Genomic DNA, 212,718 nt, shown 5'->3' with positions numbered 1-212,718 from the left:
GGTTACAGCCTCTTTGCTGGAGATGGTAATTGCCTGGCACTTGTGTGGTGCCAAAGTTAATTGCCACTTGTTAGCCCAAGACAGGATATTGTCCAAGTCTTGCTACATTTGAGCATGGAGCCGTGAATGGTACTGAGCATTGTGCAGTCATCAGCGAACATCTCCACTTCTGACTTTAGGATGGAAGAGAGATTATTGATGAAACAGCTGACGATGGCTGGCCCTAGGACACTATTCTGAGAAACTGATGTCCTAGAGCCGAAATGATCGACATACAACCATCACAACAATTTCTCTTTGTGCTAGGTATGACTCCAACCAGCGGAAGGTTTCCCTCCAGTTTCCATTTATTCCAGTTTTGCTCAGGCTCCTTGATGTCACACTCTGTCAAATTCTGCCTTGATGTCAGTGGCACTCTTACCTCTCCCCTGGAGTTCAGCCCTTTTGTCCATGTCCTTGCTAAGTGCCACTTGATAGCACCATTCATGACCTCCTCCCATCACTTTACTGATGATTAAGAGTGGATTGAAGTACTATTGCTGCAATATGTCAGGCCCAATAGCCTGTGCAGTATCCGGTGCCTTCATCCATTTCTTGATATTGTGTGGAGTGAACCAAAGACCGGCACCTGTGATGCTGGGGCTTCTGGAGGAGGCCAAGATAGACAATTTACTCAGCAACTCTGGCTGAAGATTGTTACAAACACTACAGCCTGATCTTTGGCACTGATGTACTGGACTCCCCAGACATTGAGGGTGGGATATTTGTGGAGCCTCCTCCTTCAGTGAGTTGTTTAATTCTCCACCACCATTCACGCCTGGACATGGCAGGACTGCAGACTTGGATCCAATCAGCTGGTTCTGGGAATCACTTAGTTCTGTCTATCCCTTGCTGCTTTTGCTGTTTAGCACACAAGTAGCTCTGTGTTGTAGCTTCATCAGGTTAACATCTCATTTACAGGTATGCCTAGTGCTGCTCCTGGCATGCCCTCCTTCACTCCTCATTGAACAAGGGATAATCCTCTGCTTAGTGGAAATTGTGGAATAGGGGATATGCCAGACCAGATTGTGGTTGAGTACAATTCTGGTGCTGCTGTTGGTCCACAGAACCTCATGGATGCCCAGTCTGGAGTTGCTAGATCTTTACTGCTCATCTGGCAGTGCAGCACTCCTTCAATACCATCCCTCTGGCAATGCGGCACTCCCTCATAATGTTCTTCTGGCAGTGCTACACTCCCTCAGTACACCCCTCTGGCAGTGCCGCACTCCCTGAGTACAGCCCTTCTGGCAGTAACACACTCCCTCAGTACTGCCACTTTGACTGTGCAGCTCTCCCACAGTACTGACCAAAAGATGTCTGAGACACAGGCTCCCTGATCTCCAGCAATTTATTCCTCCTGATCTCAGCCAAAAACCCCTTCCCTCACACTATGTTAATCCCCTCTCCCCCAGCACTTGAAGTCAAAACTAAGACACAGCTTTTACCAGAGAGAGTTGAGTTACAAACACTACTATACCCAACCAGTGTCCCAGCTATGCCCATTTATAAGTGTAGAAACACTCATCACCTATTTGATAATGTAATTGCAATTAAACCTTTAAAATGTGATTGCCATTACATCTTAACAGTGTGATTGTTATTAAACTTTAATATGATTGTGATTGTCATTCGATAGTAACAAGTAATTGCGATTAAACCTTAACAGTGTGATTATCATGAAATATTAACTATGTCATTGTGATTAAAGCTTAACCCTGTGATTGTCATCTGTTGTGGAGATGCCAGAGTTGAACTGAGGTAAGCACAGTAAGAAGTCTGACAACACCAGGTTAAAGTCCAACAGGTTTATTTGGTAGCACAAGCCACTCGCTTTCGGAGTGCTGTCCCTTCATTAGGTAAGTGGGAATTCTATTCACAAACAGGGCATATAAAAACACAAACTCAATTTACAAAATAATGGTTGGAATGTGAGTCATTGCAAGTTATTGTCCTAGCTGGAGACAATAGGAAGAAGTCTCACAACACCAGGTTAAAGTCCAACAAGTTTATTTGGTAGCACAAGGCACTCACTTTCGGAGCGCTGCCCCTCCATCAGGTGAGTGGGATTTCAGTTCACAAACAGGGCGTATAAAGACACAAACTCATATGATGGTTGGAATGCACATCTTTACAGGGAATCAAATCTTAAAGGTACAGACAATGTGAGTGGACAGAGCGTTAAGCACAGGTTAAAGAGATGTGTATTGTCTCCAGACAGGACAGTTAGTGAGATTTTGCAAGTCCAGGCAAGTCGTGGGAGTTACAGATAGTGTGACATGAATCCACATGAGGACAGCCTCAATAAGGATTTTGGGTTCATAACACACTAACCCCCACAACTTGCCTGGGCTTGCAAAATCTCACTAACTGTCCTGGCTGGAGACAATGCACGTCTCTTTAACCTGTACTTAACCCTCTCTTCACTCACATTGTCAGTTCCTTTAAGACTTGATTACCTGCAAAGCCTCACATTCCAACTATTATTCTGTAAATTAAGTTTGTGTCTTTATATGCCCTGTTTGTGAACTGAAATCCCACTCACCTGATGAAGGAGGGGTGCTCCAAAAGCAAATGGCTTGTGCTACCAAATAAACCTGTTGGACTTTAACCTGGTGGTGTGAGACTTCTTGTTGTCATCTGAAACCCGGGGCTTGTCCTGGGGAACACAGCACTCACTGCACACACCTACTCCATCTCTCAGTGAAAACAGTGAGTAAACTGGGCAGCACAGTGGCTGCCTCAGAGTGCCAGGGACCTGGGGTCAATTCTGGCATCAGGTCACTGTCTGCATGGCTTTCCTCCGGGTGCTCCGGTTACCTCCCATACTCCAAAGATATGCAGGTTAGTTTGGCTGGCCATGCTAAATTTCTCCTTTGTGTTAGGGGGACTGTCAGGGGGTATACGTGGGATTATGGGGATAGAGCCTGGGTGGGATTGTTGTCAATGCAGACATGATGAGCTGAATGGCATCCTGTAGTGTAGGGATTTTATTGTTTGGACATAATGAGTAAAGTGGTGGTCAGTGATTATGATTCCTATGGTCTATGCAGGTTTAAAAATTCACCCCCAATAGAAAAATCATAGCTGTTTACAGTTTAATTTACACAGTTACAGATATAGGTCCGCCATCAGTCACTGACTGTCAGCTCGAGACAGTTAAAGCTTCAGTGATTGTCTCATCTGATCTCTCACTGATCTCTCTGGATTACTTAACAGGATGCGGGAGGTCACTGGGAAAGAGAAAAAAAATCCATTGTTACAGAAAGAGGAAAACCCAGCAGACACAGAACACCCCCAACAAAACCCATCAGACCCAGCAGAGCCCTGAAACCTAAAACTGCAGAAAGCTGGAGGAGTTCAGGAAGCATAGGGGTGAAAATTGGGAAAACAAAGAGTGTGCTTGGGAAAAAAATACTTCATTTAGAACGGCACAGATTAATCAAGGAAAGTTAGCGTGGATTTGTTAAGGAAACCTCAGTTCAGACGAACCTGATGTGTTTGTGGAGGTGATAAGAAGGGTTGTGTGGTGAGCTTTGGGATTCAGGGTCCAGAACTTGGTCCCTTGCTTTCTATAAATTATGCCAAATGTTTAGCTTCTAATGTAGGGAAAATGAAGAAGAAGCTTACAGATGTACAAGTATTGTCTGTGTGAGTGTCAGTGAGGAGAAAAGTTTCAGGCCACAGGAACATGGAGATGGTCTGGGCAGTTGGGAAGAACAGTAGTAAATGGAATTCAATCCGGAGCAGTGAGAGGTGATGGATTTTCAGAGGATTAACAAGGCAAAGGGAATCCCCAAAATATGGGAGGATAATGAGTAATGTGGAGGGACAGAGGGACCCAGGAGTGTGTGTCCACAGACTGGGAAAGGTATCAGGTCAGGTTAATAACATGATTAAGAAGGTATACAACATGTTTTCCTTTATTAGCCAAGGTGCACAACTTGGGTTTGCTAAAACTGCAAACAACACCAGACAGACTACAGCTGAAGAATTGCAAACAGTTTGGTCAGCACATTACAGAAAAGCTTTGAATATATTGGACAGAACGCAGAGGAGATTGTTTAATGTGGAGAGCTCTTCATTATCAGGCAGGGACTCAATGGGCAGAATGGCCCTCTCCAAAGCATAGGTGTTTTAACATTCAATGTTCCATCTATGGAACACCAGCTAAACCCATCAGACCCCCAAACACCAGCTAAACCCATCAGAGCCCCAAACACCAGCTAAACCCATCAGAGCCCCAAACACCAGCTTAACCCATCAGACCCCCAAACACCAGCTAAACCCATCAGACCCCCAAACACCAGCAAAACTCATCAGAGCCCCAAACACCAGCTAAACCCATCAGAGCCCAAACACCAGCTAAACCCATCAGAGCCCCAAACACCAGCTAAACCCATCAGACTCAGAAACACCAGCTAAACCCATCAGACTCACAAACACCAGCTAAACCCATCAGAGCCCCAAACACCAGCTAAACCCATCAGAGCCCCAAACACCAGCTAAACCCATCAGAGCCCCAAACACCAGCTAAACCCATCAGAGCCCCAAACATCAGCTAAACCCATCAGAGCCCCAAACACCAGCTAAACCCATCAGAGCCCCAAACACCAGCTAAACCCATCAGAGCCCTAAACACCAGCTAAACCCATCAGAGCCCCAAACACCAGCTAAACCCATCAGACCCCCAAACACCAGCTAAACCCATCAGAGCCCCAAACACCAGCCAAACCCATCAGAGCCCCAAACACCAGCTAAACACATCAGACCCCCGTCTTCGTAGAAGCTGTCCAGGGTGAGATGTTTCCGGATGTCTCAACACCCACAATCTCTCCACCCTCAGACTGTACAGGACCAGCCGTCTCCAGAAGGCCAGTCTCAAAGCTCAGTGTTGGATTGGATGAGCTGTTCTTTAGTGACTATACAGTGAGAGACAGACACTGAGCTCACATCCCACCCACCAGATTGTACAGTTAAATCCAGCGGGAATATTCCAGTTAGAAGGATCAGCTCCCAATATTTAACAATACAGTTCATACCTAAGGAATGTGTGAAGGAGCTGGATGAGGAATCCCCTTTAACAGAAGCTGTTAAAGGAAGAGGAGGCATTAAAAACTGTTTATTATCAGAGACAGAGACTGTGGATGTGATAAAGAGAGAGTGAGAGAGACAGAGAAAGAAAGAGGTTCTCACACACATACTGACGGTGACACACACAAATAAACTCTCTCTCACACACACGCTGTTTGATGATCACCTTACCATCTGCAGGATTGTTGTCGCTCTCCCCTTTCCCTGTAAAACAAGGAATGTTCAGTGAGTGATGAGACGGAGAGAAAATCAGAGACAGAGGCTGGAACTCGCACTGAGTCCCTACAACAGAATTCTGAACCTTCACTCCCACCACAACCCGAGACCCTCACTCATACCTGACCCCGGACCATGACTCTGACCTGAAACCGTCACTGATACCCTGAACTCCAATCCGCAATCTGAGACCCTTCCCACAATTCACAGACACTCCCCCTTTATCTTGCGCCCCTTACCCTCCCTTTCCCAACCCTGGGGGTGTTCCACCCACTCTGTGCTCCCCCTCCCTCAACAGCAACAACAACCTGAGACCCACAGCCTGAGCCACCCCCACCCTGGAATACTCTCCCAGAATCCCTCCCCCCAGTGAGGAGCTGCTATTTTCCCTCCAATTCCTACCTTTCTTCTTGTAGATGACGACAGCCACAATGAGAGCGATGAGCACGAGGACCCCGACCACAATCCCGACAGTAACAGCAACCTGGGAGCGAGACTTTGGTTCTGTTAGAGAGAGAATCAGAGAGACTGAGTGAATCAGGGAGAGGGAAAAGTGAGCATTGGAGAGAGAGAATGTGAGAGAGTGGGACAAAATGAGGGAGAGAGAGAGAGGGAGATAGAGAGAAAGAGAGAGGGCGAGCATCTCAGAGTGAGTGAGGGAGTGAATGAGAGATACAGAAAGATCAGACAGAGAGAATGAGAGGGTGAATCAGAGAGAGAGGGAGAATCAGGAAACACAGGAAAAAGGACACAGGAACTGTCCATCCGGCCCATCCAGTTGATCCTGGTATTTATGTTCCACTTGAGCCTCTTCCCATCATTCCTCATCTAATTCAACCATTTTAACTCTATTCCCCCCTCCCTCATTTGCTTGTCTATCTTCCCCTTAAACTATACTGTTCAGTTCAGTCACTCCCTGTGGCAGTGAGCTCCACATTCTCATCACTCTTTGGGTGAAGAGGTTTCTCATGAATTCCCCATTGGGTTTCTTGTATTGGTGACCACTGGATAGGCTCTTCTCACAAGAGGGACACTCTCGATGTGTCTGTCTATAAAAAACCTTTCATAATTTTAAACTCCTCGATTAGATCAACCCTCAGCCTTCTGTTTTCCTGAGAGCAGAGACCCAGCCGGTTAATCCTTTCCCGAGATATCCACCCACTCATTTCTGGAATCATCTCTGTAAATCTTCTCTACACTCTCTCCCCTGACTCTATATCCTTTGTATCAAATGGTGACTGGAACTGCACATGGTCTGTAAATGTGGTCTCACCAAGGTTTGGCAATAACATCCCTGCTTTACAATTCTATTCCTCCAGAAGTAAAACCTGGTTTTCGGTTGTATTTTGTTTATTTCCTAACCTGTAACTGTATGTTTACTGATTGGTGTATTTATACACCAAGATCCTTTGTTTCTCAACCCTCCCTATTCATCGTTAACTGAAAATTACCTCACGTTTATCCGTGCTGAACTTTATTCACCAACTATTTGCTGAAGTTGATTCATGTCCTATTAATTTATTCCAGTTCTCCTCAATATCAAATAATTCCCCCAATTTGGTGTTATCCGTAAATTAAGAAATGGTGTTTTTGATTCCAATATCCAAGTTATGGAGTGTAAGTTGTGAATAACAGTGATCCCAACACTGATCCTTGTGGAATGATGGAGGAGCCCAGCACATCAGTGCAGAAGATAAAGTCGAATTATTCACAGCAATCTTCAGCCTGAAGTGCCGAGTGGATGATCCATCTCAGCCTCCTCCAGTGGTCCCCAGCATCTCAGATACCAGTCTCCAGGTAATTCGATTCACTTCACGTGATATCAAGAAACGGTTGGAGGTACTGGATACTGCAAAGGTAATGGGCCCTGATAACATTCCACCAATAGTACTGAAGACTTGTGCTCCAGAACTTGCTGCTCCCCAAGCCAAGCTCTTCCAGTACAGTTACAACACTGGAATCTACCCAACAAAGTGGAAAATTGCCCAGGAATGGCCTGGACACAAAAAGCAGGACAAACCCAACCCAGCCAATTACCACCCAATCAGTCTACTATCGATCACCAGTAAAGTGATGGAAGGGGTCATCGACAGTGTTATCATGCAGCACCTGCTCAGCAACACCCAGTTTGGATTTCACCAGGGTCACTCAGCTCCTGACCTCATTACAGCCTTGGTTCAAACATGGACAAAAGAGCTGAATTCCAGAGGTGAGGTGAGAGTGACAGCCCCTGAAATCAAGGCCACAGTTGACCGAGTGTGGATCAAGGAACCCGAGCAAAACTGGAATCAGAAGGGGCAAACTCTCCGCTGGTTGGAGTCAGACCTGGTACATAGGAAGATGGTTGTGGTTGTGGAGGGTCAGTCATCTCAGCTCCATGACATCTCTGCAGGCGTTCCTCAGGATAGTGTCCGAGGCCCAACCATCTTCAGCTGCTTCACCAATGATCTTCCCTCCACCATAAAGTCGGAAGTGGGGATGTTCGCCGCTGATCACACAACATTCAGCACCATTCGTGACTCCTCGAATACTGAAGCAGTGCTTGTTCAAATGCAACAAGATCTGGACAATATCCAGGCTTGGGCTGACAAGTGGCAAATAACATTCACCCCACACAAATGCCAGGCAATGACTAATCACCAATAAGAGACACTCTAACCATCTCCCCTTAACATTCAATGGTGTAACCATCACTGAATCCCCCACTGTCAACATCCTTGGGGTCACCATTGACCAGAAACTCAACTGGTCTCACCACATAAACACAGTGGCTGCAAGACAGGTCAGAGGCGAGGAATACTGTGGCAAATAACTCATTTCCTGACTCCCCAGAGCCAAAACACCATCTGCAAAGCACAAGTCAGGAGTGTGATGGAATACTCCCCACTTGCCTGGATGGGTGCAGCTCAGACAACACTCAAGAAGCTTGACACCATCCAGGATAAAGCAGCCCACTTGATTGGCACCACATCTACAAACATTCAATCCACCTACCACCAATGCTCAGTAGCAGCAGTGTGTACTATCGACAAGATGCACTGCAGCAATTCACTGAAGATCCTTAGACATCACCTTCCAAACACACGATCACTTCCATCGAGAAGGACAAGGACAGCAGATAAATGGGAAAACCACCACCTGCTATTTCCCCTCCAAGCCAGTCACCATCCTGACTTGGAAATATATCACTGTTCCTGCGTGGTCACTGGGTTAAAATCCTAGAACTCCCTCCCTTACAGCACTGTCACCACCACCTTCTCAAGGGCAACGAGGGATGGGCAGTAAATGCCGGTCAGTCAGCGACACCCATGACCCATGAATGAATTAAAAAAAAACATTTTCCATTTTGTCTCTCCGAATAACTCCCTTTACTCACACTCTCTGTTTTCTGTCTCAAAGTCAGTGAGTGATCCATTCTGTCACTCATCCCTGAACTCCACTTGCTTTGACCTTGTCAATCAGTCCATCACAAACCCCCTTTTCTATTACATTTGAAAAATTATATATTATATCTATTACATTAGCATTATCTATTCCCTTTGTTACATCATCAAAAAATCCGCTGAGTAAAACAACATTTTCCAGTTCAAAATCCATGCTGAATATTCATTGTTATCGTATTTGATTCTAGATTTTCATGAATTGTCTCCAATCGAAGGAATTCCATTATTTTTCTGAATACTAATCTTAATCTGACTGAAGTAAACTTCCAGGATGCATTGGGTCCTGTCCTACTGTAATATTTGATTCATTATTGTCACATGTATTGGTACACAGTGAAAAGTATTGTTTCTTGGATATCCTGGGCCTTGTCTATCCTGTAATACCTCAGGACACACCAGGCCCTGTCTACCCTCGAATATCCCAGCAACACCATGCCCTACCTCCTGTAATATCCCAGGACACACCAGGCCCTGTCTACCCTCTAATACCCCAGGCACACTGGGCCCTACCTCCTGTAATATCCTATGGTACTCTGGGTCATCACGTACAGTAATATTCCAGGATACACCAGGCCCTGTAAGGCTGCAATATCCCAGAATACACGAGGATTTCACCTATTATAATAGCCCAGGATACACTGCATTCTGAATTACTGCAATATCCCAGGTTACAGTGGGTTCTGTCAGGCTGCAATATCCCAGATACACTAGGCCCCACCATACTGTAATATCCCAGAGCACCCCAGGTCTGGACTTACTCTAATGTTCAATGATACACCAGGCCCTATGTGACTGCAATATCCCATGTAACACTATATCATGTCATACTGTAATATCCCAGGATACCCAGGCTCTGTTGCACTGTAATATCCCTGGATATACCAACACCATTCATACTGTAATATCCCAGGATACACCAGGCTGTGAGATACTGTAATATTGCAGGATACAACAACACCAGTCATCCATTAATATCCCATGATATTCTGGGCTTTGTTGTATTGTAATCCCAAGATCCACTCCTACCCATGCCGCAATAACATTCCAAAATGGACTGGGTCTTGTTGTACAATAATATCCCTGGGCACACTGGGCTCTGTAATACTCTAATATCCCGAGTAAACCAGGCCCTTGTGTACAGTAACATCCGAGGATACACTTGGCCTTGTCCCTACTGTAATATCCCAGGATACACTGGGCCCTGACCAAACAAAGGACCTCTTGATACACAGCGCCCTGTCCCACTGTAATGTCCAATAACACAGTGGGTCCTGTATCCCAGTTATTTCCCAAAAAGCACCGGACCCTATCGTGCTGTAATATCCCAAGGTACAGCAGGCCTTATCCATCCTGTAATGTGCCATAACACACTGGATCCTGTTGCACTGAAATACAGCAGGATACAGTGGGGTATGTTTGATATCAAATCCACGGACACACAATTATTTCCCCGTAATGGTGGTGCCATGATATATAACACACTGAAGATTAATATTTATTTCCCTCTCTCTGTATCCCGGGCCTCAGACTGTCCGGGGCTGACAGCTCAGCACTGACCCTCCCTCCTGTGATCCTGCTCTGAGGCTGGGTCCTCTCTAACAGTGAGAAACAGTCTTACCGTAAATCACCACCAGTGTCTCCTTCATCCCGCTGTGTTCCACCCGACAGGAATACTCGGCCTGGTCCTCTGGATCAAACTCGATCCATTTCCGGATCTGGTAGGTGCTGTCGTGATTGGGTAAGATCCCAGTGGACAGAGTCTCACCAATCACCACTCCGTCTCTCCACAGATTCACCTCGATGGCCTGAGGGTAAAACCCGGTGACGGCACAGGACAGCCGGTTAGAATCACCCAGACGGGTAAAGGACACGACGGGGGCAACTGAGAGAGAAAGAAAGAGGAGTCAGTACAGGAACCTCGAGATAGAGAGTCCCGGCATCACCCCCTTCACCGACTCTCCCTCCCCCCTCACTCACCGACTCTCACTCCCCCCTCGCTCACCGACTCTCACTCCCCCCTCACTCACCGACTCTCACTGCCCCCCCTCACTCACCGACTCTCACTCCCCCCTCACTCACCGACTCTCACTCCCCCCCTCACTCTCCGACTCTCACTCCCCCCTCACTCACCGACTGTCACTCCCCCCCTCACTCACCGACTCTCACTCCCCCCCCTCACTCTCCGACTCTCACTCCCCCCTCACTCACCGACTGTCACTCCCCCCCTCACTCACCGACTCTCACTGCCCCCCCTCACTCACCGACTCTCACTCCCCCCCCTCACTCTCCGACTCTCACTCCCCCCTCACTCACCGACTGTCACTCCCCCCCTCACTCACCGACTCTCACTGCCCCCCCTCACTCACCGACTCTCACTCCCCCCCCTCACTCTCCGACTCTCACTCCCCCCTCACTCACCGACTGTCACTCCCCCCCTCGCTCACCGACTCTCACTCCCCCCTCACTCACCGACTCTCACTGCCCCCCCTCACTCACCGACTCTCACTCCCCCCTCACTCACCGACTCTCACTCCCCCCCCTCACTCTCCGACTCTCACTCCCCCCTCACTCACCGACTGTCACTCCCCCCCTCACTCACCGACTCTCACTGCCCCCCCTCACTCACCGACTCTCACTCCCCCCCCTCACTCTCCGACTCTCACTCCCCCCTCACTCACCGACTGTCACTCCCTCCTCACTCATAGACTCTCACTCCTCCCCTCACTCACCGACTCTCACTCCTCCCCTCACTCACCGACTCTCACTCCCCCCCTCACTCACCGACTCTCACTCCCCCCTCACTCACCGACTCTCACTCCCTCCTCACTCATAGACTCTCACTCCTCCCCTCACTCACCGACTCTCACTCCCCCCTCACTCACCGACTCTCACTCCCCCCTCACTCACCGACTCTCACTCCCCCCCACTCACCGACTCTCACTCCCCCCCACTCACCGACTCTCACTCCCCCCTCACTCACCGACTCTCACTCCCCCCTCACTCACCGACTCTCACTCCCCCCTCACTCACCGACTCTCACTCCCCCCTCACTCACCGACTCTCAATTCTCTCTGTCCGTACTCCAGGTATTTTCTCAGCCACTCGAGACACTCCACCTCCAGGTAATGTTTCCATTCCTGAATGTCATCAGACAGCCGATTCCAACTATTTTTGATGATCTCCCCCCAGGACACCGGGGTCACCCACACCATGTGATCCTTGTCGAAGCTGAGAAAATCATGTCCGTCCCACCCATACTGGATGAATCCACTCGTGGTCCCATCATCCCTCAGGTCACAGCCAGTCATCAGCTGGTGGACATGGATCCCTGTGGATCAGAAACACAAACAGCCAATCAGAGACAGTCCCATGAGACTCACTCGCACACAGCCAATCAGAACCAGTCTCACTGGGTGATCTCATCCGACCAGCCAATCAACATCAACTACTCTGCCCCATTCCCCCACTCACACAGCCAATCAGAGCCAGCCTCAATCCCTCCACACATTCACAGCCAATCACATTTCCTGTCACATCTCCAATCGCAGCCAATCAGCCTCTGGCTCCCGGTTCCTGATCCACTCTGGGTTTCTCCTCATTCCCACCTGGATCCCCGAGTGCTGGGAGAGTGAGCACTCACCTCCTGTCTGGTTGCTGCGGGACATGACAGCATCCCACTTTGTTATATTGTACAAGGGAGAAATAAAAAGAGTGCAGAGTGAGAGACAGAGTCAGAGTGAATAGTGGCTCTGAGACACAGATGATCAAAACCAAGTACTGGTTCCAGGAAACCTTGTCAAGTCTGTTTTTTACCTAGAAAACTTCCATCAAAGAGACAATCTTAATGATATTAAAACGGAGACAGGCACAGTATTAATCTCACACTCAGACTCAGTTACCTGTTGTAATCTCTGCAGATTTCAGACAAAAATGCTTTGTGTAATAAATGATTGTGTGCAAGAATATTTCTAAGACCAGGCCACATTTATTTATGTGCTAATTCAGGTGTAATGAAGTCAGACAGTTTTGTCAGTGGGCTCAGTGAATGCACATTGCACAATGAGTGTGTCTTGGAAGTGAAATGTGGCTTCCTGTTTCACATGGTGGGAAAGCATTAGAACTGCTCATATATGGCAGAGAGCAGAGCTGTGGGGCTGTTCAGCTTTGCTGGCAAGGACAGAAAAGTAGAAAACTTTTTCTTCAATGAGAGACTTAGGTGCACTCCACAAGAAGCACAAAAAATCCATGAGATAGAAATCACAGAATCCCAACGGTGCAGAAGAAGGCCATTCGGCCCATCAAATCTGCACTCAATGCTCCACCAGAGCATCTTACACAGGCCCTATTCCTGTTACCCAGCTAATCCCCCGAATTTACTCATCTTTGAACACTAAGCACCAATTTAACATGGCCAATCAACATGTCAGAAGAAACCGGCGATCTTGGAGTAAGTCCACACCAGCACAGGCAAAACATGCAAACTCCATACGGACATCCAGATTCCAAAGCTGGAATTGAACCCGAGTCCCTGGTTTGTGAGGCAGCAATACTAACCACTGTGCCATGTGACTTCCCTTCAGAAATCAATCAGAAAAGCAAATGATACCTTCATCTTTATAGCAATGGGATTCGAGAAAAGAACAAAAAATTCTTGCTACAAATTTAAAGACCATTCCTGAAACTGCAATTCTGTGTCGAGTTATCCTGGAATTTGTACAGAGAAGGTTTAACTGGCTGATTCTTGGAATGATTGGGATTTGTTTTATGAGGAAAGGTTGTGCAGGTTGTGGGATTATTCATTGGAATTTAGAAAAGAATTGAGTGATCTCACTGAAACAGGTTAGATTCTGATCAGGCTTCATTGGTAAGACACTGAAAGATTCTTTCTGTTGGTGAGCAATAAAACATGAGGGCAAAGCCTCAGGGTAAGAGGTGAACCAGTTAAAGTGACGAGAAATTTCTTCACTCACCTTTGTGATTTACAACCCCAGAAAATTAAAGATGAATCCTGACTGAAGATATTGAAGATAACTAGATCTGTGGTATCTCAGGGAATGGAGGTTACAGAGAGCAGGACTGAAAGACAAGATGAGGCAGAATATCAGCTATGATTGTGTTGGAACTCGAGACAGGTTCAAGGGGCTGAATGGACTACTTTGCTGTTATCTCTCACGTTCTCTGCTGATTTATGGTTCAGATCTAACCCCAGCAATCCCACCTCACACTCCATCACCCACAGAAACACTGCACACAAAGGGACAAGCACTATCAGTACCTCTGTGATACTGTCCCTCTCAGTCTGTGAGCTGTGTCCTGTACTGATACTGTCCCTCTCAGTGTGTGAGCTGTGTCCTGTACTGATACTGTCTCTCTCAGTGTGTGAGCTGTGTCCTGTACTGATACTGTCCCTCTCAGTGTGTGAGCTGTGTCCTGTACTGATACTGTCCCTCTCAGTGTGTGAGCTGTGTCCTGTACTGATACTGTCCCTCTCAGTGTGTGAGCTGTGTCCTGTACTGATACTGTCCCTCTCAGTGTGTGAGCTGTGTCCTGTACTGATACTGTCCCTCTCAGTGTGTGAGCTGTGTCCTGTACCGATACTGTCTCTCTCAGTGTGTGAGCTGTGTCGCTGCTTACATTAAACCTTGTACCATTGAAACAATCGCGATAACAATAGGTCTCAGCTTGCTGAGCCGTGTTTGAGAAGTTACTGTGTTTGTGCAGGAAGGAATTGATTTGAAAAGCTGACTATTTAAAAAGACAGAGTTGAATTGAAAGTTGGCGCACAAGGAAACAGTATTTGATGATTTGATGCTTGATAAGATTTGAGAAATTGGAATGTTTGGGAGAAAGTCGACAGGAAGAAACAAATGGTGAGAGATCACGGAGATGTGAGACCAAAGATTAGATTATTGAATCAGGATGAAGAAATGGATCTCGCTGCTTTTCAGAAATGGGCTGTTGATGTCTGGTTGGTGGAATATCAGAAGCAGGTTCGAAAAAAGAAATTAAACACTGTCGCTGCAAGAGTGGGTCAGAGGCTGGGAATTTGGTGGAGAGTAACTCAGCTCCTGGGCAAAAGTGCTATTTCGGAAGTCGGTACAGACTCGAGGGGCCGAATGGCCTCCTTCTACACAACAAGGATTCTATGGTTGATCGATGGTTGAATTTATTCAGACAACAACTGAAGACAGGGAGAGGGGAGGGGAGGGGGAGGTTGTTGATGTTCTGTGAATTCTGTGTTGAAGTTGGAAAATTGTGGGTGAACTGAGGCAGTTTGATGCTGTTGTCCGGATTGTAACCGCGGGGAGACAGACCTGGGGCAATGCCATTGAGATGATGGAAAACGAGCTGCCAGATTGACTGTTGTCGGAAAGAGAGAAAGTTCAAATAAGTTTCAAATCAAAACCGGGACTGAAGCGGATCCTCGGCTTCCGGGTGGGAGAAATTAAACAGGAAAATTACAGTGAAATAGAAATGAGAGTGAGTGAAAGGAATTTCAGATTGTGTCCCCGGAATTGAGAAAATGAAACAAGTTTTACTTTTTAAGTGGAAGAAGTTTTGGAATTGAAACACACTCTGTTGGAAACTCCGCCCTTTGTTGTTTCAATGTAACAATCTTCAATGTTGCCTTTTCTGTTATTTTTGAAACGCGGTTTTCCCCTCATTTCAATAACAGACATTCGTGAAGAAAGAAGATGTGATGGAATTTATTTTATGCCCTTTTAAAAGGCACGTGCTACATTTGTAAGGTTGAAAAGATCCAGAGTGAAACTTGAAGTGATGTGAGAAAGAATTGTGTGTACAGATGTGTGTGTGTAAATGTCCTGTTAGTGAATGAGCAAAGGCTGTGTGAATGCTCTGCATTGCTGTTCCTTCAGACCGGCTCCAACTCTGATGTGTTCGCCTGAAAATGGTGAGGTCTAAAGGGGGAGAACAGTTTCAAAGTTTTGAAACTGAAAACTTGTTACCGCTACAATGAAACTCTGTTGAAACGGGTGAAACATGTGGATTTCTAATCCAGATACAAATCCACATCTGTCAGAGTGGAGTCGTTTCTTCAATTTTGACGGTGTTATTTCGAATTGAGGAGCGGAATTTAAGGTGATTGTTGGTGGATTATTCTTGTATTTAAAATCTTCATAAAAATCACCCTGGGGAACAATTGGGACTTTATCTTCTAATCCATTTTGCTCCAAGGTTTTTATTCGGAAATATCCAATTTGAATTGGTGAATCCACAAGACTTGAAGAAATATTTTTGTTCTGCTGAAACCGCCATTACTCTGAGAACATTGTAACCCAGTCTCTTTTTGAAATCACAGTGACAGTGAATTCCTTCACCAAACATGTTTTAATTTAGAATTAATCCATTCAACTCTGAGCAGGATGAGCCTTTTCTGTTTCATAAACTCACACACATCCGCACAGGTAACAATTGTGTCCAATACTGCAAAGTGTAACAATATTTCCAACGTTACAAGAATTGGAAACTGAGCCGCAGATACCAGTTTGTACAAAGGCTTTGATATTTCGAAGATATTTGTGATTTGTCAAGACAGAGTGCTTGGGAATGGGAGATCTTGACTTGAGCACACGACACAATGGAGTTTTTGTTTAAGTATTTTATCAGTGTCACAAGTCGGCTTACATTAACACTGCAATTAACTTACTGTGAAAATCTCTAGTCGCCACACTCAGGCACCTGCTGCTAAGGGAGGATTTAGCATGGTCAATGCACCTAACCAGCACATCTTTTGGACTGTGGGTGGAAACCCACACAGACACGGGCAGAACGTGCAGATTCCACACAGGCAGTGACCCAAGCTGGGAATCGAACTTGGATCCTTGGTGCTGCCCCATCGCACTCACTTAAAGAAACATGAAAAATGGGCAGAAGAAATTGGAATTCACAAGTTCATTACATGTGAATTAATAATTTATAATGCTTAAAGAGAAATTTGCTGGATTTTAAAATACACTTTATCTCCTTTCTATGAATGTTAAGAAGTAAACTATACATGGGACTGTCTCAATTAGAGATGATTTGAAACATGTAAGTATCATTTAATCTTCTGCTTAAATAATGATATGTCACCTAAGGAGCAAACATGTTAGTGTCAGAAGTCAAATTCAATGTCAAAAAAATTATGTTTGATTGTCAATATTATCCACGGCTCCCAGTTGAGATAGAATGGAAAATAATGGGATGTTTGTCCAGGGAGAGTCTTTGATAGAGTGATGTAGTGTTAGGAAGCATACACAATACACACATCTGAGCATCATCATGGGTGTAATCTGGTATTGAGATATATTTTACAGAAAGGAAAATAGTTTATTCTGGTAATTTGCTGACTTACTCTTGGTGATGTTTGTGGCCTTGTATAGAGGACAGTGTATAGGCACAGTGGTTGGCACACCTGCCTCACAGTGCCAGGGACCTGGATTCCCGACGTGGGCAACTGCCTGTGCCGAGACTGCACATTCTCCCCATGTTGGTGTGGGTTTTGTCTGGGTGATCATGTTTCCTCCCACGTGCTGAAGGTTGTGCTGCTGAGGTGCACTGGAAATGCTGAATTCTCACTTAATGAAACTGAACAGGCATCAGAGGATTTTCACAGTAAGCTTCATTGCAAGGTTAACATAAGTCTACTTGTGACACTAATAAATAAACTAGGAACTTTAATTTTTGTTTCGTACCCTTTATCCTGCTCCCCTACTCTCCCACCGCCTCTCACCCCAATGATGTGCAAAGCCCAAGGCAGTTCTGTCGAAGTGGATGCAGCAGTGGAACAAGGTTACAGTGATGCAGATGAAATGTGTGCATGAATATTGCACAGTCTTCACCTTGATCCTGCTGATTCATTTCCGTAGACATTTAAGAGACAACCGCATTGCTGTGGGTCTGGAGTTACATGTAGGGCAGACCAGGTAAGGACGACAGATTTCCTTCCTTCAAGGACATTAGTGAACAAGATGGGTTTTTACAACAGTCAGCAATGGCTTCATGGTCATCAGTAGACTTCATTTTTTATTGAGTTCAATTTCCATCCCCTACCATAATTGGATTCAATCCAGGTTCCCAGAGCTTTATCCTGTGTTTCTGGATTCCTATCCAGTGACAATACCTCTACACTGCCAGCAGTCCAAACTCCATGTGGAAGTACCGGGCATGTATCACACACCTTGATGTGTGATGGGTTATCAAAATCAGGAATGACTGCTTGGGGAGGTGGAACTGGATAGGAACACAAAGGTCACCTTCCTGCATCTTCCAGATCTGAATCTGGAATGAGAGGCTGGAATGGTAAAAGATCATTGTGATCCAGCTAAAGAGATGTGCAAAGGACTGATTTTATCTTCACTTACAATCCCATTTGGTGATCTTTTTCGAATATCCAGATACAAATATCCACCAAATATTCCCATCACTGTCTGTTACCACCTCTTGATGTGCATTTCTGACCTTGCAACGGTCCCTCTGCTGTGGGAGCAGAGAGGACTGTCACTCAGCCTCTGCTGTTCTCAGCCAGCCTCTCTGGCCTAAACACAGCATCCCGCACCCAGCTACTGTGGGGACCAGTGGCCTACCGCGACACTCTTGCCTGCTTGCGCCGATCTATGCTCGCAAATTGCCCCATCCCCCTTCCTGCTCAGACAAATCGTCTTCACAACACCCCCTCCCAACACAATAGCCAGCCCAACACCACCTCCCACCCCACCCCTCCGGCCCCTGCCATGGCCAGCCCAGAGCATGACCCTCCCTCCCACACTGATCACTGTCACACAGTGCACAGTGGTTCCCTCCTGCCCACCAGCACCAGGTGGCCGCCCCAGTCTGGCCCCTCCCCAATAGGCCTGCACCCTCAGGCCCCACCTTCGTGGTGTAGCCTGATACTCAGTTGACAGTGCCAGGGTGCTAGACTGGCATTGCACAAGGGGCACCCTCCCTGCCAGTTACCCCTCGCAGGGAGCCACAAGGCCTCTATTTCTACCAGCGAGGCCATTACATCTAGTTCCCCATTGGTGGGGGCCAGCTGTGATTCTCACTGGAGAGAATCTCTCCTGGTGAGGCCACAGAGGCAAGCGAACCCAGACAATAACGACCCAGACTCGTGAATTCAATACAAAAGATATGTAAATTTTACTTGAATGATTTATTCACCCTTGCACTGGAAATGGACGTGAGGCTGACCTTGCCGGATGTCTGGTGTGGGTAAGATCGTGAGAGGGGAGAAATCGGGTGTGAACCTGATTTCTCGACTTGCTCACCATATTACCGGCTCACCCTGACCATCAGCCAGTGGGGCACAAAGGTAAGATCACCTCCCTAGACAGGATAAACAGAGTGAAAGTGTTAATAATCATACATAAGCTGCTATTAGAGAAACCACAGTCTCTGTTAAAGCTTACCCAGGTAAGCGTCAAGGCCTCGGCACAAGGAAGGTAAGCCTAGAATAGAGGTTCATTTATTAACAAAGACTGCTAAACTGAAAGAGTTCATTAAATTAAACATCTGGAGATGGGAGAGGTATTTGATATCTAAAAACCCAGACACAAGCCAGGATGTGAGAGATGACTTGTAACAACATGAATTCATAGAATCATAGAATCCTTACAGGTAGGATGCCATTCAGTCCATCTGCACTGACCACAATCCCATTCAGACCCTATTCTTGTAACCCACATGTTTATGCTGCTAATGCCCCTGTGACTAGGGTCAATTTATCATGGCCAATCTAACTCACACATCTTTGGACTGTGGGTGGAAACCGGAGCATCCGGAGGAAGGCCACACGGCCACTAGGAGAATGTGCAAACTCCACACAGACAAGTGTCTGGCTGGAATTGAACCCTGGTCCTTGGTGCTGTGAGGCAGCAATGCTAAGCACTGTGCCACCATGTTGCCCAACAGTGCCACCGTGCTGCCCCACTATGCCACCTCGATTAGATCATCTAATATTATTAAATCTTCATGCTAATTGGATATTATAATTGTTATAACCCAGGTCAGAAACTCCAAGGTATTTTATGAAGTCAGCTTGAACCACATTTTACACTTTGAATTTGGCTAGAAAAAGCATGAAATGTTTCACTTCAGCTGTGATTTAAATGACCCACGAGGGAGCTTTTCTCAATAAAAATTTATTTAAGAATACAGTTAATAAATAGAACGAAAATTAACAATAACCTTTCCTATTAGAGACAAGAAAAACATAACCATGATAGTGTATAAACATTAACAACTAAATACACCTTCCAATATAATAAGCATCTTTGAAAACATACACCTTCCTCACATTTAGCCCAGAAAATAAGAAGACCTGCGTGGTTTGCAGCTCAGTAATGCCAGTTGTGAATTAGTCCTTTGGATAGCATTGAATCTCTGGTGTCTCATCCTTGTAACTTCCAGCAGACATTGAGGTAGAGATAAAGCCACTGCTGGCATCTAGCTATTAACCAGCAAACCACTGACAGCAAAGTTTTCATTTCAGGAAGGCAAGTAAAACTGCTTCCAACATAGCAGAATTTCTAATAACAGGGAGAGAGACACGAAAATACTGCCTTTCAGTTTGAAGTCCAAATATTTTCTAACGAAAAAAGCAGCCAGCAGCCCAAACCAAAAGTGAAATAACTCTTGTCATCTGACCTATCAATCATTCTTCCCTCGAACAACTGAAAAAGGTTGTAAACTTGTAAAGCTCCAGGACATAACAGTAGGCCCAGATTAAAAATAAACAAAACCCCATTTAAACCGTTTAAACAGCAACAAAATGACACCCAAGTACAAAAATTGGCAACAATGAGAAAAAGAAAACAGCTGCTAACAAACTGCAGAGAGATGATTTAAATAATCCATTTCTTAAAGGCACAATAGTGTCACATAATTAAACAGGCATGCAATGATGGTGATTGGTGTTTAACATTTGTATCATATGCATGTTGTAACCCTAATCAACAGTCGTGAGTGGATAGCGATAACTCCCATACCTTGATTGGTATGTTAGTTAATTGTAACTGTGTCCAAAAGTATAACTGCTTGTGCAATTCTGAATTCTGTACTCTGGCTAGCTTTCTGGGATCCTTGCTATACAGCTGGCATATCAAATAGATGTGAGATTTGGTTTGGCTACATCAAGGGAAAAATGTTGTAACAACTTGAAAAGCCTGATTACCAAAAAGCCCCACAACACAGAGCAGATCAGAATAGCTTAAACAGTGTAGCTCCTGATAGAGCAATGCCTGACAACCTGTAACCTTTAGAATCAGTGCAGGGTAAACAATGAATCGCCTGATGAAGGAGCAGCGCTACAAAAGCTTGTAATTCCAGAAAAAGCCTCTTGGACTTCAGCTTAGTGTTGTGAGACTTCTTACTCCAGAATCTGCACAAAATAACCAGGTCAGATCAGAACAGATTCAAAAGTGCAGCTCCAGATGGAGCAATTCCTGATAAACTATTGCCACAGTTCCATTCACACAGAGTCACATATGTAGTGTTTAAATCAGTCCGTCGCTGTCATTTCAATGAAATCTTCCCAGATTCTCGCATCTACTCTGCCGCTGATCTCAGGACTGGTATCCCTGGATTACAAACGGGACACTGAGGATGAGAAAGAAATACATCACTATAGAGTGAGGCAAACCCAGCAGAGCTGGAACACCCCCAAAAAAACCCATCAGATCCACCCAACTCCTACATATACCAGTAGCAAAATCTATCAGACCCTGAACACCTAATACTGCAGAAACCTGGAATAGTACAGAGAGTGTAGGGGTGAAATTAAAAGGGAAACCAGGAAAGTAAAGTGAGGGCATGAAAATATCAAAAAACCTCCAAGGACGTTCTCGAAGTATATGAAGAGAAAAGGATAAGGAAAGGATAGGGTCTGTTGCAGACCGATAAGATAGTCCATGTGAGAGGGTGGAGAATGTGGTGAGATTGTGAATAAATACATTGCCACTGTTTTTGGGTAACAGGGAACAATGCTGATATTGCAGTTAAGGAAGAAGTGTGTGGATTACCGAATCAAATGAAGATTGTAACAGAGGCTGTATTAACAGATTTTAGAGTTTTGAAAGTAGATAAATCTCCTGGTTAAAAGAAGCAAGGGAGGACATTCAAGATTCTCTAATCATCAGAATCATCCATCCTGGGCTACAGGAGTGGCAGGAAGCAAAGGGTTAAGGGGTTTTAGTGACTGCAAGGCTGTTACCAGTGGGGGTTTCAAAGGACCCAGCTCTCATGCCTTTGTTTTTTTGTAGTTTATATTAATGAATTAGATTCAAATGTAGGGGGAATGATAAAGAACTTTAGAGATGTACAAATATTTTCTGTGTGGGTGACAGTGAGGAGGAAAGCTTCAGACCGCAGGAAGATAGAGATGGTCTGGGCAGTTGGGAAGAACAGTGGACAATGGAATTCAATCCAGAGCAGTGAGAGGTGAGGGATTTTGGGAGGATTAACAAGGCAAAGGAAATACCCCAAAAATGGGAGGATAATGAGTAATGTGGGGGAACAGAGGGACCCAGGAGTGTGTGTCCACAGACTGGGTAAGGTATCAGGTCAGGACAGGTTAATAATATATTTAGGAAGGTAGATTACATATTCTCCTTTATTAGCCAAAACACAGAGCAGAGTGGTTTTGCGAGAACTGTGAACAACACCAGACAGACGACAGCTGAAGCGCTGCACACAGTCTGGTCAGCACATTACATAAAAGGTGTGATTGTATTGGAGAGAATGCAGAGGAGATTGTTTAGTGTGGACAGGACTGGAGAATGTTCACTGTGAGGGAAGAGCGGATAGACTGGAATAGGATTCTGTAGAAAAGAGGAGGCTGAGGGGAGATTTAATTGAGGTGGATATAATTATGAGAAGCCATGATGAATAGAGAAGACACATTTACCTTAGCAGAGGGTCAAAAACCAGGGGCACAGATTTAATGTAGAAAGATCAGAGGGGGAAATGAGGAAGGAGTTTTTCACCCAGAGGGTGGTAGGGACCCAGGACTCACTGTCTGAAAGGATGGTAGAGGCAGAAACACTCACCACGTTGAATCAATTCATGGATGTCGAAATGAAGAGCTGTGACCTACAGAGCTACAGACTGAGTACAGGAAGGTGAGATTCGGCTGGAGAGTTCTTCATTAACAGGCAGGATTATGATGGGCTGAATGGCCTCGCTCTCAATCATAAATTTTCTACCATTCAACATTCCATCCACACAACACCAGCAAAACCCATCAGAGCCCCAAACACCAGCTAAACCCATCAGACCCCAAACACCAGCTAAACCCATCAGAGCCCCAAACACCAGCTGAACCCATCAGAGCCCCAAACCCAGCTAAACCCATCAGAGCCCCAAACACCAGCTAAACCCATCAGGCCCCCAAACACCAGCTAAACTCCTAAATTCTGCTTCACAACCCAAACATTCAGCAAATGATCAGACTCATCTCAAAACACGACTAATAATAAATCCTGTGAGAGTGGCACAGCTCAGTGACCAACTTCAATGAAAGGTCTAGAGTTTCAAATTCCTTAAGGAAACTGAGTAGCTTAGCAGAGACTGGTGAGACTGTGATGTTTCCAGATGTTTCGACACCTCAATCCCCACAATCTCTCCACCCTCAGACTGTACAGGAGCAGCTGTCTACAGAAGGCCAGTCTCAAAGCTCAGTGTTGGATTGGATGAGCTGCTCTTTAGTGACTATACAGCGAGAGACAGACACTGAGCTCACATCCCACCCACCAGATTGTACAGTTAAATCCAGCAGGAATATCCCAGTTAGAAGGATCAGTTCATACCTCAGGTACTTGTGGAGGATCTGGATGAGGAATCCCCACCATCAGAAGCTGTTAAAGGAAGAAGAGGTGTTAAAAATTTGTTCATTATCAGAGAGACAGAGACTGTGGATGTGATCAAGAGAATATGAGAGAGACAAAGAAAGACAAAGAGACGGAGGGACATAGAGAACGAAAGAGATTTTCACACATCCATACTGATGGTGACTCATGGAAGCCCACACACCCACACACAAACGCACGATGGATGAACGCACACACACACACGCTCACACCACACACACACACACACACACACACAGACACACACTATGTTTGAAACAGAATGAACAATAATGTACACAGTTACACAGAGACAATATTTGGTGATCAGCTTACTCTTTGCAGGATTGTAGTCACTCTTCCCTCTCCCTGTAAAACATGGAATGTTCAGTGAGTAATGAGACTGAGAGAAAATCAGAGATAGAGACAAACTCTCACTCGCACTGAGTCCCTATAACCAAACTCTGAATCTTCACTCCCACCACAACCCGAGACCTTCACTCCTACCTAACCCTGGATCCTCCCTCCCATCCTGTCCTTAGACCCTCACTCTTACCTGAGCCCTCACTGATACCCTGAACTCCTCATCCAATTTGAGACCCTTCCCATAATTCTCAAACCCCCTTTATCATGAGCACCTTACTGACCCGAGCCCAAACCTGCAGCTCTTCCACCCACCCACCAATCCCCTCCCTGCCCCAACACCAACCTGAGACCCACAGCCTGAGCCACTGTTACTCTGGAATACTCTCCCACAATCCCTGCCCCCAGTGAACTATCATCCACTGTCTCTGACATCCATCATTATGAATTGATTCAAAAGGCTAGTCATGGCACAAATCAATTCCAGCCTCCCGGACTGCCTGGATCCACGACAGTTCACCTACCGCTCTTTTCCCTCCAATTCCTACCTTTCTTCTTGTAGATGGCGACAGCCACAATGATGGGAGCGATGAGCACGAGGACCCCGACCACAATCCCAACAGGAACAGCAACCTGGGAGCGAGACTTTGGTTCTGTTAGAGAGAGAATCAGAGAGACTGAGTGAATCAGGAGAGGGAAAAGTGAGAATCAGAGTGAAAGAGAATGGCAGAGATTGGCAGAGAATGGGAGAGAATGGGCAACTAAGAGTGAGGGAGAGGGAGAATGAGAGATAGAAAAAGATCTGCGAGACAGAATGAGAGAGTGAATCACAGAGAAAGAAAGAGAAATGTGAGAGTGAATCAGAGAGAGTGAATCAGGACCATCCGTTGATGCTGGTATTTATGTTCCACTGGAGCCTCCTCCCATCATTCCTCATCTTATTAAACCATTTTAACTCTATTCCCCTCTCCCTCATTTGCTTGTCTATCTTCCCCTTAAACTGTTCAGTTCAGTTCAACCACTCCCTGTGGCAGCGAGCTCCACATTCTCATCACTCTTTGGGTGAAGAGGTTTCTCATGATTCCCCATTGGGTTTAAGAACATAAGAAATAGGAGCAGGAGTAGGCCATCTAGCCCTTCGAGCCTGCCCCGCCATTCAATAAGATCATGGCTGATCTGTCGTGGCTCAGTTCCACATTCCCGGCCTCTCCCCATAACCCTTAATCCCCTCTCTTATCAAAAACCCATCAACCCGCGTCTTAAAAATATTTAGCGAGGCAGCCTCCACCACTTCAACGGGCAGAGAATTCCAGAGATTCACCACCTTTTGAGTGAAGAAGTTCTGGCCACTGGATAGGCTCTTCCTACAAGAGGAACACTCTCAATGTGTCTGTCTGTAAAAAACCTTTCATAATTTTAAAGTTCTCGATTCGATCAACCCCCAGCCTTCTGTTTTCCTGAGAGCAGAGACCCAGCAGGTCAGTCCTTTCCTGAGATGTCCACCCACTCATTTCTGGAACCATCTCTGTAAATCTTCTCTACACTCTCTCCCTGACTCTATATCCTTTGTATGAAATGGTGACCCGAACTGCACACGGTCTGTAAATGTGGTCTCACCAAGGATTGGCAATAACATCCCAGTTTTACAATTCTATTCCTCCAGAAGTAAAACCTGGTTTTCAATTGTACTTTGTTTATTTCCTAACCTGTAACTGTATGTTTACTGATTGGTGTATTTCTACACCAAGATTCTTTGTTTCTCAACCCTCCCTATTCATCGTTAACTGAAAAATACCTCACGTTTATCTGTGCTGAATTTTATTCACCAACTATTTCCTGAAGTTTATTCATCTCCTACTAATTTGTTCCAGTCCTCCACAAAATCAAATAATTTCCCCAATTTGATGCTATCTGCAAACTAAGAAATGGTGTTTTTGATTCCAATATCCAAGTTCTGGAGTGTAAGTTGTGAACAGCGATGATCCCAGCACTGAACCTTGTGGAACATCATTTACCACTTTCTGGAACTCTGAAACTCCCTTTACTCACACTCTCTGCTTTCCGTCGCAAAGTCAGCGAGTAATCCATTCTGTCACTCATCCCCTAACTCCACTTGCTTTGACCTTGTCAATCAGTCCATCACAAACCCCCTTTCCTATTACATTTGAAAAATTATATGATATGATATCTATTACATCTCCATTGTCTATTCCCTCTGTTACATCCTCAAAAATTCCACTAAGTGGAGTAAAACAACATTTTCCAGTTCAAAATCCACGCTGAATATTCATTGTTATAATATCTGATTCTAGATTTTCATGAATTGTCTCCAATAGAAGGAATTCCATTCTTTTTCTGAATACTGATCTTAATCTGACTGAAGGAAATGTCCAGAATGCACTGGGTCCTGTCCTACTGTAATATTTGATATGATGTCTTGGTCTACAGTGAAAAGCATTGTTTCTTGGATACACCAGGCTCTCCCCATCCTCTGATATTCCACGGTGCCCTATCTCCTGTAATATCCTGGGATACATTGGCTCCTGACAGGCTGCAATATCCCAGATACACTGGGATTTGTCCTACGGGAATATCTCAGGATACACCACGGTCTGTCCTACTGCAATATCCCAGATACAGTGGGCCCACCTACTGTAATATCCCAGAATGGTCCAGGTCAAGACCTACTCTCGTGTCCAATGATACACCAAGCCTAGTGCAATCACAATATCGAAAGGTACACTGTATCATGTTGCACTGTGAAACCATAATATATAACACATTGAATAATATTTATTTCCCTCTCTCTATATCCTGGGCTGAAAGCTCAGCACTGACCCTCACTCCTGTGATCCTGCTCTGAGGCTGGGTCCTCTCTAACAGTGAGAAACAGTCTTACCGTAAATCACCACCAGTGTCTCCTTCATCCCGCTGTGTTCCACCCGACAGGAATACTCGGCCTGGTCCTCTGGATCAAACTCGATCCATTTCCGGATCTGGTAGGTGCTGTCGTGATTGGGTAAGATCCCAGTGGACACAGTCTCACCAATCACCACTCCGTCTCTCCACAGATTCACCTCAATGGCCTGAGGGTAAAACCCGGTGACGGCACAGGACAGCCGGTTAGAATCACCCAGACGGGTAAAGGACACAACGGGGGCAACTGAGAGAGAAAGAAAGAGGAGTCAGTACAGGAACCTCGAGATAGAGAGTCCCGGCATCACCCCCTTCACCGACTCTCACTCCCCCCTCACTCACCGACTCTCACTCCCCCCTCACTCACCGACTCTCACTCCCCCCTCACTCGCCGACTCTCACTCCCCCCTCACTCGCCGACTCTCACTCCCCCCTCACTCACCGACTCTCACTCCCCCCTCACTCACCGACTCTCACTCCCCCCTCACTCACCGACTCTCACTCCCCCCTCACTCACCGACTCTCACTCCCCCCTCACTCACCGACTCTCACTCCCCCCTCACTCACCGACTCTCACTCCCCCCTCACTCACCGACTCTCACTCCCCCCTCACTCACCGACTCTCACTCCCCCCTCACTCACCGACTCTCACTCCCCCCTCACTCACCGACTCTCACTCCCCCCTCACTCACCGACTCTCACTCCCCCCTCACTCACCGACTCTCACTCCCCCCCTCACTCACCGACTCTCACTCCCCCCTCACTCACCGACTCTCACTCCCCCCTCACTCACCGACTCTCACTCCCCCCCTCACTCACCGACTCTCACTCCCCCCTCACTCACCGACTCTCACTCCCCCCTCACTCACCGACTCTCACTCCCCCCTCGCTCACCGATTCTCAATTCTCTCTGTCCGTACTCCAGGTATTTTCTCAACCACTCGATACACTCCACCTCCAGGTAATGTTTCCATTGCTGAATGTTGTCAGTCAGCCGGTTGCATACGTTTTTGATGATCTCCCCCCAGGGCACCGGGGTCACCCACTCCATGTGATCCCGGTCAAAGCTGAGAACATCGCGTCCGTCCCACGCGTACTGGGTGAATGCACTCGTTGTCCCATCATCCCTCAGGTCACAGCCAGTCATTATCTGGCAGACATGGATCCCTGTGGATCAGAAACACAAACAGCCAATCAGAGACAGTCACAATGGGCGAGCCCACCTGCACAGCCAATCAGAACCAGTCTCACTGGGTGATCTCATCCCACCAGCCAATCAACATCAACTACTCTTCTGAACCCCCCCGCCCCCCCACTCACAGCCAATCAGAGCCAGCCTCAATCCCTCCACACATTCACAGCCAATCACATTTCCTGTCACATCTCCAATCGCAGCCAATCAGCCTCTGGCTCCCGGTTCCTGATCCACTCTGGGTTTCTCCTCATTCCCACCTGGATCCCCGGGTGCTGGGAGAGTGAGCACTCACCTCCTGTCTGGTTGCTGCGGGTCCTGAGGAGCGGAATTTTAATTTTAAAACTTTTCTCCAGCAGCTCTATAAAGATCTTCTTCCTCTCCCAGGATGCCGGACCCTCGCTCTCCACCATCCACTGCTCCCGGGGGATCAGCTCCCTCCGATCACTGTCGTACATAACAAACTGGACACCGTCCACATAACCGACACCCACAAGCTCCGGGAAACCCGGGATCGGAGTCATTCCCGTGAGGAAATACCGGAGAGAGTGAGAGCCTGAAATAGAGAGAGAGAGAATTCAGGATATACACCCTAAAAACACCAACACCCTCACACACACACACACAGATCAGGGCATGAACCCCCAACTGAGAGCAAAACCTCCACCCAGCCTGGCATTGCCCCTCTCACACCCCATCACTCACTGACCCAGGGTTAATACCCCAGTACCCAGCCTGGCATTGCCCCTCTCACACCCCATCACTCACTGACCCAGGGTTAATACCCCAGTACCCAGCCTGGCATTGCCCCTCTCACACCCCTGGAGCTGAGGAGTGAAGGAGCAGGGAGAGAGAGATAAGAATTTACCTGTTAAAAACCTGTTTAAATTTAAGTTTAAAGCACTTTGTTCCTTGTAGAACTGTTTAAATCATTTAAAAGCATTTTTGTGGGCTTTTTGTATTTACCTCTTTAAGAGTTCTGAGGGAGTGGTTAAAAGGGAGTTGTGGGGGAGCAAGCTTTAAATCAGCGCCAGGTTTAAAAAGAGGCCTGGTGTAGACAGCGGGCAGCGTCGGAGCGGGCAGCGGAGTGAGGGGGAAGCAGAGTGAGCTATTAGGGCTTAGGAGCAAAAGGGCTGGAGGGAAAAAGGGCCAAATAAGTTAGTGTTGAAATTTTCAATACTACGACAGTGAATAATGGAGGGGCATGTGATGTGTTGTTTCTGTATGATGTGGGAACTGGTGGACCCCAGGGTCCTTCCCAGTGACCATGTCTGCAGTAAGTGCAGGTTAATGGAGGAGCTCCAGCTCAAGGTGGATGAGCTGGCCTCTGAGCTACAGACACTGAGGCTCATCAGGGGGAGAGAGGGTGCCATTGTCAATGGGGTGCAAGTGACATCCACCCCCCCTAGACTGGCTAACTCTAAGGGTCAGGAACAAGAGGAGGGTGGGGAGAGGAGGGAGGAGGGTGGGGAGAGGAGGGTGAGGAGAGGAGGAAGGAGGGTGGGGGGAGGAGGAAGGAGGGTGGGGGGAGGAGGAAGGAGGGTGGGGGGAGGAGGAAGGAGGGTGGGGAGAGGAGGAAGGAGGGTGGGGGGAGGAGGAAGGAGGGTGGGGGGAGGAGGCCTCAGCCTCTCAATCTGCATAACAGGTTTGAGGTTCTTGCTTCCAGGCTGGACGAGGACGAGGGAGGTGAGGTTGGTGAGCAAACTGCACACGGTACAGTGATGCAGCAGGACATAGGCAAGGAGAAGACGAAAAGGAACATCGTAGTGGTTGGAGAGAGTGGGGTGAAGGGTATTGACACTGTCCTTTGTCACAATGACAAAGTGCACAGAAGGGTGTGTTGTGTGCCTGGTGCTCAGGTCCGGGATGTCGCATCTGGGCTGCAGAGGAACCTGGAGTGGGAGGGTGAGAATCCGGTCGTTGTGCTACATGTGGGTGCCAACGACGTAGGCAAAATGCAAACTGAGGATCTGGGGAGGGAGTATGAAAAGCTGGGAATGGAATTAAAGAGTAGAACCGACAAGGTGGTTATCTCTGGGCTACTGCCTGAACCGAGTGCAGACGGGCATGGGGTAGATAGGATTAAGGAAGTGAATGGGTGGCTCAGGGATTGGTGTGGGAGGAATGGGTTTGAATTTATGGGACATTGGCACCAGTATTGGGGTAGGTGGGACCTGTTTGGGCAGGATGGGGTTGGTCTGAACCGTGTTGGGACCAGAGTGATGGTGAATAGAGTAAAGAGGACTGTAGACAGGGCTTTAAACTAATTAGGGGGGGGTTCGAGGGTAGGTGACGTTACAGGGTCTAAAGTTGAGGAGAGGGTACAGGTAAGGGTAGAGGCCGAGGATGTCCCAATAATAGAGGGAGTAGGGGGCGTGAGTGTGGTTGGTGGCGTTACGGCAAATCGGGTACAGGTGAAGGCTGGGATGAAGGCACTTTATCTGAATGCACGAAGCATTTGGAATAAAGTGGATGAGCTGGTGGCGCAGATCAGAACAAATGGATATGATCTGGTGGCCATTACGGAGACGTGGCTGCAAGGTGACAGGGACTGGGAGCTGAATGTCCAGGGATATCAAGTGTTTAGGAAGGATAGGCAGGAGGAAAAAGGGGGGGACGTAGCTCTGCTGATTAAGGATAGCATCAGGGTGGTAGCAAGGGATGATATTGGAGCCAAGGAGCAGAAAGTGGAATCGTTGTTGGTAGAGATTAGGAACAGCAAAGGGAGGAAGACGCTGGCGGGTGTCGTCTATAGGCCCCCGAATAATGATCTGGAGGTGGGGCGGGCTGTTAACGCACAAATAGGTGTGGCGTGCAGGAATGGGACGGCTGTAGTTATGGGGGATTTCAATCTACATATAGATTGGTCGACCCATGTTGGACGCGGTGGGCTCGAGGAGGAGTTCTTGGAATGCTGCCGGGACAGTTTCCTTGAACAGTGTGTGTTGGAGCCGACGAGGGAGCGAGCTACCTTGGATCTGGTGCTATGTAATGAGGCAGGTAGAATTAGGGACCTTGCAGTGAAGGATCCTCTTGGGGAGAGTGATCATTGTATGGTGGAGTTTCTGGTGCAGATGGAGGAGGAGAAAGTGGGTTCCCGGACGTGCGTCCTTTGTTTGAACAGAGGGGAGTACGGTAGGATGAGAGAAGAATTGGCGAATGTGGACTGGGGGAGCGCGTTGGAAGGTAGGTCTGCTGAGGAGCAGTGGAGGATCTTTAAGGAGATCTTTCTTCGTGCTCAGCGGAAATTTATTCCAATGGTCAAAAAGGACAGTAGGAGGAGAGGTAATAAGCTGTGGATAACGAAGGAGGTGAAGGAAAGTGTTAAATTAAAAGCGGAGGTGTTTAGAGTAGCAAAGAGTAGTGGGCGAGAAGAGGATTGGGAGAGGTTTAAATGTCAACGAAGATTGACAAAGAAGATGATAAAGAAGGGTCGGAGAAACTATGAAGCTGGGCTTGCGCTTAATATAAAAAAGGATAGCAAGAGTTTTTATAAATATATAAAAAGGAAGAGGCTGGCTAGGGTGAACGTTGGTTCCTTAGAGGATGAGAAGGGGGACTTAGTGGTAGGGGATGGGGATATGGCTGAGGTCCTGAATAACTTTTTTGTTTCTGACTTCACGGAGGAGGACGTGAATAATTTGCCGGGTGTTACAGATGGAAAGGTGGTAGGGCTGGAGGGTCTTAATGACATTACTGTTACTAGAGAGGCGGTGCTCGACAGACTGGAGGGACTCACTGTGGACAAGTCCCCAGGACCAGATGGAATGCATGCGAGGGTTCTGAAAGAAATGGCGGAGGTGACAGTGGATGCCTTGGTGGTTATTTTCCAGACGTCGCTGGATTCCGGGGAAGTGCCGGAAGATTGGAAAGCGGCTAATGTTACGCCGTTGTTTAAGAAGGGTGCCAGGCAAAAGGCAGGGAGTTATAGGCCGGTTAGTTTAACGTCTGTTGAAGGAGGAAATAGCGAGGCATATTGAGAGGAATTGCTTGATAGAGCAGACGCAGCACCGTTTCGTTAAAGGGAAGTCGTGTCTGACAAATTTACTGGAGTTCTATGAGGATGTGTCTAGGGCGGTGGATAGAGGAGAGCCGGTGGATGTGGTCTTTCTGGATTTTCAGAAGGCGTTTGACAAGGTACCTCACAGGAGGTTATTGCAGAAGGTCAGGGGACAGGGAGTTGGGGATAGGGTGTTAGCGTGGATAGAGGACTGGTTGTCAAATAGGAGGCAGAGAGTGGGGGTCAATGGGTGCTATTCGGATTGGCGGATGGTGACTAGTGGAGTGCCTCAGGGGTCGGTGCTGGGGCCTCAGCTATTTACCATTTATATAGATGATCTGGAGGAGGGAACCGCGTGTAGGGTGTCGAAATTTGCTGATGACACCAAGATTGGAGGAAAGGCAAATTGTGCGGAGGGTGTGGAGAGTCTACAGAAGGATCTAGATAAGCTGGGCGAATGGCCCAGGAAATGGCAAATGGAATTTAATGTTGGCAAGTGCGAGGTGGTCCACTTTGGTAGGAATAATGGTAGGAAGGATTATCACTTACGTGGCGAAAAACTGAAGCAGGCGACGGTGCAGAGGGACCTTGGGGTCCTTGTGCATGAGTCGCAAAAACCCAGCTTGCAGGTGCAGCAGGTGGTCAGGAAGGCAAATGGGATGCTGGCCTTCATAGCGAGGTGGATTGAATATAAAAGTAGGGAGGTCTTGCTGCGGCTGTATAGGGCATTGGTGAGGCCGCAGCTGGAGTACTGTGTGCAGTTTTGGGCGCCGTACTTACGCAAGGATATTTTGGCCTTGGAGGGAGTGCAGAGGAGGTTTACTAGGCTGATGCCGGAGTTGAGGGGGTTGAGCTATGAGGAGAGGCTGAATAAACTAGGCTTGTACTCGTTAGAGTTTAGAAGAATGAGGGGAGATCTCATTGAGACGTATAAGATGATGAATGGGATGGATAGGATAGAGGTGGAGAGACTCTTCCCGCTCAGAAAGGATAATAGGACTGGGGGCACAGCCTCAAGATAAAGGGGGAGCGGTTTAGAACGGAGCTGAGGAGCAACTTCTTCACTCAAAGGGTGGTGAATCTCTGGAATTCTCTGCCCATTGAAGTGGTGGAGGCTGCCTCGCTAAATATTTTTAAGACACGGGTTGATGGGTTTTTGATAAGAGAGGGGATTAAGGGTTATGGGGAGAGGGCAGGAAAGTGGAACTGAGCCACGACAGATCAGCCATGATCTTATTGAATGGCGGGGCAGGCTCGAAGGGCTAGATGGCCTACTCCTGCTCCTATTTCTTATGTTCTTATGTTCTTATCACTCACTGACCCAGGGTTAATACCCCAGTATCCAGCCTGGCATTGCCCCTCTCACACCCCATCACTCACTGACCCAGGGTTAATACCCCAGTACCCAGCCTGGCATTGCCCCTCTCACACCCCATCACTCACTGACCCAGGGTTAATGCCCCAGTACCCAGCCTGGCATTGCCCCTCTCACACCCCATCACTCACTGACCCAGGGTTAATGCCCCAGTACCCAGCCTGGCATTGCCCCTCTCACACCCCATCACTCACCTGCAGACACCTCTCCACACAGAAGGACCAGCTCTATCAGTCCAATCATTGCTGCTTCCCTCATGTTGGAGAAACATTTGGAGGAAACTCTTTCTCAAAGAAAGACCATTTTCTCAACTCACTCCTTCTGTCTTTCCCTGTTCACACTGAGCCTCAATCTGACTGGACACAAAATAGGACTGAACCAATCAGAATAAAGAGATTCAGGGAGTCATCAGTCTCCGGCAGAATAGACACAAACAGGGCGAGAATCTGCCTCAATGTTGACAACTGTCCAATCAGATAAACTCCGGGAGATTAAAACCCCTTTCATTTAACCTCCTTTTATTATTGTGGTGATCAGAACCCTCTCCAAGACCAATCTCCCCTTCCTGAGGTGCGGTGTCCAGAACTGAACACAGTGACTCCAGACAGGGTCTGAACAAAGACTCTGTGAAACTGAAACTTCACTCCCATCACTTTGTCCACCATCCAGATACAATCAATGTTCCATTAGACAGACTGGTGAAATGGGCAGACACAGGGCAGGTGAAATACAATCCAGTGAAGTATTTTAAGTGATGCAGTTTGAACAGAAGAATGTACAGAGGTAATGTAAACTGAATGGTACAGTTATAAAGGGATTGGAGGAACAGAGAGACTTGAGTGCGTATGAGGCTGTATGGCCCAATTTATAGAAATCAGTTGGAAATCGAATTACAGGGACAGAATTTAAGTTTTGAACCTGTTGGTTTTGAACTCAGTCTCTTTGGGGAATGTGTTTAGAAACTGATGTGACTCAATCTGATTATCTCTCCATTTTGCCTCAAATTGTGCCTGGTTTACAACCTGCTGCCAGAGAATCCTCATCTGAGTGTCACCTGTCTGCATTTTGGACCTGCAAAGCTGGAACAGGAAGAAATCATCCAGATCCATATTCTCCTCCACGCCAAAGCTCTGTTGGTGTGAGACTCCAGACATCCACTGATCTTGACATGAGAGGACACCAGCTCAACAGCATTAAACTCTTCAAACTTTATCCTTTATTTTACAAAGCTTATTCTCGAAAGCGCATCTCTGCTCAGGAGTTGGGTAATATTTTTTACATGAACAGAGGACCGGTTAACAGACAGGAGACAGAGGTTCGACATAAGTGCACTATTTTTGAGTTGACCAGCTGTCACGAGTGGAGTGTCACGAGGATCAGTGCTGGGTCTTCAGTTTCCAATCCACATTCATGACTCACACCGAGAGGCTGAGTGTCATGTATCTAAACTTACAACAGCTACAAAGTCAGATGGAAGTGCAAACTGTGGAGGACAAAGAGAAGCTGCAAAGACATGTGGACAACTTAAGCAAAGGTGCAAGGTGGCAGATAGCATGTAATGTGAGCAAGTATGGGGTTACACTGCATCTCCATACAATATGGCCTTCTGCGCATTCACATTTGTCCGTACAGATGTCACTCTGCTGAACCCAGACTATCAGAAAGCCTTTAAGTTGGAACATGTCCATCCTTCAGTAACAGCATCCCACTTTGTTATATTGTACAAGGGAGAAATAAAAAGGGGCAGAGTATGAGACAGAGTCAGAGTGAATTGTGGCTCTGAGACACAGATAATCAAAACCAAGTACTGGTTCCAGGAAACCTTGTAAAGTCTTTTTTTTTCACCTAGAAAACTTCCATCAAAGAGACAGAAACTTAATGATATATCGAGGGAGGCACAGTATTAATCTCACACTCAGACTCTGTTACCTGTTGTAATCTCTGCAGGTTTCAGACAAAAATGCTTTGTGAAATAAATGATTGTGTGTAAGAATATTTCTGAGACCAGGCCACATTTATTTACTTATTAATTCAGGTAATGAAGTCAGACAGTTTTGTCAGTGGGCTCAGTGAATGCACATTGCACAATGAGTGTGTCTTGGAGGCAAAATGTGGCTTCCTGTTACACATGGTGGGAAAGCATTGGAGCAGAGCAGAGCTGTGGGGCTATTCAACTTTGCTGGCAAGGACAGAAAATTAGAACACTTTCTTTTCAATGAGAGACTTAGGTGCACTCTATAAGGAACACAAAAAAAATCCATAAAGTAACAATCAGAGAATCCCAACAGAGCATAAGGAGGCCATTTAGCCCATCAAATCTGCACCCAACTCTCTGCCAAAGCATCTGACACAGGCCCTATTCCTGTAACCCAGCTAATCCCCCTAACCTACTCATGTTTGAACACTAACTGGCAATTTAGTAAGACCAAACAACCTCTCGAAGAAAACCAGAGATTTTGGTGGAAGACCACACGGGCACAGGGAAAACATGCAAACTCCATACGGACAGTACATAGAACATAGAACACTACAACACAAACAGGCCCTTCGGCCCACTAGTTGCGCCAATCACATCAACACCTACCAATCTATAGACCTATCTATAACCCCCGATCCCATAAAACCCCATATACTCATCCAGAAGTCTTTTAAAAGACCCCAGCGAGTTCGCCTCCACCACCACTGACGGCAGCCGATTCCATTCACTCACCACCCTCTGAGTGAAAAACTTACCCCTAACATCACTTCTGTACTTTCCTCCCCGCACCTTAAATCTGTGTCCTCTCATAGCGACCATTTCAACCCGGGGAAATAGCCTCTGAGAATCCACCCTATCTATTCCTCTCAACATTTTATAAACTTCTATCAGGTCGCCTCTCAACCTTCGTCTCTCCAGGGAAAAGAGACCCAGCTCCCTCAACCTAACTTCATAAGGCATGCCTCCCAGTCCAGGCAACAACCTTGTAAATCTCCTCTGTACCCTTTCAATAGCTTCTACGTCTTTCCTATAGTAAGGCGACCAGAACTGCGCACAGTACTCCAAATGAGGCCTGACAAGGCTCATATATTCCAAAGCCGGAATTGAACAAAGTCCCTGGTTTGTGAGGCAGCAATACTAACCACTGTGCTACGTGACTTCCCTTCAGAAATCGATCAGAAAAGCAAATGGTGCCGACATCTTTATAGCAATGGGATTCGAGAACAGAACAAAAAATTTTTAGATCATTTCTGAAATTGCAATTCTGTGCAGAGTTATCCTGGAATTTGTACAGAGAAGGTTTAATTGGCTGATTCTTGGAATGATTGTGATTTATTTTATGAGGAAAGGTTGTGCAGGTTGGGGGATTATTCATTGGAGTTTAGAAAAGTGATCTCACTGAAACAGGTTAGATTCTGATCGGGCTTCATTAGTAAGACACTGAAAGATTCTTTCTGTTGGTGAACAATAAAACATGAGGGCAAAGCCTCAGGGTAACAGGTGAACCAGTTAAAATGACAAGAAATTTCTTCACTCACCTTTGTGATTTACAACCCCAGAAAATTAAGGATGAATCCTTACTGAAGATGTTGAAGATAAATAGATCTGTGGTGTCTCAGGGAATGCAGGTTACAGAGAGCAGGACTGAAAGTCGAGGTGAGGCAGATCAGCTATGATTGTGTTGTAACTCAGGACAGGTTCAAGGGGTTGAATGGACTATTTCGCTGTTATCTCTCACGTTCTCTGCTGACTTCTGGTTCAGATCTAAACCCAGCAATCCCACCTCACACTCCATCACCCACAGAAATCACTGCACACAAAGGGATCAGCATTATCAGTAATTCTATGAAACTGTCCCTCTCAGTGTGTGAGCTGTGTCCTCTACTGATAGTGTCCCTCTCAGTCTGTAAGCTGTGCCCTCTACTTATATTAAACCTTGTACCATTGAACCAATCACGAAAACAATAGGTCTCGGGTTGCTGAGCCTTGTTTGAGAAGTTACTGTGTTTGTTCAGGAGGGAATTGATTTGAAGAAGTGAATAGTTGAAAAGACAGAGTTAAATTGAAAGGTAAAATGGTGCACAAAGAAACAGTATTTGGTGATTTGATGCTCGGATAAGATTAGGGAAATTGGAATGTTTGGGAGAAAGTCGACAGGAAGAAACAAATAGTGAGAGATCACGGAGATGTGAGACCAAAGATTAGATGATTGAATCAGGAAGAAGAAATGGATCTCGCTGCTTTTCAGAAATGGGCTGTTGATGTCTGGTTGGTGGAATATCAGAAGATGATTAGAAAAAAAGTTAAAGAAACTCACAGTAAAGTTTAAACTACTGTGTGAACAACCGAGTTGTTTATGTTCAGAGATATCCTGATTTGTAAGCAAACAATTTCTCATTTTAGTTTATCAATATCTCTCAGTCCTGTGTACAAACCTAAAGGATGGGAAGCAATCTGTGTGGATGTGGATGACATGGTGGCACAATGGTTAGCACTGCTGCCTCACAGAGCCAGGGACCTGGGTTCAATTCCAACCTCAGCTGACTGTCTGTGTGGAGTTGCATAAGATGGTCTTTCGGAGAGTTAGCATGGATGTGATGGCTGAATGGCCTCCTTCTGAACTGTAGGGAGTCTGTAGTTAACCTCTGGTTGAGTTGTGTTAAGAGAATCAATAAAGAGAGACGGGCGGAGGGAGAGAGGGCAGTTGTTGATGTTCTGTGAATTCTGTGTTGCAGTTGGAAAATTCTGGCTGAACGGAGGCAGTTTGGTCCTGTTGTCTGGATTGTAACCGTGGGGAGACAGACCAGACAGACCTGCAGGAGCAGGGGAGAAAGGGGAGAGTCTGAATGTGCGGGGTGGTCATTGGATGGGGTGGGGAGACCTGGTGGGGGGCCACGGTGGGGGGATAGGGCAGGGCAGGAAGGATCGACAGAAAACAAACTGAGGTGATGTAGCAAAACCAATCAGACCGCTAAACACCAACACAGTGAAACCGAGGCAGCACAGTGGCAACAGTTTCCTCACAGCGCCAGGGACGTGGGTTCAATTCCAGCCTTGGGTCACCGTCTGTGTGGAGTTTGCACGTTATCCCCTGTGTCTGCATGGCTCTCCTTCAGGTGCTCTGCTTTCCTCCCAAAACCCAAAGATGAGAAGATTCGGTGGATTAGCTGTGCCAAATTAATCCTTGGTGTCGGGGGGCTAGTAGGGTAAAGGTGTGGGGTTCTGAGTATAGATCTGAGGTGGGATTGTTGTAGGTGCAGGCTCAATGGGCCAATTGCTTCATTAACATCCTTTAGGGAAGGAGATCTGCCGGCCTTACCTGGCCTGGCCTACATGTGACTCCAGAGCCACAGCAATATGGCTGCCTCTCAACTGCCTTCGGGCTACTGGGATGGACAATAAATACTGTAAGAAGTCTCACAATACTAGGTTAAAGTGCAACAGGTTTAAATAAAGCTTTAACCTTGTGTTGTGAGACTTCATACTGTGCTTACTGCAGCCCAATGCCAGCATCTCCACATCAATAAATACTGGCCAACCAGTGATACCCGTGTCCCACGAACGAATTAAAAATAAACATTTTAGTTTTCACAATGAAAGCTAATGGGAAAACCATTGAATGGCCGCCTTCTGCCCTGTATCAATTCTGTGATTCAGTGGTAAACTTTCCGATCTGCCCACCACAAGAATCGGCATGAACAGGATGGGAAATTTGACCGACCATTTAAAGGTCTGTTGACCTCGTGTGGAAAGATCCAGTCTCAGGGCAGAGGCAACCGGAAAATCTCACCCTCAGTCTGGGTGATTTCTTGGGATCAAAAAATAGTTTTTATTTGGGAAGAAATATATGGAACATCAACATAACTTCTCAGCACAACAAGATTGCTGTTTGAATGTGGGACAATCTTAAATTTAAAATAGGTCATGGGGGCACAATGTAGTGGGTTAGCTCTGAGAAAATAAAATGTTGCTTAAGAGAAGGAACAAATTCGCAAAATATGTTGATCCCTGGAATTGAGAAAGAATCAGAAACACTCACCTTGGATGTAGTTCAGTGGAATATATCAATTGGTGTTAATCTATGTTTCAGTGTAGCTGAGGCTCACACATTGGCTGCTTTCTCTGAGAGATATTTGTGTCCATGTTGATTAACTTAAGAGAAATATATTTGGTGGTCTGGCCATGACCCGTTGGACATTCAAAGGAGATCTCGAGACAAAAGATCCCCTTTGGTCTTTAGGGAAGTAAACAAAAGTCGGGAAGGTTTATCAGATGGAGCATTTGTGGTGTGATTTGCATGGCTTCACCAGGAAGAAAATACATTTATTGGGGACACCATAATTTCTGTCTCCTTTGACTAGTTTCAAATGACGTCTCTTTTGGAAGACTGTGCAAGTTCGAATGATGAAGTTGATTGGCAGGATAGATTGCACAATCTCCACAGGGCTGAGAGATTTTGACAAATACAAAACAAGAATTTGTGGGAGGGTTTACCACACGGCATGATGGGAGAAATCATCAAAGTTTTCCCAACAGGAAAAACCAGTTCTGACCAGGATTCTTATCTCCTCATTTTACTGGTGTTCCAATCTAAAGCATACACAACCCGATCAGACGAGTATTTCTATTTCCCCGCTTTGTCAGTACTTGATTCAGAGTATCGAAGGGCAGGTCAGAATCAGTGTTCTTGTTTCCTGATTCAACGTATACAAGATCAGTTCAGACCAATATTCATATTTCCCTCTTATACTGGTTCAGTTAAAAAATTCAAGACAATTTGAGACTCGTAACCTTATTTCCCCATTTTACTGCTGTTCCATTTAAAGTATACAAGACCAGTTCAGACCAGTATCCCCGTTTCCCGATTTACGGGTGTCCCATTTAAAGTACACAAGGCCAGTTCGGACCAGTAATCTTGCTTCCCCGTTTTACTGGTGTTCAAAGTATACAAGACCAGCAGACCAGTATTTCTATTGCCCCATTTTCCTGGGGTTCAATTTATAGTATACAAGACCAGTTCAGACCATTATTCTTACTTCTCATTTCACTTGTGTTCCATTTAAAGTATACAAGACCAGCTCAGACCATTAATCTTGTTACCCCATTTTAATGATGTTTGATTTAAAGTGTACAAGTCCAGTTCAGACCAGTATTCTTGGTTCTGCGTTTTACTAGTTCTTCCTCCTGGGTCAATGAAGAGCATGTCAAGATGACTTTGAACAGAAGATTAAAGTAGGAATTGAAACACCAGTGTAAATATACAGAAGTGTAGAGGCCTTGTGGTGCAGTGGAGACATCATTTGTTCAATGGCCTCACATCCTCTGATAAGGATCAGTGTCATATTTCCTTTTACAAGGAAGTTTCTTGGATTGTTTTATTAAATGACAGGTGTTTAAATTGGTCTTTCACCAAATGAAGATCCAAACCAAATATCAGCAATGGAGGGAAGCCAAGGGGCACGATTGGGGAAATTTACATTGTTAGTACTGGCAGAGAAAACATAGTGAATAAACTAATTTACAGAGAATGGACATGGGGCGGGACGGGAGGGGGGATGGGTTTGGAAGGTGCTGCTTAAGGAACCTGGATGAGATTTTGCAAGCCCAGGCAAGTCGTGGCAGTTACAGATAGTGTGACATGAACCCACATGAGGACAGCCTCAATAAGGATTTTGGGTTCATGACACACTAACCCCCACAATTTGCCTGGGCTTGCAAAATCTCACTAACTGTCCTGGCTGGAGACAGTACACATCTCTTTAACCTGTACTTAACCCTCTCTCTACCCATATTGTCAGTACCTTTAAGACTTGATTACCTGTAAAGCCTCGCATTCCAACTATTATTCTGTAAATTAAGTTTGTGTCTTTATATGCCCTGTTTGTGAACTGAAATCCCACTCACCTGATGAAGGAGGGGCGCTCCGAAAGCAAATGGCTTGTGCTACCAAATAAACCTGTTGGACTTTAACCTGGTGGTGTGAGACTTCTTGTTGTCATCTGAAACATTAACAACACACTGAAACCTGGGGCTTGTCCTGGGGAACACAGCACTCACTGCACACACCTACTCTATCTCTCAGTGAAAACAGTGAGTAAACTGGGCGGCACAGTGGCTGCCTCAGAGTGCCAGGGGCCTTGGGGTCAATTCTGGCATCAATTCACTGTCTGCATGGCTTTCCTCTGGGTGCTCCGGTTACCTCCCATACTCCAAAGATATGCAGGTTAGTTTGGCTGGCCATGCTAAATTGCTCCTTTGTGTTAGGGGGACTGTCAGGGTGTATACGTGGGATTATGGGGATAGGGCCTGGGCGGGATTGTTGTCGATGCAGACATGATGAGCTGAATGGCCTCCTGTAGTGTAGGGATTCTTTAGTTTGGACATAATGAGTAAACTGGGAGTCAGTGATTATGATTCTTACAGTCTGTGCAGATTTAAAAATTCATCCCCAATAGAAAAATCACAGGTATTTACAGTATATTTACACAGTTACATATGGAGGCCTGCCATCAGTCACACTCATCTTCAATGATTGTCTCATCCGTTCCTCTCACTGATCTCTCTGGATTACTTAATGGGATGCGGGAGGTCACTGGGAGGAGGAAAAAGGTCCATTATTACAGAAAGAGGAATACCCAGCAGACTCAGAACACCCCCAACAAAACCATCAGACCCAGCAGAGCCCTGACACCTAAAACTGCAGAAAGCTGGAGGAGTTCAGGAAGCATAGGGGTGAAATTAGAAGAAAAATTGGGAAAACAAAGTGAGTGCTTGGGGAAAAAATACTTTCAATTAAAATCAAGGAACATCCAAAGATGTTTTATAAATACATAAAATCGAGGGACAAAAAAGAAAGAGTTGGGTCTATCGGAGACCAAAACACTAAACTGGGTGAGGAAGCAGATGTGGGAAGATTCTGGATGTATAATTCAGAAATCAGGGAGCCGATGATAATACAATGATGTAGTTCGGGAAAAGGAGACTGAATGATGGCATGGATAAACATTGCAGAGAGCAACTATTAATGGGTTTAACATTTTTGAAAGTGGACAAATCCCCAGGCTGTTGAAAGAAGCAAGGGAGGATGTTACAGAGATTTGGGAAACAGAAACATTTCTCCCTGGTGTCACAAGTGGTGAAAGAGGGTTGAAGGACTGAGTGATTCTCCACCAGTTAGCTTTATTTTGGCGGTGGGAAAATTATTGGAATTGATTTTGAGGAACAGTGCAAAGCTTCATTTCGAAAGGCAGAGATTAATCAAGGAAAGTTAGCATGGATTTGTTAAGGAAAGCGCAGCTCAGACGAACCTGATTTGTTTGTGGAGGTGATAAGTAGGGTTGCTGAGGGCAGTGTGGTGAGTTCTGGGATCTACAGGGCACAGAACTTGGCCCCTTACTTTCTATAAATTATACAAATTATTTAGCTTCTACTGAACAGAAAATGGTGAAGAAGCTTACAGATGTACAAATATTTTCTGTGTGGGTGAGAGTGAGGAGGAAAGCTTCAGACCGCAGGAAGATAAAGATGGTCTGGGCAGTTGGGAAGAACAGTGGAAAATGGAATTCAATCCAGAGCAGTGAGAGGTGAGGGATTTTGGGAGGATTAACAAGGCAAAGGAAATACCCCAAAAATGGGAGGATAATGAGTAATGTGGAGGAACAGAGGGACCCAGGAGTGTGTGTCCACAGACTGGGAAAGGTATCAGATCAGGTTAATTACATGATTAAGAAGGAATACAACATGTTTTCCTTTATTAGCCAAGGTGCAGGACTTGGTTTTGTTAGAACTGCAAACAACACCAGACAGACGACAGCTGAAGCATTGTACACAGTCTGGTTACACAAAAGATGTGATTGTATTGGAGAGAACGCAGAGGAGATTGTTTAATGTAGAGAGCTCTTCATTATCAGGCAGGGATTCAATGGGCTGAATGGCCCACTCCAAAGCATAGGTGTTTTAACATTCAATGTTCCACCTATGAAACACCAACTAAACCCATCAGAGCCCCAAACGCCAGCTAAACCCATCAGAGCCCCAAACACCAGCTAAACCCATCAGACCCCCAAACACTTGCTAAACCCATCAGACCCCCAAACACCAGCTAAACCCATCAGACCCCCAAACACCAACTAAACCCATCAGACCCCCAAACACCAACTAAACCCATCAGACCCCCAAACACCAGCTAAACCCATCAGAGCCCCAAACACTAGCTAAACCCATCACAGCCCCAAACACCAGCCAAACCCATCAGACCCCCAAACACCAGCTAAACCCATCAGACCCCCAAACACCAGCTAAACCCATCAGACCCCCAACACACCAGCTAAACCCATCAGACCCCCAACACACCAGCTAAACCCATCAGACCCCAAACACCAGCTAAACCCATCAGACCCCCAACACACCAGCTAAACCCATCAGAGCCCCAACACACCAGCCAAATCCATCAGAGCCCCAAACACCAGCCAAACCCATCAGAGCCCCAAACACCAGCTAAACTCCTGAGTTCTACTCCACAGCTCAAACATTCAGCAAATGATCAGACTCATCACAAAACATGACTAATATTAAATCCTGTGGGAGCGATAGACTCCAGTGGCCAACTTCAGGGAAACCTCTGGGACATCTGACTTCCTTAAGGAAATTGAGCAGCTTTGCAGAGGCTATCCAGGGTGAATGTCTCTGGATGTCTCGACACCTCAATCCCCACAATTTCTCCATCCTCAGACTGTACAGGGCAGCCGTCTCCAGAAGGCCAGTCTCAAAGCTCAGTGTTGGATTGGATGAGCTGCTCTTTAGTGACTATACAGCGAGAGACAGACACTGAGCTCACATCCCACCCACCAGGTTGTACAGTTAAATCCAGCAGGAATATCCCAGTTAGAAGGATCAGCTCCCAATATTTATCAACACAGTTCATACCTCAGGAATGCATGGAGGAGCTGGATGAGGAAACATCACCATCAGATCCTGTTAAAGAAAGGAGAGGCATTAAAAACTTTTCATTTTCACAGAGAGAGACTGTGGATGTGATAAAGAGAGAATGAGGGAGACAAAGAGGGACACAGAGAAATAGGTTCTCACACACATACTGACAGTGACACACAGAAATACACACACACACACACACACACACACACACACACACACACACACACACACACACACACACACACACACGGTGTTTGATGATCAGCTTACTATTTGCAGGATTGTAGTCGCTCTTCCCTCTCCCTGTAAAACATGGAATGTTCAGTGAGTGATGAGACTGAGAGAAAATCAGAGACAGAGGCTGGAACTCTCACTCGTACTGAGCCCCTACAACATAATTTTGAACCTTCACTCCCACCACGACCCGAGACTTGCACTCCCACCCTCACCTTGGACCCTTAATCTGACTTGAGACCCCCACAGATACCCTGAACTCCATCCAGAAACTGAGACCATTCCCACAATTCACAGATACTCCCCCTTTATCATGAGCCCCTTACCCTCCCTATCCCAACCCTGCAGCTCTTCCACCCACTCTGTGCACCCCACCCCAACACCAACCTGAGACCCACAGCCTGAGCCACCCCCACCTGGAATACTCTCCCAGAATCCCTCCAACCCCCAGTGAGGAGCTGCTATTTTCCCTCCAATTCCTACCTTTCTTCTTGTAGATGACGACAGCCACAATGATGAGAGCGATGAGCACGAGGACCCCGACCACAATCCCGACAGTAACAGCAACCTGGGAGCGAGACTTTGGTTCTGTTAGAGAGAGAATCAGAGAGACTGAGTGAATCAGGGAGAGGGAAAATAGGATAGGATAGAGGTGGAGAGACTCTTCCCGCTCAAAAAAGACAATAGGACTAGGGGGCACAGCCTCAAGATAAAAGGGGGGCGGTTTAGAACGGAGTTGAGGAGGAACTTCTTCACTCAAAGGGTGGTGAATCTCTGGAATTCTCTGCCCGTTGAAGTGGTGGAGGCTGCCTCGCTGAATATTTTTAAGACGCGGGTTGATGGGTTTTTGATAGGAGAGGGGATTAAGGGTTATGGGGAGAGGGCGGGAAAGTGGAACTGAGCAGCGACAGATCAGCCATGATCTTATTGAATGGCGGGGCAGGCTCGAAGGGCTGGATGGCCTACTCCTGCTCCTATTTCTTATGTTCTTAAAAGTGATCATCAGAGAGAGAGAATGTGAGAGAGTGGAAGGGAATGTGAGAGAGAGAGAGAGGGGGCTAGCATCTAAGAATGAATGAGGGAGTGAATGAGAGATAGAGAAAGCACACAGAGAGAGAATGTGAGAGTAAGAATGAGAGGAGAAGAAGAAAGAAAAATGAGAGTGTGAATCAGAGTGAGAGTGAATCAGCCCAACCAGTTGATGCTTGTATTTATGTTCCACCGAAGGCTCCTCGCATCTTTCCTCATCTAATTTGACAATTTTAACTCTATTCCCCTCTCCCTCATTTGCTTGTCTATTTTCCACTTCAACTGTTCAGTTCAGTTCAGCCACTCCCTGTGGCAGCGAGCTCCACATTCTCATCACTCTTTGGGTGAAAAGGTTCCTCATGAATTCCCCATTGGGTTTCTTGTATTGATGGCCACTGGATAGGCTCTTCACACAACAGGAACACTCTCAATGTGTCTGTTCTATAAAAAACCTTTCATAATTTTCAACTCCTCGATTAGATCAACCCTCAACCTTCTGTTTTCCCGAGTGCAGAGACCCAGCCGGTTAATCCTTTCCTGAGATGTCCACCCACTCATTTCTGGAATCATCTCTGTAAATCTTCTCTACACTATCTCTCCTGACTCTATATCCTTTGTATGAAATGGTGACCCGAACTGCACACTGTCTGTAAATGTGGTCTAACCAAGGTTTGGCAATAACATCCCTGCTTTACAATTCTATTCCTCCAGAAGTAAAACCTGGTTTTCGATTGTATTTTGTTTATTTCCTCACCTGTAACTGTATGTTTACTGATTGGTGAATTTCTACACAAAGATTCTTTGTTTCTCAACCCTCCCTATTCATCGTTAACTGAAAAATACCTCACGTTTATCTGTGCTGAACTTTACTCACCAACTATTTGCTGAAGTTTATTCATGTCCTATTAATTTATTCCAGTTCTCCTCAAAATCAAATAGTTCCCCCAATTTGGTGTTATCCGTCATTTAAAAATGGTGTATTTGATTCCAATATCCAAGTTTTTGGGGTCAGTTTTGGTCCAATGTGAGCAGGAAGGTTTCCTGATACAGTATGTAGATAGGCCAACAAGAGGTGAAGCTACATTGTATTTGGTACTGGGTAATGAACCAGACCAGGTGTTAGACTTGGAGGTAGGTGAGCACTTTGGTGATAGTGACCACAATTCAGATACGTTGACCTTAGTGATGGAAAGGGATAGGTATATACCGAAGGGCAGAAGTTACAGCTGGGGGAAAGGTAATTATGAGGCTATTAGGTGAGATTTAGGATATGTAGGTTGGAGTAGGAAACTGCAGGGGCTGGGAACAACTGAAATGTGGAGCTTATTCAAGGAACAGCTACTGCAAGTCCTTGATGAAACATCCCTGTCAGGCAGGGAGGAAGTGGTCGAGCGGGAGTACTGTGTGCAGTTTTGGGCGCCGTACTTACGCAAGGATATTTTGGCCTTGGAGGGAGTGCAGAGGAGGTTTACTAGGCTGATGCCGGAGTTGAGGGGGTTGAGCTATGAGGAGAGGCTGAATAAATTAGGCTTGTACTCGTTAGAGTTTAGAAGAATGAGGGGAGATCTCATTGAGACGTATAAGATGATGAATGGGATGGATAGGACAGAGGTGGAGAGACTCTTCCCGCTCAGAAAGGATAGTAGGACTAGGGGGCACAGCCTCAAGATAAAGGGGGGGAGCGGTTTAGAACGGAGTTGAGGAGGAACTTCTTCACTCAAAGGGTGGTGAATCTCTGGAATTCTCTGCCCGTTGAAGTGGTGGAGGCTACCTCGCTAAATATTTTTAAGACGCGGGTTGATGGGTTTTTGATAAGAGAGGGGGTTAAGGGTTATGGGGAGAGGGCGGGAATATGGAACTGAGCCACGACAGATCAGCCATGATCTTATTGAATGGCGGGGCAGGCTCGAAGGGCTAGTAGGCCTACTCCTGCTCCTATTCCTTATGTTCTTATGTTCTTATGAGAGAAGTTGAATCTCTAGTGAAGAAGAAGAAAGAGGCTTATGTAAAAATGAGACATGAAGGCTCAGTTAGGGCACTGGAGAGTTACAAATTAGCCAGGAAGGAACTAAAGAAAGTGTTAAGAAGAGCTAGAAGAGGACATGAGAAGACTTTGATGGATAGGGTCAAGGAGAATCCTAAAGCTTTCTACGGTATGTCAAGAATAAAAGATTGGTTAGGGCAAGGTTAGGGTCAGTCAGAGACAGCAGTGGGAAGTTGTGCGTGGAGCCTGAAGAGATAGGAGAGGCACTAAATTAATATTTTTTGTCAGTATTCACGCAGGAAAAAGTCAATGTAGTCAAGGAGAATACTAAGATACAGTCTTTTAGACTAGACGGGATTGAGGTACTTAAGGAGGAGGTGTTAGCAATTCTTGAGAGTATGAAAATAAATAAGTCCCCTGGGCTGGATGGGATTTACCCTAGGATTCTCTGGGAGGCGAGGGAGGAGATTGCAGAGCCTTTGGCTTTGATTTTCATGCCTTCATTGGCTACAGGTATAGTGCCGGAAGACTGAAGGATAGCAAATGTTTTCCCATTGTTCAAGAAGGGGAGTAGAGACCATCCTGGGAATTATAGACCAGTGAGCCTTATTTGTGTTGTCGGCAAAGTTTTGGAAAGAATTATAAGGGATAGGATTTATAATCATCTAGAGAGAAAGAAATTGATTAGGGATAGTCAACATGGTTTTGTGAAAGGTAGGTCGTGCCTCACAAGCCTTATCGAGTTTTTTGAAAAGGTGACCATAGAGGTGGATAAGGGTAAAGCAGTTGATGTGGTGTATATGGATTTTAGCAAAGCATTTGATAAGGTTCTCCATGGTAGGCTCCTGCAGAAAATGCAGATGCATGGGATTGAGGGTGATTTAGCAGTTTGGATCAGGCATTGGCTAGATGATAGAAGACAAAGGGTGGTGGTTGATGGGAAATAGTCAACCTGGAGTTCAGGTACAATGGTGTACTACAGAGACCTGTTTTTGGGCCACTGCTGTTTGTCATTTTTATAAATCACCTAGATGAGGGTGTAAAAGGATGGGTTAGTAAATTTGCTGACAACACCAAAGTCGGAGGAGTTGTAGACAGTGAGGATGGATGTTACAGTTTGCAGAGGGACATAGATAAGCTGCAGAGCTGGGCTGAGAGGTGGCAAATGGAGTTTAATGCGGAAAAGTGTGATGTGATTCACTTTGGTAAGAGTAACAGGAGCACAGAATATAGGGTAATGGAAGGACTCTTGGTGGTGTCGGCGAGCAGAGAGATTTCGGTGTAAATGTGCATAGATCTCTGAAAGTTGGCACCCAGGTTGATAAGGTTGTTAAGAAGGCATACGGTGTGTTAGCTTTTATTGGTAGAGCGATTGAATTTTGGAGCCGTGATGTCATGTTGCAACTGTACAAAACTCTGGTGCGGCCGCACTTGGAGTATTGCGTACAGTTCTGGTCACCACATTATAAGAAAGATGTGGAGGCATTGGAAAGTGTGCAGAGGAGGTTTACAAGGATGTTGCCTGGTATAGTGGGAAGGTCTTATGAGGAAAGGCTGAGGGGATTTGAGGTTGTTTTCATTAGAAAGAAGAAGGTGGATAAGTGACCTAATTGAGGCATAGAAGATGCTCAGAGGATTAGATAGGGTGGATAGCGAGAACCTTTTTCCTCAGATGGTGATAGCTAACATGAGGGGACATAGCTTTAAATTAAGGGGTGGTAATTATAGGACGGATGTCAGAGGTAGGTTCTTTACTCAGAAGGTAGTAAGGGCGTGGAATGCCCTGCCTGCAGCAGTTGTGGACTCGCCAACTTTAAGGGCGTTCAGATGGTCAGTGGATAGGCATATGGATAACACTGGAATAGTTTAGGTTAGAGGGTCATTTGATTGGTTCTACTGGTTGGTGCAACATTGAGGGCTGAAGGGCCAGTACTGCACTGTAATGTTCTATGTTCTAAGTTATGGAGTCTAAGTTGTGAATAACAGTGATCCCAACACTGATCCTTGTGGAATGATGGAGGAGCCCAACACATCAGTGCAGAAGATAAAGTTGAATTACTCACAGCAATCTTCAGCCTGAAGTGCCGAGTGGATGATCCATCTCAGCCTCCTCCAGTGGTCCCCAGCATCTCAGATACCAGTCTCCTGATAATTTGATTCACTTTATGTGATATCAAGAAATGGTTGGAGGCACTGGATACTGCAAAGGCAATGGGCCCTGATAACATTCCACCAATAGTACTGAAGACTTGTGCTCCAGAACTTGCTGCTCCCCAAGCCAAGCTCTTCCAGTACAGTTACAACACTGGCATCTACCCAACAATGTGGAAAATTGCCCAGGTATGGCCTGAACACAAAAAGCAGGACAAATCCAACCCAGCCAATTACCGTCCAATCAGTCTACTATCGATCACCAGTAAAGTGGTGGAAGGGGTCATCGACAGTGTTATCATGCAGCATCTGCTCAGCAACGCCCAGTTTGGGTTTCACCAGGGTCACTCAGCTCCTGACCTCATTACAGCCTCGGTTCAAACATGGACAAAAGAGCTGAATTCCAGAGGTGAGGTGAGAGTGACAGCCCCTGAAATCAAGGCCACATTTGACTGAGTGTGGATCAAGGAACCCGAGCAAAACTGGAATCAACGGGAATCAGGGAGCAAACTCTCCGCTGATTGGAGTCAGACCTGGTACAAAGGAAGATGGATGTTGTTGTGGAGGATCAGTCATCTCAACTCCACGACATCTCTGTAGGAGTTCCTCAGGGTAGTGTCTGAGGTCCAACCATCTTCAGCTGCTTCACCAATGACCTTCCCTCCATCATAAGGTCGGAAGTGGGCATGTTCGCTGATTATCACATAATGTTCAGCAAAATTCATGACTCCTCCGATACTGAAGCAGTCCATGTTCCAATGCAACAAGATCTGGACAATATCCAGGCTTGGGCTGACAAGTGGCAAATAACATTTGTGCCACATAAATGCCAGGCAATGACTAATCACCAACATCAGACACTCTAACCACCGCTCCTTAACATTCAATGATGTAACTGTCACTGAATCCCCCACTGTCAACACCCTTGTGGTCACCATTGACCAGAAACTCAACTGGACTCACCACATAAACACAGTGGCTGCAGGACAGGTCAGAGGCTAGGAATACTGTGGCAAGTAACTCACCTCCTGACTCCCCAGAGTCTATACACCATCTACAAGGCACAAGTCAGGAGTGTGATGGAATACTCCCCACTTGCCTGGATGGGTGCACCTCAAACAACACTTAAGAAGCTTGACAGCATCCAGGATAAAGCAGCCCACTTGATTGGCATCACATCTACAAACATTCAATCTGTCTGCCACCGACGCTCAGTAGCAGCAGTGTGTACTATCTACAAGATGCACTGCAGCAATTCATTGAAGATCCTTAGACAGCACCTTCCAAACACATGACCACTTCCATCTAGAAGGACAAGGACAGCAGATAAATGGGAAAATCACCCCAGCAAGTCCCCTCCAAGCCACCTCACCATTCTGACTTGGAAATATATCACTGTTCCTTCGAGGTCACTGGGTCAAAATCTGAGAATTCCCTCCATAACAGCATTGTCACCACTACCTTCTCAAGGGCAACTAGGGATGTGCAATAAATGCTGGTCAGTCAGCGAAACCCATGACCCACGAATGAATAAAAAAAACATTTTCCACTTTGTCTCTCCGGACTACTTCCTTTGCTCACTCTCTCTGGTTTCTGTCTCAAAGTCAGCGAGTGATCCATTCTGTCACTCATCCCCAAACTCCACTTGCTTTGGACTTGTCAACCAGTCCATCACGAACATGCTTTTAAGAACATAAGAACATAAGAAATAGAACAGGAGTAGGCCATCTAGCCCTTCGAGCCTGCCCCGCCATTCAATAAGATCATGGCTGATCTGAAGTGGCTCAGTTCCACTTTCCACGTTCCCCCCATAACCCCCAATCCCCTTGCCTACCAAAAACCTATCTCCCCGCGTCCCAAACATATTCAGCGAGGTAGCCTTCACCACCTCAACTGGCAGAGAACTTCAGAGATTCACCACCCCCGAGCGAAGAAGTTCCTCCCCAACTCCGCTCCAAACTGCAGCCCCCCCATCTCGAGGCTGTGCCCTCCAGTACATAAGTACATAAGAAATAGGAGCAGGAGTAGGCCAACCAGCCCCCCGGGCCTGCTCTGCCATTCAAGATTATGGCTGATCTCAGTTCCACATTACCGCCCTCTCCCCATAACCCTTAATCCCCTCTCTCATCAAAAAATCATCAACCCAAGTCTTAAAAATATTTAGCGAGGCAGCCTCCACAACTTCAACGGGCAGAGAATTCCAGAGATTCGCCACCCTTTGAGTGAAGAAGTTCCTCCTCAACTCTGTCCTGAACCGCCCCCCCTTTATCTTGAGGCTATGCCCCCCAGTCCTACTATCCTTTCTGAGTGGTAAGAGTCTTTCCACCTCTATCCTATCCATCCCATTTATCATCTTATACGTCTCAATGAGATCTCCCCTCATTCTTCTAAACTCCAACGAATACAAGCCCAATCTAGTTAGCCTCTCCTCACAGCTCAACCCCTTCAACTCTGGAATCAGCCTAGTAAACCTCCTCTGCACTCCCTCCAATGCTAAAATATCCTTGCGCAAGTACGGCGCCCAAAACTGTACACAGTACTCCAGCTGCGGCCTCACCAACGCCCTATACAGCCGCAGCAAGACTTCCCTACTTTTATATTCAATCCCCTTTGCGATGAAAGCCAGCATCCCATTTGCCTTCCTGATCACTTGCTGCACCTGCAAGCTGGGTTTTTGCGACTCATGCACAAGGACCCCGAGGTCCCTCTGCACCGACGCTTGCTGCAGTTTTTCTCCACGTAAGTAATAATCCTTCCTACCATTATTCCTACCAAAGTGAACCACCTCGCACTTACCAACATTAAATTCCATTTGCCATTTCCTGGCCCATTCGCCCAGCCTATCCAGATCCTTCTGTAGACTCTCCCTACCTTCCGCACAATTTGCCTTTCCACCAATTTTGGTGTCATCAGCAAATTTCGACACCCTACACTCGGTTCCCTCCTCCAGATCATTTATATAAATGGTAAATAGCTGAGGCCCCAGCACCAACCCCTGGGGCACTCCACTAGTCACCATCCGCCAATCCGAATAACACCCATTGACCCCCACTCTCTGCCTCCTATTTGACAACCAGTCCTCTATCCACGCTAACACCCTACCCCCAACTCCATGTCTCCTGATCTTCTGTAATAACCTCTGGTGAGGTACCTTGTCAAACGCCTTCTGAAAATCCAGGAAGACCACATCCACCGGCTCTCCTCCATCCACCGCCCTAGACACATCCTCATAGAACTCCAGTAAATTTGTCAGACACGACTTCCTTTTAAAGAAACCGTGCTGTGTCTGCTCTATCAAGCAGTTCTCCTCAAGATGCTTCGCTATTTCCTCCTTGATGACGGATTCTAACATTTTACCTACAACAGACGTTAAACTAACCGGCCTATAATTTCCCGCCTTTTGCCTGGTACCTTTCTTAAACAACGGCGTAACATTAGCCGTTTTCCAATCTTCCGGCACTTCCCCGGAATCCAGCGATGTCTGGAAAATAACCACCAAGGCATCAACTATCACTTCCGCCATTTCTTTCAGGACCCTCGGATGCATTCCATCCGGTCCTGGGGACTTGTCTACAATCAGTTCCTTCAGTCTGTCGAGCACCACCTCTCTAGTAACAGTAATGTCATCAAGACCCTCTAGTCCTACCACCTTTCCATTTCTAACATCCGGCAAAGTATTCACATCCTCCTCCGTAAAGACCGAAACAAAAAAGTTATTCAAGACCTCTGCCATATCTCCATCCCCTACCACTAAGTCACCTTTTTCATCCCCTCAGGGTCCAACGTTCACCTTAGCCAGCCTCTTCCTTTTTATATATTTATAAAAACTCTTGCTATCTTTTTTTATATTAAGCGCTAGCGCAGCTTCATAGTTTATCCTACCCTTCTTTATCAACTTCTTTGTCAATCTTTGTTGACATTTAAACCTCTTCCAATCCTCTTCTCGCCCACTAATCTTAGCTACTCTATACGCCTCTGCTTTTAATTTAATACTTTCTTTTATCTCCTTCGTTATCCACGGCTTATTGCCTCTCCTCCGACAGTCCTTTTTGACCATCGGAATAAATTTCCGCTGAGCACCAAGAACGATCTCTTTAAAGATCCTCCACTGTTCCTCAGCAGACCTACCTTCCAACGCTCTTTCCCAGTCCACATTCGCCAATTCTTCTCTCATCCTACCATAATCCCCTCTGTTCAAAAAAAGGACGCACGTCCGAGAACCCAATTTGTCGTCCTCCATCTGCACCAGAAACTCCACCATACAATGATCACTCTCCCCAAGAGGGTCCTTCACCGCAAGTTCCCTAATTCTACCCGCCTCGTTACATAGCACCAGATCCAAGACAGCTCGCTCTCTCGTCGGCTCCAACACACACTGTTCGAGGAAACTATCCCGGCAGCATTCTAAGAACTTCTCTTCGAGCCCACCGCGTCCAATATGGGTCGACCAATCAATATGCAGATTGAAATCCCCCATAACTACGGCCGTCCCATTCCTGCACGCCACACTTATTTGTGTGTTAACAGCTCTCCCCACCTCCAGATCATTATTGGGGGGTCTATAAACGACACCTACCAGTGTCTTCCTCCCTTTGCTGTTCCTAATCTCTACCCACAACGATTCCACCTTCTGCTCCTTGGCTCCAATATCATTCCTCGCTACCACCCTGATGCTATCCTTAATCAACAGAGCTACGCCCCCCCCTTTTCCTTCCCGCCTATCCTTCCTAAACACTTGATAGCCCTGAACATTCAGCTCCCAGTCCCTGTCATCTTGCAACCATGTCTCTGTAATGGCCACCAGATCATATCCATTTGTGTCGATCTGCGCCACCAGCTCATCCACTTTATTCCTAATGCTTCGCGCATTCAGATAAAGCACCTTCATCCCAGCCTTCACCTGGACCTTTTTGCCAGAACATCACCAACCATATTCACTCTCCTTACTCCATCTATTTTTGGGACATTCTCAGCCTCTTCCCTTACTTGTACAGTCTCCTTAACTTTAGACCCTGTAATGTCACCTACCCTCGCACCCTCCCCCCCACTAATTAGTTTAAAGCCCTGTTTACAGTCCTCTTTACACGATTAGCCAGCACTCTGATCCCAGCACGGTTCAGACCCACCCCATCCCACCCGAACAGGTCCCACCTACCGCAATACTGGTGCCAATGTCCCATAAATTCAAACCCATTCTTCCCACACCAATCCCTGAGCCACCCATTCACTTTTTTAATCCTATCAACCCTACGCCCGTCTGCACTCGGTTCAGGCAGTAGCCCAGAGATAACCACTTTGTCGGTTCTGCTTTTTAATTCTATTCCCAGCTTTTCGTATTCCCTCCCCAGATCCTCAGTTCGCATTTTGCCTACGTCGTCAGCACCTACATGAACAACTACGACTGGATTTTTACCCTCCCACTCCAGGTTCCTCTGCAGCCCAGCTGCGACATCCTGTACCCGAGCACCAGGCAGACAACACACCCTTCTGTGCACCTTGTCATTGTGACAAAGGACAGTGTCAATACCCTTCACCCCACTATCCCCAATCACTACTACGTTCCTTTTCCTTTTCTTGTCATGCTGCATCACTGTACCTTGTGCAGTTTGCTCACCAACCTCACCTGCCTCGTCCTCTTCCAGAGTGGACGTAAGAACCTCAAACCTGTTACGCAGATTAAGAGGCTGAGGCCTCCGCTCCTCACCCCGCTTCCTCCTCCCAGTAGCCCCTTCTTGTCCCTGTCCCTTAGAGCTAGCCAGTCTAGGGAGGGTGGATTTTACTTGTACCCCATTGACATTGACATCCTCTCTCCCCTTGATGAGCCTCAGTGTCTGTAGCTCAGATGCCAGCTCATCTACCTTGAGCTGGAGCTCCTCCAGCAACCTGCACTTACTACAGACATGGTCACTGGGATGGACCCTGGGGTCCACCATTTCCCACATCATACAGAAACCACACATCACATGCCCCTCCATTATTCACTGTAAACTCACTTGGCCTTTTTTCACTCAAGCCCTTTTGATATTAAGCCCTAATAACTCACTCTGCTTCTCTCTCACTCCGCTGCCCGCTCAGACGCTGCCCGCTGTCTACACCAGGCCTCCTTTTAAACCTGGCGCTGATTTAAGGCTTGATGTCACACAACTGTTTCTAACCACTCCCTCAGAATTCTTAAACCAGTAAATTCAATAAATGCTTTAAACAGTTCTACAAGGAATAAAGTGCTTTAAACTTATTTGAAACTAGTTTTTATCAGGTAAAATCTTAGCTCTCTCTCTCTGCTCCTTCACTCGTCTGCTCCAGCAAACAATTTTTTCCATTACATTTGAAAAATTATATATTATATCTATTATGTTACATAAGAACATAAGAACAAAAGAAATAGGAGCAGGAGTAGGCCATCTAGCCCCTCGAGCCTGCCCCGCCATTCAATAAGTTCATGGCTGGTCTGAAGAGGATCAGTTCCACTTACCCACCTGCTCCCCATAACCCTTAATTCCCTTATCGATCAGAAATCTTCTCTGTACTGCCTTCAAGGCCAATATATCCTTTCGCAAATGAGGGGACCAAAATTGCACATAGTACTCCAGCTGCGGCCTCACCACTGTCTTGTACAGTTGCAGCAAGACCTCCCTGCTTTTATATTCCGTCCCCCTCCTATAAAGGCCAACATTCCATTCGCCTTCTTGTTCACCTGCTGTACCTGCAGTCGGAGGTTTTGTGATTCATGCACAAGGACCCCCAGGTCCTTCTGTACAGTAGCATGTCACTATTTAAATAATATTCCATTTTACTATTATTTCTTCCAAATGGATAACCTCACATGTGACAGGGACTGGGAGATGAATGTACAGGGCTATCAAGTGTTTAGGAAGGATAGGCAGGAGGAAAGAGGGGGTGGCGTAGCTCTGCTGATTAAGGATAGTATCAAGGTGGTAGCAAGGGATGATATCGGAGCCAAAGAGCAGAACGTGGAATCGTTGTGGGTAGAGATTAGGAACAGCAAAGGGAGGAAGACGCTGGTGGGTGTCGTCTATAGGCCCCCGAATAATGATCTGGAGGTGGGGCGGGCTGTTAACACGCAAATAAGTGCGGCATGCAGGAATGGGACGGCAGTAGTTATGGGAGATTTCAATCTGCATATTGATTGGTCGACCCATGTTGGACGAGGTGGGCTCGAGGAGGAGTTCTTGGAATGCTGCCAGGATAGTTTCCTGGAACAGTGTGTGTTGGAGCCGACGAGGGAGCGAGCTATCTTGGATCTGGTGCTATGTAATGAGGCGGGTAGAATTAGGGACCTTGCGGTGAAGGATCCTCTTGGAGAGAGTGATCATTGTATGGTGGAGTTTCTGGTGCAGATGGAGGAGGAGAAAGTGGGTTCCCGAACACGCGTCCTTTGTTTGAATAGAGGGGAGTATGGTAGGATGAGAGAAGAATTGGCGAATGTGGACTGGGGGAGTGCGTTGGAAGGTAGGTCTGCTGAGGAGCAGTGGAGGATCTTTAAGGAGATCTTTCTTGGTGCTCAGCAGAAATTTATTCCGATGGTTAAAAAGGACAGTAGGAAGAGAGGTAATAAGCCGTGGATAACGAAGAAGGTGAAGGAAAGTGTTAAATTAAAAGCGGAGGAATTTAGAGTAGCTAAGAGCAGTGGGCGAGAAGAGGATTGGGAAAGGTTTAAATGTCAACAAAGATTGACGAAGAAGTTGATAAAGAAGGGTAGGAGAAGCTATGAGGCTGGGCTAGCACTTAATATAAAAAAGGATAGCAAGAGTTTTTATAAATATATAAAAAGGAAGAGGCTGGCTAGGGTGAACGTTGGTCCTTTAGAGGATGAGAAAGGGGAGCTAGTGGTAGGGGATGGGGATATGGCTAAGGTCTTGAATAACTTTTTTGTTTCTGTCTTCACGGAGGAGGACGTGAATAATTTGCCGGGTGTTAGCGATGGAAAGGTGGTAGGAATGGAGGGTCTTAATGACATTACTGTTACTAGAGAGGTGGTGCTCGACAGACTGGAGGGGCTGATTGTGGACAAGTCCCCAGGACCGGATGGAATGCATCCGAGGGTTCTGAAAGAAATGGCGGAGGTGATAGTGGATGCCTTGGTGATTATTTTCCAGACGTCGCTGGATTCCGGGGAAGTGCCGGAAGATTGGAAAACGGCTAACGTTACGCCGTTGTTTAAGAAGGGTGCCAGGCAAAAGGCGGGGAATTATAGGCCGGTTAGTTTAACGTCTGTGGTAGGTAAAATGTTAGAATCCGTCATTAAGGAGGAAATTGCGAGGCATCTTGAAGGGAATTGCTTGATAGGGCGGACGCAACACGGTTTCATTAAAGGGAAGTCGTGTCTGACAAATTTACTGGAGTTCTATGAGGATGTGTCTAGGGCAGTGGATAGAGGAGAGCCGGTGGATGTGGTCTTTCTGGATTTTCAGAAGGCGTTTGACAAGGTACCTCACAAGAGGTTATTGCAGAAGGTCAGGAGACATGGAGTTGGGGGTAGGGTGTTAGCGTGGATAGAGGATTGGTTGTCAAATAGGAGGCAGAGAGTGGGGGTCAATGGGTGCTATTCGGATTGGCGGTTGGTGACTAGTGGGGTGCCCCAGGGGTCGGTGCTGGGGCCTCAGCTATTTACCATTTATATAGATGATCCGGAGGAGGGAACCGAGTGCAGGGTGTCGAAATTTGCTGATGACACCAAGATTGGGGGAAAGGCAAATTGTGCGGAGGGTGTGGAGAGTCTGCAGAAGGATCTAGAAAGGCTGGGCGAATGGGCCAGGAAATGGCAAATGGAATTTAATGTTGGCAAGTGTGAGGTGGTCCACTTTGGTAGGAAGAATGGTAGGAAGGACTATTACTTACGTGGCGAAAAACTGCAGCAGGCGACGGTGCAGAGGGACCTCGGGGTCCTTGTGCATGAGTCGCAAAAACCCAGCTTGCAGGTGCAGCAGGTGGTCAGGAAGGTGAATGGGATGCTGGCCTTCATAGCGAGGGGGATTGAATATAAAAGTAGGGAGGTCTTGCTGCAGCTGTATAGGGCATTGGTGAGGCCGCAGCTGGAGTACTGTGTGCAGTTTTGGGCGCCGCACCTGCGCAAGGATATTTTGGCCCTGGAGGGAGTGCAGAGGAGGTTTACTAGGCTGATACCGGAGTTGAGGGGATTGAGCTATGAGGAGAGGCTGAATAAACTAGGCTTGTACTCATTAGAGTTTAGAAGAATGAGGGGAGATCTCATTGAGACGTATAAGATGATGAATGGGATGGATAGGATAGAGGTGGAGAGACTCTTCCCGCTCAAAAAAGACAGTAGGACTAGGGGGCACAGCCTCAAGATAAAGGGGAGGCGGTTTAGAACGGAGTTGAGGAGGAACTTCTTCACTCAAAGGGTGGTGAATCTCTGGAATTCTCTGCCCGTTGAAGTGGTGGAGGCTGCCTCGCTAAATATTTTTAAGAAGCGGGTTGATGGGTTTTTGATAAGAGAGGGGATTAAGGGTTATGGGGAGAGGGCGGGAAAGTGGAACTGAGCCACAACAGATCAGCCATGATCTTATTGAATGGCGGGGCAGGCTCGAAGGGCTAGATGGCCTACTCCTGCTCCTATTTCTTATGTTCTTATGTTCTTATACTCCATCTGCCAGATCCTCGCCCACTCACTCAGCCTATCCAGATCTCTCTGCAGACTTTCCGCGTCCTCCACGCAATTCGCTTTCCCACTCATCTTCGTGTCATCAGCAAACTTTGTTACCCTACACTCGGTCCCCTCCTCAAGATCGTCTATGTATATGGTAAACAGTTGAGGCCCCAGCACCGATCCCTGCGGCACGCCACTAGTCACCAACTGCCAACCAGAAAAGCACCCAATTATTCCAACAAATGCACCCATTTATTCAAACCATTGTCTATTTTCTTTGTTAAATCCTCAAAAATTCCACTGAGTAAAACAAGATTTTCCATTTCAAAATCCATGCTGACTATTCATTGTTATAGTATTTGATTCTAGATTTTCATGAATTGTCTCCAATAGAAGGAATTCCATTATTTTTCTGAATACTGATTTTAATCTGACTGAAGTAAACTTCCAGGATGCACTGGACCTGCCCTACTGTAATATTTGATTTAATATTGTCACACGTATTGGGACAGTGAAAAATATTGTTCCAAGAATATACTGGGCCCTGTCTACCCTCTAATATCCCAGGCAAACTGGGCCCTACCTCCTGTAATATCCTATGATACACTGGGTCATTGCATACAGTGATATCCCAGGATACACCAGGCCCTGTAAGGCTGCAATATCTCAGATACACTGGGCCCCACCATACCGTAATATCCCAGAACACCCCAGGTGCAGACTTACTCTAATGTACAATGGTACACCAGGCCCTGTGCTATTGTAATATCCCATGATACACTATATCATGTCGTACTGTAATATCCCAAGATACACCATATCATGTCGTACTGTAATATCCCAAGATACACCAGACCGTGTAAACTGTAATATCGCAGGATACACCAACACCAGTCATACATTAATATGCCAGGATACTCTGGGCTCTGACTTACTGTAATCCCAGGATCCACTACTACCCGTGCCACAATAATACCCGAAATGGACTGGGTCTTGTTGTACAATAATATCCCTGGGCACACTGGGCTCTGTAATACTCTAATATCCCCAGCAAACCAGGCCCTTGTGGACAGTAACATCCAAGGATACACATGGCCTCGTCCCTACTGTAATATCCCAGGATTCACTGGGCCCTGACCAAATAAAGGATCTCATGATACACAGCGCCCTGTCCCACTGTAATGTCCAAAAATGCAATGGATCCTGTAACCCAGTTATTTCCCAGGATGCACCGGGCACTGTCGTGCTGGAATATCCCAAGGTACACAAGGCCTTTTCCATCCTGTAATATCCCACAACACACTGTGTCCTGTTGCACTGTAATACAACAGGATACAGTGGAGTATGTTTCATATCAAATCCTTGGACACATAATTATTTCCCTCCAATGGCAGCATCATGATAGAAAACAAACTGAAGGTTAATATTAGTTTCCCTCTCTCTGTATCCCGGGCCTCAGGCTGTCCTGGGCTGACAGCTCAGCACTGACCCTCCCTCCTGTGATCCTGCTCTGAGGCTGGGTCCTCTCTAACAGTGAGAAACAGTCTTACCGTAAATCACCACCAGTGTCTCCTTCATCCCGCTGTGTTCCACCCGACAGGAATACTCGGCCTGGTCCTCTGGATCAAACTCGATCCATTTCCGGATCTGGTAGGTGCTGTCGTGATTGGGTAAGATCCCAGTGGACAGAGTCTCACCAATCACCACGCCGTCTCTCCACAGATTCACCTCGATGGCCTGAGGGTAAAACCCGGTGACGGCACAGGACAGCCGGTTAGAATCACCCAGGCGGGTAAAGGACACGACGGGGGCAACTGAGAGAGAAAGAAAAAGGAGTCAGTACAGGAACCTCGAGATAGAGAGTCCCGGCATCACCCCCTTCACCGACTCTCACTCCCTTCCTCACTCGCCGACTCTCACTCCCCCTCACTCACCGACTCTCACTCCCCCTCACTCGCCGACTCTCACTCCCCCTCACTCGCCGACTCTCACTCCCCCCTCACTCACCGACTCTCACTCCCCCCCTCACTCACCGACTCTCAATTCTCTCTGTCCGTACTCCAGGTATTTTCTCAGCCACTCGATACACTCCACCTCCAGGTAATGTTTCCATCGCTGATTGCCGTCAGTGTCCCGGTCGCCCCTGTTTTTGGTGATCTCCCCCCAGGACACCGGGGTCACCCACACCATGTGATCCTTGTTGAAGCTGAGAAAATCATGTCCGTCCCACCCATACTGGTTGAATCCGCTCGTGGTCCCATCATCCCTCAGGTCACAACCGGTCATCAGCTGATGGACATGGATCCCTGTGGATCACAAACACAAACAGCCAATCAGAGACAGTCCCAATGGGCGATCCAATTTGCACAGCCAATCAGAACCAGTCTTACTGGGTGATCTCATCCCACCAGCCAATCAACATCAACTACTCTGCCCCACCTCCCCCCCTCACAGCCAATCAGAGCCAGCCTCAATCCCTCCACACATTCACAGCCAATCACATTTCCTGTCACATCTCCAATCGCAGCCAATCAGCCTCCGGCTCCCGGTTCCTGATCCACTCTGGGTTTCTCCTCATTCCCACCTGGATCCCCGGGTGCTGGGAGAGTGAGCACTCACCTCCTGTCTGGTTCAGGCGGGACATGAGAAACGGAATCTTATGTTTAAAACGCGTCTCCTGCTCCTGTGCGAGGATCTTCTTCCTCTCCCAGGCTGTCGGACCCTCGCTCTCCACCATCCACTGCTCCCGGGGGATCAGCTCCCTCCGATCACTGTCGTACATAACAAACTGGACACCGTCCACATAACCGACAACCACAAACTCCGGGAGACCCGGGATCGGAGTCATTCCCGTGAGGAAATACCGGAGAGAGTGAGAGCCTGAAATAGAGAGAGAGAGAGAATTCAGGATATACACCCTAAAAACACCAACACCCTCACACACACACACACACACACACACACACAGATCGGGGCATGAACCCCAAAACACTGATTCCAAACAGAGAGCAAAACCTCCACCCAGCCTGGCATTGCCCCTCTCACACCCCATCACTCACTGACCCAGGGTTAATACCCCAGTACCCAGCCTGGCATTGCCCCTCTCACACCCCATCACTCACTAACCCAGGGTTAATACCCCAGTACCCAGCCTGGCATTGCCTCTCTCACACCCCATCACTCACCTGCAGACACCTCTCCACACAGAAGGACCAGCACTATCAGTCCAATCATTGCTGCTTCCCTCATCTTGGGGAAACATTTGGAGGAAACTCTTTTTCGAAGAAAGACCATTTTCTCAACTCACTCCTTCTGTCTTTCCCGGTTCACACTGAGCCTCAATCTGATTGGCTCAGTTCTATCTTGTGTCCAATCAGAATAAAGAGATTCATTGAGTCATCAGTCTCCGGCAGAATAGAAAAAAAACACGTTGAGAACTGTCTCATCAAGTAAATAAACTTGCTGACATCATCAGTTGCCGGGTAGAATCAACTGGAGGGAGTTTGATACAGTGACAGAGGGAAGGAGATTAAGAACAGGAGCAGGGCTGAATGAGCCATCCAGTTCGATCACTGCTGATCTGGACCCCAGTTTCTGACTATAAACCAGATCCTCAGATATCATTACCCAATAAAAATCTCCAATTGCCCAGATATTCATTTTTTTGTTCAAAGACTGGATGTGGATTGCACACTACTGATTCATTTTAACATTATAAACAGATCAAACAGATCTCCCCTCAACATTCTAAATCTCCGAAATAAAAACCAAGTTCATACAAATTCATTTTTACTGTGGTCTCCTTCTGGTGATCAACACTGCACCCCCTCCAAGACCAATCTCCCCTTCCTCAGGTGTGTCCAGAACTGAAGACAGTGACTCTAGACAGGGTCTGAAGAAAATCTCTCTGTAAAACTGAAACTTCACTTCCATCACTTTGGGTCTGGATGGTGTACAATCAGTGTTCCATTAGACAGACTGGTGAAGTGGGCAGACACAGAGCAGTTGAAATACAATCCAGTGAAGTATTTTAAGTGTTGCAGTTTGAACAGAAGAATGTACAGAGGTAATGTAAACTGAATGGTACAGTTATAAAGGGATTGTATGAACAGAGAGACCTGAGTGAGTGTGAGGCATTCGACCTCTGATTTTTGGGTAAGTGTTCTCCAAGGCGGCCTTCACGACACAAGACAGTGCAAAGTCGCTGAGCAGAGACTGATAGCCAAGTTCCACACACGAGGATGACCTCAAGCGGGATCTCGGTTCATGTCACACCATTTGTAACCCCCACGGCTTGCCTGGACTTACAAAATCTCACTCACTGTCCTGTCTGGTGACAACACACATCTCTTTAACCTGTGCTTAATGCTCTCTCCATCTCCACATCAGGAGTATGAGGCTGGCAGGAAGGCGTGATGAAATTGTGAAAGAAGCATATTTACCCCATTGTTTTATAAATAGAGGCACAGAGTACAAGAGCAAGGAGGTCTCGCTGAACATTGATAAAATATTGATTAGATCTCAGCTGGAGAATTGACCCCACCTCTGGTCATAGTGTTTTAGGAAGAATATCAAGATATTTGAGAGGGTGCAGAGGAGATTTGCTGGAATATTATTGGAGATAAGGGACTTCTGAATGACACTGGGACAATTCAATGTGTTGGGCTATGCCTATCTTTCATAAAACACGGAAAGACATTGCATTACCCTGATAGTGGATGCTGACCTGGAGTTTATTTCTATAAATAGGACCATTAACTTCACCTTGGTCAGGGAGCCAGCCTACCTTCACCTGACCTGTATGGTACTTGGGGAAGAAATGTTTGCTCGTTTTGAATTGGAATCACTTTAATCGATGGGGAATAAAACTGAAAGGCAAAGGCTAGTGATGTTTTGGAAATCGAATTACAGGGACAAACTTTAAGTTTTGAACCTATTAGTTTTGAACTCAGTCTCTTTGGGGAATGAGTTTAGAAACTGATATGACCCAATCTGATTCTCTCTCCATCTTGCCTCAAATTGTGTCTGGTTCACAACCTGCTGCCAGAGATTCCTCATCTGAGTGTCGCCTGTCTGCATTTTGGACCTGCAAAGCTGAAACAGGAAGAATTGGTCCAGATCTGTATTCTCCTCCACACCAAAGCTCTGTTGGTGCAAGACTCCAGACGTCCACGTGTCTTCACATGAGAGGACACCAGCTCAACAGCACTGAACCCCTTCAAACTTTACCCTTTGTTTTGAAAAAGCCTATTCTCTAAAGTGCATCTCTGCATTGATACCCTGCTCAGGAGTTGGTGGTATTTTTACATGAACAGAAGACTGGTTAACAGACAGGAGACAGAGATCGGACATAAATTTTCGAGTTGGCCAATTGTGACTAATGGAGTGTCACTAGGATCAGTGCTGGGACTTCAGTTTCCAATCTACATTCATGACTCACACCAACAGGCTGAGTGTAATGTATCTAAATTTACAATGCCAGGTGGAGGTGCAAACTGTGGAGGACATAGAGAAGTTGCAAAGAGATGTGGACAACTTAAGCAAAGGTAAAAGGTGGCAGATAGCATATAACATGAGCCAGTGTGGGGTTACACTGCATCTCAACACAATATGGCCTGCTACGCATTCACACTGGTTCGTACAGATGTCACTCTGCTGAACCCGGCCAACCAGAAAGCCTTTAAATTGGAACATGTCCATCCTTCAGTAACAGCAACCTACTTTGTTATATTATACAAGGGAGAAATAAAAAGAGTGCAGAGTAAGAGACAGAGTCAGAGTGAATTGTGGCTCTGAGACACAGATGGTTAAAACCAAGTACTGGTTCCAGGAATCCTTGCAAAGTCTGTTTTTTCACCTAGAAAACTTCCATCAAAGAGACAAAATCTTAATGATATTATATCAGAGACAGGCACAGTATGAATCTCACACTCTTTTACCTGTTGCAATCTCTGCAGATTTCAGACAAAAATGCTTTGTGAAATGAATGATTGTGTATAAGAATATTTCCACGAGGCCACATTTATTTACTTATTAATTCAGGTGTAATGAAGTCAGACAGTTTTGTCTGTGGGCTCAGTGAATGCACATTGCACAATGATTGTGTCTTGGAGGTGAAATGTGGCTTCCTGTTTTACATGGTGGGAAAGCAACAGATCCACTCATATGTGGCAGAGAGTAGAGCTGTGGGGCTGTTCAACTTTGCTGGTAAGGACAGAAAAGTAGGACACTTTTTGTTTTAAATGAGAGACATGTGTGCACTCAACAAGGAACACAAAAAATCCATTAGGTAGAAATCATAGACTACCAACCGTTCATCAAATCTGAACATAATTCTCTGCCAGAGCATTTTACACAGGCCTAATTTCTGTAACCCAGCAAATCCCACTAACCAACTCAACTTTGAACATTTACACCTCATTACTCACTGACCCAGGGTTAATGCCCCAGTACCCAGCCTGGCATTGCCCCTCTCACACCCCATCACTCACCTGCAGACACCACTCCACACAGAAGGACCAGCACTAGCAGTCCAATCATTGCTGCTTCCCTCATCTTGGGGAAACATTTGGAGGAAACTCTTTTTCAAAGAAAGGCCATTTTCTCAACTCACCCCTTCTGTCTTTCCCGGTTCACACTCAGCCTCAATCTGATTGGACATAACATAGGACTGAGCCAATCAGAATAAAGAGCTTCAGTGAGTCATCAGTCTCCGGCAGAATAGACACAAACAGGGTGAGAAACCAACGCAATGTTGAGAACTGTCCAATCAGATAAATACGGCTGATGACATCATCAGTTGCCGGGTAAATCAGGTAAAAGCAGTCTGATACAGTGACAGAGGGAAGGACATTAAGAACAGGATGACGGCTGGGATATACAGCACAGAAACAGGCCCTTCGGCCCAACCCATGCATGTTGACCAGGTTTCCTGAACTGAACTAATCCCATTTGCCTGTGTTTGGCCCATGTCCTTTTGAAGTTTTCCCATCCTTTTCCTTGTCCAAATGTCTTTTAAATGTAATTTTGCCCACCTCTACCACCTCGTCTGGCAGCTCAGTCTATATACACAACACCCTGTGTGAAAAATTTGCCCCTCAGGTTCCTTTTAAATCTTTCCCTTCTCATCATAAAGCTATGCCTCCCAGTGTTGGATTCCCCTATCCTGGGGGAAAGAGCTTGGTTATTCACCTTATCTGTGCTTCTCATGATTTTATTAAACCTCTATAAGGTCACCCCTCATCCTCCTGCACTCCAAGGAAAAACATCCCAGCCTCTCCTTACAATTCAAACCTTCCAGTCCTAGTAACATCTTCGTAAATCTTTTTTGCACCCTTTTCAGTTTAATAACATCCTTCCTATATCAGTGCAACCAGAATTGTACACTGTACTCCAAATGTGGCCTTACCAATGTCTTGTACATTTGTAACATAATGTCCTAACTCCTGTACTCAATGCTCTGACTGATGCCAAGCGCCTTCTTCACCACCCTGTCTACCTGTGATGCCCCTTGCAAGGAAATATGTACTGGCACCACTAAATCCCTGTTTCAAAACAACCCCAGGCCCCAACCATTAACTGTGTAAGCTCTGTCCTGGTTTGTCTTACTGAAATGCCACACCTCACACTTATTTGAGTGTGAGGTGTTGCATTACCTCATCCCACTAGCCTAGTTGATCAAGATCCTGGAGAAGTCCTCTACCGTCACCTTTCTAAAACCGGCAAGCCAATGTTTTTCTCCAATTTGCTAGTTCTCCTGGGTGCTATGTGATCTAACTTACTAATCTTGGGTTCATGTCACACCATCTGTAACCCCCATGACTTGCCTGGGCTTGCAAATTCTCACTAACTGTCCTGACTGGAGACAATACACATCTCTTTAACTTGTGCTTAACCCTCTCTCCAATCACATTATCTGTACCTTTAAGACTTGATTACCTGTAAGGACTCGCATTCCAGCCATTATTTTGTAAATTGAGTTTGTGTCTTTATATGCCCTGTTTGTGAACAGAATCCCCACTTACCTGATGAAGGAGCAGCACTCCAAAAGCTAGTGGCTTGTACTACCAAATAATTCTGTTCGACTTTAACCTGGTGTTGTGAGACTTCTTATTGTGTTTACCCCAGTCCAACGCTGCCATCTCCACATCTAACTTACTGATCAGTCTAACATGCGGTACCTTGTCGAAGGCCTTGCTAAAGTCTATATAGACAATGTCCACCACCCCGCCCTCATCTATTTTCTTGCTCACTCCTTCAAAAAACTCTATCTAATTTGTAAAACATGATTTTCCATGCAAAAAGCCATATTGACTATCCCTAATCAGTCCTTGCCTTTCCAAATGCATGTAGATTCTGCCTCTCAAAATCCCCTCCAACAACTTACCTACCACTGATGTTGGGCTCACTGATCTGTAGTTTCCTAGCTTTTCCATGCCGCCTTTGTTACAGCACAACATTTGTCTCCGTCCACTCTTCTGGCACCTCACCCATGGCTGTCAATGATACAAATATTTCCACTTTCTTCCCTAGTTTCCCACAATGTCCTAGGCTAACTTGATCAAGTGCCAAGGAATTATCGACCGTTATGTGTTTTAAGACCATCAGCACCTCCTCTTCTGTAATGTGGATGCTTTTCAAGACAACACTATGTAGTTCCTCAAGTTCCTTAGCTTTCATGTCTTTCTCCACTGCTAATACAGATGAGAAATATTCACTTAGCATCTCAGCCATCTCTTGTGGCTCTACACATTGGTGACTTCCTTGAGGATTTCCTTCAGCTGTAAGGTGCCCAATTCTCTCCCCAGTTTTGCCCTTAACATACTTGTAGTATCTCTTCAGATTCTCCTTTACCTTCTCTGCCAAAGCTACCTCATGTCCCCTTTTTGCCCTCCTGGTTTCCATTTTGAGTGTACTCCTACACCACCTATACCCCTCAAGGGATTCACTTGACCCCATAAAAACATAAGACATAGGAGCAGAATTAGGCCACTCTGCCCATCGAGTCTGCTCCGCCATTCAATCATGGCTGATATTTCTCTCATCCCCATTCTCCTGCCTTTTCCCCATAACCCCTGATCCCCTTATTAATCAAGAGTGTATCTATCTCTGTCTTAAAGACACTCAATGACCTGACCTCCACAGCCTTCTGTGGCAAACAGTTCCACAGATTCACTCCTCTCTGGCTGAAGAAATCCCTCCTCATCTCTGTTTTAAATGATCGTCCCTTTAGGAGGTTGTGCCCTCTGGTTCTAGTTTTTCCTACTAGTGAGAACTTCCTCTCCATGTCCACTCTGTCCAGGCTTCACAGTATCCTGTAAATTTCAATAAGATCCCCCCTCATCCTCCAATGAGTACCGACCCAGAGTCCTCAACCGTTCTGCATACTACAAGCTCTTCACTCCAGGGATCATTCTTATGAACCTCTCTGGACCCTTTCCAAGGTCAGTACATCCTTCTTTAGATATGGGGCCCAAAACTGCTCACAATACTCCTAATGGGGTCTGACTATGTCTATATCTGACATATGCTTCCTTCTTTTTATTGTCCAGAGCCTCAATATCTCTAGACATTCAGTGTTTCCTCATCCTGCCAGCCTTGCCCATCACACCAATTAGATCACTGCTGATCTGAACTCCAGTTTCTGACTATAACCCATACACTTCGACACCATTGCCCAATAAAAGTCTATCAGTCTTAAAAGCTCCAGTTGTCCAGATATTCACAATTTTTTGAGCAGACAGTGGATGGGGTTCTGCACTCTAAATCACAAGAAGCAGTCTCATAACACCAGATTAACTGTGATGTTACTGTGCCCACTCCAATCCAATATCAACATCTCCACATCATGGCTACCACAAGTCACAAGAATAGAAGAAGCAGGAATAGGCCACCCTGCAAGCCTGCCCCATCACTCAATATGATCTCTGCCAGCCTCAGCTCCTTTTCTGTCCCATTTCCCCATGGCCAGTGGTCTATTCTTTGATCTAGCAAAGATTTATCCACCTCCATTTTAAATAATCTAATCTTCACCACCCTTTGGGGCAGAGAATTGCAGAAATTCACCACCCTCTGCAAGAAGAAATTCCTCCACACCTCAATTTTAAATGACAATAAAATTTTAAATGACAAAATTACCAGAACTAGAGGGCACAGCCTCAAAATAAGAGGGGGGGAGGGGGGGCGGGGCTGCAGTTTAGAACAGAGTTGAGGAGGAACTTCTTCACTCAAAGGATGGTGAATCTCTGGAATTCTCTGCCCATTGAAGTGGTGGAGGCTACCTCGTTGAATATGTTTAAGTCACAGGTAGATAGATTTCTGATAGACAAGGGAATTAAAGGTTATGGGGAGCAGGCAGGAAAGTGGAACTGATCCACTTCAGATCAGCCATGATCTTATTGAATGGCAGGGCAGGCTCGAAGGGCTACATGGCCTATTCCTGCTCCTATTTCTTATGTCCTTATGACAAGCCCTTTACCTTGTAGCTATGTCCCCTCCTTTGAGACTCTCCTGCTAGTGAAAACATCTCACCATCCACCCTGTCCAACCCCTCAGGATCTTCAATGCTTAATAAGGTTACCCATTGCTCTTCTAAACTCCAATGAATACAGACTCAGACCATTTAGTCTCTCTTGGTAGGGCAGCTCTCTCATTCCAGGAATTAGCCTGGCGATGAATGGACTGCCTCCAATGTAACTATATAACATAGAATCCCTGCAGTGCAGAAGGAGGGCATCCAGCCCATTGAGTCTGCACCAACAACAATCCCACCTAGGCTCTATCCCCGTAACCCCACATATTTACCCCACTAATCCCTCTAATCTTCGCGTCCCGGGACACTAAAGCGCAATTTAGCATGGCCAATGTACCTAACCTGCACATCTTTGGACTGTGGGAGGAATCCAGAGCACCCAGAGGAAACCCACGCAGACATGGGGAGAACACGCAAACTCCACACAGATCCAAGCCAGAAATCGAACCAGGTCCGTGGAGCTGTAAGGCAACAGCGCTAACCACTATGCCTCCCAAACATTCGATAGGTTGTTTGTTGCTCTGGATAATGTAAATGTCTCCACAGTCCCAGTGGACCGTAGACTGCTCTCCTCTTTAAGAGGGGGCTGACTGGTGGTAATTTAACCTGAGGATCACCACGCCTTAGGTGAGGGGCAAGACTGAGAAGACAGGGCCTTCATGAATAACCTCAGCCAGTACTGAAATTGAACTTGCCCTGTTTGTGTTGCTCCAAATCACAAACTAGCTACCTAGCCAACTGAGCTGACCAACTCACCCTATCCTTTTTCAGCTAAGGGAAACAAAACAGTACGCAGTATTTCAGATGAGGCCTCACCTATGCAATTGCAACAAAACCTCCCTATTTTAAACTCCAACTTCTTTGCAATGAAGACCAAAGTGCTGTTGCATCTTAATTACTTGTTGGATCTGCCTGCTAGCATCTTGTGATTCATCCACTTGAACATTTAGATTCCTCTGTACCTCACTCACCTGCAGTCTCTCTCCATTTCGATAATAATCTGCCTTTGCCTTCCTCTTATCAGAGTGCATGACCTCACACTTCCCCACATTAAACTCCTATTGCCAGATTTTTGCCCAGTCACTGAATCTACCTACATCCCATTGCAAAATCACAGCCTCATCACAACCTGCTCTTCTACCTGTCCTCACATCATTAGCAAATTTGAAAACATGACATTCTGTTCCTTCCTCCAGATCATGAATGTAAATTGTGAATAATTGCAGGTCAAGGACTGATCTCTGTGGTACTCCACTAGTCATGATGTGGAGATGACGGCATTGGACTGGGGTAAACACAGTAAGAAGTCTCACAACACCAGTTAAAGCCCAACAGATTTATTTGGTAGCAAACACCACTAGCTTTTGGGGCTCTGCCTCTTCATCAGATGAGTGGGGAGTTCTGATCACAAACAGGGCTTATAAAGGCAAGCACTCAGTTTACAGAATACAGAGGCATGGCACACTGGGGAGACCATGCAGACGCTACGACAATGGATGAATGAACACCACTCGACAATAACCAGGCAAGACTGTTCTCTTCCTGTTGGCGAACACTTCAGTGGTCTCGGGCATTCGGCCACTGATAAGATCGGGTAAGCGTTCTCCAAGGCAGCCTTCACGACACACAACAGCACAGAGTCACTGAGCAGAAACTGATAACCAAGTTTCGCATTCATGAGGATGGCCTCATCCGGGAACTTGGGTTCATGTCACACTATTTGTAACCCGCATGACTTGCCTGGGCTTGCAACATCTCACTTACTGTCCTGTCTGGAGACAATACACATCTCTTTAACCTGTGCTTAATGCTATCTCCACTCACCTTGTCTGCATCTTTAAGACTTGCTTAGCTGTAAAGACTCACATTCTAATCAGTATTCTGTAAACTGTGTGTGCCTTTATAAGCCCTGTTTGTGATCAGAATTCCCCACTCATCTGACGAAGGGGCAGAGCCCCGATAGCTGGTGGCTTTTGCTACCAAATAAACCTGTTGGATTTTAACCTGGTGTTGTGAGACTTTTTAACTGTCTGTACTCCACTAGTTACATCTTTCCACTCTGAAAAGCACCCATTTATTGAAACTCTTTGGGTGGGATGTTCCAGTTGTGCTCATGCCAAAACCAGAAAATGCTGCCTGAAGTCAACTGACCTTTGTATGGTCTGCGCCAACCCCCTCTCCCATCCCAATACTATTTCCCCCTTTGCCTTCTACCTGACAGTCAGTTTTCAATCCACGGTAACACACTCATTTCAACATTTTAAACAGATCGATCAGATCACCCATCCACATTTGAAACTCTGGGGAATAAAAGACCAAACTCAAAAATTTGGTGCAGACTTGATGGGCAAATGGCTTCCATCTGCATTGTAGGGAGTCGCTGCAACTCGATGGATCGAATGGTTTTCTTCTACACTGTAGGTCACAGACGGAACGGGACAGTATCAGTACAGGACACAGCTCACAGGCTGAGGGATAGTATCGGTACAGGACACAGCTCACACACTGAGAGGGACAGTATCAGTACAGGACACAGCTCACACACTGGGAGGGACAGGATCAGTACAGGACACAGCTCACACACTGAGAGGGACAGTATCAGTACAGAACACAGCCCGCACACTGAGAAAGACAGTATCAGTACAGGACACAGCTCACACACTGAGAGAGACAGTATCAGTACAGGACACAGCTCACACACTGAGAGAGACAGTATCAGTACAGGACACAGCTCACACACTGAGAGGGATAGTATCAGTACAGGACACAGCTCACACACTGAGAGAGACAGTATCAGTACAGGACACAGCTCACACACTGAGAGGGACAGTATCAGTACAGGACACAGCCCGCACACTGAGAAAGACAGTATCAGTACAGGACACAGCTCACACACTGAGAGAGACAGTATCAGTACAGGACACAGCTCACACACTGAGAGAGACAGTATCAGTACAGGACACAGCTCACACACTGAGAGGGACAGTATCAGTACAGGGCACAGCTCACACACTGAGAGAGACAGTATCAGTACAGGACACAGCTCACACACTGAGAGAGACAGTATCAGTACAGGACACAGCTCACACACTGAGAGGGACAGTATCAGTACAGGACACAGCTCACACACTGAGAGGGACAGTATCAGTACAGGACACAGCTCACACACTGAGAGGGACAGTATCAGTACAGGACACAGCTCACACACTGAGAGAGACAGGATCAGTATGGGACACAGCTCACACACTGAGAGGGACAGGATCAGTACGGGACACAGCTCACAGGCTGACAGTGACTGAGGGTGTCATAGTCATAGAGTCATAGAGGTTTACAGCATGGAAACAGGCCCTTCGGCACAACTTGTCAGTGTTGCCCCTTTTTTTAACCCCTAAACTAGCCTCAGTTGCCCATGTTTCACCCACCTTACCCATGTAACTGTCTCAAAACTTTTTAAAAGACAAAATTGTACCTGCCTCTACTAGTACCTCTAGCAGCTTGTTCTCGACACTCACCACCCTCTGTGTGAAAAAAATGCCCTTCTGGGCACTTTTGAATCTCTCCCCTCTCACCTTAAACTTATGCCCTCTAGTTTTAGACTCCTACCTTTGGGAAAAGATATTGACCATCTAGCTGATCTATGCCCCTCATTATTTTATAGGCCTCAATATATCACCCCTAAGCCTCCTACGCTCCAGACAAAAAGGTCCCAGACTATCCAGCCTCTCCTTATAACTCAAACTATCAAGTCCTGGTAGCATCCTAGTAAATCTCTTCTGCACTCTTTCTAGTCTAATTCATCCTTTCTGTAATAGGGTGACTGGAACTGTACACAGTATTCCATGTGTGGTCTTACCCCAATGTCTTGTACAATTTCAACAAAACATCCCAACTCCTGTATTCAATGTTCTGGCCAATGAAACCAAGCATGCCACATGCCTCTTCACCACTCTGTTCACCTGTGATTCCCCTTTCAAGGCCCTATGAACCTGTAACCCTAGATCTCTTTGTTCTGTGACTCTCCCTAATGCCCTTCCATTCATTGACTAAGTCCTGCCCTGGTTCAATCGACTAAAATGCATCAACTCGCATTTATTTAAATTAAACTCCATCTGCCATTCGTCAGCCCACTGGTCCAATTGATCAAGATCCTGTTGCAATCGTAGATAACTTTCTTCACTGTCCACTATGCCACCAATCTTGGTGTCATCTGCAAACTTACTAACCATGCCTCCTATATTCTCATCCAAATCATTGATATAAATGACAAATAAAGTGGACCCAGCACCGATCCCTGAGGCACAGCACTGGTCACAGGCCTCCAGTTTGAAAAACAACCATCTATAACTACCCTCTGTCTTCAGTCATCAAGCCAATTTTGTATCCATTTGACTACCTCATCCTGGATGCCGTGAGATTTAACATTATGCAATAACCTACCATGTGATACCTTGTCAATGGCCTGAAGGAGGGCATTGGTGAGGCCGCAGCTGGAGTACTGTGTGCAGTTTTGGGCGCCGTACTTACGCAAGGATATTTTGGCCTTGGAGGGAGTGCAGAGGAGGTTTACTAGGCTGATGCCAGAGTTGAGGGTGTTGAGCTATGAGGAGAGGTTGAATAAATTAGGCTTGTACTCGTTAGAGTTTAGAAGAATGAGGGGAGATCTCATTGAGACGTATAAGATGATGAATGGGATGGATAGGATAGAGGTGGAGAGACTCTTCCCGCTCAGAAAGGATAGTAGGACTAGGGGGCACAGCCTCAAGATAAAGGGGGGACGGTTTAGAACGGAGTTGAGGAGGAACTTCTTCACTCAAAGGGTGGTGAATCTCTGGAATTCTCTGCCCGTTGAAGTGGTGGAGGCTACCTCGCTAAATATTTTTAAGACGCGGTTGATGGGTTTTTGATAAGAGAGGGGATTAAGGGTTATGGGGAGAGGGCGGGAATGTGGAACTGAGCCACGACAGATCAGCCATGATCTTATTGAATGGCGGGGCAGGCTCGAAGGGCTAGTTGGCCTACTCCTGCTCCTATTTCTTATGTTCTTATATATCAATTTAAAGGCCTTCTGGCAGGTTGGGTTCAGTACAGTGATTTCTGTATGGGCCAGTGTGAACGCACAGAAGGCCATATTGTGATGGCGTTACACCCCATCTGCTACCTTGCAGCCCATTTGCTTAAGTTGTCCCAAACTCTTTGCAGCTGTCTGTGTTCTCCATACAGTTTGCATTGTTCCTCATATGTGAATCCCTCCATTCCTGGGATCAACCGAATGAACATGTTCTGGACTGCCTTCAATGCCAGTCTATCTTTCCTTATATAAGGGGACCAAAAATATTCACAAAATTCCAGATGTGAGGTAATTAGTCTTTAGCAAGTTTTATACTCCATTCCCTTTGAAATAGAGGCCAACATTCCATTTATCTTCCCTCATATCTGCTGAATTGACATGCTAGCTTTCTGTGATTTATGCATGAAGATTCCTACATTCTTCTGTGCTGCACCTTTCTCCCTTCAAATAAAATTCAGCTCCTTTATTCTTCGTACCAAATGAATAACTTCACATTTTCTGACACTATATTTCATCCACCAAGTTTTTGCCAACTCACTTAACCCGAAGCAGACTTGAAACATTGGCTCTCACTGAAGCAGGATTCGGAGAATTCATCAAGATACCTATTAGTCATCACCCAGATATAATCAGCAGCATGGGTGGGATTCTCCAAAAAAAAATTCTAAGTGTCGAATTCACAATTTTTCCAGTGTGATTTTCAAAATGAATCTCCCAAACTCTAGTACATTAGTGCGAATCTCGCTAATAATCAGTGGGCGGGGACTATTCTCGCTGGAGAGGCCGGCAGCATAGTGCTGAGTGGGCCATTGCGCATGCACGATCTGTCAGAACCGAGATTGGCGCATGTGCAGCAGTCCCGCACTGCAAATCTCCCGATCACTGGCTAACTCATTCGCTGGCCAGCCCCAGAACCCCTACATCGCTGCCCCCTCCAACTCCCCCTTGGACTGATCGCTTGCACCCCGGGATGTGTCCAAGCTAACAGGGCCCCATTCCATCCCCCCCCCATCCCCCACCCCCTAGGCCCCAACCCACATCTGTCTGTCCCCCAGCAGTCCCAATCTCCCCCCCAAACATGAACCCTTTTCGCAGCCCTGACCTCCCCCCCACAGCACACTAATCCCCCCACCCCAACATTGTTGGCAATCCCCAATCACTGGCCTCCCTCTCTCTGTCACTCAGCGCCAGGTGTAGAGTGGCAGAATGGCAGCGGGCCCCCTCCCCCATTGATTCCCCTTCCCAGACACCCTGCCCCCTCATCGGTCCCTGTCCTATTCGGTCCCGCCCCTTGACATTGCCCAATGCCCCCTCCCGTTGGGCAGTGCCAAGTTGCCCCCTCTGGTCATTGGCAACTTGCCCCCTTGAGCAGTGCTGGGGAGGGGGCAGGCTGGCACTGACAAGCTGGCAATGCCCAGGAGGGGGTACCCTTTCTACCCCCACACCCTTCACTCCAGTGGGGTCTGGTCGCCAGCAAGTGGGGATCTGTTGTGAACCCGACTGGCGGGACGCGGGGGTGGAGACGCTGGCGGGCCCGGAGAATTCCGTCCCAGGCCCGCTAATTAGATTGAAATCATGATGTAAATAAATGATACGGCTCCGCGCCGAAATCCGGCGTGCAGCGGGAAGCTCGCTATAGTCTCCCTGCACGCTGCGCTGCTAAAGTCGCACAGCGCGCTGGCAGAATCGCAACACATTTCTTTAACACAGACAAAGTTTGTTTCTCAATCTGTTTTGTGCCTATTCTGCCGGAGACTAATGACTCACACAATGTTTTTATTCTGATTGGTGCAGTTGTATTTTAAGTCCAATCAGTTTGCAGTAAGTTTCCGGAACAGGATACAGTTAATGGGCTGAGGATTTCCACATGTTTCCCCCAACGTGAGGGAAGCAGCAATGATTGGACTGATAGTGCTGGTCCTTCTGTGTGGAGAGGTGTCTGCAGGTGAGTGATGGGGTGTGAGGGGGCAATGCCAGGCTGGGTACTGGGGTATTAACCCTGGGTCAGTGAGTGATGGGGTGTGAGAGGGGCAATGCCAGGCTGGGTACTGGGGCATTAACCCTGGGTCAGTGAGTGATGGGGTGTGAGAGGGGCAATGCCAGGCTGGGTACTGGGGCATTAACCCTGGTGTGGAAATGCCAGCGTTGGACTGGGATAAACACAGTAAGAAGTCTCACAACACAAGGTTAAAGTCCAACAGGTTTATTTGTAGCAAACACCACTAGCTTTCAGAGCATTGCTCCTTTGTCATTTGAGTGGAAGTTTTGTTCGCAAACCGGGCATTTAAAGTCACAAACTCAATTTACAAAATAATGGTCGGAATGTGAGTCTTTTCAGCTAATCAAATCTTAAAGGTACAGATAATGTGAGTGGAGAGAGGGTTAAGCACAGGTTAAAGAGATGTGTATTGTCACCAGGCAGGACAGTTAGTGAGATTTTGCAAATCCAGGCAAGTGGTGGGGATTACAGATTGTGTGACATGAACCCAAGATCCCGGTTGAGGCCATCCTCACGTGTGTGGAACTTGGCTATCACTCTCTGCTCAGCGACTCTGAGTTGTCGGGTGTCATGAAGGCCGCTTGGAGAACGCTTACCTGATGATCAGAGGCCGAATGCCCGTGTCCGCTGAAGTGTTCACCAACAGGAAGGGAACACTCTTGACTGGTGATTGTCGAGCAGTGTTCATACATCCATTGTCATAGCGTTTGCATGGTCTCCCCAGTGTACCATGACTCAGAATATTCTTTCCTGCAGTGTATCAGGTAGACAATATTGGCCGGGTATGTACCGTGTACCTGGTAGATGGTGTTCTCGTGTGATATGATGGCATCCGTGTGAACACCGCTCAGCAATCACCAGGCAAGAGTGTTCTCTTCCTGTTGGGGAACACTTCAGGGTCACGGGCATTCAGCCTCTGATCTTCGGGTAGGTGTTCTTCAAGGCAGCCTTCACGACACATGACAGCGCAGAGTTGCTGAGCAGAGACTGATAGCCAAGTTCTGCACACATGAGGATGGCCTCAACCGGGATATTGCGTTCAAGTCACACTATCTGTAACCCTCAAGACTTGTCTGGATTTGCAAAATCTCACGAACTGTCCTGTCTGGAGACAATACACATCTCTTTAACCTGTGCTTAGTGCTCTCTCCACTCACATTGTCTGTACCTTTAAGACTTGATTAGCTGTAAAGACTCGCATTCCAATCATTATTTTGTATATTGTGTTTGTGTCTTTATATGCCCTGTTTGTGAACAGAACTCCCACTTAACCGACGAAGGAGCAGTGCTCCAAAAGCTAGTGACTTTTGCTACCAAATAAACCTGTTGGACTTTAATCTGGTGTTGTGAGACTTCTTACTGCATTAATCCTGGGTCAGTGGGTGATAGGGTGTGAGAGGGGTAATACCAAACTGGAGACTGGGCTTCTTAAAGGTGGGAGACTGGGCTTCTTAAAGGTGGGAAACTGGGATGTGAGGGAACTGAGAACAGGGACATGGGATTGGAGATTGAGGAGATAGACAGAGAGAGGGAGGGAATGAAGGATTACAGGAACAGGAGGGGAATGACCTAAACTCCATTTTCTGCATCCCCACAAAAATCCATCTCAATTTTGAAAGCCACAATTGACCCACAACAGCTACAGCTTCTTGTGGGAAAGAGGATTTCAGATTTCCACAACCATTTTGGTGAGGAGGTTCCTGGCTAAAGACAGCAGGCAGCCACTAAGAAAGAGAGAGTGAGTGTAGATGAATAGCAGAGACTGGTTAAAGGCTTCAGCGACAGCGCATGATTAGAGAGAGAGAGAAAGCAGCAGAAATATAGGGTGATAGAATCTCTGCAGTGCAAAAGAAGGCTATTTAACTCAACGAATCTGTACCAAGAACAGTCCTACCTGGACACTATTCCCATAACCCCATGTATTTATCCTACTAATCATCATGACACTAAGGAACAATTTAGCATGGCCAATCAACCGAACCCGCACATCTTTTGAATGTGGGAGGAAACTAGAGAACCTGGAGGAAACCCATGCGGACACGGGAGAATGTACAAACTCCACACAGACAGCCACCCGAGGTTGAAATTGAACCTGGGTCTCTGGTGCTAGGAGACGGCAGTGCTAACCACTCTGCCACCGTGCTACCCATATAATCAGACCCAATAAAAGACTCCGGCAGCAATGCATGAATAGAGAGAGATAGGGAGGGAAGAGAAATCAGATCTGGCTGGAGATTCCAGCATTTCTACAATTCCTTAGCTGATGTCCTGAGGAAGATTCTGAATGACTGGAGTATTTTCAGCCGAAGTGACTTCCAACAATCTGTTAGGACAGATAGTGATCGTGGCCATTGTGCCTCAGTCATCATGGTTTGGGCAAGATCATTGATAATTATATTTGACCGAATGCATGGGACCTCTATGCTGAGGACTCTCAGGGGAGCTGTATTGTGGATGCACATCACTGCACCAAAACTTCTGTTGTGCGAGTCAGTGAGTTACGTCCAGCTTCTAAGCACCTTCTGAAGCTTTGCCATCTGAATGAACTCTACATCACCAACACTTACTCCCAGTGCAAACATTGCCTCAAAGTATCGTGGCATCGCTCAAGGTGTAACCTTGGCACCAACTAGACTTAAGAACATAAAAACATAAGAAATAGGAGCAGGAGTAGGCCATCCAGCCCCTCGAGCCTGCCCCGCCATTCAATAAGATCAAGGCTGATCTGTCATGGCTCAGTTCCACATTCCCACCCTCTCCCCATAACCCTTAATCCCCTCGCTTATCAAAAACCCATGAACTCGCGTCTTAAAAATATTTAGCGAGGCAGCCTCCACCACTTCAACGGGCAGAGAATTCCAGAGATTCACCACCCTTTGAGTGAAGAAGTTCCTCCTCAACTCCATTCTAAACCGCCCCCCCCTTTATCTTGAGGCTGTGCCCCCTAGTCCTACTGTCCTTTCTGAGCGGGAAGAGTCTCTCCACCTCTACCCTATCCATCCCATTCATCATCTTATATGTCTCAATGAGATTTCCCCTCATTCTTCTAAACTCTAACGAGTACAAGCCTAGTTTATTCAACCTCTCCTCATAGCTCAACCCCCTCTACTCCGGTATCAACCTAGTAAACCTCCTCTGCACTCCCTCCAAGGTCAAATTACCCTTGCATAAGTGCGGCGACCAAAACTGCACACAGTACTCCAGCTGCGGCCTCACCAATGCCCTATACAGCCGCAGCAAGACCTCCCTACTTTTATATTCAATCCCCCTCGCTATGAAGGCCAGCATCCCATTAGCCTTCCTGACCACCTGCTGCACCTGCAGGCTGGGATTTTGCGACTCATGCACAAGGACCCCCAGGTCCCTCTGCCCCGTCGCCTGCTGCAGTTTTTCGCCACGTAAGTAATAGTCCTTCCTACCATTATTCCTACCAAAGTGGACCACCTCGCACTTGCCAACATTAAATTCCATTTGCCAGTTCCTGGCCCATTCGCCCAGCCTATCTAGATCCTTCTGCAGACTCTCCACACCCTCCGCACAATTTGCCGTTCCACCAATCTTGGTGTCATCAGCAAATTTCGACACCCTACACTCGGTTCCCTCCTCCAGATCATCTATATAAATGGTAAATAGCTGAGGCCCCAGCACCGACCCCTGGGGCACTTCACTAGTCACGCGTCATCAAGAGGAGACACAATCTGCCCAGCTTTCTCCACACCCACACCAAGCACAGAGCAGATTGTGATAGTGCCCACTGTCCTGTCTGTCACAGTGCGAAACTGCATCTCTGCATAATTCACAGTCCCAAACACCATGGCCTGTTGTGTGTTAATGGGTTTGTACCTTGATGTCCCTCTCTGTGTGGGTACTGATGGTTAAGGGTTCAAACCCTGATATCTGTGTGTTAGCGTTTTTACGTTGTATATCCTGAATTCTCTCTCTCTCTATTTCAGGCTCTCACTCTCTCCGGTATTTCCTCACGGGAATGACCCCGGTCCCCGGTTTCCCGGAGTTTGTGGCTGTCGGTTATGTGGATGGTGTCCAGTTTGTTGTGTACGACAGTGATCAGAGGGAGCTGATCCCCCGGGAGCAGTGGATGGTGGAGAGCGAGGGGCTTGAGTCCTGGGAGCGGAAGAAGATGCTCGTACAGGAGCAGGAACGGTATTCCAAAGCCGATATTCCGCTCTTCATGTCTCGGGCCAACCAGTCAGGAGGTGAGTGCTCACTCTTCCACAACTCTGGGATCAAGTTGGGAATGGGGAGAAACCCAGCGTGGATCAGGAACTGGGGGCCAGTGGCTGGTTGGCTGCGATTGGAGATGTGACAATAAATATGATTGGCTGTGATGGATGATTTCCAAGTGAGGCTGGCTCTGATTGGATGTGTGTGTTGCATATGGGCTTGCTCAGTATAACTGGCTGTGATTGGCAGTCAATGTGGCTCCTCCCAGTGTAGTTGGCATTGATTGGCTGTGTGTGTGTGTGTGGTGCTCCCGAGTGACACTGTCTCTGGTTGTTTGTGTTTCTGATCCACAGGGATCCATGTCTACCAGACGATGACTGGCTGTGACCTGAGGGATGATGGGACCACGAGTGGATTCAACCAGCTCGGGTGGGACGGACAAGATTTTATCAGCTTCGACAAGGATCACATGGTGTGGGTGACCCCGGTGCCCTGGGGGGAGATCATCAAAAACAATTTGGACAGGGACATAGCCAACAGCGAGGGATGGAAAAATTACCTCGAGGGAGAGTGTATCGAGTGGCTGAAGAAGTATCTGGAGTACGGACAGAGAGAACTGAGAGTTGGTAAGTGAGGGATGAGATGCCAAGGACTCTCTATCTCGAGGTTCCTGTACTGACTCCTCTTTCTTTCTCTCTCAGTTGCCCCCGTCGTATCCTTTACCCGTCTGGGTGATTCTAACCGGCTGTCCTGTGCCGTCACCGGGTTTTACCCTCAAGCCATCGAGGTGAACCTGTGGAGAGATGGAGTGGTGATTGGTGAGACTGTGTCCACTGGGATCTTACCCAATCACGACAGCACCTACCAGATCCGGAAATGGATCGAGTTTGATCCAGAGGACCAGGCCGAGTATTCCTGTCGGGTGGAACACAGCGGGATGAAGGAGACACTGGTGGTGATTTACGGTAAGACTGTTTCTCACTGTTAGAGAGGACCCAGCCTCAGAGCAGGATCACAGGAGGGAGGGTCAGTGCTGAGCTGTCAGCCCAGGATACAGAGAGAGGGAAATAAATATTAATCTTCAATACTTTATTTATCATGCAGCAACCATTAGAGGACAGTAATTGTGTGTCCAGGGATTTAATATGAAATGTGCCCCTATTATTTGGCTACTAATTCAACTCTTTGCAAACATTTCAGTTTAGTAGAACAAAGAACAGGAATCTATTTACCACTTTAGGGACCAAGCTCAAACAGTTGCAACATTTTAACTCTTTTTTTATGGACATTAATTCTTTAACACAACATTAATTCTAATTCCTTTACTGCAAACAGATATTCTTTAACTGAAAACAGATATGACCTGGTTTAGAGCAAGATGTCTGTTCCCAATGTAGAACTGTCCTCATTGTCTCTGAAGATGTTCTGCAGGGTACACTTCTTGCGATGGTTGATCTCGAGAGTTATGACTGGAAACAAAGGGCTGACGTGTGCCTTTACCCCCAAAGCTGTTCTAACTTTCCAGAAAGTTCTGTCACACCCAGCCAGTGAGGAACTGATCACGTCAACCAAGCCAGTGAATAACTTGCAACTGATTCCACACTGCTCGCTCAAGCCTGCATGCGGGACACATAGCTTATCCTCTGTCGGTGCCACATCAGGTCTCATTCAAAGTAAACAACTTTCCATATTTGGTCAACACAGGAGCAGGCCCTTTGGCCCTCCAAGCCTACACTGACCATGCTGCCCAACTTAACTAAAACCCCCTACCCTTCCAGGGACCATATCCCTCTATTGCCAAAGAACGGTGTCAGAACATAAGAACATAAGAAATAGGAGCAGGAGTAGGCCATCTAGCCCTTCGAGCCTGCCCTGCCATTCAGTAAGATCATGGCTGATCTGTCGCTGCTCAGTTCCACTTTCCCGCTTTCTCCCCATAACCCCTAATCCCCTCTCTTATCAAAAACCCATCAACCCGCGTCTTAAAAATATTTAGCGAGGCATCCTCCACCACTTCAACGGGCAGAGAATTCCAGAGATTCACCACCCTTTGAGTGAAGAAGTTCCTCCTCAACTCCGTTCTAAACCGCCCCCCTTTTATCTTGAGGCGGTGCCCCCTAGTCCTACTGTCTTTTTTGAGCGGGAAGAGTCTCTCCACCTCTATCCTATCCATCCCATTCATCATCGTATACGTCTCAATGAGATCTCCCCTCATTCTTCTAAACTCTAACGAGTACAAGCCCAGTTTATTCAGCCTCTCCTCAACCCCCTCAACTCCGGTATCAGCCTAGTAAACCTCCTCTGCACTCCCTCCAAGGCCAAAATATCTTTGCGCAGGTGCGGCGCCCAAAACTGCACACAGTACTCCAGCTGCGGCCTCACCAATGCCCTATACAGCTGCAGCAAGACCTCCCTACTTTTATATTCAATCCCCCTCGCTATGAAGGCCAGCATCCCATTCGCCTTCCTGACCACCTGCTGCACCTGCAAGCTGGGTTTTTGCGACTCATGCACAAGGACCCCGAGGTCCCTCTGCACCGTCGCCTGCTGCAGTTTTTCGCCCCGTAAGTAATAGTCCTTCCTACCATTCTTCCTACCAAAGTGGACCACCTCACACTTGCCAACATTAAATTCCATTTGCCATTTCCTGGCCCATTCGCCCAGCCTATCTAGATCCTTCTGCAGACTCTCCACACCCTCCGCACAATTTGCCGTTCCCCCAATCTTGGTGTCATCAGCAAATTTCGACACCCTACACTCGGTTCCCTCCTCCAGATCATCTATATAAATGGTAAAAAGCTGAGGCCCCAGCACCGACCCCTGGGGCACTCCACTAGTCACCATCCGCCAATCCGAATAGCACCCGTTGACCCCCACTCTCTGCCTCCTATTTGACAACCAATCCTCTCTCCACGCTAACACCCTACCCCCAACTCCATGTCCCTCGACCTTCTGCAATAACCTCTTGTGAGGTACTTTGTCAAACGCCTTCTGAAAATCTAGAAAGACCACATCCACCGGCTCTCCTCTATCCACCGCCCTAGACACATCCTCATAGAACTCCAGTAAATTTGTCAGTAAATTTGTATCCTGGGAAATTGTCGTATGTCAGGCTGCAGTTTATCCTGGGAAATTACACGAGGGCTCGGTCCCAGAGTACCCTGGGACATTACAGTGCAACACAGTCCAATAGATCCTGGTGTATTACAGTGCGCCAGGATCCAGTGTGTCATAAGATATTTCAGGAGGGATGGGGCTTGACTTATCCTGGAATATTACAGCATAGTAAAAAGTCAGACAACACCAGGTTTTAGTCCAACCGATTTATTTGATAATAGACTCACAAGCTTTCGAGGCTTCCCTCTTCGTCAGGTGAATGGAGAGTTCTGGCCTCAGACAGAGCATATAAAGCACAGACAGTTTAGAGATTACTGGTTAGGTGTCAGGATTCGCATTCTAATCAGTAACAGTAACAGGTTAGACAAGGCCATAAACAAAACAAACAGAAAACTAGGTTTCATTTCTTGATGGATAGGATTGTCAAATATGGACGTTATTCGTAAACCTGTATCAAACCTACATTATAGCACATTTACAGTACTATGTGCAGTTCCAGTCACCATTTCATACAAAGGATATAGAGTCAGGGGAGAGAGTATAGAGAAGATTTACAGAGCTGATTCCAGAAATGAGCGGGTGGACATCTCAGGAAAGGATTGACCGGCTGGGTCTCTGCTCTCGGGAAAACAGAAGGTTGAGGGTTGATCTAATCGAAGAGTTTAAAATTATGAAAGATGTTTTATAGATTAGACACATGGCGAAGGTTTCCTGTTGTGACAAGATCATAACTAAAGGTCATCGAGACAGGATAGTCACCAGGAAATCCACTGGGCAATTCAGGAGAAGCTTCTTTACTCAGAGTGGGGAGGATGTGGAGCTCGCAACCACAGGGAGTGGCTGAACTGAACAGGAGGGGAAGCAAATGAGTGAAAAGGGAATAGAGTTAACATGATTGTTTTAGATGAGGAAAGATGGAGGAGGCTTAAGTGGAACATAAACACCAGTATCAACTGGATGGGCTGAATGGCTGGTTTCTGTGTTGTATATCCTGCGTTTCCTGACTTTCTCTCTCTGTCCAATTCATTCTGTCTCATTCTTTCTTTCCCTTTTTATGGGCGACACGGGGGTTATCTCTGCTGCCTCACAGCACCAGGGACACAGGTTCGATTCCCAGCTTGGTCACTGTCTGTATAGAGTTTGTATGTTCTCCCCGTGTCTGAGTGGGTTTCCTCCCACAGTTCAGAGATCTGCTGGTTAGGTGGCTTGGCCGTGCTAAATTGCCCCTTAGTGTCAGGGGAGGGGTTTGCAGGTTAAATACATGTTACAGGGATAGGGCATAGATGGGATTGTTGTTGGTGCAGACTTGAAGGGGCGAATGGCCTCCGCCTGCACTGTAGGGATGCTGTGATCCACTCTCAGATTCTCTGCCTCTCTCCTTCTCTTTCTCATCTCTCTCTGACTCTCACTTTTCCCTCTCCCTGATTCACTCAGTCTCTCTGATTCTCTCTCTAACAGAACCAAAGTCTCGCTCCCAGGTTGCTGTTACTGTCGGGATTGTGGTCGGGGTCCTCGTGCTCATCGCTCTCATTGTGGCTGTCGTCATCTACAAGAAGAAAGGTAGGAATTGGAGGGAAAATAGCAGCTCCTTACTGGGGATTGGAGGGATTCCGGTAAAGTATTGCAGGGCGAGATGACTGTGGGTCTCAGATTGGTGTGGGGGAGGTTCACAGAGTGGGTGGAAGAGCTGCAGGGTTGGGATAGGGAGGGTAAGGGGCTCATGGTAAAGGGGGAGTGTCTGGGAATTGTGGGAAGGGTCTCAGTTTGGATGAAGAGCTCAGGGTATTAGTGAGGGGCTTAGGTCAGTGTGGGAGTGAGGGTCTCAGGTGAGGGTCTAAGGTCTGAGTGAGGGTCACCAGTAAGGGCAAAGTGAGGATCTTAGGTCTTGGTGGGAGTGAAGGTTTAGAATTCTGTCGTAGCGGCTCAGTGCAAGTAAGAGTTCCAGCCTCTGCCTCTGATTTTCTCTCAGTCTCGTCACTCACTGAACATTCCTTGTTTTACAGGGAGAGGGAAGAGTGACTACAATCCTGCAAAGAGTAAGCTGATCATCAAACATCATCTGTATCTCTGTGTAATATGTGAATCATTGTTCATTCTGTGTCAAATACATTCAACCAAATGGTGTGTGTATGTATGCGTGCATGTCTCTTTCTCTCTATATCTATATCTTGTGCACAGTCTCTGTCTTTCTGATAATGAACAGCTTTTAACACCTCTTCTTCCTTTAACAGCTTCTGATGGTGGGGATTCCTCACCCAGATCCTCCACGCATTCCTGAGGTATGAACTGTGTTGATAAATCTTGGGAGCTGATCCTTCTAACTGGGATATTCCCGCTGGATTTAACTGTACGGTCTGGTGGGTGGGATGTGAGCTCAGTGTCTGTCTCTCGCTGTATAGTCACTAAGGAGCAGCTCATCCAATCCAACACTGAGCTTTGAGACGGGCCTTTTGGAGACGGCTGTTCCTGTACAGTCTGAGGGTGGAGAGATTGTGGGTATTGAGGTGTAGAGACATCCAGAAACGTCTCACCTTGGGCAGCCTCCTCTCAGCTGCTCAGTTTCTTTAAGGAAGTCGTAATTCAACGAGATTTCCCTGAAGTTGGTCACTAGGCTGTGCCTCTCCCACAGGATTGAACATTAGTCTTATTTTGTCTGTGCGGTGTTTGCACATTCTTCCCGCGTCTGCGTGGGTTTCCTCTGGGTGCTCCGGTTTCCTCCCACACTGTACAGGTTATGTTGATTGGTTATGCTAAGTTACCCCTTACTGTGAGGGGGATTAGCAGGATCAATACATGGGGTTACAGGAATAGGCCCTGGCTGGGATTGTTGTCGGTTCAGACTCGATGGGCTGAACAGCCTCCTTCAGTGCTGTTGTGATTCTGTGACACATGAAGGGCCTGTTCTTTCACTGGATGTTTGGGATCTTAGGGGGTCAGCTGGCATTTGGGGCTCTGATGGGTTTAGTTGGTGTTTGGGGGTCTGATGGGTTTAGCTGGTGTTTGGGGGTCTGATGGGTTTAGCTGGTGTTTGGGGGTCTGATGGGTTTAGCTGGTGTTTGGGGTTCTGATGGGTTTAGCTGGTGTTTGGGGGTCTGATGGGTTTAGCTGGTGTTTGGGGCTCTGATGGGTTTAGCTGGTGTTTGGGGGTCTGATGGGTTTAGCTGGTGTTTTGGGGTCTGATGGGTTTAGCTGGTGTTTGGTGGTTTGATGGGTTTAGCTGGTGTTGTGTGGGTGGAATGTTAAAGAATAGAATATTTATGATTGAGAGTGAGGCCATTCAGCCCGTCATACCCCTTCCTGTTAATGAAGAGCTCTCTAGCCTAATCTCATCTTCCTGTACTCGGTCTGTAGCTCTGTGGATCACATCTCTTCAACTCGACATCCAAGAATTAATTCAATGTGGTGAGAGTTTCTGTCTCTAACATCCTTTCAGACAGTGAGTCCTGGGTCCCTAACACCCTCTAGGTGAAAAACTCTTTCCTCATTTCCCCCCTGATGTTTCTACCAATTATTTTAAATCTGTGTCCCCTGGTTTTTGACCCTCTGCTAAGGTAAATGTGTCATCTCTATTTACCATGGTTCTTCATAATTATATCCACCTCACTTAAATCCCCCCCCAGCCTCCTCTATTCTACAGAATCCTATTCCAGCCTATCCTCTCTTTCCTCACAGTGAACATTCTCCAGTCCTGTCCACATTACACAATCTCCTCTGCATTCTCTCCAGTATGTAGAAACCAGAAGCAAGAGTAGGCCATTCAGCCCTTCAAACTTGCTCCATTATTTCTTCTGTTTTTAAAGTTTATTATTGTCACAAGTAGGCTTACATTAACACTGCAGTGAAGTTACTGTGGAAATCCCCGAGTTGTCACACTCCGGTGCCTGTTCGGATACGCCAAGGGAGAATTTAGCATGGCCAATGCATCTAACAAGCTCGTTTTTCAGACTGTGGTAGGAAACCCAAGCTCCCAGAGGAAACCCCCGGAGACACGGGAAGAACATGCAGATTCTGCACAGACAGTGACCCAAGTTGGGAATCAAACCCTGATCCCTGCGCTGTAAGGCAGCAGTTCCAATCATCAAATTCAATATCCTGATCTGCCCTTCCTCCCATATCCCTTGATCTCTTTAGCTCCAAGAGCTATACCTAATTTCTTCTTGAAATAAGATATTTTTTGCTTCAACTACATTGTGTGGTAGTGAATTGCACACTTCCCCTCACCTTAGTTCTAAAACTTTTACCCCTTATACACAAACTCTGTCCCCTGGTTCTAGACTCCCCCTCCATTGAGAACATTTTTTCTGAATCTACCTGCTCTAATCCTGTTTGAATTATATAAGTTGCTATGAGATCCCTTCTGACTCTTTTAAACTCCAGTGAATATAATCCTAACTGAATTTGACCTGCGATCCCAGGAATCAGCCTGGTGTCACTTCATCGTACTCCCTCCATAGCAAGTACATCCTTCTTTAGATAAGGATGTCAAAATTGCACACAATACCCCAGGAGTGGCTTCACTAACGCCCTATGCAATTGCAGTAAAACATCCCTAATGTGTTCAAATCCTCTCGCTCTGAAGGCCAGCATATCATTTGCCTTCTTTATTGCATGCTGTACTTTACTTTCAGTGACTGATGCATGAGGACATCAAGGTCTTGCTGAATATCCACCTCTGTCCATTTACACCCATTCAAATAATAATCCGTCTTCCTATTATTGCTACCAAAGTGGATAACCTCATATTCGTCGACATTACACAAAAAGTACTATATATTGTGCTGACCAAACTGTTTTCAATGCTTCAGCTGTATTCTATCTGGTGTTTGCAGTTCTAGCAAAACCACTCTGCTCTGTGCCTTGGCTAATAAAGGAAAGCATTTTATATACCATCTTTATTAACCTGTCCTGACACCTTTCCCAAACTGTGGACATACACCCCTGGGTGCCTCTGTTGCTCCACATTACTCATTATCCTGCCATTTATTGGGGATTCCCTTTGCCTTTTTAATCCATTCGCCACCCTCTCACAAAGATTATTTTATTGCTCCCCAAAAGGCTGCACTTTCCTTATCCTTTTCCCTTCAGGTACTGATAGAACAACCTTGGAGATGTCTTGACTTTTCTTGCCAGTATTTTGTCATGCCCCCTCTTTTCTTTCCCAATATTCCTCTCTGTATTTTTCCAGATTTCTGTGTTATTAGGTGCGAGGGGTCAGATGGATTTTGCTGCTAGTATATGTGGGAGTTGGATGGATCTGATGGGTTTTGTTGGGGGAGGGGGGGGGAGGGGGTGGTTCCAGCTCTGCTCTATAGTGATGTATTTCTTTCTCATCCCCCATGCATTCCAGAGTTTGTAATCCAGGAACGCCAGTTCCCAGCATAATAGCAGAAATGGATGAGAGAATCAGGGAAGATGTGATTTCATCAAGGTGACAGTGACTGACTGATTCAAGCTCCACATATGTGATTCTGTTTAAATGGAACTGGGGTGATGGTTTGGAAGTAATTGGTCTATCTGGAGCTGCACTTTCTAAGCTATTCTGATCTTATCTGCTCTGCCCTCTGAGGATAAACAATCTTATGAAAAAAGTTCTAAGGCTGGAAAGAGTATGAAAACGGGAGAGTTTCTGATCTGCAATCTTATGCACTCAGAGCAGAGAAGAACCCCCAATCTGTTTCTCACCTGTAGGGGGAGGGGGCAGGTCTTAAGTCACCAGAATGCTGCCCAACAACAGCAGAAGACACCATTGCGCATGGGCGGGTCCCTCTGCTCTGAGCAACGGAGAGACCTGTCACTCAGCCTCTGCTGCTTTCACCAGATCTCCATGGCCTCAACATGGACCTTCCCAGCTGCCACGGTGGTCCGTGGCCTCATGCGACCCCTGATGGCCAGATCAATTGACCCTGCAACACCCCGCCTGGATTGAGCCACTCCTCCCACTCCGGACAGATTAAACCCTGTGATCCCACCACTCAGGCCAATCCCCCCATCCCAACCCTGATCACAATGTAGTAGGCCCTATTGCTTCCCCTCACTGATCGGCAAATACTGAGTGGCAGTAGTACCCCCCCCCCCCCCACCCCCCACCCTCCCAAATTGCAAATGCAGAGTGTGCAGCACATCCCCTCCCATCACCACTGATAAGCCCACCCCAGTAGACCACCCCCAACAAATCAGGCTCCACATCCTTCGCACTGCCTGGTGGGCACTTCCAAGATACCAGGCTGGCACTGCCCACAGGGCACTCCCTCAACTTCTCAGGATGGCTACAGTGGCAAGGCATCAGGTCTGGCCCCTCTTGTGATTCTCGCTGGAGAGGACCTCACCCCTGAGGCCACAAAGATGAGAGCCCAGATGATTGCGCTGTAGGCTCGTTCATTTGTTCAAAACAGGTTTTGAACGTAGTCAAGTATTTTGTTCAGCCTCGTGCCAGAACGAGAGAGAAATTGGATGCGAATCTCATATGTATTGAACTCAAATTCCAATATCTTTTGCCCTTTCCCAATTTTTCCTTTTAGTGTCTACTATTGATTGGTAAATGTGTTATCTCACATCCCCCATTCCCAAGCACTCTGTCTGAGGAAATAACAAACATCATGGAAATATCAGAGCCTTTGTATCAAACTGTAACCGTGATCTGACATTTGGAGCCACAGATAAGTTTCCAATTCTTGTCACTGTTGGAAATATGGTTACACTTTGCAGTATTGGACACAATTGTTACCTGTGTGTTTTATTAAAAACAGAAAAGAGTTATTCTGCTTGGAGCAAAATATTTTACTTTAGAATTAAACCAGTTTGGTGAAGGTATTCACTGTCACTGTGATTTCAGAAAGAGACAGGGTTACAATGTTCTCAGAGTAATGGTGGTTTCAGAACAAAGATATTTCTTCAAGTTATTGGATTCACCAATTCAAATTGGATATTTCTGAATAAAAACCTTGGAGCAAAATGGATTAGAAGATAAAGTCCCAATTGTTCCTTAGGGTTACTTTTAATGGTGATTTAAACACAAGAATAATCCATGAATAATCATCTTAAATTCAACTCCTCAATTCAAAATTATACCTACAAAGCTTAAAAAAACCTCACTCTGACAGACGTGGATTTGTATCTGGATTAGAAATCCCACATGTTTCACCCGTTTAAATAGAGTTTCATTGTAGCCGGTAACAAGCTCCCTGTTTCAAAACTTTTAAACTGTTCTCCCCCTTTAGACCTAACCATTTTCAGGAAAACACATCAGAGTTGGAGCTGGTCTGAAGGAACAGCAATGCAGAGCATTCACACAGCCTTTCCTCATTCACTGACAGGACATTTACACACACACATCTGTATACACAATTCTTTCTCACATCACTTCAAGTTTCACATTTGGAGGAAAATGTAACTGGACTGATTAGTGAGTTTGTGGACGACAAAGGTTGGTGGATTTGTGGACAGTGATGAAGACCATCAGAGGATACAGCAGGATATAGGTCAGTTGGACACTTGGGCAGAGAGACGGCAGATGGAGTTTCATCTGGACAAAGTGAGGTAATGCATTTTGGAAGGTCTAATACAGATAGGAAATATAAGTAAATGGCAGAACCCTTCAGAGTATTGATAGGCAAAGGGATCTGGGTGTACAGGTACACAGGCCACTGAAAGTGGCAATGCAGGTGGAGAAGGTAGTCAAGAAGGCATATGGCATGCTTACCTTCATTGGCACTTGTAATATAGTGTTCAGTTCTGGTCACCACACTACCAGAAGGGTGTGGAAGTTTTGGAGAGAGTACAGAAAAGATTTTCCAGGATGTTGCGTGGTATGGAGGGCATTAGCTACGAGGAGAGGTTGGAGAAACTTGGTTTGTTCTCACTGGAACAATGGAGGTTAAGGGGCGACCTGATAGAAGTCTACAAGATTACAAGAGGCATGGACAGAGTGGATAGTCAGAAGCTTTTTGCTAGGGTGGAAGAGTCAATTACTAGAATGTGATGGGCTAAATGGCCTTGTGCACGGTAGGAATTCTATGCATTCTATGTGATGCAAGAGGTGAATGGGGCCACAGGTTTAACATGTGAGGGGCAAGGTTTAAACGAGGCAGTTTTTTTTTAAACAGAGTAGTGGATGCCTGGCACTCGTTGCTGGGGGAGTTAGTGGAAGTGGATACAGTAGTGGCTTTTAAGGGGCATCTTGACCAGTACATGAATAGGATGGGAATAGAGGGATTATAGTCCCCGGAAGGATAGAGGGTTTCAGTTAAGTTGGGCAGCGTAGTCGGTGCAGGCTGGGAGGGCCAAAGGGCCTATTCCTGTGCTGTAACCTTTTTTTGTTCTGAGGGAAAATCGCGTTTCACAAATAACAGAAAAGGAAACATTGAAGATTGTCACATTGAAACAGAGGGCAGAGTCTCCAATTCCAAAACTTTTACAAACTTCTTCAACCTAAAAAGTATAAGACAATGTGCCAAATAGCCTCTGTCAGCACCAGAACAATTCTGTAACTCCAGTTGTCAAGGGGAGATAGTTAACTTCACTATTGTTAGAGGTAGCCGTTGCCTGGTACTTGTGACTGTGAATGTAATCTTCCACAGATCAGCCGAAGTCCGAATTCCATTCACCTCTTGCATCACATCCAATGCATAGCATTCCTACCATGCACAAGGCCATTTAGCCCATCACATCCATTCCTATTCTAATGAAAGAGCATCTTATCCAAACTCTAAACTGACAGTTGGCCGTGGCTGGAATTGAACCTGCGTCGCTGGCACTGTGAGGCAGCAGTGCTAACCATTGCCACCCCCACATGGACGCAGATAGCTTCACATTCTATAGATCTCTGCACAGAAAGGAGAGATATTCATAAAGTAAAAGGAACAGTTGTTTGTTTACAAATCAGGATATCTCTGAACATAAACAACCCGGGGGTTCACACGGTATTTTAAACTTTACTGTGAGTTTCTTTAATTTCTTTTTTCGAACCTGCTTCTGATATTCCACCAACCAGACATCAACAGCCTATTTCTGAAAAGCAGCAACATCCATTTCTTCATCCTGATTCAATAATCTAATCTTTGGTCTCACGTCTCCGTGATCTCTCATTATTTATTTCTTTCTGTCGACTTTCTCCCAAACATTCCAATTTCCCTACTCTGATCCAAGCATCAAATTTCCAAATACTGTTTCTTTGTGCACCATTTTACCTTTCAATTTAACTCTGTCTGATCAACGCTCCACTTTTTAAAAAAAAATCAATTAATTCCTGAACAAACATAGCAACTTTTTCAAACAGGGCCTGACAAGCTGAGTCCTGTTTGTATCTTGGGGAGGGGGTGCGGAATGATTCTCCCATCCCACTGCACTGACTTTTTTTTTGGTGGTGGGCTGAGAGAATCACATGTCAGCCAACTTGTGGGATTCGCGCATGCATCCCTGCCGCGCGCACATCTCCCAGTGCCAGATACCTGGCACCATCTGAGCCTCGCTGGAAACTGGTGACCACTTTGTGTCTGTTTTTAATGTGTATAGCGGACCCCAGGACTGAATTCTCTGGGCTCGCTAGCATCTTCCAACCCGTCAGGAGTATTTCACTCCAATGAGGTTCAGACTAGCTCTCCACTTTCAGGGAACTAGCGGGACAACTTTGTTGGAATGAAGGGAAAGCAATCAGGGCCCCACGGGGAAGGGGATCAATGGTGGGGGGGGTGTTGCCCCTGGGCATGGGCACCCTGACAGCACCAGCCCAAGGAGCAAAGTGCCCATGCCCAAGGTGCACCAGCAATCCCTCCCAAGAGACTGGGGCCCAGGAAGCAGGGACAGCTGGAGTCTAGGTATGGGAGTGGGGAGGGGGGTCCTGCTGCCAACTCTGCATTGGGATCGGTTGGGGTTGGAGGGAGGCCAGAGACCAGAGTGGCCGGGGCGATCACCCTGGGGGTTGTGCTGGGGAGGGGGTATCACCACCACTTGGGGGGGGGGGCAGCACTACAGGGGTCCTGGGATGGCCAATGATTGAGCTCTCCAGCGCCTGGGAGGATGACTGATAAAGGCCATTGTGCATGTGCAGAGTTCTGGTATCATCAGCCTCCAGGGTGAATAGCACCCCCCCCCCCCACCCCCCCACCCCCACCGCCCTGCCGAGCTTTTAATGATATTGTGTAATGTAGAGGTCCCAGTCGACAGAGTATGGGAGAGTTGAGTGTGAAGTTGCACTGAAAAAAACTGGCGTATTTTCCCATAAAGTCGACACTTGGAACTTTTTCCAGAGAATTGTGGCCCCGATTTCTTCAGTGGTATTTGGTGTCCCGTTACTATTTACACAATTTAACTGGAACAAGGTTTAATATCAGGACAGGACACGGCTCGCAGACTGAGGGGGACAGTATCAATACAGGATCCAGCTCACACACAGGGAGACAGTATCAGTACAGGATGCAGCTGGGAGACAATCTTGGAAAGATAATTCCTCACAGACGCCCCCTTTTTGGACAGAACTTTTGGACAGAACATGCTGGTCCCTTTGTGTACAGTGATTTCTCTGGGTGATGGGTGTGAGGGGGGAGTGCTTGAGGTTAGATATTAATCCTCAGTCAGTGGAGAATATGAGATATAACAGCAGGAATAGACCATTCATTCTTGTGAGACTATCCCATCATTCAACACCATCATAGATGATCTTCTGCCTCATCTCAATTTCAGTCCTACTCTTTCTTCAGTCCATCCCCTGAGACACCACAAATCTGTCCACCTTTAATATCTTCAGTAATGAAGCATCCACAATTCTCTGGGGTAGAGAATGAAAGGTTCATAACCCTTTGAGTGAAGAAATTTCTCTTATCTTAAATGATTCGCCTCTTATCCTGAGGCTTTGCCCTCATGTTTTATTCCTGAGCAGCAGAAAAAAAATATTTCAGTCGCTACCCGATCAATCCCGATCAGAATCAAACCCTTTCCAGCGACATTACCTCTCATTGTTCCAACACTAATGAATAAACCCCCAACCTGCTCAAGTTTTCCTCACAAAATAAATCCCAATCATTTAACGTAAACATTCTCTGAACATCTGCCAGAACAACTCTACACAAATTATAGGTGTGGTGTTAATAATGGTCTGTCACGAGACTGATTTATTCTGTTCTCTAATCCCTTTGCAGTAAAGACCAAAGTATAATTTGCTTTCCCGGTTGTGCTTTAAAGGCTGGGCACAGTGCCACATTGCTGCCTCACAGCACAAGGGACCCGGGTCCAATCTGAGTTTGTATGAATATGTAGAGTTTGCACATTCTCCCACTATGGTTCCAACTGGAGGAGTTTCTGTGTTCCTTGTAGAGTGCACACAAGTGTCTCATTTTTTTAAAAAAGTGTTTGGTTTCTCCATCCTTGCAGGCAAAGTTGAGTAGCCCCCCAGCTGTATCCTCTGCCACATACAAGTAGTTTGAATGCTTTCTAACTATGTGAAACAGGAAGCCACATTTCAACTCAAAGACACTGTCATTGTGCATTCACTGAGCCCACCAACTAAATTGTCCAACTTCATTACACCTGAAATAATAAGTACATAAATGTGTCCTCGTCTCAGAAAAACCCTTACACAAGTTCAGTTATGGGCAGCACGATGGCACAGTGGTTTGCACTGCTGCCTCACAGTGCCTGCATTCGATTCCCGGCTTGGGTCACTGTGTGGAGACTGCACGTTCTCCCCGTATCTGTGTGGGCTTCCTCTGGGTGCTTCGGTTTCCTCCTACCTTCTAAAAGACGTGCTAGTTAGGTGCATTGACCCAACAGGCACCGGGCTGAGGTGACTAGGGAAATTTCATTGCATTGTTAATGTACTCCTTACTTGTGACTAGTAAATAAACTTTCAATGTCCTTAATTGGGGGAACGGCAAATTGTGCGGAGGGTGTGGAGAGTCTGCAGAAGGATCTAGATAGGCTGGGCGAATGGGCCAGGAAATGGCAAATGGAATTTAATGTTGGCAAGTGTGAGGTGGTCCACTTTGGTAGGAATAATGGTAGGAAGGATTATTACTTATGTGGCGAAAAACTGCAGCAGGCGACGGTGCAGAGGGACCTCGGGGTCCTTGTGCATGAGTCGCAAAAACCCAGCTTGCAGGTGCAGCAGGTGGTCAGGAAGGCGAATGGGATGCTGGCCTTCATAGCGAGGGGGATTGAATATAAAAGTAAGGAGGTCTTGCTGCAGCTGTATAGGGCATTGGTGAGGCCACAGCTGGAGTACTGTGTGCAGTTTTGGGCGCCGCACCTGCGCAAAGATATTTTGGCCTTGGAGGGAGTGCAGAGGAGGTTTACTAGGCTGATACCAGAGTTGAGGGGGTTGAGCTATGAGGAGAAGCTGAATAAACTAGGCTTGTACTCGTTAGAGTTTAGAAGAATGAGGGGAGATCTCATTGAGACGTATAAGATGATGAATGGGATGGATAGGATAGAGGTGGAGAGACTCTTCCCGCTCAAAAAAGACAGTAGGACTAGGGGGCACAGCCTCAAGATAAAGGGGGGGCGGTTTAGAACGGAGTTGAGGAGGAACTTCTTCACTCAAAGGGTGGTGAGTCTCTGGAATTCTCTGCCCATTGAAGTGGTGGAGGCTGCCTCGCTAAATATTTTTAAGACGCGGGTTGATGGGTTTTTGATAAGAGAGGGGATTAAGGGTTATGGGGAGAGGGCGGGAAAGTGGAACTGAGCCACGACAGATCAGCCATGATCTTATTGAATGGCGGGGCAGGCTCGAAGGGCTAGATGGCCTACTCCTGCTCCTATTTCTTGTGTTCTTATGTTCTTATGTTTCATTTTTGCTGTGTTTGCCTCGCTCTATAGCGATGTATTTCTTTCTCATCTTCAGCGTCCAGTTTGTAATCCAGGGACACCAGTCCCGAGATCAGTGGCAGAGTGGATCCAAGAATCTGGCAAGATTTCATTGAAATGACAGCAACTGACTGATTTAAACACTGCATATGTGACTCTCTGTGAACGGAACTGTGACAATCTTTTATCAGGACTTGCTCCTTCTGAAGCTGCACTTTTGAAGCTGTTCTGATCTGACCAGTTTATCCTTCACAGATTGTGGAGTCAGAAGTCTCACAACATCAAGTTAAAGTCCAAGAGTTTTATTTGGAATCATGGGCTTTTGTAGTGCTGCTCCTTCACAGGCAATTCATTGTTTACCCTGCACTGATTCTAGAGGTGATGGGCTCTCAGGCATTGCTCTATCAGGAGCTACACTGTTTAAGCTATTCTGATCTGTCATGTGTCATGGGGCTTTTTGGTGATTAGCCTTTTCAAGTTGTTACAACTTTTTTCCCTTGATGTAGCCAAACCAAATCACACATCCATTTGGTATGCGAGCTATATAGCAGGGATCCTAGAAAGTCAACCAGAGTACAGAATTCAGAATTGCAGAAGCAGTTATAGTTTCAGGCACAATTACAAGTAACTAACATACCGATCAAGGTACGGAAACTATCTCTATCCACTCACAACTATTGATTAAGGTTACAACATGCATATGATACGTGTGATAATCACCACTGTTACATGCCTGTTTAATTATGTGACAGTACTGTGTCTTTAAGAAATCTATTATTTAAATCATGTTCTCTGCAGTTTGTAGGGAGCTTTTTTTTCATTGTTGCCCACTTGTGTGCTTAGGTATCCTTTTATTGCTGCTTAAATGATTTCAATGGGATTTTGTTTATTTTTAATCTGGGCCGACTGTGATGTCCTGGAGTTTTACAAGTTTACAACCCTTTTCAAATGTTAGAGGGAAGAATGACTGATAGGTCAGATGACAAGAGTTATTCACTTTTGGTTTGGGCTGTTGGCTGCTTTTAGCTTGTAGACATTTGGACTTTAAACTGAAAGACAGTATTTCCGTGCCTCACTCCTTGTTATTAGAAATTCTGCTATGTTGGAAGCAGTTTTTCTTGCCTTCCTAGAGTGAAAACTTTGCTGTCAGTGGTTTTCTGGTTAATAGCTAGATGCCAGCTGTGGCTTTATCTCGACCTCAATGTCTGCTGGAAGTTACGAGCCTGAGACACGAGAGTTTCAATTCTATCCAAAGGACAAATTCACAGCAGGCATTGCTGAGCTGCAAAACCATGCAAGTATTCTTATTTTCTGTGCTAAACCTGAGGTAGGTGTATGTTTAAAAGATGCTTTTTGTACTGGAATGTGTATTTAGTTGTTAAGGTTTATACAATATCATGGTTGTGTTTTTCTTGTTTGTAATAGTAAAGATTATTGCTAATTTTCATTCTATTTCTTAACAGTACTCTTAAATCAACTTTCTTTGATAAAAGCTCCCTAGTGGGTCATTTAAATCATAGCTGAAGTGAAACATTTTATGCTTACCCAGCCAAATTCAAAGTGTAAAACTTGTGTTTCAGGCTGACTTCATAAAATACCTTGGAGTTTCTGACCTGGGTTATAAAAATTATAGTATCCAATTAGCATGAAGATTTAATCATGTTAGCTGACCTCATAGAGGTGGCACAGTGGGGCAGCATGGTGGCACATTGGTTAGCAATGCTGCCTCACAGCACCAGGGGCCAGGGTTCGATTCAGGCCTCGGGTCACTCTTTGTGTGGAGTTTGCACATTCTCCCTGTGCCTGTGTGGGTTTCCTCCATGTGCTCTGGTTTCTGCCTACAGTCCAAACATGTTCAGGTTAGGTTAATTGGCCATGATAACTTGACCCTTGTGTCAGCGGCATTTCCGTGATAAATATGTGAAGTTACAGGAATAGAGCCTGTTGGATTGTGGTCGGTGCAGACTTTATGGGCCAAATAGCCTCCTTCTGCACTGTAGGGATTCTATGATTCTGTGAATTAATGTTGTTACAAGTTATCTGTAACATTCTAGTTTGAGTCGGCGTTTGTAGATATCAAATACCTCTCCCATCTCCAGATGTTTAATTTAATGAACACTTTCAGTTTAGCAGTCTTTGTTAATAAATGAACCTCTATTCTAGACATACCTTCCTTGTGCCGAGGCCTTGATGCTTACCTGGGTAAGCTTTAACAGAGACTGTTATTTCTGTAGTAGCAGCTTATGTATGATTATTAACACTTTCACTCTGTTTATCCTGTCTAGGGAGGTGACCTTACCTTTGTGCCCCACTGGCTGATGGTCAGGGTGAGCCGGTAATATGGTGAGCAAGTCGAGAAATTAGGTTCACACCCAATTCCTCCCCTCTCACGATCTTACCCACACCAGACATCCGGCAAGGTCAGCCTCACGTCCATTTCCAGTGCAAGGCTGAATAAATAATTTAAATAAAATTTACATATCTTTTGTATTGAATTCACGTGTCTGGGACATTATCGTCTGGGTTCACTTGCCTCTGTGGCCTCACCAGGAGAGATTCTCTCCAGTGAGATTCACAGCTGGCCCCCACCAATGGGGAACTAGATGTAATGGCCTCGCTGGTAGAAATAGAGGCCTTGTGGCTCCCCGCCAGGGGTAACTGGCAGGGATGGTGCGCTTGGGCAGTGCTAGTCTAGCACCCTGGCACTGCTAACTGGGTATCAGGCCATGCCAAGAAGGTGGGGCCTGAGGCGGCAGGCCTATTGGAGAGGGGCCAGACCGGGGCAGCCGATTTGTGCTTGGGGCGTGGGGGGAACCACTGTGTGACAGTGATCAGTGTGGGAGGGAGGGGCATGCTCCGGGCTGGACATGGTAGGGGAGGGGTAGGTTGGGCTGGCTATTGTGTGGGAGGGGGTGTCGCGAAGTCGATCTGTCTGAGCAGGTGGTTGGGTGGTGGGGCGAGTTGCGAGGGTGGATCGGCGCAAGCAGGCAAGAGGGTGACGGTAGGCCACTGGTCCCCACAGCAGCTGGGGGCGGGGTGCTGTGTTTAGGCCCGAGAGGCTGACTGAGAACAGCAGAGGCTGAGTGACAGTCCTCTCTGCTCCCACAGCAGAGGGACCTTTGCAAGGTCAGAAATGCACATCAAGAGGTGGTAACAGACGGTGATGGGAATATTTGGTGGATATTTGTATATGGCCTTTCGAAAAGGATTACCACATGGGATTATTAGTGAAGATTAAATCAGTCCTTTGCACATCTGTTGAGCTGGATCACAATGATCTTTTACCATTCCAGCCCCTCATTCCAGATTAAGATCTGGACGATGCAGGAAGGTGACCTTTGTGTTCCTATCCAGTTCCACCTCCCCAAGCAGTTATTCCTGATTTTGATAACCCATCACACATCAAGGTGTGTGATACATGCCCAGTACTTCCACATGGCGGTTGGACTGCTGGCAGTGTAGAAGTATTGTCACTGGATAGGAATCCAGAGACACAGGATAAAGCCCCGGGAACCTGGATTGAATTCCATTATGATAGAGGATGGAAATTGAATTCAATAAAAAATGAAGTCTACTGATGACCATGAAGCCATTGCCAACTGTTGTAAAAGCCCATCTCGTTCACTAATGTCCTTGAAGGAAGGAAATCTGCTGTCTTTACCTAGTCTGCCTTACATGTGACTCCAGACCCACAGCAATGCAGTTGTCTCTTAAGTTTCTTTGGAAATGACCCAGCAGGATCGAGGTGAAGACTGTGCAATGTTCATGTACACATTTCATCTGCATCACTGTAGCCTTGTCCCACTGCTGCATCCTCTTTGACAGAGCTGCCTTGGGCATTGTTCATAGTTGGGGTGGGGAGGGGAGGAAGTTTGGAGGGGTGAGGAAGGGTGAGGAGGGGAGCGGGTGCTGGACAAAAGTTAAAATTCTCAGTTTATTTATTAGTGTCACAAGTAAACTAATGTTAACATTGCAATGAAGCTTACTGTGAAAATCCTCCAGTGACAGTTTGGGTACACTGAGGGAGAATTTAGCATTTCCAGTGCACCTCAACGGTACAACTTTCAGAATGGGGGAGGAAACATGAGCACCCAGAGAAAACCCACGCCGACACGGGGAGAACATACAGATGCAGCACAGTCAGTTGTCCAAGCTGGGAATCGAACTCACGTCCCTGGTGCTGTAGGGAGTCGTGCTAACCACTGTATCACTGTGCTGCTCACACACGGGAGATGGGGTGCCTGCAGGGTAGATCTCTCTAGATTTGGCCAAATTAGATGCCATGTCCAGTGTGGCCTGTGAATGTGGCTCTGTGCTGCCTGTTCAGAGTAGCAGTGTAGCCTGTAAGGCAAAAGCTGTGAGTTGAGTCTGAGTGAGTGGTGCAGCCATTGTGATTCAAGCTCTCAGTGGAGTTGGCTTCAGCAAGAGTCAGTTTTTTGAATCCAATCGTCTGTTGCTTTAATTGTCATTTTATTTTAAACTATCACGGACAAGGTGTGTGGGGTATGACCGGTGCAATCTTAAACAATAGACAATACAAAATTCAAGAGGCAGATATCTCTGTACAAGGGCATAACATTTATTTTAAAGAAAAATAAGCAGCTCCTAGGGACCACCAGAGGATTAAGTAACTCTGTTGCAGAGTGACAAAACCTCTTCAATAGATCTGGCATATACAATCAAAAACAGATCAATTATAGTCTTTTCTTAAAAATCATTCCCAGCTGACATTAAATTCAATTACATTTAGTATATACACATCAATATAAATCCCTTGTCAAGTACCTCAGACAGCTGCATTGTGCCTTCCAGCATAATGGTATCTCATTCGTCCATTAAATCCAGATGCTAACTCTCTTCTTGGCTAAAGCTACTTGTCTGTTGGCAGGTTACGATAGTCATTCCTGTAGAGGTCAAAGTGGGTGTTCCCACCAACTCACTGCCAAGATGGCTAGACATGTGATCTCATGTCTAGGAACATATCTATTCTGTGTGGACAGTGACTGAACCTTATTTATAATATTATTTATGAGTTATGAAACTTTCTGATATGAATGTTTCTAATTATTAGGTTTCCAGGCCTTTGGTTTTAAAATATTCGCCTTTACCATCATACCTTGTGGGAGCTCACTTTGGCTGATGGGAATAATAAATATAAGAAACATTTAAAATATTAATAAATATGTTTTTAAATCGTAACTATTTGTTTGATTCTATTCCTGCATTCACATTTGTGTAAATAATTCTTGTTAGCTTGTTGTAAGAATCATTTAACTCTTTATTAATACTCTGTCTTTGGAGAGAACACATTCTATCTAGAAGTCTTATTAGCTGGTTAGAAATCGTTCTCCATACAAGGGCACAAACATAACCAAGAGTAAGTCAGCAAATTACCAGTCTAAACTATTTTCCTTTCTGTAAAATATACCTCAATACCAGATTACACCCATGATGATGCTAATATGTGTGTAGTGTGTATGTTTCCTAACACTACATCTATCTTTCAATCACTCTCCATGGACAAACATCCCATTATTTTCCATCCTATCTCAACTGGGAGCCCTGGATAATATTGACAATCAAATATAATTTTTTGACATTGAATTTGATTTCTGGGACTAACATGTTTGCTCCTTATCTTAGGTGACATGTCATTATTTAAGCAGAAGATTAAATGATACTTATATTTTTCAAATCATCTTTAATTGAGACAGCTCCATGCATAGTTTACTTCAGAACATTCATAGAAAAGAGCTAAAGTGTATTTTAAATCCCAGCAAATTTCTCTTTAAATGTTTTAAAATATTAATTCACATGTAACGAATTTGTAAATTCCAATTTCTTCTGCCCTTTTTTCATGTTTCTGTAAGTGAGTGCTATGGGGCAGCTCCAAGAACTCAGGTTCGATTCCCGGCTTGGGTCACTGCCTGTGTGGAATCTGCACATTCTGCCCGTGTCTGTGTGGGCACAGTCCAAAAGATGTGCTGGTTCGGTACATTGACCATGCTAAATTCTCCCTCGGCAACAGTGCCTGAGTGTGGCCACTAGGGGATTTTCACAGTAAGTTAGTTGCAGTGTTAATGTAAGCCGACTTGTGACACTGATAAAATGCTTAAACAAAAACTCCATTGGATAGTGTGCTCAAGTCAAGATCTCCCATTCCCAAACACTCTGTCTTGACAAATCACAAATATCTATGAAATATCAAAGCCTATGCACAAACTGGTATCTGTAGCTAAGTTTCCAATTCTTGTAGCTGTTGGAAATATTGTTACACTTTGGAGTATTGGACACAATTGTTACCTGTGCGGATGTGTGAGAGTTTATAAAACAGAAAAGGCTCATCCTGCTCAGAGCTGAATGGGTTAATTCTAAATTAAAACATGTTTGGTGAAGGAATTCACTGTCGCTGTGATTTCGAAAAGAGACTGGGTTACAATGTTCTCAGAGTAATGGCGGTTTCAGCAGAACAAAAATATTTCTTCAAGTCTTGTGGATTCACCAATTCAAACTGGATATTCCCGAATAAAAACATTGGAGCAAAATGGATTAGAAGATGAAGTCCCGATTGTTCACCACGGTGATTTTTATGAAGATTTTAAACACAAGAATAATCCACCAACAATCACCTTAAATTCCGCTCCTCAATTCGAAAATACATTGTCAAAATTTAAGAAAAGACTCCACTCTGACAGATGTGGATTTGTATCTGGATTAGAAATCCACATGTTTCACCCGTTTCAACAGAGTTTCATTGTAGCGATAACAAGTTTTCAGTTTCAAAACTTTGAAACTGTTCTCCCCCTTTAGACCTAACCATTTTCAGGAGAACACATCAGAGTTGGAGCCGGTCTGAAGGAACAGCAATGCAGAGCATTCACACAGCCTTTCCTCATTCACTAACAGGACATTTACACACACACATCTGTACACACAATTCTTTCTCACATCACTTTAAGTTTCACTCTGGATCTTTTCAACCTTACAAATGTAGCACGTGCCTTTTAAAAGGGGATAAAATAAATTCCATCACATCTTCTTTCTTCACTAATGTCTGTTATTGAAATGAAGGGAAAACCGCGTTTCACAAATAACAGAAAAGGAAACATTGAAGATTGTTACATTGAAACAACAGAGGGCGGAGTTTCCAACAGAGTGTGTTTCAATTCCAAAACTTCTACAAACTTCTTCCACTTAAAAAGTAAAACTTGCTTTATTTTCTCAATTCTGGGGACACAATCTGAAATTCCTTTCACTCACTCTCATTTCTATTTCACTGTAATTTTCCTTTTTAATTTCTCCCACCCGGAAGCCGAGGATCCGCTTCAGTCCCAGTTTTGATTTGAAACTTATTTGAACTTTCTCTTTTTCCGACAACAGTCAATCCCGCAGCTCATTTTCCATCATCTCAATGGCATTGCCCCAGGTCTGTCTCCCCGCGGTTATAATCCGGACAACAGCATCAAACTGCCTCAGTTCACCCACAATTTTCCAACTTCAACACGGAATTCACAGAACATCAACAATCTCCCCCTCCCCTCCCCTCTCCCTGTCTTCAGTTGTGGTCTGAATAAACTCAACTATCGATCAACCATAGAATCCTTGTAGTGCAGAAGGAGGCCATTCGGCCCCTCGAGCCTGTACCGACTTCCGAAATAGCACTTTTGCCCAGGAGCTGTGTTACTCTCCACCAAATTCCCAGCCTCTGACCCACTCTTGCAGCGACAGTGTTTAATTTCTTTTCGCTAACCTGCTTCTGATATTCCACCAACCAGACATCAACAGCCCATTTCTGAAAAGCAGCGAGATCCATTTCTTCATCCTGATTCAATAATCTAATCTTTGGTCTCACATCTCCGTGATCTCTCATAAGAACATAAGAACATAAGAAATAGGAGCAGGAGTAGGCCATCTAGCCCTTCGAGCCTGCCCCGCCATTCAATAAGATCATGGCTGATCTGTTGTGGCTCAGTTCCACTTTCCCGCCCTCTCCCCATAACCCTTAATCCCCTCTCTTATCAAGAACCCATCAACCCGCTTCTTAAAAATATTTAGCGAGGCAGCCTCCACCACTTCAACGGGCAGAGAATTCCAGAGATTCACCACCCTTTGAGTGAAGAAGTTCCTCCTCAACTCCGTTCTAAACCGCCTCCCCTTTATCTTGAGGCTGTGCCCCCTAGTCCTACTGTCTTTTTTGAGCGGGAAGAGTCTCTCCACCTCTATCCTATCCATCCCATTCATCATCTTATACGTCTCAATGAGATCTCCCCTCATTCTTCTAAACTCTAACGAGTACAAGCCTAGTTTATTCAGCCTCTCCTCATAGCTCAACCCCCTCAACTCCGGTATCAGCCTAGTAAACCTCCTCTGCACTCCCTCCAGGGCCAAAATATCCTTGCGCAGGTGCGGCGCCCAAAACTGCACACAGTACTCCAGCTGCGGCCTCACCAATGCCCTATACAGCTGCAGCAAGACCTCCCTACTTTTATATTCAATCCCCCTCGCTATGAAGGCCAGCATCCCATTCGCCTTCCTGACCACCTGCTGCACCTGCAAGCTGGGTTTTTGCGACTCATGCACAAGGACCCTGAGGTCCCTCTGCACCGTCGCCTGCTGCAGTTTTTCGCCCCGTAAGTAATAGTCCTTCCTACCATTCTTCCTACCAAAGTGGACCACCTCACACTTGCCAACATTAAATTCCATTTGCCATTTCCTGGCCCATTCGCCCAGCCTATCTAGATCCTTCTGCAGACTCTCCACACCCTCCGCACAATTTGCCTTTCCCCCAGTCTTGGTGTCATCAGCAAGTTTCGACACCCTGCACTCGGTTCCCTCCTCCAGATCATCTATATAAATGGTAAATAGCTGAGGCCCCAGCACCGACCCCTGGGGCACTCCACTAGTCACCAACCGCCAATCCGAATAGCACCCATTGACCCCCACTCTCTGCCTCCTATTTGACAACCAATCCTCTATCCACGCTAACACCCTACCCCCAACTCCATGTCCCCTGACCTTCTGCAATAACCTCTTGTGAGGTACCTTGTCAAACGCCTTCTGAAAATCCAGAAAGACCACATCCACCGGCTCTCCTCTATCCACTGCCCTAGACACATCCTCATAGAACTCCAGTAAATTTGTCAGACATGACTTCCCTTTAATGAAACCGTGTTGCGTCCGCCCTATCAAGCAATTCCCTTCAAGATGCCTCGCAATTTCCTCCTTAATGACGGATTCTAACATTTTACCTACCACAGACGTTAAACTAACCGGCCTATAATTCCCCGCCTTTTGCCTGGCACCCTTCTTAAACAACGGCGTAACATTAGCCGTTTTCCAATCTTCCGGCACTTCCTCACTATTTGTTTCTTCCTGTCGACTTTCTCCCAAACATCCAATTTCTCTACTCTGATCCAAGCATCCAATCACCAAATACTGTTTCATTGTGCACCATTTTACCTTTCAATTTAACTCTGCCTGACCAGCTATTCACTTTTTCAAATCAAGTACAGCACAGAGCACACACACACAGAGGTACTGGATCAGTACAGGACACAGCTCACACACTGAGAGACAGTATCAGTACAGGACACAGCTCACACACTGAGAGGGACAGTATCAGTACAGGACACAGCTCACACACTGAGAGGGACAGTATCAGTACAGGACACAGTTCACACACTGAGAGAGACAGTATCAGTACAGGACACAGCTCACACACTGAGAGGGACAGTATCAGTACAGGACACAGCTCACACACTGAGAGGGACATGATCAGTATAGGACACAGCTCACACACTGAGAGGGACATGATCAGTACAGGACACAGCTCACACACTGAGAGGGACATGATCAGTACAGGACACAGCTCACACACTGAGAGGGATAGTATCAGTACAGGACACAGCTCACACACTGAGAGGGACATGATCAGTATAGGACACAGCTCACACACTGAGAGGGACATGATCAGTACAGGACACAGCTCACACACTGAGAGGGACATGATCAGTACAGGGCACAGCTCACACACTGAGAGGGACAGTATCAGTACAGGACACAGCTCACACACTGAGAGGGACAGTATCAGTACAGGACACAGCTCACACACTGAGAGGGACAGTATCAGTACAGGACACAGCTCACACACTGAGAGGGACAGTATCAGTACAGGGCACAGCTCACACACTGAGAGAGACAGTATCAGTACAGGACACAGCTCACACACTGAGAGGGACAGTATCAGTACAGGACACAGCTCACACACTGAGAGGGACATTATCAGTACAGGACACAGCTCACACACTGAGAGGGTCAGTATCAGTACAGGACACAGCTCACACACTGAGAGGGACAGTATCAGTACAGGACACAGCTCACACACTGACAGGGACAGTATCAGTACAGGACACAGATCTCACACTGAGAGAGACAGTATCAGTACAGGACACAGCTCACACACTGAGGGACAGCATCACACAGGTACTGATAGTGCTGGTCCCCCCGTGTGTGTTGATTTCTGTGGATGATGAGTTGTGAGTTGGAAGTGCCAGGGTTAGATATTATTCCTTTGTCAATAAAGAACATGAGAGATAATAGAGGGAATAATCCCTTCATCCTCTGTACCTGTCCCATCATTCAATACAATCATAGCTGATTTTCTGCCTCATCTCCATTTTCTCTCCTATTCTCTGTAAACCTCCATTCAAATAAATCGGTTGGACCGAAACCTGGTGTTGTCAGACTTTTTGCTGCGTTTACCTCCATTCGCTCAGACACCACAAATCTGTCTATCTTCAATATATTCAGTAATGATGCATCCACAATACTCTAGGATAGAGAATCTGAAAGAATCACAATCTTTTCAGTGAAGAATTTTTTCCTCATGTTAACTGGTTCACCTCTTACTCTGAGGCTTTGCCCTCATGTTTTACTGCTCAAGAACAGAAAGAATCTTTCACTGTCGACCCTATCAATCCCTATCAGAATCTAATGTTTCACTGAGATTACCTCTCATTTGCCTAAACTCCAATGAATGAATCCCAACCTGCTTAACTTTTCCTCATTAGAAAATTCCAATCCTTCCAAGATTTGGAAAAGGAAACGTCCTCTTTACATCTGCCTGGAAAATATCTACACAGAATTGCAGGTGTGGTGTTAGTAATGGTCTTTACATTTGTGACAAGAATTCTTTATTCTGTTCTCCAATCCCTTTTGCAATATCAAGGCACTATTTGCTTTCCTGATTGCATATTGATGGGTGGGCGTAGTGGTTAACATTGCTGCCCTCCCATAGTGCGAGAGACCAGGGTTCAATTCTAGCTGAGGGTGACTGTGTGGAGTTTGATGTAGAGATGCCAGTGTTGGACTGGGGTAAACACAGTAAGAAGTCTCACAACACCAGGTTAAAGTCTAACCAGTTTACTTGATAGTAATCCCACAACTTTCGGAAACGGTGTTCCTTCGTCAGGCGTGTGGATGTTTCTGATCAGAGGAGGGCATATAGAGTCACACACAGTTTACAGAATACTGATTGGAATGCAAGTCTCTACAGCTAACCTGCTATTCAAGTCCTAAGGATGTGGACAATGGGAGTGGAGATAGCATTAGCGTAGGTTAAAGAGATGTGTACTGTCTCCAGACAGGACAGTAAGTGAGATTTTACAAGCCCAGGCAACAGAGATCTTGGGTTCATGTTGCACTATCTGTAACTCCCATGACTTGCCTGGGCTTGTAAAATCTCACTTACTGTCCTGTTTGGAGACAGTACACAGCTCTTTAACCTGTGCTAATGCTATCTCCACTCTCATTGTCCACATCTTTCGGACTTGAATAGCAGGTTAGCTGTAAAGACTTGTATTCTAATCAGTATTCTGTAAACTGTGTGTGACTCTATATGCCCTTCTCTGATCAGAAACATCCACACACCTGACAAAGAAACATCGTTTCCAAAAGCTTGTGGGATTACTATCAAATAAACTGGTTAAACTTTAATCTGGTGTTGTGAGACTTTTTAATGTGTGGAGTTTACACATTCCCCCCACGTCCGTGTGGATTTCATCCGGGTGATCCAGTTTCCTCCCATTGGCCATGTTAAATTGCCCCTTAGTATCCCAAGATGTATCAGTTTGGGGAATTAGCCATGTAAATATGGGGTTACAGGTATAGGCACTGGGCAAGATGCTCTGTTGGAGAATCGATGGGCTGAATGACCTCTTTCTACACTGCAGAGATTCTATGATTCTACCTGGAAGAATTTGTGTGTTCCTTGTGGAGTACACATAGGTCTCTAATTTTCATACTTTCTAGAATTGCTAACACCTCCTCCTTATGTACCTCAGTCCCGTCTAGTCTAAAAGCCTGAATCTCAGTATTCTCCTCGACTACATTGACTTTTTCCTGCGTGAATACTGACAAAAAATATTCATTTAGTGCATAAGAACATAAGAACATGCCTCTCCTATCTGTTCAGGCTCCATGCACAACTTCCCACTACCGTCCCTGACTAGCCCTAATCTTGCCCGAACCAATCTTTTATTCCTGTCATACCTATAGAAGGCTTTAGGGTTCTCCTGATCCTACCTGCCAAAGACTTTTCATGTCCTCTTCTGGCTCTTTTTAATTCTCTCTTTAGTTCCTTCCTGGCTAACTTGTAACTCTCCAGTGCCGTAACTGAGCCTTCATGTCTCACCTTTACACAAATCTCCTTCTTCCTCTTCACGAGAGATTCAACTTCCTTGGTAAACCACGGTTCCCTCACTCGACCACTTCCTCCCTGCCTGGCAGGTATATATTTATCAAGGACTCGCAGTAGCTGCTCCTTGAACAAGCTCCACAATTCAATTGTTCCCATCCCCTGCAGTTTCCTACTCCAACCTATGTATCCTAAACCTCGCCTAATCACCTCAGAATTTCCTTTCCCCCAGCTATAACTTCTGCCCTTCGGTAGATACCTATCGCTTTCCATCACTAAGGTAAACGTAACCGAATTGTGGTCACTATCACCAAAGTGCTCACCTACCTCCAAGTCTAACACCTGGTCTGGTTCATTACCCAGTACCAAATCCAATGTGGCCTCGTCTCTTGTTGGCCTATCTACGTACTGTGTCAGGAAACCTTCCTGCACTCATTGGACAAAAACTGACCCCTCTAACGTACTCGAATTATAGCTTTTCCAGTCAATATTTGTAAAGTTAAAGTCCCCCATAACAACTACCCTGTTACTTTCACTCCTATCCAGAATCATCTTTGCAATCCTTTCCTCTACATCTCTGGAACTTTTCGGAAGCCTATAAAATACTCCCAGCAGGGTGACCTCTCCTTTCCTGTTTCTAATCTCAGCCCATACTACCTCAGTAGACGAGTCCACATCAAACGTCCTTTCTGCCACTGTAATACTGTCCTTGACTAACAATGCCATGCCTCCCCCTCTTCCACCACCTTCTCTGCTCTTACTGAAACATCTAAACCCCGGAACCTGCAACAACCATTCCTGTCCTTGCTCTATCCATATCTCCGAAATGGCCACAACATCGAAGTCCCAGGTACCAACCCAGGCTGCAAGTTCACCCACCTTATTCCGTATGCTCCTAGCGTTAAAGTATACACACTTCAAACCACCCTCCCACCTGCCAGTACACTGCTGCGACCTTGAAACCTTATCCATGACCTCCCTACTCTCAACCTCCTGTACACTGGAGCTACAATTCAGGTTCCCATCCCCGTTCTGAATCAGTTTAAACCCTCCCGAAGAGCATTGGCAAATTTTACCCCCTAGATATTGGTACCCTCCGGTTCAGGTGTAGATCATCCCTTTTGTAGAGGTCCCACCTACCCCAGAATGAGCCCCAATTGTCCAGGTATCTGAAACCCTCCCTCCTGCACCATCCCTTCAGCTACGAGTTCAAATGCTCTCTCTCTATTCTTCTCCTCGCTATCCCGTGGCACGGGTAACAAACCAGAGATAACAACTCTGTTTGTTTTAGCCCAAACCTTCCATCCGAACTCCCTGAATTTCTGTCTTACATCCCCAAACCTTTTCTTACCTGTGTCATGGGTACCTATGTGAACCATGGTTTGGGGCTGGTTCCCCTCCCCCTTAAGGATCTCGAACACACGATCGGAGACATCACGGACCCTGGCACCGGGGAGGCAACATATCAACCGCAAGTCTCGCTCGTTCCCACAGAATCTCCTATCTGTCCCCTTAACTATGGAGTCCCCAATCACTAATCCTGTTCTCTTCTTCCCCCTTCCCACTTGAGCATGAAGGACAGGCTCTACTCCCGAGACCTGTACCCCATGGCTTACCCCCATTGAGTTGTCCTCCCCAACAGTATCCAAAACTTGTTTTGCAGAGGAACAGCCATGGGGGAATCACTGCTCTGATTGCTTCTTACCCCTTCTAGCAAGCACCAACGTATCACTTTTAGGAGTAACTATCTCCCTGTAGCTTTTATCAATAGCTGCCTCTGCTTCCCCAGTGATACTGAGTTCCTCCAGTTCCAGCTCCAGATCCCTAACAAGGCCCTCAAGGAGCTGGAATTGGATGCACTTCCTGCAGGTGTACTCAGCCGGGACACTACTGGTGTCTCTCACCTCAAACATCCCACGGGAGGAACATTGCACTGCCTGCACCGACATCCTTGTTACTTTACTTACCAGGAAACAAAAAGAGCAAAAAAGAAACAAAACTTACCTGCTCTCACTCCGAGTCTTTTTTTTTGGGTTAGAGGAGGAGGGAGGGTGGGATACTCTACATGTGTAGAGTGTCGGGATTCCTCACCTTTCCAATTTATTGTGGGGGGAGAAAAAACACCTTCCCAGGCCTCCCCGCAACCTCCTTCCAGTTTCCGGTTTTAACTTTAACAAAAAACTCCACTAAAAACGTTAGTTAAAAAATCAATCTAGCTTACCCTCAGCACTCCTCTCACGAATCGCTCCTTCTCTGCTGTGCTCCAATGGAACAATGAGGTCAATCCTCTAAGGTGAGTAACTTTTAAAGAGAAGAAGCAAAAAACACCTTCCCAGACCTCTTGGTGACCTCTTTCCAGTTTCCGGTTTTAACTTTAACAAAGAAAATTTCATTGCAGTGTGAATGTAAGCCTACTTGTGACTAATAAATCAACTTAAACTTTACTTTAGATTAATACTGCGCTTGTCTCCAATATCACCAAGAGATGAGATTGCATCTTCTGTCTCTTCGAAAAAACATTTTTAAGTGAAAAACATACCTTGCAAGGTTTCCTGGAACTTTATTTTAAACCTGTGTCTCACAGCCACAACTTACTCTGACTCTGTCTCTCACTCCACCCTCTTGTTATTACTCACTTGTCCACTATAACAAAGTGGGATCCTGTTACTGAACGATGGACATGCTTCAATTTAAAGGCCTTCTGGCAGGCTGGATTAATCAGAGTGATGTCTGTCTGGGCCAGTGTGAATGTGCAGAAGGCCATATTGTGCTGGCAGGAGACACAGTGTAACCCCACACTGACCCCCGTTACACTCCATCTTGCAGCCCATTCACTTAACTTGCCCAAACCTCGTTGCAGCTCTCTAATCCTCCACACAGTTTGTATTTCATAGAAACTCAGAAAATAGGAGCAGGAATAGGCCATTCAATCCATCAAAGCTGCTCTGCCATTCATTAGGATCACGGCTGATTTCCCAACTCAATCCAGCCTTCCCACACGTCCTTTGATTCCCTTTGCCCCAAATGCTATATCTAACTGCTTCTTGAAAATATACAATGTTTGGTCCCCAACTGCTGCCTGCAATAGTGAATTCCGTAGGCTTACCACTCTCTGGGTGAAGAAATTTCTCCTCATCTCAGTCCTCAATGGTTTACTTTGTATCCTCAGACAACAATCCCTGCTTCTGGACTCCCCCATCATTGGGAACATAGAACATAGAAAAACTACAGCACAAACAAGTCCTTCGGCCCACAAGTTGCGCTGATGACATCCGTACCTACTAGGCTGACCTATAATCCTCAATTCTATTAAGTCCCAAGTATTCATCCAGAAGTCTCTTGAAAGACCCTATCAAATTTGCCTCCATCACTACTGACGGCAGCTGATTCCACTCACCTACCATCCTCTGAGTGAAAAACGTACCCCTGATATCTCCTCAGTACCTACTCCCCAGCACCTTAAACCTGTGTCCTCTCATAGCAACCATTCCAGCCGTTGGGAAAAGCCTCTGAGAATCCACCTGATCTACACCTCTCAACATCTGATACGCTTCTATCAGGTCAGCTCTCATCCTTCATCTCTCCAAGGAGAAAAGAGTGAGCTCCCTCAACCTTTCCTCATAAGGCATGCCACACAATCCAGGTACCATCCTTGTAAATCTCCTCTGCACCCTTTCAATAGTTTCCACATCTTCCCTGTACTGAGACGACCAGAACTGAGCACAGCATTCCAAGAGAGGTGTGACTTGGGTCTTATAAAACTGCAACATTATGTCCCGACTCCTAAACTCAATCCCTCGATTGATGAAGGCCAGTACACCATACGCCTTCTTAACCACATCTTCTAACTGCGAGGGCGATTTAAGAGTCTGTAGATTGTAAATGGCTGATCGTTCGAGCACCGATCCTAGTGACATTTCACTACCAGAGCCGACAAACTTAAAAATGGCCATTTATGCCAAATCAGTGTTTCTTGTCTATTTGACATCTGGATGTAAATTGCTCCATCGGGTAGATGCAGCATGAGTTCATGAAGGGCAGGTCATCTTTAACTAATTTGGTGGAATTCTTTGAGAACACTACATGCGCAGTGGACAATGGGGAATCTGTGGATGTGGTAGTTCTTGATTTCCAGAAGGCATTTGACAAGGTGCCACACCAAAGTCGGCTGCATAAGATAAAGGTGCACTGTGTTATGGATAATGTATTTGCATTGACAGAGAATTGGTTAACAAACAGAAAACGAAGAGTAGGGGTAAATGGCCTCAAAATAGGATGGAACAGATTTAGGGCTGAGTTGTGGAGGTACTTTTTCACCCAAATGGTTGTGAACCTGTGGAATTCCCTGCCCAGTGAAGCAGTTGATGCTGCCTCATTGAATGTTTTTAAGGCAAGGATAGATACATTTTTGAACAGTAAAGGAATTAAGTGTTATGGTGACAAAAGAGAAAACACTGGGAGATCTCAGTAGGTCTGGCAGCATCTGTAAGGAGAGAAAAGAGAGTTGATGTTTTGAGTCCAGATGACCCTTTGTCAAAGCCTTTTAGCAAAGAACAAAACACAAAAACAGCCCGGGAAGCAGGCCCTTCGGCCCAACGAGCCCACGCCGCCGTTTTTACATAACGAGTCCCCGCTCCACCCATGACCCTTATCTATGCTTATGGCATTCCACATTTGAGGGAAAACTAATTTAGGGAATTTTGTCAAAGAATTGTGGTGAGCAGGTGGGTAAGTGGAGCTGGGTCCACAAAAACAGCAGCCGTGATCTTATTGAATGGCAGAGCAGGCTCGAGGGGTCAGGTGGCCTATTCCTGCTCCTTGTTCTTATGTTTTTATTAACCAGTCATCTATTCATGCAAAAATATTACACCCAACTCTTCAACACTGACACTGGACAATAACGAATCTCTCTGGAGAGATTCACTTCAGAGGAAAGAGTTTTTAAACTAAAAGATAAAGTTTGAAGGATTGTATCAACTTGTTTTTTTTATTTCAGAGAGTTAAAATTTTGAGGGGCGATCTTTTTATAATGTTAAAATGATTCAGTTGGCTGGAATCCACATCCAGTCTCTCCACCAAAAATTGTGAGCAATTGGAGCTTTAAAATGTAAGAGTGATAGATTTTTATTGGGTAATGATATCTACGGATATGGGTTATAGTCAGAAACTAGAGTTCAGATCAGTGATGATCTGATTGAATGGTGTTGTGGTTCCCCAGGACAACAAATGATTTTAGCCGTATGGAACAGAGAGTCTGAGTCTTGATCTTCCAAGCAGTAGACTTTATTCTCTAGTACAAGACAATAAAGCCGGGATGTCCGGAACCATCCGACGAACTGTTCGCTTACAGTCTTTTTATGCTCACGACAACTCCATATCTCGAGATCCTTATCTTCCTCGCAAGGTTGATCTTTTTAGTCACCCAGGCAGTTCTGCTTGTACAACAATCATGGCTTAACTGGCTTAGACTGAATAGTGAAGAGAACATATTTACTTCACTCTTTCCTTTCAGCCATAATCACATTGAGTTGAGTAACTGAACAACAATCATTGTTCCCCAAGGTGGCTATTGTTTACATTCATTGATGATAGCTAATTACATTCGGTAACATACATTGATTTGATTGATCATGCTGGTCTGATTTCTATACTAATTACATTAGGTAGCATGGTTAATCATGCTGGTCTCATCACATCTCATCGTACACATTTTCACCACATCTTATCGTACACGTTTTAATTACAAGTTTCAGAGCAAATTCTCTCACAGCGCAAATTCTCTCAGAATGGTTAGCTCAAATGTCCTACCCTCTGTCCTTGTATCAAACTCCTTTCAGTTCATTCACTCTGGTCACTGATGAAAGAGCCCATTCAGCCCAACTCTAAGACAGAGCACCCTCACCTGGCCCTATCGCTGTAGCCCTACATATTTACCATGGCTAATCCCCGGATGCACACATCTTGGGACACTAAAGGACAATTTGGTATGGCCTATTCACCTAACCCACCCATTTTTGGAGTGGGCGGAAACTGGCGCACCCAGAAGAAAACCACGTGGAGAATGTGCAACCTCCACAGAGACAGTGACCCAAGGCTGGAATTGAACCCAGGTCCCTGGCACTGTGAGGCAGCAGAACTAACCACTGTTCCACCGTGAGATAACCAACTATATTTAGCGGATTGGACAGTTTTCAACATTGACGCAATTTCTCAACCTGTTTTTTCTCTATTCTGCCGGAGACTGATGACTCACTGAATCTCTTTATTCTGATTGGTTCAGTCCTAATTTGTGTCCAGTCAGATTGAGGCTCAGTGTGAGCAGGGAAAGACAGAAGGAGTGACCTTTCTTCGAAAAAGAGTTTCCTCCAAACGTTTCCCCAAGATGAGGGAAGCAGCAATGATTGGACTGATAGAGCTGGTCCTTCTGTGTGGAGAGGTGTCTGCAGGTGAGTGATGGGGTGTGAGAGGGGCAATGCCAGGCTGGGTACTGGGGTATTAACCCTGGGTCAGTGAGTGATGGGGTGTGAGAGGGGCAATGCCAGGCTGGGTACTGGGGTATTAACCCCGGGTCAGTGAGTGATGGGGTGTGAGAGAGGCAATGCCAGGCTGGGTACTGGGGTATTAACCCCGGGTCAGTGAGTGATGGGGTGTGAGAGGGGCAATGACAGGCTGGGTACTGGGGTATTAACCCTGGGTCAGTGAGTGATGGGGTGTGAGAGGGGCAATGCCAGGCTGGGTGGAGGTTTTGCTTTCGGTTTGGAATCAGTGTTTTGGGGTTCATGCCCTGATCTGTGTGTGTGTGTGTGTGAGGGTGTTGGTGTTTTTAGGGTGTATATCCTGAATTCTCTCTCTCTCTATTTCAGGCTCTCACTCTCTCCGGTATTTCTTCACGGGAATGACTCCGATCCCGGGTCTCCCGGAGTTTGTGGGTGTCGGTTATGTGGACGGTGTCCAGTTTGTTATGTACGACAGTGATCGGAGGGAGCCGACCCCCCGGGAGCAGTGGATGGTGGAGAGCGAGGGTCCGGCATCCTGGGAGAGGAAGAAGTCCCTCGCACAGGATCAGGAGGTGGATTTTAAACGTTGGATTCTGCTCCTCATGTCCCGCAGCAACCAGACAGGAGGTGAGTGCTCACTCTCCCAGCACCCGGGGATCCAGGTGGGAATGAGGAGAAACCCAGAGTGGATCAGGAACCGGGAGCCAGAGGCTGATTGGCTGCGATTGGAGATGTGACAGGAAATGTGATTGGCTGTGAATGTGTGGAGGGATTGAGGCTGGCTCTGATTGGCTGTGTGAGTGGGGGAGGGGAACGGGGAAGTGTAGTTGATGTTGATTGGCTGTCAGGTGAGATCTCCCAGTGAGGCTGGATCTGATTGGCTGTTTGTGTTTGTGATCCACAGGGATCCATGTCTTCCAGGTGCTGACTGGCTGTGACCTGAGGGATGATGGGACCGCGAGTGGATTCATCCATTTAGGGTGGGACGGACATGATTTTTTCAGCTTCGACAAGGATCACATGGTGTGGGAGACTCCGGTGTCCTGGGGACAGAGTATTAAAAACACATGCAACCGGGACACTGATGACATTCAGCGATGGAAATATTTCCTGGAGGTGGAGTGTATCGAGTGGCTGAGAAAATACCTCGAGTACGGACAGAGTGAATTGAAAGTCGGTGAGTGAGGGGGGAGTGAGAGTCGGCGAGTGAGGCGGGGAGTGAGAGTCGGCGAGTGAGGCGGGGAGTGAGAGTCGGCGAGTGAGGGGGGAGTGAGAGTCGGTGAGTGAGGGGGGAGTGAGAGTCGGTGAGTGAGGGGGGGAGTGAGAGTCGGTGAGTGAAGGGGGAGTGAGAGTCGGTGAGTGAGGGGGGGAGTGAGAGTCGGTGAGTGAGGGGAGGAGTGACAGTCGGTGAAGAGGGTGATGCCGGGCCTCTCTTCTCGAGGTTCCTGTACTGACTCCTCTTTCTTTCTCTCTCAGTTGCCCCCGTCGTGTCCTTTACCCGTCTGGGTGATTCTAACCGGCTATCCTGTGCCGTCACCGGGTTTTACCCTCAAGCCATCGAGGTGAATCTGTGGAGAGACGGAGTGGTGATTGGTGAGACTCTGTCCACTGGGATCTTACCCAATCACGACAGCACCTACCAGATCCGGAAATGGATCGAGTTTGATCCAGAGGACCAGGCTGAGTATTCCTGTCGGGTGGAACACAGCGGGATGAAGGAGACACTGGTGGTGATTTACGGTAAGACTGTTTCTCACTGTTAGAGAGGACCCAGCCTCAGAGCAGGATCACAGGAGGGAGGGTCAGTGCTGAGCTGTCAGCCCAGGACAGCCTGAGGCCCGGGATACAGAAAGAGGGAAATAAATATTAACCTTCAATGTGTGAAATATCATGGCATCACCTTTGGAGGGAAATAATTGTGTGTCCATGGATTTGATATGAAACATACCCCACTGTATCCTGCTGTATTCCAGTGCAACAGGATCCAGTGTGTTGTGGGATATTACAGGATGGATAAGGCCCGGTGTACCTTGGGATATTACAGCACGACAGGGCCCGGTCCGTGCTGGGAAATAACTGGGATACAGGACCCATTGCGTTATTGGGCGTTACAGTGCGACAGGGTTCTGTGTATCATGAGACCCTATAGTTGGTCAGGGCCCAGAGTATCCTGTGATATTAGAGTAGGCACAAGGCCAAGTGTATCCTCGGATGTCACTGGACACAAGGGCCTGGTTTACTCGGGATATTAGAGTATGACAGAGCCCAGTGTGAAGTCTCACGACTCCAGGTGAAAGTCTAACCAGTTTACTTGATAGTAAACCCACCAACTTTCGAAAACACTGTTCCTTCATCAGGTGTGTGGAAAATTCTGATCAGAGAAGGACACATAAAGGCACACACAGTTTACAGAATACTGATTAGAATTCAGGAATTTTCAGCTCACCTGCGATTCAAGTCTTAAAGGTGCAGACAATGTGAGCGGAGATAGGATTAGGCATAGGTTAAAAAGATGTGTATTGTCTCCAGACAGAAGAACAAGTGAGATGTTGCAAGTTCAAGCAAATCATGGTGGTTACAGATAGTGTGACATGAACCCAAGATCCCATTAAGGAATCCTCTGTACAAAGAACCCCCAGCTTTTGTCGCGACACTATGGACTTCCTACGGAAACTCAGCACACATGAAGCAGATAAGCCAGGGACACTCCTCGTCACAATGGATGTCTCGGCACTCTACACCAACATTCCCCACGATGACGGCATTGCTGCAACTGCCTCAGTACTCAACGCCGACAATTGCCAGTTTCCAGATGCAATTTTATAACTCATCCACTTCATCCTGGACCACAATGTCTTCACCTTCAACAACCAGTTCTTCATCCAGACACACAGAACAGCCATGGGGAACAAATTCACACCTCAATATGCCAATCTTCATGTACAGGCTCGAACAAGACTTCTTCACTGCTCAGGATCTTCAACCGATGCTATACACGAGATACATCGATCACGTTTTCTTCCTTTGGACTCATGGTGAACAATCACTGAAACAACGATATGATGACATCAACAAGTTCCATCCCACCATCAGATTCACCATGGACTATTCCCCAGAATCAGTTGCATTCTTGAACACACGCAACTCCATCAAGGATGGTCAGCTCAGCACCTCACTGTACCGCAAGCCCACAGATAACCCCACGATGCTCCACTTCTCCAGCTTCCACCCTAAACACGTTTAAGAAGCCATCCCCTATGGACAAGCCCTCTGTATACACAGGATCTGCTCAGGTGAGGAGGATTGCAACAGACACCTTCAGGCACTGAAAGATGCCCTCATAAGAACAGGATATGGCGCCTGACTCATCAATCAACAGTTCCGATGTGTCACACCGACCTCCTTAGAAGACAAGCATGGGACACGGTGGACAGAGTACCCTTCGTCATCCAGGAGCGGAGAAGCTACGACATCTTCTCCGGAGTCTTCAACATATCATTGATGAAGACAACCATCTCGCCAGGGCCATCCCCACACCCCCACTTCTTGCCCTCAGACAACCACACAACCTCAAACAGACCATTGTTCACAGCAAACTACCCAGTCTTCAGGGGAACAGTGACCACAACACCACACAACCCTGCCACAGCAACCTCTGCAAGACATGCCGGATCATCGACACGGATACCATCATCACACGTGAGAATACCATCCGCCAGGTACACGATAAATAATCTTGCAACTCGGCCAACATCGTCTACCTGATACGTTGCAAGAAAGGATGTCCCGAAGCATGGTACATTGGGGAGACCATGCAGACGCTACGACAACGGATGAATGAACATCGCTCAACAATTACCAGGCAAGACTGTTCCCTTCCTGTTGGCGAACACTTCAGTGGTCACGGGCATTCAGCCTCTGACCTTCGGGTAAGCGTTCTCCAAGGCGGCCTTCACGACACACGACAGCGCACAGTTGCTGAGCAGAGACTGATAGCCAAGTTCCACACACATGAGGACGGTCTCAACAGGGATCTTGGGTTCATTTCGCACTATCTGTAACCCCCGTGACTTGCCTGGGTTTGCAAAACCTCACTCACTGTGCTGTCTGGAGACAATACACATCTGTTTAACCTGTGATCAGTGCTCCTTCCACTCACATTGTCGGCCACTTTAGGACTTGTTAGGTGTAAAGATTCACATTCTAATCAGTAATCTCTAAACTATCTGTGCTTTATATGCTCTGTCTGAGGCCAGAACTCTCCATTCACCTGACGAAGAGGGAGTCCCCTCGAAAGCTTGTGAGTTTACTATCAAATAAATCGGTTGGACTAAAACCTGGTGTTGTCAGACTTTTTACTGTGTTTACCCCAGTCCAACGCCGGCACATCCACATCATATTACAGTACGACATGATATTGTGTATCATGGGCTATTACAGTCATACAGGGCCTGGTGTACCATTGGACATTAGAGTAAGTCTGCACCTGGGGTGTTCAGGGATATTACAGTATGGTGGACCCAGTGTATCCTGGGATATTACAGTCGAATAAATCCCAGTGTATCCTGAGATATTGCAGCCTTAGAGGGCCTGGTGTATCCTGGAATATTACAGGAAGTAGGGCACCGTGTGCCTGGCATATCAGAGGGTCGATAGTAGTCATGATGTGGGTATGCCGGCGTTGGACTGGCGTAAACACAGTAAAAAGTCTGACAACACCAGGTTTTAGTAATCTCTAAACTGTCTGTGCTTTATATGCTCTGTCTGAGGCCAGAACTCTCCATTCACCTGACGAAGAGGCAGTCCCCTCGAAAGCTTGTGAGTATATTATCAAATAAATAGGTTGGACTAAAACCTGGTGTTGTCAGACTTTTTACTATATCAGAGGGTGGACAGGGCCTGGTGTATCCTGGGATATTACAGGAGGTAGGGCCCAGTTTGCCTGGGATATTAGAGGGTAGACAGGGCCTGGTGTGTCCTGGGATATTACAATAGGTAAGGCAGGGTGTGTCCTGGGATATTACTATATGCGATGACCCAGTGTATCATAGGATATTACAGGAGGTAGGACACTGTGTACCTGGGATATTAGAGGATAAACAGGCCCCAGTATATCCTAGGAACAATACTTTTCACTGTGTACCAATACATGTGACAATAATAAATCAAATATTACAGTCGGACAGGACCCAGTGCATCCTAGAAGTTTACTTCAGTCAGATTAAAATCAGTATTCAGAAAAATAATGGAATTCCTTCTATTGGAGACAATTCATGAAAATCTGGAATCAAATATTATAACAATGAATATTCAGCATGGATTTTGAAATGGAAAATGTTGTTTTACTCCACTTAGCAGATTTTTTGAGGATGTAACAGAGGGAATAGACAATGGAAATGTAACAGATATAATGTCATATAGTTTTTCAAATGTAATAGAAAAGGGGGTTTGTGATGGACTGATTGACAAGGTCAAAGCAAGTGGAGTTAGGGGATGAGTGACAGAATGGATCACTCACTGACTTTGGGACAGAAAGCAGAGAGTGTGAGTAAAGGGAGTTATTCGGAGAGACAAAGTGGAAATTTTTTAATTCATTCGTGGGACATGGGTGTTGCTGGCTGACCAGCATTTATTGCCCATCCCCAGTTGTCCTTGAGAAGGTGGTAGTGACAGTGCTGTAAGGGAGGGAATTCTAGGATTTTGACCCAGTGACCACGCAGGAGCGGTGATATATTTCCAAGTCAGGATGCTGAGTGGCTTGGAGGGGAACTTGCAGGTGGTGGTCTTCCCATTTGTCTGCTGCCTTTGTCCTTCTAGATGGAAGTGATCATGTACTTTTAAGATGCTTTCAAAGGATCTTCAGTGAATTGCGGGAGTGCATCTTGTAGATAGTACGGACCGCTGAAACTGAGCATCAGTGGTAGACTGATTAAATGTTTAGCGATGTGATGCCAATCAAGTGGGCTGCTTTATCCTGGATCCTGGAAGCATCTTGAGTGTTGTTGGAGATGCACCCATCCAGGCAAGTGGGGAGTATTCCATCACACTGCTGACTTGTGCCTTGTAGATGGTGAATAGGCTCTGGGGAGTCAGGAGGTGAGATATATGCCACAGTATTCCTAGCCTCTGACCTGTCTTGCAGCCACTTTGTTCATATGGTGAGTCCAGCTGAGGTTCTGATCAATGGTAACCCCAAGGATGTTGACAGAAGGGCAATTCAGTGAAGGTTACACCATTGAATGTTAAGGGGGGATGGTTAGAGTGTCTCATGTTGGTGATTAGTCATTGCCTGGCATTTGTGTGGTGCGAATGTTATTTGCCACTTGTCAGCCCAAGCCTGGATATTGACCAGATCTTGTTGCATTTGAACATGGACTGCTTCAGTATCTGAGGAGTCACGAATGGTGCTGAACATTGTGTGATCATTGGCGAACATCCCCACTTCTGACCTTATAATAGAGGGAAGGTCACTGGTGAAGCAGCTGAAGATGGTTGGGCTTCAGACACTACCCTGAGGTTCTCCTGCTGAGATGTGGACCTGAGGTGACTGACCCTCCACAACCATCTTCCTATGTACCAGGTCTGACTCCAACCAGCGGAGCGTTTGCCCCTTCTGATTCCAGTTTTGCTAAGGCTCCTTGATGCTACACTCGGTCAAATGTGGCCTTGATTTCAGGGGCTGTCACTCTCATTTCACCTCTGGAATTCAACTCTTTTGTCCATGTTTGAACCGAGGCTGTAATGAGGTCAGGAGCTGAGTGACCCTGGCGAAACCCAAACTGGGCATCGCTGAGCAGGTGCTGCATGATAACACTGTCAATGACCCCTTCCATCACTTTACTGGTGATCGATAGTAGACTGATAGGGCAGTAATTGGCTGGGTTGGGTTTGTCCTGCTTTTTGTGTTCAGGCCATACCTGGGCAATTTTCCACATTGTTGGGTAGATGCCAGTGTTGTAACTGTACTGGAAGAGCTTGGCTTGGGGAGCGGCAAGTTCTGGAACACAAGTCTTCAGTACTATTGGTGGAATGTTATCAGGGCCCATTACCTTTGCAGTATCCAGTGCCTCCAACCATTTCTTGATATCACGTGAAGTGAATCAAATTATCTGGAGACTGGTATCTGAGATGCTGGGGACCACTGGAGGAGGCTGAGATGGATCATCCACTTGGCACTTCAGGCTGAAGATTGCTGTGAATACTTTGGTTTTATCTTCTGCACTGATGTTCTGGGCTCCTCCATCATTCCACAAGGATCAGTGTTGGGATCACTGTTATTCACAACTTACACTCCATAACTTGGATATTGGAATTAAAAACACCATTTCTTAATTTGCAGATAACACCAAATTGGGGGAATTATTTGATATTGAGGAGAACTGGAATAAATTAATAGGACATGAACAAACTTCAGCAAATAGTTGGTGAATAAAGTTCAGCACAGATAAACGTGAGGTATTTTTTCAGTTAACGGTGAATAGGGAGGGTTGAGAAACAAAGGATCTTTGTGTACAAATACACCAATCAGTAAACATACAGTTACAGGTTAGGCAATAAACAAAATACAATCAAAAACCAGGTTTTACTTATCGAGGAATAGAATTGTAAAGCAGGGATGTTATTGCCAATCCTTGGTTAGACCACATTTAAAGACCGTGTGCCATTCCAGTCACCATTTCATATAAAGGATATAGAGTCAGGGGAGAGAGTGTAGAGAAGATTTACAGAGATGATTCCAGAAATGAGTGGGTGGATATCTCAGGAAAGGATTAACCGGCTGGGTCTCTGCTCTCGGGAAAACAGAAGGCTGAGGGTTAATCTAATCAAGGAGTTCAAAATTATGAAAGGTTTTTCATAGACAGACACATTGAGAGTATTCCTCTTGTGGGAAGAGCATATCCAGTGGCCATCAATACAAGAAACCCAATGGAGAATTCATGAGAAACCTCTTTACCCAAAGAGTAATGCGAATGTGGAGCTCGCTGCCACAGGGAGTGGCTGAACTGAACATTTTAAGGGGAAGATAGACAAGCAAATGAGGGAGGGGGAACAGAGTTAAAATGGTTGAATTAGATGAGGAATGATGGGAGGAGGCTCAGGTGGAACATAAATACCAGCGTCAACTGGATGGGCTGAAAGGCCATTTTCTATGTCAAATATTCTGTGTTTCCTGATTCGCTCTCACTCTGATTCACACTCTCATTTTTCTTTCTTCGTCTCTCACCCTTACTCTCACATTCTGTTTTTCTGAGCTTTCTCTATCTCTCGTTCACTCCCTCGTTCAGTCTTAGATGCTAGCCCTCTCTCTCTCTCTCTCTCATTTTCTCCCACTCTTTCACATTCTTTCTCTCTCTCTCCGATGATCACTTTTCCCTCTCCCTGATTCACTCAGTCTCTCTGATTCTCTCTCTAACAGAACCAAAGTCTCGCTCCCAGGTTGCTGTTACTGTCGGGATTGTGGTCGGGGTCCTCGTGCTCATCGCTCTCATTGTGGCTGTCGTCATCTACAAGAAGAAAGGTAGGAATTGGAGGGAAAATAGCAGCCCCTCACTGGGGGGGAGGGATTCTGGGAGAGTATTCCAGGGTTGGGGGTGGCTCAGGCTGTGGGTCTCAGGTTGGTGTAGCGGGGGGTCACAGAGTGGGTGGAAGGTCCCCAGGGTTGGGATAGGGATGGTAAGGGGCTCATGATAAAGGGGGAGTTATAGGAAGGGTCTCAGATTGCAGATGGAGTTCAGAGTATCTGTGATGGTCTCAGGTCAGAGTAAGTGCCCAGGGTCAGGGTGGGAGTGAGGGTCTCAGGTCAGAGTAAGGGTCCAAGGTGAAGCTGGGTGTGAGGTTCTCGTGTCATGAAGGTTCAGAATTCTGTTGTAGGGGCTCAGTGTAAGCAAGAGTTCCGGCCTCTGTCTCTGATTTTCTCTCAGTCTCATTACTCACTGAACATTCCTTGTTTTACAGGGAGAGGGAAGAGCGACTACAATCCTGCAAATAGTAAGCTGATCTTCAAACACTGTGTGTGTGTGTGTGTGTGTATGTGTGTGTGTGTGTGTGTGTCACTGTCAGTATGTGTCTGAGAACCTCTTTCTTTCTCTGTGTCCCTCTTTGTCTCTCTCATTCTCTCTTTATCACATCCACAGTCTCTGTCTCTGTAAAAAATAAAAAGTTTTTAATGCCTCTCCTTCCTTTAACAGGTTCTAATGGTGAGGATTCCTCAGCCAGCTCCTCCATGCGTTCCTGAGGTATGTACTGTGTTGATAAATATTGGGAGCTGATCTTTCTAAGTGGGATATTCCGGCTGGATTTAACTGTACAATCTGGTGGGTGGGATGTGAGCTCAGTGTCTGTCTCTCACTGGATAGTCACTAAAGAGCAGCTCATCCAATCAAACACTGAGCTTTGAGACTGGCCTTCTGGAGACGGCTGCTCCTGTACAGTCTGAGGGTGGAGAGATTGTGGGTGTTGAGGTGTCGAGACATCCAGAAGCATCTCACCCTGGACAGCCTCTGCGAAGCTGCTCAATTTCCTACAGGAAGTCAGAATTCCCAGAGTTTTCCCTGCAGTCGGCCACTGGGGTCTGTCACTCCCACAGGATTTAATATTCGTTGTGTTTTGTGATGAGTGTGACCGTTTGCAGAATGTTTGGGGTGTGGAGAAGAACTCGGGAGTTTAGCTGGTGTTTGGGGCTCTGATGGGTTTAGCTGGTGTTTGGGGCTCTGATGGGTTTAGCTGGTGTTTGGGGGTCTGATGGGTTTAGCTGGTGTTTGGGGCTCTGATGGGTTTAGCTGGTGTTTGGGGCTCTGATGGGTTTAGCTGGTGTTTGGGGCTCTGATGGGCTTAGCTGGTGTTGTGTGGATGGAATGTTGAATGGTAGAAAATTTACGATTGAGAACAAGGCCATTCAGCCCATAGTAATCCTGCCTGTTAATGAAGAACTCTCCAGCCTAATCTCACCTTCCTGTACTCGGTCTGTAGCTCTGTAGATCACAGCTCTTCATCTCGACATCCATGAATTGATTCAATGTGGTGAGAGTTTCTGCCTCTAACATCCTTTCAGACAGTGAGTCCCAGGTCCCTACCACCCTCTGGGTGAAAAACTCCTTCCTCATTTCCCCCCCTGATTTTTCTACTAATTACTTGAAATCTGTGCCCCTGGTTTTTGACCCTCTGCTCAGGTAAACATGTCATCTCTATTTACCATGTCTCCTCATAATTTTATCCACCTCAATTAAATCTCCCCTCAGCCTCCTCTATTCTACAGAATCCTATTCCAGCTTATCCGCTCTTTCCTCACAGAGAACATTCTCCAGTCCTGTCCACATTAAACAATCTCCTCTGCATTCTCTCCAATACAATCACACCTTTTGTGTAATGTGCTGACCAGACTGTTTGCAATGCTTCAGCTGTCATCTGTCTGGTGTTGTTTACAGATTTAGCAAAATCACTCTGCTCTGTGCCTTGGCTAATAAAGGAGAATATGTTATATACTGTCCTAAACATGTTATTAATCTGTCATCACCTGATACCTTTCCAGCCTGTGGACACATACTCCTAGGTCCCTCTGTTCCTCCACATTACTCATTATCCACCCATTTTTTGGGGATTCCCTTTGCCTTGTTAATCCTCCCAAAATCCATCACCTCTCACTGCTCTGGATTGAATTCCATTGTCCAGTGTTCTTCCCAACTGCCCAGACCATCTTTATTTTCCTGCGGTCTGAAGCTTTCCTCCTCACTGTCACCCACACAGAAAATATTTGTACATCTCTAAAGTTCTTTATCATTCCCCCTACATTTGAATCTAATTCATTAATATAAACTACAAAAAGCAAAGGCATGAGAGCTGGGTGCTTTGAAAACCCGCACTGGTAACAGCCTTGCTGTCAGTAAAACCCCTTAACCCTTTGCTTCCTGCCACTGAGCTAATTTGGGGCCTGATTTGTCAATGTGTGTTGAATCTCAGTGTAATTTTATATTCCTGACCAGCCCACCATATGGGACCTTGTCTAAAACATTATTAAAATCTCTCTTGATCACATCCACCCCACTGCCCTCATCAACCCTCCTTCTCACCTGTTCCAAATTTTAATTCAGCTGAGCCGAAATGAAGGTTTGTAACGTTCCTCAAAATTGGTTCCAATAATTCTTCCAACACCGGAGTTACACTAACTGGGGTATAATTACTCAGATTATCTTTTCTTCCCTTTTCAATTCATGCTGTAATGTTGGCAGTCCTTTAATCTCCCTCCACACTCCTGTAGCCCGGAATGGATGATTCTGATGCTCAGAGCCTGGTGAATGTCCTCCCTTGTTTCTTTTAACCAGGAGATTTATCTACTTTTAAAACTCTAAAGTCTGTTAATACATCCTCTGTTACAATGTTTATTTGATGCAGTAATTCACACACTTCTTCCTTAACTGCAATATCAGCATTGTTCCCTGTTTCCCAAAGACACTGGGAATGTATTTATTCACAATCTCACCACATTCTCCACCCTCTCACATGGACTACCTTATTGGTCTGTAACAGACCCTACCCTTTTCTTCTCCTTTTCATATACTTAGAGAACATCCTTGGAGGTTTCTTGATATTTTCATGCCCTCATTTTACTTTTCTAGTTTCCTTTTTAATTTCACTCCTACACTCCCTGTACTATTCCAGGTTTCTGCAGTATTAGGTGTTAGGGGTCTGATAGATTTTGCTTCTGGTATATGTGGGAGTTGGGTGGATCTGATGGGTTTTGTTGGGGGTGTTCCAGCTCTGCTGGGTTTGCCTCGCTCTATAGTGATGTATTTCTTTCTCATCCTCAGCGTCTGATTTGTAATCCAGGGATACTAGTCCCGAGATCAGTGGCAGAGTGGATCCAAGAATCTGGGAAGATTTCATTGAAATGACAGTGATGGACTGATTTAAACACTGCATATGTGACTCTCTGTGAATGGAACTGTGGCAATCATTTATCAGGAGTTGCTCCATCTGGAGCTGCACTTTTGAAGCTGTTCTGATCTGACCTGTTTATGCTTCACAGATTGTGGATTAAGAAGTCTCACAACATCACGTTAAAGTCCAAGAGGTTTATTTAGAATCACGGGCTTTTGTAGTGCTGCTTCTTCACAGGCAATTCATTGTTTACCCTGCACTGATTCTAGAAATGATGGGCTCTCAGGCATTGCTCAATCAGGAGCTACATTGTTTAAGCTATTCTGATCTGTCATGTGTCATGGGGCTTTTTGGTGATCAGCCTTTTCAAGTTGTTACAACGTTTTTCCCTTGATGTAGCTAAACCAAATCACACATCCGTTTGATATGCAAGCTATATAGCAAGGATCCTAGAAAGCCAACCAGAGTACAGAATTCAGAATTGCAGAAGCAGTTATACTTTCAGATACAATTACAAGGAACTAACATACCAATCAAGGTATGGAAGCTATCTCTATCCAGTCACAACTATTGATTAAGGTTACAACATGCATATGATACATTGATAATCACCACTGTTACATGCCTGTATAATTATGTAACAGTACTGTGTCTTTCAGAAATCTATTATTTAAATCATGTTCTCTGCTGTTTGTAGGGAGCTTTTTTTTTGTTGCCCACTTGTGTGCTTAGGTATCCTTTTATTGCTGCTTAAATGATTTAAATGGGATTTTGTTTATTTTTAATCTGGGCCGACTGTGATGTCCTGGAGTTTTACAAATTTTCAATCCTTTACAAATGTTAGAGGGAAGAATGACTGATAGGTCAGATGACAAGAGTTTTTCACTTTTGGTTTTGGGCTGCTGGCTGCTTTTTAATTAGAAGACATTTGGACTTTAAACTGAAAGACAGTATTTCTGTGCCTCTCTCCTTGTTATTAGAAATTCTGCTATGTTGGCAGCAGTTTTTCTTGCCTTCCTGGAGTGAAAATTTTGCTGTCAGTGGTTTGTTGGTTAATGGCTAGATGCCAGCAGTCGCTTTATCTCGACCTCAATGTCTGCTGGAAGTTATGAGCCTGAGGTACCAGAGTTTCAATTCTATCCAAAGGACAAAGTCACAGCAGGCATTGCTGAGCTGCAAAACCATGCGCGCATTCTCATTTTCTGTGCTAAACCTGAGGTAGATGTCTGTTTAAAAGATGTTTATTGTACTGGAACGTATATTTAGTTGTTAAGGTTTATACAATATCATGGTTGTGTTTTTCTTGTTTGTAATAGTAAAGATTATGCTAATTTTCATTCTATTTCTTAACAGTATTCTTAAATAAACTTTGTTTGACAAAAGCTCACTAGTGGGTCATTTGAATCATAGCTGAAGTGAAACATTTTATGCTTACCACAGCCAAATTCAAAGTGTAAAACTTGTGGTTCAGGCTGACCTCGTAAAATACCTTGGAGTTTCTGACCTGGGTTATAACAATTATAGTATCCAATTAGCATGAAGATTTAATCATGTTAGCTGACCTCATAGAGGTGGCACAGTGGGGCAGCACGGTGGCACATTGGTTAGCATTGCTGCCTCACAGCACCAGGGACCAGGGTTCGATTCAGGCCTCGGGTCACTGTCTGTGCGGAGTTTGCACATTCTCCCTGTGCCTGTGTGGCTTCCTCCATGTGCTTTGGTTTCTGCCAACAGTCCAAACATGTTCAGGTTAGGTTAATTGGCCATGATAACTTGACCCGAGTGTCAGCGGCATTAGCATGATAAATACGTGAGGTTACAGGAATAGAGCCTGTTGGATTGTGGTCGGTGCAGACTTGATGGGCCAAATAACCTCCTTCTGCACTGTAGGGATTCTATGATTCTATGAATTAATGTTGTTACAAGTTATCTGTAACATTCTAGCTTGTGTCTGGGTTTGTAGATATCAAATACCTCTCCCATCTCCAGATGTCTAATTTAATGAACTCTTTCAGTTTAGTAGTCTTTGTTAATAAATGAACCTCTATTCTAGGCTTACCTTCCTTGTGTCTAGGCCTTGATGCTTACCTGGGTAAGCTTTAAGAGAGATTGTCGTTTCTCTAATAGCAACTTATGTATGATTATTAACACTTTCACTCTGTTTATCCTGTCTCGGGAGGTGATCTTACCTTTGTGCCCCACTGGCTGATGGTCAGGGTGAGCCGGTAATATGGTGAGCAAGTCGAGAAATCAGGTTCACACCCGATTTCTCCCCTCTCACGATCTTACCCACACCAGACATCCGGCAAGGTCAGCCTCACATCCATTTCCGGTGCAAGGCTGAATAAATCATTTAAATAAAATTTACATATCTTTTGTATTGAATTCACAAGCCTGGGACGTTATCGTCTGGGTTCACTTGCCTCTGTGGCCTCACCAGGAGAGATTCTCTCCAGTGAGAATCACAGCTGACCCCCACCAATGGGGAATTAGATGTAATGGCCTCACTGGTAGAAATAGAGGCCTTGAGGCTCCCCGCCAGGGGTAACTGGTAGGGAGGGTGCCCTTGGGCAGTGCCAGTCGAGCACCCTGGCACTGCCAAGTGGGTATCAGGCCATGCCATGAAGGTGGGGCCTGAGGGGGCAGGCCTATTGGAGAGGGGCAGACCAGGGTGCCCAATTGGGGCTGGTGGTTGGGGGGAACCACTGTGCAGGAGGGAGGGGCATGCTCTGGGCTGGCCATGGCAGAGGATTAGGGCAGGGGGCGGTTTGGACTGGCTATTATGGAGGGAATGGGGTGTCATGAAGTTGATCTCTCTGAGCTGGTGGGGGTGGGGCAAGTTGTGAGGGTAGATCAGCACAAGCAGGCAAGAGGGTCACAGTAGGCCACTGGTCCCCACAGTAGCTGGGGACGGGGTGTTGTGTTCAGGCCTGAGAGGCTGGCTGAGAACAGCAGAGGCTGAGTGACAGTCCTGTCTGCTCCCACAGCAGAGGGACCATTGCAAGGTCAGAAATGCACATCAAGAGGTGGTAACAGACGGTGATGGGAATATTTGGTGGATATTTGTATATGGACTTTAGAAAAAAATTACCACATGGGATTATTAGTGAAGATGAAATCAGTCCTTTGCACATCTCTTTAGCTGGATCACAATGATCTTTTACCATTCCAGCCTCTCATTCCAGATTAAGATCTGGAAGATGCAGGAAGGTGACCTTTGTGTTCCTATCCAGTTCCACCTCCCCAAGCAGTAATTCCTGATTTTGATAACCCGTCACACTTCAAGGTGTGTAATACATGCCCAGTACTTCCATATGGAGTTTTGGGCTGCTGGCAGTGTAGAGGGATTGTCACTGGATAGGAATCCAGAAACACAGGATAAAGCCCCGGGATCATGGATTGAATTCATTTATGGTAGTGGATGGAAATTGAATTCAATAAAAAGTAAAGTCTAATGATGACCATGAAGCCATTGCTGACTGTTGTAAAAACCCATCTTGTTCACTCATGTCCTTGAAGGAAGGAAATCTGCCGTCCTTACCTCGTCTCCCTTACATGTGACTCCAGGCCCACAGCAATGCAGTTGTCTCTTAACTGTCTTCAGAAATGACCCAGCAGGATCGAGGTGAAGACTGTGCAATGTTCATGTACACATTTCATCTGCATCACTGTAGCCTTGTCCCACTGCTGCATCCTATTTGACAGAGCTGCCTTGGGCTTTGTTCATAGATGGGGTGAGGGGGGTGGGGAGGGAGGGGTGAGGAGGGGAGCGGGTGCTGACCAAATGTTTAAGTTTCCAGTTTATTTATTAGTGTCACAAGTAGACTAACGTTAACATTGCAATGAAGCTTACTGTGAAAATCCTCCAGTGCCAGTTTGGGTACACTGAGGGAGAATTTAGCATTTCCAGTGCACCTCAACAGTACAGCTTTCAGAATGTGGGAGGAAACATGAGCACCCAGAGGAAACCCACGCCGACACGGGGAGAATGTACACATGTGACACAGTCAGTTGTCCAAGCTGGGAATTGAACCCAGGTCTCTGGCGCTATGAGGCAGTCATGCTAACCGCTGTACCACTGTGCTGCCCAGACATGGGAGATGGGGTGCCTGCTGGGTAGCTCTCTCAAGATTTGGCCAAATTAGATGCCGTGTCCAGTGCGGCCTGTGAATGTGGCTCTGTGCTGCCTGTTTAGAGTAGCGGTGTGGCCTGTAAGGCAAAAGCTGTGAGTTGAGTCTGAGTGGTGCAGCCGTTACGATTCAAGATCTCAGTGGAGTTGGTTTCAGCAACAGCCAGTTTTTTGAATCCAGTCTTCTGTAGCTTTAATTGTCATTTTATTTTAAACTATCACGGACAAGGTGTGTGGGGTATGACCAGTGCAATCTTAAAGTATAGACAATACAAAATTCAAGAGGCAGATATCTCTGTACAAAGACATAACATTTATTTAAAAGAAAAATAAGCAGCTCCTTGGGACCACCAAAGGATTAAGCAACTCTGTTGCAGAGTGACAAAACCTCTTCAATAAATCTGGCATATACAATCAAAAACAGATCAATTATAGTCTTTTCTTAACAATCATTCTGAGCTGACATTAAATTCAATTACACTTAGTACATACACATCAATATAAATTTCTTGTCAAGTACCTCAGACAACTGCATTGTGTCTTCCAGCATAATGGTATCTCATTCGTCCATTAAATCCGGATACTAACTCTCTTCTCGGCTAAAGCTACTTGACTGTTGCCAGGTTACGATAGACACTAGTGTAGAGGTCAAAGTGGATGTTCCCACCAGCTGACTGCCAAGATGGCTAGACATGTGCTCCCATGTCTAGGAACATATCTATTCTGTGTGGACAGTGACTGAATCTTATTTATAATATTGTTTATGAGTTATGAAACTTTCTGATATGATTTTTTCCCTAAATATTACATTTCCAGGCCATTGGTTTTAAAATATTCGCCTTTACCATCATACGTTGTGAGAGCTTGCTTTGGCTGATGTGAATAATACATTTAAGATACATCTAAAATATCAATATATATGTTTTTAAAATCATAAATACTTGTTTGATTTTATTCCTGTATTCACATATGTGGAAATGATTCTTGTTACCTTGTTGTCAGGATCATTTAACTCTACTAATATTCTGTCTTTTGAGAGAACACATTCTATCTAAAAATCTTACTAGCTGGTTAGAAACCATCCTCTATACAAGGGCACTCAAGAGTAAGTCAGCAAATTACCAGTCTAAACTATTTTCCTTTCTGTAAAATATATCTCAATACCAGATTACACCCATGATGATGCTAATACGTGTGTAGTGTGTATGTTTCCTAACACTACATCTCTCTCTCAATCACTCTCCTTGGACAAACATCCCATTATTTTCCATCCTTTCTGAACTGGGAGCCCTGGATAATTTTGACAAACAAATATAAATTTTTGACATTGAATTTGATTTCTGGGACTAACATATTTGCTCCTTATCTTAGGTGACATGTCATTATTTAAGCAGAAGATTAAATGATACTTACATTTTTCAAATCATCTCTAATTGAGACAGCTCCATGTATAGTTTACTTCAGAACATTCATAGAAAGGAGCTAAAGCGCATTTTAAATCCCAGCAAATTTCTCTTTAAACGTTTTAAAATATTAATTCACATGTAACAAATTTGTAAATTCCTATTTCTTCTGCCCTTTTTTCATGTTTCTGTAAGTGAGTGCTATGGGGCAGCACCAAGGACCCAGGTTCGATTCCCAGCTTGGGTCACTGCCTGTGTGGAGTCTGCACGTTCTGCCCGTGTCTGTGTGGGTTTCCACCCACAGTCCAAAAGATGTGCTGGTTCGGTACATTGACCATGCTAAATTCTCCCTCAGCAACAGGTGCCTGAGTGTGGCTACCGGGGGATTTTCACAGTAAGTTAGTTGCAGTGTTAATGTAAGCCAACTTGTGACACTGATAACATACCTAAACAAAAACTCCATTGGATAGTGCACTCAAGTCAAGATCTCACATTCCCAAGCACTCTGTCTTGACAAATGACAAATATCTATGAAATCTCAAAGCCTTTGTACAAACTGGTATCTGCAGCTAAGTTTCCAATTCTTGTAGCTGTTGGAAATATTGTTACACTTTGCAGTATTGGACACAATTGTTACCTGTGCGGATGTGTGTGAGTTTATACAACAGAAAAGGCTCATCCTGCTCAGAGCTGAATGGGTTAATTCTAAATTAAAACATGTTCGGTAAAGGAATTCACTGTCACTGTGATTTCAAAAAGAGACTGGGTTACAATGTTCTCAGAGTAATGGCGGTTTCAGCAGAACAAAAATATTTCTTCAAGTCTGTGGATTCACCATTTCAAACTGGATATTTCCGAATAAAAACCTGGGAGCAAAATGGATTAGAAGATAAAGTCCCAATTGTTCACCACGGTGATTTTTATGAAGATTTTAAACACAAGAATAATCCACCAACAGTCACCTTAAATTCAGCTCCTCAATTCGAAATTACATCGTCAAAATTTAAGAAAGGACTCCACTCTGACAGATGTGGATTTGTATCTGGATTAGAAATCCACATGTTTCACCCGTTTCAATAGAGTTTCATTGTCGCGGTAACAAGTTTTCAGTTTCAAAACTTTTAAACTGTTCTCCCCCTTTAGACCTAACCATTTTCAGGAGAACACATCAGAGTTGGAGCCGGTCTGAAGGAACAGCAATGCAGAGCATTCACACAGCCTTTCCTCATTCACTAACAGGACATTTACACACACACATCTGGACACACAATTCTTTCTCACATCACTTCAAGTTTCACTCTGGATCTTTTCAATATTACAAGCGTGCCTTTTAAAAGGGGATAAAATAAATTCCATCACATCTTCTTTCTTCACTAGTGTCTGTTATTGAAATGAAGGGAAAACCGCGATTCACAAATAACAGAAAAGGAAACATTGAAGATTGTTACATTGAAACAACAGAGGGCGGAGTTTCCAACAGAGTGTGTTTCAATTCCAAAAGTTCTCCAAACTTCTTCAACTTAAAAAGTAAAACTTGTTTTATTTTCTCAATTCTGGGGACACAATCTGAAATTCCTTTCACTCACACTAATTTCTATTTCACTGTAATTTTCCTGTTTAATTTCTCCCACCCGGAAGCCGAGGATCCGCTTCAGTCCCGGTTTCGATTTGAAACTTATTTGAACTTTCTCTCCTTCCGACGACCGTCAATCCCGCAGCTCATTTTCTATCATCTCAATGGCATTGCCCCAGGTCTGTCTCCCCGCGGTTACAATCCGGACAACAGCATCAAACTGCCTCAGTTCACCCACAATTTTCCAACTTCAACACAGAATTCACAGAACATCAACAATCTCCCCCTCCCCTCTCCCTCCCCCTCTCTTCAGTTGTTGTCTGAATAAACTCAGCCATCGATCAACCATAGAATCCTTGTAGTGCAGAAGGAGGCCATTCGGCCCTTCGAATATGCATCGACTTCCGAAATAGCACTTTCGCCCAGGAGGTGAGTTACTCTCCACCACATTCCCAGCCTCTGACTCACTCTTGCAGCGACAGTGTTTCATTTCTTTCTTCGAACCTGCTTCTGATATTCCACCAACCAGACATCAACAGCCCATTTCTGAAAAGCAGCGACATCCATTTCTTCATCCTGATTCAATAATCTAATCTTTGGTCTCACATTTCCGTGATCTCTCACTATTTGTTTCGCCCTGTCGACTTTCTCTCAAACATCCAATTTCTCTACTCTGATCCAAGCATCCAATCTCCAAATACTGTTTTTTATGCACAATTTTACATTTCAATTTAATTCTCACAGCACAGAGCTCACACAGAGAGGGACAGTATCAGTACAGGACACAGCTCACACATTGAGAGGGACAATATCAGTACAGGACACAGCTCACACACTGAGAGGGACAGTATCAGTACAGGACACAGCTCACACATTGAGAGGGACAATGTCAGTACAGGGCACAGCTCACACACTGAGAGGGACAGTATCAGTACAGGACACAGCTCACACACTGAGAGTGACAGTATCAGTACAGGACACAGCTCACACACTGAGAGGGACAGTATCAGTACAGGACACAGTTCACACACTGAGAGGGACAGTATCAGTACAGGACACCGCTCACACACAGGGAGGGACAGTATCAGTACAGGACACAGCTCACACACTGAGAGGGACAGTATCAGTACAGGACACAGCTCACAGACTGTGAGGAAAAGTATCAGTACAGGACACAGCTCACAGACTGAGAGAGACAGTATCAGTACAGGACACAGCTCACACACTGAGAGGGACAGTATCAGTACAGGACACAGTTCACACACTGAGAGGGACAGTATCAGTACAGGACACAGCTCACACACTGCGAGGGAAAGTATCAGTACAGGACACAGCTCACAGACTGAGAGGGAAAGTATCAGTACAGGACACAGCTCACAGACTGAGAGAGACAGTATCAGTACAGGACAAAGCTCACACACTGACAGGGACAGTATCAGTACAGGACACAGTTCAAACACTGAGAGGGACAGTATCAGTACAGGACACAGCTCACACACTGAGAGGGACAGTATCAGTACAGGACACAGCTCACACACTGAGAGGGACAGTATCAGTACAGGACACAGCTCACACACTGACAGGGACAGTATCAGTACAGGACACAGTTCAAACACTGAGAGGGACAGTATCAGTACAGGACACAGCTCACACACTGAGAGGGACAGTATCAGTACAGGACACAGCTCACACACTGACAGGGACAGTATCAGTACAGGACACAGCTCACACACTGAGAGGGACAGTATCAGTACAGGACACAGTTCACACACTGAGAGGGACAGTATCAGTACAGGACACCGCTCACACACAGGGAGGGACAGTATCAGTACAGGACACAGCTCACACACTGAGAGGGACAGTATCAGTACAGGACACAGCTCACAGACTGTGAGGAAAAGTATCAGTACAGGACACAGCTCACAGACTGAGAGAGACAGTATCAGTACAGGACACAGCTCACACACTGAGAGGGACAGTATCAGTACAGGACACAGTTCACACACTGAGAGGGACAGTATCAGTACAGGACACAGCTCACACACTGAGAGGGAAAGTATCAGTACAGGACACAGCTCACAGACTGAGAGGGAAAGTATCAGTACAGGACACAGCTCACAGACTGAGAGAGACAGTATCAGTACAGGACACAGCTCACACACTGACAGGGACAGTATCAGTACAGGACACAGTTCAAACACTGAGAGGGACAGTATCAGTACAGGACACAGCTCACACACTGAGAGGGACAGTATCAGTACAGGACACAGCTCACACACTGACAGGGACAGTATCAGTACAGGACACAGCTCACACACTGACAGGGACAGTATCAGTACAGGACACAGTTCAAACACTGAGAGGGACAGTATCAGTACAGGACACAGCTCACACACTGAGAGGGACAGTATCAGTACAGGACACAGCTCACACACTGAGAGGGACAGTATCAGTACAGGACACAGCTCACACACTGAGAGGGACAGTATCAGTACAGGACACAGCTCACACACTGAGAGGGACAGTGTCAGTACAAAACACAGCTCACATACTGAGAGAGACAGTTTCAGAACAGGACACAGCTCAGACACTGAGAGGGACAGTATCAGTACAGGACACAGTTCACACACTGAGAGGGACAGTATCAGTACAGCACACAGCTCACACACAGGGAGGGACAGTATCAGTACAGGACACATCTCACACACTGAGAGGGACAGTATCAGTACAGGACACAGTTCACAGACTGAGAGAGACAGTATCAGTACAGGACACAGCTCACACACTGCGAGGGAAAGTATCAGTACAGGACACAGCTCACAGACTGAGAGGGAAAGTATCAGTACAGGACACAGCTCACAGACTGAGAGAGACAGTATCAGTACAGGACAAAGCTCACACACTGACAGGGACAGTATCAGTACAGGACACAGTTCAAACACTGAGAGGGACAGTATCAGTACAGGACACAGCTCACACACTGAGAGGGACAGTATCAGTACAGGACACAGCTCACACACTGAGAGGGACAGTATCAGTACAGGACACAGCTCACACACTGACAGGGACAGTATCAGTACAGGACACAGTTCAAACACTGAGAGGGACAGTATCAGTACAGGACACAGCTCACACACTGAGAGGGACAGTATCAGTACAGGACACAGCTCACACACTGACAGGGACAGTATCAGTACAGGACACAGCTCACACACTGAGAGGGACAGTATCAGTACAGGACACAGTTCACACACTGAGAGGGACAGTATCAGTACAGGACACCGCTCACACACAGGGAGGGACAGTATCAGTACAGGACACAGCTCACACACTGAGAGGGACAGTATCAGTACAGGACACAGCTCACAGACTGTGAGGAAAAGTATCAGTACAGGACACAGCTCACAGACTGAGAGAGACAGTATCAGTACAGGACACAGCTCACACACTGAGAGGGACAGTATCAGTACAGGACACAGTTCACACACTGAGAGGGACAGTATCAGTACAGGACACAGCTCACACACTGAGAGGGAAAGTATCAGTACAGGACACAGCTCACAGACTGAGAGGGAAAGTATCAGTACAGGACACAGCTCACAGACTGAGAGAGACAGTATCAGTACAGGACACAGCTCACACACTGACAGGGACAGTATCAGTACAGGACACAGTTCAAACACTGAGAGGGACAGTATCAGTACAGGACACAGCTCACACACTGAGAGGGACAGTATCAGTACAGGACACAGCTCACACACTGACAGGGACAGTATCAGTACAGGACACAGCTCACACACTGACAGGGACAGTATCAGTACAGGACACAGTTCAAACACTGAGAGGGACAGTATCAGTACAGGACACAGCTCACACACTGAGAGGGACAGTATCAGTACAGGACACAGCTCACACACTGAGAGGGACAGTATCAGTACAGGACACAGCTCACACACTGAGAGGGACAGTATCAGTACAGGACACAGCTCACACACTGAGAGGGACAGTGTCAGTACAAAACACAGCTCACATACTGAGAGAGACAGTTTCAGAACAGGACACAGCTCAGACACTGAGAGGGACAGTATCAGTACAGGACACAGTTCACACACTGAGAGGGACAGTATCAGTACAGCACACAGCTCACACACAGGGAGGGACAGTATCAGTACAGGACACATCTCACACACTGAGAGGGACAGTATCAGTACAGGACACAGTTCACAGACTGAGAGAGACAGTATCAGTACAGGACACAGCTCACACACTGAGAGAGACAGTATCAGTACAGGACACAGCTCACACACAGGGAGATGCAGTATCAGTTCAGGACACAGCTCACACACTGAGAGAGACAGTATCAGTACAGGACACAGCTCACACACTGAGAGGGAAAGTATCAGTACAGGACACAGCTCACACACTGAGAGAGACAGTATCAGTACAGGACACAGCTCACACACTGAGAGGGAAAGTATCAGTACAGGACACAGCTCACACACTGAGAGAGACAGTATCAGTACAGGACACAGTTCACAGACTGAGAGAGACGTTATCAGTACAGGACACAGCTCACACACAGAGAGGGACAGTATCAGTACAGGACACAGCTCACACACAGGGAGGGACAGTATCAGTACAGGACACAGCTCACACACTGAGAGGGACAGTATCAGTACAGGACACAGCTCACATACTGAGAGGGAAAGTATCAGTACAGGACACAGCTCACAGACTGAGAGAGACAGTATCAGTACAGGACACAGCTCACACACTGAGAGGGACAGTATCAGTACAGGACACAGCTCACACACTGAGAGGGACAGTATCAGTACAGGACACAACTCACACACAGGGAGACGCAGTATCAGTACAGGACACAGCTCACACACTGAGAGGGACAGTATCAGTACAGGACACAGCTCACACACTGAGAGGGACAGTATCAGTACAGGACACAGCTCACACACTGAGAGGGAAAGCATCAGTACAGGACACAGCTCACACACTGAGAGGGACAGTATTAGTACAGGACACAGCTCACACACTGAGAGGGACAGTATCAGTACAGGACACAGTTCACACACTGAGAGGGACAGTATCAGTACAGGACACAGCTCACACACTGAGAGAGACAGTATCAGTACAGGACACAGCTCACACACTGAGAGGGACAGTATCAGTACAGGACACAGCTCACACACTGAGAGAGACAGTGTCAGTACAGGACACAGCTCACACACTGAGTGAGACAGTATCAGTACAGGACACAGCTCAGACACTGAGAGGGAAAGTATCAGTACAGGACACAGCTCACACACTGCGAGGGAAAGTATCAGTACAGGACACAGCTCACACACTGAGAGAGACAGTGTTAGTACAGGACACAGCTCACACACTGAGAGAGACAGTATCAGTCCAGGACACAGCTCACACACTGAGAGGGACAGTATCAGTACAGGACACAGTGCACACACTGAGAGGGACAGTATCAGTACAGGACACAGCTCACACACAGGGAGGGACAGTATCAGTACAGGACACAGCTCACACACTGAGAGGGACAGTATCAGTACAGGACACAGCTCACACACTGAGAGGGACAGTATCAGTACAGGACACAGTTCACACACTGAGAGGGACAGTATCAGAACAGGACACAGCTCACACACAGGGAGACGCAGTATCAGTACAGGACACAGCTCACAAACTGAGAGGGACAGTATCAGTACAGGACACAGCTCACACACTGAGAGAGAAAGTATCAGTACAGGACACAGCTCACACACTGAGAGAGACAGTATCAGTACAGGATACAGCTCACACACTGAGAGGGACAGTATCAGTACAGGACACAGCTCACACATTGAGAGGGACAATATCAGTACAGGACACAGCTCACACATTGAGAGGGACAATATCAGTACAGGACACAGCTCACACACTGAGAGGGACAGTATCAGTACAGGACACAGCTCACACATTGAGAGGGACAATGTCAGTACAGGGCACAGCTCACACACTGAGAGGGACAGTATCAGTACAGGACACAGCTCACACACTGAGAGGGACAGTATCAGTACAGGACACAGCTCACACACTGAGAGGGAAAGTATCAGTACAGGACACAGTTTACACACTGAGAGGGACAGTATCAGTACAGGACACCGCTCACACACAGGGAGGGACAGTATCAGTACAGGACACAGCTCACACACTGAGAGGGACAGTATCAGTACAGGACACAGCTCACAGACTGTGAGGAAAAGTATCAGTCCAGGACACAGCTCACAGACTGAGAGAGACAGTATCAGTACAGGACACAGTTCAAACACTGAGAGGGACAGTATCAGTACAGGACACAGCTCACACACTGAGAGGGACAGTATCAGTACAGGACACAGCTCACACACTGAGAGGGATAGTATCAGTACAGGACACTGATCACACACTGAGAGGGACAGTATCAGTACAGGACACAGCTCACACACTGAGAGAGACAGTGTCAGTTCAAAACACAGCTCACACACTGAGAGAGACAGTATCAGAACAGGACACAGCTCAGACACTGAGAGGGACAGTATCAGTACAGGACACAGTTCACACACTGAGAGGGACAGTATCAGTACAGGACACAGCTCACACACAGGGAGAGACAGTATCAGTACAGGACACATCTCACACACTGAGAGGGACAGTATCAGTACAGGACACAGCTCACAGACTGAGAGGGAAAGTATCAGTCCAGGACACAGCTCACAGACTGAGAGAGACAGTATCAGTACAGGACACAGCTCACACACAGGGAGATGCAGTATCAGTACAGGACACAGCTCACACACTGAGAGAGACAGTATCAGTACAGGACACAGCTCACACACCGAGAGGGAAAGTATCAGTACAGGACACAGCTCACACACTGAGAGAGACAGTGTCAGTACAGGACACAGTTCACAGACTGAGAGAGACAGTATCAGTACAGGACACAGCTCACACACTGAGAGAGACAGTATCAGTACAGGACACAGCTCACAGACTGAGAGAGACAGTATCAGTAGAGGACACAGCTCACACACTGAGAGGGACAGTATCAGTACAGGACACAGCTCACACACTGAGAGGGACAGTATCAGTACAGGACACAGCTCACACACAGGGAGGGACAGTATCAGTACAGGACACAGATCACACACTGAGAGGGACAGTATCAGTACAGGACACAGCTCACAGACTGAGAGAGACAGTATCAGTACAGGACACAGCTCACACACTGAGAGGGACATTATCAGTACAGGACACAGTTCACACACTGAGAGGGACAGTATCAGTACAGGACACAGCTCACACACTGAGAGGGACAGTATCAGTACAGGACACAGCTCACACACTGAGAGGGACAGTATCAGTACAGGACACAGTTCACACACTGAGAGGGACAGTATCAGTACAGGACACCGCTCACACACAGGGAGGGACAGTATCAGTACAGGAGACAGCTCACAGACTGTGAGGAAAAGTATCAGTACAGGACACAGCTCACAGACTGAGAGAGACAGTATCAGTACAGGACACAGCTCACACACTGAGAGGGACAGTATCAGTACAGGACACAGTTCACACACTGAGAGGGACAGTATCAGTACAGGACACAGCTCACACACTGAGAGGGATAGTATCAGTACAGGACACAGCTCACAGACTGAGAGGGAATGTATCAGTACAGGACACAGCTCACAGACTGAGAGAGACAGTATCAGTACAGGACACAGCTCACACACTGACAGGGACAGTATCAGTACAGGACACAGTTCAAACACTGAGAGGGACAGTATCAGTACAGGACACAGCTCACACACTGAGAGGGACAGTATCAGTACAGGACACAGCTCACACACTGAGAGGGACAGTATCAGTACAGGACACAGCTCACACACTGACAGGGACAGTATCAGTACAGGACACAGTTCAAACACTGAGAGGGACAGTATCAGTACAGGACACAGCTCACACACTGAGAGGGACAGTATCAGTACAGGACACAGCTCACACACTGAGAGGGACAGTATCAGTACAGGACACAGCGCACACACTGAGAGGGACAGTATCAGTACAGGACACAGCTCACACACTGAGAGGGACAGTGTCAGTACAAAACACAGCTCACATACTGAGAGAGACAGTTTCAGAACAGGACACAGCTCAGACACTGAGAGGGACAGTATCAGTACAGGACACAGTTCACACACTGAGAGGGACAGTATCAGTACAGGACACAGCTCACACACAGGGAGGGACAGTATCAGTACAGGACACATCTCACACACTGAGAGGGACAGTATCAGTACAGGACACAGTTCACAGACTGAGAGAGACAGTATCAGTACAGGACACAGCTCACACACTGAGAGAGACAGTATCAGTACAGGACACAGCTCACACACAGGGAGATGCAGTATCAGTTCAGGACACAGCTCACACACTGAGAGAGACAGTATCAGTACAGGACACAGCTCACACACTGAGAGGGAAAGTATCAGTACAGGACACAGCTCACACACTGAGAGAGACAGTATCAGTACAGGACACAGCTCACACACTGAGAGGGAAAGTATCAGTACAGGACACAGCTCACACACTGAGAGAGACAGTATCAGTACAGGACACAGTTCACAGACTGAGAGAGACAGTATCAGTACAGGACACAGCTCACACACTGAGAGGGACAGTATCAGTACAGGACACAGCTCACATACTGAGAGGGAAAGTATCAGTACAGGACACAGCTCACAGACTGAGAGAGACAGTATCAGTACAGGACACAGCTCACACACTGAGAGGGACAGTATCAGTACAGGACACAGCTCACACACTGAGAGGGACAGTATCAGTACAGGACACAGTTCACACACTGAGAGGGACAGTATCAGTTCAGGACACAACTCACACACAGGGAGACGCAGTATCAGTACAGGACACAGCTCACACACTGAGAGGGACAGTATCAGTACAGGACACAGCTCACACACTGAGAGGGACAGTATCAGTACAGGACACAGTTCACACACTGAGAGGGACAGTATCAGTACAGGACACAGCTCACACACTGAGAGAGACAGTATCAGTACAGGACACAGCTCACACACTGAGAGGGACAGTATCAGTACAGGACACAGCTCACACACTGAGAGAGACAGTGTCAGTACAGGACACAGCTCACACACTGAGTGAGACAGTATCAGTACAGGACACAGCTCAGACACTGAGAGGGAAAGTATCAGTACAGGACACAGCTCACACACTGCGAGGGAAAGAATCAGTACAGGACACAGCTCACACACTGAGAGAGACAGTGTTAGTACAGGACACAGCTCACACACTGAGAGAGACAGTATCAGTCCAGGACACAGCTCACACACTGAGAGGGACAGTATCAGTACAGGACACAGTTCACACACTGAGAGGGACAGTATCAGTACAGGACACAGCTCACACACAGGGAGGGACAGTATCAGTACAGGACACAGCTCACACACTGAGAGGGACAGTATCAGTACAGGACACAGCTCACACACTGAGAGGGACAGTATCAGTACAGGACACAGTTCACACACTGAGAGGGACAGTATCAGAACAGGACACACTCACACACAGGGAGACGCAGTATCAGTACAGGACACAGCTCACACACTGAGAGGGACAGTATCAGTACAGGAAACAGCTCACACACTGAGAGAGAAAGTATCAGTACAGGACACAGCTCACACACTGAGAGAGACAGTATCAGTACAGGACACAGCTCACACACTGAGAGGGACAGTATCAGTACAGGACACAGCTCACACATTGAGAGGGACAATATCAGTACAGGACACAGCTCACACATTGAGAGGGACAATATCAGTACAGGACACAGCTCACACACTGAGAGGGACAGTATCAGTACAGGACACAGCTCACACATTGAGAGGGACAATGTCAGTACAGGGCACAGCTCACACACTGAGAGGGACAGTATCAGTACAGGACACAGCTCACACACTGAGAGGGACAGTATCAGTACAGGACACAGCTCACACACTGAGAGGGACAGTATCAGTACAGGACACAGTTCACACACTGAGAGGGACAGTATCAGTACAGGACACCGCTCACACACAGGGAGGGACAGTATCAGTACAGGATACAGCTCACACACTGAGAGGGACAGTATCAGTACAGGACACAGCTCACAGACTGTGAGGAAAAGTATCAGTCCAGGACACAGCTCACAGACTGAGAGAGACAGTATCAGTACAGGACACAGTTCAAACACTGAGAGGGACAGTATCAGTACAGGACACAGCTCACACACTGAGAGGGACAGTATCAGTACAGGACACAGCTCACACACTGAGAGGGACAGTATCAGTACAGGACACTGATCACACACTGAGAGGGACAGTATCAGTACAGGACACAGCTCACACACTGAGAGAGACAGTGTCAGTTCAAAACACAGCTCACACACTGAGAGAGACAGTATCAGAACAGGACACAGCTCACACACTGAGAGAGACAGTATCAGTACAGGACACAGCTCACACACCGAGAGGGAAAGTATCAGTACAGGACACAGCTCACACACTGAGAGAGACAGTGTCAGTACAGGACACAGTTCACAGACTGAGAGAGACAGTATCAGTACAGGACACAGCTCACACACTGAGAGAGACAGTATCAGTATAGGACACAGCTCACAGACTGAGAGAGACAGTATCAGTAAAGGACACAGCTCACACACTGAGAGGGACAGTATCAGTACAGGACACAGCTCACACACAGAGAGGGACAGTATCAGTACAGGACACAGCTCACACACAGGGAGGGACAGTATCAGTACAGGACACAGATCACACACTGAGAGGGACAGTATCAGTACAGGACACAGCTCACAGACTGAGAGAGACAGTATCAGTACAGGACACAGCTCACACACTGAGAGGGACAGTATCAGTACAGGACACAGTTCACACACTGAGAGGGACAGTATCAGTACAGGACACAGCTCACACACAGGGAGATGCAGTATCAGTACAGGACACAGCTCACACACTGAGAGGGACAGTATCAGTACAGGACACAGCTCACACACTGAGAGGGACAGTATCATTACAGGACACAGCTCACACACTGAGAGGGAAAGTATCAGTACAGGACACAGCTCACACACTGAAAGAGACAGTGTCAGTACAGGACACAGTTTACAGACTGAGAGAGACAGTATCAGTACAGGACACAGCTCACAGAATGAGAGAGACAGTATCAGTACAGGACACATCTCACATACTGAGTGAGACAGTATCAGTACAGGACACAGCTCACAGACTGAGAGGGACAGTATCAGTACAGGACACAGCTCACACACTGAGAGGGACAGTATCAGTACAGGACACAGCTCACAGACTGAGAGGGAAAGTATCAGTACAGGACACAGCTCACACACTGAGAGGGACAGTATCAGTACAGGACACAGCTCACACACTGAGAGGGACAGTATCAGTACAGGACACAGCTCACACACTGAGAGGGACAGTATTAGTACAGGACACAGCTCACACACTGAGAGGGACAGTATCACAGAGATATTGATAGTGCTGGTCCCTCTGTGTGCAGTGATTTCTGTGGGTGGTGAGTTTTGAGTTGGAAGGCCAGTGTTAGATATTAATCCTCAGTAATAAAGAACATAAGAGATAATAGAGGGAATAATCCCTTCATCCTCTTGTGCCTGTCCCATCTTTCAACACAATCATAGCTGATTTTCTCCCTCATCTCCATTTTCACTCCTACCCTCTGTAAACCTCCATTCGCTGAGACACCACAAATCTGTCTATCTTCAATATCGAAAGAAATCCCACAACACCAGTTGAAAGTCAAAACAAGTTTGTTTGTAGCAAAAGCCCCAAGCTTTCTGTCGAACTCCCAGCCACCCGACCAAGGGACTGGCTGTCCCGAAAGCTTGGGGCTTTTGCTACAAATCGACCTATTTGGACTTTAAATTGGTGTTGTGGGATTTCTTTCTGTTTTACCCCAGTCCAACACCAGCATCTCCACATCATGTCTTCAATATATTCAGTAATGATGCATCCACAATACTCTGGGATAGAGAATCCCAAAGATTCACAATCCTTTCAGTGAAGAAATTTCTCCCCATTTTAACTGATTCACCTCTTACCCTGAGGCTTTGCCCTCATGTTTTATTGCTCATGAACAGAGAGAACCTTTCACTATCGACCCTATCAATCCGTTTCAGAATCTAATGTTTCACTGAGATTACGTCTCATTTGTCAAAACTCCAATAAATAAATCTGAACCTGCTCAACTTTTCCTCGTTAAAAAAGTCCTGATCCTTCCAAGATTCAGAGAAGGAAACATCCTCTGTATATCTGCCTGGAAAACATCCATACAGAATTGCAGGTGTGGTGTTAGTAATGATCTTTAAATTTGTGACAAGAATTCTTAATCCTGTTCTCCAATCCCTTTGCAACATCAAGGTACCATTAGCTTTCCTGATTGCATATTGAATGGTGGGCGCTTTGGCACAGTGGTTAGCATTGCTGCCCCCTCAAAGTGCCAGGGACCAGGGTTCAACTCTAGCCAAGGGTGACTGTCTGTGTGGAGTTTGCACATTCTCCCCATGTCTGTGTGGGTTTTGTCTGGGTGATCCAGTTTCTTCACACTGGTTGGGATTGACCATGCCAAATTGCCCTTTAGTGTCCCTCCCAAGATGTATCAGTTTGGGGAATTTGCCATGTAAATATGTGAGGTTACAGGTATAGGAACTGGATAAGATGCTTCGATGGGCTGAATGACCTCTTTCTGCACTGCAGGGATTCTATGATTCTACCTGGAAGAATTTGTGTGTTCCTTGTAGAGTACACACAGGTTTCTAATTTTTAAGAAGTGTTCTACTTTTCAATCCATGCGAGCAAAGTTGAATAGCAGCACCCCCCCACCCCCTACCCACTCTCTACCCCCCACCCCCCCACCCCACTAGCCACTCTGTTCTCTGCCACATACGAGCAGTTCTAGTGATTTTTAACCATGTGAAATAGGAAGCCACATTCCACCTCAAACACAGAAGTGTTGTGCAATGTGCATTCACTGGGCCCACAGATAAAACTGTCTCACTTCATTCCATCTGTATTAATAAGTAAATAAATGTGCCCTGTTCTCAGAAATACCCGTACACGCAATCATTCATTTCAAACAACATTTCTGTCTGAAACCTGCAGAGATTAGAATAGGTCAGAGAGGCTGAGTGTGAAATTAGGGTGGAATGAGGCACAGTGGTTAGCACTGCGGCCTCACAGTGCCAGGGACCTGGGTTTGATTCCCAACTTGGGTCACTGCCTATGTGGATTTTGCAGGTTCTCACCATGTCTGCGTGGGTTTTTTCCAGGTGCTCTGGTTTCTCCCTACAGTCCAAAAGACATGCTGGTTAGGTACATTGGCCATGCTGAATTCTCTCTCAGTGTACCCGAACAGTCACGGGAGCGTGGTGACTGGGGGATTTTCATAGTAACTTCATTGCAGTGTGAATGTCAGCGTACTTGTGACAATAAATAAACTTTATCTTTACTTTAGATTAATACTGTGCTTGTCTCCAATATCAACAAGAGATCAGATCACATCTTCTGCTTCTTCGATAGAACATTTTTAAGTGAAAAACAGACTTTGCAAGGTTTCCTGGAACTTTATTTTAAACCTGTGTCTCACAGCCACAACTTAGTCTGACTTTATCTCTCACTCCACCTTCTCTTTATTACTCCCTTGTACACTATAACAAAGTGGGATACTGTTACTGAACGATGGACATGCTTCAATTTAAAGGCCTTCTGGCAGGCTGGGTTAATCAGAGTGATGTCTGTATGGGCCAGTGTGAATGTGCAGAAGGCCATACTGTGCTGGCAGGAGACATAGTGTAACCCCACACTGACCCCCATTACACTCCATCTGCTGTCTTGCAGCACATTTGCTTAACTAGCCCAAATCTCGTTGCAGCTCTCTAATCCTCCACACAGTTTGCATTTCATAGAATCTCAGAAAATAGGAACAGGAACAGGCCATTCAGCCCATCAAAGCTGCTCTGCTATTCATTATGGCCACGGCTGATTTTCCAACTCAATCCAGCCTTCCCACATATCCTTTGATTCCCTTTGCCCCAAATGCTATATCTAGCTGCTTCATGAAAATATACAATATTTTGTCCCCAACTTCTTCCTGCAATAGTCAATTCCATAGGTTTACCACTCTTTGGGTGAAGAAATTTCTCCTCATCTCAGTCCTCAATGGTTTACCTTGTATCCTCAGACGACAATCCCTGGTTCAGGGCTCCCCCATCATTGGGAACATCCTTCCTGGATCTACCTTGTAGAGGCCTCTTTGAATTTTATAAGTTTCTGTGCTATCCACCTCATTCTTCTAGACCCCAATGAATACAATCCTAACCAATTTAATCCTTCCTCATTTACACCTAGCTTTGTAGCTGCTGCAAGTTTAGATACACTACACCCATCTTCTTGGCCTGAGTCATGAATGTAGATTGTAAATGGCTGATTGTCCAAGCACTGATCCTAGTGACACTCCACTAACCAGAGTCGGCCAACTTGAAAATGCCCCATTTATGCCAAATCAATGTTCCTTGTCTATTTGACATCTGGATGTAAATTGCTCCATTGGGTCGATGCAGCATGAGTTCTTGAAGGGCAGGTCATGTTTAACTAATTTGGTGGAATTCTTTGAGGGCACTACATGCGCAGTGGACAATGGGGAATCTGTGGATATGGTGCATCTTGATTTCCAGAAGGCATTTGACAAAGTGCTGCACCAAAGGTTGTTGCATCAGGTAATGGTGCACAGTGTTACGGATAACGTATTAGCATGGATAGGGAATTGGTTAACTAACAGAAAACAAAGAGTTGGAGTGAATGGCCTCAAAATAGGATGGAGCAGATTTAGGACTGAGTTGAGGAGAAACTTCTTCACCCAAGTGGTTCTGAATCAGTGGATTTCCCTGCCCGGTGAAGCAGTTGAAGTTACCTCATTGCATGTTTTTATGGCAAGGTTAGATACATTTTTGAACAGTAAAGGAATTAAGAGTTATGGTTCCAAAAGAGAAAACACTGGAAAATCTCAGTAGGTCTGGCAACATCTGTAAGGAGAGTAAAGAGAGTTGATGTTTTGAGTGCAGATGACCCTTTGTCAAAGAGATGTGGTGAACAGGTGGGTAACTGGAGCTGAGTCCACAAAAACAGCAGCCATGATCTTATTGAATGGCACAGCAGGCATGAGGGGCCAGATGGCCTATTCCTGCTCCTTGTTCTTATGTTCTTATTAACCAAGCCTCTATTCATGCAAAAATAATTCCACAAAACTGAAAATGGACAATAAAGAATCTCTATATCGGGATGCACTTTAGAGTTTAGGGTATTTAAACTAAAGGGTGAAGTTTGAAGGATTGTATCAATTTGTTTTTTTATTCCAGAGAGTTTAGAATTTTGAGGGGAGATCTTTTTATAATGTTAAAATAATTCAGTATTCTGGAATCCACATCCAGTCTCTCCACCAAAAATTGTGAACAACTGGAACTTCAAAATGTAAGAGTGATAGATTTTTATTGGGTAATGATATCTAAGGATATGGGTTATTGTCAGAAACTGGAGTTCAGATCAGTGGTGATCTCATTGAGTGGTTAGCTCAAATGTCCTTCCCTCTGTCCCTGTATCAAACTCCTTTCAGCTCATTCACTCTGGCCAGTGATGAAGTCAGAACATAGAAGGAGCCCATTCGGCCCATGCAGTCAGCACCAACCTCAGACAGAGCACCTTCACCCTGGCCCTATCACTGTAGCCCTATGTATTTACCATGGCTAGTCCCCTGATGCACACATCTTGGGACACTAAAGGACAATTTGGTATGGCCTATTCACCTGACCACCCATTTTTGGAGTGTGGGAGGAAACTGGGGCACCCAGAAGAAAGCCACGTGGAGAATGTGCAACCTCCACACTCGCAGTGACCCAAGGCTGGAATTGAACCGGAATCCCTGGCACTGTGAGGTGGCGATAGTAGTCATAATTTGGAGATGCCGGAGTTGGACTGGGGTAAACACTGTAAGAAGTCTGACAACACCAGGTTTAAGTCCAACTGATTTATTTGATAGTAAACTCGCAAGCTTTCAGGGTTTGCTCCTTCGACGAACGACTTAAACCTGGTGTTATCAGACTGCTTACAGCAAGGCAGCAGTGCTAACCATTGTCCCACTGTGAGAAACCAACTATATTTACCTGATTGGACAATTCTCAACATTGACGCAGCTTCTCAACCTGTTTTTGTTTCTATTCTGCCGGAGACTGATGACTCACTGAATCTCTTTATTCTGATTGGCTCAGTCCTAATTTGTGTCCAATCAGATTGAGGCTCAGTGTAAACAGGAAAAGACAGAAGGAGTGAGTTGAGAAAATGGCCTTTGTCGAAAAAGAGTTTCCTCCAAATGTTTCCCCAACATGAGGGAAGCAGCAATGATTGGACTGATAGAGCTGGTCCTTCTGTGTGGAGAGGTGTCTGCAGGTGAGTGATGGGGTGTGAGAGGGGCAATGCCAGGCTGGGTACTGGGGTATTAACCCTGGGTCAGTGAGTGATGGGGTGTGAGAGGGGCAATGCCAGGCTGGGTGGAGGTTTTGCTCTCTGTTTGGAATCAGTGTTTTGGGGTTCATGCCCCGATCTGTGTGTGTGTGAGGGTGTTGGTGTTTTTAGGGTGTATATCCTGAATTCTCTCTCTCTCTATTTCAGGCTCTCACTCTCTCCGGTATTTCCTCACGGGAATGACTCCGATCCCGGGTTTCCCGGAGTTTGTGGGTGTCGGTTATGTGGACGGTGTCCAGTTTGTTATGTACGACAGTGATCGGAGGGAGCCGATCCCCCGGGAGCAGTGGATGGTGGAGAGCGAGGGTCCGGCAGCCTGGGAGAGGAAGAAGAAGCTCGCACAGGAGGGGGAGCAACATTTTAAAGATTATATTCAGATCCTCATGTATCGAACCAGCCAGTCGGGAGGTGAGTCTTCACTCTCCCAGCGCTCAGCCTCTTTCTCAGGATGTAGGGCGTCTGGGTCAGAATGGGAGAAACTGGGAGTGGACCAGGATGTGGGATTGAGGGCTGTTTACCTGAGGTTCTGCATAAGCTCTGCAAGGTCTGTTCTCCTGAATCTGATTGTGGGCCTGATTTTAAACGGGCATGAAAACTTGGTTAAGTCGGGCATGAGGCCATTATCGCCATCTGTGCCCATGTCTGCGCAGATCCCCACTTTACCAAGGCCTGAAAATGGCCACCATCTGAATCGTGCCGGAACTGGGCGCAATGATTATTTAAATAGGTTTGCATGCATTTAAATTGAATTAATGAACTGCCCTCCCAGCTTTAACAGCATTTCTCCCTTTACCATCGCATTCGCGCATCCAGATTCGGCACAAAACAAACCTGCTCAGCAAGGGTCTGTTTCGGATGCTGAAATTCTGAAGAGATTTGTTCAGAGCTCCCAACAGATCGGTACGGGGTGGGGGGGGGGGGGGGCGGAGGGGGCAATGGGAATGGGGGCAGGAGGGGTGAGGTGAGGGGGGTAAGGAGGGAGGCAGTCAAGCTCATCCTGTGGTGTGGGGAGGAGGGAGAAGGAGGCGGATCAGATGTATCTCTGGTGGGGCAGGGAGGGTGAGGCCCGATCATCGTCTGGTTGGGGGGGGGGGGGAGAGGGAGAAGGAAGGCCAGATCATTGTCTGGTGGCGGGTGGGGTGGGGGCAGGTGTGGTGTGGCGGCAGAGGGAGACCAGATCGCTTCCTGGTTGGTGGTGGTGGGAGGATGGGGGTGGGGGTGGGGGTGGGGGGGGGGTGGAGGATGGGGGGAGGGTGGTGGGGGGTTGGTGTGCAGGGTAGCGGGAGGTTGGCGAGGGGACCTGATTATTCTACGGTGGAGGGGGAAGGCCAGATGGATCTGTAGTGGGGACGGGGAGCAGGGGGGGGTCCGCTGCCACTCTGTGGGTGATCGGTGTGGGGGGGGTGCCAGTGGAGTTGTGCAGCGGGTAGTGATCAGTCTGGGCGGGGGTGGGTGGAGAAGGTGGACGGTTATGTTGTTGTGGGGGGGGGAGTGGTGGCAATGTCTGTGAGGAGCATCGGCCCTGCTTTTTGCTCCCTGGCTGCTTTATCCAGTTTTTGCGGCCTGGGAGCGATGTGACTGGGGAATGTTTTTAAAATTTTTCTTTTCTCACTGCACGTGTGCAGTTCAAAGCCCCGATCAGACCAGCAGAGTTTTGGGTGCTTTCCAGGTCGGATCTGAATTGTGCCCAGATTCAGCACTTAAAATGAAAATGGTAAAATCAGGCCTGTGTGTATGTGTGTGTGTGTGTGTGTGTGTGTTTGGTGGCTTTGCCTCTAGTTGGATTGGGCTGGGTTGGCTGTGTGTGTGTGGTGGCTGGATCTCCAGTGGGAACAGATCTCTTTGGGTGGGTTTATGCTGAGTGCGGTTTTTACTGGGACTGGCTCTGATTGGCAGATTATCTTTCTAATCCACAGGGATCCATATATACCAGCTGATAACTGGCTGTGACTTGAGTGACGATAGAAATACGACTGGGTTCAACCAGTATGGGTGGGACGGACAAGATTTTATCAGATTTGATAAGGATCACATGGAGTGGGTGACCACCGTCCCTTGGGGAGAGATTACCAAAAAAAAGTGGGACGGCAGCACAGTCATTACCCAGCGATGGAAACGTTACCTGGAGGTGGAGTGTATCGAGTGGCTGAGAAAATACCTGGAGTACGGACAGAAATTACTGAGAGTCGGTGAGTAAGGGGGGAGTGAGAGTCGCTGAGTGAGAGGGCGAAGAGTGAGAGTCGCTGAGTGAGGTGGGGGAAGAGTGAGAGTCAGTGAGTGAGAAGGGGAAGAGTGAGAGTCGGTGAGTGGGGGGGGGGAGAGTGAGAGTCGGTGAGTGAGGGTGGGAGAGTGAGAGTCGGTGAGTGAGGGGGGGAGAGTGAGAGTCGGTGAGTGAGGGGGGGAGAGTGAGAGTCGGTGAGTGAGGGGGGGAGAGTGAGAGTCGGTGAGTGAGGGGGGGAGAGTGAGAGTCGGTGAGTGAGGGGGGAGAGTGAGAGTCGGTGAGTGAGGGGGGGAGAGTGAGAGTCGGTGAGTGAGGGGGGGGGAGTGAGAGTCGGTGAGTGAGGGGAGAGTGAGAGTCGGTGACTGAGGGGGAGGGAGAGTCGGTGAAGGGGGTGATGCCGGGACTCTCTATCTCGAGGTTCCTGTACTGTCTCCCCTTTCTTTCTCTCTCAGTTGCTCCCGTCGTGTTCTTCACCCGTCTGGGTGATTCTAACCGGCTGTCCTGTGCCGTCACCGGGTTTTACCCTCAGGCCATCGAGGTGAATCTGTGGAGAGACGGAGTGGTGATTGGTGAGACTCTGTCCACTGGGATCTTACCCAATCACAACAGCACCTACCAGATCCGGAAATGGATCGAGTTTGATCCAGAGGACCAGGCCGAGTATTCCTGTCGGGTGGAACACAGTGGGTTGAAGGAGACACTGGAGGTGATTTACGGTAAGACTGTTTCTCACTGTTAGAGAGGACCCAGCCTCAGACCAGGATCACAGGAGGGAGGGTCAGTGCTGAGCTGTCAGCCCAGGACAGCCTGAGGCGCAGGATACAGAGAGAGGGAAACTAATATTAACCTTCAATGTGTTATATATCATGGCACCACTATTAGAGAGAAAAAAACTGTGTGTCTAACTACTTGACGTGAAACATACTCCATTGTGTTGTGGGATAATACATTGTGACAGAGTATCCTGGGACACTACAATTTAAGATGATCCATTGTCTCATTGGATATTACAGGAGGATAATTCTTTAAATTTATTTGTGTTTATGTCACAAGTAGGCTTATATTAACATTTCAGTGAGGTTACCCTGGCACCTGTTCAGGCACATTGGCCATACTAAATTTGCACTCAATGCACCTCACCGGCCTGACTTTCACATTGAGGAGGAAACCCACACAGAAATGAGGAGAAGGTACCGACTCTACAGAAACAGTGACCCAAGCTGGGAATCAAACGTGGGTCCCTGGCACTGTGGGGCAGCACTTTTAACTACCGTGCTACCTATAAATGCTTGATGTATCCTGGGATACTACATTAAGACAGGACCCAGTGCATGCTGGAAGTTTGCTTTAACCAGCTTAAGATCAGTGTTCAGAAAAATATTACAATTCCTTCTATTGGAGAGAATTTATGAAAATCTAGGAACCAAAAAGAGACAGTCAAGAGTCAGCATGGATTTTGAAATGGGAAATTTTGTTTTACCTCACTTAGTGGATTTTTTTTGAGGATGTAACAGAGGAGGTAGACAATGGTATTGTAATAGATGTAATTTAAAATCAATTACATTTGAAAAATCATGTCTTGTGATAAGTGACAGAATGGATTGCTCACTGACTTTGAGGCAAACAGCAGAGTGTATGGGTAAAGGGAGTGACAGAAGTTGGGAAATGGTGTTCCACAAGGATCAGTGCTGGAATCATTGCAGTTCATACTTTACACTCAATGGTGCAGGACATTGGAAACAAAACACCATTTCTCAATTTGCAGATGGCATCACATTTGGAGGAATTAGTGAATACTGAGGAAAACTGCAGGAAATTAATAGGACATCACTAAACTTTTAGAATGAGCAAATAATTGGTGATTGGAGTTCAGCACAGATAAACGTGAGGTAGTTTCCTGTTATTGATGTTTTGGGAGGTCACTTATTACAAGGAAGTTGCCTGTCTTGATGGGGTTGAGCAGTAAAGGGATCTGGGTGTACCAACACACCGATCAGTAACAGGTTAGACAAGGCCATAAACAATATAAATGGAAAACCAGATTTAATTTCTTGAGGATCGAATTGTAAATTAGCAAGTTATTGTTAAAGCTGTATGAAGTCTTGAGTAGATCACATTTAGAGTGTTGTGTGCAGTTCCAGTCACCATTTTATACTAAGGACATTGAGTCAGTGGAGCGAATGTAGAGAAGATTCACAGAGATGATTCCAGAAATGAGTGGGTGGACATCTCAGCAAAGGATTGACTGGCTGGGTCTTTGCTCTCGGGAAAACAAGCTGAGAGCTCACCTAATCGAGGATTTAAAATTATGAAAGGTTTTCATAGACAAGATACAGAGGGTAATGTCTCCTCTTGTGGGAAGATCATAACTAGAGGTCATCAATACAAGATATTCACCAAGAAACTTCTTTACTCACTGAGAGTGTGGCTGAGTGGTCGAAGGCACTGGATTTTGATTCCAGTCTCTGAGGAGGCATGGGTTCAAACCCCACCAGCTCCTAAAAAGGACAGCTCATTTGCTTGTTCAGTGAGTGGCATCTTGTGAAGAAGGAAAATGAGGGTGGAACTTGCAGCGTGGTCATCTCAGCCAAATATTCCTTTTTGGGGCAGCACGGTGTCACAGTGGTTAGCATTGCTGCCTCATAGTGCCAGGGACCTGGGTTCAATTCCCGGCTTGGGTCACCTTCCATGTGGAGTTTGCACAGTCTCCCCATGCCTGCATGTGTTTCCTCCTGGTTCTCCGGTTTCCTCCTAAGGTTCAAACATGTGCCAGTTAGGTAGATTGGCTATTCTAAATTTGCCCCTCAGTGTCAGGGAGGATTAGCAAGGAGAAATACATGGGATTATTGGGATCGGGCCTGGGTGGGATCGTGTTTGGTGCAGACCGGATGGGCTGAATGGCCTCTTCTGCACTGTAGGGATTTTATGAAAGAGTGATGAGAATGTGGATGTCACTCCCACGGGGAGTGGTTTGAAGTGAACAGTATAAGGGAAATGAGTGAGAAGGGAATAAATAGTTAGATGGGTAAATTTAGATGTGGAAACATGAGAGGAGGCTCAAGTGGAACATTTGCACCAGCATCAACTGGATGGGCTGAATGGCTGGTTTTTGTTTTGTATATCCTGTATTTCCCTCGCTCCAATTCATTCTCTCATTCTCTTTGTCTCGCTGTTTGATTTCTCTTTTTTTCTCTCTCATTCATTCTCTGATTTTCTTCCTCGCTTCCTCTCTCATTCTCTCCCATTCTTCCTCATTCTCTCTCTCTCTCTCTCTCCCCCCCTCTCCCTGATTCACTCAGTCTCTCTGATTCTCTCTCTAACAGAACCAAAGTCTCGCTCCCAGGTTGCTGTTACTGTCGGGATTGTGATCGGGGTCCTCGTGCTCATCGCTCTCATCATTGTGGCTGTCGTCATCTACAAGAAGAAAGGTGGAATTGGAGGGAAAATAGCAGCTCCTCACTGGGGGGAGGGATTGTGGGAGAGTATTCCAGGGTGGGGGGTGGCTCAGGCTGTGGGTCTCAGGTTGGTGTGGGGGGGGGGGGCACAGAGTGGATGGAAGAGCCCCAGAGTTGGGATAGGGAGGGTAATCGGTGTTAGTATGAGTGCAAATGTCCCTCGCTCCTTCCCTCGCCCCCCCTTCGCGCGACCGCCCCCCCCCACTCACTTCCTCGCCCTACCTCACCCCACGTCCTCCATCACTTTGCCCTCTCCTTGTTCCCCCTTGCCCCCTCTCTGTTTTTCTCCCTTTCACTCTCCCTCCTTTTTGCTCTCTCTATCTCTCTCTTTCCCACTGAAACAAATTGCACCTGCCCATCCCCTGTATCTATAAGAGAAACCTCGTGTCTAATGAGGGGCATACACGTGATGGGTCGTACTGGGGCTGCTCTTGGTTGTTCGAGATTGGCCTAGTGCTTCATGTCGTTAGTGTGTGCCTAAACTGGACAGGATACTGGGCAAGACGACAGCTCAGTGACTATCGCTGATTGCTGTGCAGACACATGGATTTGGGCCGGTGTCTGTGGGAGTTTGCGCATTCTCCCCGTGCTTGCGTGGGTTTTCTCCGGGTGCTCTGGTTTCCTCCCACACCCCAAAGATGTGCTGTTAGGCTGATTGGCAGGAATAAATTGTCCCTAAATCAGTTTTCCCTCAATCTGGATGGCCATAAAACAGTATGTGGGTATGCCGGCGTTGGACTGGCGTAAACACAGTAAAAAGTCTGACAACACCAGGTTTTAGTCCAACTTATTTATTTGATAATATACTCACTAGCTTTCGGGGTTACCCCCTTCGTCAGGTGAATGGAGAGTTCTGGCCTCAGACAGAGCATATAAAGCACAGACAGTTTAGAGATTACTGATTAAAATGCGAATCCTTACACCTAACCTGCTGTTCAAGACCTGGAGACAATACACATCTCTTTAAACTGTGATCAGTGCTCCTTCCACTCACATTATCAGCCACTTCAGGTCTTGAACAGCAGGTTAGGTGTAAGGATTCGCATTTTAATCAGTAATCTCTAAACTGTCTGTGCTTTATATGCTCTGTCTGAGGCCAGAACTCTCCATTCACCTGACGAAGGGGGTAACCCCGAAAGCTAGTGAGTATATTATCAAATAAATAGGTTGGACTAAAACCTGGTGTTGTCAGACTTTTTACCATAAAACATTAGACAGGGGTCATGGGTGGAGAGGGGGACTGGTGGTGTTGAGATGGCGGCGCGGGCTCATTGGGCCGAAGGGCCTGTTTCCCGGGCTGATTTTGTTCTTTGTTCTCTTTGTTCTACCAGGAAGCCACTTTCCTTTCCCGCATGTCCGTTTCCACAGGAACATAAGGCACCCAGACTGATCTCTGGAGGGTACTGGAGATTGATCCACTACCAACACCCCCCCCATAAGAGCCAGCCACAACACAAAATACCACAAGGGTAAATAGAAGTGAACCCTCTGGTCCCCACAAACACCAGGGATGGAATGCAAGGAGTTGACCACACACCACATTGCCTCCTGGTCACTCAGGAATGGAAAAAAAGGCGGGGAGATCCCATACCCACAGTGAGCCAATGAGCGGCAAAAGCTTCCTGCCACTCGAGGGTGGGGGTGGCACTTAAGCCTATAGGTACAATATAGGGAACTTCATTTTGATCACTCAAAGATGAGGGGGCGAATCCCAATCCCTGTTCTACCAGGAAGCCGCTTTCCTTTCTCTCATGCCCGTTTCCACAATAAACACAAGAACATAAGGCACCCAGACTGATCTCTGGAGGGTACTGGAGATTGATCCACTACCAACACCCCCCCCATAAGAGCCAGCCACGACACAAAATACCACAAGGGTAAATAGAAGTGAACCCTCTGGTCCCCACAAACACCAGGGATGGAGCCAACGAGTTGTAAAAGAATCCTGTCACTGAAGGATAGGGTGAGGTGGGATTTAAGCTTACAGAATGGACAAGTCCAGGCTGCTGGCTTCCTTCACCTACAAAGATGGCCAGGATCATATCTGAACAGACAATTCTCACCCACTTTAAGCTTACTGGAGGAGACAGGATCTACAAAGAGTCAAAAAATGGATACAAAAGCCAAGGACGGCAAATTCAACTCTCCCCTCCCTTGATAAAGTGCAAGAAAGCAGCAAAACTGGTCGGGATACAAAGCCAAGAGGGCAAAATTAAGCCTAAGTTATGGCTGTGCTGGAGAGAGATGGCAAGGATGGCCAAACACTATCCACAGCTATGCCTAGACGTGGAACGAATGGGCGCTGAATGAACCCCAGCCTGACCTGGATATGACTTACAGCGGCCTCAGAGTGAGTGAGAGAAATGTTTAAAATTGTTTTGTAAAAAATGGAACACACAAAAGATCCCCAGACATTGTCTTAGGTGTGGCTGGAGAATCACTCTAGGTTCACCTCACTGGTTGGACATGTATGGGAATGTATTAGAGCAGGCAAATTAATCCATGCGGAGAAGTATAAACCCCCAAAAGTGCAAAGGTATAAATGTGCAACTCTACGTGGATGACACTCCTGACCACATGGTGACTGGATGAAATCCATAAACCCCCCAAAAAAACAGAGGTTTAAAAGTGCAACTCTGCACAGATGATGAAAAAACAGATCTATCTTCATACCGAACCCATAAACCAATCAAATAAACAGGAATGTCCCTACACCGACTTGCTCTGCCAACTAGTGCCCCCCCAACAATCCGCCATGTACTACCCGAATCCACACCACAACAACTTGCCACCCACAGCGTAAAACACCCACAAAGAATAAAAAGTCGCCCCATCCCACCAGCTCTGGGAGCCACCCCACCTCATGCACCCTAAGAGACACAGGTGACGAAAGCGTCAAAACAGGGTAGAAAAACAAACCATCCTTCAACCAATAATCTACCCACCAACATCCCTATCAGGAAACCCCCAAGACATTCATTGTTCCACCTGATCTCTTGCCCCCTCCACCCCCAGTAGCCCACCTGTTACCCCCTTAACAGCCCACCCACTAAACAAAAATTTATTTTCTTCTCCCCCAAACCCCTCTCTGAAAAAAACAGGATCTGACCCAGCAACAGATGCAAAATCTTCCCATCAAAGAAAACTCCTCCCCCCCTAAATAAAAACCCTCCAACACACACACACACACACACCCCACTTGGACATCACCCCAAAACTTGTAAACACCCAACCTAGCAGCCCCCTCCTCCTAACACACTCCCCCAACAACCACTTCCCCCCAACCATATAAAACATGACAGAAGCAGACCATCGTGCTCCTTTTTCCTCACCACTCCACCCCACACAAGAAAAAACTAACACGGATAATATTATGTAAAATATAAGAAGAAAAACGCCCAGGAGGCAAGAAGACAACAAGTCAGAGGTTAAAGGCAAGGCATCACAGGGAGCAACAAGGGTTGGACGTGAGCCGAAAGAAAGGTTGCAGAGCACAAAGAAAAGGGGAAATGTCCTCTCTCTGTCCAACCCTAAAAATTTCTCTCTTTCTCCCTCCATGTTTCTCTCTCTGTATCTATAATCTTGTCCACGGTCTCTGACTCTTTGATAATGAACAGTTTTTCAATGCCTTTCCTTCCTTTTACGCATCCCCCCCGCCCCCCAAACAGCTTGTGATTAAGGGGAATCTTCAACCTGCTACCCACAAGTTGCTGAGGTGTGAACTGTGTTAATAAATATTAGGAGCTAATCCTTCTAACTGAGATATTCTGGCTAGATTTTACTGTACAATGTTCATCCCAATACCATCATTCAGACTCTTCTTCCTGAACTATGTAAATATATCACCATTGGCTCCCTGATTTCTGAAGACAGTTTTTCAGTTATTCCTTCAGAATCTTCCTGCATCCTCTGCATCCTCACACAGGTTAGCATTTCAGTTCCCAATGGGCCCTGAATCTTTCCTTTGTGAGCCTCTTGCTATTGATGTATTTATACAACATCTTTGGCTGTTTCTTGATTTTACTTGCAAGTACTTTTTTTTCCATGATCTCTCTTCAATGTCCCAATTTCTCTTCTAATTTCATCCCTACACTTCCTGAACGTTTCCAGCTTTCTGCAGTCTTAGATGTTAGAGGTCGGCTGGGTCTGATGGGTTTTGTTGGGCGTGTTTTGTGTCTGCTGGCTTTTCCTCTTCCTGTAACTATGGACTTTTTTCTCTCCTCCAGTGACCTCCCTTGTCTCAATCAGTGTTCCAGAGAGATCAGTGGGAGGTATGGATTAGATACTCAATAATTTTCTCGTAGTGCCAGCAAGTGAATCATAGTGTCTCTATGAATGTGATTGTGTATATTGAACTTTAAATGTCTGTACTTTCTCTCTTTGTGGCTGGATTTTTAAAAAATCCAATCTAATTCACGCTGTTTAACCTGTTTACAGATTCTAGGAAGCCAACTCACTCACTGCTGATGCACCCAATTTCTTCACTGTGAGGAAAAGTGGACATGTTTAAAGTTTATTTATTGGTCTCATAATTAGACTTACATTAAACTGTCATGAAGTTACTGTGAAAATCCCCTAATTGCCTTAGCCCGGTGCCTGTTTGGGTACACTGAGGGAGAATTTAGCACGGCCAATGCATCTAACCAGCATGCCTTTCGGACTGTGCGAGGAAATCAGGGCACCCGGAGGAAACCCATGCAGATACAGAGAGAACATGCTGACTCTGCACAGACAGTGACCCAAGTCGGAAGTCAAACCTGGGTCCCTGGCACTGTACCACCGTGCCGCCCCTGTGTAGAGTGAGGGGTCTGCTCCTGTTGGGTGGAAGGGGTTGTTTGTGGGTGTGGATAGGAGGTGCTGGCAGTAACAGTGATATAGTGGAAACGGTTTTTTCACCAAAAGCAAAGGCTGGAATTACGTGCTGGGGATTAGGAAGTCTATACCTCAGCATTTTTTCATGGTGGCGTTGGGACCTTTAGTTTGTGTTGTGTAAATCAGGATCTGTTTCGGCAGTTTTTAACTTCCCCCAATTCCTATGAGGAAGGAGGTTCTTTCTCCACTTCCCGGCTCTGTACAGTCCTTGGTTCATAACTACTGCCACTCTGGTGGGGGACATTTTGAGCCTTTTAACAAAAAAAATCTTCAGGAACCTGCACCAAAAAAATCATAACAAGAAACCAACAGCCAGCACAGGTTACAAATGGGAAGATGGTGCATTATTTCTGGTGGTAACTGTAATGAGAAATGCAGTGTATGTGGACTTTAGGAAAACATTTGACAAGTTACCAAATGGGGAATTACTAGAGAAGGTTAATTGAATCTACTAAAACTCTCTTGTACACACAAATCTTTTAACTGGATCACAGTGACCTTGTAGCATGTCAGACTCTCATTCCAGATTAGGACCTGGAAGTTGACATGTAACATTCAAGACCAAAGCAGAAAATTATAGAAAATCCCAGTAGATCTTGCAGCATCTTTAGATAGAGAAGGAAGAGTTCATGTTTTAAATCCACATGACTTTTGTTCAGAGTAATCTTTGAGACCCTGTCCAGCTTCACCATCCCATCCTGCCATTGATAACCCACCACATTGCATTTGGTCACGCTTCCAGTATTTCTGTGTAGAATTGAATCATTCTGCACACTTGGATAAGCAGATGTACTGAACACATTTGTCCCATTTTAAGGTAGATGCAGGAGCAGAGAGACCTGGGAATGCATTTGCACAAATCTCTGGAGCTATCAGGGACAAGCTGATGGTTTTTAGAAAAGCATACGGACTGCCGGGCTTTCTGGTTTTAGCTGTGGTTCAGTAACACTCCTCCCTCTGGGAAAGAAGGTTGTAGCTTCTAGACCCAGTCCAAGAAATGTGGCACACACTCAGAGAGACCATGGCCTCGTGGTATTATCACTAGACTAATAATTCAAAGAGTTTTTTGAAGGGGTAACCAAGAAGGTAGATGAGGGCAGTGCAGTTGATGTTGTTTACATGGCCTTTAGCAAGGCCTTTGACAAGATCCCGCATGGTAAGTTGTTGCCTAAGGTTAAATCTCATGGGATCCAGGGAGGTATCTAGATGGATACAAAATTGGCTTCTGTCAAGAAGCCAAAGGGTAGTTGTAAAGGGTTGTTTTTTGAACTGGAGGCCTGTGACTAGCAGTGTGCCTCAGGTATCAGTGCTGGGTCCACTGTTATTTGTCATTTGTATTAATGATTTGGATCAAAATATAGGAGACATCGTTATTAAGTTTGCAGATGAGACTAAGATTGGTAGCATGGTGGACAGTGAAGAAAGTTATCTCCGTTTACAATGGGATCTTGATCAATTGGGCTAGTGGGCTGACGAATGGCAGATGGAGTTCAATTTAGACAAATGTGAGGTGATGCATTTTGGTAGATTGAACCAGGGCAGGATTTACTCAGTTAACGGGCATCGGGGAGAGTCACAGAACGAAGAAAGCTAGGGGTACGTGTTCATAGCTCCTTGAAAGTGGAGCCACTGGTGGACAGAGTGGTGAAGAAGGCTTTTGGCATGCTTGGTTTCATTGTTCAGAACATTGAATACAGGAGTTGGGACGTCTTGTTGAAGTTGTACACGACATTGGTAAGGCCACACTTGGAATATCGTGTTCAGTTCTGGTCACCCTATTATAGAAAGGATATTATTAAACTAAAAAGTGCAGAAAATATTTACTAGGATGCTATGGGATTTTGGTTTGGGTTTGTAAGAAGAGGCTGGATAGACTGGGACATTTTTTCTCTGGAGCGTAGGAGTCTGAGGGGTGATCTTATAGAGGTCTGTAAAATAATGACGGGCACAGATCAGCTCGATAGCCAATATCTTTACCCAAAGGCAGGGGATTCTAAAACTAGAGGGCATAGGTTTAAGGTGAAAAGGGAGAGATACAAAAGTGTCCAGAGGAGCAATTTTTTCTCACAGAGTGGAGAGTGTCTGAAACAAGCTGCCAGAGGTATTAGTAGAGGTGGGTATGATTTTGAATTTTAAAAAGCATTTAGATAATTGCATGGAGAAAATGGGTGTAGAGACATGGACCAAATGTGGACAATTGGGATTAGCATAGGGGTTTAAAAAAAATGAGTGGCATGGACAAGTTGGGCCGAAGGGTCTGGTTCCCTGCTGTAAACATCTATGACTCAGCTAATGTACCGGGGACCCGTGTTCGAATACCACCATGGCAGGTGGTGGAATTTTAATTCAATAAAAAAATTTAGAATTAAGAATATGCTGATGGCCATGAAACCATTATTGATTGTCATTGATGTCCTTCAGGGAAGGAAATCTGCTGTCCTTACGTGGTCTGACCTATATGTGACTCCAGACCCAGAGCAATGTGGGTGACTCTCAACTGCCCTCAGAAACTGAGGATGTGTAATAAATGTTGGCCAGCCAGCAACGCCCATGTCACAAGAATGAATTTAAAAAAGGCAAATTGACAGAATGTTGTACTGTCAGTGGAGAACTACTGAGTGAGGAGGCGGTACAGTGATTTGCACTGCCACCTCACAGTGCCAGGGACCGGGGTTCGATTCCTGGCTTGGGTCACTGTCTGTGTGGAGTCTGCACATTCTCCTTGCATCTGTGTGGTATTCCTTTGGGTGCTCTGGTTTCCTTCCACAGTCCAAAGATGTGTAAGTTCGATGCATTGGCCATATTAAATTCTCGCTCAGTGTACCCAAACAGACACTGGAGTGTTGCGACGAGGGAATTTTCACAGTTTAAGTTTCTCTAAAAATTGCAGTGCAAATGTAAGCCTGCTTGTATATATAAATGTATTTAAAGTTTTTTTGTTGTTGAACATTTGGATTTGCACTTCTGAGGGAGTGCTGCTCATTTTGTAGCATTGTGGGAGGGAGTGATGCACCTTAGGGTGGGAGTGCTAAGGATGTGTAGACTGTGGCAGAGGCAGGACAGAGGGAGTGCTGTGCTGTTACAGGTCATGTTCAGTTTGAAGATGAGAAACCTGAGTCTAGATCTCATGTTTTAAACTTCAAAGTCAAATCTAAGCATATGAAGACTGAGTTGGATAAGAAGACTGGAGAGATCATCTGGAAGGTAAAGCAGGCAGATATTAACCAAGGTATTCCATAACTCTCAGCAAAGAAACATTATGTTGAGGAAATAACTCTGTATAGGAAGGAGCTCTATCTCTGCTGAACAAAACAAGCTTCGGATAGCATTAAATTGTAGGAAAATGTATTGCAACTGTAATAACTGTAAAAATTGCAACTGTACAGGGCACTGGTAAGGCTGCAACTGGAGTACTGTGTGCAGTTTTGGTCCCCTTATTTGCAAAAGGATATATTGGCCTTGAAGGGAGTACAGAGAAAGTTCACCAAGCTGATACCGGAGATGAGGGGGTTAACTTGTGAAGAGAGATTGAATAGACTGGGCCTGTACTCGTTAGAGTTTAGAAGGCTGAGGGGGGATCTTATAGAGACTTACAAGATAATGAAGGGGCTAGATAGGGCAGAGGTAGAGAGATTCTTCCCACTTGGAAAGGAAAACAGAACTAGAGGGCACAGCCTCAAAATAGGGGGGTGGGGGGTGAGGGGGGGGGGGCGGGGGGGCGGGCAGTTTAGGTCAGAGTTGAGGAGGAACTTCGTCACTCAAAGGGTGGTGAATCTCTGGAATTCTCTGCCCGTTGAAGTGGTGGAGTCTACCTCGCTGAATGTATTTAAGTCATGGGTAGATAGATTTCTGATAGACAGGGGAATTAAGGGTTACGGGGAGAAAGCGGGAAAGTGGAATTTATCCACTTCAGATCAGCCATGATCTTATTGAATGGCGAAACAGGCTCAAAGGGCTAGATGTCCTACTCCTGCTCCTATTTCTTATGTTCTTATGTGTCCAGTGCTGTCAAAGTTAGTGGTAGATCAGAAGACTGGGAAATATTTAGAAACCAGCAAAGGATGTCTGAAGTAATAGAGTAAGGAATCTCAGGTATGAGTGTTAGTGCCTGAACTAACATGGGACTTTTAATGTAAGAGAGGGCTGGGATTATGGGAGGCTGAGTTGGAGGAATGAGAAGGGTTAATTGGATGGGGAAATAGATCAGGTGAAAATGGAGAGGGGGAAATGGAGAGGAGTTAATGTGAGACTGAGGATTGGGGTCAGCATAATGAGGCTGGGGAATTGTGTGCACTATTGTGAGTACTATTTGCACAGGGTAATTTTTTTTCTATATATATAAGTTCCTGTTCTTCAGAACAGGATAAATTTTACGTGTTTATAATATATTTTGTATATACATTTAAAGAAGCAATGCATTTGTTTTCTTCATGCCTGCAGGCACTGTATTTTTGTATAAATTGTGTATATTTTCTTACCCTTGGAATATGAATCCTAATTTAGTTGTTGAGCAGCAAATGTCTAAGTTTAAAATAAAGTAGTTTATATTATATATCTACGCTGAATTATTGCAATGTTGTACACTTGGTCTGACACACGCACCTTCACACAAAAAGACTGGACACTGATAAATGGTGTGCTTTCCCAAATTACAGTTAATTCAGCTTCTGACTTATGATTTTGGTTGCCCACGTGCAGACCAATGACTTCTTGAAGAGATTATCTGATTTGAAGTTGAATTGCGTGTCTTGTAAAGTACAGGTTTAAGTGCAGATTGAAAGATTTTTTTGTAGTTGAACATTTAGGTGATTAGTTCTCAGATGAACTTTGAAACTGGAAAGAGTTAGCAGTTTGATGATTTTCAACTACTTTCGGAATCTGGTTCTCAGACTGACTGACAATTGTTCTGATGAATCTGCTGGATTCTGATGTAAGAAGGATGCTGTTACAGCTTCAATCACATCACCTTTTAGTTAACACTTCAGAGGCCCACTCACTGTAGTGTGTGTGTGCAAGGTCATTGTGATAGAATGGGTAATTGATAATGGCCACTTGTGACTACTAAATTAACTTTAACTTTAGTTGCGTGGAGGTAAGTATTGTGTTGGGTGTAATGGGTACTAAACTTACCAGGGATGGTGAAAGAGCCTGAATAAATATTTGCCTTCTTTCTGAAAGTTTGTTCACCATACAGATTGTTTCACAGGAATTCCATGCCCCTGACAGTAACGTGTGTGTAAGTTCAGCACACAGACAGCAGCAGTTCAAGCCCGCTATTCCTCCCTCTCCCTGCAATCACCTCCATCACTACATCCCTCACCATCTCTGTAACATTCTCCATCATAATATCCCTCCATATACCTGTAACTTCCTAAATCCTTCCCCACCCCTGTAAAACTTTTCATCCCCACATTCCTCCCTGTCTCTGTGGTCTCGTCCAGCAGCTACACCCCCCTATCTCTGTAACATCCTTCTGCTTCTACACCCGCCCTATCTTTGTAACTTCCTCCAGACCCTACAACTTCCTTACATCTGTAACCTCCTCCAGCCCCGACACCTTCCCTATTATTGTAACTTGCTCGAGACTCAACAATTCGTCTATCTTTGTTAACTTTTCCAGCCTGTACGTCCTTCTCTATCTCTGTGGTCTCCTCCATCTCCTATATCCCTCCAAGATCTCTGGTCTCCTTGAATTCTGGCCTCTTGAACATCCCAGATGGAATCTCTTTGTTGGCAGCCATGCCTTCAGCTGGCTGGGCCCTTAGCTTTGAAGTTCCTCCTTAAACCCTCTCTAACATTTTCCTCCATCCTTTGATTTAAATACATCTCTTAGACAAAGCTTTTGATCACTGGTCTAAAATAACTCCATATGTCCTTGGTCTTGAAATCTGTTTTACAATCACTCATTGAAGTTAATTTCTTGACTCAAACATGTTCCAAAATGGATCATTAGAACCTTCCCACTCACCCATCCTCTCCAATGGACTGAAAGCTGCCATAGCTGTTATTGGATAAAGTATGAAGGGGAGATATCCTCGGATCCTGGATCACTATTCATCCTTCAGGCTGCACCACCTGAAATGAAACTTGTCCAGTCATTAACTCTTTGATGCTTGAGGGATTGTGCTCTGCACACGAAGGGGTGTAACTCACGGCCACGGGGAACGGTTGAGTTGAATATCGTGGATCTGGTCAAAAGGAAAACTGAATAGCTGGATAAGGAATCAAGGAATAGATGGCAATTCTGAAGGATATATGATGGGATGAGCTCAAGGGGAGGTGGAAGGAAGACTAGTTGGGGTGAATGGCCTGTTGCTGTAAATTCTCTGTGAAAGACTTTGGAACTAGACATTTTAAACATGGAAATTTTTTTTGGACTTCTCTGAAGAGGGATAGATCTGGTTTACGCCTTCAGCTCCCTGGGCTACAATCTTTAGAATTCCCTCTGTAAACCTCTCCACCTTCCTCTCTCCTTGTTTAAGATCTCTCTTAAAACCTAGCGCTTGAACCAGGCCTTTGTTCGCTGATGTTATGTTCCCTTGAGTACTGCATCTTCTAATATTTCGCTACATTAACAACATTGGATTACTGAAAATTTAAGTTGTCACAAACAAGAACTTAAGAACGAGGTGCAAGAGTTGGACATCTGGCCCCTTCAACCTGCTCTGCCACTCAACAAGATCACGTCTGATCTTCTGTGGCTTTCACTCCACTTTTCTGACTGCCTTCCCATAATGCTGATAATCAGAAATCTGATTCAAACATGGATAAATTTAATGGTCCAGCTTCCGGGGAAAAGAATTCCAAGCACTGATCCTCCTGGAGATGAAATTCCTCCTCCTTCACATCTTAAATGGGAGATCCATTATTATTGAACTCTGCCTCCTAGTTACAGATTTTCCCATGAGGGGAAACACCTTTCAGCGTCCACCCTGTCAACTCCTTTGGAATCTTGCATCATTTGACAAAATCACCACATATTCTTCAAAACTCTAGTCAACACTGCCTTAGGACAAATCCCTGCATCCTAGAAATCTGTCCAGTGAACCTTCTCTGAACTGCCCTCATTGCAAATATGTCCCTGTTTGAGTAAGGACACCCAGATCCCTCTACATCTCAGAAATCTGCAAACTCTCACCATTTAGGTATTATTCTCTTTATTCTCCCTACCAACATAGACAATTCACATATCACCGCAATATACCCCCTTTGCAAGACATTTGCCCACTCATTTAACCTTGTGGCCTCCTTATGTCCTCTTGACGACTTACTTTCCTACTGATCTTTGTGCCATCAGCAAATTTAGCAACCACAACTTTGATCTTTTCGATTCATTTATATAAATTGTCCCTGCACTGATTCCATTGGTAATACACTTGCTCCATCCCACCAACAGAAAAAAAAGGACACATTTATGGCTATCCTCTGTTTGCTATTGAAGTGGGGAAAATAAAGGAATGGTTAGCTGGCACACAAAATGGTTACCTGGGAAGAGATATCTAACAGGCAGTGGCTTTTAGCACAGACAGTCTCTTAAAGTTAAAACATGCAGTAACTGAGATGCTGCAGGAAGCTTGTCAGAGCTTAGGGCACTTTAAAGATAAGGGCAGACCCAGAACAATAGAGACTGACAATAGGATCAGCCCTAGATGGGAACATTAATAGATAAATGCAAAAAAACCCATCACTGAACGTATAGATCAAAGTCATGATGTGGAGGTGCTGGCATTGGACTGGGGTAAACACAGTAAGAAATCTGACAACACCAGGTTAGACCTGGTATTGACTACTATTGACACCGCAAACTGCCGGATCCAAGTGGAGAGGATCTCCAAGAAGATTGCACATATCGACACAGACATCAAGTTTTTACAGAGATGCCTTAAACCTGGTGTTGTCAGACTTTTTACTGTGTTTACCCCAGTCCAATGCTGGCATCTCCACATCATGACTACTATCGACACCGCAAACTGCCGGATCCAAGTGGAGAGGAACCTCCAAAAAGATTGCGCATATCGACACAGTCATCAAGTTTTTACAGAGATGCCTTGGTGTTGTCAGATTTACTGTATAGATTGAAACCAGTCATTAATAGAGGAAATGTATCCATTATATGAACAATGCTATATTAACTGCTCATGTCTGAACTTGTCTGATTGTAACGATGTGTTAACTATCGACCACCATGATCCGTCTACTCAACTATAACGATGTGTTAAACGGCTAATGTCCGGACTACCTATTGTCTGAAAGGTACTAAAATGATCAACTGCTATTGTATGATTGGGAGGGTAGCTGCCAAGTACTGTGGAGTACCAGTGCTTTCTCCCAAAGCTTCGTATCCAAAATAAAACTGTTATTGAACCTCCAGTCTGACTCCAGTGGTAAATTTCCCACAACAATTGGTGAAGTCGGCAAGGATCTTATTACTGGTAAATTTCGATCAAAGTTCATAATCGGAAAGTTGGGGTGGAGATCACTGAATCTGTGGAAGTCAGACAAGGTCAAGAATACGGTTTAAAAGGGGTTAAACTTAAGGGATATTTGTAGTAATAAGTATTGAGTGTATATGATATAGTGATAAGTACTAACTGCTGATAGTGGTAAGGAACTGTTACTTGTGCTGACCGACTAGAGGACAAGGTAGTGCCTGTCTCAAACGCACAGCCTTAGACCGGTTGTTAAGAGGGGAAATCCCCTACGCGAAGGTCAGGAACCTGAAGTGGGCGTAGAGGCACCAAGGGCACTTAGGATTGTGAGGCACAAGTGGCAGAGGTTGGTTAACATCAAACTCTGTAGTGGTGAACAAACACAGATTTGGCATCTGATTGCATGAAAGTTTGTATAGTTGGGCACTGTACTGTCAATGTTGTAAAAGCGGTGGGGAAAAGGAGCTGATCATCCAGTGGAGAAGCACATTGCTGAGGTGGTAACAATGGAAGCTGTGAGTATAAATTGAAACCCTGAGACGGTAGTGAAACACGTTACTAGAGTAGTAATAGTGGGTATTGAAGTCCCTACGTTAGACAGCACACTTTACTAGGGAGTAATTGTGGCCATACGGTGCCTAAAACACATTGCCAAGGAGGCAATAGTGACCGGGGTAGTGAACTCTGCAAAATGGCAGATAAAGAAGTTATAGGGGATCTGCAGGTTCTCTCATTGAAGTGTACATGACAGACAGGTAAGCGTTAATAAAGAGGATGCAAACAGATGGCTGGGATACTTCCCAGACCTTAGAGCAGCAGAGAAAGTGGATAGATAGAGAAAAGAGAAACACGACAAAGAAGAAAGGGGTTTTATTGGTACATCAGTTAGCTGGACTAATTGAGCAAATAGGCTCCTCTACTGAAAAGTGGAGTGAAGATAGAGAAAAGATTAGAGAGTTAGAATCCAGAGTAAGGGAACTGGAGAAACAAAACCAAGTGTTAGAAGGGAAGCAATGGAGAGGGGAAACTGTTCTCTACCTCCTTATGAGTTCACATGATAGGGACCAACCGCTCCTCCAGAGGAGTGGGAAGTGCTAGAACACAACTTAGCGCCAGTAACCAGAGGGGGAACAGCTGCGCAGCCAAAGACAAATTATAAACCCTTCCCTGGGTAAATTACAACCTAAAAGCGCAAACCCTAAATCTGGGAAGAATTAGACACAATCTGGGTAGGACACCAATTACACCTGAGAGACATCTGGTGCGGCTGCACTTGGAGTATTGCATTCAGTTCTGGTTGCCGCATTGTAAGAAGGATGTGGAGGCATTGGAAAGGGTGCAGAGGAGGTTTACCAGGATGTTGCCTGGTACGATGGGAAGGTCTTACAAGGAAAGGCTGAGGGACTTGAAGTTATTTTCATTAGAGAGAAGAAGGTTACGAGGTGACCTAATTGAGGCGTACAAGATGATCAAAGGATTGGATAGGGTGGACAGTGAGGGCCTTTTACCTCGGATGGTGATGGCTAACACGAGGGGACATAGCTTTAAATTAAGGGGTGGTAATTATAGGACGGATGTCAGAGGTAGGTTCTTTACTCAGAAGGTAGTAAGGTTGTGGAGTGCCCTGCCTGCAGCAGTTGTGGACTCGCCAACATTAAGGGTGTTCAAATGGTCAGTGGATAGGCATATGGATAACATTGGAATAGTTTAGGTTAGAGGGTCATTAGATTGGTTCCACTGGTTGGCGCAGCATTGAGGGCTGAAGGGCCTGTACTGCGCTGTAATGTTCTATGTTCTATGTTCTACATACACTAGCTGATCAAGGCAGCCTGTCCAGCAGATAAGTGGATAAGCAGGTAACAGGTGGACCCGCTGCCGTTCCTCCAGCACAGGATTATAGTGGGGGACAGTGGACACATGTATTCCCCCTAACATCAGAAATAGATGCCCAATAGGTACGCTTCACCCAGTTTAAGGCAGAAATTCAGAGGGTATTAGGGAATGCTCCTACTAACTGGAGCAGAATTACCACAACCAAACAACCAAAAGGGGAAGGAGCTTCTGAATGCGGGGAGCAATTGTTCCAAGTATATCGAGAATGCTCAGGACAAGGAAACCCAGGTCAAGGAGATCGAGCATTCATCCAGGCATTCAAAGATGGACTCTTTAGTGCTCACCAAACCATTCGAAAAATAGGAGTGATTATGTCCCAAGATTACAATGAGTTGGTAGAGTGGGATAGCGACGTACCGGGAGGTGGAGGAGAGAAATCCCAGACAAGAACAAGGCTAGAAAGAGTAGCAGCTTACAGTAATGGGAATGGAACTAACTTTAAATGGACTTGCCACAATTGTGGCCGGCAAGGGCACTTTGCGAGGGATTGCAGGGCCCCACGGAAAGGGAACAGATTTGGGAGCAGTGGGAAACATTGAAGCCACTGTCATAAATATTTTTCACATAGAAACAGTGTGTTGGGATAAGTATGGGAGACCCCCGACCCGATCCATGACCACGGCAGAACCGGAAGAAGCACAGAACCTCTGGGATCAGCAAGATTGACGGTCTGCAGCCCCCATTCACAAGGGTAAGAAGGAGGGAAGGATTTATGTGTCTGCACTAGTAGGGGGCAGGTAATGTGAGATGCTGGTGGACACAGGAGCATCCATATCTGTCACTGACCTACCCTTACCCACGACAAACAAAATGATTTACCTGACCGGGATAGGAGGGAACAAAACACCCGCCTACATGAGTGAGACCACGTTAGTAGAGATAAATAATCTAAATATACCAATGAGGTTTTATGTGTGTAAAAATAACGAGTATACAATAATGGGAAATGATTTGATGAGAGAATATGAGATTGTGATAGACTGTGGAACGAGATAATTAATCTGGCCAAGACAAGACGGTCGGAAAACTAGAATAGGAAAACTCACAAGTCACCTCGAAACTATTAAGGTGGCCACAGTCACCACCAGAAATTGGGAATTAGAGACAGGAGGGTTCAGAGCCATCTGTGCTTCTGTCCCCGGGGTGTGGGCTGAAACAAAGTTAGATACCAGCTTAACTAAAACGGACCCAATAAAGGTACCTGGACTGGAGCATAAGCCCCACCGACAATACCCAATAAAAGCAGAAGCAGAGAAAGCTGTAGTGGAGGCAGTGAAAGAGTTAGTGGAAAGAGGGATTCTGAGAGAAACCATGAGTACCACTAACTCCCCAACCTGGCCGGTGAGTAAACCTGACGGAAGCTATAGGCTCACGATACATTACACCAGACTCAATAAAGTCACGTCTAAGCTGCACCCCTTTGTAGCAAGTCCCTCGACAATTCTGAATGGACTGTCACAGGAGCACAAAATATTCACAGTATTGGTTATAACCAACAAATTCTGGTCCTTACCATTGAATCCTGAATCCCAAGACAAATTCACTTTTACAGTGGGAGACAAACAGTACACTTGGACTTGCCTACCACAGGGATTCCACAACAGCCCTGCTATCTTCCATCGAGTAATGAGTGACATCCTGAACAGGATAGAACTGTCAGACAGTAGTACGATCCTACAATACGTAGATGACATCCTAATAGCTTCGGAGTCCAAGTCAGGACATCAAGAAGCCTTTTATTTAGTACTGAATGAATTAAAAGCGGCAAGGTTAAAGGTGAGCCCCAAAAAGGCACAAATCGGGAAAACACAGGTCCTATAGCTAGGACACCTTATATCCCAAGGACTTAAAGAAATGTCAACAGACCGAAAGAAGGTGGTACAACAAATACAATGACCTGTCAACGTAAGAGGGATAAGAAAGGTGCTGGGATTAGACAACTATAGCCGGAGTTTCATCCCAGGGTGCGCAATACTAGCAGAACCCATACAGCGATTAGTCAAAGGGGGAAAACCAGCTTTAGACCCTGTAGAATGGGGACCCGAGCAGGAAGAGGGTTACAGTAAACTAAAAACATAATGAATGTCAGCCCCTGGACTAGGATTACCAGATTCCAATAAGGACTTCCACATCCATTGTAGCAATGAGGGACGGTTCTATTCCGCAGTGGTAATGCAGGACCATGGTGACAAAGGGAGACCTATAGGTTACTATTCCATCGCAGAAGGGCCGGTAGTCACCAGACTGCCAAGGTGCATAGCTGCCTTGGATTGCGCTGCCTGGGCCGTAAAGGTTAGCGAGCCAATAATAATGACAGGGAATAGGATCCTTCACACAAAGCTCACCTTGGTGGAAACGTTGAACACGGGAAAACTAAAGTCAGTCTCAAAGGGCTAAGTGGGAAGTTGTCCTCCTACCTCCCAGCAAGTCCGTAACAATAATAAGGGATACAGGAAATCGCCCAGCAGAAGGGATTTTAGACTCAAGAGAGCCACACAATTGTGGGGATATAGATATGGACGAAGGCGAGGGTAGGATAAAGGATATACCTTTAACAACAGCTGAGGAGACCCTTTTTTGTAGATGGATCACGCAAATATGTAGAAGGATCATCCCAGACAGGGTGAGCAGTAGTAAATGACAAATTAGAGACAGTAAGATCAGGAAGTATTGACGGAGGTCTATCCACGCAAGTGGCAAAACTAGTGGCACTCACACAGGCACTAGAGTTATCTGAAGGCAAAACGGTAAACATCTATACAGATAGTCAATATGTGTTCAGAGTCACACATGATTTTATGACAGCATGAGGTAGAAGAGGGTTCATAACCATGGGAGGAACTCCTATCAAACACCAACAAAGAATTAAGGCATTATTGGAAGCTAGCGAGAAACCTTGAGAAGCCACAGTAATCAAAATTAACATGCACCAGAAAGAACCAGGAAGAGATAACCTGGACTGGTTAAATTTCAGAGGAAACCAAGCTGCAGATAGAGCGGCACACAGTTAGCCTGAGGACAGGAGACAATTGGTGAGCTGCCAATAGCAGTGACAGAACAGACAGGAGACGATATAATTATTCGGGACTTACATGAGGATACCTCGAAAGAGGAAGAGGAGGAGTGGGAAGCACAGGGAGCGGTCAAAGGGATTGATAACATTTGGAGATGGGAAAATAAGGTAATAGCACCAGATTGCATACAAAACACCCTATTGGAACTACACCATGGACTCTCACATGAAAATAGACAGGCCACGATAATTAGTATAGGAAAGGAATGATGGTGGAAAGGAATGGGAAGGGATATAGCCCAACACCGTCACCAATGCGTGACATGTGCACAACACAACCCTGGTAGACCCATAAAAATTAAAATGGGACACCAGCCCCAACCAAAGGGACTCTGGGAACATCTGCAAATGGATCTCACAGGGCCACTACCACAATCCCATGGCAAAACCTATTGTCTGGTTATTATAGACCAGTTCACCAGGTGAATAGAAGTGTTCCCTACTACAAATTGTACTGCTACCACAGTGGTTAGGATATTGGCAGAAGAGGGAATCCCTAGATGGAGATTATCCCTACAAATCAATTTGGACCAAGGGACACACTTCACTGGAAAGGTGGTAAAAAACAGTGTGCCAATAGATGGGGATAAAACAAAAATTTCACATCCCTTACACCCACAGAGTTCTGGAATGGTGGACCGTATGAATAGAACCCTGAAGAATGCACTGGCTAAAGCCATACAAACATCGGGAAAAATGTGGACAGAAGTATTGCCCACTATATTAATGAGGCTAAGAGCTACCACAAACCGGACAACCGGATTAATCCCTTATGAACTAATGACAGGACGGGCGATGCAATTACCAGAAAGCATCATAACAGGTGGGGCCGATGTAGGTCCACTAAAAGATAAAATCAGGAGATATGATTTGGAACTAAGCGCCCAACTAAATTGGTAAAAGATAATTCAAGAGAAAATAAAAGCACAGAGAGAGTTTGAAATGTTCCCTGACGTCCTAGCAGCGGGAAGTCACGTCCTAGTAAAAACATTACCTGACAAACCAGGGTTTGCACCAAAATGGAATGGGCCATATGAAGTTATAGTTAATGGAGATACCTGCGCCTGTATAGACATACAAGGGAAAAGTACATGGAAACATTGGACCCAGCTGAAATTACACAAAGGAATGAATGAATGAATGAATGAGTGAACAACAGAACTGCTTTCCTCAACACAGGCAAAGTCTGCAAGCAAGAGTAACTGGCACGTTCGTGTTGACAGTGCAACTTTTGAAAATTGTATAATTTACAGTATTAGGGTTGATAATTGCTCATTGCAGATATGTATGTAATTGTGTATGTAACTGAATCACTTTGCATTGTCACGACTGGAAATTTGACTGGATTGGAAGCTAACCTATATTACAAGGCTCATGTACACTTACATGGGAATTGAACTGTATGTTACCCGTTAGCACAATCGGTAGAAGCCCTATTTGTGGACCCCACATGACTTGTATACAGTAGATACATCAGATGCACCCTGTAAGGGACAATTTGGCAAATATAAAAGATGTATACAGGGAAGATGTGTGGAACTTGCAAATCCCACAGATCCTGTGTGCTGGGGGTTCCGACAAGTGGGAGGAAAAGCTTGTTCAAGTACTGCAAGCTATCCACTTTGTCTTATGGGGCAGGGATGGGGATGTACCTATGCCTTGGTCCCCAAGAATGATTCCTGCATGCAGACACAGTGTGTCCGTCAATATTGTCAGGTTAATAAGGGACAGTTTACTTGCACTTGTGATGAACAGAAATGCCTACATGTAACCGTGGGAAGGCAGCTCATTTGTGGACAATGCAATGGGACTCAAGTAAGCTCAGCTAAATGGACATACCCATTTGATACTTACCAGGAGGTGGGATCAAACGGGTAGTCAAGTAAATTGAACAATTGGCAATATGAACAAACTCATAATCAAGACACTAAATGTTACTGGGCTAAGAAGGGATTTGTATTCCTCTTCAATAGGACTTACACGACAGAAGCACCAAACCTCCCAAACCATTTTGCAGTAGGAATAATAGGACCACTCACTGTTCCATCCCCTCTTAAGGAGGATATCTATAGGAGAATAGTAATCTGGGCCATCAGCAAAGAATTCTGCACTGATTGGAAAGCACCGAGCACAATGGGATCATCACTGGGATACGGGTTTCTTAGAGCCCTATCTCTGGGTGGGGGGGGGGGGGGGGCAACAGCAGCAGTGATTAGTGCAAAAAACAGGAATCATATTGTTTGTGGGCTAACAGTCCTGGGAAACAGCACTTCAAAAGCATTGGAAGCTGTCAACCAAGAAATGGCTGCACAAAGATTATATGCACAGCAGACATGACATGCTGTGGACTACCAATTAGCACAGTAAGGGGAAGCATGTTCAATCATAGGCAACAAATGCATAACCATGTCACAGATGAATCCTATAAGATTACCCAAGTCATAAAGGACATCAGAGGACGACTGGATAACTTCAGACAGGGACCTAAGAGAGGAACTAGCTGGCTGGAATGGCTAGTGGGGGGATCCTGGGGATCCTATTTACTGCATGGACTGGTTGTACTCATTTCAACTGTACTTGTCTGTTGCCTAGTTGTTGGATGCGTTAATGTCTGTTGTAAAGCAATGGTGACACAAATTGTGCCGGGAGCCAGTGTAACCATGGAGGACGAATACATGGTGGGAACGCCTAAAGATGCCAGAAGAAGCGAAGAAGGAAAGAAGACAGACCTCTACAGGTGAATATGCAGCTGTTGGTCTGGAGATTATTAAAATCATAATCCTGACCAAAAGAGTTCCCCCCATATCTGCATGGGCTTTCTTCGGGTGCTTTGGTTTCCTCCCATACTGCAAACACGTGGGTTGGGTGGATTGGCCATGCTAGCTTGCAGTTTAGAGTTGGGGGGGGGCTAACAGGACAAATACATGGGGATAGGGCATTGGTGGGATTGTTGTTCATGCAGGCTCAATGGGCTGAATGGCCTCCTTCTGCACTGTAGGAATTCTATTCTAATGAGATTACAGCAGAGGAAAATGAAAGGTGACGCTGCTCACATTCAGTGGCAAACTTACAGCCTAGTGAGAAGTCTGACATTGCCTGATGCTCCAGAACAGACAGAATTCTCTGGCCATTCATGCATCGCTGCCACTGTGAATAGAGAATTTGGCACATAGCAGTGGGAGCATAGAATCCCAGCTGTGGGTGAGGTCAGATAATTCCAGACTTTTGGCCAGAGAGTGGAATTGGCCAACGATAACTTTAACCCTTGACTTCCGCCTTGATTTAAGATATACTTTTCATTCTACTGTGAAGGAGCCAGTGGAGGCTGTCTCTGGGTTCGTAGCTGGATTAAGTGGATTAGCAGAGCACTGCAAATTTGGCCCAGCTTTGGAGGAGATGTTAAGTGGCATCACAAAGACAAATTGCAAAGGCCAGGTAGTAGCTGCACCACTATCTACTTGCATGAACGATGTGAAGCTGGAAGATGTTGACAGCTTCACATATCAAGGCTCCACAAGGCAAGGTGGAGACATAGTGGTATTGTCACTGGATTAGTAAACCAGAGACCCAAGGTAATGTTCTGGAGTTCCAGATTCCAATTACAGTTTGACAGATGGTGAAATTTATATTCATCAAAAATAAACTGGGATTAAAAGTCTAATGATGGCTATGAATCGATCATCGTAAAAAGAAACTGGTTCATTAATGCCCTTTAGGAAAGAAAATCTACAATCACTTCCTGTTTTTGTCTACATACGACTCCACACCTACAGCAATGCCCTCTGGAATGGTAAGCTAAAGTCAATAAAATGGAATGAAACCAAGGAAATGACAATGTCAAACACAAAGCTATTGACCCTATAAAGTTCCCCTTATTAACATCTAGGGGCTAGTTCCAAAATTGGGAAAACTGTCTCATTAGTAGGCAACAGCTTAACATATTCATACTCAGAGAATTATATGATAACGATTGTGTCTCAGGCAACACCATCACCATCTCTGTGTATGTCCTGTCCCACCAACATGACAGACCCAGCAGAGGTGGTGGCACAGGGGCACACAGTGATGGAGCGAGTTATCTTGGACCCCAAGAAATCACAAGGTGTCAGGTAAAACATGGGCAAGGATACCTCCAGGTGATTATTACATACCCTTTGCCCCCTCCCACCCCCTGCCAGCTGATGAATCAGTACTCCTCCATGCTAAACACCAAACTGCAGGTCTACCAACCCTGTGTCTTCAGTGCCCTCCTATATAATGATGATGCTTGAATAACATGTGTTGAGCAGGACAAAATACTGGATCATTTTGACTGTAACTCTCTGAGGCATATCCTCAGCATCTCTTGGCAAGGCAAGGTCACCAACTCCGAGGTCCCTGAGCGTGCAAATTCCATCAGCATACCCTAAATCAATGACACGTGTTGTTATGGGCATATTTATTGGATGACTATGTTACGCAAAGATCTCCTGTCTGGATAACCAGCCAGGGGGTGTGCTTGGTCTCCAGTCCTTCATAACACAGGACACTTGCAAGTGAGATATAGAAAATGACAAAACATCAACAGTAACAAATGCATCAATCACCAATGGTCGTGGCCTCTGAAGGCTACCTGTCTGGAGGATTATGGAAGAGGTCAAGCAAAATAGGAAGTTAATCTGGCCAATGAGAAAACACAGTCAATGCAAAGTTCAGTGAGTAATGCATGATCACCTGTAACAAATACCCTAAAGACTGCCATGCTATATCGGGCCCATGAACCTTCCTTCCATCCTTTCTCAGAAGACTAAGGAAATTAGGCATGTCAGCTACGACTCTCACCAACTTTTGCAGATAGAAAGCATTCTTTCTGGTTGTATCACAGCTTGGTATGGCTCCTGCTCGGCCCAAGACCGCAAGGAACTACAAAAGGTTGTGAATGTAGCCAAACCCATCATTCAAACCAGCCTCTCACCCATTAACTCTGTCTATGGTTCCCACTGCCTTGGCAAAGCAGCCAGCATAATCAAGGATCCCACGCACCCTGGAATTCTCTCTTCCACCTTCTTCCACTGGAAAAAGGATATGAAAGTTTGAGGTCACATACCAACCAACTCAAGAACAGCTTCTTCCCTGCTGCTGTCAGACTGTTGAATGGACTTACCTCGCATTAAGTTGGTCTTTCTCTACTCCCTAGATTTGACTGTAACACTATATTCTGCAACCCTCTTGTTTCCTTCTGTATGAATGGTATGCTTTGCCTGTATAGCATGCAAGAAACAATAATTTTTACTATATGTCAATGCGTGTGACAATAATAAATCAAATCAAACCAAATGCATCAGGCGATGATCAACACAGAATTCAACACAAAGGAGCGAACCTTTCTCTCACAAGGCTAAACTGCCTTGTAGTGACTGCCTAAAAAGATGGCAAATTGTCCTGGTTAGTGTTCAACATGAGAACGTGTTGGACATTTGAAAGTATTTTACGTATGGACCATTCACAAAATATTTGTTGTGATAATAAGTGTCAGATTGAAATTGGTTAACTAAATTTGTTTGTTCAGTCACACTAATTAATGGCAGTCTCAGTGGAACTGACTGTGTCACTGGAGAGATTCTCTTTTCTGTTAATAAAACGCCAGTCTCAACTTGCCAAGTCTCTTAGTGTGAGTTGGAGCAGCACCTCCGACACTAACAGGGATCAGCGTTTCCACTGAAATGGACCAGTGGATGGTGTATTGTTTCATTATTGACTTAGAAAAGACTTACTACCCTCTACTTGCTGCTATTGCTGTTCCTGGTAAGTCATCACATCCAGCCATTCATTATGTTTCTTCATCTTTCTTCGCCCCACCACTCTTTCCCCCTACTTTATCCCCCTTTCCTTATCTTTTCTCCCCCTTTGCTTTCCCTTTTTCTAAACGTTACCTCTCTCCCACTGTTTCCACCCTTTCCCCACATTTGCATCTGTCACAGCCTGCCCTCTGATTTTAGCTTCTCTGCCATTTGGCCATTCACACCTTCTATTCTCTCTATGGACTGCCATTAGCAGCCTTTCCCCTTATTTCTGTAGCTATGACTCATCTTTCATTCTCACCCTACAGTATAAATATCTTCCACTTTCTTTGCCTTTTAGCTTTGACAAAGGGTCACGTGGACTTGAAATGTCAGCTCTTTTCTCTCCTTCCAGACTTGCTGAGATTTTTCAGCATTTTCTCTTTTGGTTTCAGATTCCATCATTGCAAAAATTTGCCTTTTATTATTATTATTATTATTTTATAAGCATGTTTGAAACGAGCTATTGCATTTATTCAGCGAACTTCTTTCTTTCTAGGTGTAATGTTGTTTTAATTTTACTTGATTTAATTATTGCACAGTAGTCCATTCATTCTGAGCTCAAGGAATGGCACATCCTCACTTCAATCATTTATCTAAGCTGATGTTTTCTTTTTGCGATTAAGAGACTGATCAAATCTTTGAATCTCCTAACAAGATTGGAAATCAGAAATCCAATTCTGCTGGGGAGTCATATCAATGTTGAGTTTTTGACATCCGTCTGGACAGAGTGATCACAAATAGATTTTGAAATATTTTTCTCTTATGGCTGGGGATGTGCATCCATTCACCCTGCTCTCTGTTTGCCTTCTCTGACTGCAATGTTCCATTTTACTCAAAGTGTTGATATCGTAACAAGAACATAAGAACATAAGAAATAGGAGCAGGAGTAGGCCATCTAGCCCTTCAAGCCTGCCCCGCCATTCAATAAGATCATGGCTGATCTGAAGTGGATCAGTTCCACTTTCCTGCTTTCTCCCCATCACCCTTAATTCTCCTTGTCTATCAGAAACCTATCCACGCGTGACTTAAATATATTTAGCGAGGCAGCCTCCACCACTTCAACAGGCAGAGAATTCCAGAGATTCATCACCCTTTGAGTGAAAGAAGTTCCTCCTCAACTCTGATCTAAACTTTACAGAAGTGATGTTAGGGGTAAGTTTTTCACACAGAGGGTGGTGTGTGAATGGAATCGGCTGCCGTCAGTGGTGGTGGAGGCAAACTCGCTGGGGTCTTTTAAAAGACTTCTGGATGAGTATATGGGGTTTTATGGGATCGGGGGTTATAGATAGGTCTATAGATTGGTAGGTGTTGATGTGATTGGCGCAACTCGTGGGCCGAAGGGCCTGTTTGTGCTGTAGTGTTCTATGTTCTATGTTCTATGTTCTATGTTAAACTACCCCCCCAACTCCAATGTGCCACCGTGCCACCGGATATTATTACTCTTGTAATAATATTTGGTGGCACGGTGGCACAATAGTTAGCACTGCTGCCTCACAGCGCCAGGGACCCAGGTTCAACTCGGACCTCTGTCTGTGTGGAGTTTGCAGGGTCTCCCCATGTCTGCATAGGTTTCGTCTGGGTGCTCTGCTTTCCTCCCAAGGTCCAAAGATGTGCAGGTTAGGTGGATTGGCTGTGCTAAATTGATCCTAGTGTTGGGGGGGAAGGGGAATGGGGTAGCAGAGTAAATATGTGGGGTTATGGGAATAATGCCTGGATGGGATTGTTGTCAGTGCGGACGCGATGGGCCGAATGGCTTTGTTCTGCACTGTAAGGATTATGTGATTCTATGATTCTCAGTGAATTTCTTTCCAAAACAAAAAGTCCCAAAGATTTTCAATGGACCCTCTTCCTGTTATTGTCCTGAAGCATTGGCTTTTACGCTGCCTGTAACAGGTGAGGGAATCTCACAGACAGCATCACAGGTATCCTTCTACCACATTCCTCTCTCCTTCACTGCAAATGTTTCTTGTCATCTTTTGTTCTTACTTCATCACTCAGCTCTTTCCATTGTGATACAATAGGTCTGAACAAACCTTTATGTCTTCTTTCAGAAAGAGCGATTGCACATTGTTTGCTTCATACCAAATATTAATTTCTGTGTAATGATTGCTTCCATTGGTTGATGCTTACGCTGTCCAGTAGATATGATGGCCACAAATACAGCACAATATTGACTTCATGCTCCCATCCTTCCACCTGCCAGCAATAATGAGAGTGCAAACTTCATCTTTGGCCAGGACAGACATGATCATCCACTGTACTTTTCTTGTGGCAACAGATACCTCATTGTACATCATATCCTTGGTGATACAGCCATTTTCAACCCTATGCACGTGCCAAACCAATGAATGTTCTGCCACTTGATTAGAGCTCCTAGAAAGGACTGATAGATGACTTTTTCTCATAGAACCCTACAGTGCAGAAAGAGGCCCTTCGGCCCATCGAACAGAATACCACCCAGGCCCTGCCCCAATATCCCTACATATTATACCCACTATTCCCTCAAACCTACGCATCCATGGACGCTAAGGGGCAATTTCTTAGCATAGCCAATCAACCTAACCCGCATATCTTTGGACTGTGGGAGTACCCAGAGGAAACCCACGCAGTCACGAGGAGAATGTGCAACTCCACACAGACAGTGACCCAAGCTGAGAATCGAACCCAGGACCTTGGAGCTGTGAAACAACAGTGCTTACCACTGTGCTACCATGCCGCGCATCTTTTCATGTAATGCCAAAGATATCTTGTAGTCATTGAAGTCGGAAGTTATTGAGAGTTCTTGACAGATGCTCAGACTTCGTAGCAAACAGTGATGTGTTCAGGACAGGATTTAAACGTTGTTAATGCCCATCTTGGTCAATGGGTCAGTTTGTGGTCTTTGCGTGTCTATTTTTATAGTCAAACAATGTGCATGTTCCTCATAAATACCTGTGTTGAATACCTTAACAAGGGACATGTTCTTTGACATCAGGCATTGAAGAGAGAAAACTTGCTGCCTTTTTCCAGTGTTGTGTTGAGTCTGAGGAAAGGGTGATGCACAAGGCCTTGATCATAACACCCTAACAATAATTATTACTGGGCAATAAATGCTGGTGTTGCCTATGGCATCCACAGCCTGAAAATTATACTAAAACATAGTCTTATTGGAACCAAGGGTGAACGAGATCATGATGACACAAGCGTGGGGCAGATGATCAATGGGTGTTTGGATGTTTTCTTTTGTCTGGTTAACTCGTGCAGCAGCATCAGTGTGATGTGGTTCTCTGATAAAAACGTGCTGCTTTCACTCATCTTATGTTAAGGAATATCTCAACTGATCACATGTGGAGTGCATTCATGCCATATCACAGGGCAAGCATAGTTCATTTGGACTAGAAAATAAAGAAACCCCAAATAGTAAAGCACTTATGGTGATGGTAGTGCAGTGATAATGTCACTGGCCTGGGAGCACAGAGGCCAGGCTAATGACCTGAGGGAATAAGTTTAAATCTCAGTATTAGAATTCATGAAGTTGAAATCAATTAACAAATATCTCCAGTATTTGATTCATCATTGTCACATGTATCATGATACAGTGAAAAGTATTGCCTATTGTGCTAAAAAGACAAAGCATACCATTCATAGTGTACAAAAGGGGAAAGGAAAGGACAGGGTGTGGAATATGGTGTTACAGTCATAGCCAGTGTGTAGAGAAAACTCAACTTAAGATAGGCCCATTCAAAAGTCTAATGTAAATTAGTTTCAGTAATGGTGAGCATGATAACTGTCATTGATTGCAAAGAAAAACATGTTTCTTTTATGTCCTTTAGGTAATTGAATCTGCTATCCCCTTTTGGTTCCTTTGGAAAGCTTTTGCAGGCAGGATGGGCTAAATGACCTCCTCTTGTGCTGTAGTCGTTCAATGATCCTCACCTGGCCTGGTCTGTGTGTCATTCCAGTGGTTGACTCCGAACAGCTCTGTGCAATGGCTTAGCAAACCATTCCGTTCAGGGAAAATTAGATTTGGCAACAAATGCTGGCCAAGCCAATGTCACCCATATCCACTGAAAGAATAAAATAAATCATAAGATCACTGGACGTGTCAACACATTTTTTATGTCAACAAGTAATTTTTGAAACTGATAATTCTGCTCCCAGTCTGATATATATTTTCCCTGTTGACATCTCTCCCTCACAACTAATGTAGTGACAATTGTGATGCTTTCTCAGGGAAAGTGCAGTCTCTACAGATGTGTTACAAGCTACCTGTTGGCCATGGTGGTGACAGATCTGCTGCTTGTTATTATCAACCTGATGCCGAGGCATGTTCTGATTGTTTATAGGAAACATTTCCTTTCAGTGTATTCCATCCCTACGTGTAACCTCCACAATGTTCTGCTTTATGCAGCCACAGACTGTTCTGTCTGGTTCACCACCACTTTCACCCTTGATAGATTTGTGGCCATCTGTTGCAAGATGCTGAAATTTAAGTATTGTACTATGAAAAGTGCAGCTATGACTCTGGGAACAGTGACTGTGCTGAGCTGTTTAAAAGGTACTATGTGGTATTTTATATTAATGGATAAGTATCAGCTGTGGAACTCCCCTTGGCTTTATTCTGTACAAAGACATGCTCTGGACTCACCAGTCTGGTTCACAATTATGCTCTTGCACTGCATTTTCACCCCTGTGGTTCCATTTATTCTGATTGTGCTGCTCAACGCTTTCACTGTTGGACATATTTTGTTGACCAGTAGAACTTGCAGGTGACTCCAGGCTTCCTACCATGGGGAGAGTCTCAGATCTTTAGAGATGAAGGGTCAAAGGAAATCTGTCATGCTCCTATTTGTTATCTCTGGGAATTTCATCCTGTTACGGTCCACATATGTGGTGTATTCCACATGGGTAGGAATGTGGTTTCCAGAGCATGAACCTGCACTGATGTTTGATATTATGTGGGAAATAGGTTTTATGCTGCAGCTCCTGAGTAGCAATTGGCCATGCTAAATTGATCCTAGTGTTGGGGGGGAAGGGGAGTGGGGTAGCAGAGTAAATATGTGGGGTGATGGGAATAATACCTGGGTGGGATTGTTGTCAGTGCAGACGCGATGGGCCGAATGGCTTCGTTCTGCATGGTAAGGATTCTGTGATTATGTGATTCTCAGTGAATTTCTCCTCCTGTTATTGTCCTGAAGCATTGGATTTTACGCTGCCTGTGACAGATGAGAGAATCTCTCAGCCAGCATCACAGCTCCTGAGTTGCAGCACAAACATTTATATTTATGCCATGACTCAGATGAGTTTCAAAAAGCAACTGAAGAACATGGTCAAATATCCATTTACTCAAATAATTAAATTCATTAAGTGATGAAAAGAACAAAGGAATTTGCATGATCTAAACTGAATTCCAACTCATTTTATGTTCAACAAACTCTTCCACGACTCACGTCCTTGTTCCCCAACATCAACAGCACCACCATCTCATCCCAGCTCCCCTGTAGAACACCACATTGAAGAGCAGAAATAGTCAATATTTAGGGTTGTAACAAAATACAGGAGAGAAGAAATAAAATTGCAGGATGGGAAAATAATTGGCAACTGAAGCTCAACAGTAGAAATGTCAGTGAGTACATTACTGGCAGGAAGCATAGGGAGTGCACTTATTACTTTAAGTTGCAAGTCTCAGCGGGGTAGAAGAACAAAGAATATCAAGTGCATCCATTGTTGAAAGTTGCATTGTAGTTTAGCATTGAGGGGGGAGAAAGCAAACCAAGCATTAGTATTTATTTCCAGGAGAGTAGACATAAAATATAAGGAGTGCATGCTAACTTGTAAGTATGCAAGAATACATAGAATGCTGCATGCAGTCTTGTTGAAGGTATAGAACAATAAGCTAGAGACTTAATGGGATTCATTGTGTTACCTTGAGAAACAGGCTTGCGTATAAATGTATGGACATAATGTAGTTATGCTGGGTACTCATGATGAATAAAGTTTGAGACATCAAAGTAATGCATGTTTAGTAAGCATGGCAAGTTAATTTTCTGACAAGTACATAAGCCATGGGTAGAAATTTGCATTTGGAGATAAACAGGGGTTTGAACTTTTAGCTGTAATATCCAAAAGGAAGGAGAAAAGATGCTTGCAGCTTGCAAAGGTTTCACAATCAAACAAAGTATTGTTATTATATTTTATTTGACCAGATGGGGCAGTAGAGAGAACATGAAAGATTTTATATTCAAAGAGGACCTGCAGAACAAGGATTTAATGGGGGGAAGAGCATACATAAGAAGAGATGTTGAGCGCTATGTTGGGGAGTGACTAAGTAAGACTTCTTAGAGGTGGGTGTCTCAGAAAGATGCGGAAGCAACATCTCTAGGCTGGAAGTGATGCAATTTTAATCAGCATCCAGTTAAACCAGCAGTGCTTTGAGGCTGCAAAGAGAAACAGCCCAGTGTGGAAATATTGACGTTCCACAGAAGAATAGAAGCAAAGAGTGAGAGATCGTGTGGTATGCCACACTAAAGCTTTGCCTTCTTACATTACTTCACTAGTAGATCTGGACATTTTGGGTTTAAATGAGTTTGTGATCTTGAGACATGAACATAAGGGATGAAAGTTTTCAGGTGAATATTTGCAGAGTGCAAAGGAGATTCACCCAGACGTGTTGGATCAATGAACCTAAAGCTCAATGTTTGCAATGAGGCTCATCAACATCTGCATTCAGTTTGGAACAAGTAATTCACTAATCCTTCATAATTAAGTAAATGACCTGCAAAATAAATCCTCATTAAAACAGAGTCTTTCCCCCCAAAGATACTGGTTTCCAAGAACAGAAGTTGTTCTTATCTTGCTGGTAGAAATTCAATGAACCGCCCGTTTTTTTAAAATTTCAAAACATCCAAAATCTATTTCCTAATCATTTCCTCTTTTAGTTTCTACACTTATGCTTCTTCAGGGCTAACTACACATCAGAGGGGAATGATGGCAAACTCCACACGGACAGATGAATCTCTCTACAACCCAGCAGATCTGTTCCTCAGCGAAAGAGCAAGTCCTTACAAAACGTTCGAAGTGGTCCTCATTATGACTGTGACAGCTGCTTTAAGCTTGGTGACAATTATTGGAAACATTTTGGTCATTGTTTCTATCAAACTAAACAGACATTTACAAACTATTAACAATTACTTTCTTTTCAGCTTGGCCTGCGCTGATTTGATTATTGGCGTGTTCTCCATGAACCTGTACAACATTTACACTCTAATTGGTTACTGGCCGTTTGGCCCAGTGGTATGTGATTTGTGGCTCGCTCTAGATTATGTTGTCTGTAATACCTCATCCATGAGTCTCCTGGTTATCAGCTTTGACCGCTACTTCTGCGTGACAAAGCCCCTCAGCTACCCCGTGTGGAGGACAGCGAAGGTGGCAGGGATGATGATCGGAGCTGTTTGGGTGGTGTCCTTTATCCTGTGGGCGCCTCTCATTCTCTTCTGGCAGTTCATCGTAGGGGAGCGGACAGTTAGTGAAGGTGAGTGTTATGTGCAATTTTTTTCAAATCCGGCCGTCACTTTTGGCACTGCGACAGCTGCCTTCTACCTCCCTGTGTTCATCATGATGATTTTATACGTGCAAATATCTCAAGCCAGCAAGAGTCGAGTAATGGAAGATAAAAAGGCGTCTGAATCGAGGGAGGGAGCCGTTTCTCACAGTCTAGAGAAAAGAAAGATAATGGAATTGAATAACAGCAGCACATCAAATGGTTTGCCACAAGCCAAAATGCAAGGTGGCAAAATAACTGGAGAAGTAAGAACTGTGAATTGTGGCCAAGGAAAGAAGCTTCACAATGAGTTAACTCCCCCCAGTGTGGTCCCATCAAATCAGAAGCAGGAAGGGACAATACAAGAGAGCACATGTATCTCTACTACACAAAGCTGTTTCCAGATGGACAACACCAAACTCTCCTGCCTTAAGATAGTTAGCAAACCTCATAACAATGACCACTGTGGTACCATAGCAAGAATGGTGCCATGTATCAATAGTAAGACAGGGCATAATAGAGAGACCAGACAAGACAATATGATCATTACAATGGCCAATATCTCCGCTATGAAGAAGGGAGCTGCATCCCGAGAGAAGAAGGTGACTAGGACCGTCCTGGCTATTCTCCTGGCTTGTTTCATCACCTGGGCCCCATACAATGTCATGGTTCTCATTGACACCTTCTGTGCAACCTGTGTCCCCAACACAATCTGGATTATTGGATATTGGATCTTTTACATAAACAGTACCGTGAACCCAGCCTGCTACGCACTGTGTAACCCTACCTTCAAGAAAACCTTCAAACAACTCCTCCTGTGTCAGTACAAGAACATTGGTGCAACAAGATAGTCACAGCCGCATTCATGAGGGCGACTTTCATATTTTACAGTAGGCGGACTAATAGAAATGTGCTTGTTATACAACATGATATGAAACAACACATTAGTTATTTATCACCAGTAATGTACAAAAACCTCACAGAGGAGTAATCAGAAATAAAATTTTATTGAAAGAGATGATGGAGCAATGCTTATGTTCCCACACCAGTAATCTAGAGGTCCAGGCTAATGCTTTGGGTTCAGATCCCACCCTGGCTGCTGCTGGAATTGAAATCAACCTGGAATTGAAAGCTAGACTCAGCAATAATGACGTCGGAATTATAACTGATTGTTGTAGAAATCCGTCTTCTTCAATAATGACCACCTAAGGATGGAAATCTTCCATCCTTACGTGGTTTGGACTGCATGTGACTCTGGACATACTGAATCACAGAACTGTCACAGCTCAGATGGAGGCCATTCAGCCCATTGTGTCTGCACTGGCTCTCCAAGTGACCTTAACTGAGTGCCATTCCGCTGTCTTTACCGGGTACCCCTGCACGTTGTCTCTATTTAAATAATCACCTAACGTCCTTCTGAATGCCTCGATTCAACCTGCCTTAACTACATGCACAGGCAATGCATTTCAGACCACAACCACTTGTTGTGTCAACGTATTCTCCGACATCACATTAGTTTATTTTGTAAATCATTTTAAATGTGTGTCCTCTCATTCTTGAACCTTTTATGAGCAAGAAAAGTTTCTCCCTATTTACTCAAACCAGCTGCCTTCATGATTTTGAATGTAGAATCCCTACACTGCAGAAGATAGTTATTCAACCCATTGAGTCTGTACCGACCACAATCTTACCCTATTCCCGTAGCCCCAGATATTTATCCTGCTGATCCCCTGACACTAAGGTCAATTTATCATGGCTAATCCTCCGAACCTGCACATCGTTGGACTGTGGGAGGAAACTGGAGCACCCGGAGAAAACCCACTCAGACACAGTGAGAATGTGCAAACTCCTAACCCAAGGCCGGAATTGAACCCACTCCCTGGCACTGTGAGGCAGGAGTGCTGACCATTGTGCCTTTTAATCAAATCTTTCAGTCTTCTCTCTGAGGAGAAGACTGAAATAGAGGTGTATACGATGATGCGGGGGATAGATAGAGTGGATGCGCAGAGAGTATTTCCTCGGGTGGATGTAGCTGTTACTAGGGGGCATAACATTAAGGCTCATGGTGGGAGATAAAAGACAGATGTCTGAGGTAGATTATTTACTCAGAGAGTGGTCATAGAATCATAGAATCCGACAGTGCAGAAAGAGGCCGTTCGGCCCATCGCGTCCGCACCAACCACAATCCCACCCAGACTCTATCCCTTTAACCTGATGCATTTATCCTAGCTAGTTCCCCTGACACTAAGGGGCAATTTAGCATGACCAATCCAACTATCCTGCACATCCTTGGACTGTGGGAGGAAACAAGAGCTCCCGGAGGAAACCCAAAGTTTGCTATTTCTACCGACTGCTTATGCTGCATACGATCTAACAGATTATTAATTTCAAGAAATGAATCTTATTTTTGACCAGTTTTCTTCACTGTAGCCATCAGTGTCTGCCATGAACTTTCCAATGGGACGAAAAAGATAGTGTACCATACTCTGACAGGGCAGTGACAGAGCTGTTATTTTCCCTGGGTAAGGAATCTAGAATATGAAGACCAAGAGAAGGGGTAGCCTGCTTAGGGCTGAGATTGAGAAATCACAGAACCCCTACAGGGCAGAAGGAAGACATACGGCCCATCAAGTCTACACAAACTCTCTGACAGACCATCTTACCCAGGCCCACCCCCACCTCATTTCCTTAACACCATGCATTTACCCCACTAATCCCACTAACTTGGATATCTTGGGACTGCGGGAGGAAACCCGACCACCCAGAGGAAATCCACGCAGACACAGAGTGAACATGCAAACTCACATTGACACTCAAGGCCAGAATGGAACCTGGGTCCCTGGCACTGGGAGACTGCAGGGCTAACTAGTGAGCCGCCCTTAAATCTCTTCACGCAGAAAGTAGTGCATCTTTGGAATTCTCTACCAGTGGATTAAGAATGTTCCATCATTGAATGTAGATATCTGATCTCTCAGATTTGTGAGCAAGTGGTCGGGTGTGGAATGCACTGCCTGCTGTGATAGTGGAGTTGGACTCATTAGGAACTTTCAAGTGGTTATTGGATAGACACGTGGAGCACGCTCGAATGATAGGGAGTGGGATAGCTCGATCTTGGGTTTGGACAAAGCTAGGCACAACATCGAGAGCCGAAGGGCCTGTACTGTGCTGTAATGTTCTATGTTCTATGAGAACAGTCCCAATCTCTCCAATCTCCTCTCATAACTGAAATTTCTCATCCCTTGAACCATTGTTGTAAACTATATCATAAGAACATAAGAAATAGGGGCAGGAGTAGGCCAACTAGCCCTTCGAGCCTGCCCCGCCATTCAATAAGATCATGGCTGATCTGTCGTGGCTCAGTTCCACATTCCCGCCCTCTCCCCATAACCCTTAATCCCCTCTCTCATCAAAAACCCATCAACCCGCGTCTTAAAAATATTTAGCGAGGCAGCCTCCACCACTTCAACAGGCAGAGAATTCCAGAGATTCACCACCCTTTGAGTGAAGAAGTTCCTCCTCTACTCTGTTCTAAACTGTCCCCCCTTTATCTTGAGGCTATGCCCCCTAGTCCTACTATCCTTTCTGAGCGGGAAGAGTCTCTCCACCTCTATCCTATCCACCCCATTCATCGTCTTATACGTCTCAATGAGATCTCCCCTCATTCTTCTAAACTCTAACGAGTACAAGCCTAATCTATTCAGCCTCTCCTCATAGCTCAACCCCCTCAACTCCGGCATCAGCCTAGTAAACCTCCTCTGCACTCCCTCCAAGGCTAAAATATCCTTGCGTAAGTACGGCGCCCAAAACTGCACACAGTACTCCAGCTGCGGCCTCACCAATGCCCTATACAGCCGCAGCAAGGCCTCCCTACTTTTATATTCAATCCCCCTCGCGATGAAGGCCAGCATCCCATTCGCCTTCCTGACCACCTGCTGCACCTGCAAGCTGGGTTTTTGCGACTCATGCACAAGGACCCCGAGGCGTTGCCTGCTGCAGTTTTTCTCCACGTAAGTAATAAACCTTCCTACCATTATTCCTACCAAAGTGGACCACCTCGCACTTGCCAACATTAAATTCCATTTGCCATTTCCTGGCCCATTCGCCCAGCCTATCTGGATCCTTCTGTAGACTCTCCCCACCCTCCGCACAATTTGCCTTTCCACCAATTTTGGTGTCATCAGCAAATTTCGACACCCTACACTCGGTTCCCTCCTCCAGATCATCTATATCGTTACTCTCTGATTGCATTCACATGTTTCCCATCATGTGGAGATCAGACCTGTACATAATTCTCCAGCGGTGATCTAACTTATGTCTTGTATAAGGTCAGTATATCCGCCCTGCTCTTCCATTCAATGCTCCCGTTACTAAAGATCCTTTATTTTATATTGTCCCTCCATGTTCTTCCTACGAAAGTTCATCATCTCACACTTCTCCGCATTGAATTTCATCTGCCACATAGCTGCCCACTGCACCAACCTGCTTAAGTCTTTTTCAAATTCTCCATTGTCTTACTTACAGTTTACAATACTTCCAAGTTTTGTCTCATCTGCAAAATTTTAATTTGTTTGATGCACGCTGATATCCGGATCAGTAACATACCAAGAGTCCTAACACTGACCCCTGGGGAACACCAAGACAAACATTCCTCCAGCCTTAAACTGTGCATTGACTATTATTATCTGGTTCCTAGTATTCAGCCTATTTTGTATCCATGTTGTTGCTGTCCCTTTTATTCTATGAGCTATAATTTTTCTCATAAATCTGTTGTGCAGCACTGCATTTAATGCCTTTTGAAAGTTCCATGTAATATACCACATATGAATGAAACAACTAGCATTACTCTCATCCACCCTTTTGCTTGATCCTTAAGAAACACGATTTCTGCATGAGAAATCAATGCTGGCTCTTTCTGACCAACACACAGATTTCCATGTGAATGCTAATTTTATCCTGAGGGGCGATCCTTACTGGCTCATCCCACTGATCGATCTCTTACCTCTCGTGATACAACCAGCAGTGCAAAGCCTGGGAAAGAGGAGGCTAATTTATAATTTTTAAATCTCAATTTCATTCCGGACTTGCTTGCCTTAATGGCCTCGCTGATGAAGATGGGGGAACGATGAGAATAGAGTCCAATGCGTGAGGCAGGGAACCTTAGGACAGAGAATAGCTAACAATGTCAGCTACCATGGGAAACCAAGCAGGGAGTAGCCCCTGTTTACCTGAGCAGCCAGCCATGTGTGAGGGTGGGGCTATCCAGTTCTGACCCAGTTCTGATCCTTTCTCCTAGACCCCAGGCACTCAACACAGCACTGATTGGATATGTCCAGACACAAAAATTCTCCTCCAATGGTGATTTGATTTGATTTATTATTGTCACATGTATTAGTATACAATGAAAAGTATTGTTTCTAGCACGCTATACAAACAAAGCATACTGTTCATAGAGAAGGAAACGGGAGTGCAGAATCTAGTGTTGCAGTCATAGCTAGGCTCTGGAGAAAAATCGACTTAACGTGAGATAGGTCCATTCAAAAGTCTGACAGCAGCAGGGCAGAAGTTGGACTTGAATCAGTTGTTATATGACCTCAGACTTTTGTATCCTTTTCCGGATGGAAGAAGGTGGAACAGAGAGTGTCCAACATGCATGGGATCCTTAATTATGTTAGCTGTTTTGCCAGGGCTATGGGAAATGCAGTCAGGGTCACTACATGGGAGGCTGGTTTGCGTGATGGATTGGGCTACATTCATGACCTTTTGTAGTTTCTTGTGGCCTTGGGCAGAGCAAGAGTCATACCAAACTATGATACAACTGAAAATAATGCTTTTTTATGAGCATGTTGGTGAGAATCGTAGCTGACATGCCAAATTTCCTTAGTCTTCTGAGAAAGTAGAGGCGTTGGTGGGTGTTCATAACTATAGTGTCAGCATAGTGGAGATGCCAGCATAAGAAATCTCACAACACCAGGTTAAAGTCCAATAGGGTTTAGTTGGCAGCATCAGCTTTTGGAGCACTGCTCCTTCATCAGGTGAGGGAGAGGGAGAGAGCAATGACCAACAAATGGGGAATATAAGACTCAATAAAATGTATCCAACAAAAAAATCAATTCACAGAAATAAAGATTTGCAAAAACTTGATAATTTATGATTCATTTTACCAACTTGTGTTTGTCTCCCTGAGTTGAGACTCAAACCAGTGATCGTGGAAGCAAGACTGTGGTCACTATTTGTCTATTGTCCCAAAAGGGGGTGATCTGAATCCACCCTTGAACATTTCAATACCACAACGGGTGTTTTCAGAATCCCAGTCATTCCTGGTTAAATATTGTTGATGAGAAATCTTGGGATAAATATTACATTTGAGGACAGGAAACAGAGTCTTTGAATATTTCGCTATTTTAAATACTTCTGTCAGGTTGTCATTCAGCCTTTTATTAAGAAAAACAAGACCCAATTTATCAAACATTTTCCTGATATCCACAGCGATAATCTCTGGAAATTTGCTCTGCACCCACTCCAAGACATCCTCTTTATAACATGAAACAAGAGTTACACCAGTAGTCTGTTGCTGTGCACTTGCTGCTCTGAACACTTTAAACGTGGTCTAAACAAGTTTTGATATGGGCTGAGAATAACTGCCCTACATTTCAGTTCTCTCCCTCAACAAAGTCCCGTGCTTGCTTTGATTGCTTTATGGCCTTGTTAAATGATGTTGCAACTTTTAATGACTGATGCATTGTTCTCTGAGATTCATTTGTGTATCGGAACTGTAGAAACTTGCAACATCCTAGTAATAAGTGAACTCCCTATTCTTCCTGTCAAAATATTCTACGATGTGGAGATGTCGATGTTGGAATGAGGTGGTCACGGTAAGACGTCTCACAATACCTGTTTCAAGCCCAACAGTTTATTTGGAATCATGAGCTTCCAAAGCGCTGCTCCTTCATCAGGTGAGTGATGAAGGAGCAGCACTCCGAAAGCTTGTGGTTCCAAATGCTCTACCGCACATTTATTGGTGTCAGACTTCAACTTCCAATTGTTTCCCACTCCTCAATTTAAATCTTTGAGTTGTTGCAGTCCTCCTCGATATTGACGGAGTCCCTCACACCCTCACCCATCCCCACTTCAAAGCCCACCCCATCCATGTGGGAGAGTTGGTTGAACATAAGTGGGGAAATATTTTGTTATTTTCATCGTGTTAGGAATTCAGCAGTTTAAGCAAAGCGATAGGTGACCATTAACTTAGACAGCTGGAAACAAAACAAAAGGCTGGTATTGGCCCTAGTAGAAATATTGATGGGGAGAGTCTTAATTTTAACCCAAGAATAAGTGGGGAACGATTACATAGAATCGTAGAATCTCTATAGTACAGAAGGAGGCCATTCAGCACCCACAACAATCCCACCTAGACCCTATCCCCATAACATCGCATATTTACCCCATTAATCCTTCTAAGCTATGCATCCCGAGACACAAAGGGGCGAATTAGAATGGCCAATACACATAACGCACACATCTTTGGACTGTAGGATGAAGCCAGAGCGTCCAGAGGAAACCCATGCAAAGACGAGGAGAACGTGCAAACTCCACACAGACAGTGATCCAAGCCAGGAATTGAGCCCAGATCACTGGAGCTATGAGGTAGTAGTGCTGACCACTCTGCCACCGTGCTACCCTGCATCGATGTAAACCCTCCCCAGTTTTGAGGAAAGGGACTCAGAGATATCTTTCATTTCTTTTGGAAAGCTGGGTATTAGCAGGTTGGCTGATCGAAAGCAAGCTGGACTTTACTTATCCAAAACAGATTGAGGGCAGATCTTTATTTATGTCTTGTTTTGTGAATTGAGGGATTGTGTGACAGCAAAAAAGGCTATTTGTGCTAACCATTGTTAATTTGCAATCTCTGCAAATAGTCTGGGCAGAGCTTACATCAAACTTGAGAGGGTAAAGCAAAATAAGTTAAATTGTTGGATACGGATACTGAGACTTTATGGCAGAACTTGACCCAATTCTTCCCTCGGTATGTATTATCCATTGATGTCCAGTCAGTTCAATGTTCCACCTTCATGTCTGACATTTTTCAGGGGGTTAATAGTTTGGGTATAAAGCAGGTGAAACCCTCAGCATATCGCCCACACGCTCAGGGAGCACTGGAAGGATACCGCCAGGCTGGTAAAACCATGACTAGGGCATACTGTCAAGACAGGACTAGAGAATCCCTACAGTGTAGAAGGAGGCTATTTAGCCCATTGCTCTGCACCGACTCTCTGAAAGTGCACCATCACTGCCCACTCTCCCCATATCCTCAAACGTGTGAATTTCCCAAGGCTAATCTGCAAAACCTGCATATTTTTGGAATGTGGGAGGAAACAGGAGCACCCTGAGGAAATCCAGGCAGTCATGGGGGAGTTTGCAAACTCCACACAGTCATCCAAGATTGGAATTTAACCCGGGTCGCTGGCATTGTGAGGCAACTGTGCTAAAGATTGTGCCACCGTGCCACCATAATTTAATTTGTTTGCCACTTGGTATGCATCTGCACTTGGGGGTTTAAGCCCTTTTTTGCTCGTCAATGCACATGAGGTGAGAGCTGTTGTGAACCTCCTCAAGGTACTTAGAACTTCAGGACAAATATTGCATTGTAGCATTTGAATCTAGATTGAAGGAGCAGCTCACAATGCCTGCATTGTCCCTCAGCAATGCCATAAAGCTTCCAAAACGAACAAGAAGAAATGGGCAGGCAAGCAAGCTGGCACTCAAACCTTTCAGGTAGGGAGTTATGTGTTAATATGACTCCCTGTACAATACAAAATAGTTTGAACTCGGTTCAGTGATCCATATGAAGTAGTCAAACTAATTTTAAAATATGTTCATGGGGGTGTGGGCGTCGCTGGTTAGGCCAGCATATATTGCCCACCCCTAATTGCCCTTGAGAGGGTAGTGGTATGCTGCCTTCGTGAACTACTGCACTCCATGTGATGCATTTCCCTTTGTAGAGGGGTCAATAATGAGGAGGCAGAACTATAAGGTGAGGGACGAGAGATTTGGCGGGGATTTGTGGACATTTTTAACTTTGATGCTGGTGGGAAATTGGAAGCCACAGTCTGTCCGTGTGGCAGAGGACAGAAGCTTACAACATTGAAGAAGTATTTAAATGAGTACTTGGAAATCCGCAGCATACATGGCCAAGGATCATGTGCTGGAAAATTGGATGGCCATTTGATGGACAGTGCAGGCATGTTGGGCCGATGGACCTCCTTCTGTACTGTAAAACACTGTGACCCTATGATGTAGGTACATCCACAGTGTACAGGGCTGAGTTTGGTAAATAATTATTTATTAATACCCCAGATCGCCGGGAAAATAATCGGCATTGTCACATCAATCTGTTGGCTCTGTGCAGCTGTGCCATCTCTTAAAAACCTCCCTATTTCTGGAAACTCTTCCAGTCCCTTTCCATCTGTGTAACCTCCTCCAGATGCATTCCTCCCTATCTCCGTAACTTCCTCCAGCCCAAGCACCTCTCCCGACTGCAGTGTTTCGCCAGTTGTGATTTTTTGCTCATCCCATTTTTAATCCCTCCACCAGTGGCGACCATGTCTTTAGTTGCCTCAGCTGTCATGTTATCAATGTTCACATTGTACCCCTCCACATCACTTCCCCATTTCAGGATATTGTTCCTAACTAACCACTTTGAGTAAAAATTTGATCACCGTTACTGCTCTAATATCTTATTTCCTGACTCGGCGTTGAAACATGTTCAATAATTATTCAGGTACATTATAGCACCTTCTGCTTGTTGTTGATTAGCTAAACTTGAGAAAATGTTCAGGACCAGACATTGAACTGCAATCTTGTCTGTTCTCTGAAGTGGATGTGAAATATCCAATGGCTTCCACAAGAAGGATGGAGACAGAGAGAGAGAGAGAACAAGAGTGAGAAAGGAAGATATGGAGAGTTACGAGCCGGTGGAGGGAGAACTTGACAGGGGAATGTAAGGACGAGAACGCGATTGGAAGCGAAGCAGAGGGAATTTCTTCCTGGTGTTCCAGCTGATAATCATCTCAATTAATATCACCTCAAACAAGCTTTCAGCTGATCTGCTCATTACCTCTATGTTATTTTTAGGGAACTTCATGGGTGCATGAAAATATGCAACTTTCTACTGGGGAGGGAGCTGGATTCCAAAATCTCATGTCCATTTAAGGGGAAGTTGGATAAATTGATGAGGCAAAAAGGAGTAAGAAGATATGCTGACAGATATGCTGAGATGAAGAAGGGTGGGAGAACATCTGCAACATCACCCCCTTCAGGGATGTGTCGAGTTGAAAGGTCCATTTCTGCGCCATCAATTCCAACATAAACCAATTTAGGATGGTCTGCAATTTTGAAAGGCACTGCAAGTAGAAAGCAATTTTATTCAATCCTCTCTGACAATTGGTAGGTTTAGCCTTGTGGCCCCAGTACTTGAAATTCCCTGCCTAAATCTACCTATTTGTCTGAGGGCAGATTTTTAGTGTCTCGTTGTGCGTGAGGACGGGCCCCAAAATTGCTGCGAGATGCACACGTGTCACTGCCCCTGGTCGGACTGGAAAATCTCACCGGATAGTACTCAGGTAAGATTTTGGCCGATAGTTTATTGACACAGGGAAATGTCAGCATTTGGTGGATTTGTCTTTTCCGAAGATGTATTCTGCTTTCCGACCCGATGTGAGGAGATGAGAGTTGCGTCACCAGAGATGGAAGATGGAACGTTGCTACCATTGCCCTCTTCTGTCCTTGAGAACTTTGATGAACTCTGGCTACTCTTTTCCCTCCACACTTCCCCTCATGTCTATTGCAACTGAGGTAGTTTTAGAATCTTGGAAATTTCAGTTGATGGAAGTTTGGGGATTAATATCATATTCATAGAATACAGATGTTAGCCATCCTCTGGGTTGCTCTCAGTTATTTTCTTTATTAATTAATTGAATAAGTGATACAATCGGATATTCCACTGCATGTTTTAACTGTTCTCTGAATTTGGACTGAGTCACTGCATAAATAAATGTGTTTGTACAGCAACTTAAATTCACCAGCATTACTGAAACTTCTGCCAAGGTATATAATGAATCATTGTAAGATTCAGAGTTCATTCCGGTAATTATATAATATAAAAAATTTGTAACATATAAAAGCCACAAAAGTATGAAGCTGCCGGATATGGTGAAGAGTAAAATCACAGACTTCCTTCTGCTTTCCACCTCTGGGTCACTGTGATTATTTCCTTTGCTGTGACTCTTAAGTCCCTCACGGACACGACTGGTCACTACAATGTACCTGACCGTCAGAGCGTTGAGCAACAGAATTGAAACATATGGGAAAAATGGGTTTAAGACCTTATCAAACCAGTCAAATGCCACCCATGCAGGATCAGTATAGTAACTTGGCTTTTCTTTGCAAAACCAGGCAACATTATCGATGATCTCTCCAGGTTCAAATCTAAAGTAGAAGGGAACATTCTTTAAACAGAGCAGAATACCAGTTGCTGCTAGAACCATAGCAGCAGTTCTCTCGGTACAATATTTTGTATTGAACCTGTGGCAACAAATGGCCACAAATCGATCAAAGGAGAAAGTGACGGTGAACCAGACAGAACATTCTGAGGTTGCATAAAGCAGTACGAAGGTAACACAACATACAGGAGTGATTTCTAGGAAAGATAAAGGGAAATAATAAGGACCTATTCGGTAGAGTATGACCGAACAGATAATGAACAGTAGATCCGCTGTCGCCATGGCCACCAGGTAACGAGAGGTGCAGGCGGAGAGGCCACACTTGCCTCGGTTCAGGATTAATATCGCAGCTAAATTAACTGTAAAAGAGAACAAAGAATGGAAATTATATTTCAGACATCCCATGTGTTAACAAATACCTGGGATGGGATTTTATGGCCTCACTTGTCCCAAATCTATAAAATCGTGCCTGAAGGCAGCAGACCTTTCTACCGTCCTCACTCCCAGCTCCGATTCCCATGGCCGACGGGGCAGTAAAATTCCATTCCTGGCATTCATGAAAGCTTGTCGATACCCGTGAAACCCGATCTGGTTCTTTTTAAATATCTATTTGTGGGATATGGGTGGCCAACATTTAATGCCCGTCCCTAGTTTGCTTTGAAAAGCGATGGTGAGCCTGCTTCTTGAAATGCAGTCCATGTGCTGTGGGTTGATCCACATTGACACAGATTCACTCATGCCCTCTACAGAATGGAATCTGCATGTGACTCCAGCGCCACAGTTGAGTCTTGACTTTTACCTGCCCTCTGAAATAGCATGTCATGTACCGGCAATATGGGATGGGCAATAAATGCTGGTCGAAGCAGAGACAACTACACCCCATGGACGAGTGAAAAAAACAAACTCCTTCCATTGAGAATGTATCGATCCTTTGGTAAAGGGAGAGAAACTGCACAAAATGATCCAGGTTCAGTATCATCAATGCACAATCCAAGTGTGGAAAGATAGATTTACTCCTGCACTCAAATACTCTAAAAGTAAAAATAAATCAATGCACAGAGCGAGAGAGAGAAAGAGCGAGAGAAAGAAATAGAATAATTTCTAATGGGCAGAATTAAACAGACAAATAATGAATGGAAAAAGATCATCAACTTTAGGAAATCATAATTATAAGCAGGGAGACAATGAGTGATGTAACCAAAGCAGTAAGGAGTTCCAGATCCACAAATCATTTAAATTAATGCACGCGTTAAAAAAATGTCAAACAAATCAGCACGTTCCATTTTGAGTGGAAAAGAATTGAAAATAAAAGAGGTTATGGTAAACATATATAGAAGTCTGGTTCTTGATATGAATGCATTGTGTGCAATCTGGTTGCCAGAGTACAACAAGAATCTGAATGCACAGAAGGTATAACATGTTTGAGATGAATAATATCAGAACTGAGAGATTTTAACAACCCAGAAAGAAGGAGCAGGTTGAGGTCTTTCTTTAGAAAAGTTAATGTGGACTGCAGAGCAACAGGTGCTGGAAAATAAGGAATGTGTTCGATAAAGTGGCCATAAAAAAGGCACCTACAATTGATGGGTGGTATGAGAATAAATATCATTAAAACAGTATAGTCATTAATAAATCCAAAAGTGTATTCTGGGAGAACATGTCTACTCACAGAATGGTCGAAATGTGCAATTCACAACAACTTGGAGCCGCTACTGTGAATAACATGGATTAACTTAAGGGGAAATTCAGAAAGCAAAGACAGGTGGTACAGAATAGTAGAAAGCTATGCTGACCAGGTTATATGGGAAATGATGGGAGAAGGTTTCTATGCAGTACATCAAAGGCCAAATGATTTACCCCTGAGCTACATATTCGATGTGGCCATCTTAATGAATGAATGAATCACAATTAGCAGTTCTTAACAATTGAGATGTGCACTATTTATTTAATTACTAGCAATTTAATAACCTTCCTATTTACTGACTCCAAACTGATTTCTGCATGACAAAAACAAGCACCCATGTTCTTCAGTCATAACTGTCCTTGCTCTAGGGAAGACAACTAAAAGCAGAGATCAATGTAAATTATGTGTAGTGACTTGTAACCTGGATGATTACTGGTCTGCTAAATATTAAACAAATAGGAAATTCATTAACCATAGTTCAAAATTCACCCCCTGTGAATGGCAATCATTAAAAAAGAAACATCCATGACACACAGATTCTTAAGACCGTCTTTAGGAAACATTAATCAACACTAAAAAAATAAAGTGTTTACAGTAACTATCCCAAGTGTGAGAGTAAGCTGTTGCCCACAGGGTTTGAATGCAGTAACTGTGTGGTCCTGATATTTACCTGCTTGCAAATAGTTAGCAATTTTTTATTTTGGAGCAGTTCCAATGCAGACAGAACAGTATCAATACTTTTCATTGTATACAGTTATTCACAACCATCTTCAGCTAACACAAAAAAAGTTCTGCTGGATCACTGGTAATATTTAGAACAAAGTAAGAAGTCTCACAACACTAGGTTAAAGTCTAACAGGCTTATTTGGTAGCAAACTACCAAATAAACCTGTTGGTCTTTAACCTGGCGTGAGACTTCTTATTGTATTTACCCCAGTCCAACGCTGGCATCTCCAACATCAATATTTAGAACAACAGAAAGCGTGGAGGGATTCAAACCTGCGCATAAAAATATAACCAATTTGTTCAAGGTGGTGACCCACATGTAATACAACTGTACAGTAACATAGACAGCCAGGAATATCTCATCTCTCAGAGTTGTCTGTACTGATGTCCGATTCAGCTTTACCCTTAATGTAATGATCTTACTGATCAGGTGCCTATAACATTCGCCAGTAGATCAGTGTGTAACATTATCAATCACAGAGTAAAACCGGAAACAAACTCACACAAATTTACACAACTTCAGTGTTCACAGGCACTTACCTGAAACACCAATTACAGCAAGAATTGTGTAGTATATTTTTAGAATCCTGTGAAAGAGTTCCATATTTTACTGTACAGTGTGACTGGTGGTGCAGACAATCTCTCTGAGTTAAACACTTGGGTGATATATTCGCTGTTTTTTATACACTGTCAGATCCCCATGGGGACATTGAAGTTACAACATCTTTCAATGTAGTTTCTTAAAAAAAAAGACCAGAAGATTGCGACAGCTGAGTTAACTCACTGTTGTGATAGAATACGCTTAAAATTGAGAGTACACTGGAAAACTCTAAAGAGTAATCAATTTTGATCACACTAATTAACTAAATGAAAAATGGAAACACTATTCACCCAACAGTGGTATTCTAATTCCCACATCATTATATCCTTCCCCAAATCTCACACTATTATTGTAGACTGAGCTGGTATTTCTTCCAGTAAGATTAAATTTGATTTTGTTGAGATGAAGTATACCGTAAGATGATGAGGGGTCAAATATTCTAGTTGGACACAAGTGTTTGATGGAAAATATACTCTGAGGCTCTGTCTGATGTGTGAGCTTACACAGGACTTGCTGGAATTTCAAACTTCCAATGGGTAATTCATTTTCTTTCCAGCCTGACTGCCCACTTCAGCACCCGACTAACCACATTCCTCAGCCCAACCAACCCTCAGCGTGACTACCTGCTCACACACCTATAAGACTACCTCGCCAAAGTATCAACATACCTCCGAACTAACCTATCCAACCTGTCCAGCTGTCCTACTCACAAACCCAAGCACCTACACAAACTACTAACGCAAACTCACCTAACCAATGGCCCATTTACTCATCCTACCTCCACTACATAGCTATCCAGTTATCCATTTAATTGAGGGATGTTAATGGGATCATGGTGTCTCTTTAGCCCAGCCAGGAGGAAGTGTTCATATCAGTGATGGACATAGTCTAACTGTTTTAATAAGAAAATGTACGTTTTCAAAAACAAAATGAAAGTATGAGGAGACTGCCAGCCAACTGGCTCGACCCACCTGTCCATCCACTCCCTCACTCATTCACTCAATATCCATTCATCCAATCACTCACCCATTTACTCGTCCATTCACCAGCAATAAGACAGGATATTTAAACTCACCGTACCACAGCAAGTGCTATAAAAAGTGGATGTCTCCGGTCTTTCTCCAACTCTACTCCACTCTGGTGGCATTTCTGTGAAGGCTGGCATCGGAAGATCCCAGAAGAAATGAATGGCAGCATTTGCCCAGGTAAATTTTGGAGCAAAATCACATCCCGGAAGAAGCATCTACCAGCTGTACCTAATGTGGACGACAGGAATCCTCAGATCCAGAGAAACGTGTTTGACTTTTAAATGCCCTCAGAAATGTACACAGTTCAGGAGTAATTAGAGATTGTCAGTAAATTCTTCTCCAGCCGTTGACGCCCATATCTCCTGAATGAATAGAAAAAAATTACTTGTGTAACATATTGCCAACGTCCTAATCAATAATGTGATCTGGATAAAAGCTCAGTAATATTTGCAGTTTGGATGAATTTAGTTTGTTCCCACCGGAAGATGTTTGATATCAGCCCCGTAGATAGCCTTCATCGTGTAGTCTGACTAATGAGGATTACTGAGCCCAAGCTATTGACCTCCTTTGGTGTCACTCATTGAACAGTTGACATGCTTTCTACAATTTCTGCTACCCCTCTGTTCTGTAAGGTTATATAACTCCTCAAGGCCAGTTGACAGGTGTTCAAGATGTGTTATACAGCAAAGTCCCAGTCTTGCTCCTGAATGACAAATATCCTTGAATGTTCAGGTTCTAATCCAATTCACCTGGCTAACAAGTTTCCGCAATGACAGCAAAATCATATCAATGTACCTATATTTAAAACATCCATGTAGAGTACCTAGTCTTATTAACATTATTCTGTCTTCTGATTCTGTATGATGCTTATTTTTGTCTTTCTGCCTTCTAATTTCACTCACTGCTTTTCACCTTCTGTTACCAGGTTTGTGTTGCACCCATCTGAGCTCCCTGTCAGGTTCCCAATGCCCTGCCAGTGTCATTTAAACCTTCTTTCAACAAGACCAGCAAATCTTCCTGCAAGGATGCGAGCCCCAGTCTTGCTGAGGTGCAACCTGCCCATCCAGGGACTCAGCTGGCTAATCGTAGGCTTCTGAGTTCGGGGGCTAGACAGGTCAGGACAGGGGAAGTCATAGGTCTAGATGGATATGGGGAGATTTTAATTTGAATTCGGGAAAATAGTGTCTTCGAGGGGAACGTCAGCATCTCAAATTGTGTAGTTGTAATTGTATAAGACCAAGACTGGGGTTTTGCTGCCTAACACGTCCTGACGAACTGTCCAAGAAAGAAAGTGGGACACTTCTTAAATCACCGAATCTAAGTGAAAAGTCGGAGACTTTCTCTTGGGGTCCGAGTATGTTGGGGAATTCTCAACTGGAATTCAATCTACCTGAGAAATGACTGTGGAGGACTTGTGTTCGGAGATCTGAATGATCTCGGAGTGGAACCTCCAGTAGAGCCTGACTTGCCTCTAATCATTTGGGCTGAATGGGGCTTCAGTTTCCCTTTTTACTCAGGATCTAACAGGATGAATACAACCTTAGGAACCACAGAATCAGTAAAAAGGTTTTCTTTTGTTGGAGATGGCCACTGATTGGCCCTTCTGTAGTAAGAATATTACTTGCTGCTTATCAGCTCAGTGTTGTACGTTGCCCATGTCTTGCTGGAGATGGATGCGGACTAATTCATTTCCTGAAGTTTTCTAAATGGTGCTGAATTTTCTTTTGCAAATCAATTCGAGTTGGTTGGGCCTTGGACACCGTTTAGATGAACACCAGGGGGTGTTGTGGGTCTGAGATGATTGGTCTCCGAGGACGACAACCATCTCCAATTGCGCCATGTCTGACTCCAACCAGCAGATGGCTTTCCCCCTGGTTTCGATTGTTCCAATTCTGCTAGGGCTCATTGACGTATCACTCAGTCTAATGCTGCCTTAGCATCAAAGGTAGTCGTTCTCACCTCACCAATTAATGTAGATCTTGTCTCTATTTTCATGAGGTCAGTAGTGAGGTCACAATCTGAATGGTCCTGGCAGCACCAACTGAGCATCAGTGAGCAGGTTATTCATTGGTAAATGCTGCTTGATAGAACCTTCTATTACATTTCTGATGATACAGAACATGACAAGGAGTTCATCAAATTCAACCTGTCCTGCTTTCCTGGACAGGAGATATCCAGTCAATTTCCCACCAAATCTGCTATTCCCCAATATTGTAACTGCATTGGAACAAGTTAGCTGGAGCAAGCGATTAGTTCTGGAGGCGCAGTCTTCATTATACTGCTGGGATGTAGCAGGGCTCAAAGGCTTTGTTCTATCTAATACTTTCAGCATCCCACCTCCCTGCACCCTCTAACTACCCAAGTCCCTGAACCCACAACCCATTAAATTGCTTAACTAGCCTCCACCATCCGTATTCCCTTATATCCCCCTAATCAGCCAACTCACGACACCCTCCCCCCCCACAACCACTACTTAACATATATAATTAAATGTTCACCTGCAAAGTGGGTGGAAGTTACAGATTTACAGCAGATGGAACAATAAAATGGGAATATGGATTCACTCCTCTGATGACGCTGTTCCACTCAGAATTGAGTCCGCAGCAGCTATGGTGCACATTGGCTAATTTCAAGGAAGGATGCACGAATCACAAAGAGATAAACCCATCTACAATATCAAATATCAGCTGACATTGAAACCCGGAAGTTGTTCATTCCTATCCAGTAATCAGCCACTAAGTTGTGATGTCACGGTTGGTGGATCCCTTGACACCAACCCTACAACCTTACCGAAGCTCTCCCCGCCATGGGTCTACTCAGTGGGACTTATGCAGACAGGAACCCACCCCTCAACTCCCAATGGAATGATGGGAAAAGAACAAGTGAAATAGAGATGGAAGGTGGAATGTACGGTGGGGTGGGGTGAGGGTGGGGTGAGGCGGTGGAATGCAGGCTAAATCAAATATCTCCAAAAATCGAATACTCAGGATGATATATATATATCATAAAATGGTTGGCATTCTCAGCATTCAGACTTTAAAGCAAATATTGTTTCTATCTGAGCAGTTATGAGTAGCTGAGTGGAGATGGAGGAAAGCATGCCGTGGTGATTCTTTTAACTCACCATTTACATTGTAGGGACTGGAAGTTCTCACCAGTGGAAAGGGCTAGAACATCTAGCCCTGTGGTTGCTCTTCCACATCATATCCTGTAGGCAACCTTATAACTGTTTTCCTTCCCACTGTCCATGTCCAAATATTGTCCTCTACCCATCCACCATGACGAGTACCTTCACCACCACTGCAGGTATCTTTAGATCCTCAGTGTTTCCCGATATCATTCAGCTGATTGAAGATTCATAATAAATATTCTAATCATGAAATATAAGCTCTTGATCCTGCCTCTGGTCTGCTCTCAGTTGATTTGTTTATTAAATTGTTGAATAATGGACACTGCACTCTTGAACTGCTCCCTAAACTTGGGCTGAGTTACACCATAAATACATGCATTCTTCAGCAATTTAAATTCAGAAGCATAACTCCCACATCTGCAAGGGTGTATCTAAGATTACTGTAATACACATGGTTGATATCTGTAATAATAAAATACAAGAAATGCTTCACATACAATAACATTATAAGTTGTTGAAGAGTAAGATCATAAATTTCCTTTTGCACTCCATCTCTGGGTCACTGCCATTCTCTCCCTTGTTCTGACCCTCCAATGCCTTATGGGCTCAACTGTTCACCAGAATGTACCCGAATGTCAGAGCGTTGAGCAACAGAATTAAAATGTATAGAATTAATGGGTTTAAGATTTTATCAAGCCAAACACATGCCACCTATGCAGGATCAGCATAATAACTTGACTTTTCAATACAGAACCAGGGAACATTGTCAATTATCTCTCCAGGTTCAAATCAAAAGTTTGTGGAAATATCTCTTAAACAGAGCAGAATGCAAGTTGTTGTTAGAACCACAACAACAGTTTTCTCAGTGCCACATTTTATCTTCATTTTAACTTCTGCAACAAATGATCACAAATCAATCAAATGAGAACCAGACAGAACATTCCACAGCTGCTTAAAGCAGAATAAAGGTAATACTACACAAGGGAGTGTTTCCAGGAAAGATGCTGTGAAATAATAGGACCAAATCCAATACAGTATCATCACAGTGATAATGACCAGTAGATGCACTGTTGCAATAGTGACCAGGTAGCGAGTGGTACAGGTGGAGTGACTACATTTTCCCTGGGACAGGATCAAAATCACCCCTAGATTAAGTGTAAGAAAAGGACAGAATACAGAATCAGTTACTGATCAGTCTCCATGCCCGATGGTTGAAGGTGAATCTGGTGTTAAGATGTTATCAATTACCTTACGAATCGCCAACTCTTGATTCTATTGGTGATGGAGAAGAGTGAAACACCCAGAATTATTCAACGTTTTAATTAGGCCGTAGGCAGTAATATAATCTGTCCCTCAGGTATGGTCATGGTCCACAGGCCTCATACAATGAAACAGCCCTCACCCTCAATAGTGCATCCCAGCACATTGAGGCACAAATCTATCTATTTCTTATTCATTCGTGGGATGTGCGCTTTGTTTGCTGGGTCAGCATTTACTGCCCATCCCCAATTGCCCTTCAACTTGGTGCTTTGATAGGCCACATTTGAGAGCATTTTAAGAGTCAACAACATTGCTGTAATGTTGGAGTAATATGTAGGTCCAACCAAGTAAAGACAATAGATTTAGAACATAGAACATAGAACATTACAGCGCAGAACAGGCCCTTCGGCCCACGATGTTGCGCCGACCAGTTACAAAAACAATGACCCACTAGCCTATACCAATCCCTTTTCGTCCATAAACCTATCCAGAGATCTCTTAAACGCCCCCAAACTAGACGCATTTACAACTGCAGCAGGCAGGGCATTCCAATCCCTCACCACCCGCTGGGTAAAGAACCTACCCCTGACATCCGTCCTGTAGCTACCCCCCCTTAATTTAAAGCCATGCCCCCTCGTGCTAGCTTTCTCCATCCGAGGAAAAAGGCTATCACTATCCACCCTATCTAAACCTCTAATCATCTTATATGTTTCAATAAGATCCCCTCTTAGCCGCCTTCTTTCCAACGAAAACAACCCTAAATCCCTCAGTCTCTCCTCATAGGACCTCCCCACCATACCAGGCAACATCCTAGTAAACCTCCTCTGCACCCTCTCCAACGCCTCCACATCCTTCTTGTAATGCGGGGACCAGAACTGCACACAGTACTCCAAGTGCGGCCGCACTAGAGTAGTGTACAGTTGCAACATTACACTGCGACTCCTAAATTCAATCCCCCTACCAATAAACGCCAAGACACCGTACGCCTTCTTAACAACCTTATCTACTTGATTCCCAACTTTCAGGGATCTATGTACACACACACCTAGATCCCTCTGTTCATCCACACTATTCAAAGTCCTCCCGTTAGCCCTATACTCGACACATCTGTTGCTCCTACCAAAGTGAATTACCTCACACTTCTCCGCATTAAATTCCATCCGCCACCTCTCGGCCCAGCTCTGCAACCTATCTAAGTCTCCCTGCAGACTATGACACCCTTCCTCACAATCTACCACACCTCCAATTTTGGTGTCATCAGCAAATTTACTAATCCACCCAACTATACCCTCATCCAGATCATTAATAAAAATTACAAACAACAGTGGCCCCAAAACAGATCCCTGAGGCACACCACTCGTAACTGTACTCCATGATGAATATTTACCATCCACCACCACCCTCTGTCTCCTATCTGATAGCCAATTCCTAATCCAACTTCCTAGATTACCCACAATCCCATACATCTGCATTTTCTGCAGAAGCCTACCATGGTGAACCTTATCGAACGCCTTACTAAAATCCATGTATACCACGTCAACTGCCTTGCCCCCATCCACCTCTTTGGTCACCTTCTCAAAAAACTCAATAAGGTTAGTAAGGCACGACCTACCCGCTACAAAACCATGCTGACTATTTCTAATCAATTCATTACACTCCAAATAACTATAAATCCTATCCCTAATAATTTTTTCTAAAACCTTGCCCACAACAGAAGTAAGACTCACCGGTCTATAATTCCCGGCAAAGTCTCTGTTCCCCTTCTTAAACAATGGGACAACATTCGCTATCCTCCAATCCTCCGGGACTACACCAGAGACCAATGACGACCTGAAGATCTGAGCCAGAGGCTCTGCAATCACCTCTCTAGCCTCCCAGAGAATCCTAGGGTAGATCCCATCCGGACCAGGGGACTTATCTATTTTCAGCCCCTCAAGAATTTCCAGCACATCCCCTTTATCAACCGTAATACTGTCTATTTTACACCCCTGCAACCCAATGTCCTCCTCAGCTATATTCATGTCCCCCTGCGTGAACACCAAAGAGAAATATTGGTTCAATACTTCTCCAATCTCCTCCGGTTCCACACACAACTTCCCCCTGCTGTCTGTAACTGGCCCTAATCTTGCCCTGACCAACCTTCTGTTCTTGACATACCTATAGAACGCCTTAGGATTCTCCTTAATCCTATCAGCCAAAGTCTTCTCATGTCCTCTTTTAGCCCTTCTCAACTCACTCTTCAACTCCCTCCTAGCCAATCTAAAGCTTTCTAGTGCACTATCTGAGCCCTCCAATCTCATCCGAACATAAGCCTCCTTTTTCTTTTTAACCATCGACTCAACTCTTTTAGTGCACCACGGTTCCCTAGATCTACCAAATCCACCATGCCTGACAGGGACATACCTATCAAGGACTCGCAGTAGCTGCTCCTTGAAAAAACTCCACATTTCAGACGTTCCCAGTCCCTGTAATCCCCTAATCCAATCCATGCTTCCTAATTCACTCCTGATAGCCTCATAATCGCCCTTACCCCAGCTAAAATTGCTGACCCGAGGTTCATGCCTATCTCTTCCCATCACTAAGGTGAACGTAACCGAATTGTGGTCACTATCACCAAAATGCACACCAACTTCCAAGTCTAGCACCTGGTCTGGCTCATTTCCCAGCACCAAATCCAATATAGCCTCACCTCTAGTTGGCCTGTCAACATACTGAGACAAAAAACCTTCCTGCACGCTTTGTACAATCACTGACCCCTCTAGCGAGCAAGAACTATAGCAACTCCAATCAATATTCGTAAAGTTAAAGTCCCCCATAACAATTACCCTATTTCTTTCACTCCTAACCAGGATTGTCTCCGCAATCCTTTCCTCAACCTCTCTAGAACTTTTAGGAGGTCTATAAAAGACTCCCAACAGGGTGACCTCTCCTCTCCTATTTCTAATCTCCGCCCATACTACCTCAACTGACAAGTCCTCATCAAACTTTCTCTCCGACACTGTGATACAGTCCTTGACTAGCAATGCTACCCCACCCCCCCTTCTACCTTCTTCTCTACTCCGACTAAAGCATTTGTACCCCGGAACCTGCAACATCCATTCCTGACCCTGCTCTATCCATGTCTCAGAAATGGCCACAACATCAAAGTCCCAGGTACTGATCCACGCTGCAAGTTCATCCACTTTATTGCGAATACTCCTCGCATTAAAGTACACGCATTTCAAACCCTGCTCCGCCCCACCCCCACTATGCCGTGCCTTGCATTCCCCAACTAAGCCCCCCTCACTTTCACCCCCTTTCCTCACTATCCCTCCCCCCCCTCCGAATCAGTTTAAACCTTCCTGCATCGCTTTTGCAAATTTACCCCCCAGGATATTGATTCCCCTCTGGTTCAGGTGTAGACCATCCCTCTTATAGAGGTCCCACCTTCCCCAGAATGAGCCCCAATTGCTCAAGTACCTGAACCCCTCCCTCCTGCACCATCCCCTCAGCCACGAGTTCAAACTTTCCCTCTCCCTATTCCTCTCTAAACTATCCCGTGGCACAG

At 45.6% G+C, this 212,718-nt stretch overlaps 7 protein-coding genes across 7 annotated transcripts; 4 read left to right on the top strand and 3 right to left on the bottom strand.

Moving 5' to 3' along the window:
• Nucleotides 1–3,195: 3,195 nt before the first annotated feature.
• Nucleotides 3,196–12,454, bottom strand: LOC145348657 (major histocompatibility complex class I-related protein 1-like). Its single transcript, XM_080196823.1, has 6 exons — nt 12,430–12,454; nt 11,845–12,117; nt 10,408–10,671; nt 5,749–5,850; nt 5,302–5,334; nt 3,196–3,269 (listed from the first exon to the last, which is right to left on the bottom strand). Exons 1-6 carry the CDS (start codon nt 12,452–12,454, stop codon nt 3,196–3,198), a joined length of 771 nt encoding a protein of 256 aa, XP_080052949.1.
• Nucleotides 12,455–23,573: 11,119 nt separating this feature from the next.
• Nucleotides 23,574–61,690, bottom strand: LOC145348656 (class I histocompatibility antigen, F10 alpha chain-like). The gene is given in 16 exon segments (XM_080196822.1): nt 23,574–23,641; nt 23,969–24,001; nt 24,544–24,648; nt 26,895–27,158; nt 27,806–28,078; nt 28,399–28,659; nt 33,673–33,744; nt 33,747–33,809; nt 34,533–34,635; nt 34,932–34,961; nt 40,327–40,387; nt 44,393–44,429; nt 44,661–44,693; nt 45,108–45,212; nt 60,967–61,230; nt 61,450–61,690. Coding segments are annotated over 16 exon segments (1,908 nt in total). The 5' UTR covers nt 61,607–61,690; the 3' UTR covers nt 23,574–23,594.
• A 19,270-nt stretch (nt 61,691–80,960) lies between these two features.
• LOC145348144 (class I histocompatibility antigen, F10 alpha chain-like) lies at nt 80,961–162,314 on the top strand (the record flags this gene model as incomplete). Its single annotated transcript, XM_080196309.1, has 6 exons — nt 80,961–81,228; nt 81,550–81,822; nt 81,898–82,161; nt 85,772–85,873; nt 86,317–86,349; nt 162,074–162,314. Coding segments are annotated over 6 exons (993 nt in total), but the record flags the coding sequence as incomplete, so codon positions are not given.
• On the top strand, nt 116,159–129,549 carry LOC145348143 (class I histocompatibility antigen, F10 alpha chain-like). Its single transcript, XM_080196308.1, has 8 exons — nt 116,159–116,248; nt 116,666–116,926; nt 117,204–117,476; nt 117,776–118,039; nt 124,716–124,817; nt 125,255–125,287; nt 125,488–125,535; nt 128,104–129,549. The coding sequence occupies exons 1-7, from the start codon at nt 116,185–116,187 to the stop codon at nt 125,532–125,534; spliced, it is 1,044 nt and encodes a 347-aa protein (XP_080052434.1). The 5' UTR covers nt 116,159–116,184; the 3' UTR covers nt 125,535; nt 128,104–129,549.
• Nucleotides 151,790–159,026, top strand: LOC145348230 (class I histocompatibility antigen, F10 alpha chain-like). Its single transcript, XM_080196430.1, has 6 exons — nt 151,790–151,885; nt 152,108–152,368; nt 153,877–154,149; nt 154,634–154,897; nt 157,505–157,663; nt 158,968–159,026. Exons 1-6 carry the CDS (start codon nt 151,822–151,824, stop codon nt 159,024–159,026), a joined length of 1,080 nt encoding a protein of 359 aa, XP_080052556.1. The 5' UTR covers nt 151,790–151,821.
• Nucleotides 162,315–188,688: 26,374 nt separating the features above from the next.
• Nucleotides 188,689–190,095, top strand: LOC145348489 (muscarinic acetylcholine receptor M2-like). The gene has a single exon (XM_080196677.1). The coding sequence runs from the start codon at nt 188,689–188,691 to the stop codon at nt 190,093–190,095; it is 1,407 nt and encodes a 468-aa protein (XP_080052803.1).
• Nucleotides 190,096–200,190: 10,095 nt separating this feature from the next.
• On the bottom strand, nt 200,191–201,147 carry LOC145348655 (G-protein coupled receptor 15-like). Its single transcript, XM_080196821.1, has one exon. It carries the CDS (start codon nt 201,145–201,147, stop codon nt 200,191–200,193), a length of 957 nt encoding a protein of 318 aa, XP_080052947.1.
• Between the last annotated feature and the right edge of the window lie 11,571 nt (nt 201,148–212,718).

This window comes from Carcharhinus amblyrhynchos, chromosome 9 (assembly GCF_965287045.1).
Source record: "Carcharhinus amblyrhynchos chromosome 9, sCarAmb.v2.hapA, whole genome shotgun sequence".
NCBI lineage: Eukaryota > Metazoa > Chordata > Chondrichthyes > Carcharhiniformes > Carcharhinidae > Carcharhinus > Carcharhinus amblyrhynchos.
Note: the sequence above shows the minus strand (reverse complement) of the source record. Positions and strands in the feature narration are given on the sequence as shown.

What these genes read in the sequence shown, in the direction of transcription:
- LOC145348657 (XM_080196823.1), bottom strand. Translation starts at nt 12,454, where the DNA reads ATGTCCCGCAGCAACCAGACAGGAG. An exon ending in CCGCAGCAACCAGACAGGAG is followed by an intron (nt 12,118 to 12,429) that starts GTGAGTGCTCAC and finishes TCTGATCCACAG; the next exon opens with GGATCCATGTCCACCAGCTG. An exon ending in CGACAACAATCCTGCAGATG is followed by an intron (nt 3,270 to 5,301) that starts GTAAGGTGATCA and finishes TCTCTTTCCCAG; the next exon opens with TGACCTCCCGCATCCTGTTA.
- LOC145348143 (XM_080196308.1), top strand. Translation starts at nt 116,185, where the DNA reads ATGAGGGAAGCAGCAATGATTGGACTGATAGAGCTGGTCCTTCTGTGT. An exon ending in ACAGAGTGAATTGAAAGTCG is followed by an intron (nt 117,477 to 117,775) that starts GTGAGTGAGGGG and finishes TTTCTCTCTCAG; the next exon opens with TTGCCCCCGTCGTGTCCTTT. An exon ending in CGTCATCTACAAGAAGAAAG is followed by an intron (nt 124,818 to 125,254) that starts GTAGGAATTGGA and finishes CTTGTTTTACAG; the next exon opens with GGAGAGGGAAGAGCGACTAC.
- LOC145348230 (XM_080196430.1), top strand. Translation starts at nt 151,822, where the DNA reads ATGAGGGAAGCAGCAATGATTGGACTGATAGAGCTGGTCCTTCTGTGT. An exon ending in ACAGAAATTACTGAGAGTCG is followed by an intron (nt 154,150 to 154,633) that starts GTGAGTAAGGGG and finishes TTTCTCTCTCAG; the next exon opens with TTGCTCCCGTCGTGTTCTTC. An exon ending in GACACTGGAGGTGATTTACG is followed by an intron (nt 154,898 to 157,504) that starts GTAAGACTGTTT and finishes TCTCTCTAACAG; the next exon opens with AACCAAAGTCTCGCTCCCAG.
- LOC145348489 (XM_080196677.1), top strand. Translation starts at nt 188,689, where the DNA reads ATGATGGCAAACTCCACACGGACAGATGAATCTCTCTACAACCCAGCA.
- LOC145348655 (XM_080196821.1), bottom strand. Translation starts at nt 201,147, where the DNA reads ATGGGATGTCTGAAATATAATTTCCATTCTTTGTTCTCTTTTACAGTT.